Source organism: Tenrec ecaudatus, chromosome 1 (assembly GCF_050624435.1).
Source record: "Tenrec ecaudatus isolate mTenEca1 chromosome 1, mTenEca1.hap1, whole genome shotgun sequence".
NCBI lineage: Eukaryota > Metazoa > Chordata > Mammalia > Afrosoricida > Tenrecidae > Tenrec > Tenrec ecaudatus.
Genome location: NC_134530.1, coordinates 102,963,002 through 103,206,794, shown reverse-complemented (window position 1 = coordinate 103,206,794; position 243,793 = coordinate 102,963,002). Strand labels below are relative to the sequence as shown.

General features: G+C 37.7%; 2 protein-coding genes and 1 non-coding gene across 3 annotated transcripts; 1 reads left to right on the top strand and 2 right to left on the bottom strand.

Annotated features, from left to right (window-relative positions):
* Positions 1 to 14,452: 14,452 nt before the first annotated feature.
* On the bottom strand, positions 14,453 to 25,669 carry FPGT (fucose-1-phosphate guanylyltransferase). Its single transcript, XM_075557328.1, has 4 exons — positions 25,545 to 25,669; positions 23,500 to 23,667; positions 22,301 to 22,393; positions 14,453 to 19,777 (listed from the first exon to the last, which is right to left on the bottom strand). Exons 1-4 carry the CDS (start codon positions 25,624 to 25,626, stop codon positions 18,327 to 18,329), a joined length of 1,794 nt encoding a protein of 597 aa, XP_075413443.1. The 5' UTR covers positions 25,627 to 25,669; the 3' UTR covers positions 14,453 to 18,326.
* Positions 25,670 to 25,753: 84 nt separating this feature from the next.
* Positions 25,754 to 236,663, top strand: LRRIQ3 (leucine rich repeats and IQ motif containing 3). The gene is made up of 10 exons (XM_075540081.1): positions 25,754 to 25,816; positions 40,540 to 40,588; positions 51,363 to 51,460; positions 64,365 to 64,613; positions 65,203 to 65,526; positions 94,103 to 94,236; positions 122,962 to 123,118; positions 169,316 to 169,445; positions 218,559 to 219,282; positions 236,005 to 236,663. Exons 4-10 carry the CDS (start codon positions 64,365 to 64,367, stop codon positions 236,132 to 236,134), a joined length of 1,848 nt encoding a protein of 615 aa, XP_075396196.1. The 5' UTR covers positions 25,754 to 25,816; positions 40,540 to 40,588; positions 51,363 to 51,460; the 3' UTR covers positions 236,135 to 236,663.
* On the bottom strand, positions 231,785 to 231,918 carry LOC142437772 (small nucleolar RNA SNORA9). The gene has a single exon (XR_012782293.1). It is a non-coding gene; the product is annotated as a small nucleolar RNA SNORA9 (small nucleolar RNA).
* Positions 236,664 to 243,793: the final 7,130 nt, after the last annotated feature.

Here is a 243,793-nt window from a genome sequence, read left to right as displayed (position 1 = left end):
TCCTATGCGCGAGCACATTGTAGCAGTCATGGTGCCCATCCGCCTCCTCGAGGGCCTTCCTCTGCTTCACCAACCATGATGCTCTTCTCCAGGGACACACCATCAAAAGGCAGCATGACAATAACACAAGCGGCAGCGCTCTAAGCATTACTCTAAATGGACCCTGCAGGAATGCAACCCCTACCTCTACATCTATCACTGGAAACGAATGACCTCCGTTGTTTCTTTTGCTAGTCTGGTGGAAATGCGAGGGAAGGGACGCTCTTACTCATCTTTGTATTCTCAACAGCCAAGCCGAGTGCCTGTCAGAGACAGATAGAAATTCAATTGTTTGGGATTTAATGGGACTGAACTAAACTGAACCCAACGGAATTGGATGGAATGAATTGAATTGACTGGAATGAATCCCTTCCTTAAGGGAAATACTGCTGGGGTCCAGAAAAGAGTGGAAGTGATTACCAGTGAAACCACTACCAATTCAGGAAAATTATGTACGCAACATTTTGAAAGCCTCTGCAAAGATAATCCACACGACGCTTCATCTCTTGGTTTCCTCATCTTCCCTCTGACCACGTTCTGATGTCTTCAGAGGGTCATTTTTGGTTGCTGTTGCAGTATTTGGATTTGCTTGCGTTAGTACGGTGTATAATGTATTTATGTAAAATCAATAACCCACAAATCAGACATTCCTGGATTATTTTTAAATCAGGAGCAACCAAATATTAACCCCAAACACATCACCCCTGAGTTGATTCAGTCAAAAGGACCCTGTAAGACAGAGTAGAATTGCTCCAGCAGGTTTCCAAGGCTGCAGTAATGATGGATGCAGGCAGACAGATACATCCTTCTCTGGTCTAGTGACTGGTGCGCTGACGTCAACTGACAGCATTTCAGATAGGACGTTAACCCTAGTGAGCTTATAGCGACGAATTAGGGAAAACACGACAAACTATAAAGGTAAGTTGGAAACAACTTATCCCCCAAATAAATGCCAGGCAAGATCCTCAACTGGGGAGGTGGAAAGGCTGTGAATCAGAAAGTAAAACTTCACAAAGTAGCTTTTGATGAGGATGAAAGTATTGGTGTGAAAAGAGGTATATAAGATATAAAGAAGAAATGATTACATTGAGCTGGCTATAAAAGAATATTTAGACATGTTTTACTTGAAACGGGCCTTGCAGCTTGTGAAATTTTAAAACTCTTTAAGGGAATGAAAATAATTATTTAATCTTTAGCATATGATAATTGAAAAGCTTAGACATAATTTAGATAATCATATCACTTTAAATAATTCATGGAAGTTACGAAGATGATATTCATTAAAAATGTCTATTATTGCTCTACAGAGTAAAATAAATTAAACAAAACTTATGGAACCAAAGTAATTTAAACTTCATCTTAGAATTTTTATTTTTCAGACTAACAACTGTTAGGCAAAGTAATATATATCAGAATGACAGAGAAATTAAAATGGTAGAAATAGTGGAAAATATGAACAGGAAAGATACAAGTTTCAGCAGGAAAAAGTCATTCCGGGATTGCTCAGGGAAACTACATAATCATAATTATTGAAGAAGTGAGTATTGTTTTCATCTGTGGCCAGTTTGCTATAATTTGTACAATGTGAGAAACATGCACATTGTACATGAATTCACAGTACATTGTACAAGAAAAACATTGAGTAATTTGTTAAACAGATGTGTTTTATAAAGAGGAACATAAAAGTTTTACTAGTTTTAAGTCTATTGAGATTACCATTGAACTACAGTGTTCAATTCTGAATACCCATCTAGTTATCATGAAAGCAAGAAATATCAAAGATGTGTTGTATTTCTGTCTTGGAACTAGAAAAATAGACAATGAAGTCTGTCCTATCTAACTAGAGTGATTGTGCATAATTTCTAACTGCTTCTTTAATAATTCCATTCCGTTTTCCTTGATACCATCATTGAGTAGGGAGCATCTTTTCATCCATTTATACATTATTTTTTATTCCTCAGTTTTCCAAAAGCTTTCTAGTAACTTTTATCAGCTCGCTTCAGTTTCTCATTGTCACTGGCCCGTGGTGTTTATCTATCTTGACATTTGGCTTCATGAGATCAAATCAGTTAATTGTGGACTTGGGAACAGAGCTAAAATGCTCTCGTTTGTTTATATTTTTCCCTTTGTTGAAATTTTTGCTTTGTTAGAAAATTCTATTTGTTTTTATTCACTGAACACTTTGAGGATTCTTTTATTGCTTTAGCTAATGTCTGATTATGGGCTATAAAATATACATTTATGTAAGTATTTTCGTTGTTGCTCATGTTATTTCTCCACTAAGAACCATGAAAGAGTTTATGCAGTGTAGCTAACAACATAGACACATTATTTTTCCTCTTTAAATTGGATTGATATAGTAATATCATATGTGGTACTATTTATATACCAGTAAAAAAGCTACCACACAGTGAATTTTTTTGTTCAGTACAGATGATGATAAAACATACCTATTAATGTGTAAACAAAAACATTCTTTTCAGAAATATGCATTTTAAAGAAAATGTAGACTCTATGATGAAGTACTAAACTTTGAAATCATTTCTAAGTTTTTCAAGTTCAAAGTAAATAAACTTCTCTGCAAAATTGTAGTATATTAATTCACTTATGAACTTTCTCTTTTCTAGTTCTCTTTTGCTTTAATTTTACACAATTCAATTTTCACTGCTTAAAGTTAGCTAAAGGTATCACACAAATCATCACTTTGTCATAAAACCCAGTGGTTCACCAGAAAACGATCTATGGGGAAACACGTGGTTTATTTTTCACTCCTTATTGTTCATCAGAGTTTAGAGTTGGTTTTGCTTTCCTGTCGCCAAATGCCGTTACCACTGCTAACACACACACACACACACACACACACACACTCACCTCTCCTTCTGTCTGGAAAAAAAACAGTTACTGATTTTAGTTTGGTTAGAATTTTATATTTCTAAGGAGTAAACTGAAAAATTTTGTAAAATTCTGTTAAAAAGAAGCAAAACACTAGCTCAAAGTTTAGACATTGTCCCCTCACTCCTATCATCATATACTTTACTGTGAGTTTCTCTTAAATCTTTTATTCAGGTGGCAGTCTACTTTCTATCTTCACAAATATTCTATCTCTTATCAACACACTTTCCAAACTCTCACTGTTTCCTCCAACTCTACAGCAAAGCAGTGATAGATCCATTAGGATTTGTGCTTCAGGTTTCAATTTAAATGTCACTTTCCTGGGACGTTTTCCAGATCACGTAGGTTTTATATGTGCTTTCTACGGACTGCTCCTAGGACACCCTTTCCCTTCTTGTGCTTCCAGTCACAAATCGCTGCAGTGAATTTTTCTTCTTGTCATCTAATAGAGTGGAAGATTCCTGAGACCAAAGACAAATATCCCAGTTGCTGGCAGAATACTTGACAGGGAATTAACTTTGAATGCTCCATTGAGATAGATTGAAGTCTGGGAAAGTGGATTGACATGGTGTCTGCAACGGTGAGCTTGAGCACTGTAAGGATGGAACGGGACAAGGGAATTTTTTGTACCTTTGTATATTGGATCACTAGAAGTTCTAACAATCTGCTACCTGTATAGGACACACCTTGTTTGCGGAAAGTGAGGATTTGAAGACTGTATTGATGGAGATCAGTGAGGTTTACAGCTCAGTGTCAAGAGGACCAGTATCTTCACACCTGAGCCAACAGCTTCCTTCCATCATGATATGTAGAGAAAGGGTTGAAGTTGTGCAGGATTATGTCTTGCTTGGAGCCACAGTCAGTGCTCATGGAACCAGCAGTCAAGAGATCAAATGGCATGGCAGTGGATGAATCTGCTGCACAAGACCACTTTAGAGTTCTGAAACGTGACAAGCACATTGGACATTGAATAAGGAAGACACTGAAAATACCAGGGCCTGTTCAAAGGGGAAAGCGATCTCTCTCGGGAGAAGTACTTCCAGAGTGCTCCTTAGCGGCAAGGATGGCAAAATTTACATATTTGGACATTCTCTTAGAGGAGTCCAGTCTCTGGAGAAGGACTTCACGCTTGGTGAAGCGGAGGGCAGTGAGGAAGAGGACGGCCCTCAAGAAGATAGAGTGTCATTGTGGCTGTAACATTGGACCCAAGCACCGGAACCAGTGTGAGGATGGGGCGAGTCTGGGCAGTTTTGTTCTGCTGTACAGAGGGTTGCTATGGGTTGGAACTGACTGGATGACACCTAACAACACGACAGCAGAAATTAGAACCACTGAGTGGCACTTAACAACAGCAATAACAAAAACAATGACATTTCCACGAGTATTTCCTTTATTAAAATATCTCAACTCCAATCCCTCTATTATTAAAATATGTATAAGTAGGGAAAATATTAAAAATTTAAAACATAATAAACAATGATGACTAATGCTTCATGAAAAGAAACTGGGCTGCTTTTAAAATGCTTTTTTAAAATTGTAATTGATAAGACAATGAAGAACTAGATATAAAAACATTCAAGTTATTTTTTTAGGAAAACATGAATCCAGAGAAATAGATACAATATGAGATAGATTTTTGTCTTTAGATGCTTGCTTTCCAAAGCACACATTCAGGCTCAAATTGCAAGAATGGTAGGCTAGCTCAGGGTTTCAAAGTGAGAAGTCCTTGGATCGGTTCTCTTTATAGCGTTGACCTAGAACAACCATCCTCCCTTCAAATATACCTTTACATACACAGCAACCACTCTGTCAACCTTTATCTGAAACCAGAGGAATGGTAGAGAAGACTACTTTGGTGTTGAGAAAGTTGGGAAGAAATATAAAAGTGAAATATAGTCTTTGATATATTTTGGGAGTAGACATGCTTACAATGGATCTGTTCCGTGGATATGCAGAGTGTTGCGCCCAGAGCTTCAAGTCTTGAATTAAATCTAGCTTTTGGCAGAAGTGAATGCAAAGCCTCTGGAGGTGAGCCCATTTTTCCTAGGTCAAGGGTAACTTATACAGATAACGTTTCAAAGACAATGCAGGTAAAGATTAATGGCCACATATGCACAATAATCTAAGATGAATAGGAAGGATCAGCGGTAAACCCACACCAAATTTAACTAAGAGAAGTTATGAGACATAGTTTTCAAAGCACTTTATTTACTTACCACATTTAAAGGGGTCCAAGAAACAATAGTGACAAATACATATGCAAAGAACAGGAACTCTTTAGAATTAAAGATTTTTAGAATTAAACAAAGGATAATCTGTGTATTAAGAATATTTTTAAAATCATCAATTATTTCCTATCACCCAAATTATGTTTAAGAAAAAATTTCAACAATTACATTGCGTGTTCATTTTAAGTCACACCTGCAATTTCAACCTGAGAAGGAAAACACACACAAAGAAATATATTGATAAACTTAATAATTATGTTTAGAATAATAATAAAGGTCAGTTATGTTTTATGTATTTATTCTGTTAATTCAGTTCAGTATTTTAATTAAGAATTTTCAGATATCAAAGGGTGTTATTTACAAATAAATTTCGTAATGCTTAACTCTTCTTTCCTAAACGACAGCTAGCTATTAATTGCTGAGCTCTTTTGGAAAATTCCTAAAATTTCAGAGGAAGTCACTGCGTGGTGCAAATGGTAACAATTTTGGTTGCTAAACAAAAAAATTAGAAGCTAGCGTCCCTGCAGAGGTGCCATAAACAGAAGTTCTGGTGGTTCCCTTCTGAAAAACCGATCATTGAAGTCAAGTGGGGCATGGTCCTCTTCTGGCCACATGGGGTCTCCATGACTGAAAATGGACTCAGTAGCAATGGGTAATGTTTGAGAGATGACTGTGGAGTAACTATATTTATGTTTTTGTTAGTAATTCTCAAATGCACATGGAATCCATACTTAACCCAAAATATGGTATTATTAGACACCTGTTATTCCTTGATTCCTTTCTAAAAAACTTATTAGGAGTTCCTGCTATGATGACAGTATATTTTGTACATTTCTTGGAATAAATAATGTAGAGAAATCATTCAAATGCATATTTAGTGAGAAGCCATCTGGCTTCATGTGAATTTATGAATATTTTAGCTTGCTCAGCTAGTCAAAAGTAAAATCTGGCACTAGGGATTATCATGCAAATTTGTGACAGTAAAAAATGCTTCTATAAAACAGTGATTGACACACATATTAAGACAGTGTCTTTCTTTCGTTATGGATTGAGCCCACTTAAATATGTGCAGCATTGCACGCTTAGATTGGAAGCCCTCACTGTAACTAAACACGAAATATTCTATTAAAATTGTTTGAGATAAGATGATCTTAGAATTGAGATTTGAATTTATAGGTTATTTTGGTTGAGACTAATATGGCAATCAGACCCTTCATCAATGAGCTTATTACTCTAGTTTCTGAGCATGCGGTTGGTAGACAACTTTTGGCTATTAGCCTCATTCAAGTTTTGCCTCCGCTGCAGATGGCTATTTTACCTCAGGTCCGTTTAGTGGTGATTGATATGAGGGTATGCATCTTAGCTACTCAGTTCCAATTCAGGACAACGTTGAAGCACCATCCCAGCACCAGAGCTCTTCCTGACATCTGCCAACCAATTCTGTGGAGGAGTCTGCATCAGGGTCACTCTCCTCTCTTCTTAATCCCATTTATGACCCTTTCTTCCGGAAGTGCTGCTCTCCAGCCTATTCTTCAAGCAGTTTCCTGTACTCTGCTCTTCAATTCCCTCTCAGATTTGGCTTTTGAGGAAATTCAAACTACAGCCTTTATCTATTTCTTACTTTAACAAAGAGTTCCTTCAGAAATACTCCCTATATTTTCTACCATTTTGTCTAAACTTTTATTGTATTGATATTAACCACTGCCCTAAAGATGCATTGGTTAATCACCAAAAGGTTAGCAGTTTAAAACTACCAGATGCTCCTTGAGAAAAGGATGTGTAAAAATTGCAGCCTTGGAAAACCTGTAGGGCAGTTTTACTCTTTTGTACCGGGTTATTGTGGACACAATCAATTTGACAACTGTGGGTGAGTGGTAAGCATTGTTGTTGGCTATTGTCAAGTCAACACATGGTGGTATTATGCATAAAACATGATACAGCCCTTTTCCATATTCCTTTCGTATATTTGATTACATTGGTGAGGCTACTTCAACAAACTACCTCCCGGAGGGTTATCTTCTGCGGTGCCATGAACAGCTTGCTTTTGGCTCATCGAGCTGGGGCCTTGTAACTTCCATAAAGTGACTTGGTGGGTTTGTGTCAGTAAGTGTCTATGGCCCACCAAGGGGATTGGATAGGTTGACAATTCAAATGAAGTGCATAGAAACCAAAGGGATGAGACTACACAAATAAGAGGTATAACTCTTGTAGGGTATCGGCAAGTTTTGCCATCCTACTAAATTTAAAGGGAACTGATATCGGAAATTAGAGGGGCACCACACACATTGTCATTGAGAAGTACCAGGAGTGTAACACATACTCTGGACCTACGGTTCCTGTACTGGGAAGTCCTTAGACTCAGGAGTCAAGGAGAGTTATGAAACTGATGTACTATAACATTGTGTTCAGGAGTGACCAGGGATCGTGGAAATAAGACCAGCCCAAGATGGGTTGATGGACTTTCTGTAAACAGAACAAAGTGCTCCAATGGGAGTCCTGGCACATGAAGTGAGAGAAAAAGAGCCATATGTAGGATGAGAAGATGACCTAAGACCAGTAATCAGAAGACAGGCCTAAGCACAAGCCCAGGGAAGTTGTTGTGTTGTTGATGTTGTTAGGTAACATTGAGTCAGTTCTGACCCATAGCTGCCCAATGCACAACAGAAAGAAAAACTGCTGGTCCTTTGCCATCCTTATGATTATTCCTGTACCTGACACACTGTGTCCGTCCATCTGGCTGAGGTTCTGCCTTTTCACCCCTCCTGCATTTTACCAACCATGATGGCCTTCTCTCCTGACAATATGTCTCAAGTATGTAAAATGAAGTCCTGCCGTCCTAGCCTCCGAGGAGTCTCTGTCCATGCTTCTTCAAAGAGAACAGTGTGTCTTTCCAGCAGTCCCTGGCACTTTCATTCTTCACCAGCATCACCATGCAAACACACGATTCTTCTTCAGTGTTCCTTATCTGATGTCCGACTTGACATGCAGACGAGGCCAATGAAAACGCCATGGCTTGGGGCAGGCACACTTTATTTCTCAAAGAAACACCCTTGCTTTTCACCCTCTCAAGAGGTCTTGTGCAGCAGGTTTACCTCATGCAACACATCTTTTGATCTCTTGACTACTGCTTTCGGGAGTTTGATTGTGGATCCAAGCAAGTCAAAATTCTTGACAATTTCAACCTTTCTCCACTTATTGGTCTAATTGTGAAGATTTCACTTCTTGATATTGAGTGCTGATTTATACTATTCTTGATCCTGATACAATCCTTGATCTTCATCAGCAAGTGCTTCAAATCCTCCTCATTTTCAGCAACAAGGTTGCATTATATGCATATACAAATTGATAATAAGCATTCCTTCAATCCCTTTGCTACATTTTTTTTCATATAAGTAAGATTTTCTGATGATTTGCTCAGCAGATAGCTTGAACAAGTATGGTAAAATGATACAACCCGGATGCACGTTTTTCCGTGATTCTGAAACCATGCTATATTTCGTTGTAATTTTTTCACGTGTCTCTTGGTCCCTGTACAAGTTCCTCGTGAGTTCAACAAAATGTTTGAAATTCCCTTTCTTCTCAAGGTTATCCAAAGTTGATCATGGTCCACACAGTGGAATGCCTTTGTAGAGTCAATAAAACACAAGTAAACATTTTTCTGGCACGCTCTGCTTTGAGCCAAGATCCAGTTTATATCAGCAGTAAGTCCCTTGTTCCACATCCTCCTCTGAATCCAGTGACTTTTTTTGTATAGTTTGAGAAGAGGCCTGCTTATTGGAACAGAGGAGGAGATGCCTTTCTTAAAGAACTATATCCTGAGTCATTTCTGTTACTTCTGAGTTGGTCCTGATCCTGAGTTAAAATGTTACTTTCCTAAAATATCCCACAATTGTGAGTGTGAGCTGTGAATTCCATTCAGTTATTACAATTAATTTTTGAATCCAGCAGATAGAGAGAGAGCTGTGGCATGGACAGCAGATATCAGAGTTGGCAAAGTTACTTGACAGTAGAGGTATGTCTGAGCACTAATCGCATTTGAGATGATCTTGACACCATTTCTCCTCTTTCTTCATGAAGTTAAATAAGGAAATCCTATACCATGCCTCATATGTGTGTGAAAGTTGGATATTGAAAAGGGAGGAGTATTGAAAGTATGATGTACTGCCAAAAGGAAAAACTGACCAGTCTTGGAAGAAGAATGACCAGATTGCTCATGCATGTGTTGCATGAGTCTGAAGAGGAATTTAATGGACTGGTATCAGACTGGTAATATTGGACTGGATCCACAAGACTTTGTGCCTACTGGCCTATGATCTTCCTGCATTCAGCATCATTGCATGTGTTTCGTGAGCCTGATGAGGATTTTATAGATTGGTATTGGATTTTCTTAATAGTCAATTGTTCTTGTACATAAAGTTCTTTCTTATACACATATGAGTGTCCATAAATTTGTTTCTCTAGTCTATCCGGACTAACACATTCAAGTGATTACCAAGTATGACAGTAGAATGTTAAAAAGTTGTATGGATTTTTATCCTAAAGGGAATATTCAAGGACAGGAAAGTTGGATGCAAGTGCTGATCAAATTTAGTAAAGCAAGTTTGAAATAGTTATATTTATTTTCCTCTTCAATCCCCATGCAGCTCAATGTCAATCTTCTACAATATCTTTCCTTTCATGTTTTTTCACAACTGTACCTCCAGACACAATTATAAAAGTTGTAGTTTGTTTTCATTGCATAAATGATAGGCTCACACCTTCGAAACAATAAAAGGTTTTCATTAATCTATGCAACAATAAATGGTAGCTCGAATTAGAATCAACTGACATAGATCTTTGGTTATGCTGTCAATATGACTTGGTGAAGAATTGGGTCACACATTATGAGAGAAAACATGAGAGGGGCGATGGGTGAGTTTTAAACTGTTACCTTGTGGATTTCAGGAGGTAGCTGTGTCATTAATTGAGATACAAAGCTAATCCAGATTGATAAAGGATGCTTAGTGTTATTTATTTTGCCTAATGCAAAACATTTTAAAATGGATTTTTTATAGTTTTACTGGAATGTACTTCGCTTCTCATGGAATTTCATTGTCCACGCATATTAAGATTTGTGTGCGGTCATGGTCACCATCGATGCCAGAACATCTCGGACTCATTGGGAGCTTCATTTCTCCCATGATCCTCTTCCGCCGTGTTCCTATCCAGTTACTATTGTTGTACATCTACATATCCTGGATTTCATTTATAGAAATCATACAAAATACAACCAGAGAGCAAACAAACACAAACAACGACTAGACAAAATATAGAAAAGCTTGAGTCAGAGAGAGGGCAGAAAACAGTAAAAGCTGCAAGAATTGTAAATGCGTCAAAGGGGAGCTTAAATGATAAGGTATTCCTTTTACGTTATCCATCTGCTTTCTGTATTATATACATACATCTTGATATCAACCAAATTTCTTGACTAATTTTGGTTTTAGCTAAACAGTGTCACAGAAAATCATATTACAAAGTTTGGATACATATTGTCATTACTTGAAAGTTTTCTGCTTGAATAGAAAATATCAGTACAGCTTTTAGTATTAATAAGAAAAATAACTTATTAAAATTGCAAAAAAATAGCATTTTCTCTTTTTTATTAGTTGGGATTTAATACATATATCATACCGCTCCATATTTCAATGACATCGAGTAGAATTTTTAAATTGCTACCAAAATCAATTTCCAAACACATTCTTTTTTCACCTAAATACACCTACCATAGGTCAGTGGATTAAATGGATCCTGAAAATGGATGTCGAGTTTCAATTGTTATCCACAGCTTTCTGTAAACTGAGTGCTCACAATTTAAGATCTGATACAATTGCCACATTCTGAATTGTTTTATTACTTAGAAGGCTTGGATTAAAGGTACAGATGTGCTTCTTTTATGTGGATTTAGATGGCCGCTTGTTTGAAGACAAGCCTTTAAGACCCCAGATGGTATTTTTCTTATAACCTGGCCCCATATGGTTTCTTCACCACACATTGCTATAGCATCGATCTCTTTAGTAATTTCTTCATGAGAGTGAGCATGGAGCCAGGCCATGTCATAAGAACCAATTGTTCTTATATTGGGACTAGAATTAAGCATCAGTTCCAAATCCATTCATATATCTATTGTTTATATATGAGGGGTAACAAAAAATGGGAAATTTTTCAAAGCTATGAGTTAATTTTTTTTTTTTTTGCAGAACATCCTCATCACCTTCAAAATCCATTCCATTTAATACATTTGTCAAATCTGAAATTCCACTCTTAGAAACATTTTTCAAACTTATTTCTTTGGCTGGCTGGCAGCACCTCCCTCGTTTCTTTCTTCACCTCTCTACAGCATAGCAATCACTATGTTTTCATGTCCCTCTGCATTCACGGAAACAAAACGAAGTGCACGGAGCAAGGTCAGGGGTGCTAGGCAATAGAGGCTAGCTGTTGTTTGACAAAAACTGGTGCACTGAGATGGCTCGTGAGCAAGCAGATGAATTGAGGTGCAAAACCAGTCCTCTGGCTGCCACAAATCAGGCCTTTTTTTATTGCATAATGTTACGTGATCTTTTCAGAACCTCTAAATAGAAAGTTTGAATAACAATCTGACTTGGTGGAACTAACCCCAAATGCACTAGGAGTCAACATTTTCTTACATTCAGGAAGTTGATGAACATCCAGAAGGAGGTTTTCCATAAATCGACATTTCACCTTTTTTGAAATGCGAAAACCATTCATACACTTGAGTTTTTCCCACAGTGTTGTCCTTGTAAGCTCTGTTCAACATTACAACAATTTTTGCATCATTTTTCTCAAGAAGGAAACAAAATTCATAGCTGCACACTGTTCTCCTAACTCAGCCATCACAGAAAACGAGGTTTGAGCCAAACTGCTTTGATGAAAAGATTCACTGTGACCAGAGAGAACCTTCCCAGGCAACACCACTGGATGTACTAATGCACCAACACAGAGGGAGTTGCTTGATGCTCACCTGGTGGGAATAAATGCGCCCTACCAATGCTCTGCTCTACCCAGCACAATGCTAGCCTTTGGGGAGGACCCCTCATGTGTCGCTGGTTCACATTGGAGGGATCATTGTCATTTTATGATGGAAGGATGAGTGCTCTTTAAATGGAGATATCTATTGAACTTTTCCAGTTAGGGAGCGGTATGGAGCAGCAGCTGCATATACAAACATAGAATGGATTCAGAGTTGACTATATTGTGATATAAAATATAGATAACTTCAAAAATATGTAAATGAAGCACATAAAAATGTCTGTATCCTGATGAAATAGTTTGGGGGAAAGGTATTTTTGTTCTTGTTCTTTACTTTTGTTTTATGGGAAATTGCAGATATTTGTAACCTGAAATTTGGGAATAAAAAAGATTCAAACACAAGAAGCATGGATATTTTCTCAAATTGCCCCCTTTCTCATCCAATCCAGGGCAAATATTTATTTTGGATTTAAAAATTCAGCAATTGTAACAAGCAAAAATAGTATTTCTTTAAAATTAGCATTTCCCCAACAATAACTCTCCTTCCTTCCTCTGCATCTGCTAACTTCTTTATATAGCTCTGAGTAGATAATAGGAACTATTAACTTTATGCAATTATAATTCAGAGATAATCTTTAGTATTATATTTCATTAAAGATTGATCAAAGTGATATAAGTAAAATGATATACACAGTGGATTGTATAATTTATTATTTTGTCATTGTGGGTGCACATTAAAATCTATACATGTGGATCACTTGCCATTATCAGTTTTTCCTTTGTGTAGAAAAGGTTTTCTATTTTTATGTTTTACTGAAAAATGGCTGAAACTTCTCTGAAGGACAGCACAGTGGTGGACATAATGTATTTTCTCAAACCTCAAGGCTAAAAACAATAGGCAAGAAACCAATCATGTAAAACTTCATTGAGCAGTGCAACAGTTTCAACCTGCAAATGAAACAAACACTGACTTGATTTCAAGAGTGGCATCTTAAATGATTTTTGCCTAAAGATGTAAATACTTTTAAAAATGCTTTTCTGAGCAATGCAACACTGCTTGAAGCAAAAGGTAAACAAACTCTCACTTGAACTAACTAAATGTTCTGCAAAGTAAAAGTGTACTTGTGAAAAAAATTGTTTTTTGAAAAAAGTCATTCACATGTATAGCTTACTTATTCAAAATGTGTTTTCAGGACATGGTTTTAGAGAACCTCGAAGGAGGCTGGAGATTCAACAAGCAGCTTGGTAACACATCATAAAACTGTGCCCAAAGAATGTAGAGATTAGAGTTTAGATTATTTCGGCCATTCATTGAAGCAGAATTGAGGAAATTTAATTCTGGTACAGATAGCAAGGAAATGACAGTGGCAGATGGATTGTGCCAGTTTTTAGCAATCAGAGATGAATTGCTCAGTTTGAATAGTTGGATTTTATACTTCAGGAGGCTGAGAGAGTCCCTATTGCCCGAGGCTTTTAACAGATAAACTATTTGTCCAACCAGCCCAGGAGGAAACATTAGCTATTAGTTTCAATCACTTACATGAATTAGCAATAGTATTCTAGGTATGAACATCTTTAGATACAATGTCAACAATGAACCAAAAGGAGTCTGATAACAGGGACTATTAGTGAGCATGTGCCTGAACCCCCAGTTCTCTAATATATTAGTCAATAAACCAAAAGCCAAATCACGACCACTGAGTTGATGACAACTCATAGTGACCTTATAGGGCAGAAAGTTTGTTTCAGAGACTCTAACTCATGACAGGACTGGGAAGCCCCTTCATTGTCCGTGGCAGCAGCTGGTGGTTGTGGATTACTGACCTTGATGATCACAGTCCAATAATCCCTGTAACCAGGATATAATTATTTTGTGCTTTTAGAATTAAATTAAAACCACCTATAAAATCTTAAGGAGCCCTTGTGGCACAGTGGGTGACATGTTGGTCTGAATCAGTCAGCAGTCCACTTACCAACAGCTCCATAGGCGAAAGGAATCTTTCTAAGAATCTCACAAATATTTATATCCCTGAAAACCAAAGGGTCATTGAGTTGGCCTCAAAGGGATAGAAGTGGGATTATAATTTCTTTGTATTGGAAGGCTAAATAAATTTGCTGAGGAAAAGGTAACCACTTAACAAAAATATTGTTTTCCCCTATCACTATGTAAATGATATTCTAAGTTAGAATTTCAGAGTGATTTATTTTTATCATTTTTAAAATGTTTAATATGATACATCTAGGTATTGAATCCACCTTTTATCCCTTCCATATTTTAATATCACTGAAGAAAAAGACAACTGATAATATTTGACAATTATCAAATAATTACAGAAGATGAATTATATGAATGCAGTGCTAAGATTGGAGGAGAGCTTATTAAAAACCTGTATTATGCAGATGATGCAATCTTGCTTGCTGAAATTGAGGATTTGAAGCACCTGCTAATGAAGATTTAGGACTGCAGCTTTCAGTGTGGTTTGCAACCCAAAGTAAATCAACCAGTGTTTTCACAACTGGCCAACAATCAGCAGTTCCAGAAAGACAAAAAACTGAAGTTCTCAAAGATTTCTTCTTGGTTGTATCCACAATCAATGTCCATGGAAGCAGCAGTCAATAAACAGACAACACATTACATTGGGTAAAACTGACACACAAAACCTCTTTCAAGTGCTGAAAAGCCAGGATGTTACTCTTAGAACTAAGGCACCTAACCCACCCACACCATGGCATTTTCCATTGCCTCGTAAGTACATGAAAGTTAGTAATTGAATGAGGAAGATCAAAGAATCAATGAATTTTAATTTTGGTGGTGTGATAGGTAGGTTTATTATGCCAACCTGGCGAATAGGAACATGTGGGATCTATGGGTCCGTTTGAATGTAGGGCAATGAGATAAATGGCTCAGCCCACCCCTCTCTTTTGCTCTCTGATGATCTGAGAAGCTTGCAGCTGCTTTAGCTGGTTCTCTGCCTTGTGAGCTACATAATCTGTGGGACAGCCAAATTGTGGATCCTGTGGCTAGAGCTTGAGATTCCTTCAAGACCTGCTTCATCATGCTGCTGCTGGTGTGTACATCGCTTGAGCTTGAGGCTGGTGGATCCTGTTGTCTTGCATTGCTTGCGTTCTATATCCCATCTGGGCCTGCTTCGCTAAGCTCCTACGCTGCTGGTAGTGACTCATACTGCTGTTTGCTCCCTGTGGCGACTACCTGCATTAACCGAGGGAAGACTCAGCTGTCTGCTTCCTTGATCTTGGACCCAGCAGCCCTCCTGAGTTGAAGGACTCCTAATATATAACTACTCCACGAAGTGAGTTGAAATGAGCTCTCTGTACTGTTGTGTGGACCTTTTAGCTGTTATACTCCTTCATGCTGCATCTATCTATCTATCTATCTATCTATCTATCTATCTATCTATCTATCTATCTATCTATCTATCATCATAAGTGTTCTGGTTTTGTTTCTCTAGTGAACCCTGTCTCACACACGCAGGCTGGTGAAGAATATTGAAAAGTACCATGGACTGTCAAAATAATAATGCCTTGGGAACAAAAATGGCAATACATCCTCTCACATATTTTTGACACATTATCAAGAAACACCAGTTCCTGGAAAAAGAAATCATGCTTGCTAAAACAGAGGGGAAGAAAAACAAGGAAGCCCTTGGCCAAGCGGTGCTGACATGGTGGCTGTAACAACGCTCGAACATGAGAACTGCTACGAGGATGGGTCAGCACGGAGTGGCCTGGCACTCTGCCTAGTCATGCACTTGAACGTAGGGCTGCTGAGTTGGAGTAGACCCAGTGGCACCTAACATTTCCTAGGAGCCAACAGGCAATTTGTTGTTACTGTCTGCTCCTACATGGACGTCATCATGGCTATGCATGTGACGGTCACGCACACTGTTATTGACGTGTGTGGTAGCACTAAACAACAAGCAATGAAGAGGCACTAACATATCCTTACTGGCATTTTTAAATCAACTAGAATTAATGCAGCCCATGCAGGCTTATGATTAAATTATTGAATATTAATTTTTCAGAAACTTCTGACTTTTAACAGAAGCCTCTGGGGTCTTTTGATGAAATGGAAAAAGAGAGAAAGACAGAAAGAGAGAGAGAGAGAGAGAGAGAGAGAGAGAGAGAGAGAGAGAGAGAGAGAGAGAGAGAACGAACTGGGTTTTTGTTTAACAGTGAAGTATCAGAACCCAAACTTTCAGAACAGGTGTCTGCACCTTGGAGGAACATCCAGATAGTAGCCTGGTGGATCATTCTTAAAAAACATAGCCTTACAAATACTTTTGGAGAATAGAAGGTGTTATTGGGCAGAAACACATGCATATCAACAACTTTTGAGTATTCAAGAGTTTTGCTCTGAATATGAATTTTTAGAAATGTCTTAACTACATTTTAGGATTTAATTTTGCATAGTTTATATATCTATACATATACATATATCAGAATGACAAGAATTTGCATCAAGACACATATAAAAGCTTTACATTAAATATAAAAATCCCAAATAAGGAAAGCATCAAATCCCATTTTATTGTCAGTAATTTTCTTAATGGTTAATCACGTAAGTAGTGTTTTAGATGAGGTGAAGGGCAGTACTGAGTATGTACTGAAGGACAAATACATGACATCCCTCTAAAAGCTGTGTAAATCAGTGATCAATAAATATCAAACAATAACTCCTGTCTATTTTTATGTTCTCTTCAGTGAAAAACAAACAAAAGAAAAATTCCATATAAATACCATAATTAAGGCCCACAGGCATGTAACTTCTGTCTTACCAAACAGTATTTTCATGATTATTTACACAAAATAAAGATTTACATATGCATTAAGAATTTGTTTTCATTTCCATTTATCCATATTAATTTAAAACACTAAACATTGACAAATCGTGTCTCTTTGAAGTGTTGGAGTTTGATAGGAAGGCATTTCACATATGCGCTTACACAGAATAGAAACACGTAACTCGGGGTTCCAGTCAACTTGTATTTCTTGTAGCAGTTAATCACCTGTGGATTATCTTTCTCTTCTAAAGGCTCTTTTTTGCTAAGTGTTCATCGCATGTTATTCCTCCTCATCATCAATAGAATGGGTATAAACCACAGAAACAAAAACTAAAATCAGTCCATCTGACAATTTAGCAGTAATATTAACAGGACCACTTAGAGAGAATGAGTGTAATGGCCAAAATGAAGTTACTGTATATACTTGTGCAAAAGTTGAGTTTCTTCAGCACATTTTTCATGGAGTTGTTGTGGTAAAATTAGGTGCCTCGGCTGATATTCGGGTCAGCTTATACTTGAACATATACGGTAAGTGATTATCAGTAACTCTCAATTATCCTTGGAATTATGCCTACCTTCCACACAGAAACAACTATGCATATGAATGTGTATTCCCATGAATAGAAGTTTAAAGAAAATTACTAAGAAAAGTAAGAGGGCTTCAAGAAATTCATGGAAAAGGTAATCTTTTAATTCTATTTGATCACAAACTTTTTGAAACCTCTTGTATAAGATCGTGTTCAACTTTATAAGCGAAAAATAACACATATACTCTCATTTCACATGATTGATAAGACAAATAGATATGACAAACAAAAAATTTAACATTGATTTCAAGACTCCTTGTATCTATCTATTAAAATATTCAGATTAAGCATTGACTTAAGTGAATTTTTTTCTCGTGTGGATTTGTTCCTAACATGTATTCCTATAGTATTCTGAAGGCCCTATATGTGCTATTTTTATTAGTTCCTCTAAATCGGGCTACATTTCAGATGAAAATTACAGATAGACACTAAGAACATTATTAGAGAGGCCAAAAGAAGATGGTTAAACTAAAAGAATTTCTAGAAATTTTTATTTAACACTACTATGAACACATTATCTTGAAATATTCCTAAAAAATGGCTTATCTATATATTTTTGTAACTAGTGTTATTTATTAATATTGTAATAGTTTTAAAATAAGTTTCATTAGTTCAATTCAGTGGACTATTTTTTAACTGGCAACTCTGTTCAATTAAACGTAGGCACATTACACACGGGCCCCTCATGAAGTTTGTGGAAACAATGCATTGTCTTTTACTTCCACTTTCTCACAAACTCTCTGAAGCTCTCTTTAAGATGTCTCTAAATCTGACTTTTCCTTTAAATTAATGTCTATAAAAATTTGTTCTCTATAAGCTACCATGTCTTCTACATCTTTACAGCCAAGCATGTCTTCAATAGACAACAGTTCATAACTCCTCAGGTTGAAGGCAGACTTGTTTTTTACAGCACTTAACATCTTTAAGGATGTTGTAACTGAATCACTCAAAGAACAACAGACTGGGAAAATGCGAGCAGTCCATAAGCTTAAACATGTCCCGTTTCCAGAGAACAGTTCCTTGGTAGCTCTAAGATTCCAAAGATCTAAGCAGGACAGGAAAGAGACTCCAAAGAAGTGAAGGAACTGTATATCTGACAGTGTTTTGACAGTCTTCTTCAAGTTGTCTCGCACTCCAAATACCATACTTGAATAACTCAAGTGTTTATTTATCTTTAAACTTAAAGAGCACACAAAAGAATATGCAGGCACGGCAGTATTTGTTGTGATGTAAGAACCACTAATAATGCAGTTCTCTCCAACTGAAACATCAGGTTCCAATCTAGAATACTCCACGACTGAGCCAGGTGCCACCGAACATCCCGAATCTAATATACTTTGAATAATACAGGGTGTTTTTTCAAAGTACTCTGATACTGCTGGAAAGATGCTAGAGGCTATGAACTGCAAGCCAAGCTCTGCCTTTAAATTGCTGTCTGATGTCAAATGAAACAAGTACTCTTCAGTTGTTCCAATGTGATAAAACTTGGAGTTATTAAGAACAACAACATTCAGTGATGTTCCCTTAAGAAGATGAAATATTCTCTGTCTCATCTCTATCAACTCTGACTCTTCTTTAGTGACGTTTGATGTGTTTCTAGTGTACTCCATGGTTGCTCCAGGTCCCAAAGCCTGAAGAAAGTCTCCATATGCATCTATCTCACAGTTTAATGTGCCTAAATTTTCATAAAATAGAAGTAACTTTTTCATAGATTTATGATCCATATAAAATACGCTGTCTGTGTAGACATATTCAGTGTCTAATTTTAAAGGAGTGTTATCTTCAGCAAAGTCCTGCTTGGGAAATGGTCTGGCTCTACACACAGCATTACACTGGTGCATCTTTTCTATACTGGGCTTATGAAGGAAACGATAGCAACACCTGTACTCAAGGTCTCTGTATTCTGAATGATCACAAGGTTCTAAGACAAATACGCCATGGGTTGTACCTACCGTCAAACTAGACGGATGAGCTAAGGCAGTAAATCCAGGCTTGTCAAAGCTAATACACTCAGATTCTCCAAGACTATAAAGTTCAATATCATCTGCACAGGTAACCAGAATTCCAGGGTTCATATGTGAGGGAAAATCAATGTACATGGCTAGTTTTAAGTCTAACATATGATAAATGGGGTTACCAAGAGGCAGAGCGGTGAAAATTTTTCCCAGAGCACTTGCATTAGGAAGGCGCTGACTGTAGCCACCTATAAAATTAAACAAACAAATAATTGTTTAAAAATTTATTATTGTTCATAAAAATTTAAAACCTCAGAGGCATCAGCTATAATTCAAAATAATCAGTTATAATTCAAGTTATCTTTAAAGATAATGAGTACAATATAATTCAGGAGAGAATAATGAATTCCAGATTATAAATTTAAAATGCAATTCTTCTAAATGATTTGGTTCTTCTAGATTAGGAAACAATTGCAATGTACTGTATAGTTTGTAATTGTTTAAAATCAAATATATAACTTATAAAAAAGACCATGGGTTAGTGTTAGATTATCTAGTGTTTAAATTTCAAACATCTTCATGCTGTTTAAGCTCCTGAATTAGGATCTACCTTCAGAGTGGGAAAATTGTTAAAAGAACGAGTAATTCATCAAAAAATGTACCACATATACTTGTGTATAAGCCGAGTTTCTGTGGTAAAATTAGGTGCCTCTGCTGATATTCAGGTCGGCTTAGACTTGAGTATATACGGTGATAACCATTTTCCACATACAGTGTTAAAACCTTTTAAATTTATGCTTGTTTCAAATGTAAATGTTCCCTCCTGTACATTGATCCTAACTTATCAATTTTTGAAATGTTTTCTCCTTAATATATTATATACTTTATACATTTTAAGGCAATTATAGTGAGAAGCAGCATGACATACTAAAAAGGGTCACACAAAAATGAATTAAAATTCAATTTCACCACATTTCAGTTGCTTACCTTTGGATAAACAATTTTCCACTAAATTTCAATTTTCAAATCATTAAACGTGGGAAAACAACTAACTTACCATGTTTCAGATCGATAGAACGAGAGTAATTCAAGAAAGTATCACTACTAGGGTTCTCGTTCATACATGGTCAGACTTATTCCAAACAAGCCATGCTTCAACATGTCTCTTTGATCAGTGGATGGCTAGACAAGTTTTCAATAATTCACTTGTCCTAGAATGCCTTCAAAACGTGATCCAATACAAATAAAGGCTTCTGACTGGATCTGAGGAACCAGTTAAACTCAGGCAGGGAGATCAGCTCAGAACGTTATGGAGACCATTGTTCAGAATTCAAAGGGTCCTATCTTGACTCCCCCGCCCACTACCACCCCAAAGGGCCTAGTATAACCATTGAGACTTACTCTGAAGAAATTTTAAATCTGCACTGATTAAAAAAAAAAAAAGCCAAGGAAGCTGCACCGTGGAATTTTTCCATGAAAACAATGTGCCCATTCATCCCTTGAGGTTATGAGGGCTGTCTTATCAGAATCTCATTTGGAAACTTACTCCATCCATGCTATGGGGCGGATTTTTCCCCTTCACACATCGTTTGTTCTTCAAACTTAAACGAACATTTAAAAGAAACATAATTTGAGGATGTCAAAAATGTCTTGGTATAAACTCGAAAAGTGCAGAATTATTTGAGGAAGGTTTCCAGAGATGGAAACATTGCTGTTAGAAATGCATATACCTGGATAGAGGGTCTGAGGAGAAACAATAGCTTTACCTTTAATCTGTTTGTTTACTACAGTCTTCTATGATTTTAAGGCAATTTTTTACTTAATCTCTTATATAAAAAACCTTGATATATATTATTCAACAGAGAAAAACTATGAATAACATTCTTTGTTGAAGAACTAGTCGATAGTGGTATCCAATTTTAGCTGCTTCACATTTCTGGTGGGTCTGAGTACAGAACTGCAACACTTTAGTTTGACACTGGCCTTATCAAGAATGAGTGCTCTGTAAAAAGGTAATGGTAAGAATTAGAAAGTGACTTGGAAGCCAAGTCAATGAGTGGTTCTCAAAATCTATGTCAGTCAAGGAAAAAATTTCATGAGACTTCCCAGTATGTTGCAAAAAAACAGAAAGTTTCATATAACCAAATATTTATACAACTACATTTATTTAACTAAAGAGACTATTATTGGGTTAGGGTTAGGGAAAATAAACAAATAGACTATTCTTAATTCTGAGAGCAAGCTTTTCCAAATTTTTTGGTTATAAAATGCTCTCTGTATGTATGTTTTCCCCCATCCATACTTGTTAAATTTATTTTTTGTCGCCACATTTTCATTTTTTAAAACTTTATGTTATGGGTTAGACCTTTGGGGCACCAATAATAAGACAAAAAAATACAAGGCAGGAAGTTTTATTAAAGTCTGACCATCAGAGGTAAGCCAACCTCTTAAACAATGCTCTCTGAAACTTGCCTAAGAAATGGTTGTACTTTAATAGGCTCTGTTCCAGGAAAATAACTTCTATATATATATATACACCAGAAGAGACTCCATTAAAAATTTCAAAGTGTATTTGATCTGCAACTTTAAGGACATTTAAATTTTTCAAATAACATGCTGCGTAAAACCTAACCATATGAAGAAAAGCGTGACATATTTGTTTTCAAAGCAGAACAACATAAAAGGCTAAAGAAGGGGAAAAGAAACACTCCAGGGTATCAGTGATGAAACACTGAAGAAAAAAAAAGTAAATTAGTAAAGAATAATTTTACCAGAGTGAATTAATAAGATGGTAAAGGAATCCCATTTATCGCCATATAGCTTTTCCAAACACTGAAGGGCACAAAGTGTCGAGCCTCCATTTCCTTAAAAATAAAGTTAGAAAATATACTTTATTTCATAGATACCTACTACAACTTCATAATTATGGTAAATTAAAAATTAGAACTTCAAGGACATGACTTCTGACTACCATTCACTAGGTGAAAAGACTGTAAAGCTATTGGCAAAGGAAGAACAGTAAGTGTACATTTCGCTGAAAATAAGCAATTAACAATGAAACCCAGAAATAAGTCCTCAGTAATAAATGAACTACAATTATCATGAGAATATTAACTGAAACAATGGTAACTTAACCAATCTGCAACACTAGAGACTGCAAACAAAAGTCATATGGCATTGCAAATCACAAAAGTTATTTAAACAATTTTACCATAATCATATATTCAAGTTAGAATTATTTCCAAAAAGAAGTTTTCTAAAATCTAGTTATTTGGTTAAGTTATTCAACTTCATGTTCTGTATTCCCCTCCCTACACCACCTCCACCCCATATGATGAGAATAATAAAAGTATGGAGTCCGTAATTATGAGGATTACAATAATGTTGCATAATTACAACCCCAATGTACAATAATTCAGTATGTCCTTTATCAAGGAGTCCAGTTTATGCAGTATATAAAAAATTCCCTCTAGGAATATGTCAAATATCTTATTTGAAGTGGAAGGGCAAGGGACACCTTAACTGGTGGCTTTATGTGAATATTGTCTAATACATAAGCCACCAGACTGAGCTATTCTGCACTGCACGTTGTAGGCCCAAGAGTGCATGTATATATGTTTTTGCCTTGCTGGCTTCATGAACATTTCTTAAGACACTACGATGAAGAGAAACTCTGAGAATCCTAATGATAGAGTCCAAAGGAATCTTCCCCATCTGCGTGTCACTAAAAGTAATAAAATTGTCTTTTAAATAATACCATAGAAGGTTTTGCCTCCACTCAGTGTGAAACAGGGTTGTTACATCCTTTCATCTCTCTAAAGAGTTGATTGAATTTAAACGGAAAGGTATTAGTGCAGGGTATGTACGGAAAGATAACATCGTTTGGTATTTTCTTTAAAGCACAGAAAAGTTGTTCTTCAATGATTCTTATTCCCAGCATTTGTTAAAGAGCAGACCATAAAATGTATACCAATTTTGGCTCCAGTGGGATCAACAAAAACATGATATTGAACTCCAAGGGGTAATTCTCCCCTTTTCAGTTTTTCTGTTAGCTGCTGCTTGTAAGCACATTTCTGTTTTTCATCAGCGGCTGTTATTGCAACAATGTCCCAGAATTCTCCAGGTGCCACAGGTTTGCCTATTCAAAAAAAGAAAAAAAATTATGAACATATTTAGAATTCTCAGCTTTAAACTTTTTCCCAATTTAGAAGGGAAAAACAGAACATTTACTGTCATCACAGATCTGTTAGGTTTAGAGCCAGGGTGACCGCTGGTTGAGGAAAACATGAAACAGAATATAAATTGAATGGTAAAACTACCTCCCCCAAAATCTAGGCAGATAATATTTGGAAATTGACTAGAAAAGCCTCAAAAGAGCTGGACGAATAATATCTAGGAAATGACCAGCAAAACAACTCCAAAGAATTGAACTCATAGGGTGTGGAAACAGGGAGCGGTGACTATAAAAAGCAGATACACCAACCAGACCTTTCTCCTGAGCTACTGGCTTGCAGGTGCTCAAGTGTACTAAACTTTCCTGTGCTTTACTGAACCTCAGTGCTTTGACTTTAAATAAAACTTATGATTTGCTGCACTGCTGTGTGTCTTGGTCAAATTCTTTCTCCCAAAAGACTAAGGAATAAAACCCAGTTGGGGCTCAACATAACAGATCTACCTTCTGTTTGGGAGAGAAGGTACTAATTGGTGGTCAGTCATTATAATCAAGCAGTCACTGGGTGATGCAAATGGTTCAACACTCAGTTATTAGCCCAAGAGTTGGACTCCCCCGAAAGTCTGCTAGTGAGATGGGCCTGGCGGTCAGTCTCTGAAGGGCACATCCTTGAAACTCCCAAGGGCTTCCAGCAGTCAGAGTTGACCTGGTGGCAACAAGGCTGATCAGAGGGGGTTGTGAAAATGGCTGGAGCTTGTTGCTAAGAAAGGTAAGAAAGGTTGGTAGGGGGACCAACAACAATCTACTTCCATAAGTGATCCCAAGCCTATGGAAGAGAGGACTCTTACACACACAGGCTAGAGCCAGCTCAAAGGCAAGAGTTCTGTGTCACCTAAATAGTTCTAATGCAGGCTGTCCACACATTTTCCTCTCCTCCTTTAGATGACTAGATCCTCTTCATGTTCTAAACACTTTTAGAAATTCTGAAAGAGGCAATGTCTGGATTAAGGAAGGTACTTTGATTTACCAAAGACTGCTGCTGAAATTCTTATGAGAGGGCAGTGGGAAAAAATCATGAAATTTATTTGAAAACCAATTTGCACACATCAGGGCTATTTAATGCTTGTTGGTTAAGAAAGATCCCACCCAAGGATTCTTTCCTTAAATGTTGCCTTTGTAAATCTAAGCACTCTTGCTCTTACCCTATCTTGAACCATGCAAATTCAAAGGCTATTAGATTATGATAGCATTCTCAATTAACAGAAAAATTCCGATGAACTCATTAAAAGGCAGACTGTTGTTCCCTGTTTATTGATAAACCAGATGAATAAATGTACTTTGGATTTTTTTCCCCCTCATTTTCTTGATGCCAAACTTCCTTTTATTTTTCAGCCATTTCTTGAGTCTGTGAAGCCCGATCTTACAGACGTTTAAGATGTGGGATCAGGTAAGGTAAGGATTACATTTATTTGTAAGAGTTAAAACAATATGCCTCGGCGCTTTGAAATTGACTCAAAGTATTTTTCTTTTGCAAATGAGCTAAACACAGGCAAGACTCCTGTGGACATTTTTCCTACTCGGTCACTGTGCGGCTGTGGTTAGTGTTCCTTCCCTCCTTCCTACTACTTTGTTCCATTTTGACATCTGTAGCGCTATGGGAAGAAGCCACAACTAGGATCAGGAAAGGTAACGCTAGGGCAAATAGGGGAGGCACTGGAAGAATAGACAAGGCCCGGCGGCCGCGGCCGCAGTTGGGGAAGCGGGAAGGGACGGTCCAGCGACTCTCCTGCAGCACAAGCAGCCTCCCTCTGCTGCCCGAGAGCGCTCCGGGCCGCCCGCGGTACCTCTCAGCGCCGAGAACCTCTCTAACTTCCGCAGAGTGGCTTCGCGCACAGCTGCGGCTGGCGGGACCCTGGCGGCCGCCATAGTTCAGTACGCCAGCAGGCCTTGGCGGCCCAATGGCCCCGCCCCTTGCCAGGAGCGCATGCGCCGTGCGGTGCCACCCATTTCCGGGTTACGTACTGGCTGCGCCCCGCCCCCTCAGTGCGTCACCCCGACAACCACGCCCCTGGCGCGTCTGGGTGGCCTCTCGGAAAGCCATGGGGTTAACACCGAGGTAGGTTTTGTTTCTATAGCAACGGCTTCAAAAGCTGATGGCCACCTAGTGACTTAGAGGATTGTGCCTGGTCCTGGACTCTTGCTCCCAACTCTAGTTTTGCAGCCCAGTGGACCCGGTGAGTGGTTCAAGTTGGGCGGCAAAATTGCTAGGTCCGATCCTCGGGAGACTACAGCCAAGCTTCCAAGTTTGTCTCAAAAAGCCATCTGTCTTCTCTAAGTGATGGTTTGCTTCCGCCAGGAACAATTCGTTTCCTATGAGACCTCTTGCCAGTGGTTTCTCCTTAGGATCCTTTGGAACTAACTGCCCCCAGCCTCTGAGGGAGATATAGAAGTTGCATATTTAAAATATGCATTGTCTCCAGAACCTTGACTTTGGAGTGTTTGTTTTGTGCCTTTCCTTGCATCACTGAAGACACTAAGACTAGAGAGCAGTGCTCATTTTATTACCAAGATGTAAAACCTTATACATCTTGATATCATTAAGGTTGTAGCCTGCAAGCAGGCACCCAACAGTTGCGGTATTTTGGTTGCTTCTCTGCCATGCTTTTGCATATTGCAGAGTCTGCTAGAACTTTTAGTAATATCCTTCGGGAAAAGTCAGCCTTATGAAGTCTGTTTTGGGAAGGTGGTGGTCAGGGCATTTCTCGTGTTGAGAAGGAACACTGGTGGCACAGTGACTGAAGTCTTGACTGCCAACCAAAGGAATGGGGGTTGAACCTTCCAGCCAACTGTTCAGCAAGAGAAAATGAGGCAATCGCATCCATAAAGATTTATAACCTCTAAAAACTTGGATCAGTAAGGCCAGACTATTGATAGCAATGTGTTTTTCTTTGTAGGACTCCCTAGCTTATAAAGAGGTTTACAGAACAATGCCTTCATTCTTACTAGGCTCCATTATATCCGTATCCTATGCTTGGTGACTCTGTTTACAATGGAATGAAACACTGGGCGGTCCTGCCCCTTCCTCACAATTGTTACATTTGAGCCCATTGTTAACAACCACTGTGTCAATCCAATTTTGCAGAGCCCCTTCCTCTTTCCCCTTTCTTCTACTTCACCAGCCCTTTGTCTAGGGACTGTTCTCTCCTGGCAACCTGACCAAAGTAGAGGAGGGGAAGTCTTGCCATCTTCTGTTCTAAGCCATAGATCACAGTGAGTGATCTAGAAGTCACAGTGCCCTGGCTGCTGTAGTGGTAAACCTCTGGACTGCTAGTCAAAGGTCAGTGGTCTAATACCACGAGCTGCTCTCTGGGAGAGAGGTGTGTGAGTCGGTTTACATACAGCTAAAAGCTATAGAAACTCAATGATCAGTAGACTCTGTCCGAATGGTCCCTCTGAGTCAGAAGCAAATGTATGGCACACAAAAGAGAACATTTAAACAAGATGTTTTAATATGAAACTTAGAATTTGATCTATCATACCATGTAGTTTGGTTTATTTTTAAAAAGTCTTTATTGAAGATTTCATTGGGATGTAGGCATTGAATACACTGCAGGCTCTAGTTATAAACCACTTGTTTTATTCTTCTCAAGAGTTAATACTGTTATTTATTCAGAGAACACATTTGGGAAAGTGGCAGTTTTACACATATGTATATACATGTTTAAGTATATATAAAGCATACATATTTTATATACTCATTTTCATGTTATCATTTAAATTTTGTTGAGTGTGAAATAAAGACAATTCATTGTTGCTGAAGAACATTGGGCATGCAGAAAGCAAGTGAAGTGGAGGAATTAGTGTGATGTAATCTCAGAAGAACCTGTCAGATACAAGCCCCAGTGTCAGACAGTGTCAAACATTCTTGAAAAAGAGTGTCGGTGGCTAGGTTGAAGTAAGCTGTTTATTGTTTTTAGGTGCCATTGAGTCAGTTCCAAGTCATGCCTACCCTGTTTACAGCAGAACAAAACACTGCCTGTGCCTGCACTATGTTCACAAATATTTCTATGCTTGAGCCCACTGTTGCAACCACTGTCAATCCATCTTGCTGAGGGCCTTCCATGTTTTCATTGACCCTCTCTCTACTTGACCTGGGATGACGTCCTCTCCAAAGACTGGTGTCTCCTGAAAGCACACTGAAAATACTTGACACAAAGTCGCCCCATGTTTACCTCTAAGGAAAATTCTGGATATACTTCTTTCAAGACAGATGAATTGATACCTTTGGCAGTCCGTGGTCCTTTTCAATATTCTTTGACGACACCACCACAATTCATATGCATCTATTCTGCTTCAGTCTTCCTTTTTCAATATCCAACTTCTACATGCATATGAGGGCATGCATGGAAAAGCCAATAATCATGGCTTGGATTCAGGGCCCCTTAGCCTTACAAGGAACATCCTTGCTTTTCAACATTCTTAAACCTCGCATAGCAGATATACCCAATACATTGTATCATTTGATCTCCTGACTGCTGCTTCCATGTGCTTTCATTGTGGATCAAAACAAGATGAAATCCTTGACAACTTCAATCGTTTCTCCATTTATCATGAGGTTATTTATTGGCCCAGCTGTGAAGATTTTTGTCTTCTTAACATTGGGTTATCATCCTTATTGGAGACTTCTTAAGGCTGCAATCCTTGATCTTCAAAATCAAATGCTTTGGGATCTTTTCACTTTTAGCAAGGAAGATTGTATCATCTGATCTTGCAGATTGTTAATAAGAATTTCTCCAATCTTGAGGCAGCATTCTTTGTAGCATGTAGCTTCTCTCATATTTTTCTCAGCACAGAGAGTGGATAAGTATGATGAAATTAAACAACCCTGAATCACACCATTCCTGATTTTGAACCACAAAGTATTCTCTGATTCTAATCACACAGTTGCCTCTTGATCCATGTAAAAGTTTCCCATGAACACAATGAAATGTTCTGGTATTCCCATTCTTCCCAGGACTCTCCATAGCTTGTTATGATCCTCGCTGTCCGATGTGTTGGCATAGTCATTAAGGCACAAACATCTTGTTGGTACTCTCTGCTTTTAGCTCAGATCCATGTGACATCAGCAATGATATCCCTTGTTACAAGTCCTCTGCTGAATTTGGCGTGTACGCCTGGTAGCTCCCAGTCAATGTACTGCTGCAACCATGATTGGATGATTTCAGCAAAATTTTATTTGCATATGATCTAATGAGACTTTTCTATTATTTGGACATTGTTAGCTCACCTTTCTTTGAAAAGGACACAAATACGGATCTCTTCCACTCAGTTAGCTAAGTAGCTATTTTCCAAATTTCTTGGTATCAGTGAGTAAGTACGTCCAGTGCTTCATCAGCTAGTTAGACATTTCCGTTGGTATTCTTCCAGTGCAGCTTGGACCTTTCCCTCTGCACCATTTGTCCTTTCCTATGCTACCTCTGGAAATGGTGGAATGTCATCTAGTCTTTTTTGGTACAATGACTCTGAATCCTTTCCATCTACTTTTGATACTTTCTTAACCATTCAATATTTTCCCCATTGTGTTAGTATGGGTTGACTAGAAACAAATTCATAGATACTCATGTGTATAAGAAAGAGTTTTATATAAAAGAGCAATTGAATATCGAGAAAACATTCCAGCCGAGTCCAAATCAAGTCCGTAAGTCCAATATTAGCCCAAATGTCCGATACCAATGTATAAATTCCTCTTCAGACTCACGAAACACATGTAATGATGCTGAATGCAGAGTGGTCACAGGCCAGTGGGTAGAAAGTACTGTGGATCCAGTGGTAGTGTAAGCATCTCAGCACTGGTGTGGGTCTCCACCTGGTTCCTCCAGCTCCAGGGCTCTGGCTGCATCAGTGTGGGTCCAACAGGCTCGTTGTCGTCAGTAATGTCTCACAGGGAGTGAGTGAGTATCCTGCTTCCAATGAGCTATTTATCTCCTTAGCGACCCCAAATGAGGTCATCAAAGTGTGCCTGATTGACAGGCAAACTCCACACTTTCACTCTTCAGTCTCAAGTTGACAACGGATTATGTAACTACCACACCCACATAATCTTTCATTATTGCAACTCAAGGCTTGAGTTTTTTCTTGAGTTCTTTCAGTATAATATTGGGCATGGTCTTCCTTTTTTGTTTTCTAACTGTAGGACTGTGTATATTTAATTAAAGTATTTGATTTTTGTCTTCTCTAGCTGCTCTTTGAAATATTCTTTTTTAAATGTATTTTATTGTGTTTTGGAGAGAGTTTACATAGCAAATTAGGTTCCAATTAAACAATTTCTATATATATTGTTCAATGACATGGGCTGCATGTTTCATATTATATTAACATTCTTTTTTAAAAGTGGTTTTCTTGATATAGTATTCACAAATCATATACCTCCATGGTTAAATTGCTTTTAAACACAATCAAGGTCCAGGCTCCCTTCTCTCTTCCCAGATTCCTTGTTTGCTCTCCAAATCCCCTCCACCTCCCTATCTCTGAAATCTTCTGGTTTTATCCTTTACTATTTCTTCCATTACTAGAAGATTAAGAGGAAGTTTTAGAGTACCTCTTGATATTCAGTTTGAGCTTTTCTTTCCTATCTTTTTAGTGATATTTTGCTTCCTCATGAAAGATGTTTTTCATGTTATCCTATAGCTCATCTTATCATTTGTTCAATGTATAAAATCAGTTTTTTAAATGTTCTGGAAATTCACGTGGGATAGACTGAAGATCATATTCTGGCTCAACTTGTTTAGTTTTCTTCTACTTCAACCAGAATTCACATATGAGCAATTTCATGGTCTTTTTCATAGTCATTCTCTGTGCTGGTATTGAGCCTCTTCATTAAGTCTTCTAGCAAATGTAATCAATTGGATTTCTTAGGATTCCTTCTGTAGAAGTGGATGTGTATAGTCACCATTTGTGTTTTTGAAATAAAGTATTTGCTATGAACAAGTCATTGGTCTTGCAAAATTCTATCATGCAATCTCTTTGGTTCTTTCATACGGTATTTTCCAATTACTAATAATTATCAATTCATCTTGATTGAAGGCTTGATGCATTTGAAATTGAAGATATTGGTAAAATTCTTCAATTTCATCATGACTATCTTTAGTTTGGAATTCTTTGTATGCAGCCAGATATTATCTTAACACAGACCGCACCGGCCTTTATGATTGATCTTGAATAGTTCTTTTTGACTATTACAAAGCCATTCCTCTGGATTGATTGAGTCCCAACATGGAAAGTCATAATATTTACCATTTTAAAATGGCCAATAACAGTTCATGTAAGCTCACTAATGCCTAGAATGTTGATGTTTATGCATACACTTAATTTTTGATGACATCACAATGATCTTAGATTTATACTTCATGCTTTCCGACTTCTGATTATTAGTATATGGGTTCCGCTTTTTCTTTTAATTTTTAATCGTGTCCCATCAGCAATGAAGGTCCCAAGAGGCTTTACTACACCCATGTCAATATGACCAACTCTATTTTGAGAAAGTAGCTCTTCCTCAGTCATATTTTGAGTGCTTTCCAGTCTGAGGGTCTCATCTTCTGCCGCTAGATCTGACAATGCTCCAGAGCCATCCACGGGGTTGTCAGTATCTGGCAAAGTTTCAATGCGATACATAAAGTTTTCAGAGGTTGGTTTTCTGACGTGGACAGCCTATTCCTTCTCAGAGCCTGCGTTTAGTGTTTTCAGCTGTGCTGAAACCTGGTCACCTGGGCGACCCTGCTCGTATGTGTTAAGATACCAGTTATACAACTTGCAGCATCACGGCAATGCAAGCAAGGATATGTCATCTCTATGTCACCGTAGTGAATACGCCTTCCTTCAACCATGATATTGAGCTCTTCATGTAGTCTAGCTTCTCCAATTATTTTCTCAGCATATACATTGAGAAAGTATAATATACGGATATAACCCTGACAAATATATCCCCCCTGCTTTTTTTCTCAAACATGCAACATTCCCTTTTTTCTGTTCAAAAACTTCAACAGGAAGACAGTGAAGTGTTTGAATGCTCGTTCTTCATGCTATCACTAGTTTCTCGTGATCCACACAGTCCAAGGACTTGCACACAAGTAAACCAAAGCCAAATCCCAATGAAACATCTCTCTGGAATTCTCTGCTTTCTGCCAAGTTCCATCTCAGTTGAACAATGATATCCTCTGTTCCATATTTTCTGAATCCAACATGAATTTCTCCAGTTCCCTGATGGACATAGAACTTTGTTCAATGATATTCAGCAGACACGGAGGTGCTATTAATGGTATTGTTTGATCTATGTGACATCAGCAATGATATATATATATCTCCTGTTTCAAGGGATTCTTCTGAATTGTGAATATGGCCTGTCAATGTACTGCTGCAATCCCTCTTGGATTATCTTCAGTAAAAATTATTGCATGTAATTTCAAAGATTGTTTATAATTTGAGCATTCAGTTGGGTCACCTTTCTTTGGGATGGGTACAAATATGGATCTTGTCCAGTCAGTTAGCTATGAACTGTCTTCCGAATTTCCTGGCACAGACAAGTAAGTACTTCCAGCCTGTCATCAGCTTGTTGAAACACTTCAACTGTTATACCTTGAATTCTTAAAGACTTATTTTTCTAATGCTTTCAGTGCAACTTGAACCTTTGTCCTTCTGTACCATTGTTTCTTGGTGCTATGCTACTTCCTGAAATGGTTGTATGTTAACTGGTTCTTTTGGGTACAGTGACTCTGCGGATTCTTTCCTGCATCACTCAGTATTTTGCTCACAGAATTTTGCAATGTTTCAACTTGAGGCTTGAATTCTTTCTTGATTTCTTTCCGTTTAAGTTATGCTGAGCATGTTCTTCCTGTTTAATGTTCTAACACTAGGACTGTACATTGAATTATAATAGTTGAGATTGTCTTCTATAGCTACCCATAGCATTTTCTGTTTAACTCTAATAATTTCTTCCATTTGCCTTAGCAACTCTATTATAAACAGGTTTCTGACTTTCATTTTCATCTTTTCTTTTTTCCCTGTCTTTTTAAAAAATCATTTTATAGGGAGCTCTTACAACTTTTATTATAATCCATACATACATCCCTGTGTCAAGCACATTTGTACATTTATTGCCCTCATCATTCTCAAAACATTTGCTTTCTGCTTGAGCCCTTGGTATCAGCTCTTCATTTCCCCCTCCCTCCCCGCTCCCCTTTCCCTCATGAGCCCTTGATAATTTATAAATTATTATTATTTTGTCATATCTTACACTGTCTGATTTCTCCCCTCACCCATTTTTCTTTGTCCATCCCCCAGGGAGGAGGTTATATTTAGGTCCTTGTAATCGGTTCCCCCTTTCCATCCCACCCTCCCTCCACCCTCCCAGTATCACTATTCTCAGCACTGGTCCTGAAGGGACTATATGCCCTGGATTCCCTGTCTTATAGTTTCTATCTGTACCAGTGTACATCCTCTGGTCTAGCCAGATTGGTAAGGTAGAATTTGGATCGTGATAGAGGGTGGGGAGGAAGCATTTAGGAACTAGAGGAGAGTTGTATGTTTCATCATTGCTGCACCGCACCCTGACTATCTCGTCTCCTCCCTGTGACCCTTCTGTAAGGGGATATCCATCTGTAGGCAACTGGACATCCCCTTTCTGGTCTTTTTAATTATCTTTTGCTTTCTTCCTGAAGGATTTTCTTAATGTCGTCCCACTGCTCCTCAACAGTTCTGCCACCGGTGTTCAGTGTGTCTAATCAGTTTTGGGATATTTGTGAAAGCATTCAAAGTCTTATTTTGCTTCTCATGGACTTGGTTTAATTTTAGTTAGCTTCACCTGAACTTACATCTAAGCAGTTGATTATCTGCTCCACAGTCAGCCTCTGGCCTGGTTTTAGCTGCTACTATTGAGCTGCTCCATCATTGCTTCCCACAGATGTGGTCAATTTGATTTCTGTGTATTCCGTCCAGAGAGAACCATGTTTATAATTGCTATTTTGTTGTTGAAAAAAAATGGTATTTGCTATGAATAGGTCATTGGTCTTGCCAAATTTTATTATGCAATTTCCAGATTTGTTCTATCACCAAGACCATAGCCTCTAACTACTGTGACATCTTCTTTGTTTTGAACTTTATTTTGCCTATCGAAACTTTCAGTATTGTAACCCAAGATTTAAATTATGTCTTCAACTCTTTCAGATTAAGATATGCTATGTCCTTCCGTTTTGGCTTTCCTTTATTCGGGTTTTTGTACATTTCATTTAATACTTTTATTCATCTTATCTAGCTTCCCTTTAAAAGTGTTTGGTTCAGCTATATTACTTCATCATTTATGCCACCTGTTTTAGGTACTCCAAGTTAATTGGCAAGTTTCAAAGACTCCTCTGACATCCCCTTTGATGCTTCTTTCTGTCCTGCCTTACTAATGAACATTTGCTTTGCTCAAGTATGATATTAGTGATGTCATCTCACAGCTCATCAGGTATCTGTCATTATTTTTCAAAGAGCAAATCCATTTTTGAAATATTCTCAAAATTCAGGTGTGATATAGTCAATATTATATTTTAGCTTTTGTGGACTTGTTTTAATTTTCCTTCAACTTCAACTTGAAAAATACGAACAATTGATATTCTCTTCCATAGTTTCCCCCTGGCCTGGTTTTAGCTGCTGCTGATGTATTTTTTCCATACTCTCTTCACACTTAGATTTCTGTGTATTCTTTTTGGAGAAGCCCACATGCGTTGTTGAAAAAAGTTATTTGTTATGAACAAGTCATTGGTCTCGCAAAATTATGTCATATGATCTCCAGTTTTGATTCTTCCACGAAGGGCCATATTTTCCAACTACTATCTTTTCTTCTTTGTTTCTAATATTTTCATTATAATCACCAATAATAATCAATATGTCTTTACTGCATGCTTGATCAATTTCAGACTGAAGCAGTTGGAAGGATTCTTCAATTTCTTTCTCACTAGATTTAGTGGCTTAAAACTCAGAAAGGTGTGTATCAGGGCTGCAAGTTCGCACCATAGTTGTTCTGTATTGTCGAATCTGCAATATATGTAGGGTTTGGGAATTAGGATTGGAGGAAGGCTTATTAACAGAAGACAAAATCTTGCTTGCATAAAATGAAGATTTGAAATACTTGTTGATGAAGATCAAGAATTGTAGCCTTCAGTAAGGAGTATAACTAAGTGTAAAGAAAACCAAAATACTCACAACTAGACCAATAAGTAGCATCATTATAAATGGAGTAAAAACGGAAATTGTCAAGGATTTTGTTTTGCTTGAATCCACAATCAATACTCATGGAAGAACTGAGTAGATCAAATGATGCATTATATTGGGTAAATCAGCTGTAAAATACTCTTTAATGTCTTGAAAGCAAAGATATTACTTTGAGTACTAAGGTGCGTCTTACCCAAGTCAAAGAATTTTCTCTTTTAAAAAAAAACTGTTTTGTTGTCATATACCATACAATTCAATAGGTTGATCATATGAATAAGACTCGTACAATCATAATCAGAATGCATTTTAGAATATGTTTCTTTCTTGTACTCATTGTCCTTAGCTCCCCTGCCATACCTCCAAGGAACTATTAATTCAATGACTGTCTCTGCAGGTTTATGTATCCTGCATTTCCTATGTAGAGCATCATATGTAAAAACAATAAATAAATAAAACTAGCAATAGTAACAAAATTAAATGGGAACATGTCAGTCAAAAATAAAGTGGAAAATTTTAAAAATGAGAACAACTTTAAAATGAGTCATGGGATATCAAATGATCAAGTTTTTAATTTTAATGTAACTACTGTTACAATAATCCCCTTTCTAGTGCATTCTACATGCTGGTCTGTGATCAGAGGGGATTCACTGGAAGCTTACTCTATGTGTATTCCCCTTTACTTTTCTTTAATGAAACAACTTTTAGACTGGATCAAAAGTAGGTCAAGTAACATGCTACATTTTAAATCTTTTATGGAGCCCTACTGGCCTAGTGATTATGAGTTGAGCACTAATCTATAAGGTCAGCAGTTGGAAACCACCAGCTGCTCCTCAGGTGAAAGACCAGGCTTTCTACTCTCTGAAACAGTTACAGTCTAGCAGTTCACAAGGCAGTCCTACCCTGTCCTCTGGGGATGCTGTGAGTTGGCCTCCACTCTATGGCTGTAAGCATATCGACCATAATCTACTTTACAATGATCTGTAATAGCAAAGACCATGGTAATTTCATTAGCCTCATATGCAAGTGAAAGGTGGACATTGAATAAGGAAGACCTAGGAAAAATTGATACATTCGAATTGCAGTGCTAGTGAGGCATATTGAAAGTACCATCGATTGTTGAAAGAACAAAGAAATCTATCACCTTGGAAGAAAAGAGACCTGATTCTCCTTAGAAGCAAGGATGGTAGAAGCTTTATCTCATGTACTGTGGACATGTTAGCAGGGAAGAACAGTCCTAGGTAAAGGACCCATCATGATTGCTACAGTACAGTGACAGTGAAAAAGAGAAAGGCCTTTGACTAGATAGCTTGACTCAATGGCTTCAACAATGGGCTCAAATATGAGGGCACTTTTGAAGCTGGTGCAGGACCAGGCAGTGGTTGTTTTCTTCCCTGTTGTACACGGGGTCACCATGAATTGCAGCCGACTTGAAGGTGTCTGACAACAGCCACAGTTTCAGTGCTTGGCCTAATTTGAGTAATATCTGTGTTAACAAAGTTTCTTGTAATCATATAGACACTATTATATCACAGACAGCCTCATATTTAAGTTAGAGCTTTTGTACATTAATGTAGTATCTTTCCTTTTGCGTTTCCCAGAATAGTAAACCATATGATGCTCTGATTCAAATTGGTCAATACCAGTCGATTTTAGCTCACTAATGTCTATAAGATCGAGCTTTATGCATTTTATCTATTTTTGATGACTTTCCATTTTTGTATAATTTTACTTCATACATTACAAATTCTGATTATTCATAAATATTTTCCACTGTTTGTTCTCATGATGAGTTTTCCCCATTAACAAAATAGGCACCAAAGGCCTTACTCTGTCCACATATCTGTGGTTGACTCTACATTGAGAAGGCAGCCTTCTTACCTAAGTGACTTATCACCCAGTACTATATCTGACAATTTTCTACTGCTATTTATGAGCTATTCACTATATGACAATGTTATGCTGCTATTTGTATGATTTTCAGTAGCTAATTCCTGAGAAAGAGACAGCCTATTCTTTATTCATAGTCTGTTCTAAGTCCAGACTTTTGCTTAAACCTGTTCACCTTGAGTGTCTGCTGGTATTTAAAGTCCAATGACATTGAATGCAGCACCAGAGTAACACCTCCGCCACCATGGTATGACAAGTTTACAGACGAGTGGTGGAGTAGATTCACTTATAGAAGTAATAATCGAGCACTTGTATTGAGAAAGGTGGCCAGAGAAAAATTCTTTGTGAAGGTACTCTTTAAGCCAAAATTCAAACAATGATAAGAAGCCAATCTAAGTAAAATATGAGGGAGACAATCCAGCAGAGTAAATAACAAACCTTGAGCAGACTAAATGGATTTTAGAAGCAGACAAAAACAAACATAAAATAATATGCGACTTGAAAACAAAAGAACAAAATGAGTGAAAATATGTGAAATTGTGTCAATCAGGGCATTGTAGCCTGAGTTAAATCAGTGGTGAAATTCTGACTGGCTTTAATATCTGATATTATCTCATAAAGGAATTATACATGGAATCTGATTACGCTGCAGCGCATTTGTTAGTCATGGTATGTTTAGCTGGCGCATTACCGAGAGGGTGCAAGCTGTGCCGTTTTAACTCCAGCAGGGTTACCCTTGGCTGAACAGGCTCAGTGGGTCTTCCAGAGCCAGGAGAAGGACGTGGCTCTATGGCACCTAACAGCAGTACCAACAGAAACAGGTGCCCCCTGAGAACCTTCCTCATGGCAGTGGAACACTGCATGATATAATACCAGAAGATGGACCTTTCATGCCAGAGTATGACTTTCAAACAGTCTCCTTCTCAAAGTAAAGTCTACTTTAATGACGTGGCAGGAGCAAAGCTTTACAGGTCCTGAGTCAAAAGGAGAAGAAACATCCTCTAGCATTATATAAAAAAAAGTGTTACGTTGCTATTCATACGGTTTGGGAGTCTAGTCCCTGAGAAGTGGACCGTATATTCCTTTTCCTAGTCTGTTTCTAGTTTGGAGCGCCACTGACACCTGTTACCGTAGGCGACCCTGCTGGTATGTGAAATATTGGTGGCATAGCTTCTAGCATCAGTCACAGCAGCACCAAACCCAGAACAGGTTGACACAGCAATAGGTGAGTGGATCCTGAGGTGTATACCTTTTCTACCTATCTGGAAACGTTATCAAAAGTGGTGAAATTGATTTACCAAATTTTTCTACTAACAAACTGTCTAAGTGTTTCCAGGTCTTCACATTCTTGGTATCATACAATATTTGCTAATCAGAAGAATGTTGTTTGTTAGTTGTTATTGAGTTGGCTTCAACCCATAGTGACCTTATGCAAAACAGAATGAAACACACCGCACGGCCCAGTGCCATCCTAACAATCATTCCTGTGCCTGAGCCCCTTGGTGCGGCCAGTGTCAGTCCAGCTCGTTGAGGGCCTTCCTCTTTTTTGCTACCCTTCTGTCTTAGCAAACATGATATCCTCATCCTGCAACTAGTGTCTTCTAACAAGATATCCAAAGTATGTAAGACCCAGGCTTAATCATCCTGGATTCCCAACCCTACTTCTTCCAAGATGGGTCAGTTTGTCCTTTTAGCAGTCCATGGTACTTTCAATATTCTTCTCCAGCACCACAAGTCAAATACACCAATTCTTCTTCCTTCAGTCTTCCTTTTTTGAGTCAGGCACACCTTAGTCCTCAAAGTAACATCCTTGCTTTTCAAAACTCTAAAATGGTCTTGTGCAGCAAATATACCCAATGTTACATACCTTTTACTCTCTTGACTGCTGCTCACATGAGTATTGATTGTGAATTCAAGAAGACAGAATCTCGAAAACTTCAACGTTTTCTCCATTTATCATGATTGTGTTAGCTGTATGTCCAGTTGTGAGGATTTTGGTCTTCCTTACATGGAGTCGTAACATATACTAAAGGCTACAATCCTTGAGCTACATCAGCAAGTGCTTCCATTCTTCCTCACTTTCAGCTGAGGAGATTGTGTCATCTGCATGTAGCAGGTTGTTAATAAGCCTTCCTCCAATTCTGGTGCCACATTCTTTGTCATACATGCCAACTGTTCTGATGCTTTGCTCTGCAAACAACTGTGGTGAGATGATATAACCCACCTTTCCTGATCGTAACACATGTAGTATGCCATTGTTCTGTTTGCACAAGTGCCTCTTGATCCATGCACAAGTTCACAATGAGATGCCCTGGAATACCATTGTTCTCAAGGTTATCCACAGTTTATTATGGTCCACACAGTCAAGCGCCTTTTTAATAGTCAATGAAACACAAGTAAACATCTTTCTGGTATTTTCTGCTATGAGCCAAGATTCATCTGACATCAGAAATGATATCCCTTATCCTATGTCTTCTTTTTAATTAGTCCTGAACTCTGACAGTTCCTTGTCATCCTGTCAAGGTAGTAATACAACCGTTGTTGGATGATGTATAACATATATATGTATTATATATACACACATATACAGATATATACACACATATATATACATATATATGTTACTGCTTTTCACCCACTTGGGATTCTTCTTTTGAGGATTATTCTCCTATGTACTTTACCAAGTCAGTGAAGAAGTGGGAGATCTTCTGTGACATGGATTGACATAGTGGCTGCAACAAAATACTCAAACAGAACAAGTTTCAGTACGGTGCAGGACTGAGCAGTACTTCATTCTGTTGTGCATGGGGTTGCTATGAATTGGAAATAGATTGACAGCATCTAATGATGACCACAGCAACAGACATCCTCTCTTCATGTTATTATTTCTCTTGTTGATGATAGTGTTATTTTATACTATAATTGTATAGCCATTCTAAGGTTTCTGAATCCTTGGAGTCAACTAAACATGTTGAAAATAATTTGAAAAAAGGAGTAAGAATATATTGTAAATTTTATAAAGCCAAATTTATTCTGATGGGCTCTGCGCACTGTGCTGAGTCCATGCTTTGTAGTGACGCGGCGGCAGTAGCCTCCGCCATGTTATAGATCTTCAATCTCTCTCGCAGTCTAGGTGAGTACTGTTCCCATGGCATAGTTCATTCTCCACCTGGATTGTGTGCACGCTTGGTTTCTGTTGGAGAAAGAGAGAATCCTAAAAACCAATTTGGTGACCAAAGCAGTCCATCTCCAAGCTAGGGGAAAAAACACAGACCCAGCACCATGTAGTTGATTCCAACTCATCGGATAGCGTACAATTGGCCCTTCGCGTTTCTGAAGCTGTGATTCTTTACAGGAGCAAAATGCCTTACTCAAAGGCTCAAAGGGAGTGTAATGTACTAGTCAGGTAGCATTTTCATTGTGTTTAATATTTTAAATCATTATATATGTGAAGCTGTGTATGAGTTTATGCAAAATATTGCAATTTATTATATGAAGAACTCAAACATCTGTAGCTTTTGATATCTGTGAAATGTCATGGAACCAGTACCCTGTTGATATAAAAGGACAACCATATATGGAATTGTATATGCTATATTTAATAGACTTTGGGTGGTAAAAGAAAGCAATGTGGATGTTTCTAGATGAAATTATAACCATATCTGTCTACCCTTTTCTAACACGCCTAAATCTACTTTTTTCCAGGCAGAAATCATGTATTTCCAACTGTTGTATTGGGATGAAGAAGACTTTTGTATGTATTGATGTTTATATTTTTATGACTCAATAATATGTTTATCATATATTTAAAACTTTATTAATATATAACTTAAAGAGCACTTTATTTTACTATATGTACAATGTCATCATTTCTTTTGATAAATCTTTGTACCAAGGCCATTTGTACTGCCAGGTATACGAAGCTTTATAATTTTTAGTGTTCTAAGACTTTTCACAATGCTGTAGAGAATGTCTTTGAGCACATGTGAATATATGGGGGAGCTTCAAACAGTTCGTGGAAAAGTAGAATTAAAATTAATGGATGTTTTCCATGCACTTTCTTAAGCCCCTGTATACATCAATAAATATAATTGGTGGCTGAAACCCAAGCCTAATTTTAATTTTAATGTGTGCCTGTTGTTAAGTACTGTTCTGACTCATAGCTACTTATGTATGAACTAGGTCCTATACCATCCCTACAGTTGTATTGACTGTCAGTGCATCTCCTTAAGGATCTTCCTCTTCAAAGGAGCCTTCTGGCTGTGGTTGGTCCACCAAAAATGTGCTCATTCTTCTGGTGGTCTCTGGCATACTTGATATTCTTTACCAAAAACACATTCAAAGGTAGCGTTTCCTCTTTGGCCTTCCTTTATAATTGTCCAGCACAGTTAGAAATACCATGGTGTCAGTCAGGCTACTGTAGGCCTCAAGGTGACAGGCACCTTTGCCACATTTTAAAGGGATATTTTAAAGCAGCTTTCCCAATGCAACCCACCCATTGATTTTTCAAGGACTGTTTCTCTGGGCATTACCTGTGGATCCAAGTAAAATAAAATTCGTGAAAGCGTTAGTCTTTTTCTCAATTTAGTATGATGCTGTCTAGTGGTCCAGTTATGACAATTTTTATTTTTCTTATGTTAAACTGCAGTAATCCATTTTGAAGGATGCAATATTTTTAACTTTGATAGGTACTGACACATTAGCTTTTAAGGATTATTCCAATTTATATTCTCAATCAGCAATTTGAGTGAGCTCATCACTCTTTTGCCAATGCTGTGTATTAGTAATTTAATATTTTTGCAAATAAGATATCTGAAATATTGATTAAATTCACATTTTCCTTATTATATGCGAGTACAAATTGTTCTTAGGTGGTTTCTTATTTTGTGGATTCTTCCTGTATTTTTGTATATTGTTGTTTTGCTGGTTATGTGCATTATAAACATTTCCTCATCTGGTATGGCTTTTGTTTTCTCATAATATCTGGCACGTTCTATTGGGCAGATTTTAAAATATATAGATGCAGCCACTGACTGAGAAGTGGCTACTGTTCTGACAATTGCATAAGTTAATTCTGACATAAATAGAATGCCTTTTAAATTTTATTTAAAATGTTTATTATAACTGCAATAATCAGCTATATGGTGATGCTTTGAACAGCAAATCATAATGTTGAGTATTTGGAGATAAATGAAAATATGAGAATGATAGCATTAGCAAATTATGCTCCGTACTATTTAATATACACATATTACTAATGATAAGGTGGGAAAACATAAAGGTAAACAAACAAACAATGAAACACCCCAAAACAGATAGTCCTAAGTATAGTTAATTTTAACTTACATATATGATGAGTTAGAGATCACCTGTATACTAAATTTTTATTTCATTTTTTATTATTAATACCTTTTTGTCTTGGTCTAAGAAATTCCTTTTAATTGGAGGTAATACATATGTGCTTTTATGTTTTCTTATAAAATTTTCACTTTAAATATATTGTTTAATTAAGGTAGCTTTTGTTAACGTTTTCTTAACTTAACCCTCACCCTAAACCCTAAACCCTAAAACCTAACCTAGCCCTAACCCTACATTTGTTAACTTTTTATGTTGGAAATGGACTTTATTTTCATCTTGATAAAATTATCTAATTTATCTTAAGATAATACATCCTTCCCCCCATCAGTTTTTTAATGCCTTCTATACCTATGCCAATGAGTTTATGGGTTTACTTTTTTTACTTTCTATTCATTCTATTGATGCATGCTTTTATTTCTATAATCATATAAAATATTTTAACTATAATTTTATAAATATTAAATATGGTAGTTTTAGTCTTCTGTCCTGATTATTTAACATTATCTTTGCTATTGCTAAGTGTTTGATATTTAAAATTAGCTTTTTAAATCTCACTGAGATCTCATTTGAAAATTTTTTTGTTTTATATTAAAATTATATAATATTTAATCACCTTCATATAGGTGGATATTCATGTTGTTTTGAATCATTTGCTGTTAAAACTGTGCTGTACTTCGCAGCACATACATGCTATGTTCTGTACACAGGAGAGATTTTGTTTAGGCTTATTTTTGAAAGTGGAATTAGTTGATCAAATATTCCTTGCACTTAAAATTCAAAGGGCTAGAACCAATTTATATTTCTACCCACAATAATGTGAGTTTTTACACACTCTTGATAATATAGACTATTTCCAGCCTATTTAATCATTTCTATCATTATGGGTAAAATACCTTTAATTTGCTTTTCTCTTTATTTTATTTTTAAAAATTATTTTATTAGGGACTCATACAACTCCTATTAAAATCCATACATACATTGATTGTGTAAAGCACATTTGCACATTCATTGACCTCATCATTCTCAAAACATTTGCTTTTCACCCAAGCACCTGGCATCAGGTCCTCATTTTTTTCCCTCCTTCCCCACTCCCCACTCCCTCATGAACCCTTGATAAATTAAAAATTATTATTTTGTTATATCTTGCTCTGTCCCACGTTTTCCTTCCCTCACTTTTCTGTTGTCTGTCCCCCAAGGAGGAGATCACATGTAGATCCTTGAAATAGGTTCCCCCTTTCCAACCCTCCCTCACTATGCCCTCCCAGTATCGCCACTCAAACCACTGGTCCTGAGGGGATCATCCGCCCTGGCTTCCCTTCATTTCCAGTTCCCATCTGCACCAGTGTACATCCTCTGGTCTAGTCAGACCTGCAAGGCAGGATTCAGACCATGACAGTGGGAGAGGGGTGAGGAAGCATCCAGGAATTAGAGGGAAGTTGTATTTTTCATCATTGCTACATCGCACCCTGGCTGGCTCTTCTCCTCCCTAAGACCCTTCTGTAAGGGGATGTCCAGTGGCCTGAAAATGGGCTTTAGGTCTCCACTCCGCACTCCCCTGCTCATTCACTATGGTAAGATTTTTGGTTCTGATGATGTCTGATACCTGATCCCTTGACACCTTGTGATCACACAGGCTGGTGTGCTTCTTCCATGCGGGCTTTGTTGCTTCTGAGCTAGATGGCCGCTTGTTTACCTTCATACCTTTAAGACCCCAGGCGCTATCTCTTTTGATAGCCAGGCACCATCAGCTTTCTTCACCATATTTGCTTATGTGCCAATTTGTCTTCAGCGGTCATATCATGGAGATGAGGCAAAACATTATGGGGTGCAACAGAACAGCAAGGGAATGGAGCGACGAGGCCCTCAGGGAATGCTGAAGGTGTACTTTGGGGCCAGGGCATGGTGCCCCAACAGACTGAACTGGAAAACACTCCTAAAGGCCAACAAGCAACCCTTGAACAAACTAGAAGCTTTTCTTTCTTGTTGTGTTTTGTTTTTGTCATTGGTTTGTTGTTGTTTTGTTATCTGTTGTTGCTTGGTTGTGCTGTCTTGTTTTTGTTCATGTTATTATCTCCACAGGTCTGTCTAAATAAGATAGGCTGGATGAACAATTGGAGTAGAAAACAATGGGATGGATAGTTCCGTGGGACCATGGGAGACAGGGAGGTGGGGGGAAAGGTAGGGAACAACAAGCGATCCAAATGGGTGGTGAGGAGGGTGTGGGAAGCCTGGCTGGGCATGATCAAGGGTAATGTATCTAAGAGGAATTGCTGAAACCCTGGTGGGGATTGAGCATGATAGTGGGACAGGAGGGAAGTCAAAGGAAATAGAGGAAATAGATGGGAGGCAGAGGGCTTTTATAGAGGTCTAGCTAAAGACGTATATATGCAAATATATTTATACATGAGGATGGGGAAATGGATCTATGTACATATATTTAAAAGGTTAGAATTAAGGTAGCAGAGGGACATTGGACCTCCATTCAAGTACTCCCTCAATGCAAGAGCACTTTTTTCTCTTACATTGGTATTCTATGATGCTCACCTTCCCAACACAACTGCTGAAGACAAAGTGGGTGAACAACTAAATATGGTGAAGAAAGCTGATGGTGCGCGGCTATCAAAAGAGATAGCATCTGGGGTCTTCAAGGCTTGAAGGTAAACAAGCGGCCATCTGGCTCAGAAGCAACAAAGCCCACATGGAAGAAGCACACCAGCCTGTGTGACCACGAGGTGCTGAAGGGATCAATTATCAGGCACCAAAGAACAAAAAATCATTACATTGCATGCTTTTCTCTTTATTTTATGTGAAGTCGAACATAAGTCCATCTATTTAAATAATAAACACTTATATTAAAACATTTAATATGAAAACATAATGCTATTGTAGTTATGTTCTAGTACACATTTTCATTAGTTTGTTTATCTGCCTCTAAATTTATATATATGTAAAGAAACTAATATTTGGTCAATAGGAATATGCTTTATTCTATTCTTATAGAGAACTGTTTTCTCTGTAGATTAAAATTTACATGCTGTTTTGTTTCATGAGTCTTCATAGAAATTTAAATAGAAAATTAAGAGAATATTGGACAGATAATAAAATAAAATTGTTTCTGGCCAATCCAGAAATCTTATCATTAATAACCTGTAAATATTCTTATTTTTCTCACATTATATGGACATAATGAATTTTCTTCTACCCACAAATGTCCTTCTATCCACCATACCTTCTGAGTGGAGCTCTCTGCCTTAAGTGTTTCATGTTTATGGTCTCATATAACATCAGAACTTATTGTTCCCTGTATGTGATCTCGCCCAGCTCTGAAAACAATAGGCGTGCACGTTCTCCCTTTTATATCGATCTACACACCCACATTATACACTCATGTCCAAGACTTTGTAATATTTTTCCTTTGTCGTGTGCCTTAGTTAGTCAATTCATATTACATTAAAATACTGAGTTTTACAAATACATTTTATGATTCTCCAGAGAAAGAAGTAGAATTACTTAAAAATTTTTCTCTATATTATTTTTCCTTATTTAGATAGATACAGCGTAAATTTTAAAGTATTGGTACAAAATTACAGAAACCTTTACTGAACACAAATTTGAAAATGTGAGGTTACAGTTTCTCATGTTCAGGCTTAGTGATGTCATGGTTAGATGGGTTGCCAGCTGCTCCACGGGAGATCGATGGGGTTTCTACTCTGGTGGAGCCTCAGAGTCTCACAGAGGCAGCTCTGGCCTGTCATGTCCGGTCCCTATGAGTCAGCATGGACTAAAGGCGGTGCCTTTGGTTTGGGTGGTTTCCTTCTCGGTCTGTACCCCTCAGAAGGGGCTGTTTCATCACTAGCATCCTTCTGTAAGGAATTCTGTGCTCCTCAATTGGCAGCACGTCGAAGTGGTAATTTGGGCTTCCTCAAGGGACTCAGTTCATGTGCCTAAATGCTCTGAGTTTGGGAGACAACCATAATCAAATGTCTCGGGGATACATTAGGGCTGTGGGGCGGATGGGTAAGGTTTCCCAGGGAAATTCGCAAGGGCAGCCCTGCTGCCCTCCAAGAATGAGCATGCCTTGATGGAAAAAAGTTCCTTGGTGAAACTATTCAATCCGATGCAGTTTTCTTAAAACTTCTTCAGAATCAATCCTGGTTATTTTTCTGGGTCTTTAGAGAAATAAGTCCTTTGGAATTAAAACTAAAAGTCACTATAACCTTCTGAGTAGAACTCGCTGCCTGAAATTTAACTGCCAAACAGATATCCTCTGAAATCAAAAAAGTTTTTGTAATAGAGTCTTTCTGAGGGCACCTGAATGGGACTCAGACAAATGTATTAGAGAGAGTGAATTTGTTTGAAGCCATCTGCTAATGTAGATATATGTGTAAGCATGTTTGGCATAAATCTGTGTGTGTATGAATTGGAACCCTAGTAGCAATGTTTTTTGACTTAACCTCAGATCTACACAGAGGTCTCTATTTTTGGTAAATTTGTCTCTCTCTCTCTCTATGTAATACATAACTATATACAAGCATACCACAGCAATACTGAGTTCAATTTAACACCATTGCAATAAAATGATTCTCACAGCACAGTTAGTCATGTAAATTTGTGAGTTTATAAGGGCATATAAAAGTTAAGTTATGTTTACACAACATTGTGGCCTATTAGGTGTGCGATAGCATTATAAAAATTCAAAATAATGTGATAATTACCAAAATGAAAATTTCATTGAGATATGAACTGAGTACATGTTAGACATTGGTGCTGATAGGCTTGCTCTATGCAGCATTGTCACAAACCTTCAATTTTAAAAAATGCAATATGTTTGAAGTTCAATAAAGAAAAACAGAATAAAATGAAACATGCCTGTATAATGTATACGTAGTCACACACAGAGAGAGGGAGATCAAATTTAAGGAATTGGTTCATGAGATTAAATTTAAGGAACCAGCTCATGAGATTGTGGGAGCTGGCAAATTCAAATCTGTTGATTATGCAGTGATCTGGAAAATTTGTGAGTTTTATGTCTGAATAGATCACTTGACAGACTGGAAACTCCACCATCTTCTGTCTGAAATTGTTAAACTAAGTAACAGACTAGAAATCCTAGCAGGATGTATTTTACCTATTTTTAAAGAATCCTCCTCTTGTGGGAAACCTCAGTTTCTCAATAAAGACCTTCAACTGATTAAATAAGGCTCCCCTCATAGAAAAGAACTTCAGGTAGTAAGTTCATGGAAATATTGGCATTAAAAGATTATGGGATTTTTCCACACACATTTTGAAGTCGCCTTATATTATGGAGGAGACTATGCTTTTCATGAAGGCAATTGATTATAAATGTTAGTCATATGTACAAAATACATTCACAGGAATATCTAGATTCTTGTTGTGCCAAACAACTGGCTTTGGTACCTGAGTCAAGGTGTCACATATAATTTACTGTCACACACTAAAATGGCCAACGAACATGAAAACATGCTCATGATCTAGGAGATGCAAATCAAAAGTACTATTAGATAGCTCCTCAAATCCACAATGACAACCCAGTTCAAATACCCCCAGCCCCCCCAAAACAACCCCAAATAACATACTGGATAGTATGTGGACAGATTGGAACTCGTATACATGGCTGGTGGGGTTGTAAGTATGGACGCCTACTGTAGAAAGCAATATGGTGCAACATAAACAACTGGGAATAGAAAATCCCATATGATCCAGTAATACAACTACCCCAAAGATGTAAGTGACAGAACCTGAGCAAATGCATACTCGTCCAAGTTCATTACAGTACGATTAACAGAGCCAGAAACTTGGAACAACCCAGACTTATCAGTAAAAGAATGGATAAAGAAACACGTGGTATGTACACACAATGGAAAACAATACAGTGACGAAACCATGACACACCTCGCAGTGTGCATGGACCTAGAATGCATTATGCCACCTGAAGTTAGCCAATCGTGAAAGGATAAGTATTGTGAGACCACTACGATAAAATAAAGACCAAGGAGACCTATGCTAATAAGTCATTTAATCTTCAATTCCAGTTTCTCAGGTGATGAGTGCCTGCCATAAAGCACCCCTCACTTGCATACATCTTCAAAATTCCTTTGACAGGGGAGGCCTCACCTTAACCAGGTCAATTTCCCATGATGAGAAGAGAGGGAAACGACCAATCAGAGCCTGCCATATCACATTATTCTCCGCTTACCGCAATTTAGCAGGCGCTCCTCTAACTGTGATTAGTGGGCCTTACTCAAAGCCCAAGCCCAGAGGCTAGGGAGTGGAGGACATGTCAGTCCCGAAGAAGGCGACTATATTTCAGTCACTCTGCATTAAGTGTACTAATCACCAATGGGAAAATAAGTTCCGTAAGCTCAGTATCATGCCCTTAATTAAGCACTTTTGACTTCATTTGTATACCGCCCTTGGTGACTCAGGCCATGTACTATAAACAACAGGACTTTAGAGTCTGTCTTTTGAAGCACACAACATCCTTTACAGATCACAAAAGAAGGATCCAATTTGGAACTCCAACTTAGTGAAGTGGACTTTGACTTAAATACACTAGTAGATTAAAGGAACAGCTGGGCAGTGTTCCATTCTTTTGTGTACAGGTCGCTCTGGGTTGGATGTGGCTCGGCACCTAACAACAGTAACAAGCACATATACACAAAAACTGGATTAATAGACTCAAAGAGACATGAGGGGTGGTGGGGGTGGGGAACCTGGCAGGAAATAGGGACATAACACAAAGGAGTACATAGCAAAAGATACGTCCTGGAATTGGGTGTTGATGAATGCATAACTCGTGAATATGATTGAAGTCCTGGAATGTATGATGTGTGAATTGTATGTCAATGAAACAAAAAGAAATAAAAAATAACTATCACATTATAAAATCAAAACTTACTGCACTTCCCCCATGGATTGCAGAGAGGGTAACTCGATGGAAGTAGAAAGCTGACCTGTGGTTAGCAGCCCAGCGTGTAAACACTAGCCACCGGGCTCCTCTGTCCATGTAAACTCGCTCTGCGTCTCCTGGTGCGCTCACACAGGCTCCACAGAGCCGATTGGGTGCAACTGCCCAGTAGCCATCTTGGAAATAGTTACACCCGTATCTGAAAGTGTTACAGACCATCGCCCTGCACCGGGAGAATAAATGAAACCTTATCAGTGCACATGGCCAAACTGCTTAGATCACACGACTTCTTTCACATGGTACTGGGTATGTGGCATTTCTCAAGAAGGTCCTAAAGTTTAAATATCTAGATGTTGAAAATCACATATAAAGATACATGTATGTATTATATATACGTGCCATATATGTAAATACACATATATAAATATGTCACAACATAATTTAAAAATCCTTTATATTTCAAATCTTTAAGACCTTACATATGTTAATATATATGTAAATTTGTAGATACCAGACTAAAAATCAAACTCACTGCTGTCAAGTCAATCCCTTGTAGGACAGAATGGAACTGCTCCTGTGGATTTCTGAGACTGTAACTCTTCTCAGGAGTAGAAAGTCTCATCTTTCTCCCAAGGAGCAGCTGGTGGTTTCAAGCTGCTGGCCTTGAATTTAGCAGCCCAACATGTAACTACTGTGCACCAGTGTTCTTTGATTCATGCGCAGGTATATTCTCTCTATTATATACACTGTGTATAATACATATCTATACAATATACTTAAAATAATTTTGAGATTTGGTGCTGAGTGTAACTTGTTGAATGTGGTGCTATTGAGGCATGGATGAGCTAGTTAAGAGACAATTTTGAGTTCTCTTGATTTGTTAAGTGTGAAACATTTGCTGAATCTCAATGTTGTTAGCTCTTGAAGTTGATTAACTGCTGTGGGGTAAGAGTGTTAGTAAGAAGTTGGGGTAAATTAGAATCATTATGTTAATACAGCTCAAGTCATTAAGAGTGAAATGCAGGCAGTCCACAGATTAAAGTATATTGCATTTCTAAATATTTAAGTTGAATTGTACATAAATTGGAGAAGTGAGGTATGTTTGTATCTAATGCCAGTCAGCCAATGCTTGTCTTAGTACATAGTATATAATGTAACGTTCTAACAAGGAGCTCTGCGGACTCTGTGGATTAAGTGTTGGGTTGCTTTCCAAAAGGCAGGGGATTTTAATCTAACAAGTGCACCAAGGAGAAAGATGAAGTAGTCTACATCTGTAAAGATTTACAGTCTCAGACACTCTATGGTGCAGTTCTGTTCAGTATTACAGTCATTCTGAGCTGGAATCAACTTGATGGCAATGAGTTTGTTGATAACTTTCTATGCACAAACAAACATACAAATGCTTTTAAACTATATACCTTCAAAGGGTAACTTTATAATTACCAAAGAACAAGGCAATTCAACTACAAGATATTTATTGAAAAACAAGGAGGTCCATAGTAGGTATTTTTTCTAGATAAATAAGACTATATTACAACATTGAATTTAAAATTTTCACTTTAGGAGAGGTAAAAGAAATGGGAAATATGTTGGATAATATCATTGATCAATAAATACAGGCTCACATCAAGAAAAAAAAAGTTTTTTCTGGACCTCATTGTAAATATATGTATTATAAATATATAGTAGATGACATTTTCTACTATAGTTTTGCAAAATCACACATTCTTTATATGAAGCAATTGACAAGGTTTGCAATTAGAAACTACCAGCTGCTTGGCAGGAGGAAGGCTGAAGTTCCCTGAAGAGTTTCAGTCTTGCAAACTCAGGAGTAGTCCCACCCTGCCTTATAATCTTCCTAGGTGGTGGAATCCCTTGATGGCAGGTAGCTCGGAGTTTGGGGAGGGAAAGTAGAGTGGGAGGATTGATCCAGGAACTGAGGAGATCAAACATACTTGGATTAAGAGAAATGAAGTACTTAAGGACATTTTTATTTTCTAAGACTGGTTTCAATAAATACTAAATTAGAATTTTTAATGGCCCTATATGTTAACTCTTAAATTGTGTAGTTCTTTGAATATCAAAATGAAACTTTCTTATAAGAAAACCTTATTCCATATTAAATGGTTTACTTTACTGGTTTAATGAGTCTGTATATTAGACTCAATACAATTTTGAGTAGTATCTGGGTATGTGTAAAGAAAACATCATTTTCATTCATTACTCAAAATATATTCTTTAGGACTAGATAGAGAAGAAATGAACTAACAGCTTGAAAAACATAAAAAAACAGTGACAACAACAAAGACGCCAAAACAACTCAGTTTCTAAATCAGAGAGGTAAGTGAGATTTTCTATTAGCATATATATAGTTATTGATCACTATTTTTTATGATTAAAACATGTGACTAGACACTTGATTTGATTTGGTACTGGTAGTTATTTATTTGGTAATAGCAATAATAAGCCATTTCCAAAGAACAACTTTTCTGTAGATGAGGCTTGTAAAGTACACTTTAATTTCTGAAATTTAGCCCCTTTTTAAAACTAATGGATTTGGGGGGCATATGTTTTATAACATCAAAGAAAACGATTCTGATAGAATGATGATTAGAGAAAAAACTAGAGAGGACACTAAGTTAATGACATGATAAGAAAAAAACGAATTACTAACATAAAATATACAAGAATTAGTTACACTGTGCATCTTTAGTGCTCTTTTAGTCTTACCTTTTTATCCTTGTACACGTTTTTATTAGTATTGAAGTAAAGATGAAAATGTGTGCTCTGAGTTTTATTAATTTCTGTGGCTGTTGTACACAACCAAACCCAGGGTCTTCTTGATTTATTACAGTCAACATAACCAAATACGGTGAGACAAGTGTTTCAGTAGTCTCACGGTCCAGCAAGGAGAGACCCTGGTGCTGCAGTTATTACATGTCCAACTGTTAACCAAAAGAGTGGTGGTTCTAGCCCACCTCCCGCTCCTCAAGAGGAAAGACACGGCAAGCTGCTTCCATAAGATTATGGCCTGAGAATCCAGATGAATCAGGTGTACTTGTGAGCTTCAATTCACTCCATGGCACACCTTAGCCACTCACAGAACAAACTGTGCTAGAAGGATGAGGCTTCTATTCCCATGAATGTTTGCACACCTGGAAACCCACAGCACAGTTTCCCTTTGTCCTACAGGATTGCTATGAGTCAGATTGTTCTCAATGGCAGCGGGTTTCTTTCTTCTTTAAATTGTAGTCTAAATATGTAGTAAGTCTATTTATTCTGTTCAAGTCAAACCACTCTGGAAATGGTATATTTAATAAAATACCTTTAAAGGAACATTGGTCACACTTCCTTATTTTTATACATACTACAGCTGGTTTACTATAATCCAACATATGAGCAACTTGTATTTTCCCTTTAATGTTATATAAATGTGCCCTCACTTTGAAATTATTGAGCCGTCCCCTATTCACCCCAATTCTTTACCACAATTACCTTTATTTGCTGCATGTGGAGCTTTTAATCACTGAAAGGACTTTGCGCCTCCCCCACCCCCCCAAAAATTAAGACAAACTAAGAATCATATGTACTGGTTCCAAGTTCCATAGAAAATTCCTTAAGACGCTAAGTCTTAAAGAGAGACCCCTTATGAAGAGATCTCATTGTACCCCAGAGATGCTTGTATATAGCCATAGAAGCAAAACAACCAGGTCTAATAGATTAGTGACTCATATTACAGTGGAATATAATTGATGTTCTAGGGATAAACTCACATATCCATGGTCAATTATTTTTTTTACAAAGATATTAAGTTCATTCAATCATGAAATAAAAGTGTCTTTAATAAATGATGCTGGGAAAATTGAATTTCCAAATGTAGAAAAATGAACAGGATTGTTTCTTCATATTATATACAAAACCAAATGCAAAGTAGATTAAGAACTTAATATGCAAACTAAAACCATAAACAGAAGAACAAGCAGGAGCAATATTATCAGGAAAAACTTTCAAAAATAGATGATTTTGTAAATTATAATGCTGCTCCTGTATATGTTTTTGTTGTCATTTGTTTGAAATATGTTTTTCCTTTCTTTAATATGTAGCTTGTTTTTATTTTGTGTCTAAGGTGTGTCTTTTTTAGGCAGCATAGTGGTGGATCATGTTTTCTTTCCCATTCAACTACTTTCTCTCTATATTTTACAGGTACATTTACACTTGGTGTTATTATTAATACATATGAGTTCATTGCTTTTATTGTGTTGTATGCATATTATGTTTGTCAGTGGTTTCTTTGTTCACTATTTTCTGTGTTATGTTAATTATGAATTTTCTTATGCAAGGCTTTCCTTTTCTTTTTCCCTCTGATTCTTATAACAACAGATTAGTATTAAGAGATTTGCTTTCAAATTTGCTAATTCTGTCCTCCATTAATTTAATTCTTCTTCCAGTGTTTATGTTTCTGAAATTTTCTAAATTTCTATTGGCTATTTTCGTACAGTTTCTAGTCAGCCCCCTCCCCTTTTTAGTGAATGTATTTGTGTGTGAATTATTCTAGGAATTTGTGTTATGATTGTTATTGTCACAAAAGAAGCAACTGAAATGAAAAAAGAATAACAGAATATGAATAGCTATCCATTAACATATTTAAAAACCTATAAGAAATGAATGAAATTTTAGAAACACTTTATCTAATAAGACTAACACTATCTGTGAGAGAACATTTGAAAAGGTCTTTCCAAAAAATACACAATTCAGTGCCATAGAGTCCATGCCGACTCCTGGTGGTGACCCTACAGAACAGGATAGATCTTTTTCCCTGAAACTTTCAGGGAGAACTTTTACCACATCTTTCTTTCTTAGAGTGGCTGGTGGTTTTGAACTGATCACCTTGTGGTTAGCATAATATATAAGATGAGACTTTATACTTCTGTAAAGACTTACAGTCTCATAAACCTACAAGAGCAGTTCCATCCTATCCTGTAAGATTACTATGAGTCAGCAGTGATGTGATGGTTGAGTTGGTTTATACAAAAGAAGAAACTAAACAGATAATAATAATAATAAATCATCTCCCAACAACAGTAAGAAAATGTGGTCCACATGGCTTCATTGGCAATTTCTACCAAACAGAGAATGTTCAATATCAATTTTATTCAAAATATTCCAGAATATGAAAAAGAATGGGGGGTTACTCCAGAACTCATACTATGAAACAAGCATAGCTCTGGCACTAAAATCAGGCATAGATATCAGTAGGAAGAAAATGATACATCAATATATTTTATGAATACCAATTCAAAATGTTTAGCAAAGACTTAGACAATAGAAACCAGCAACATATTAGGAGGAGAATAATGATGAATTGCAAGGATGGTTCACTATTGGAAAAGCAGTAAATGTAATGCATCACATAAATAAAAGGAAGAGAATCCAATGATCATATAAATTGATTGAGAAAAGACATTTAGCAAAAATAAAACACTCAATGCATATAACAATGCTCAGGAAAATGGAAACGGAGGATGATTGCTCAGCATAATTAAGACTATAGACACAAAACCAATGGTCAACACTAGAATGGTCAATTCATGGAAGAGAGCGACTGAAATCATTCCCTTGAAAATTGCAGCTACGCAAAGTTGCTCTTCAACACCACCTCTATTAACGATCTTGGAAATCTTAACCAGAACAATCAGGCAAGAAAGGGAAAGAAGAGGCATTCAAATAAGCAAAAATGGATGAAAATTATTTCTACTTGAATAAGCTATGAATCTAGATGTAAGAAATCCAAAAGACCCGTCAAGAAAATTACTGGAATGAATAGGTGTCTTAACCTGTATTTTCTAGAGAAGAAAAACCAATGACACTTATGTGTATGTATCTATGTTTATACACACACACACACACACACACACACAAAGTGGGTTATAGTAGGAAATAGCTCATGAAGTTGTAGAGGTAGGCAAATTACAAATTCCCATGCCAATAGTCTGACGAGAGGCTTCTCCTGACTCATGTCGCTGCAAGGACTAAGAACACCAAGATGAACAAAGCACTCAGAAGGTTTTTCACTGCAAAGGTGAATGAAGCATCCAACGTCAGGAGGTAAGACAGCTAGTAGCTGATGATTCCCCAGATCAGAAGGCAATGCAGCAGATCTATGGCTCAAGTCCAATGAACCAGAGGCTAGATGAGGGCCAGATGCAGGATCCAAACCAAGTGAAAAGCAAGCAATGTTTTTTTTTTTTTTTACAATATACACTTATATTAGGAGCAAATCACACCCATGAGGAAGTCTCATAATTAGGCGATGACTACCTCTTAATTGTCAAACCATTGGAGAAACATGGCCCAACAATGTTAACACAAAACTTTAACCATTAGAGTCCACCCCTTGTTAAATTGGCACCTGTACACCTTTTAATATATCTGTCATCACTAAGCAAAGACAATTAAAAGTCATTCTTGTACTAAACATGATGCAACTAACTTGTACAGTAGAAAGTACAGTAGCCTTATTATCAAATAAAAATATTACATACATAAAAGGAGGAGATACTCATAACAACTACAGTCCTCATTTCTTCCACTATGTCGTTGTGGCTGTTATTTGGAATCCACTTCTTCCACCACCCATCTATATTTTCTTTGTCCTCAGCAAGCACTTCAGCTGGTCAAGATTCTTTGCCTGGTGGTGTGACTCAGTCCTTCATTCCTTAATTATTTGGGCCATCAGCATTCCTGTCAAAATTAGATTGCTGTGGTGTATCGTTGATTTTAACCACAAGGCATTGTAATGCTAAAAGACACCCTAAGGAATTCCAGACATGGTTTCCACTCATTAAGTAATATCAATCTGATTCCTCCTTGGTAATCAGGATCAATCCGACCTCCGATATAGTATTTTCTTTCTTTTTCTGTTATTCCATAGGTATCAGGACCCTAATGTGACAGGAGGGGTGGGTGAGTGAGGCATTTTTAATTTCCAGTTCAATGGAATCAATGTGGTGTCTTGGGTAAGAGTGTTCCTTCTGTTGGTATTAATATATGGAGACCCAAAGAACATAATATCACAGGGAGAGGAAGCAAATATTCTGTAACCCAGTGCAACTCTCCTTTCTACCCCTTGACTCCTGGCCATTGAAGATACAATATAATCCATATAATGGATTCTAGTTTAGAGCAAAGAAAGCCTCTTGAAGAATACTTCCCTAACTCTGCAGGCATTGCCACCTAGCTGCCATCATAATTGTGTCTTTGGAAAGACTCACTCCACTATTCTATCAAGCCAGCTGCTTCAGTATGATAGGGGGAGGGGGACGTGATATGGCCAGTGGTTTTCCTGAGCGTAGGCCCATTGCTGTACTTTAGTTGCTGAGAATTGCCTTATTTCATCTAAGACAATATTTATGGAATATCATAATGGTGCATAAAGTATTCTGTAAATTCATGGATGGTATTGGCAAAAGCAGTGCATGCAGGGAAGGAAAATTTTTATCCAGAATAAATGTCTATACCCGTAAGAACAAAAGATTACCCTTTTTTATAATGGAAGTAGTCTATTTGAATCAACCTGCCACAAGATTTCTGTTTGATCAACCCAAGGAAAGGTCTTATGAAGACTCAGTGCTGCTCTCCACTGCTAGCAGATCAGGGATACAACCGTGGCAATAGCCAGCTCGTCTTTGCTGAGTGGAAGTCCATATTGCTGAGTCCATATCCTTATGCCCCTTGTCTTTGCCACTAGGACTCGTAATGAGAGGAGTGACTGGGGAAGGAGTATTTCTGTTGTCCACAGAATGTGTCATCCCTTTGAATTGGATGTTAAAATCCTTCTCTGTAGAGGCAACTCTGGTTACCTCATTATTTACATGAGATATAAACATCTTCACTTTTTTGATCACTCAGAGAAGTCTGTAATCTAGGTCTTCTTCACATCTCTTGTCATTAAATTTTCATTCATACTCCTTCCAAACCATGGGTCACAGTCCATTAGTCAGTGTAGAGTCCCACATCTGGCCATTTCTTCTTCCAAGCAAAATGCACAGTCACGTGAACGATTCCAAATTCCGACCATTGGGGGATTTCCCTTCCACACGCTCCTTTCGAGAAATCCCAGGGTCCATGCTTGATTGGTGCATCTATTATCACCAAATCTATGTCTAAATCAAGCACGAGTTTTCTCCTCAGCTGATTGTAAGGAACACCTGAAGATGCAGCAGGTGCAGACAAGGAGAGGGAAGGTAAAGTGACAAGATCAGAAATCATGGGCATTTCGGTGACTTCCTCATGCAACGTCCTTGTACCTTCCAGTTCTGTTCAAGCCAAGCTCACAGATAGTCCTTCCATTGAATGCTGGAGTGCTCTTGTGCATACCGTGTGTCAAACAACATCTAGTTCATGGCGGGCAGCTCAGACACATGGTAATTGGTGGGCCATGGTTAGGCTTCCATCAAGTAACAAACCAAAAGCTGTTTCTCCAAAGCAGAGTAGTTATCTGTAGAGAGTGGCATGGTTTTTCCCCCAAATCCTAAATAACTTCAATGTGCTTAATTAATAAAAACCTGCCCAAATCTCCAAACTGCATCTCTATCTGCCATGGCCACTTCAAGCACCAATGGATCAGCTGGATCCTATGGACCAATGGAAGAGTGACTTGCATGGTAGCTTGGAAACTATACTTTTATTCTGGCCCCTGTTCAAAACTGGCAGCTTTTCAGGTGACTTGGTAAATCGGCTGGAGTAGCCCACCCAAAGAGGGTGTGTTAGGCTAGGTTAACTAGAAAATCAAATACAGTGAAACTCATATATATGCAAGAAAGAACTTTATATCAAAAAGTAATCGTATATTGAGAGAACATTTCAGCCGGGTCCAACTCAAGTCCATAAGGCCCAGACTAGTCCATAAGGCCCTCCTCAGACATACAAAACCACATGCAATAATGCAGAATTCAGGAAAATCACTGGCCGGTGGGTGCAAAGTCTCATGGTGCACTGACAGTGGACACATCTCCAGGGCTCTGGCTGCCCTCAGGGTCAGCCAGCAGGAAGGTGAAGGCAGAGAGAGAGTGGGGCGAGTAGGTTCTAGGACCCTCCTTATGTGATGGCCATGCCCACAAGGATTCGCCATCAGACTGTGACCTGATTGACAGGTTGAATACCAGCTCTATACTATTATATATTTTCTAGTTGACATTAAGTTCTGTAACTACCACAGAGGGGAGCTTTGTGTTCACAATCCAAAAAGGTCCATCAGACTTTGCTCCACCTTTTTAGTTGTGCGAGGGGAATATGCAATACCTTACCTTTCACTTCTGTAGGAATATGGCAACACAACTCAAAGTAGTAGACTTGTAGACACTGTACTGAGGAGGAAAGTGCTTGAATTTTTGTCTGGTTAATGTTCCACCCTCTAACATGCAGATGTTTTTGTTGTTGTTGTTTTTTACAAATGAGTCTAGAGACATTGATGCCTTTTCATTACGGGTCCAAGTAGCAGAATGTCCTCAGTGCACTAGACCAGTATGGCATTTTGGGGAGGAGAAAGGTGATAAAGGTCCCGAGGACCACACTGTGGCATAGTCCTGGAGGACTGATGGACCCTGAGTTTGGGTGGTGAAACTGAACTGTTTGCTATGCCTCCTCAGGGCAAACTGCTTCTGGTGATCCTCTGACTCTAGAATTGAAAAAACGGAATTGACTAGCTCAATAGCTGCATACCAGGTAGCAAGAGAATTATTAATTTGTTTAAGCAAGGAAGCTATATTTAGAGAAGCAGCTATAATTGAAGTTTACCACAGTACATCTAATTCTCTAAGATCCACATGCCTTTTTTTCATAAGCCAAATATGCAAGTTAAATGAAAATGTACTGGGAATCACTACTTCTGCCTCTTTCACATCCTTGCACTTGTCTTTTAAATATCTCCAAGAATATGATCTTGCCTTTGGTTTACAATTTTTCTAAGTAGTGGCAGTTCTAATTGTTTCTCAATAGCTTTTCCTGTCATAATATCTCTCATCCCACATGTCAGAGACCCAGCATGGGGTCTGTCAATTACTGAGTCCATATATTCTAAATTTGCATTATGGAACTGGAGAGATCACTGTAGGATGGGTCTGGACCTACTGTGAGACATAGTGATTTGACCTTCCTGTGGCGCTGCTCTTACTGATGGACCTTCAAAATGGTTTACAGCCACTATAAGTGGTGTCAATTCAGAAAAGTCTGCTTGTTTCCCTTTCTCCAATGACTATCTGAAAGACGATCAGTCCTTTTGCAAACGCTTTCAGAAAGACTAACAGTAAAATCTCTTGACTGTGTAATGGGACCCTTCCTGCAAGGAGTCTCGCCTTCTCTTCGTTTAAAGGAGTGAGGCACTGTAAAACTAGCTCAAGACTGCAATTGACTGAGGCACTATCTCTGTGTTTTCAGTGATTCAAGTTAGACTGCTCTCCATTTTACATAAAAAATGAATTCTTCTGTTTGTACACATCAAATAAGTATTCAGTGCAGTTCCATTCCTAGGGACATCCCTCCTGAGTAGTCAACAACATAAATGTATATGACTCAGACTATTGTGATTACTACTTAGAGTCTGCTGTTCATGATGGTAACCACACCCGCTTTGCCTCTGTCCATAAACTGCTGACACTTTACCCCTACCACAGCAAGTTCCCATCGGACCCTTCATAGCCATGTGTCCTAATTGAATTAGAGTCGTTCCGGATGTCAAATCTGACTCGCATCGAATAACAATCACAGCACTCTTCACAAATTTCTTCTTCACCACTGTGTTAAAGGTATGTCTTCTAGGTACTTTATGTCCACTTAACCAAACCAGACTCGCTGCCGTCGAGGTCTTCCTGACTCATGGCAACGCTGTAGGTTAGGTAGAGCTGGCCCTATGGATTTCTGAGACGACAACTCTATGGGAGGAGAAAGCCTCATCTTTCTCTCATGGTGTGGCTGGTGGTTTTAAACTGCCAAACTTGCAGTGCAGCAGCTCATTATGTAACCACTATACCACCCACTCTAACACGTCAGTTTACCTAAACCTTGGGAACACATTCGGTAACATAAAAAGGCAGGTATGACATGCCAACTTGATTTACTGTTGGGCATTATGTAAGTCGTACTTCATTGAGCCAACCACATAAGCTAATAGATCTTTCCTCACCTCTCAAGCTGAAGCACTGAATGAAAAAATCTGTGTGTAGTGAACTCATGTCAATAAACTCAGACTGATTTACCTTAATGCTCCTTGCACCATTACATTATTCCACACTCTTAAGACAAACCAACACATATACTCCAGATTTCCCTTTGTGCATATTAGAACGAGCAAGCAATTCATTTGGAATATAGCACACATCTTCATTAGTTACAAATTGCACTTCATCTTTTGGGGCTTACTGGGACTTAAGTCTGTTTAGAGGTCTAAGAGCGATAATGGGTAGTTAGAGTGTTTTCTGGAAACATTTAGCAATGTCTTGAGTGGCATCTGCCTTAGGCAATTCTCCAGATGACGTTCTAGGTACCATGCAAGCAGGGACAGTTGCATTAATCTTATCAAATATGGGCTGTATTGATCATGGGTTAACAGATAACGATTAAGTAGTAGCTTCAGATTGGGGGTGGGGTTGTTGCTGTTGGCAAGTGATTCAGTGGACTTTAAGGACTTTCTGTCCTCATCCAAAGTTTGGGAATCTATTTCTTCCCCATTAATATCTTCAATGTAACTCTAGATGCCATCTGAGTTTGGAGATTCAGTTGATGTTATAATGCAGATGTTCGTAGGATGATATTCTGGGTTTGTTTTCAATAATATATACTTTGGTACTAGAAATAGGGTTTTATTTCCGGGCACGAGTGAATACTTTGAAGTCTTTTATGACGCACTTGTACTGTGACTCTGAAGCTCTCAGGTCAGTTGTCTCTTTCATTTGTCAATTTGTCTCTTATAAGTGGGACTAACCAAACTGCATTTTATACACCCCTTTCAGAAATGCAGAAAGGTATGAAACACACAATCCCCTAGAGTCTTGCTTCTCTCCAATAGTTTATGTACTGGTGGTGATATTTTATATATTAATATTGCCACTTTACTCATTGACAGTGTCTTGTTTATTAAAGAAGGAAGAGTTGTCAGTGCCTTAAAAATAATAGGACACTAGAATTTATTTTAACAATTCATCCTTATAATTGTTTCCCTCTAAAACAGTGGTTCTTAACCTCCCTACTGCTGCAACCCTGTAATACACCTCCTCATGTTGTGGTGACCCCAAACCATAGAATTATTTTCGTTGCTACTTCATAACTGTAATTTTGCTACTGTTATGAATTGGGTGACCCCTGTGAAAGTGTCATTTGATCACCAAAGGGGTCACGACACACAAGTTGAGAATCACTGCTCTAAAGCCACTCTTGGTACCAAATGTCTTGTTAGATTTCCCAGAAATGCCCAAACCAGTGAAACCCAAACCAACACAAAAGCCCTACTGCCATGGAGTCAGTTTTGACTCACAGTGATCCTATGTAGGGTACCTGAGGTTGTAAACTTTTATAGGAGCAGATCACCTACTAGAAAGAATTAAAACAGAAATAATTTAATTTAAAAATTCTATTACTGATGGATGCCTGCTGCTCTTCATAACTATATTATTAGCTAAGTACTTAAAGTAATAATAAATATTAGATTCAAAATGAGAAATTCTGAACATAATCTCTAGAGAAAAATCTATGAGGGGGTATCCAAAACACTAAAACAAAAACCTGGATTATTTTTTTCAAAGCTATTTATTTAAATGATTTTAGAAAACAACCTTATCACTTTCAAAGTACTCTCTATTACCCTTAATGCATTTGTCAGTTGTGCGATTCCATTCTTGGAAAATTTTCAAACTCATCTGTTTGGATGAATGACAGCACCACTCTTGTTTTTAAATTCACCTCTTCTATGTTGTCAAGTTGCTGTCCTTTCATGTCCCTCTTCATTTGTGGAAACAAAACCAAACCAAAAAGAGTCACCTAGAGCGAGGTCAGGGGATCCAGGTGTGAGGCAGGAGAGGCGTGTTGGTTTTGGGCAAAGACTGGCACACTGACATGGCTGCGTGAGCTGGTGCCTTGTGGTGCAAAAACCAGTCCCCTGTCTGCCACAAATCAGACCTTTTCAGAACCTCCAAATAGAAAGCTTGATTAACAGTCTGACTGGTGGGACAAGCCCCAAATGCACTATGAGTTGACATTTTCATCTGTTCAGGAAGTTGACGGAGGCTACCTTTTCTGAAATAAGGAAAACACTCGTACACTTGGGGTTTTCCCACAGTGTGCTCCTTGTAAGCTGTATTCAGTATCAACACTTTCTACGACATTTTTCCTGAGCAGAAAACAAAATTTCATAGCTGTATGCTGTCCTCTTAAATCAGCCATCACGAGAAACAAGGTTTGAGCGAAACTGCTTTTACAAACAAATTCACTCTTACCAAAGAGATCCTTCCCAGACAACTTTCTTGTGTGTACTAATTCAGAGTGAGTTGCTTGGTGCTTGCCCAGTGGAGCTTTGTTGCGTGTTTTAGGGTACCCTCTTGTATAAAGAATTCTCAGGTCAAAATATTATACATGAAATAATCAATTTGAGAAATAAATACATTGAAACAAAATAGATTCATATGGTAAATTTGTGTACTGGTGTGGTAACGGAAGCTATACTGTCCCATTGCCTGCGTTAATTGGCCAAAGGTTTTGTTGTAGCCTTCATTGGTTGATGACATAAAAACAAAGGGGAAAAATAAACATTGTTTGGTATCTTACTCTTATTTTTCAGATTTCTTGTAGAATAATTACTGACTTCAAAAAACTAATTCTAATAAATAAACGTCCTGGTTTATGCATCTAAATGTGTTCTTTCATAAACTCTTGCTATAGACTATTCTGAGATTAGCATGTCTTTAAACTGAATTACAATATTGCTTTTCCTATTTTGGAAATACAAATAATGGAATACACTGTGGACATTGCCATACATTATGAATAATCCTTCCATGCATGCCTTTATTTAACAGTATTTTCTATCAAAATTAGCATTCTATCTAGGCCAAGTATAGTTTTGTTTTGTTCAGTTTTAGTTGTCTTACTTAGCGGTGACATTTTTTGCCACACCAGTTTCAAGTTTTCTTAAGTACTATGATACCTTGGTTATCAAACAGCTCTAAGATCCAATTTTCCACTACCCAAATAGCAAAGTTTTTTTTTTTTTTACAAAAATTCTACTCAGTGTTCATAGCTTTTCGTGATAGTCCATCTGAAAATCTGGCTTGAAAAATCCTGTACTGGCTGTGAGTCACTCAGTGTCTTGTGGTTACACAAAGCGTGGATGCCTCCGTGTGAGTGCTACTCGTGCTCAGACAACATATCATGCTTGTGTTACTACATTGAAACAGTCATCATTTGTGGTGCCCCCCCCCACTTATTTGCATAAAATGTTGTAGCAGAGGCTCCAAGGAAAGTTAATGATGCCGTCAGTGAAGCTAAGAGGAAAGCGTGAAAACCGTGATGGCGTTATAGATGGCATCGGGAAACCGGAATCAGGCTGCTGCTTGTCTGGTTTGGCAGCTTAACACAACAGGGGCTAAGTCGACGTTATCTACACGTTGGAAAAAATAATGTGATGAAAGTGACTAAGGTAGCAAAAGGTATAAAATCATTAACCATGAAACAAAGAACCCCAAACATTGAAGAGGTTAAAAAATTACTGTTAATTTGGGAAAATCAGAAACAAGTCAATGGTAATAGCATATCTGAGATAGTGATAAGCAATAAGGCCAAAAGTCTCCATCCTGAGTTGATAAATGTAATTTTTTAACCTCAAAACCAATGATCTTGTTTTCCCTTATTTCTTATTAAAAAATATGTTCAGTTCTTGAATTTACTGTTGTTCAAAAAAAAAGAGATTTGGAGTGAATTGAACACAATAATTGAGGTACCACTGCACACTATATGAAGAAAGTTTTGCTCCCTCTGATTAGTTTCATTGGTGATGGAAGTAAGACCTCTTTAATTAGTGGTTATACAAGTGTTAGGCTTTGAAGATGCTGTGGGATAGAAGATGCTATGCAAATAAGATAAAAAATGTAAACTTTCCAATCTCTTTATTTTTAGTATTTTATGGAAATTTTCTTTGTGTTTAAGAAAGGCTAGTTTTATTTTTTTTTTAATTTTGTAAGCCATTTTCCATCTTTCATAGATGTTTCATGGAACAATTACAAAAGAGCTAACCATCCACGAAGAATGGAATCATTACATTGAAAGTTTGATAGAAGATCAAAAAGACTTTGTTTTTATGAAGTTCAATGGCCTTCATCTAAAATCTATGGAAAATTTACAATTCTGTATCTCTCTTAGAGTATGCATCTTCTCAAACAATTTTATTACAGATATACATCCACTTGCAAATTGTTCAAAATTAATCAAACTTGATCTCCATGGAAATCAGGTAAGTAGCAATTATTTCAGATATTTTCAAATGTTTATCTAATTCTCTGATATATGACATACATAAGAGATAAATTACCTTATCTCTCTATAGGTCTTCTTTGAGAAAAATCTTTTATCTAAAATATAAACAGAAATCAACAAACCACAAAATGAAAAAATTTGAACAAAATTAATATATATAAACAAATGTAATTATTGGCAATATTTTACTCATACAAATGCATAAACTCACTGCCCTTGAGTCAATTATGACTCATAGTCTGGTTAAGCTTGCTTTTGACCTTTCAATTATGTAAGAAAATTATTTTAGAAATATGTTAAAATGTTAAAGAATAACCACTTTATAAAAGACTTTTTTGACTTTGTACATGTTTATATGTTTCAGTATTTTAGTGATAAATATTTATTCTAAATGCTCACTGTGTCATAATTTTTCCCAGTTCTTATTTGAATGATGGAAAAGTCCTTATCTTTGCTTTCGAATTAGATTTGTGTTACTTGATAAAATATACATTTTGATGCTTATTAGATACCTGTTTACAAGAGTTTCATAGAAAGTTTAAAGTGTTATATTAATACTGTTTCAGATAAAAGCCTTACCAGAAACCAAATTTTGGATTGGATTGAAGTACCTAAAACTCCTTTATCTCCATGACAATGGGTTTGCGAAGTTAAAGAATATATGTGTATTGTCAGCTTGCCCTCGTCTCACTGCCCTCACTATGTTTGATTGTCCAGTGAGTCTGAAAAAAGGATACAGACATGTGCTTGTTAATAGTATATGGTCTCTTAAAGCATTAGATTATCACGTGATTTCTGATGAAGAAATAATTCAGAATTGGCATCTTCCTGAAAGATTCAGAACATGTAGCCAACAGCTTTTCTTTAATTTCTGCCCTGCTCTGAGAAAGGTAATTGATTATTTAAGCATTTTATTTTTTAAATTTATGCATGTAATATTGTATCATTTAAATTTCATATTTAAATTAAGTTCATTATTATTTTATTAGTTATATAAGCATCTATCATACTAGTGATCACATTAGAAATAGCCTTAGATCAGACTATTTTTAGGAAGCATGTATGTCCATTGCTTTAAAAATGTTTGGTCTGTGAGTAGCAATTAACAAAGAAATGGGGATATATGTGTGTATGTACTTTAATTAACAATGGTATCTCTCATTTATACCTGTGGTTGGAATTTCTATTATTCCTTCAGGAAATATTTGATTTTTACAATGTCTTCATGGATTATTACAGGAAAAGAATAAAAGTATTCAATTTTTGACAATTTGATGATATATTGAATTATATGTTGACTTTTAAAATATTGGAAAATGTAATTGGAACATTTAATATCCAGTGGATGGAAAATTACCAAAAGAATGCATCATGACAAATGAATGTTTGTCAAAATATAATATGAGTTAAAATGCAAAACTTTGCCTATTAAGTAAAAACTGCTATGTACAACAATATTTATATTGAAATGTTTATAAGCTTTAAAACATCATGGAAATTTTAAATTATTTTTAATTTCCCTTTTGCATAAGTTTATTAAAGGTCCTCATGTATATTTGTGTGTATGTACATGTGTATCAGTATGTATGTTTATGTGTGTATATATACATGTGTACATTTGAGGACAGATAGAAATTATTCTCAGTGGTGTTCACATATAAAAGGGTAAACAGTAAATGATTACACATTAGAAAACTGGAATTAGGAAGTTAGGAAATATCTATGTTATAAACGTGTACAATTTTATTAATTATTTTGTAATAATAGTAAAAACTAGCAAGAAATAGTTGGAGAGAGAAAGGGGATTTAGTATTTAAGTCTGAGTATTTTTTCCTGAATGATCCCTGGTTGCACAGTGATTACCCATTGGGCTGTGATTCACAAGGTCAGCAGTTTGTAACCACCAGCAGCTCTGGCGGACAGGAGGACAGGGATTTCTACTCACATGAACAGTTACAGTCCTGTAAACTCACTGGGCTGGGGCTGGTGTTCTACCCCACACTGTACCATTGCTAGGAGTCAGCATGTCAGAGCCCCACCCCCCATTTTATCCTGGGCTTTAGTAAGAATTTCATGTACTATATGGTTGAAAATCAGAGAAGATAAGCCTTAAAAGTGTATCCTTTAAGCATACTTATTAAGTCTTCTTTTAAAAGTACAAGTAGAACACTCATTGGAGATTAGGCTGGTGAGACTTCATCGCAGGTCCTTTGAACACATTATCAGGAGTGCCTGATGATGGACATCATATCTGATAAACCAGAAGGTCAGCAAAAAAAACACATACAAGGAAGCACCTCAGCTGCAGGGCTGGCACAAAGGCTGCAACAATGGGCTCACGCAGAATTGCTACAGTGAGCACAGCGCAGGAGCCAGCAGGGCTCCGCTCTTTTGTGCACAAGGTCTCTGTGAATGTGCACTCACACACAGAGTGTCTATTTATATTTATAAACATATAGAGTGTATATATATGTATATAGATATATTAGGGTATAATCAAAGGTGGGAATATAAATTGCCTATTTAAATATAATGCAAATAGCTGATGTTCAAATAAGGAAATAATGGGCTGTTAAAGGAGTGGGTATTTATAAGGCACTTGGATTCCTAAGGATCCCAACTTCTTTCTTAGTGTAATGAACAGCTTTTGAAATTACTTGAGTAGAAAAATTATTTTCTCATAGTAGGAGCACTACAAATAAATGGTATTGAGAAAGTTTTTTAAGGGGATTAATCTAGTTTTTACCAGTCAATTAATGGAGGGAAATAGTTCAGACCAATAAATATAGGAAGATCTGTTTCTGTGAGTGAGAGATGACCCGAGCAGGGTTCTTATAGGCAGAGAGCAGTGGTAGTGAAGAATATGTCAGGTAAAGTTGATGATGGACATTAAAAGTTTTGTGGTAAACATTTTATAGATTATATTCATAGTTTAGTCATCAAATAAATATGTGAAGACTACATTGATATTTGAGAATTAAGCACATTGATATTTGAGAATTAAGCTATTAGCCATTACCTGTAAAACTCCTGTCCTTATGAAATCCAGTAGGACGAGGCAAAGAACAATATTAAATTAGAAAGAATGTTGTTGATCTAATGGATGTCAACAATGATACCCTGCATGCCATGTCCTTTTCTGAAACCAGACGTGAATTTCTTGTAGCTCCCTGAAGATGTAGTACTTCAACTAAATCTTGTTGTATATGCCAATGATGATATTGTTGATAACGTTCACATCCTGTTGCATTGTCTTTCTTTGAAATGGGCACAAATAGCTTACAGTTGCTGGGCAGGGTGGCCGACTTTCCAATTTCTTAGCATCAGTGCTTCATCAGCGTGTTGAAACATCTCCATAGGCATCTCATCAATTCCAGGAGGCTCGTTTTAGGCTAATGCTTTCAGCGCAGCTTTGACTTCTTCCTTCTCTAGCTTCAGTTCTTAATTATATGCTACTCCTTGAAACGGTTGAATGTTGACCAGTTATCTCAGGTACAGAGACTGTGCATTCTTTCCAACTTTTGATGCTTCCTGCTGTCTTCATTGTTTTGCCTAGAGAATCTTTCTACTTGAGACTTGAAATTTTTCTTCAGTTCTTTCAGCGTGAGAAATGCTGAGCATATTCTTCATTCTGAATTTCTAACTCCAATTATTTTCACACTTCAGTATTATAATCTGCTTTGTCTTCTTGGCCTGCCTTTTGAAATTTTCTGATTAAAGTTTTATTTTAAATGGTTATTAAGTTCACTCCACATAGTCAACTTTCAAGAGTTAGTTTCAGAGTCTCTTCTGAGGTCCACCTTAGTCTTTTCTTTCTTCCCTGTCTTTTTAATGCCCTTTTCGTTTCTTCATATTCTTGATGTCATCTCATAAATCATCTGTTCTTCAGACACTGTGGCTCATTGTGTCAAATGTTTTTGAAATAGTTTCTAAATACAGGTGCAGTATACTTAAAGCCATATTTTGGCTTTCCTGGACTTGCCTTGGCTATCTTCAGCTTCAACCTGAACTTGTATATGGGCAATTGGTCATCTGGTTCACAGTCAACTCTTGGCCTAATTTTGGCTGATATTGAGCTTCTACATCCTTTTGCACGGATGTACTTAATTTGATTTCTGTGTATTCCATTTGGTGAGGTCCATGTGTACAATTAGTTGCTGCTTATGCTGAAAATTTGCAATAAAGAAAGAATTAGACTTCAAAATGTTACCATGTGATCTGTAACTTTGTTTCTATAATCATGGCCATATTTTCCAATTATTGGTTCTACCTCTTTGTTTCCAATATTCATTCACAGTTTGATCACCAGTGATTATCACTGCACCTTGATAGCATGGTTAACCAGTTACAAACTGAAAGGGTTGGTTGAATTCTTCAATTTCTGTAATGCTAGCTTTAGTGGTTGGTGCAACATTTGAATTATAATTGTATTGATAGGATTTCCTTGAAGGAAGATAAACATCCTATATTAGACAGCTTTGAACTTCAATATGCATCTTGAAGTATTCTTTTTGTCAGGGAATGTGACAGATTACTCTTGATTGTGTAATTCCCAGTACAGTAAACTTTATGATTTTCTGATTTAAAATGGCAAATACCAGTCATTTCAGCTCACTATAGTATTTACATTTAACCATTCCATTTTTTACTTCAAATTTTCCTAGATTCATACTTCATCCATTCCAAGTTGTAATTATCCATTTATAGAGATGCTGCTTCTTTTCAGCCTGAGTTGTGCCACATCAGCAAATGAAGATCCTGGAGGCTTTACTCCAATTGCATCTTTATGGTGCACTTGGCTTTGAGAAGACAGCTCCTCCGCAGTCATATTTTAAATGCTCTCTGACCTGAAGTATTCACCTTCTGGCATTATCTCTGACAGTATTCTACTTCTGTTCATTAGGTTTTCAGTAAAAAATGTTTTGATGTTATCCATAGGGTTTCCAGTGGCTAATTTCTCTGGAAACCTATTCCTTCTTTGTAGTCTGTTCTTAATCTGGAAGCTCTGCTGAAATCTGCTCACTTTGAGTGACCCTGCTGGAATTTGAATTAACAATGAAACAGTGTTCAGTATCACAGCAACACAAAATCCACCACAGTATTACAAATTGTCAAATAGAGTACCAATGTAGTGCGCTATTTTCACAATTTCTTATGTCTTTGAGACTATTGTATTTACTGTGTCAACCTGTCTCACTGAGAATCTTCTTTTTTCTTTGAGCTACTACTTTGTTAAATGCTATGTTCTTTTCCAGGGACTGGTTCCTCCTGATAACATGTCCAAAGTATTTAATTTCTAGTGATCCTCCTTTTCAAGGAATATTCTGACCTAACCTATTCTAAGACAGACTAACTTCATTTTTCTGGAAGTCCACAATTAATTCAATATTGTTTGTAAAACCATAACATAAGTGAATCAATTTTATAAGTGTCTTATTATGCATTGTCTTGATTTTGCATGCATATGAAGCAATTAACAAATACCATGTCTTGGATTCAGCTCACCTTAATTCTCAAAGTTACATTTTTGTTCTTTAACAATTAAAATAGGTCTTGTGCAACAGATTTTCTGAATATAATATGTAGCTTGCTGCTTGGTTTCTTAACTTCTGATACCATGGGCATTTTACCAAGTAAAATGAAATCCTTAAAATTTCAATATTTTCCCCATGTATCATGATCCATTGATAGGTCCAGTGGTGAAGATGTTTGTTTTATTTACATTGAATGCAGTAGTCTTAGATCACCGCTAGCAGCTGCTTCAAGTGCTCTTCAGACAAAATGTCATCTGCAGTCTTGGTACCATGCTTGTCTTCATACTTCTCAGCTTTTCAGATGATTTGCTCAACACATAGATTGAATCAGTATGGTGAAAGGATCCAAGCTGGAAGATATCATTCCTGATTTTAAGCCACTCACTATTCCCTTGTTCTGCCTCTTGATCTATGTACTGTTTCTGCATACGCACAATGGAATGCTCTGGAATTCCCATTCTTCAAAATGCTATCCGTACTTTATTTTGATCCTCCCAATTGAGTGCCATTGAATAGTCAGCCAACCATAAACAAACCCCTTTCTGATAGTCTCTGTTTTATCCCAGACCCATCTGATGTGAGCAATGCCATCCCTCATTCAACAGCTTCCTGTGACTCCAGCTTGACCTTCTCGCAACTCCCAGTTGATGCACTACTGAACCCTTCTTGACTTACCTCCAGCCAAATGCTCTTTATGTGTTTTAGCACTGATACTGTTCCTTAACCTAGTGTTGGGTCCAACTTTTTCCAGATGGTGGCAAATATGGATTTCCTCCGTGGGTTGGAAAATATGAATGTGTGCCTCCAACACTCATCCTTCTGCTGGAACATTTCAGTTGGTGTTTTATCAATACCTGAAATAATAATTTGGGGGCAGTGAAACTTCTTCCTTCAATCGCTTTGTTTCTTGGACATATGCTGGCTCTTAAAATATGTGAATTTTAATATTTGGTACAGTGATTCTGTGTATCTTCTTTTGATATTTCTTATATCATTTCACTGGTTTTCCCCTTGGAATCCTTAATTATTATAACACAGGACTTGATTTACAAAATGTAAAGCCTAGAGAACTCATCAAGGACTTGACACAAGGATGCACTGTCATAATCAGTGTAGGTAAATACAAATGGATCTTAAAAAATGTTCAACTTAGCCACAAAAAAGCAAGAATAAGAAAATAAAGAAACTAAATTCATAGAGAACAAAGGACACCAATAAATAAATAGATAGATAGATAAAATGGAGGTTTAAGATCTAATTTAATAATTACATTAACTGCTTGGGGTCAGGGCATATTAATTTAAAGATAGCTTTTGGCAAAGTATAATTAAAATACAACCCCAAAATATGTTACTCGTTTGAAACTATCTTCATGTAATATTTGAAGACTGAAATCCAAAGTGTGGGAAAATATACATCATAGACAAATTAGTCAATGGAAGGCAAGAAAGGCTATATTTATATTAAATACAGTAGACATTATAGCAAAAATTTTACAATCACAGGGGGGACATTTTATAGAGAGAAGGTGACCTAGTGGCAAAGTTTCTAAGACTTGGCTGGTAATTGGAAGGCTGGTGCTTCAAACCCACCAGCCACTTCATGGTATAAAATATATTGCAGTTTGATATGATAAATATTAAAGCCTTGCAACTGTTATGAAGTGATTCCGCTCTGCCTTATTGGGTAGCTATGAGTTGTAATAAACTGAATAGAAATGGGTTATGTATATCAAGACTGTGTACATTGGCTGAACACTGAATATGCAGCTTAATAGAACAAAACAGAAAACTTTAAAATAGATTCATACAAATAAATCCAACTTAATTGAACAAAAGTAGAAAAGCAATTCAATGGAAAAATATAGGCTTTTCAATAAATGGTGCAGGAATAATTAAAAAACCATAGACATGGGGTGTGGGGAAGACTTAAGTCTCACACCATGTATAGATACCATGTGCAAAATTAACCCACAATGAATAATGAAGTGAGGTATAAAATGTAAAGCAATAAAAGAGTAAGGGAAAAAAGAATTCTTTGGAATGCAGGATTAATAAAAGAGTTCTTGGATCTAATAAATGCCTAAAACATAAGGCATTAAACTGACGTGAAGGAACACAGGCAAGGTGGAGACCCAAAGCCCTCTGTAAGACAATTGGACAGTCCCTGACAGAAGGGCCCAGGGAAGGGATGATATATCCAGGTTAGTGTAGCCCTGATGAAACACAGCTATCCTCTAGCTTTTTAAAATTCCCTCTTCCTATGCTATGGCCCTGGTTTTACCTCACTAATCTTGCTAGTCCTGTGTACGCACACAGGGACAACCAATATCTTTCAATGCATGAAATGCTAGAGGATGCTCTCAGAAACAATATGGGGAGGATTGACTTCCTGGGAAAACAGGAAGGGCTGGGGGCAACATTCATGACTGTATAACGCCACTCAAAGGGAATGAACATCAGACTTCAAGGAGAATGGATTCATGGGATGGTGCTGGTTAAGGACAAAATTAATTAATTAAAATATATACAATACTATTAATATATAATACACTGAAGGTTCAGGGTGTGATAGGGTGGGGGATGGAGGGGATAAAGGAGAACTTATATCAAGGAGTTCAAGAGGAAAATAAAACAATGAGAGGAGTAATTGTACAATTATTCTTGATATAATTGAATTATGGATTATAATAATATATTAATCTCTGTAAGAGCTCCTAATAAAATGTTTAAAAAAGAAATATTGATAGACTTCATCAAATTTTAAAAAAATTGCTCCACAAAAGTCTTTCTATGAAGGTGAAAACATATGTACAGAGTGGGAGAAAATATTTGCTAATCACAGATTGATCAAAGGATTAGTATCTGTAATATGTGGAAAATTTTCAAAACAAAATAATAAAATAATCTACGTCATACATAAAATCATAGAATTTTCCTTATAAGAATTATGCCTTCTCTCTATATATTTCCTCTGGGAAAAAGTCCAAGTATGTTTTAGCTTCTCTTTCCGAATCTTTTGAAGATCTTCTTTTTTTTGTTAAATCATTTTATTAGGGGCTCATACAACTATTATCACAATCCATACATACATCAGTTGTGTAAATCACATCTGTACATTCATTGCCCTCATCATTCTCAAAACATTTGCTCTCCACTTAAGCCCTTGGCATCAGGTCCTCATTTTTCCCCCGTCTTTCTCCACTCCCCCTCCCTCATGATCTCTTGATAATTTATAAATTATTATTTTGTCATATCTTGCGCTGTCCGACATCTCCCTTCGCCCACTTTTCTGTTGTCCATCTCCCAGGGAGGAGGTCACATGTAGATCCTTGTAATCGGTTCTCTCTTTCCAACCCACTCTGCCTCTACCCTCTCAGTATCTCCACTCACACCCCTGGACTTGAAGGTATCATCCGCCCTGTATTCCCTGTGTTTCCAGTTCCTGTCTGCCAGACTTGCAAGATAAAATTCGGATCATGATAGTAGGGGGTGGGGGTGAGAAGCATTTAGGAATTAGAGGAACGTTGTATTTTTCATCAGTGCTACATCGCACCTTGACTGACTCATCTCCTCCCCTAGACCCCTCTGCAAGGGGATCTCCAGTGGCCGACAAATGGGCTTTGGGTCTCTACTCTGCACTCCCCCCTTCATTCACTATGGTAAATTTTATTTGTTCTGATGATGCCTTATACCTGATTCCTTCGACACCTCGGGATCACAAGATCTTCTCATGGCTTGGCTTCTATCTTCTCTGTTCTGTGCTTCTTTCCTTGGGGGTCAATAAGTCATTTTATGTCTCAGAATGATTGGTTTAAAACACATTTTACAGTGGTATGATTTTATTAACATAACAAAACACCTATACCCAACTAGGATTGTATCCCAGGTCTATTGTTGTTAGGTGTCGTCAAGTCAGTTTCTGCCTTTGTGTAGTCAATAAAACAGAACCAAGCATATGTCTGCCATTCTCGGCTGTGAACAAAGACCCACCTGACATCAGCAGTAATACCTCCAGTCGCACATTTCTCTTCTGAATCCAGCCTGAATTTCTGACAGGTCCATGTCATGGTGCTGCAGTATCCATTGTTAGATGACCTTCAAAAATATAATTGCATGTGATATTAAAGATATTGTTGTATAATTAGCATATTCTATTGGATCACCTTTCTATGGATCACTTCCAGTCATTGGCTTTAAATTTCCTGGTATAGACAATTGAGTGCTCCCAACGCTTCATCAACTTTTTGTGAAATTTCCATTGGTATTCCATCAATTCTTTCAGCCTTGTTTTTGGCTAATGTTTTCAGTGCAGCTTGTACTTCTGGTCTCAGCACAGTTGGTTCGTGCTCATATGCTCCCTCCTGAAATGACTGGATATTTGCTAGTTCTTTTTAGTACAGCAACTCTGTCTTCTTTCCAGTTTCCTTTCATGCCTACTGCATTGTTCAATATTTTGTCCTCTAGAGAACTCTTCAATATTGCAATTTAAGGTTTGAATTTTTTCTTTAGTTCTTTCAATTTAACAGATGCTGAACATGTTCTTCCTGTTTGGTTTTCTAACTTTAGATCTTGGCATATTTCATTGTAGCCTTTTATTTTATCTTCTTCAACCACCCTTTGAAATTTTCTGTTCAGTTCTTTGATTTAATCATTTCTTCTATACATCTTATCTACTCTATAATTAAGAACAAGTTTCAGAGTCATTTCTGGCAACCACTTTTATCTTTTATTTCTTTCCTATCTTTGAAATTATCTTTTTCTTTCTTCATATACACAGGGATGCCCTCCCCCAAACCCCCCCCCCCAGAAGAATGCTCCTCTAGGTGGAACTTTCATAGTATACAGTTTTCCTGCTAGTGGAGGATCCAGCAACTTGCTCTGTTAGTGCATTAGTGCACCCAGTGGCGTTGCCTGGGAAAGTTCTCTCTGGTCACAGTAAAATTTTTTTTAAAAGCAGTTTTGTTCGAACCTTGTTTTTTGTTAGCCCATTTAAGACAACAGTGTGAGGCTATGAGATTTTGTTTTCTTCTTGGGAAAAATGTTGCAGAAACTGTTGTGATGTTGAACACAGCTTACAAGGACAGCACTATGAGAAAAACTCAAGTGTACAAGTAGTTTTCTCATTTCAAAAAGGTGAAATGTCGATTGAGGACAAACCTTGTTCTGGATGTTCAACAACGCCCCAAATGGATGAAAAAGTTGACAAATGTCAGGCATTTGTGCTCAAAGACTGATGACAGTCCACTGAAGTGATGGGGAAGTTATCTTGACTGTTTTGGAGCTCAGTTTAGTGAAATTTTTTTGTTTGTTTGTTTTAACCCTCACCCTAATCCTAACTCTAAGTTTAGTGAATTTTTATGGGAGATTTGGGAAAGAGAAGGGTCACTGAGAAATTTGTGCCTTGTGTTCTGACTAACCAGCAAAAAACAGCAGTTTCTGGAAACTGCCATGCTTTGAAAGAACAGCCCCAAAGCGATCTAGATTCCCCACCCCCCCAGGTCATTACTGGTGACAAAATATGGTGCTATTCTTACAACCTGGAAATCAAGCATTAATCAAGTCAGTGGAAGAAGCCACATCACCTCACCCCCCAAAAGGAACTCGTTTAAGTGAAATCAAAGCTCAAGACAATGCTCATTTGTTTTTTTGTTTGTTTGATGTGCTGGGGATAGTGCATTTGGAGTTTGTTCTACCACGTCAGACTGCCAATCACGCTGTATATTTAGGGGTTCTGAAAATACTGCTTAACAGTGTGTGACAAAAAAGGCCTCATTTGTGGCAGACAGGTGACTGGTTTTGCTACCATGACAATGCAACTGCTCATACAGTCATCTCAATGCACCAGCATTTTGGCAAAAACACAGTATGCGTCTCTTGCCCCTTACCCACCTGACCTCATTCCATGCCAATTCTTTTTGCTTCCACAAATGAAGAGAGACATGAAAGGACAGCAATTTGATGACACAGAGGAGATGAAGACAAAGAGGAGGGAGGTTCTGTCAGCCATCAAAACAGTAGAATTTGAAAAAATGTTTCAAGAATGGAATCACAGATTTGACAAATGTATTAGGTATAATGGAAAGTACTTTGAAGGTGATAATGTTTTATTAAAAAGTTTATATAACTTTGAAAAAATTCCGGTTCTTTTGGGGTATGATAATATTCTGGATGTCCTCCCACAGCTCATCTGGTATTCTGTCATTAATGTTCAAGATGTCAAGTCTGGTCTTGAGCTATTCTCAAAATCCAGCCATCAGAGGGAGGTTGGTGGGACTCAAGGTCACATTGTGGCTCTCGTGGACTTGTTTTCATATTCTTCATTTTCAGCCCCAATGTACATATGAGCAAATGATATTCTGTTCCACAGATGGCCCCTGTCCTCACTTTAGCTACTGATATTGAGCTTCTCCATTATCTATTCCCACAGATATAATCAACTTGATATCTTTGTATGGAGTTATAGAGGTTCAGATTTCAAACACCTAATTTTAGTGAGCATTAATACAGAACATAATTGCTAGCTATAGGCTCTATTTTATTCCTTTGACTGCTAAGATTTATATTATTTTTTATTGTATACCTTATCTTATTCATTGTTTATAATTTTCTGTTTAGGATTATTTAGTTCTTTTCTAGATTTATGACTGTTTTTATTAGATTGAAAATATTGACATTAATTTTTTTAATAATTAAGTATTGATTTCAAAATTTTCTGTTTAAATGGACTGACTAGTATATTCTTATATGTTACATTTAGATGCATTTTATTCAGATCTTTTTCTAAAATATGCAGAAGTTCTTTTAAAACCCTAGAATATCCTATCATTTAAATAATACTGTAAAACTGTTGACAGTGCTTTACAGATATTATCTCACAACCCAGTGACATGATACCATATTATCACCCTTTTCCAAATGACGAGGATAAAAGACACATCTTTTTTAGTCTAGATCACACAGCTCGGAAGTGTTAAAATTGGGAAATAAAACCAGACATCTTGTCTCAGGATTCCTTATTCCTGTATTGGAAGAGATGTATTATTTTCTTTATAAAGATGATATTTCTATTTGCTTTGAGATATTAAATGGTTCATGGCATTTGGAGATATTTTTAAATTTATTAGAAGACTCAAATATTATTTCAAAATTGTTTCTTTTATGCCAGGGCCCATCAACTGAGAAGCATTCTGTTTATCCCTTTGGGGAAAAGGAATTAGCCATACCTCAATTAAAAGAGCTGAGGCCAAGCCTCTAAATGATCTTTTATATTCTTATCTGTGCACCCTTACATGTGTACACACATGTGCATACACAGAAACACACATGCACACAAATGCACATACCGTGAGCCCAAATGCAATGGTAATAGAAACACAAAGATTAGAGGAAATAGTATGAATATTAATGAAGAAATGCCAAGGGAGACATATGTGACCTTTTTCAGCTACCCACGGTGGAAGGATAACTCATCTCCACCTCTATCCAAGGATGGTTTCTATGAGGCAGGGTCGGATCCTTCAGCCTTATTCTTTCTTTTTCATAGTTCGATGCCAATAGTCCCTCCTATGGCACTGTAAACTCCTCTACTGAGTATTATTATACATTTCAGTAGTCACATAGAATGCACAACAGACAATATTCATAATGAAGGGGTTTGGTATGAAAGTTTACAGGTTATTACAAGTGAGAATTAGAAACGTTAAGGATATCGTCCTGTTGTCCACAGTGGTGCACCTTCTCAGCCATTCCAGCAGTGATGCTTCTTTTTAGTGCTCTGTCTCGTTCTGATCCTTAGCCGTTTGGACACATTGCCCTTTGTTCTATGTCCAAGCAAGTGTCACAAAGTTCCTTTAATGCTAATTAATTTCCAAAGGACACCTCACTCTGCCTGCTTCAATTGTCTCTGATTAAAAGATAATTCACCATATAACAGAAACCATGGGGGAAGGGAGACAGCTGTCAGTGTAAGCTATGAAAATAATAATAATTTATAATTCTTCAAGGCATAATGAGGGAGGAGGGATAAAGGAGCAGGTGATACTAAGGGCACCATAGAAAGTAAATGTTCAGAAAATTTTGATTCCAACATACGTACAAATATGTTTGAAACAATTGATGTCTGGATTGTTCTAAGAGCTACAAGAGCCACCAATAAAACCATCTTTTAATTAAAATATAAATAAGGTAAAATGTATTTTGTAATATAATCCAGAATCTCCTGTTACTTTGGGGGCATGCACATTGAATAGATGTCAGTGAAATACGAAGCCGAGGAGAAAAAACCTGCTGCACATCTTCCCTGATTTTACACAGGTTTCCCTTGTTCTTTTCCAATGATTGTCTCTTGATCCTTGAGCACACTTCCGCCTAAGCACAATGAAGTGTTCTGTAAAGCTCATTTTTATGAATACTTTCCATGGTTTGTTATGACCCATACAATTGAATGTCTTTGCATAGTCAAAAAAAAACACAAGGAAATATCTTTCTGGTATTCTCTGCTTTCAGCCAAGATCCATCTGACATTAGCAATGGCATCCCTTGTTCCACCTACTTTTCTGAATCCAGTCTGCCTATCTGACAGCTCCCTCTTGATATACACCTCAAAACATTTTGGAATTATGTTTAACAAAATTTTTATGCATGTGCTATTAATGATATTTTCAGTAATTGCTGCATTCTACTAGGTCATCTTCCCTTGAAATGAGAAAAGATGTGGCTCTCTTTCGGTATGATAGCCCAGCAGCAGTGTTTCAGACTTCTTGCAATAGACAGTGAGTGTTCGCAACACTAAACTATACAGTATGAAAAACTGAAAGGCAAGGGGTGGAAGAATGGAGTTATGCATGCCCAAAATGAAATTCTGTTACATTTGACACAGTTGTAAGACGACAGAGAAAATGAACAAATACAATAAAACGATGAGGGAAAATGTAAGATATGGAAGAAATAACCAGAATATCTAATGGGCATGCATAGGGATTACAAAATCAGGACCAGTTGCTCTGCAGTAGACTATAATTTGTAGTGTCCCTATATTTGTCAGAGGACCACCATGGTCCATATTGTGCTCAGTGGCTGGGTTTTCAGAAATTGAGCACCAGACCTTACTTCTAAAGCACCTCTGGGTGGGGTTGACTTCACACCTTATGGGTAGCTGAGTGTGTCAGTCATTAGTACTACCCTGGCACTGCGAATAGGAATTATAGTATAGGAAATTATAGCAAATATGTGAGAAGCAACAATCAAAGAAATAAAAGGAAGATATCATGGAATTTAATACTTTCTTTAAGACTCCAGTTCATGTAGAAAAATTACAAAGCAGTAGAGCTATTCATACTTCAGATGTGTTTTTGAAAGTAAAAAATCCTTAGACAAATTGAGGTATTGGCAAGAGTGTATAGGGCATGTGTGGCAGAGTAGAAAACATTTGCAAAGGCACAGATGTATTGATGTAGCTTGGCACATTCAATTGACAACAAGTAGTTTAGTGTGCTTAAAGTTTAGAGGACATGTTTGGGCATGTCAAATGACGATGAGACAAAAGCAGGACTAAAATAGCAGAGGCTGCTTTGTGTAGTTGGGCCCCGTGCAGCACACATGATCTGCTCTGGACTGCTAACTTAAAATTTGGTCATCTGAACCCAGCCAGAAGAGCCATGGAAATATAGCCTGGTAATCTTCCTGAATAAAATGCCAGCCAAGAAAATCTCGTGGAGGGGTTTTGTAACTCGTGGGGTCACTAGGAGTGAGAGTCAATGAAGTGTCAATGGATTTAAAGTTTATTATGACTGTTTTTAAGTGTACAATATCTTGAAGGTTTTAGAGAAATATTTCATATACCAGATTTCATTCAAGACACATGATGCTTCAGCTTGTACCTTTGGAGTGAAGAGAATTGGAAATATGAAGTGTGGGTTGCGAAGACTTCATTTCAGGGAGGTAATGATTTCAGCATTTGGCATGGAAATAGAGATATGGAATTAAAAGTTCATTTTATAGGTCTCTAATTTAAGGGACCTCTGTTGGTATAGTAGTTAACTTGAATGCTAAGCAAAAGGGTAGTTGGAGGCCACAGCTAATTATGTAGGAGTAGATTTGGCAATCCTCTCCTGCAGAACTTTCAACCTAGGAAACTCATGTGGGAAGTTCTACTGGGAACTATAAGTCACTATAAGCCAAAAGTGGTTCAAAATAATAATAATATGCCTAATTGGATAATATGAGGGGTATCACCCCCAAACAAAGAAACAAACAAAAACAGAAAAAAACCTCCACTGGGCGGAACTTTCATGGTATGCTTTTTCCCCACTAGGTAAGCAACTTGTTCTGAGTTAGTGCAACCAGTGACATCGCTTTGGAAGGTTCTTTTGGGTCACAGTGTATTGTTTCTTAAAAGCAGTTTCTTCGAACCTTGTTTTTTGTGATGGCCCATTTAAGAGAACAGTGTGTGGCTGTGAGATTTGCTTTCCCACTCAGGAAAGACGCTGCAGAGACCATTGTGATGTTGAACACAGCTTATAAGGACAGCGCCATGGGAAAAACTCAAGTGTAGAGTGGTTTTCTTGTTTCAAAAGAGGTGAAATGTCGATTGAGGAAAAACTTCATTCTGGATGTCTGTCAACTTCCTGAACAGAGGAAACTATCAACCAATTCTGCTCATTGGTATTCGGAGACTGACGATGGGCCATTGAAGAGATGGGGACGTTATCTGGACTATCTTGGAGCTCTGTTCAGCAAATTTTAATAGAAGATTTGGGAATGAAAAGGGTCGCTGTGGAATTTGTGTTCTGACTGACCGGCAAAGTGAGCATTGACTGGAAACGCGGCATGCCTTGAAAGAAGAGCTCTGAAGTGACAAGGCCTGGTGCTAAGAGGCAAGCCAGTGCAAGATGCCATGGTCACCTTGCCCCCAAAGCTCACCAAATGAAATCCAAGATCAGAAGGAGGTTTTTTGATGTGAGGGGGATACTGCACTTGGAGATCATTCCACCAGGTCAGACTATTAGTCAAGCTTTCTATTTAGAGGTTCTGAAAATATTATGTAACAGTATTGTGACAATAAAGGCCTCATTTGTAGCATAAGGGGGACTGGTTTTGCTATCATGACAATGCACCTGCTCACACAGCCATCTCAGTGGCCAGTTTTTGGCAAAAAATCCCAGCATGCCTCTCTTGCCCCACGTACTTTACTTACCTGACCTCACTCCCTATGACTTCGTTTTGTTTCCACGAATGGATAGCAATTTGGTGATATAGAAGAAGTGAATCAAAAAGGAGAGAGGTGCTGTCAGCCATCCAAACAGATGACTTTGAAAACTGTTTCCAAGAATGGAACTGCAGATTTACTAAGTGTGTTAAGTGCAATGGAGAGTCCTTTGAAGGTGTTAAGGTTGTTTTGTTAAGAAAAAAAATACATAGCTTTGAAAAAATTTGTTGTTGTTTCTTTGTTATGCCTTTGTATTTGAGGTACTAAACCACAGCAAGGAATATGCTTATTTTATAAGAGCAAAGAGAGGGGAAATACGAATACCTAAATTATCTCAACATTTAAATGATTTAGCCCATTAAAAAGTCAGAGAAATAAAAATTAGAGCCAATAACTTTCCTGTTTGCTGATCCTAACTTGTGGTGAGCTACTAATTTCCCTAATAAATGCCCTTACATATAAATATAAAATGAAAAATAAAATGAAGGATTTAGAAAAGTTAGGAATGCGATGGCAATGCAGCCACATAAGAGAATCGCAGAAATAGATGAAATGACTGTTAACTAAAGCATAGAGGATAAGCATTGTAATGTGTGAAAGTCTAGCACTCAGTGATTTTATAGTTTACTGGTAACATTGGATTCTATAGACCAAGTAGTTTACTTAGTACTGGAGATGCAGTGTGAAGAACACTTTTGAATTTGGAAACGTGTGCAACAAGGAAAGGAGCCCAGTTGACCCTGTGGGCTAGGCGTTCGGTTGGTTGGTTGCGAACTGTAAGGTTAGTGGCTCAAACCCCATCTGCTCTGAGGGACAAAGATGAACCCATCTGTTCCTAGAAATATTGACAGTTTCAGAAACACTAGAAGGCCAGTATGAGTTGAAATCAATTCAGGGACAGTGGGCTTGGTTTTGTTTTTGTTTTATATTGTGTGGAAAACACAAAGTGAAGCAGTAATTTGATTGCAGTATATGTGATAAACAATGCATTGCATGAAATAATGTTGAATAAGGATATTAAATTCAGGTTAAATGTTAAGAAAGGCTTCTTGGAGGAAGGAACTGAGATTCCAAAATACATATTGAAAAAATATCTCTAAAAAGCACTCAGATTAGATTTTTTTCAGGAGTAGAAGTGATTAGACATTTCCTGAGTGGACCATATTATATTAAAGTAAAGGGATTTAAGGTGAGTTACAACACCAAGGAGAATTGTGTACCAAATCAAGAAATTTTTAAATGATCTTTCAATGATACACCAGTAATATACAGTAAAGTATGCAAAAGTTTGAACCTGTGTATGGCAGAAACCTTCCAGAGAAGGACATTTCTCGTATGTTCCACTAATGTAGCAGTATAGAAATGATAAGACTGCACTCTTTCAAAGGTGGGAATTTTCCAAACCCAAGAAAAAGATTACTGTTTTAGATGTTTACTTTAGGAACAGTACATATTAAAGTATAGATAAATCAGGGATATGGCAAGGAATGTATGTATCAGGGTATTTTTAGTAGCCCAAAGAATATGTAATAAAGATATGTAGCAATGCAAAGATAGCGAATAGAGTGTGGAAGTGAGATAGGGATTTGGGATGGTGCCATTTATTTGGACATGAGAAAACATGAGGATAAAGAGAATCTAAGGTGGTCTCAGGGCATCTGACTTAGGTAACTGTGGGTAGTAGTACCACCATCCTCAATGGCAGAGAATATAAGAGAAAGCTTGCTGGGCAGGATCATATTAAATTCACAGTAAGACAAGTTGCGTTTAACCGGATACCTATTTGAACATGTTGTTTGTCGCTGCAGAAGTGGGTTAGTTAAATATAGGTTTAGAAATGTGGGAGTCTTCACCATATAGGTGAATGTGAAAACTATGGATTTGAGTGCATTCCTTTCATGTGCTTAGTTAACATAAAATTATATCAATATGTTGGAGAATATGTACAGTTGAAAAGAGATTGAGAGAATTCTTTCTGCATGAATAGTAAAGCATGAATAGAAGAAGAGTCTTAAACTTCAGAAGAAACAGAGCAAGAATAGAAGTAGTAATGCACACAACATAGGCGAAGTCTCTCAAGGAGGAAAGGTCCAAGAGCACCCTCATGAGGAAATCATTAGCCATGACTGTAGGGGTAGAAAATTCATGGGTTGAAACATAGGCAAGAAAAGGTGAGAGAAATAAGTGTGAAATTATGTTTTAAGAATTTAGACATTTAAAATGAGATGTGTGCACTTATTAATATGTATTTGTTTTAAAGACAAGGAAAACAATAGAGTATTTAGAAATAAAGTAGCCATGGCCATTAGAAAGGAGAATTATTGAAAACAGAGAAATGGAGCTTATAATTACAATGCAAGATACAGAACTGAGGGCAGGAATAGAGATACTCTTGTTATTAATTGATGGCCCTGTTTTTTCAAGAGAAAGAGATATGTAGGAAGCTCTAGGGACTATTGAAATAATTTTAAATATTCAAAACTATTGAATAATAATGGAAGCTGGACATTGAATAAGGAAGACCAACAAAGAATTGATGCATCTGAATCATGATGCAGGTGAAGGATATTGAAAGTACGAAGGATGGTGAGACTTCATGTACTTTAGAGATGTTTTCAGGAGACAATAGGCTCTGAAAGAAGATGTCATGCTTGGTGAAATAGAGGGGCAGTGGGAAGGACAACGACCCTCAACAAGACAAACTGAGACAGTGGCTGCATCGATTGGCTCAAACAAGAATGATGGTGAGGATGGCAAAGGACCAGGCAATGTTTCGTTCAGTTGTCTATAGGATCTCTATGAACCAGAAAGGACTCTATGGCACATAACAACAACAACAACAACCCTCCACAATGTTATATAATGCAATGGAATCATCTCCATAATGAGATCTACTCTGAGCAGCCAGTAAATTGAAAGGATATTGAGAGGAACTGTAATCCTGTAATTTAGGTCAGTGTTCTCTAATGCAATTGAAAGTAAGTTCCCTTTGGGGTGCGGCTTAATTCCGATAATAAATAGAATTTTTGGAGAGTTTGCTTGCTGCATACTGATCAGGACCCTGCATCTGGCTCATTGACCTCTGGTTCTTTGCACTTGGGCCAATGGCCCATCATTTTGTCTGCTGACCTTGGGAGCCTTCCATCTAACCTGCTGACCCTGGCTCCACCGGCCTCTGAATACACCAGTCTCTGGCCTTCCTGCTTCATCTTCTTGCTTCCTGATTGATCATGCCCCACAGAAATTTAAGCCAAAAAAGCTCCAACTTAACATTGGATCCACAGACATAAAAAGACTAGACATTTCTCTCCTTGTGTGGACCATTTTAAAAAATTCAATATTTCTTATTTCAGGCACAGGAAAAATATATTTACTTAAACATAAAATATGATTCACAGTGTACATATGTAATGCATTCTGATGCTTTCTACTTTATGCCACTGTATTTCATTTTTAACAGTTTTATTGACATATAATTCGTATGCCTTACAGTTCAATTGCTTGGATAGATGAAAAATAGTTGTATAATCATCATCACAGTCAAATTTAGAACATTTAAACTTTTTTATACTTGTTATTATCTCCCCTTTCACTCCCACAATCCTAAGAAACTTTTAATCTAGTTACTGTTTCTATGGATTTACCTACACTGGATTTCATATAAAGAAAATTCTAGTCTGTCAATTAGGTCGCAGCTTGATGACCTAATTTGGGGGCACCACAGAGATAAATAGCTCACTGGCGGCCAAATACATTCACTCTTTCTGCGTTATCTTCATGCTGACAAGACACATGAAGCTACCTTACAACCCTGAAGCTGGAGGAGCCACCTGGAGATGCTGCCAGCGCTGAGATGCTTCCACCGTCACTGGATGCACAGGACTTTCCACCCACTGGCCTGTCATCTTCCTGCATTTGGTGTCATTGCATGTTTGCGTGAGTCTGAAAAGGAATTTATAGATTGATATCGGCATATGGGATAATATTGGACTTCTGGACTTGAACTGGACTGGGCTGGGATGTTTCTCAATATATATTTGCTCTTCTAAGCAAAGCTCTTTCTTGTACACATATGAGTGCCTATAAATTTGTTTCTATAGTGAACTCAGACTGACACAAAATTACAAAAGTCCCCCACTAACAAGAACCAAATAAAACACACAAAAATCTCAAAATAGGGAAGAAATTAAAAGACTGAAATAAATTTAAAATAGACAAAAAGGGAAAATAAACAATAAGATGTTAAAATTTAACCTAATTATAAACATGCATCGATTCACTTTCTTATGCACTGTTTGAGGTCAGGATTTGGGTGAATTTAAGGGAGGCTTAAGCCCTATGGTGATGCTGCAAAGGAGTTTGGTCTTTCACTGTCATCCACAGCCTTTTACAGGTCCACTGTTCAGAATTTAAACTGTAAAGCAGTTTTCTCCTCTGATCTTGGATTTGATTATTTACAGTAATTGGAACCCCCAGACTGGTGTTCTTCTTCCTCTGTGTCAGCTTAGATGACTCCTCACTTATATGACTGTTTGTCTTAAGATAAGCTTAAAAAATCTTTTTATAGGGAGCTCTTCATAACATATCATAACATTCCATAGTTCAATCACATCAAGTAGTATTGTACAATTGCTTCCAAAATAAGTTTCAAAACATTTTCTTATTGAATTCCTTGATATCAGCTCCTCTTATCCCCTTTTTCCCCACCCCACTCCCCAAGAACCTCTACTTTTAATTTTTTTTGCCTAATCTTATACTACCCAATATTTCCATTTATGTACAATTCTGTTGTTTGCTCTCCTTATGTGGGGTTATACAGACATCAGTGCTATCAGCTGCTCCCCTTCCCCCTGCCCATTCCTGCTTCCCATTCCCTCACGAAACGAGGGAATCCTAAGGCTATGCTTCCTAATAGCCAGACACCATCTGACTTCCTCACTGTACTGTGCTATAGCACCCATAGCCTCCATAATCCCTCCATGAGTGTAAGTATCCATAAGGGCTGCATCATAAGGACTTACTGTTCTGGAGTTAGGGCTTATGGTTAAGTTCAAAGTGAGCCATTTTTAAAGCAGTTTTATTGGCATATAAGTCACATATCATACAATTAAAAAGTTCAATTATATCAAGAAGAGTTGTATAATCATCACCTTGGTCAGTTTTATAACATATCCTTCATGCTTACACTCATAATCTTCCCTTCCATACTCCCAAGGAGGTATTCATCCAGTTACTGTCCATAGATTTACCTATCCTGGATTTCATACACAGAAAATCAATTTAAAAATAAATAACAACAATAACAAAGTAAAGCAGATAAAACTTAAATATCAAATAAAGCAGAAAATATTTAAAACTAACAAATGTACAATGCATCAAAATGGAGATCAAATGATAAAATGTTGAATTTTAACCTAAGTGAATCTGCAGTAAACCAGTTTTCAATAAATTCTGCAGGATAACTAGGCTAATCACATCCCTGGTCTAGGCCAGAGGCAATTCACTGGAAGCTTAATATATGTGAATTTTCCTATTTTTTTCCTTTTTAATACTGAAACAGTTTTAAAATTAATCAGATTGGAAATCAAATAGTAAGATATTACATTTTAAATGATGTCTTCCATAATCAACTGTACAATTCTCTTTTTCTGATAACAAGGATATTCACATCCTTCAACTATGATCAGAGGGGATTCTCCAGAGGCTTAGTCCATGTGTGGACCCTACAAATGGATTTGGGGCTCCACTCATAGCCTTTTATAAACTAGGTGTTCTCAATTTAAAACCTGATACCATTCCCTCCTATAGATTTGGATTTTATTATTTACAATCCTTGGATTTCACTGACTGGTCTCCTTCTTTGTGAACTAAATTGACACCTTACTTGGATGGTTGTGTTTGAAGACAAGCCATTAAGTGTGGTATGAGTTGGGGGTACCAGCCCCCCCACCACTAATCACGGGTTCAGTAAGCACAATTGTATGGTTGAGATATGTAAGTATATTATATTAAAGTCATTGAGAGCATGAGAGATAAAAGAGATATAGAAGTAATGGAGTCACACATATCATGGGAGCATGCTCACCTCAGCCCAGCTTGATGTGGAGAGAGGGGGAAGGGAAGGAGGGCAAGTGGAAAGAGGAGTGAGGATGGGAGAGGAGAGGAGGAGCCCAGAGAGAGTGAGGGGTGGGAGAGACCAGCTAGAGAGACCTCTATTGCTAACCCAGGCTTACATACCTTTGGGGGGCGTGCAAGCCCACTAATGACAAGTAAAGATATACGTCACAGGAAGGGGTTGCACTATAGGTTATACAGCAATGAGATGGGGTGGTCTAGGGACATACATGCAATAGGAAGAGGAGGGATTGGGGATATAAATGTGACAAGATGGGCGGGTCCTAGGTTTAGGATGGCAATTTAACTTTGGATGTCACCAAGCTGATTTGATCTGTTCCTGGGATCTCCATAGGAACCATTATCAGTAGGGTGTGAACTCCACCTACAGGAACCAAATAGATGTCTGGAGGCGTCCATTGTCCTTAACAGCAGGGAGTGGGGCCCACTGCAGTCTGGCAACTGATCGCCCTCAGGGAGGATACCTGTGAGCATCTGACCTATGCCCACAACTAAGAACCCAGAAGTTATTCCTTCTGATAGCTGAGCACCATTTATTTCCTTCACCATACTTTTCTATAATATTCATCTCTTCAGTGATCTTTGGGGGACTTTGGTATGAATCTCTTGCCTTACGCACGCACATTGAATGACGGCACATTGAATGTTCTCCTTGTTTCATTGTGACATGTATTAACATGGTAGGCATAGTTCTGATTTGTGATTGAGTGCAACTGAAGGTTTTGCCCTATCATCAACCCCCTCATTGTTTGTGTAAAGGATGTCCAATTACTTAAGAGTTTAATTTGTACAAGTCAGCAATTCATGGATTTTGGTGCATAGCCAGCCTATATTTGTATGACATCTCAATAGTGTTTTAAACTTGTACCATTGACTAAACTAATAGCACTATCAATGAGTAATGGTTACTCATTGGGCTCCTAAGGTCAGCCATTTGAATCTATTTACCAGCTCTGTGGGAGAAAGATGAGGCAGAAAACTCTTGTACAGATTTACAGTCTCAAAATCTCACAGGGACAGTTTTACCTTGTCCTCTAGGGACCTTGTGAGTCAGCATTGACTCCATAGCAGTGGAAGTGAGGCATCAGCGGGGTAGTTGATAATATTCTTTAATAGAAAATTACAATGATGCCTCTGAAGTGAACCAGAGAGATATATAAACCATAAATATGTAAATGAACTATGGGCTTGCACTTAATCCTAGCCCCAGTTTAAGAAGAATTAGTTCTATGACAAGGCCCTGCTTGATGCTTATTATTTTTAATGTAATTTTTTATATTTATATACAAGCATCACCGGTTTTGTTTCCCTAGAGATCCTGGCCTTACATAGAAACTAAAGGCCAAGAAATGTCAAGCATTTCAAGAGACTGAGTTATTCAAGAAATTTTAGGGCAGAGAAAACAGGGAGAGGACATTTATGCTGAGACACGGAATTGAGGTTCCTCCCCGCCAGTATTATGAGCCAATACATATTTGTTGTTTAAAGTCATCCATTAATAGTACTTTGCTATGGAAGCTCTAAGAAACTGAGACAAGTGTACTTTTCAAGGCACTATAATTTACCCTAGCTGTACATAACTGATTTAGTAAACTGAGAAAAGGTATGTTTCCATGTTATAGGGTGTTAATATTCTAGGTAAATGTCTGTCGTAATAATTTAATATTGTTCAACCCAAATACCACAAGTGGATGTCTTCAATAAACAAATTTATTCTCTCACAGTTTAGGAGGATAGAATTTAAAATACAGAGTGCCAGGTGAGTTTGGGAGGATGTTCTTTGTCTTCTTTCAATATCTGTGGTACAGGTATATATTAACTTCTCCATGTAGCTCAGCATCATCCTTGCCTTATTTCTAGGAAGCAAGATTGAGCACCATGTTTCCAAAGGAAATGCTCCTCTTCTTTCTTGATGGTAATAGACCCGTCTTCTCTGTTCATTTCTGTCTCCTATCTCTTGCAAAATAAAATGTTTTAAGTCACACCCCAGAGAAACTCCTTACACAAACGATCAGGGGTGTCATATTAAGACAGAATACAGAAATTACTGAACAATATCATCCAAGTAAAATTCTTTTCGAAGGTAATTTAAAAATGATTGTAGCAGTATATCAATGGGGAATGGCCAGAAATCCAAGCCAAATTCAGAAGAGAATGCAGGAAGAGACATATTATTGCAGATGGCAGAGGGATCTTGACTGAAAGCAGAGAATACAGAAAGATCTTTACTTGTATTATATTGATTATGAAAAGGGACTAGACTGTGTGAGCCACAGCCAAGTTTGGATAGCTTCACGAAGAACAGGACCTCCAGCAGAGTTAATAATGCCCATGGGGAATCAATACATACACCAAGAGATAACTGTTCAAATAGGGATGGTGAGTGGTTTAGCATCAGGACGTGTGTGTGTAAGGGTGATATCCATTCACAGACTTATTCAATAGCTGTATACTGAGCAAATAACCTGAGAACCTGCACTGTATGAAGCCTGACGTGGCGCCAGAATTGGAGGAAGGCTTATTAGCAACTTGAAAAATGCAGATAACATAATCTTCCTTGCTGAAAGTAAAGAGAACATGAAGTACTTTCCGATGAAGATCAAAGACTACAGCTTTCCATATGAATTACACCCCAATGTGGACAAAACAAAAATGCTCACAACTGGAACAGTAAATAACCATGATAAGTGGAGAACATATAGAAACTTCCAAGGATTTTATTTTATTTGGACCTACAATCGATGACCTTCAAAGATGCTTCTGTTGTTGCTAGGTGCCATCAATCCATTTCAAGTGAGAGCAACCCAAAGCACACTGAACAGAGCACTGCCCGGCCCTGTGCTTGCACACAGTTGTTCCGAGGCCCGAGCTTGTCATGATGGCCACTGTTTTAATCCTTCTCGTTGAGGGCCTTCCTAGTTTCACTGCCTCTAAACTTACAAAATGTGATGGCCTTCTCCCGGGACTGTTGTCTCCTGAAAACAGGTCCAAAATATGTAACAAGAAAGCTTCCTTTAAAGAGCACTCTAGCTGTACTCTCTCCAAGACATCAGTTTGTCCTTTTAGCAAGTCATGATAATTTCTATATTCCTCACCAGCCCCACATTTAAAATACATAGGTTTCTCTTCAGTCTTCCTTATTTAAAGTCCAGCTTTCACACCCATTTAAGGAAATTGAAAGCATCATGACTTGTGTCAGGCACACTAAAGTCCTCACAATAACATCTTTGCTTTTCAATATTGTAAAGAAATCTTATGCAGCAGATTTAACCAACACACTCCATCATTTGACCCCCGCTGCTACTGTTACTGCCATGAGCATGATTGCGGATCCAAGCAAGGCAAAAATCCTTGACAACCTCAGCCTTTTCTTCATTTATCATGGTGCCACCTACGGGGCTAGTTTTGAGGATTTGGGTCTTCTTTACATTGAGTAATGACAGCTGCAGTCTTTGAGCTTTGAAGCAAGCACTTCAATCCCCTTCACTTTCATCCGAGTATACCTGGCTGTTAATAAGATTTCCTCCAAGCCTCATTCTGCCTTCCTCATATAATCTAGCTACTCGATGACTTGCTCAGCACACAGGATAAATACGGTAAAAGTAGAAAACACAGAATCACACCTTTCCTAATTTTAAACTTTACTGTATTCCCTGTTCAAATAACTGCCTCTTGATCCATATGAGCACAATTTCCTTATGAGCACAATACATTTTTCTGGACTAACTCTTCTCAAGGTTATCCATAGTTTGTTATGATCGTCACTGAAATGCCTTGGCACAGTCAAAAAACACAAGTAAACATCTTTCTGGCATTCTCTACTTTGAGCCAAGATCCATCAGATATAAGTAATAATATCCCTTGTTCCAAATCCCTTTCTGAATCTGGCCTAAACTTCTGGAAAGTTCCCTGTAAATGTACTGCTGCTACCATTTTTGGAAGATCTTCAGCAAAATCTTACTTGTATGTGATATGAGTGACATTGTTCTGCAGTCTGAGCATTCTGTTGGGACACCTTTCTTTGGAATGGGCACAATAAGATTCCAGTTGGACGGCCAAATTGTTGGCTTCCAAATTTCTTGGCATAGATGAGTAAGTGCTTCCAAGCTTCATCAATTTATTTGAACATGTTAGTTGGCATTCCATCAATTCTTGGAGCCTTGTTTTTGGCTATTGCTTTCGGTGCAGATTGAATGTCTTCCTTCAAGAGCCAGTGGCTCTTGCTCACTTGTTTCATTCTGAAATGATGGAATTTTACTTATTGACTGCATCATTCCCTAGTTTGCGTGTAGAATCTTCCCATTTTGCAACCCAAGGTTTAAATTTCTTCTAGACTTCTTTTCAGTTTAAGACATGCTGAACGCGTTATTCCTTTTTGGTTTTCTAACTCTAAGTCTGCATGCTTCATTGCAATATTTCACTTTGTATTCTCAAGCTGCCCTGTCGTATTTTCTCTTCATCTCTTTGACGTCATCCTTTCTTCCCTTTGCTTTATCTACTTTTCCCTTTGATGAAGAGCAGGTTTCAGAGTCTCTTCTGACATCCGTTTTGATCTTTTCTTTCCCGTCTTCTTAATGACCTTTTGCTTTCTTCATGTGTATTGTTCTTGATGTCTTCGCATAGCTTATCCGATCTAAAGTCATTAGTGTTCAATACATCAAATATGTTCTTAAGATGCTCTTGAAATCTGGTGGGATAGACTCAAAGTTGTATGTTGACTCTTTAACTTCTTTTAATTACCATCAGCCTGATGTTACATGTGAGCAACTGATGGTCTATTCCACAGACATCCTCTGGCTTGGTTTTAGCGGCTGATATTGAACTTTTCCAGTGTCTCTTCTCACAGATGTAATCGATTTGATTTCTGTGTATTCAATTTGGAGAAGTTCATGTGCACTGTTCCCTTTTGCTTTTGAACAAAGGTAATTTTTATGAACAAGTCATTTCTCCAGCTTTTGTCTATCACCAACACCATATTTTTCCAAAGACTTTTCATTCTTCTTTGTTTCTAACTGTTGCATTTCAATCTTGAATGGTAATCCATGCTTGATTTCGTGTTTGATCAATTTCAGACTGAAATCCGTGGTAGATGTCTTCAGTTTCTTTTTTGCCAGCTTTTGTGGATGGTGTATTAATAATGTATTGATGGGATTTCCTTGAAGGTGGATAGATATAATCCTGTCACAGACTATATTGTACTTCACGAATGATGGTGCGGTTTCCTTTTTGATGATGAGTGCTACACAGTTCTTGTTGATTGTGTTATTCCTGGCAAAGTAAATAATAAAAACCATTGAGGTAGCAGTTAACAACTCAGTCGACCTACTGCATTGAGTTTCTCTGCTGGAAAAAAAATCTCTTTGATGTGTTAACAATTAATGTCATTTTGAAAACTAAGATGCACCTGCCTCAAGTGATGGTATTTTGAATCCTCGTATGCATATGAGAAAGTTGGACAATGAATAGGAATGAGTGAAGAATTTATGCTTTTACGTTATGGTATTGTGAAGACTATTGACTATATCATAAACTTCCATAAGAATTATCAAATAGCTCTTGGAAGAAGTATAGCCAGAATGCTCATCTCATGTACAGTGGATATAGTATTTAAGAGAAACCAGTCCCTGGAGAATGACATTATGCTTGGTTAAGCTACAGGGTCAGTGAAATCAGACATACTGACATAGATGTGCACCTGTGGGGTCAAGCATAACAACAATTGTGAGGATGTCACAAGAGAAGGCTGTGATTTTTTTGTTTTGTTTTTTTCTGCATTTTCTGCGTTTTTCTGCTTTTCTGTCTATAGGGTCACTGTCAGTCCAACCTGACTTCTGACACTTAAGAACTACAATACACATTCCATCCGTAATCTTGGTATTGGTTATAATGACACTACATCATGGGGTAGCATCACTTGTGACACCTTACATCTTCATGTACCCGTGGAAGAGACTTATGGCACAACTAAGTTGTCACATTTTGAGGGAACACAATTCAATCATGAACTACCTTTTAAACAAAATTAGTATCACCTTTTTGATGCCTGCTTCCTATATTCAGAATATGTGTCTAACGAATAAAATGATAAATGGAAAAAGAGAACCTTTTCCCCAAGGGATTTACCCAAGAAATATTTAGGAAAGACTATTGTACAGATAATTTCCTTAAAAGGATGTTATTTTCCCAGAGGAGTGTCCTATGTTCCGATAAAGTGTCCAATGTTTCACTTACCTGCATCAAAAAATTAAAATGACTGTAAATTATTGTATGAGTTTATCACATGCCAGAGGTCAGGAGGACTATGGTAAAACATTCATATCTATCCCCCAGGGTGAAAGGAGAAACCAGAATGGAGCAAGTTATTAGCATAGGTCTTGCATTTTCAATAAACCATGAAATTATTTAATGCTACTAATTTTATATTTCTTACAAAATTGATCTAAAACTGTATTTATTTATTTAACTATTATGCCTTTAAGAAATCTATGTAAGTTTTATTAGTATATTCATACCTTTAAGTTATAACATTGCAAGTATCTTTGGAAATACTTTTATGAAAGATTAAAATACAATATATTTTCTTATATAGGGATCAACCTATGAGAGTGAAATTAATGATATTAAACATGTTATATCAAAAATTAATGTAATACTGGCTCATAACTCACCAGTTTTGATTATTCAAAAATGGATACGTGGTTTCTTCGTTAGGAAAAAATTGAGGTATGTTTTATTTTCTTCAATCTTTTGAATATTCATATAAAGTAAGAAAAGGAGAGAGAAATCCAAGAAAGGAGTGTAACAGACTAGAAGTGGGAGGAAAGCCACAGAGTTCCTGTGGAATCTTAATTGTAGACTTCTGACTCAGGGGGCAGCACTTGGCACTTCATCTAAACTGGTTGGGGGATATTCACAAGAGGGCCACACTGAAAGTCAAAAGGTGCATCGGGGTGGGAGGTGGGGCACTAGATCACTCCATCCTTGAGTGCAGGAAGAGCAATGCGTGTAGAAGGCCCGCCCCTCACAAATGTGGAGGCCCAGAAGGCTGTAAGTGCTGTTAGGCAAGCTGGTCCTGAGTTATGGATCCCTGAAACAAAAGGGGATTGGACTGATCAGTTCTACCAGGGCCTGCTCGTTATTTAACGGAGGGATGCTCAGCTACTCTGGGTCAGGACAACAGTTAGACTTGGGGCTATTTGCATGGTCTCTGTCTCTCTCTCTGTTTTCTCTCTCGGTGTCTATCTATATAAGATAGGTAAGGACAAGAAATGTCAAGGAGAAAGCTATGGTACCGATGATTCTGACCAGGGGTCATGGGAGATGAGAAGGAGGGGGGAGGGCAATGAGGAAACAACCACAGAGACAGGGAATAGCAAGGGATCGAAAATTGACGGTAAGAAGGGGATAGCATTCCTGGTCACGTTCCATCGGAAAGGAATTACTGAGAGATAAACGATGGGTAAACATGATAGTGGAGCAGAAGGAAAAAAAATGAAACAGACGAAAGAAAAAGAAAGTAAAATTTATATATAGGTTTAAATATAGATATGTAAATATATCAATATATAAAGATAGGTGTGTTTGTATATATATGCATATGTGTGTATATATTTCTAAATGTAGATCAATAGAAATAGATATATACCAAAGCAGGTGGACTTTGGGCCTCTACTTAAACCTTACCTCAGTACAAAAATGCTTTGTTCGAATAATGTGGCATTGTATGATATTCACCTTCCCTACACAATCACTGAAGACAAATGGATGCAAAAGCAAATGTGGTAAAGAAAGCTAATGGTTCCCGGCTATTAAAAGATATAGCAACTGGAGTCGTAAAGGACTAAAGTTAAGCAAGTGACCATCTAGCAGGTGAGCAACAAAGCCCACATGGAAGAAGCACAGCAGCCTGTGTGATCATGAGGTATCAATGGGAATAGGTGTCAGAAATTCAAAAACAAGTAATCAAATTTTTGTGCAGCAGCATAGACAAAGTGGAGACCCCACACCCATCTGTGTGGTAATAGGAAAGTCCCTCACAGAAGAGCCACATGGAAAAGATGATATATCCACTGATGAAATGCATAATATTCTCTGTTCTTTAATATTTTCTCTCCTTCATCTCATTACTCTTGTGGGATGTGTGTACATTCATTTGCATAAGTAAGGTTGTTCAATGCATGCAATCTGAGATAGATAAACCCTTCAGAAATTGTAATGGGAGTCATGATTTCCTGAGAGTATGGGAAGGAGGGGGGAGGAGAACGGAAGGAGGAACCAATAGCAATAATGACTATAGAACTCTCTTGAGGAAAACAAACAACAATTGTAGGTGAATATATACATTGGCTGGTATCATACAGCACTTAATAATAATAGTCATATAATAATAAGTGTCCCTGAGGGCTAAGGTGGGGGAAGGAGGGGCATAAAAGGGAGTGGATATAAGAGTTCAAAAAGTTAAAGTGTTTTGAAATTAATGGTAGCAACAATTGTATAATTATGCTTGATCAAATTGAATTATGGATTGTTATAATACCTGTAAGAACGCCCAATAAAATTATTTAAAAATATAATACAGTAAGAAAAGATTAAAACACAATTCTCTAAATTTTATTTTTTGTCAAAAGGATATTTAAAGATCATTTGACTTAGTTTGAATAAAAATGCCACAATGAGGATAATAATGTTTATTATAATATTTAGTAAATTATAATTGGACACTGTAATTTTAAATTACCATCTGAATAATTAATAAAATTTTAATTCATCACTACTTAGATAATTCTAACAATTATTCATGATTTTAAAAGTTATCAGTCAATAGCATACATTGAACATCTCCCATGTAAAGAGGGTTATAAAAGAAATTAGCAAAGAGCTACATGGTAGCTTACAACAGAAATATAAACCATGAAACATACATGAATATTAGGCGTTGACACATCGGCCTACCCACTGAGCTATGTTATTGTTTGGTGGATAGTTTTTCTCCTCTTATTGGTCCTAGAATGCTTTTCTTGGACAGGACTTTTGTAATTAGAGGAAAATTGTACTTGGGTAGGTGAGGTAGGATATTTTGTCTTCACTTTCTACGTTTTAGTCATACCAAACATTAAAAATGAAATAATAAATATTTGATATGTTGACTTTCCATTGCTGAATGGTGACGTTCGGAAGATGTAAGTTCAATATAAGTTCTGAGTACGGGTAGGCTGAAGGGAGTCTCGGTGGCAGAGTGTCTTCGCTGTGATCCAAACGATTGAAAGCTGGAGAACGATCGTTGGTAGTTGGAGTCCACTCGATGGCAGTGAGTTCGGAGTTTTGGATTTGGTGGCATACTGATTCCACATTGAGCTACTAACTGCAAGGTCAGCAGTTGGGAGGCACAAGGGTCTCCATGGGAGAAAGAGGGCGTTTTCTACTTCCATGAAGAGTTACATTCTCAGCACCCCATTCTGAGGCCACTTACGTTCTCCGGTGGTTCTACTCTGGACTATAGCATTGCTGTGAGTCAAAAATCAACTCAATGAGAGTGATGTTTTTGTTTCATTTTCTTTTGTTTTGAGAGACAGAGATAGATGGATAGAGAGAGAGAGAGAGAGAGAGAGAGAGAGAGAGAGAGAGAGAAGTGCAATGAACATTCCAACATTCCATGAGAAAGCAAGAATAGGATTCATCACTTAAATAAAGCATAAAAGTGATCATTCAGCATGAACCTGAGCATGTGAGATCATGGTTGCAAGAGCCCTGATGAAGAGAGCCCTATGAGGGCAAGTAGCAGTACTGACCATAATAGAGTGCTTCAACTCCTGAGGAGATCATTTCATATGCTTTCACACCAGTCAATGTGAAAGAAAGGAGTTCTCACGGGGGACATTTCAGATTATCTGGAATTAAAGCTGTGTGAAATGATAAGGTAGTTGCTGAGGGTGAACTTTTATTTAAAAAGATATTTCTGAAATAAATACTTCTGGGGGGAGGGTCAGGTGTCCACTTAGTTGGAATTGGGGCCAGCCCCTCAGACATCTCCACTGATTCTCTACTCCACACCGGCATGTTGCATGCACATCTTGGAGCACCGGGTTGAAGTCTAGTCCCTCTTTCCCTGTGGAGATAGAAGCACTACCCTCCCCTTGGGTGAGTTAGTGCCCTGTGCCCCCGCTATCCATTTCTTTTTCTTTTTTTTCCTTTCCCCACCTCCTTTTTAGTTTGCCACAGTATGTATCCCTGGATTTGGTCTGGCCCCTGCCATGCTACCTGGTCCTCACCCCAGCAATGTTTGTATACAGTAGCTTTTTCCCTATGTCCCTTTTGCATTTTTTTAAAGCTTACCTCAGCAGACTCATGTTGTCCTTGTCCTTTTGTGCTTGGATTACTTTGCTTAGCATGATTTCCTCCAGTTCTTCCCATGCAGCGATGTGCTTCATACATTCATCACTGCTTTTTAATGATTTGTAGTACTCCATTGTATGTATGTACCATAGTTTTTTAATCCATTCATCTGTTGATGGAATTTTGGGTTATTTCCAACTCCTTGCAATTGTGAACTGTGCTGCAATGAGTATTGGAGCACAGATGTCTGGCCATGGTTTGTTTCTTGCCTCTTCTTAGTATATACCCAGTAGTGAGATTGCTGGGTCATATGGTAGCTCGATTTCCATCTATTTTAGATATTGCCAGATCGATTTCCATAGTGGCTGTACATACCTACAGGTCCACCAGAAGTGAATGAGAGTTCCTGTCTCCCCACAGCCCCTCCAACACTTGTTGCTTTCTGATACTTTGAATTGTGCTATCTTTGAGGGTGTTATGTGGCATCTCATAGTTGTTTTAATTTGCATTTATCTTATGGCTAATGATCAGGAACATTTTCTCATATGTTTATTGGTCATTCAGATTTCTGCCCCTGTGAAACTTCTGTTCAGATCCTTTGCCCACCTCCTCAGTGGGCAATTAGATTTTTTTTCTTTTCGGAAGCTTGCAGAGTATTGTAGATTTTAGTAATAAGGCCTTTGTCTGATGTGTCATTGCTAAAGAGGTTTTCCCAGTCTGTGGACTCCCTTATTACTCTCTTGGTGAATTCTTTCGTTGAGGACAGCACTGAAACTGCAGCTCAGGGAGAGGGACATGTCTGATCAGAGCACATGGAAGGAAATGAAGGGGAAGAGAGAGTGGAGCACATCTTGGCCCACCAAGCCTTGAGGATGATATTCCCACTCAGAGAAGCCAATCCACAGAGAAGACCATATGGCTGGCCCCACTATAAGACATGACATCCCTCACTGATCCATAGCCCTACAGGGGACAGCACTGGAGACACAGTGTAGGAATTGCACTGGATCTGATCCCACCACACCGAGGCAAAACACTGACAGGGTACAACAGAACAGCCAGGGGAACAGAGTAATGACGTCCCCAGGGATTTACAAAAATAGACATTGGGCACCCCATCATACTCGACCAGAAAACACTCCTAAAGGCCAACAAACAGCCCTTGAACTCACTACAGGCTTTTTTGTTGTTGTTGTTATTGTTTTATCATTGACTTTCTGTCATTGTTTTGTTTTGCCCTTTGTTGTTTTTGTGCATGTTCTTATCTCTGCAGGTCTGTCTAAATAAGATAGGCTGGATGAATAATCTGGAGAAGAAAACATTGGGACTGACAGTTCCTGGGGGATAGGGGAGAGCAGGAGGTAGGGGGGAAAGGAAGTAGTGTTAACAAACTCAGGGACAAGGGAACAACAACTGATCCAAATCAGTGGTGATGGTGTAGGAGGCCTGGTAAGGTGTGATCAAGGGTAATGTAACCGAGAGGAATTACGGAAACACTAATGAAGGCTGAGCAGGATAGTGGGACAAGCAGAAAGTAAAAAAGAACTAGGAGGCAAAGGGCATTTGTAGAGGTCTAAATACAGGAATGTATATATATAAATATATTTATATATGAGGATGGGGAAATAGATCTATGTGCATATATGTATAGATTTAGTATTAAGGTAGCAGATAGACATTGAGCCTCCACCCAAGTACTCCCTCAATGCAAGAATACTTTGTTCTATTAAAGTGGCATTCCATGATGCTCACCTCCCCGACTTGATCACTGAAGACAAATGGGTGCATAAGCAAATGTGAAGAAAGTTGATGGTGCCCAGCTATAAAAAAATATAGATTCTGGGGTCTTAAAGGCTTGAAGGTAAACAAGCGGCCATCTAGCTCAGATGCAACAAAGCCCACATGGAAGAAGCACACCGGCTTGTGTGATCAGGAGATGTTGAAGGGATCAGGTGTCAGACATCAAAGAACAAAACATCATATCATTTTGAATAAGGGGGAATGCAGATTGGGGACCCAAGAGCCATATGTAGGCAACTAGACATCTCCTTACAAAAGGGTCACAGGGAGTAGATGAACCAGTCAGGGTGAAGTGTAGCAATGATGAAACATACAACTTTCCTCTGGTTCCTAAATGCTTCCTCCCCTCCCACTCCCCTATCATGATCCCAGTACTACCTTACAAGTCTGACTAGACCAGAGGATGTACACTGGTGCAGATAGGAACTGGAAACACAGGAATCCAGGACAGATGATCCCTGAGGACCAATGCTGAGAGTGGCGATAATGGGAGGGTGAAGGGAAGGTGGGGTAGAAAGGTGGACCTGATCTCAAGGATCTACATATAACCCCCTCTCTAGGGGATGGACAATATAAAAGTGGGTGAAGGGAGATGTTGGGCAGTGTGTAAGACATTACAAAATAATAATAATTTATAAATTATCAAGGGTTCATGAGGGAGGGCAAAGCAAGGAGGGAGGGGAAAATGAAGAGCTGATATCAAGGACTCAAGTAAAAGGCAAATGTTTTGAGAATGAAGATGGCAGCAAATGTACAAATGTGCTTTACACAATGGATGTATGGATTGTGCTAAGAGTTGTATGAGCCCCCCAAAAATGATTTTAAAATAAGATATTTCTGTCTTGTATATTTCATTTCCGTTTAATGTGTTCTTTCCATGAAATAAGCATCTAATTAAAGAGCTCCTGAAATTAAGTTTTTCTCCTGAAATTAAGTTCTCCTCAGAAATTCATCTTGTATGAGCTAAAATCCATGCTCATTGAAGCAATCTGTGAAGCTTCAATATGCATGGACAGAGTCTGTATGCACCTTTTAGAGAGCGATGTCAATAATAATAATATTTCATATAGGTTTAAGACAACCTGTTTTAAATTCTCTCCTTATTTCTTTGCTCCATTAAGCATGCTTCTTATACTGAGCCTGAATCCTCATCTGTCCAATGGGGGAGAGCAGGATTATTATATCCAATGTCATCTAGTTGACATTATGGTTACCAGCACTACTTTTTTGGTCAGAGATGAAAGCATGACTATAAAGTACATAGTACCTGGTGGATGTGTTTTTACACTTATTAGCTAATATATACTTGTGAATTATATCGCAATTTTAATTTTTATTATTTTAAAATTATTTTATTAGGGCCTCTTGCAGCTCTTAAAGCAATCCATACATCCATTGTGTCAAGCATATGTGTGCATATGTTGCCATCATCCTTTTAAAAACATTTTCCTTCTACTTGAGCACTTGGTATCAGTTCCTCATTTTCCCCTCCCTTCTCCACCCTCTTACCCTCATGAACCCTTGATAAATTATAAATTCTTATTTTCATATCTTACACCCCCTGTTGTCTTTCTTGACCCATGTTTCTGTTGTTCATCACCCTGGGAAATGGTCAGGGAGTTAATATACTGATCATTGTGATTGGTTCTCCCTTTCACCCCACCTTCTCACTACACTCATGGTATCACTGCTCCCATTATTGTACCTGGAGGGGTTATCTTCTCTGCATAAACTGTACAGGCATGTGTATATGTAAATATATGTATATATAATGATAGAGACATAGATCTATGTACAAATGTGTTAAGTATTAAGGTAGCAGACTAAGAGGAGCCCTGGTGGGTTAAACATTGCGCTAGGTTTGATCATATTGTTACAGCTACGGTGCGGAACCATGTCTTTGCGAATCCTCTTCTTTTTCAAATTTCTTCAACTTTATCAAGCATGTTGTCTTTCCTCAGGGACTAGAGTCTCCTGACAAAATGGCCAGAGTATGAGATGAAAAATCTTTTCATTTTTGCATCTAAGGAGCACTCTGGCTGCATTTCCTCCAAGACATATTTGCTTGTTCTACTGGCCACCCATGGTACTTTCTTTCTTTTTCATCATTTTATTGGGAGCTTTGGTAGAGAAATTAGGGTATGTAACCAATGTGAGACAACTCTTACATGGGTGAAAATCATGGACAATTAGAGTCAAATGTAAAGATATGAACTTGTCCCTGCAAATGTCAGTGTTCTATGATTTAATACTTCCCAAATTCTGTGCTCTATCCCCCCTTTTGCCTTACAACCTTGGAATCAGCTATTTTCCAAAGAGCTCTAGTACTTTTAATGGAATTTGGTATTTAGGGAATGTGATCTAGGTCATTAAAGTAGACAGAATAGAAAGTGGATGAGTTTTTCCCAGTCATGAGTTCATAGTGATATATTTAATTCTAATATCTATAACTAGCATTTATGACAAATAATATGATATTTTTTACAAATAGAACTTTTTTGAAAGAAAATTTTCCAAAACTGGCACAAATAGATATTGAAACTCTCAATGGTACTATATATGACAAAGACATTTAATTCTTTGTTTAAATACCTTTCAAAAAGGAAACTCCAAATGTAGGTGGCTTCACTGATGAAATTATTATGCAAATTTAAGGACAATATAACACTATCTTGTACAAATATCTAGAGATTAAGAGGACAGTTTCTAAATTAAAGGACAGAATAATCTTGACGTAATGGTCATCTCAATACCAAAGTCTGGCAAGGGCACCACAGGAAACACCACAGGCTGTCTTCTCATGCGTGAGCACAGACACACAAACCTTCAATCAACACAGGTATCCATAATGTAATGTCAGTGATATGTTTGTGAAATATGGCATTACGTTACCTGGACATCATACAAACACTTGTTTTAAGTCTAAGAGAGCCTATTTCAGTTTGTTCTTGTTGCTGCTGCAGTTGTTGCTCCTGGAGCTCTGGTGATGGGTACTGCCAGCAGGCACCAGGGACTGAGAGAGTGGAAGGGGGATTACAGTGTGAGGAAGTAAGAGAAGAAAGCATGGAATCAATCAAGCCCCACCTGCTGTTATCCCTACCAGAGCCCTTAAAGCCCCTTGATCCCACTCCCCAGTCAATGCCTGCCCATCTGCTGGTAAAGCGGGAAGCGCATATGCCCAAAGGACACTCTGTCTCCTATGCCTTTCTCTAATCCGTAGCTCTGTGTGGATTCAGGGCTTTAGAAACCATCAGGCCATTGCAACGTGTCCACTGCAAGCAATAGCCACACTGCATAGCATTCCTGAGGTAGTAAATATTTATAGGAGTGGATAGCTCCATCTTTCTTCCACAGAGCCAGAGTACCAGGGTTTGAACTACCCACCTGAAGTTAGTAGTACAACGCTAAGTGATAGCACTCTTTTGAATCTATGTGGGGAAAATAATAAGCAAAATGCTAAAAAAAATTTTGATCCTTAGAAAACAAGTTAGCAAAAAACAAAAAACAAGTTAGCTAGAAACAAACAACAATTTAAAAAATGACTACAGACTTCTATGCAATTTTATATCATCTGAATGGACATTGATCTCTGCATTTGAAAATAATGTACAGTGATATATAAAAAAGAATACTACCTCATACCCAGCATAGGTCTGTCCCAGGAACACAAGACCTGACATCGGGGAGGGGCTGAGGGAGGGGGAATCATCTTAATAAAGTAAAAGGATTAAAAAAGACGACACTAGTTCCTTGAACACTGACGATTGATCAGGGTGTAAGGCACTCAATGTAACTGAGGAAAGACCGCTTCCTGAAAGCACAGTTGGTTTTACTCTTGTGTGAAGGAGCGTAAGACAAATGAGAAGGACCGGTTGCAGATGTCCATTAATGGCCTGAAGGTGTTTTGCACAAAGAGGAAACCGTGAAGACTGGAAGCAATCAAATTGAAATGGAACCCACAGACATTAGGGAGCTAACTGGGTAGATATTGGCCATTTTGAATGGGCCAATCAGATACAAGTTATCATAAAAATAAAGCTTTTAAGAGCTATCTATAAATACAGTGCTGTACATGATAGGAAAGCATTTTTATGCCGACAAAGACCAGTTAATACAACTATTATTCAGAATTATGCACTAAAGTCATAATGAAGAAATGGAAAAGTCCTGTCAATTTCTTCCATCTAAATTAATCCAATTTGTAGTCGGGATGCATAGGAAATTATTGGTGATTGGAATAAAAAAGTTGGAAGGAAAGGGAGGTGAAGTAGCTGGAAAATATGCCCTTGGTGATAGAAACAAAGCTTAAATTTCATGGTCAAAATTGCAATGCCAACATTTCCTTCATTGCAAACACCTTTGTCAACTATGCATGCAGACTTTTCTGGATGAAATTCACAGTGATCAAATTGACTCTCTCTTTGAAAACTGAAGGAGCCCTGCTGGTTATTCATTTGGCTGTGATCCACTGGCCAGCAGTTGAAACCCGCCAGCCACTTCTTTGTGGCCTTTGTACTCCCTAAAGAGGTACAGTATCAGAAACACACAGGGGCAGTTTTACCCTGCCTTATCAAGTCACTATGAGTTGGCATCAACTCCATGACAGTGAGTGGGAAGAGAGGGTGGAGAAGCTCAATGGCATCAATGAAAACATGGCCAAGAGTTGACTGTGGAACAGTTTATCAACTGCTCATATCCAACTTCAGGTAAAAACTGAAGAAAACTAAAACAAGTTTATAAGAGTCAAAATAGGACCTTGCATATATCCCATCTGAATTTAGAGACCATCTCAAAAACAAATTTGATGCATTGAATACTATTGACCTAGGACCACTGAGTGGCCTCATATGCATTTGACTTCTAGACAGTGGGATAAGCAAGGCTCACTCAGAAGAATGGCTATATTTGAATGCTAGAACTAGTGAAGAATATACTAGACGCTCTCAGAATAGCGAACACATTTGTCTTGGATACCAGGAGCCAGGACCAATTCAATGACACCTCACAATAACAACATAGGAAAACTATTTAATGAAGCAGGAAACCTCAAACGAAGATGGAAGGAGCACACAGAATCACAATACCAAAAATATATTGCCAACACTCACCCATTTCAAGAAGTTTCTTATGATCCAGCATCCATGGTATTGATGAAAGAAGGATTAACTGTACTGAAGGAAATTAACAAAACCAAAGCCAAGGGATTGCTCAAATAGCAATTAGAATTATCCAACAAACTGATACAGCACTGGAAGTACACCCACTCTAAGGAAAGAAATAAATATATCTTAAATTCATTTTGTAGATGTAGAAATTATATTTTAAAGTAAGCATGGCTAATATAAAACCTATATTTTTCCTTTAGGTAAAAATATTTTAAACCTCATTTAAAATTATTTTTATATTTGTGTATTTTTATTCAGATAAGCACATGAACATTTGTTTTAAATTCTTCCCTAAATGTTATTAAGGCAAAATCTCACTCACTGACATTGAGTCAACGCTTACTCATAGTGATCCTGGTGGGTTTGCAGGCTGTAACTGTTTAAGGGAGTGAAAAACTCACTCTTTGTCCTGCAGAGCTCATGGTGGATTTGAACTGCCTACTTTGGGGATCACAGCCCAATGGATAACAACTATGCTACCAGGGCTCCTCCTAGACAGAATGAGGAGAAAAACCCATATATATTTAAGATGGACCTCTTGGAATTAGCAACTAACTAACTATATATATTTACACACATATATTAATCTATACATACAGAATATATATCGGTTATGTGCTGGACTGCTGACCGAAAGGCCAGCTGTTCAACACCACTCCAGCAGAGAAAGATGAGGTTTTCTGCAGCCTCAAGATCCCAAAGGGGCAAGCTATATTTTGTCCTAAAAAGTTGCGATGAGTTGGAATTGACTCGACCATGACAGTGATATTTTTGTTTGTTTGTTTTATTTTTGACTACCTTATATAGATTATGTGTTAATAAACTATAGTCTATGAGTGAAATACAGTGTTAATGAACCATGAACAGTTTTTATATTTTTTAAAGTTTGGAGATACAAAGAATGAACACTTTTTAAGTAGTGGAAAACCAGTAATTCCCTTATCTTGAACTATAAATTTTATAGAAAATATGGGTTACTTCACATTAAACAGTCTACTGAAATTTATTCTCCATAAGATTCTGATCTCGTAACTAAGAAACTTTCATGGTTGATTATTCAGGAAGTATTTTACATAGGGAAATCTGAGAAGCAAATAATACATCTTGTCAAAGAGAATACACATATTTAAAATGTAGGGAATTCTCCTAAAGGTCAGGCCTGGGAAGGCAGCCAATTGGACTATCAAACTTAAGGGCACCTTGTTAGAAGAAGCCAAGACCAAATAAGATTTATTAACAAAAAACACCCAAACTAGGAAAAAATACATGGGGCATATTTGATTTTGAGGCCCCAAACCTCTAGAAACTAACCTAACCTTCACTAACCTATTTATGTACATCACAAATTTTTCACTATTTTTAAGTTAATAAGATTTATCAAAGGATAGTCAACATAGTAATATCTCAACCTAAGGAAATCAGATTTCCAATCTCATTTAAAATTATTCACATAAAAGTTATGCATTAGATAATAGGAATTTACAATAAATGAAATATGACTCCAACATGGACTACAACTCTATGTAATGAAAACCAACCAGAGTCGACTCATATCAGCTGTAACATCATGATCAATGGAGATATCACAGAAGGTGTCGAGAATTTTATCTCGTCTGCATTCACAACCAAAGTTCATGGCTCCAGCAGTCAAGGAATGATGCGCACTACTGAGTCAATCTGATATGCCGGTGCTGGAGACTGAAGACACAGCTGTCTGGGATTAACCTTCCCCTTGCTGGCATCGTTCCATGTGCCTGCTTCTGAAGGAGAATCGGTGCATTTCTATCAGGATGCTAGTGAAGAGCATTAAAGTATCATGGAATGCCAAAAGAATAAGCAAATCTGTCACAGAAGAAGTACAACTCGCATGCTCCTAGAAGCAAGGATGGCGAGACTTTGTCTCTTGTACTTTGTACATATTATTCGAAGCAATCCCTACTTGGAAAAGGACATTATGTTTGGTGAAATAGAAGGGCAGCGAAAAGACCGTCCGTGAGTGGACAGGAGAGATTGACCCAGTGGCTGCAACAGTGGACTCAACCATCACAGCGATTGGAAAGATGGCTCAGCATTTCGTTCTGTTGTACACAGAACTGACTCGATGGTACCTAATGACAACGGCACACATGACAGGATAATGCAGAAGCACAGGAGGTGATTTTCAGCAATACAGCTGTTCTGAAATGGTAATTACATCTGCTGCCGCAGCATGTAATTTAAGACCTTATTTTGGATTTATGAGGTGAAAAATTGTAAGAATATATATTTTAGGATAAATCATCTAAGTATGAATGCTCTTGCTCAGCAATGTTTATGCGATATATAACAATAATTAATTTAACTTAATTACTATACTAGATATTGAAGATAGCAAATAATTAGTTTCTTAAAGTAAATTATACTTTTTGTTAATATTTCTATAAAATTAGTGAGCTGAATTCCTCAGATATGGACACCGATTTTTAAAAAGATCCTGTTTGCTGGATATTAGCAACCTTATCTGTAAAGACAAGTACAGATTCAAACCAATTTTAGCTAAACTTTATAGCTTTAAAATTGACTTTGCTTAGTTTACTGATACTTTGGAACATATATGTATTTTCCAATAAAATAATTTTATTATTTAATCATAGAATTTTAATTAAAATAAATTACATGATAATATAAAATAATTTAATATTATCAGTAAAATAAATTATGACTTGATCTTATATGTTCATCTCACTGAGTTGACTAATAGCTTTACTTAAGTTGTCAGAATTAAACTGAATTATTCCTGGGTTTTACGTGACATTGGCTCAGAATAAGTTTAATTGTAGTAATATTTTACAAAATGTTTTAGAGTTTTGATTGTATTGAAATTGAGAAAACTAGGCTTCCATATTGATCTTTTTAGAGAGCTGGTTTTCCATTTTCAGAAATTGTGCTAGAAACAGAATAGTTTGTATGTTTGTTTTCTTTCCAAATGAATTAGCTTCTCCATCGACACACAAGTAAATCATTTTTATTCCCCCCTTCTCATTCTCATTCGATCCAGTGGCAGAAAGATGGGGTTGGGAGGTAGGTGGAGCCCTTCCCCCAGTCTGCGGGCCTTCCTTTATTTACAGCGGGAGCAGCGTCTCTATCAGAAAGCGCTTGCAGGTGCAGGCGCTGATGATTAAAGCCATTGAGGCAGGCTTACTTTTCCCGCCTCGTGTTACGGATTCCAGATGGGAAGTTTCTGGACATCCCATAAACACAAATCTTAAAAAAAAATTCATTGTTAGGTCCATTTTTGACTCATAGTGACCCATGTAATTGAGTGGAACTGCGTCATGCAGTGTAATTTTATGGGAGCAGACTGCCAGCTCCTTCCCCCACACAGTCTCGAGGTTGGTTCAGACCTTCCAACCGTCTGTTAGAAGCCATGTGTTTAACTCTTATGAGTCTAGGAGAAATTATACACCAAACATGGTTAAGTCTCCGGATGTGGCAAATGGTTTGTGCTTGACTCAATGTTGGTGGTTTGACTACAGGCTGGTTGTCTGAACTCGCAAAGAACTCCTCAGAAACGTCTGGCAAGCTACTCCCACAAATGTGATTGCCAAGGAAACCCAGCAGAAGATGTTTCCTCTGTAACACACGACGTTGCCAAAAGGCAGAACTGAATAGAAGGCAGTGGGCTTGGTTTTTTCAAAAACTCATCTTATTGGGGGCTCGTACAATTCTTATCACAATCCATACATACATCCATTGTGTCAAGCACATATGTACATTTTTTGCCATCATCATTTTCAAGACATTTGCCTTGTACTTGAGCCTTTAGTAATCAGCTCCTTAATTTCTTGCCTCCCTCCTTGGTTTTTTGCAATGCTAAGTTGACACCTGCAGGTTTTAACTGCCTACGTTAGAGGGCAGTCTGTGGAGCCAAGTCAGAAAGTCTGAGCGCAGTGTAGCAGCCCGTGCAGTGGTTTGCCTCTCTGCCTGATTAACTCTGCTTGTGGTGATATCAGGAGCACATTTAGAAGGAATATGTGAATCTCATCTCTGAGAACTTGAGAAGCAGTATTTTTCAGTAGAGAAAAATGAGAATTATTTAGGAGGAAGATGTAGTAATTCTCAATTTCCTCCGTATGGTAAAACTGTTATGCTTCTTGTGTATAATAAACAGTAGTGGAAAATAATATTTTAATGAAGTTTTAAAACATGCCTATCAAAACAATATAGTATTATTTGAAATGCTTATTTCTTTTTCCCCAAACACCATGTTATTGGGAGCTAATACAGTTATCATGTCATTCTCTAGTTTCATCGCCTCAAGCAGTATTGTGTCCTTGCTACCGCAGTCAGTGGCAGAACATTCCCCTCCTTCCTGAACTCCTTGACACAGCTTCCCCTTTCCCCCAATGTGCCCCCAGGACCCCGTATTCTACTTGTTGTCCCCATAGGTTTATTGATCCTGCGTTTCATATCCTGAAAAGCAGGAAAACATAGAACAAAAATTCAAGACGGTCACCCCCAATGACAAAACACATCTGAGGTAAACTCAATATGAAAAACAAAACACAGAAAATGTTGAAAACTAGATCAGGCCTGACATGTATAGGAGGGGAAATCACCTGACAAGGTTCTATGCATTCAATTCGAGTTTATCATTTTGATCTCCTTTAGTCATCTCTCCAATGCATTCTGTTTGGTAATCAGTTTCTTCCCATCCCTCTGTTATGGACAGAGGAGAAGTACTGGAGACCTGTGTCTGACGTAGATCTCACAAATGCATCTTGGGCTCCCATGGTCATCCATAGCCTTCTGCAAACCAGATTCCCACAATTTAAGCTCTGATACTATTCCCTCCTCCGACGTCAGATTATATGACAGAATCCTGTACTCACAGATGGTGGGGTGCTTCCCCCATGTGGATTTAGGTGACATCTCTCTGTGATGGCTGCTTGTTTGGAAATAAGCCTTTAAGATCCCAGGCATTATTCTATCTGATAGCCGGGCACCATCTAATTTCTTCCCTACACTGTCCTATAGCAGTCATAGCTTCGGTGCTGCCTTCCTGAGGGCGAGTATGAAGCGGGGCCATGATGTAAGAACTACTTGTTTACAAATTGGAGCTAGGATTTAGTGCAAACCCCAAACCCATTCCTGGATCTATGCTTTTTGTTTGTTTGTTTGCTTGTTTGTTTGTTTTATGGTTTTTATTATGCACTTGCCTCCCTTTAGAGACCTTTGAGGAGCTTATTCTTAGTTTTCTGTACTTCACAATTTGTGGTAAAAATGACATGATTTTTGTTCTTGAAAACTAGAAATTTAATTGATCAAACTGCTTGATAATTGCAGTTGCTGTTAGCTGCCATTTGACCAACAGTAGAAGGAAACACTGTCCAGCCCTCTGCCTGTGCCCGTTGTTGTCACGTCTGTCAACCCATCTCCTCCAGAGCTTGCTGCTTTTTGCTAACTCAGCAGCCTGCGCTTCTGGCGGGACTGTCTGTCCCAGTCACAAGCTGAAAGTACGTGCAAGCCTCAGCACCTTTGTCTCTAAAGATCATCTGGCCGTATGTCTCCAAAAGAGATTTGTTTGTTCATCTGGAAATCCACGCTACATTCAGGATTCTCCAAAAAGGTTTACAGCTTTAGAATCCCCATGGGTCAGTGTACTTCATCCTAGGGCCACTATCAGTCAGAAGGATTACATTGCACCAGGCCTCAACCCGCAGGGTCTTATCTTCACGCCCTACATCAAAAGTGGTCAGTGGTGAACCACAGGGTTTTCCGTGGCTCACTTTTGGAGGTAGATCAGCAGTTTTTTTCCCTGGAGTCTGGTGGCCACCACAGGTGATCCCATAAAGCTCTTTCAAGGCTGCCTAAAGGATAGAGTTGGACCACTTCAAGGGGTTTCCAGTGCTCCTGACATGGCTCCAAGGCTCCTTTCGGGTTTGTTTGCTTGATTGGTTAGATGACAGAGCTCCAGAATCACAATAGCATTCAAACTACCACAATATGATATACTGACAGGTGGTAATATTTCCTTTCAGTTGAGTAAAAAAATGTTTTATATATTTTGAAGCTTGTAATAGTTGTATAAACTACTTCATTGTATTCAAAAAGTGCATGGAAATTTTTATTTTCTTTTATTTCATTTTTCCACAAGCTTTTGAAGCCCTGTGATATTATTAATATGAAGGAAACTCCTCTTATCTAGTTTATCATTATTTTTATGATCTAAAATTAATTTTGTCATGTTAAATCTATGAAAATTTTATTTTTGGTTAGTTATTTATTTGTCTACTATTAAAAATAAATAATCACATATATCTTTATATGTTGAAAACAATCTATCTCTCTATCTTTTTTACTGCAAGGCATTCTTTATATAAATTAGCACATTGTTTACATTGAATACTGTAATTTGCAGAGGATTAAAGACCTTATGTTATCTTGTGCTATCTGTTTGTTCCTCCTGCTCTGAGAATAGTTTCCATATATCTTTTTTTTCTTTTAGTATCAGTTTTTAAAACATATACTATTTTCCTGTTATGCCATTTTGGAATATAGATCCTGTATTCCATTCTTTGAGTGGCTACCCTGGCAAAATATACTCAATTAACAATACCTGTATTGATCATTTTCTTGAGACATACAAAGACTTCAAAAAAGTGTGATTCACTGTCCCCCAAATTATAGGTTACAACTAGCCTGTAGCTTAATTTGATCTATCTTTGAGCTCCACCAGGCATTATTGTTGTTGCTTTTTACATAGTGTTAAAAAGAAACAAAGGTATAGGAATGGTATGTGACCACCTCATACTTCACAAAGGGAAAGGAATTTTCATCTGCCCCAGGATGAGTCCTTTGAGGCAGAAATCAGACATGTCTCCACTCTCCACTCTTTCGTACTCTGTCCTGACACCAATTGTCCTTTCTATAGCACTCTACTTCTCCTCCGATAGAGTTGATAATCCATTTCAATGGCCACAAAGAATCAAAGGTATTACTCATGAGTTTAGGGTTATTAGAAAAGCTAACAGGTTACAATTTAGGCAAGAAATAATCCGAATATCATCCAGGTATCTTTCTTGCGGTACACTCAGCATCTTAGACTGGCCTCTGCCTTGTTCAATTACAAAGCTATTTTCAGACTACCATTAAAAGCCTAAAGGGTAAGCTACTTCATCATAAGCCTCAGTACACTGATGATGAGCTCTAGCTCCTTGGATCAGGCAAGCCTTGCACACCTAAAGAAGTACCTGGAGGAGTCCTCCTCAATAAGAAATTCTTCTGCGCACATGCACTCAGCTTTACTTGTCCTGTGGGCCGGGAATTCCTCCTCTCTGCCTATGCTCTGACCCTTGGTTTAGCTGCTGCTCCTCTAGTATCACAACTGTCTCCATGAGATTCAGTGCAACGTTATCTCAAGATTCAAAAGATGTGTTCCACTCGTGGCTCTTTTCTTTTGATTAGAGTGAGCTCTCCCTCCTGTTTTATTTTACACAAAGCAGCATTGCAAAATTGATCAACACCTAGGTTAGAGTTCCAAGTTTCTGAAATCACCATGAACTCTGTCAACAATCATTCACAACTAAAGCATATAATCCTATACGTATCTCCCCCAACCTTTTCTCACCCAGCCCACAGGGAAAAGAGTTTTTTGGATGGAGTTGCAAATACTATGGCTAGAGGCACAACATCAAGTACATTTCTGAACCACACAGACAACCTTGACAACAGAAAATGTTACCTTTTATTATAAGCATTATACGTAATGGCAAACCATTACAAGTACGTCAGCCTATCATGAGATATAATTTTACTTACCATGTGGTACACAGATTGTAGTTAGACTGATTGGTAGTTGACTGAGATAATACAGATAAAGCATATGGGCCTACATTGGAATGGAGCATAAGAAGTGAAGGAAAGATATTTACTAGGTGCCATCTAGATATTTGTGAGCAATTGAGTAACAGGGGCTGTCACTGGCAAAAGGGACACAGAATATCACTAAAGATTTTTGTTTGTGGAATTGGAGAATGACCAGGCCTTATTCTTTTTAAAATAATTTTTGTTTTATTATTTATTTATAACCATTTTATCAGGGGCTCGTACAACTCTTATCACCATCCATCCATCCATCCATCCATTGTGTCAAGCACATTTGTACATATGTTGCAGTCGTCATCTCTACTTGAACCCTTGGTATCAGCTCCTGATTTTTCCTCCTCTCTCCCCACTCCCCCTTCCCCCATGAATCTTTGATAATTTATAAATTATTATTATTTTGTCATATCTTACACTGTCTGACATCTCCCTTCACTCACTTCTCCTCCATCTGTCCCCGAGGGAGGAGGTTATATGTAGATCCTTATAATCTGTTCCGCCCTTCTCCCTTATCTTCCCTCCACCCTCCTGGTATGGCCACTCCTACCACTGGTCCTGAAGGGATCATCTGTTCTGGATTCCCTGTGTTTCCAGTTCCTATCTGTGCCAGTGTACATCATCTGGTCCAGCCGGATTTGTAAGGTAGAACTGGCTGGGATCATGATAGTGGGGGAAGGAAGCATTCAAGAACTAGAGGAAAATAGTATATTTCATCATTGCTACACTACACTCTGACTGGCTTGTCTCCTCCCCGCAGCCCTTCTGCAAGGGGATGTCCAATTTCCCACAGATGGGTCCTGGATCCCCACTCCGCACTCCCCCTCATTCACAATGCTATGATTTTTTTTTTTTGTCTTTGATGCCTGATACCTGATCCCTTCAATGCCTTGTGATCTCACAAGCTGGTGTGCTTCCTCCATGTGGGCTTTGTTGTTTCTCAGTTAGATGGCCCCTTGTTTATCTTCCAGCCTATAGGACCCCAGATTCTATATCTTTTGACAGCAGGGCACCATCAACTTTCTTCACCACATTTGCTTATGCATCTGCTTTTTCTTCAGTGATCGTGTCGGGGTAGGCTAGTGCGCTTCTTCCATGTGGACTTTGTTGTTTCTTAGCTAGATGGCTGTCTGTTTATCTTCAAGCCTTTAAGACTCCAGATGCTATATTTTTTGATAGTCAGGCACCATCAGTTTTCTTCACCACATTTGCTTTTTGCACCCATTTTCTTCAGCGATTATGCCAGGAAGGTGAGCATCTCAGATTGCCGAATTGTTAGAACAAAGTGTTCTTGTGTTGAGGGAGTATTTGAGCAGGGGCCCACTGTCCATCTGTTTCCTTAATAATAAACCTATAAATATATGTACATAGATCTATTTCCCCCTCATTATATATAAATATATTTACATCTATATATGCCTATATTTAAAACTTTATGATACACTTTGCCTCCTCTATTTCTTTGTACTTTCCTCTTGTACCACTATCATGTTCAGCCTTCATCTGGGTTTTAGGAATTCCTCTCGGTTACATTGCCCTTGATCCAGCCCTGTCAAACCTCTCATGCCCTCCTTGACACTGATTTTGGATCACTTGTTGTTGCTTTGTCCCTGGGCTTGTTAACACCCTCTTCCTTTCCCCCACCTCCCCTTCTCCCATGTCTCCCTGGAACTGTCATCCCATTGTTCTCTCTTCTGGCTTGTTTATCCCGCCTATCCCTTCCAGGTAGACATGCTATGTACCATCACAAGACTGAGTACAATGAAGCAACAATAGAAAGTAAAACAATAGCTACAACAACAACACACAAAAAAGTATAACTCATTCAGGGTCTGTTTGTTGTCCTTCAAGGGTGTTTTCCAGTCGAGTCTGATGGGGTGCCATACCATGGCCCCACCAGATCTATCCCTGGGAACTTCATTGCTCTGCTCAAACCCTACCCCCACCCCCTCATCCCCACCCCCACCCCCACTGTTCTACTGCATGACCCCAGAGGCTGGCTTCAGCGTAGGGAGCTCAGGGCGAGCACAATTCCCACTTTGTGTCTCTAGTGTTGTCCCCAATAGTGCTATGGGTCAGTGAGGAACGCTGTGTCCCATGGTGAGGCCGACCCTGTGGTCATCTCTGTGCATTGCTGTTCTGACCAGGAACATTGTCCTCAGGGCTTGGTGAGCCAGAATGTGCTTCACTCTTTTTTTTGTTGTTTTTCCCTCCCCCCTCATTGGCTCCTGTGTGCTCTGATCAAATATGTCCCTCTCCTTGTTCTGTAGCTTCAGTGCTGTCCTCTGAAGTGAATTCTTCTGGGAGGGAGGGTGGTGCTGTCCACTTAGTTGATAATGGGGCTGGCCCTCTCAAGCCTCTCTACCGGTTCCCTGCTTCATGTCAATATGTTGCATTCTTGTCTTGGAGCTCCAGGTTGAAGTCTGGTCCCTCTTTCCCTGTGGAGACACAATCAACACCGTTCCCTTGTGTGGGTTAGTGCCCTATTCCCCCAACCACCCATACCTTTCCCCCTCTCCTTTTTAATGGGCTACCATATATATCCCATATGTATCCCTGAGTTTAATCTGGCCCCTGCCATATTACTACCAGGACTTATTCTCACCCATCTCTTTCTTTTCTCCCCAACCCCTACTCTTTTTTTTCATTCCTTTATTTTGCTCTTTTCCTAGATTGAATGAAGTGAAACTCTACTATGTTTTTCAAAGAAATTCTGTAGTTAGAGAATTAATATTTTGCATGTAAATTTTTATAGTTTATACAAAGTTGCAGGTTATATGAAATCTGATGTAGCAATTTAACAATCAAGCTACTGTGTCCTGTGAGGATAATTATTTAACTAAAAGAAAGTCTTGCATATTCTATAGGGGTGAATTAAATTCTCTTTAAAAGAAGATGGTTTTGAAATTGTGATCATTTCCTGCTGTAATTATGCTAGATATATCTTCTCCCAAATATATGTGAATTTTATCTAGACAAAGAAGCTCTCTCTTGCCCCTTGGCAGCTAACAGTTGAAAACAAAAGTAACCGTCAATGAAAGAAACACATAGTAAGCATTTTAAAAATACATAAGATATTTTTCAAAAATGACCTAGAAAGAATAGTTGGGTATTTTTAGTTGTTTTGTTTTTTGATTACAGAACATATGTATAATTAAGAAACCAGGGTAAATAAAGATTATACCATTTACCTTTAGAATTGAATTACAGTAAAAAAAAGAGCTAAAATTATGTACCCCATTCAGCCTTAACAACATCTACTGATTATTATTGAAGAAATGTGGGAAAGGAAGAAGGGGATTTAAAAACTTTTTACAATTAGAAAAAAATAACTCTTAAGAGTAGGTTTCTAAAACTGCCTCTAAAAAAATGACGGAAAAGACCAAGAGTGAAGTAAAAACTTGGAGTGATGAGTTAGGAAATAGTAACTTTAATACTTATATTACAGAATATTACCAACCACATAACCAAAAGCACCAATAAATTTCTGTTGTTTTTCATATAGGTTGCATGAATTCTAGTTGTTTTGCCTAGATACCTTTAGGGTACTTACACTTGAACTTACTAATTAACTGCTTACTGGTGAGCCTCGGGGAGGCTTAGTGCCTTAGCATTGGGCAGGTATCCAAAAGGTCAGCGAACTAAGCACCCTATCCAAGGGAGAAAAGGGCTCTTTGTGCTGAAACTCACACTTGCAGTTCTACCCTCTCCCATAGGGTGGCATTTAATTGGCATCCACTCAATGGCAGTGAGTTTTCAGTTTGAGTTTATCAGTGAGCTTCTCTGCAAAGCTGCTTGCTCTCTGGTGAGCCCTTGAGCGGGCTTACACGGGGCCAGCTGGCATGCTCACAAACCTCCCTGATCTTTTGAAATGTAATAGAAAGTGCTCACTTTTCTATTCTACAGCGACTTTATGAACATTTGGTATTATTTCTTCCTTGAAATTTGATAACAGTGACTTGTTAAGCTATATGGACGTGGGCTTTTCTTTAGAAGAAAATATTTACAGACTAATTATTTTCTTTATTTTTTATAAATATATCTAGATTTGTGTTTGTTTTTTAAGTAACTTTCAGTATTTTGTTTTTCTAGACATTTGTCCATTTTGTTGCTAGAAAGTATTTTGAATGTCTCTTAAAATAATTTTAATTTTTATAATATTGGTAGTTATGTAGGAAGCCTCTCTCTTATATTTTGGTAATCTATGCTATCTTTCATGGCTAGACTAGAAACATATTTGTGAATTTTGTTAATATTCTGAAAAGATCAATTATTTATTTCATTGACATTCTCTGTTGTTTATTCTTTCATCTATTTGTTTCTGTTCAGTTTATTTTATTTCATTCTGCTTGTGTTGGTTTAGTTCCTCTTTTCTTTAATACGTCTTAAATAAAAGCTTTGGTTATTAATTTGAGGTTTTCATTGTCATGTGCTACATAGGTGTCGTCAGCCATACATGCTCTCCTGAGCACTACTTTGTCTGTTTTGCTATATTTTTTAATTTATTTCTGATACTTTCTAACTTTGAAATTTCTTCTTTGACCAGTGAGGTATTTAGAATGTGTTGTTTCACTTATCAGTATATTTGAATAACCTAAATATCCTTTTGTTGTTGATTTATTATATAATTCCTCCATTATTTGATTCCAATCATTTTACTTTTAAGGTGTCATTTTTTATTTTTTGTGTTTTTAAATTTTCCTACTGAATACTGTCTGTATTACAAAAGTTGGAAAATATGCACACACGTAAGGCGAAGTCAGGAAGGAGCCTCGCCACAGTACGCATGTGCCCAGGGCACATTCCTTGTGCCCATTGTACATTCTTGCCTTCCATGTACCCAGGGTATATTCTCACCACCCAGGAAGCATCCCTCAGCCTTTATCTTCCAAGGTCTTTTATGGCCTCCCCATATGGCCGTGCTAGGTGACATCGTGCCCTTTTTCTCTGATCAGCCCTAACTTCAAGTGTGATCCCGGGATCCAAACTAACAGGACACATTTGGTACTATGAAGGGCTTCCATTCCTAGCCTTATGTTGGAAAGTTTGAATTGATTGATCTTCCAGCTTATTGACTCTTCTATCAGCCCAAATATATTGAGCCTCTCTGATGGATTTTTTTTATTCAGTTAGCTTCATTTTCAACTCTAGAATTTTAATTTGGTTATTTATTTTTATAATTTCTATATCATTATATATATTTTTTGATTAATCACTGTTCCCATACTGTTTACTTTTGTTCTTTGGATATATTTATCAGAATTAATTGGAAGTATTTGCCTATTAAATCTCACAACACCTATGTTGACTCTTTATTTACTGTGTTTCTTTGAATGCTAGTAAAAGGTATTTTTATAAAATTAGACATTTAGATATAGCAACTCTAGATTCTGGTTTCCAGTGTTACAAGAGTGAATGAGCACCTTCACACAGCACACAGCTTGCCAGGTAACCAGGAATATGTAATGCCTCACTCAATTCTCTTGGTCCAACCTTCGGATCTCTTTGCTTACAATTGGATTCGTCTGCCATTCTATTAGTAATCCTAACGGATATTCACACTTTCTCCTAACTGCATTTTTTACTTCCCAGATTGTTTGCCTCTGAAATTACTGTTATTTCCTCAGTAGTTCAATGATCCAAAGAGTGTCAGCCCCTCCCTGCTAGGAGGCGTCCAGTCAACCAACCTGCTCTGTCTGGTGGAATATCTGTACCACATTGATGGGATAGAGGTACTGGTGGCCAGACTAAAATGCTACGGACTTCCATTATAATTGTGGAGAGGTTTTCAGTATATTTTTATTAACTATCTGTTATATGCGATTGATCCAATTATAGTTTTAAAATGTTGAGTATGCTTTTGTTTTAGCTCTCTCTCTCTCTCTCTTTTAGGGAGAGGAGAGATTTTTTGGTTTTGGGGGAATGAAAGCTGCCAAATTACTGAGCTACTCCAGATGTCTCACAATTTTTTAGAATGTTTTCTTTACAGTTCAGATACTAATACTTCCATAGAATTTGAAATAAATCCTAAAAAGAGCACATGTTTACTCAGACATTAATAAATATTCTCATTAATCATTATTGGATCAGATACAAAATTTAATATTAAATATGTTGTATGAAGGATATAATTCATACAAGAAAATGAGATGCAGCAGAAATTATAGTTGTAGAAAATATTAGAGTTTTTATTAAATTTTTAATTAAAAAAGACAAGAGTAATATCAAAAAACAGAGAATTAATAATATTTATAACTGAATAAAAATATGTGTAGGGAAAATAATTTCATAAAACTATGTGCTGATTCTATAGGAAAGCCAAATAAATATATAGACCTAGCCAAGAAAACAAAGTACAGGGGGAAAGGAGATACACTGGGTCCTCGTTATTGATGAATTCTACTTGTATTTGTAAATGCACCCACTGAATTGCATGTATTTGTAATACCGAAATCAATATCCAGCGGTTTTTGTAGTCCTTTGTTATTATGCACATGAACTAAGTGGTGGAGGATTTGAGTTGCCTGACACACATATTCATAGCTAAGGCAGAACAAGGTAACATTTGGGCTTTCTAAGACAAGAGTCATTTTTGTAGTCTTCTTAGTGCTGTAGTTCTCACTTCTTTATTGGTATTTCTGTTTCAAGTGGCCTGCAAATATAGTGCTGAAGTGTTGTTATTTAATGTCCTAAACACAAGAAAACTTGGAAATACCTTAGAAAGAAATACATGTTCTTGATTGCTAAGTATTACTTTGATACAATATAACAGCCAATTCTTATAAAAATAGATGGGGCTATTTTAATTCTATCAAAATTTAATTGTAAAATTTGAAATTCTAATACCATAAAACAATGCCACAAAATTCTTAACATTGTTCTGGCCTTTGAAATGAATGCCTTTAAGTAATGAGATAAGTCAGAGTGTAATTTAGGAAACAAGAATGTTTGCTTGTGTATGATACGCAGTTAGTGTGCATTAAGATTCTAATCAGATTAATGAGTTCATTTGCCTGGTGGATTCATGTAGGCGTTCATCTATAGAAAGGGATGCTTTTTCTCTATACTAACAAAATCCCAATACAAAGTAATGGGAAAAATGGATAAAAGAACTAATAATTTTCTTTGAGGGATAAAGCTATTGACTGCATAAAGGACAATTACCCTCATTTAAATGAATGAATATGTTAAATATGAGCTCTTATAAGTTTTACATTTTATGCTTAAGCATTTTATCAATTAAAAATGGCACATTGCATATTACCATAAAACCTAAGTAAGTAGAATGATTTTAAAACTTATGTTAATTTTAAATCCTTTGCATACAATCTTTAGTCAATACCTTGAAATCCTTCAAAGTGTATTTTATCTTCTTATTTATAGAATGATCTCTTTGGTCAACTTCTTAATATATGTTCTCTTACACTGAACTCAGGAAACTAGTAGAAAACTTTGAGAAACCTGAGTTCCATCACACTCAATAGGGATGTGGGAATACAGGGATGGAATGAATTAGCGCTTAAAATGCCACATAAATGTCCTGTCTCACTGAGATGTAGTAGATATTCTTGAGTAAGTATTTCTTCATTTGTTGTATGCCCTTAGGACAATTTCCAGTGAATTTTAAATTGATGTGTATGTATGTGCGTATGTATGTATGTGTGTGTATGTGTGTATGAATGTATGCATGTGTACATATGTACGTGTATGTGTGTATGCATGTGTATGTGTTTAATCATTTCACTGTGGAGAGGATCATTTCACTGTGGACAGGATCTACAGAACTTGCAAATCCACTCCTGCAATGTTCTCCTTAAGAAAACCTTCTTTAAAACCATTATTCTGCTAACAAAATATGAAATGCCTCTCCATCCCCTTCTCTATTGTTCCTCAATCCTGTCAAGTGTGTTCCTGTCTCACGTAACATGCGTTTTCCAGACCTTTGTACGCTCATTGCTTACTTCAGCATAAGTTCCCGAGGTGCCCACGACATCTGGTCTCTTCTCAGAAACACTGTCCCAGACCATCCTATCTAAAGAACAGTTTACTGCTATAATTTATATTTTTCTTTAGTAATAGGACACTAATGATAACTACCTTTCAGATGACATAATATTGTTATATGACTATAGTATATATCTCAGCCTACTATAGTATATACATTTTTCAGAACCTCTGAATATTTCCTTATTTGGAGATAGGGACCTTTCAGTGCAATTAGTCGAGATTGCATTAGGTATAGAGAGTGCTAAGCAATCGACTTATTTTTAAAATTGATATATCAAGTAAAATAATCCAATATTTTTAAAAGACTGTATTAGACCATTAGGGTGGGACCTTTCTGAGTTAAATTCTTATGAAAAGCAAAGAGATTCTGAAGGGGAAAGCAATGGAAAGGCAGAGATAAAGATTGGTGTTAGGCTACCTCAGAGAGCTATTCGCAGCTAAAAAGACAAGAAAGAATCTTCTCCCAGAGCCTTCTAGTGGGGCATGGTTCTCCACCACCCAAAATTTAGACATGTAGGTTCCAGAACAATGAAATGATGTTTCTGGTTTAAGCAACCCATTTTGTGCTAATTTGTTATGGCAACCACAGGGAACTAGATTGCCCATAAAAATTGTTGACTGCACCTCATTCTCAATGATATGATTGTTTTCTTTGGTACCTGATACTATCATATCATTGAGAATGAGGGGCAGTGTGGAGTGAGGACCCCAAGCCCATCTGTAGGCAACTGGACATCCCCTTACAGAAGGGTCATGGGGAGAAGATGAGCCATTCAAGGTTCAGGGTAGCAACAATGAAACATACAACTTTCCTCTAGTTCCTAAATGCCCTCCCCCCCGACTATTATGATCCCAATTATATCATCTTACAAATCCAGCTAGACCAGAGGATGTACGCTGGTACAGACAGGAACTGGAAACACGGAGAATCCAGAAGAGATGAACCCTTTGGAACCAGTGGCGATACCTGAAGGTGGAAGGAAGGTGGGGTTGAAAGGGGGAACCAGTTACAAGGATCTATATAACCCTTTCACGGGGGATGGACAACAGAAAAATGGGTGAAAGGAGACATCAGACAGTGTAAGACATGACAAGATAATAATATTTTATAAATTATCAAGGGCTCATGACAGAGTGGGTGGCAGGGAGGGAGGGCAAAAGTGAGAAGCTGATACCAAGGGCTCAAGTAGAAAGGAAATGTTTTGAGAAAGATGGGGCAACAAATGTACAAATGTGCGTGACACAATAGATATATGTATGGATTTTGATAAGAGTTGGAGAAGCCCCAATAAAATGATATATATATATATAAAATGACTGAAGGGAGTAATAATTGGAAGCCACTTGAAACTGTGAAGTAGGAAAACTGCTTTCCTTATAATCGTTTTGTTTTCGTTCTATTACAGATAATAATAGAAATAATAAATGTTCTAACTTGTTAACTATTTTAATTGAAATAATTTTATTTAATCACATAGAATTTTTACTGATTTTAAAAATATTTTACTGATTTTTGGTAACTCATCCATTTAATATTTAAGTGGTTTCCTTTGACACTCTCTTACAAATATTTTCAAGTGAAAATTAACTGCTGCATCTATTTATATAATGGTTTTTCTTGTCAATTTGTTGATAAAATAAATTTCCAATACTAGATCATAGAGAAGTTTTTATTCTTTGGGCTACTGGAATTTTTTCACTAATATTTAGAATTTTTATATTGTATTTGTCCATGCTTTTCTTTTTATTACCTCCTCATGGCAAGTATATCCAGCACAGTACTGAGTAGGTTTAGTGAGATAAGACATGTTTATCTTGTTTTTTTATCCTATAAGTCAGAAACTTAATATTTAAGCTATTAGATATTCCATTTATCAGACAATATTTTGGATGTATTTTGTTGAATAAAACATAGTATTAAAGTTACCTCACTTATTTATTTTTACTTTGTTGTGGCTGGTAAAATTGTTTTCTGACATACTATATTTCTTTTACACAGTAGTGTTCTAGTGTATCTTTTTAAGGTGGAAATAAAATATCGCTTCCCTACTAAGAAGAAAAAAGGACACATCCTTCTCTCTACAGATAATTCACTCATATTTTCTGGTCATTATATTTAAACATACACAATCAGGTTTAATTATAATAAATACCTAAAAATTCACAACACCATAGATCCTGAGCGTTCATTTATCCACGATGTTTTTAAAAGTGAGAGCAATTTTCTCATTTTCTCTTTTCCCCATAAATGCTAAACAAAGTATTTTTTTTCCAATTTACATAGACACTTGATTTTGTGTAAACAACATCAGGGTAAATTTAAGAGGAGTTGTGAAACCAAATGGATTTACATATACCAAGAATACAAAGATAGACTCCTTAAAGATCTCTTTTTTAACCCTGAAGCTGATCTCATGGAAACATTTACACATTGGAAATACGTAAGTATAATCAATTTAATATGTTTTAAAAGTGTTTCATTTAATATGCTATCATTACTTATGTAGCATTAGTATGAATTTCTTCAATCACTTTCGAATATCTTTCATTTTATTATTAGTGTTCAGTTTTAAATTTACCTGATGTAAGGAAATGATATAATAATGTATTTCAAATATAATTTTGATGATTCATTGATTACTCTTACCAGAGCCACTTATATTTTATGCTTTGTTTTTATGGTTTCTTTCACTTTCATTTGTTTACATACTGCAACTAGCTATTAATCATGATGTAGAATTTCTTTCCAAGGGTGGCAAACATAAAGAAATATTTAGCTTTAATATGCCTTTTATAAGGTAGATGATTTTATATATAGCTTAGTATTCATTCACCTTTTATATGCCAAATCTTTTATTGCTTTGAGAATACAATGGGATGGAAAGAAAATTTTTTTTCTTTTTTTTGGATGGAAAGAAATTTATGGACATTTGTTGAATGCCTACTATGTGCCCACTACTGTGCTAGATATTTTACATGTGGCATGCAATTTATTTTCATAGCACAGTAAGATAGGTGTTTTACCTAATTTTTACAAATCAGAAAACTAACATTCAATGAGGTTAGTTTAATTTAATAAAAGTCACATGGCTAATTGACTTAACTAGGCTTCTACTAATAGTCTTACTATAGGGTTTGTGTGTGCGTGTGTGTGTGTGTGTGTGTGTGTGTGTGTGTGTGTGTGTGTGTTCTGTTTTAAGTGAGGGCCACAGTTAGGAGATGAACCAGTCAGGGTGCAGTGGAGCACAATGTCATGTTCTGGGATTCCCATTCTTCGTAAGGCTATCCGGAATTTGTTTTGGCTCACACAGTCTGATACCTTGGCATAGTCAGCAAAGCACAAGAAACCATCTTTCTGGAATTCTATGCAGTGACCTACGATCCATCTGACATCAGCAAAGACATCCCTTATTCCACCTCCTTTTCTGAATCTAGCCTGACTTCGGGCAACTCCCTGCCAATGTATTGCAGTGTAGCAATGATGAAACATACAATACATTGGGTACTGATATAGATATGAATCTCTTCCATTTTGTTTACCAAATTAACTGTCTTCCAAATTTTCTGTCATAAATGAGTAAGTTCATCCAGTGCTCTATCAGTTTGTTGACACAGTTTAATTGGTATTCCATCAATTCTCAGAAGCTTATGTTTGGATAAAGTTTTCCAGTGCAACTTGCACTTTTTATTTATTGGGTTGTGTTCATATGCTACCTCCTAAAATGTTGGAAAGCCAAGTAATTTGGTTTGGTACAGAGACTGTATTCTTTCCATCTTCTTTTGATACTTTCTGCAGCATTCAATATTTTCCCCTAGAACCTTTCAATATTATAACATGAAATTTGAATGTTTTCTTGAGTTCTTACAGATAGAAATATACTGTCTTCATCCTTTTTGGGTTTTCCAACTCTAAGTTTTTGCAAGTTTCATTAGAATATTTTACTTTGTCTTCTTGGCCTGCCCTTTGAAATTTTCTGTGCTGCTCTTTGACTTCATCATTTATTCCATAAATCTTAGCTACTCCATGATTAAGAGAAATGTTCCAAGTCTCTTCTGACATCAACTTTTATTTGTTTCCTGTCATTTGAATGATCTTTTGCTTCTTCGTGTATGCTAGCCTAGCTATGCCCCCACGGCTCCTCAAGTCGTCTGTCATTATATTGGCTCTACTGGACTTCTTTCAGCTTTGTCCTGACCAGTTGATGGTCTTTCTGTTCCACAGTTATATACTGGCCTGGTTTTAGTTGCTGATATTGAGTTTCTCCATAATTTCTCCTGATAGATGTAGTTAATTTGATTTCTGTGTATGCCATCTGGAGAAATCCATGTGGATAGTCACTGTTTGTGTTGTTTACTAAGTTACATTGAAGAAGTTATTAGTCTTGCAAAATTCTGTCATCCAATTTCTATCAGTTCCATTTCTGTCACAAAGTCCAACATATTTTCCAACTACGATTCCTTGCTCTTTGTTTCCAATCAATAATTATCCATGCATCTTGATCACACGTTTGCTCAATTTTAGACTGAAAATATTGTTATATATTGGTAGAATTCCTAAGTTTCGTCACCACTAGCTTTCTTGTTTGGTGCATAAATTTGAATAGCAATTGTATTGGTTGAATGTCCTTGAAGGCGGGTAGATAAAATCCTATCATAGACAACATTGTACTCTAAAATCGATCTTGAAATGCACTTTTTGATGGTGCATGGAAAGTTATTCCTCTTGGTTGTCGCATCCCTAACGTGGTCACCAGTTTGGCTTTCTGACAGAGCCATCAGGACTCATTCTTCTCAGCCATCTAAAGCCTATAATATCTTTTTTGTGTGAGTTTCATTCTAGGTTGACAACTTCCGAGAACCTGGATTCATACTTCATACATTCAAGTTCTGTCTATTAATTGATGTCTGCAGAGTTTCTTATCTTTTGGCTCATGCTTTATCAGACAATGAAGGGCTGAATGCTTTACTTTCGTTCCATTCATGTCATTATGGCCAATTCATATTAGAGGTGGCATCTCTTCCTCAATTATATGTTGAGTGTCTTCTGACCTGTGGAAATTATCGTCTGACTCTATATCTGATAATGATTTGCTACTTTTTAGGAGGTTTTCAGTATAGGGCATTGTTTCAATTCTGCCCATAACTTTTTCTGATGCTGATACCATAGAAGCGGAGAACCTATTCCTTCTCTTCCATCTGCTCTGAGTCTAGAAGCTCTGGTGAAACCTGTTCACTTTGGGTGACCCTGCTGGCATTTATGTGACCAGTTACACAGCCTCCGGCATCACAGCAACACATAAGCCAACATAGTATGACAGATAGACAGACAAAAGGCAGGGTTTTAAAAGTATATGGAGCCTATCTAACACTTTTTACTGATCAGTCTTCAATGTGAACTGTGTAATTTGTTCAAGAAGGTAGAATGTTCTATTATGGTATAAATTTCATGTGAGATGTGTTTTGAGATTATATGTTTAATATACTTTAATTGACTTCAGGTCCTGTTACTAGCTTTTTGTTTTGCAATATACACTGGAGACAGCCATTGAATGTTGTATGCTAATAATCAATTTGAATATACTATAGATAATACATTCACATGTAAATATACCTCTTCTTATGAAAATTGTATATTTATATCTATATTTGACATATATGAGTTATAATATGGCAATGTCTATTATACATGTATTCAATAAGAATAACATATATTACTACAATGGTTATTTTACTTGATATCTTGGAAGTTATGTAGAATAGCATTTTTAGGGCTTTGGAAATATTTTACATGCTATAAATTTATGGTCAGACATATTCATTAAAAGTACTTATCTAAAACTCCTTCATATTTTAAAGAATTGTGCTAAGCACATCAATATTAATATTAGTTTTTCATGAGTTATATTTTTTATATTTTAGAAATATGTACACTGACCTCTGTTTTTTTCATTATTTAAATCTACAATTTGTAGAGCCTCATAGTAGCTATACTCAGCTCTATTTAAAAGTAAGTGAAAAATATTTCTATTATGAGATTAATTTTTTCATCAAAGTTCTTTTATACAAAGCTACCTTCTACTGGATCCAATTGTACTTTTTACTTTGGCTCACTTAACTCACATACTATTATAATTTTACTACTCACCTACCACGTCTTTTGTGTCTTGAGCTTGGGTTATTATAAACTACAGTGAGAGGCACTGATGAAAGAATGTGTCTAAGAGTACATAGGATGGATTAAATAATATAAGCATTAGGGAATAGTGGAGGAGTTTGGGTGAGGGCTGAGAAAATATCTGTATTTGATGCTTGAGTTAATGAGGAAAAACAATGCTGTGTGCAAAATAATGAAAAGGATTAGCCAAATATTGGTTGTGTATGGCATTCCCTTTTAGGATTTAGATGATGTGTGCAATATCTGCATCTACTCCTGTACTGAGATAAAATGTGCTCTAGGGGATTCAACATTTCCCATGACCAGGATAAAAGACCAGAGGAGTTAGTTGAAATGACATTTGTTTGGGAAATGCCAAACTGCAAAGTTAGAAATTTAAGTGAACATCAAAACTGGTTTTTTTTAAAGATGCAAGATGAAAGTCAGAACCTACGAGAAACAAATCTTCTAAAACATCAGGCAGGGTAGAAGAAGTTGGTTATCAGTAACAATTGCTAGGATTATTATTTATCCTCAACTACGCAGAGAATGGTTGTTCTATCATGTTACGTAGACATATGGTGCTATGATAGATGAAAGTATAGGGAAATCAGGTTGCTATTATGGTAGATTAAGGAACTGGGGATACTACTTTGATGAATATTTCTAGGACACGCCTAGTGTATGTGCTCTGGCAAAGCCACCCTTTGCCTCAGAGATTCCTAAGGAAAATAGATGCATGGGGGGTGAGAGCAGAACAAAACCGCTAACATGTAGGTATTGGCCTCAAATTGAATTACAAATTTCTGAAACCTATGCTGGGCGATGAGATAATTTCTCCATTTCCTATTGTTTGTTAGCTTGGATGTCTTCCATTTATTATATTTCAAAAATAAGTCTTAGGATGGAAATTTTATGAGAAAAAAAATGTCATGCCCACTGGAACCCAAAGCAAGGCATTCAGAAGGGAGAAAGGGGATAAGTCAGAGGAAGTCTAACTCTCCCTTCACTTCCTCTCACTTACCTTTGTATCTGAGGCTTGTAAGGCTGGTTTATGCATATGTTGCAGAAAGAAGAAATCATCTAAAAAGTATGAAAAATAATAACTGGGACCTTGACTGTGTCAAGCTCATGAAAATAAAAAAATAAAGATGAACACCTTTATGTCTTGTAGAGCTTTATTGTCTTTGAAAGCTCCATCCCTTAAAATCTTAGATGCGATAAAGCCCTTCCCTTCTTGAAGCATGCAAACTGGAATTTATGTCAGTTCTTGAACATTCAGTTGGAGATGGAGTTTGTAGGCCTAGGTGACAAGAAAATGAGGAATGCAAAGAGTACAATATACCTGAAAGGGAATAACCCATTTGAAATCACTTCTAGCACATTCCAAGTTCATAGTTTGTGCTCTTTGACCATGCTTTATAGGCCATAGGAAAGCCTGACACAATCTAATGTGGCATTCACCTACACTTAGATGAATTTTTTCTTTCAAAACTGGATCAAATTTATTGATTTTGCCTACTATAAAGGACTAATTTTTCCTTAAGTAACACTCATTAAAATATGCTTATACCTTGTTGACGCTACTTTTATAAAACAAAATAAGATAATTTTTAAAAAACCATCCTTACTGAGAATCCTTTCCCATTAATGAGTACTAGGATGTATTTTCCTAAAAGTTTATATATTTGGTTTTTAAAATATAGAAATTGTTTATGTTTTGCTTTAATTTTTAAAAGGCTAACATTAAAGATCATCTTGTTAATTTTACTGTGTACACATGAAAACATATATGAAATCATAAGTAAGAAGATGGTAATGGTCAAGGTAGAATTTTCAGTGATTATTCCTTCTTTTCTTAGTTCTATAGGGTTGGGTTTTTGTTTTTTGCCAAGTAGACATGTTTTATGACATTCTCAAAAATAAATATTGATTTTTATTGTGGATAAAAATTCTATCTATATTTTAATAACTTGCATATGTACATGTTTGTGTGATGTGTGTGGAAGGTTCAGGTACCTGCACAGGATCAGTCTCTGGCTTACTGTCAGAAAGGGGCGGTAGGTTGTTGAAAAGCCTATGTGAATGAGAGGAGTAAGAAAGGGTCTCCTGCAAGAGGATCTCTGGATTCCCTGACCCCAGATTGCATGCACGTGGTGGCACACTGAATCGAAGTCAGCGGGACTGGGCCTGAGCTGCCTGGCCCTGTGAAATTGTTCGTCTGTTCCCTATTCTCTATCAAATCCTGTTTAATTGTTCTGGATATGTTATATCCATTGCAAATTTAAACAAATATAGAGGAAAGGAGAAAAACTAATTACCTGCATTGTAAGCTGATAAATATAAAATCCACTTCTATTCTTTGTGTAGTTTCACAGTGAGGAATACAAAGAAACTTATAAGATGGTTGGCTCTATAGGATTCACAAGGTTATGGAATATGTCACTTCATTTTATTATGTGGGGTGTTAAACTCTTAAGAAGAAATTTTTCATTTTTTGATAAATTTATTTCATTTAAAAATATGAGTGTATTTCCTTGTACTTATTATAAAGTAACCTTCAATACTGGTGGATTTATGGGGTGTTTGTCTATCTAGCTCATACAAGGGTAAGTAAAAAAGTATTGCTGAAAAAAACGTAGACTCAATTATTAAACAAAAATCAAAATGTGAAGTTATTGTTTCTAAAAATATTCTTCATCTATGTTTACATATGGGGCAGTGTTTCCATCTCTCTGGTTATCCTCTGAAGAATTTTGTATTGTTCTATTTACACCTTGTCAAAATGGCAACTTGGGCATCCTCAATTGAGTCAACCTGTGCTTCTTTAAAGTGTTTGTTGAATTTGACAGTGGGTGGGAGGGGGGAGAATGAAGTCTGGAGGGGCAGGGTGAGGTTGAGGGGTACATGCGTAAGGATTTCTAAGGACATTATCATAGGAAAGTCTTGCTACCTTCCAAGAATGAGCAGATGCCCAGAGGGAAGGATGCCTGGAGGCATGGTCTCAACAGCCTAGTATAATTTTAAGTCTTAAGGCAGCAGACATAGAGGCTAATTTTAAACTCTGAAGTCAGCAAATCCATGAACCTGTTTGCTGAGCCATTGGCTCCTTACTTCCTTGTCCATGCCTACATAAGACCCCAGCATGGACAGAGCATGAGCAGGTTCATGACTGGACCAGAGGGATGTGACCAAACCTGGGCATGGTCCATTCATAAGCTGGAGACACAAACAGGCTAAGTACCCTACATTCATGTAAAAAAATCTTTATCTAAAGCCCCTTGAATGGCAACTCATTTGAGTTCCCAACCACTGTGTCAGGCAAGTTTTCATCCTTTCTAAATCAACTTTTCCTTCTGCTTGGAACTTGTGGCCTGTGAGGGTGAGTTTATTGTTTGGTCTGCTGAACATATCAAAGCATGTGCAGCATTTTGGTGTCCTTGTGATGATGGAAAAAATGTCCGTGTTTTCAGTCTCTTTTAAGGTTTTTCATAGTAAGTCCTTCAAGAAAAATATCTGAAGATTCTCCCTTGGCAGTTTCAAAAAATTAGTTACCATGATCCTCTGCACTGGTCTCCCAGCCCTGAATTTAACTTTTCAAGAATGTCTCCTTAGAAGTCACTCTTTTGACTGGTCCTTTTGTTCGTTTATATGAAGGCATTATATGCCACTAAAATAAACATGTTACTGAGAGAACTTGTCTGCAGCTATCTACTTATTGCTGACATATGCTTAAACATATTTATTTATTTCATTTGGAAGAAAACCAGGCACTGTGTGAACTGAAACTTTAGTAGCAATACCTCTGCTACTTCCTTCTCTAGCATAAGCTGAGAAAGAAGCTTTGTCATGTTATTCTTACATCCTGTGTAAAAAATGGCCTTTGTTATCATTTAACACAGAAGCTGTGGTCCCACCAGCAGTACAACTCATTTTGATTGCGCACTTATTGTTTGGGAGAAGAAAAAAAGGAGCTCTAGTGGTGTAGTGTGTTTGCTTTGTCTTGTTTTTGTCCATGGTGTTATCTCTGCATGTCTATCTAGATAAGATAGACTGGATAAACAATCTGGAAAAACAATGAGACCGATGGTTTCTGGGGGACATGGGAGAGGGGAGGTGGGGGAAAGGAAGTGGAGTTAACAAATCCAGGGACAAGGGAAGAACAAATGATCCAAAATCAGTGGGTAGTGTAAGAGGAGGGTGTAAGAGGCCTGGTAGGGATTGATCAAGGGCAATGTAACTGATAGGAATTACTGAACCCCAAATGAAGGCTGTGCATGATAGTGGGACAAGATGATGTATAAGGAAATAGAGGAAAGAACTAGGAGGCAAAGAGCATTTATAGAGGTCTAAATGCAAGCATGTATATATGTAAATATATTTATATATTAAGATGGGTAAATAGATTTATGTACATATATTTATAGATTTAGTATTAAGGTAGCAGATAGACATTGAGTCTCCACTCAAGTACACCCTCAATGCAAGAATTCCTTGTTCTATTAAACTGGCATTCCATGATGCTCACCTTCCCAACACAATCACTGAAGACAAATATGTGAACAAGCAAATGTGGTGAAGAAAGCTGATGGTGCCCAGCTATCAAAAGATATCGCTTCTGGGGCCTTAAAGACTTGAAGGTAAACAAGCAGCCATCTAGCTGAGAAGCCACAAAGCCCACATGGAAGAAGCACACCAGCCTTTGTTACCATGAGGTGTCAAAGGGATCAGGTATAATGCATCAAAGAACAAAGTCATATCATTGTGAATGAGGGGGAGTGCAGATTGGGGACCCAAAGTCCATCTGTAGGCAAATGGATATCCCCTTATAGAAGGGTCGCGGGAGGAGACAGGCCGGTCTGGGTGCAGTATAGCTATGATGAAATACAACTCTCCTCTAGTTCTTGATTGCTCCTCCCCCACCACCCCCATTATCATGATCCCAATTCTACCTTAAAAATTTGGCTAGACCAGAGGATGCTTACTGGTACAGATAGGAACTAGAAACAGGGAATCCAGGACAGATGATCCCTTCAGGACCAGTGGTGAGAGTGGTGATCCTGGGAGGGTGGAGGGAAGGTGGGGTAGAAAGGGGGAACCAATTACGGGGATCTATGTATAACCTCTCTGGGGGACAGACAACAGAAAAGTGTGTGAAGGAAGACGTCGGACAGTGTAAGACATGGCAAAATAATAATTTATAAATTATCAAGGGTTCCTAGATGAGGAGGTGGCAGGGAGGGAGAACAAATGAGGAGCTGATACCAAGGGCTCAAGTAGAAAGAAATTGTATTGAGAATTATGATGGCAACAAATATACAAATGTGCTTGACACGATGGATGTGTATATGGATTGTGATTAGAGTTGTATGAGCTCCCAAGAAAATGATTTAGGAAAAAAAAAAGAGGTTACGAACCACAAGGTCAGCAGTTCACACATATCATTGGCTCTGTGGGAGAAAAATGAAGCTTTCTACTCCCATAAATATTTATAGAATTGAAAACTCAAAGTTATATCATTCTATGGAGTCACTATGGGTCAGTATGTCATAGTTGCCATGAGTAAGTATTGTATATTTACAATGCTGTTAATGCTCTCACAGTCATACAACCTTAAATATCAGGAACTAGAAAATTCTAAACTAGAACTTGGATGGAGAAAAATCAGGAAAAACACTTAGAAAGAGCCATAACTATATAAAGTTTGGAATTAAGAAGAAGGGCAACAAATGTAAGTTATTTTTGCCAGTCATCTACATGTAGATTTAGAGTTGAATCTCATCTAAGAAGTTAGGCTTACCCGATGTATTAAGATTTCTGAGAAGTAGTGGTTTTCACCTAAAGATAGAAATATGACTCATTTATGAAAATTGTCTATAAACATGGATACGGGGGCTACCAGAAGTCCAAGGTCAGTTAGGTCAAGTGTAAACTCATCTTGAGGGCATCAAGAAGTGGTGATGCTATTTTGAAAAGAAGGTTGTAAAGTAATCCCCTTAGCATATAATCAGCTAAAGTCAGCAACTTAAGGAAATTTGACAATTATTTAGTGCTAAGATTAAGACTTTGTGATAGCTACTGGCAGTGAAAGCAAAATAGGGCATGGTCCTTTTACTTGAGGATTTTATTTAGACTAGAGGAAAATAATTTGAGGAGTAGCTGAATAAACCTAGGACAGAGGCAAACAGGCACGTTTTTTGACTACTCTGATGTGCAGATTGGGGTTATTTTACATTTCCAACTGTTTCTTCAAGGTTTACTTTAGCTTTCAAGCTAAATTCACACTCTTTTCCAGCAGCTTCTGGCCAGTGAGTGTAGAAGAACCTGGCCATTTCTGCCTGGCATGGGACTTCGAGATGGACAATTGTTTGTCTGCTCCCAATAGAGCAGAGACTGGCAAATGTACATCACAGTGGGATGGCTTCCCTGCTTTATCTAGATTCTTCCCTTTTAGAAAACAGATGTTTACTTTTTTTTTTTCTCTGAAAATTTTTAAAACATTTTATTAGGGGCTCATACAACTCTTATCACTATCCATACATATACATACATCAATTGTATAAAGCACATCTGCACATTCCCTGCCCCAATCATTCTCAAAGCATTTGCTCTCCACTTAAGCCCTTTGCATCAGGTCCTCTTTTTTTTTTCTCCTCCCTCCCCGCTCCCCCCTCCCTCATATGCCCTTGGTAATTTATACATTGTTATTTTGTCATATCTTGCCCTATCCGGAGTCTCCCTTCCCCCCCTTCTCTGCCGTCCCTCTCCCAGGGAGGAGGTCACATGTGGATCCTTATAATCAGTTCCCCCTTTCCAACCCACTCATCCTCCAGTCTCCCAGCATCACCCCTCACACCCTTGGTCCTGAAGGTGTCATCCACCCTGGATTCCCTGTACTTCCAGCCCCCATATGTACCAGTGTACAACCTCTGCCCTATCCAGCCCTGTAAAGTAGAATTCAGATCAGGGTAGTTGGGGGGAGGAAGCATCCAGGATCTGGGGGAAAGCTGTGTTCTTCGGTACTACCTTGCACCCTGACTGACCCATCTCCTCTCCTAAATCGCTCTATGAGGGGATCTCCTGTGGACAATACTTGGGCCTTGGGTCTCCACTCTGCACTTCCCCCTTCATTCAATATGGTATATATATGTATACATATATATATATTTTTTTTTTTCTTTGCATGATGCCTTATACCTGGTCCATTTGGTAGCTCGTGATCGCACTGGCTGGTGTGCTTCTCCCATGTGGGTTTTTTTGCTTCTGAGCTAGATGGCCTCTACTCAAACACTCCCTCAATGCATGAATACTTTGTTTTATTAAATTGGAACTCTATGATGCTCACTCTCCGGACACAACTGCTGAAGCCAAAGTGGGTGAACAAGTAAATGTGGTGAAGAAAGCTGATGGTGCCCAGCTATCAAAAGAGATAGTGACTGGGGTCTTAAAGGCTTGAAGATAAACAAGCGTCCATCTAGCTCAGAAGCAACAAAGTCCACATGGAAGAACACACCAGCCTGTGTGATCGAGTGGTCCCGAAGGGATCAGTTATCAGGCATCAAAGAACAAAAACTCATATCATTGGCTGCACACCTCCATGATAGGATCGCTGAAGACAAATGGATGCATAAGCAAATGTGGTGAAGAAAGCTGATGGTGCCCGGTTATCAAAAGAGATAGTGTCTGGAGTCTTAAAGGCTTGAAGGTGAACAGATGTTTACTTTTTAATGGGCCTTTCTTCCTCACTCAACCTCCAGCCTTTTGCTTAGCAGCCCAATGCCTTCACAATGCATACCACCCAGGGACTACAATGAAGGCTAGACTTAGAGCTCAACCCAGATCACCTCTCTGGTACCTACTTTTAGCTTCTCATTTATGTCACTCCTACTGGCCCCATCTCCATACTTAAAAGATTTAATATTAAATATACCCAAAATATAGTCTCCACCCTAAGCATTCCTATGACAAATGTGATATAAATTAAAAAAGGGCATTTCACGCCTCTAATTGTTAACATTCTTTAATGAATTGTCCATAGTTTCTGTTATCAGAAAAGCTTTTCATTGTGAGGAATCCAGGTATTGACAAGGAAAATTCACATAGCTTCATGTTTTCTCATCTTCTTCTAGGACCAGATAGGGACCAACTGATAATATATCCATAGCCTTCTTTTTAATGTACAATTTGGGAGTAATATTTTACGCTCTTTATAAAGGCACTCTGTCTTTATATCCATGGCATGAGGAGTATTTGCACCTGTTTATTTTATTTATTTTATTTTATTGAGTGGCTAAAAAACCTACCTAGTACCCTTTACCTTTAATCTCTTCAGTTTTCAAGGATTGTCTGTCTTTTAGGACAACTGACTCAGAGAGGAAGTTTTATACCAAGCAGAAAACTAGAAGATGCTCTGTCCTTCTGTTACTCTGGTTTGTCTCCTTTTCTAGACTCTAGACCCTTAATCCATTCTTCCCCATCTTAAAGCATCTTCCCCATCTTAATGGTAGCAGGTTTCCTACCATTACCATGGCTTTTATTCTGCACTTGTGAAAACATATGCCTATTTCACAAATGTGTGTGTCTCTCCTTTTTACCTTAAAATAAACCATATTTGTACTGAGCCTCTTCTGTATCACTAGTGCTCCTTTAAATATCAGCTCATAAGTCAGTTAATTTTCTCTGGTTAAATATTAAAAAACAAAATGAAATGATAATGAGGAATCTCTACCTCTTTGGAAATATGTCAATTAATCTTACAATGCTCTTTAAAAGCATGCACATTGAATTTACATTATACTTACTAAAATAAACTAAAAAGTGAAAAATAAGTCCGTTAGTTACTTTTATTTCCTTTGTAAAATTTTTACTTGCCTTTGTTCAAATATTTTGTACTTGCATAGCCCTTTCTCTCATTGTTCTGGGTTTTATTCAATTTATTTTGAAAAGAATAACTTCAGTTAAATTTGCTTTATTGTTGTTTATTTCCTTATTTATCATTTTTGTATTAATGTTATATATAGTTGTTCAGCAAATTTTAATTCTAACATGGGTAAATCAGTGAATATTTGTTATCTTCTTTATATGGTGCTAAGAACAAAATATTTTACAATGCTAATATGTTAAAATATTAGGAAACACTCATCATTTTTATAATGATGTTTTCCAGAAGCTATATGACATACAGCATCAGAACAGATTGAATGCAGAGACATATGTGAAAATCTTATATTCAGTTATATATTAAATATATTTGCAAAACTATAAAACAATGCCACTCATCTCACCATTTGGATGTGATAATTCTATAAGAATGTGTGACTTGTGTAAACATGTAATGGCTTTTTTGTTATTTTGAGTGTATTAATAAATATTTAATGATTGAATTAATTAAAACACCTAATTTAATTTCTAGCATGATAGATATTACAAGTATAAAGTACATAAGACACTTTATTAATGTTTTTAAGTAATTTTATTGACATTTACTGCAAATACCGTATAATTTAATCATTAAATCATATTAGGAAAATTTGCTCAATCATCTCCACAATGAATTTCAGAACATTTTTTCATATTCAAAGGAGACACATTCTTTGGAAGCCTCATTATATCGTATTTAAGAGTATGAAGTAATCTTGTGACTAAAAAGTTAGCAATCCTAATTGAATAATCCATCAAACATGCTTTTATCATTTATTGTCCTACAGCTATAAAAAGATAAAGTAGCATTTAAATTAGTAATGCTTTGTATAAACCTGACAGCTAGTAGGGATGTTAGTAGTAATGTACAGTTCTGCTTTGGGCTGCTAGCCCAAAGGTTAGACATTTGAAACTGAGGCTCAGCAGGCTTACTACTCCCATAAAGAGTTACAATCTCAGAAACCCACAGAGGTAGTTCTACCGTGCCTTACAGAGTTGCCAGGAGTCAGCATTGACGCAATGGCAGTGAGTTGGGAAATGTTGTTTCATGTGCTTACAGTGTAGCTATGTGTGATTTTCTTTTAGAGTACAGTGGTACCTAATATTGCATATGCTACCTACAAAAATAATTCTAACTCATTAGGTAGAACTCCTGAGCTTAATATAAGTTGCTCAAGAGACCTATCTAGGCATCATGTATTTAGAAAGGTTCCTTCTGAACTTCTCAGTTATAATAGTTCACAATACCTGTACTTTTAAATGTTTCCTAATGCTATATATTAGAACAGGATTCACTCATACATATCATGAATACATATTTGGAGAAACCAGTACAAACTAAATTGAAAATTTACATGAGAGAATGAAAGAGATGGAAATTAGGCATTTGCCTACATCCGGTTGCAAAAAGATTAAGAGAGCTAGTGAACAGTGGCAGTCTTTATTTAGAGTAGCCACGAGCACAGCTAAACTTGGGGTTTGTGTGCTATAGAAAATGGGTGCAATATATATTGAAAGACATAGAAACAGATACAGACATTGAAAGACTAGATATTGAAATAGACTCTACAATAAATATTGAAACACTATCATAGATATTGAAGAGTACAATAGATATTGAAACAGACTATAGAAATAGATATTGGAAGACTATAGAAAATAGGTGGGATGCAATTAAAGAGCTCTTAAGCAGCAGATTAACTCAATGCAATGCATTGTAGGATCTCTTGACTGCTGTTTCCGTGAACGCTGATTATGTACCCAAGCAAGATGAAATCCTTGACAACTTCTATTGTCTCTCTATCTATCATGCTGTTACCTATTGGTCCAGGTGTGAGAATTTGAGTTTTCTTTGTAAAGAGTTGGAACACACACAGAAGGCTTTAATTCTTGATCTTCATCCCCAAGTGCTTCAAGACCTCCTCACATTTAGGAAACAAAGTTTTGTCATCTGCATATCATAGCTTGTTCATAAACCTCCCGATCCTTATGCCATATTCTTCGTACAAATTGACTTCTCTGATGATTTTCTCAGCATACAGATTGAATAAGTTTGGTGAGAAGATTCAACACTGACTCACACCTTTCCTGATTTTAAACCGCGGCATTCCTTTGTTCTGTTCGCCCACCTGCCTCTTGATCAATGTACATGAACACAATGATGTGTTCCGGCATTCCCATTCTTCTCAATTTTATCCATAGGTTGTTATAATCCACACAGTCTAATGCCTTAGTATAATCAATGAAGCACAAGTAAACAACTTCGTGGTACTCTCTGCTTTGATCAAGATCCATCTGACACCCTGAATGATAATGCTTGTTCCATATGCTCTTGGAATCCCTCCTGAACTTCTGGCAACGCAGTCAATGTACCTCAGTAATTGTTGGATGATCTTCAACATATATTTGCTTGTGTGTGGTTCCAATGATATCGGTTCTATAATCTGTGCATTCTTTGCAGTCACACTTCTTTGGAGTGGGTACAAATCAGGATCTCTTCTGTCAGTTGGCTAAGTACCTGTCTTCCAAACTTCATGCCTTAGATGAGTGAGTTCATCCAGTTGAAACATTTCAGTTGGTATACTGTCAATTGTTGGAGCCTTGTTTCTGGCTAATGCTTTCAGTACAGCTTTGACTACGTCCTTCAGTATCACTGATTCTTGATCTTGTTGCTCTGTATACCATAGCATGAAACTCCATCTCAGACTATTAGAATTAAATTAGAATGAATGTTATACTGAGACTTGGTGAATTCGAATGTCAGAGGGAAGCTGGACTACAGAGAACTCTGGAACAACTAAATAGTCACGGGAGCCAAATTTCATTCTCATTGATAAAGTAGTGGATAATGATCTTTATTCCCCCTACACATTCAGTATAGTAGAATTATATAGAGTAAAGTTGAATCACTAACCTACTGCCGTCGAGTCAGCTATTAATCCCAGTGACCCACATGACAGAGTAGAACTGATACCATAGGTTTCTGAGGCTGTAATTCTTTATGAGAGGGGATAGCTGTGGAGCAGCTGGTGGAGATTGTGCAGTTAGCAGCTCAGCCAGTAACCCATTATACCATAATATAAATTCCCATTTCGAAAGCATTTCCCCCTAGGCTCTTCCCTTTTTCTGGTAGTGAGATCCCTACTTCCTGCTTCTAAGATGACTCAATTTCTACCTAGCAAGATGATAATCACAGTTTATTTTCAGACAATCACTGACAGTCACATCGCATCCTAACCCAGTGATGACCCTCCTCCACCTTCTGACCCATAGGCATAAATAAAATGAAGGTCATTTTGATGTGAATACAAAGGCAGTTCCTGGAAGAGCCATCAGTAGATAATTGACTGCATTTCACAGTTTACATTACATTCAGCTATAAGACACAGATACTAACTTAAACAAAGTAGAGTTTGTTTGTCTTTTATAAAATTCAGTGGTATGTAGCCTAGATTCATCTGGCAGTAATACTCCATGTACTAAATTTTAGTAACTTATAGCCCTCTTGTCTTCTGATTCTCAGCCTCCACTCAAATTGCTGTTCTCCTTCAAGCGTCACATTGACATTCTAGTGGCAGGAAGGGCAGGATAGAGATGAAGAAGGTGACAGTACTTGTAGCTGTGTTTTATGTAAGGTTCCCAAATGGTGCTAAGTAACATTCCTTTGACCAGAATTTTGTCTTATTTAGCTTCAAGGAAAGCCAAAGGATGTACTTCTTATTTAAGGCAGAGATATAGTTAGACAAAACCAAGGTTGCACTGTCCAGCTTTCATATGCGTATGAAGCAATTGGAAATACCAGGAGCTGAACTGAGTACATCTTTGTTGTGTGGTGTTGGTGGTGGTCTTAAACACTTTAAGGAAGTTTGTGCAGCAGGTTGCCTAATTCAATATGCTGCTTCATTTCCTGATTGCTAAGGTTGATTACAAAGATTGATTGTGGATCCAAGTATAATGAAATCCTTAATAACTTCAATCTTTTCTCTATTTCTCATGATGTTGTATATTAATTTAGTTGTCAGAGTTTTGTTTTCTTTATTTTAAGGTGTAATCCTTCCTGAAGACTATAGATGATTGTCTTCATCTATAAATGTTTCAACAGAAAGTTTGTACCACTTCCCATCCCCCAATCTCCCCCTTTCTGATGTCCCCCCCAACCATTGGTCCCCTTGTTTTCTTCTCCACATTGTTTATCCAGCCTATCTTATGGAGACAGACCTGCAGAGATAATATGCACATAAAAACATGCCAGCCCCAAACAAAGTAACACAGAAAAACAAAGCGAAAACAGCAACAACAACAAAAAAAGCCAAAGATATACAAAATGAAGAAGAAGAAAAAAAAGAAAGAAAAGCCTGTAAATAGTTCAAGGCCGGTTTGTTGACCTTTAGGAGTGTTTTCTGGTCGAGTCTGATAGGGTGCCACATCCCAGCCTTAAAGTATATTTTTGGTACTCCCTTGGGACGTCCTTGCCCTGCTCCCCTTGCTGTTCTATTGCATGCCATTAGTCTTTTGCTTCCGTGTGGTGGGGTCCGCGTGGTCACACATCCCATACTGTGTCTCCAGTGTTGTCCCATGTAGGGCTATGGGTCAGTGTAGGATGTTGCATCTCATAGTGGTGCTGGCCAAATGGTCCTCTCTGCATTGGCTGCTCTGAGGGGGCTATTGTCCTCAGGGCTTGGTGGGCCTGGGTGTGCTCCACTCCCTTCTTCCCCCTTCATTTACTCTCACTTCCTTCTGGGTATGGTAGGTTGGTTCCTTTCCCTCACCAGAGGGTCTATTGTCATTCTCTGTGCCACACCCTTCCATGGTGGGGGTCAGGCTGGTTCTGGTTGAGGCCAACCTTGTAGTCTAGTCTTTTTATGGTGGGGTCGGTATGCACATTCTAATTCTGTGGGGACACAACCAATACTCTCCCACTGGGTGGGTTAGTGCCCTGTTTCATCCATGTCATCATCTCAGTTTCTCCCCATCCCCATTCTGTCTCCTCCTTCCCCCTTTCCCCTTCTTTATGTTGGACTCACATGTAAGGGAACAACAACTGATTCAAAATCAGTGGCAAGGAGAGGGTGGGAGGCCTGGTAGGAAGTGATCAAGGGTAATGTAACCGAGAAGAATTACTGAAACCCAAGTGAAAGCTGAGCATGATAGTGGGACAAGAGGATAGTAAATGGAAATAGAGGAAAGAAGTAGCAGGCAAAGGGCATACATAGAGGCCTAAATACAGGCATGTATATATGTAAATATTTTTATATATGAGGAAGGGGAAATAGATCTATGTGCATATATTCATAGGTTTAGTATTAAGTTAGCAGATAGACATTGAGCCTCTACTCAATTACTCCCTCATTACAAGAATACTTTGCTCGACTAAACGGACACTCCATGATACCAACCTTCCCAACACTATTGCTGAAGACAAATGTGTGCATAAGAAATGTGGTGAAGAAAGCTGATGGCACCTGGCTATCAAAAGATATAGTGTCTGAGGTCTTAAAGGTTTAAAGGTAAATAATCAGCCATCTATCCCAGAAGAAACAAAACCCACATGGAAGAAGCACACCAGCCTGTGTGATCATGAGGTGTTGAAGGGATCAGGTATCAAGCACCAAAGAACAAAAAGTCATATCATCGTGAATGACGGGCAGTGCGGGGTGGGGACCCAAGGCCCATTTGTACTCACCTGGACATCCTTTTCAGAGGGTTAGGGTGGAGGAGATGAGTCACTTAGGGTGCAGTGTAGCATCTATGAAACACACAACTTTCCTCTAGTTCTTAAAAGCTACCCCTCTCCCCCATGCACGATCATGATCCCAATTCTACCTTACAAACCTGGCTATACCCGAGGATGTACACTGGCACAGATAGGAACTATAAACACAGGGAATCCAGGATTGATGAATCCCTCATGACCAGTGGCGAGAGTGGTGATAGGATGAGTGTGGGGGGAAGATGAGGTAGAAAGGGGGAACCAATTATAAGGATCTACATATACCCTCCTCTCTGGGGGATGAACAACAGTAAAGTGGGTGAAAGGAGAAGTCGGGCAGTGTAAGATATGATAAAATAATAATAAGTTGTAAGTTATCAAGGGTTCATGAGGGAGAGGAGAGCGGGGAGGGAAGAAGGGGGAAAATTGGAGCTGATTCCAAGGGTCCAAGTGAAAAGAAAATGTTTTGAGAATGATGGAGACAACAAATGCACAAATGTGCTTGACGCAATGGATGTATGTATGGATTGCAATAAGAGTTGTACGAGACCTCAATAAATGATTTAAATTAAAAAAATAGTTTGCATGACTCAATCATAATGAGGGCACTAAAATATATTATAGAATTTAAAAAATCCCAAGTAACAAATTATTAATTGGTTTTGTAAGGTATTTTATATCAAATTAGTTATACTTGGTATCCCATATTTTTGTAGTTATATTATAACTCTGGAAAGCACTAATGAAGTAATATTATCAATCCCACAATTTAAAAAATATTATCTCTACTTAGTTATAATTTGCACACTATAAAATTCACCCTATGTGCGTATAAAATGTGGTCATTAGCATATTTAATACTATGTGCACCTTTACCATTATTACCATTATTCATATTACTGAATATTTTCATTACCTAGATAAGGAATGCCATGCCCATTCGCGTATTCATTCCCCTTTCCCCACAGCCACTGGTCAGCACTAGTCTTGGAACATGTTATCGAGAAGGCCATCATAATTTGTAAAGTAGAGGTTCAACACAACTGAAGATAGTCAACAAGGTACATTGATATAGTGCTGCAACCATGCACTCAAACTTGGCAGTGGTTGTGAGGCTGGTGCAGGATCAGTCAGTGTTCTGCTGTGTTACACCTAGGTCGCTACAAGTGAGGACTGATTGGATGGCACCTAGCAATGGACTCTTAAGCTGTCTTCACTTAGTGATCATGAATAATGGTGCGACGGACATCTGTGCACTAAGTTTGGTGTGGCCATATGTGTTCAGTACTTGAGGCTATATAAATCAGAGTAGAATTAATGGGCTGTGTTTCGTTCTGTTGTATGTAGGGTTGCTATTTGTCAGAAACAAATTAACTTCAACTAACAACAGGAATGTGGTAACTTTATATTTAATAACTTGAGGAAATGTGTTTTCGAAAGTGTTGGCACCATTTTTAATTCTCAACAGCTATATGTTAGGGTTTCAGAATTTTCCACAAGTTTGCCCACACTTGTTATCGTCCATCTTCTTCATCATAGCTTAGTGTTTTTGAGGTGATATTTTACTACAGTTTTCATTTTCTTAATGATTTATTTCATGGGTCATATTTTTATACATTTCTTGGCCATTTGTATATCTTTAAATGAAGAAACATCTGTTCATTTCATTTTACAATTTAAAATTGTCATTTTATTTCAAGTTGGAATATGTCTTTATACATTTGATGCAACTCATTTTTCATATATAATTTCCAAATGTATTCTCATATTTTGTGGGCTTTTTTTTCACTTTCTTAGTTGTGTCATTTGAAGTACAATCTTCTTTAAGTTAAATGAATTTTAATTTATAGATTTTTTTCCTTATGGGTTGTCACTGGTAGTTTGATTTTACTGTCATATCTAATGACTCATTACCTCATCAAAGAGCTTGAATATTTCTCCCCATATTTTGTTATAACAGATTTATAGTTTTAATTAAATTCTGATCTGTGATTTTGTGCAAATTATTGTATAATATGAGGTAAGAATTCAATTGCACTCTTTTGTATGTAGATATCTAGTTGTCCCATCAATATTTTTAAAATGATTATTCCTCTTCTTAATAAAGTGTCTTCTTACCCTTGTCAAAACTTCACCAAGTTCTGTGATGTTGTAGTTTTAGGCACCATCAAGTCAGCCCCGACCCTTTGCATAACAAAATGAAACCCTAACTGGCCCTGTACCATCTTCACTGTTATTCTCATTGTTAAGCCCATTGTTCCCGGACCAGTGCCTATCCAGCTCCTGGAGGCATGCTCCTCCCCCACTGCCACTCTACTTTTCCAAAAGCAATGTCCTTCACCGGTGATTGGTTTCTCTGGCAACATGTTCAAATTATGCAAGATACAGTCTTGCCGTCTTTGCCTCTAAGGACCCATGTGACTGTCCTTCTGCCGAGACAGATTGGTTTGTCCTTTGAGCTGTCCATGTTACATTCAATATTATTCTGCTGCAGCATGATCCAAGTGCATGGATTATTCTCGTCTTCTTTATCAATTTTCACATATATATGAAGCAAATGAAAATACCATGATTGAAGGCCATCTAGCTGAGAAGGAACAAAGCCCACATGGAAGAAACACACCACCATGTGTGATCATGAGGTGTCGATGGAATCAGGTATCAGGCATCAAAGAGGCAGAGTAAAAATATCAAAATGTGAATGGCAGGGTGGAGGTGGGGGAGTACAGAGTGGAAGCCTAAAGCCAAGCTGTAGGCAATTGGATATCCCCTTACAGAAGGGTCTTGGGGAGGAGACGGGTAAGTCAGGGTGTAGTATAGCACCGATGAAGCATACAACTTTCCTCTGGTTCTTTAACATTTCCTCCCTCCACTATCATGATCCTAATTCTACTTTACAAATCTGACTAGACCAGAGCATGTACATGAGTGCAGATAAGAGCTGGAAACACAGGGAATACAGGACAGATAAAGTCCTCAGGACCAATATTGAGAGTAGTCATACCAGGAGGGTAAGGGGAAGGTGGAGGGAGAGAGGGGGAACTGATCACAATGGCCTACCTATAACCTCCTCACAGGGGGATGGACAACAGACAAGGGGGTGAAAGGAAACATTGGACAGTGCAAAACATGAAAAAATAATAATAATTTATAATTATCAAGGGTTCCTGAGGGAGGGAGGGAGGGAGGGAGGGAGGGAGGGAGGGAAGGAGGGAAAGAGGAAAGGGAAAAATGAGCTGATTGCAAGGGTTCAAGTAGAAACTGCTTTGAAAATGATGATGGCAACATATGTACAAATATGCTTGCCAAAATGGATGGATGGATGGGTTGTGGTAAGAGCTGTATGAGCCCCCAATAAAATGATTTATTAAAAAGGAAATAAAACAAAATACCATGATTGGTCTGACACAATTAAGTCTTCAAAGCAATATCCTTGCTTTTCAATATTTTAAGGAGCATATTTTCCTAACGCAATTCATCTTTTGAACTTTTGACTGCTGCTTCTAAGAGCATCAGTGGTAGATCTGAGCTTGTTGAAACATTTTATTTGGTTTTGCATCAATTTCTGGAGACTTGAATTTGGCTAATGCTTTCACTGCAGATTGAACTTCTTCCTTCAGCACCATTGGTTCTTTTTTTTTTTTTTTAACAATTTATTGGGGCTGATACAATTCTTTTCACAGTTCATACATATATATATACATCAATTGTATAAAGCACATCTGTACAGTCTTTGCCCTAATCATTTTTTTCTCTTTTCTTTTACATTTTATTAGGGACTCAAACAACTCTTACCACAATCCATACATATACATACATCAATTGTATAAAGCACATCCATACATTCCCTGCCCCAATCATTCTCAAGGCATTTGCTCTCCACTTAAGCCCCTTGCATCAGGTCCTCTTTCCCCCCCCCCCTCTCTTGTTCATATTTTATCTCCTGAAATGGTACAGTGTCAATCAGTTCTTGCTGGCGCAGTGGCTCTGAGTATTTCCCCCCGCTTCTTTTGAAGCTACCTGAAGCATTTAATATTTTGCCTATAGAATCTTTCAATATTGCAACTCGAGGTGTGAATTTTTTCTTGAGGCCTTTCATTTTCAGATATGCTCAGTCTGTTCTTCCCTTTCAGTTTTCTAATTTAAGATCTTTGATCATTTCATTATACTATTTGGCATTGAATTCGAAAGATCATCTTTAAGATTTTATGTTGAGATCTTTGACTTCTTTGTTTCTCCCATATTCTGTAGCTACTCTACAATGAAGAGCAACCTTCAGAGTCTCTTCTGACATCCACTTTGATCTTTTCTTTCTTTCCTGTCATATAATGACCTTTTGCTTTCTTTATGAATTTTCTTCTTGATATCCTCCCACAGCTCATCATGTGTTCTGTCATTAGTGTTGAACGTCTCAGGTCTGTTTTTGAGATGTTCTTGAAATTCAGGTGGGACTGACTTAAGGTTGTATTTTGCCTTTCATGGCCTTGTTTTAATTTCTATCATCTATATTTTTAACTTACATATCAACAGTTGATGCTCTGCTCCACAGCCAGTCCCTCACCTGGTTTTAGCTGCTGATAATTGAGCTTCGCCAGTTCATCTTCTTACAGATGAAATCAATTTTATTTCTGTGTATTCCACCTGGAGAAGTCCAGGGATATAGTCACCTTTCACGTAAAAAAAAGAAGAAGAAGAAGAAGTATTTGCTATGAACAAGTCATTGGTTTGGAAATTTCTATCATGTAATCTCCATTTTTGTTTCTATCACCAAGTTCATATTTCCCAACTACTTTTACTTCCTCATTGTTTCCAAATTTTGTATTCCAATTACCAATTATTATCAGTGCATCTAGATTGCATGTTGGATCGTTTTTTGACTGAGGATGTTGGTAGAAATTTCTTTAGCACTGGCATTGTGGTCGGTGCATAAATTTGAATAATACTTTTATTGATTGGATATCTATGAGAGATAATAGATATCATTCTATCACAGACAGCAGTGTACTTCATTATTGATTTTGCAACATCCTTTTCAACAGTGAATACCATGCCTTTTCTCTGGATTTTATAATCCCCAGCATAGTAAACTATATAATTTTCTGATATAAAATGGCTAATACCAGTCCCTTTCAGGTCACAAAAGCCTAGATATGTCACTCTATATGCTCCATTTCATTTTTAATGATCTCCAATTGTCCTAGCTCCATATTTCATATATTCCACATTCTGATCATCACCCAATTTTTGCAGCTGGTTTCTCATTTCTTTGAGTTTTTCCAATCCGGAACTGAAGGTCCCTAGGTCTCCACTCTCACGGGATTTACCTAACTCATGTTAGCATGGCTGATGCCACTCCCAGAAACCAGGTCTTCTTCAGTCAAATTTGAGTGCCATCAATGCGAGGGACCCATCCTCTGGCATTACCTCTGAAAATGACCTCCTTCCACTCATTAGGCCTCAGTGTCTGGCAGTGTTTTGAAGTTATGCATAAGATTTTCATTAGATCCTACTTCCAAAGTCGGGAGTCAAGTCTTTATTTATTGTCTGCTCTTAATCTGCAAGCTCCACTAAAACTGTCCTGTTTGGTAATTCTAATGGTATTTGAAATACCAGTGACATAATTTCCAGCATTGTAGCAACACAGCAACAACAATTTGACAAACTGGCAGACAAGTGGTGGAATTCTGTTTTATATATACTATTATATATAATTCTGTTATAGATACATATGTATCTTACACAATAATCAAGGCATAGAATTTTTACTATTAAAATATATTAGAATATTTAATAACATAATTTGATTAATATATTATAATGTTTAACATTGATTTTTGTAAAAATATGTGTTTTATATCATTATATTCAAATTTGTATTATGCTTCATGCAAAAAGTCTTCCCACATGTATAAGTAGTATGCTATTAATTCAAAATTATTCATGAGAAGTTTATACATTTCAGAATTAGGAAATCATACAAAGTCTGTTATGGAGAGGAAGTTTCTGGCAGTTAACAAATGAAAAGTATATTCACAGCCTTTAGAGACCAATGATAATGTTTTCTTACAAAGAAATACTGATGTATTCCACTGATAGGCACCATGTTGTCGTTAGTTGTCATTTTTGCAAATCCAGTCAGTGAAACATTGCATAATCCTCACAGGCCATCCCGTGTTTGTGGTCATTCTTGCAGTGGCTGGAAGGGCATAGTGTTGAAGGTCTCCCTACTTTCCTCTAACCCTCTATTTAAACACGCACGTTGTCCTCTATTTTATCAAGCACGTTGTCCTCCTTGAGGCCCTGGTCTCTCTTGACAACCTGTGCAAACCATGTGAGAAAAAGTACCAACATTATTGCTTCTAAGGAGAATTCTTCTGTGGCATTCTGTGATATATGTAATATTCATTAACACACCATAAAACATACCAGTTTTTCTTTGGTTTCCCTTAGTCATTGTCCAAATGTCACATATATGTGCAGAAAGTGAAAATACCATGGCTTGAGTTATGTGCACCTGAGTCTTCAAAGTAACATCTTTGCTTTAGAAATTCCGGTAATATAGTCATTGGAAAAAATGTAAAACCAAAAGTTGATGCTCCTGCCAATGACCATTTCGGTCTTTACTTAAGAAATTATTACTAGTATGAAAAGGTTTCTTGATATTTTTAACATTTGAGTACAATTAAATGAATTATATGTATTAAAATACTTAGAATTAGCTAGTTACATTTGTTATTCAAAATCTTATATAGGATACTGACCAAATAAGTGATAATCATGTTATGAAGAAGCACTATAAGTGAAACCTTTAGCCTATACATTAGCCTACATCTTTATCAGTAGGTAATTGGCATAGACAGATGATAAGATAATGGAAGAACATTTTCTGCGACTAGAAGAATGAGAGAATAAAGAAAGATTTAAGGGGGTTGTAAGTCTTCTATAGTTTTAATGTACAGACTTTTTTCAGGGTTTTTATTCTCTTTATTTTCTTTAATATTTTCTGTTCACGTTCATTTTTGCCAACTCACCTTATCTTTCTCTATTTGTAAATTGAGCACTGCTCTCAGCATCTGCATATTCTTGTTCTAGTGTGGGAAGTTTTTCAGAGATCCACCTTCTTGCAGTTCTACAGCTTCTTATATATCACTCAAATAAGAAACAAGACATATATGTCTTATGATTTGTAGGGGATAATTAGGCTAAGAAGACTTTTGAGTTTGGCATTATGGACCATAAAGGAGATCTAATAGTTATTTCTTTAGAAACCAGCAGAGAAACGTTATTATTGTAGGCAGCGTGATTTCCAATAAAAGATGAGAATGTCTAGTGCACTATAAGCATATTCACTCTCCAGGTGATTGGCAAGAGCAAAACAAGTTGAAAATCTGGTATGAAAATTTTAACTATGTTGAAAATAATCAAGTTGCTAGGTGCCATTAGGTCGGTTCCTATCCACAGTGACCCTACGCCCAATAGAATGAAAAGCTGCTTCGTCCTACATCATCCTCACAATCGTTCCTGTGCTTGAGACCATTGTTGCAGTGACTATATCAATCCATCCTTTGTTTGCTGTTCCTCAACTTTATGAAGCGTGATATCCTTCTGCAGGGATTTATTTCTCCTGATAACATGTTCAAACTATGTAAGACCAAGTCTCCCCAGCCTTACCTGTAAAGAACAGTTTGGCTGTACTTCTTCCAAGACAGATTTGTTTGTTCTTTTAGCAGTCCATAGTTCTTTCAATATTCTTCTCCAGCACCACAATTCAATTAAATGAATTCTTTGCTTTTCTTTCACACGTATGTGAGACAAGTGGAAATACCATAGAATGGATAAGGCACAACTTAGTCCCCAAGTAACAGCCTGCTTTTCCAATACTCTTAGAGTATTAGCGAACCTGTATGGCGGATTTGCGCAATGCAGCAGCGTGCCATTCCATCTCTTGACTGCTGCTTCCCTGAGCACTGATCGTGGATCCAAGCCAGAGAAAACCCTCGACAGGTTCACACTTTTCATCATTTATCATGACGCGGCTACCTACTGGTCTAGTTGCGAGGGCTTTGGTCTTCTTTTCCTTTTGTTGAAATCCTTACTGAAGGCCGCCATCTTGATCTTCATCCCCAAGTGCTTCAAGTCCTTGTCACTTTCAGTAAGCAAGTTTGTTTTACCTGCACACCACAGGTGGTCAAAAGGCCGGTCTCCAATCCTGATGCCACACTTTCTTCATATAAGTCAGCTTCTCTGATGAATTCCCTAGCATGCAGATTGAACAGTATGGTGAGAGGATACATCCCTGTCACGCATCTTTCCTGATTTTAAACCATGCAGCGTTCCTCTGGGCTATTTGTAAAATGCATCTTGGTCCGTGTACAATTCTGAGAGAACACAGTCAGATGTTCTGGAATTCCCATTCTTCTCAAGGCTATCCATAGTTTTTCTTTTTTTTTTATCCATAGTTTTTCTTGGTCCCCATAGTCCAAAGCCTTTGCATAGTCCATGAAACACAAGTCAACAACTTCCTGGCATTCTCTGCTTGCAGCCAGGATGCATCTGACATCAGCAACATGATATTACTTGTTCCAAATCCTCTCCTTAATGCAGCCTGAACCTCTTTCAGTTCCTTCCAATGTACTGCTGCAACTGTTGTTCAATGATCTTCAACAAAATTTTACTTGCATGTGATATCAATTATATTGTTCTATAATTTGGACATTTTATTGGATCATTTTTTGAATGGGTACAAATATAGATGTCTTCAGGCAGCTGATCAAGCAACTGTCTTCCAAACTTCCTGGCATAGATGAGTCAGTGCTTCTATTACTTCACCAGCTGTTGAAACACGCCATCAATTCTTGGAGACTTGTTTTTGTCTAATGCTTTCAGGGCACCTTGAACCTTCCTTGGCTTCCTTGTTTCTTCCTCTTTTGCTACCTCCTGAAATGGTGGAAATTCCACTAGTTGTTTTTGGTACAGTGAAAATTTTGTCATATAATCTTTCCATATTCTAGCTCAAAGCTAGAATTTTGGCTTGAAGTCTTTCCGTTTAAGACACGGTGTGTTCTTCCCTTTTGGTGTTCTAACACTAGATTCTTTGCACCTGTCCTTGTAATATTTTACTTTGTCTTCTCTAGCTTCCCTTGGAAACATCCTATTCAGCTCGTTACCTTCATAATTTATTCTATTTACCTTAGTTACTCTATAATAAAGAACAAGTTTCAAAGTCTCTTCTGGAATTCATTTTGTACTCCTCTTTAATTTTTCTTTGTGACCGATTGCTTTTTCCATGAATAATGCTCTCGGTGCCCTCCTGTGTATCATCCAGTCTTCTTTCACAATTGTTCAGTGCAACGAATCTGTTCTTGATCTATTTTCAAAATACAAGTGGGATGCACTCAAGGTTGTATTTTGGCTCTCTGGGACTTGTTTTAATTTTCTTCAGCTTCAACCTGAACTTGGGTATGAGCAATCAATGGTTTGCTCTACAGTGAGTCCTGTTCCTGGTTTTAGTTATTGGGATTGAGCTTCTCCATCATCTCTTCCCACTCAAAATCACTCACTGCCTTTGCCTAGATTCTGACTCACAGGGCCCTTGTAGGACAGGGTAGAAGTGCTCGAGCGAGTTTCTGACATGTGTTCCCTTTACAGGAGAACCAAGGTCTGTCTGAGTCTGCATGAGAACCTGGTGGTTCTGAACTGCTAATATTGCAGTTAGCAGCCCAATGTGCAACCACGATGTCTATAGCATTTCCCTACAGACGTAGTCAGTGTGATATCTGCATGTCCATCTGGAGATGCCTATGTGTACTGTTACCTTTTGCGTTGTTGAAAAAAATGTATTTGCTCTGAACATGTCATTGGTGTTGAAAATTTCTATCATGGGATTTCTGGTTTCATTTATACCACCCAGACTATATTTTCCAACTTCATTTCCTTCCTTTATGTTTCCGACTTTTACATTCCAATCACTAATAATTAGCAATGCATTGTAGTTGCATGTTTGATCAATCTCTGGAGAACTGAATCATTGGTAGAATTCTTCAATTTCTTCATTATGAGCTTTAATGGTTGATTCATAAATTTGAGTAATATTTTTATTGATTTTTTTCTTGATTTCAAATAAATGTAATTCTATTTCACCCAGCTCTGTACTTCAAAATAGATATTGAAATGTCCTCTGAGAATGAATGCAATGCCATTTCTCTTGATTGTGTTATTCCTGACATAGTAAACCATATGAGTGATTCAAAATGGCCAATATCCATTCATTTCAGCTCACAGATGCCCAGGGTATTGATTTTTATGTGTTCCATTTCCTTAATGACAACTTCCAATTTTCCTAGATGCATACCTCATATAGTCCAAGTTCTGATTATGAGTAGATTTTACAGATGTTTCTTCTCACCTTGGGTTGTCGTTCATTAGCAAATTCAGATCCCCTAAAGCTCCTCTCTCACTGGCTATCCAGTCACGCTAGCTTGATGGACTTGACTTTGAGAAAGCAGTGCAGTCTCAGTCCTACTTAGAGTGTCTCCGCCCTGAGTCACCCCATCCTATGGCACTATATCTTACAAGGTTCTGCTCGCATTTATTTGATCTTCAGTATTTGACAAGGTATTATTTCTATGCATATTTTATACTATAATAATAAAATATGCTACTCTATGACAAGTTGGACTTTAAATGATTTTGCCATTCTTTACCTGGTACAGTGATATGCACATAGGAGGCACTCAAAAATATATCTCTATTTAAAATACTATTTATTGCATTTAAAAGAAATGTAATCTAAACCTTACTTATGTTGTTTTGTGTTATAATGTATGGAATCATTTAAGTATATTGTCTGAAAATATTAATCTACTCCACTAATATAAAATAATATCTCATTATTGAGATCTTGTGTGTGCATGAGAAAAGGCACCATAAAGAAGATAAATTCAAAATTTAAATTTAAATTTTAAGTTAAAAAAATAGAGTACATGATAATTCTATGAAGTTAATGAACTTTTTAAACAAAATTTTACTTGCCAGTTCTATTACCCCAAAATTAGAAAAGCCTTCAAAACTAGAGACGATAATTGGGGTTACTACGTGATCTGAGCTTCATATTAAAACTCCTTAGTTGTGGAAAAGCTATAGACTAGTGATATAAAGAGGCTAAAAGCAAATTACATAGGGAAATTAATAAATTTATGATTTATTATGTGTATTAAAGGAAACAATGTTTTGGTGGATGACTTCAATTTTTCAGTGTGCTCTGTTACGCTTGTTTAAAAGTAGTCTACTTGCTAGAGAGGCAATTGACTGAATCAGTGTGCCAATTTTCTTTTTTCCCTAATTCTTAGGAATACTAGTAAAATTTTAAAAAATACTGGTTCAGAGACACTCTTAAACTTTTTATTCACGACACATACTTAAAAATGCATGTGTATTTTATGTGTGCAAAATATATACTCTTAACTACTAAATATTAATTAGAGGAAATGCATATTCCTATTTCACAGGGAAAATGTTAGCGATTGGCAAAGGTAGGAGAAAATATTTTGAAAAGCATGCTCTCTGAATTTTAACTTGTGAGCTCATTGAAATGGGGGAAAAAAATTATTACTCACATTTTCTTTCATTCTTCTTTTTTTTTGTGATAATGTAGAGTGCCATGATTGTTAGAATTCATGAGCACCTGGAAACAAATCCGGGCCTCACTCTCCTCAAGGTGAAATGTAATGTTTGCTGACTATCATTAACTAATGGTGCACCTTGAAAGTTGACTGTATTGTTTTTGCATGTTTAAATTTTGTAACTGTATTTTTCTTCAGGGTAAAAAAAAATTATGGGTCAATTTTCACTGAAGTGGGCTGGATTTATGTATTCACTTCTCATCACTGTCAAAAGGAATTGTGCACATCATACCCCTGGACAACAAGATGAAAACTTGTCTCTGATTGGACACTAGGGATATCACCTGTACACACAAGATAAGTGTAATGTTAAAAAGATAAATTCACTTAGAAATTCATTAAAGTCAGCATCCTTTAACAATTTGAAACTTGCATAAACTGTTCATGAAATTATTTACTTCTTTATAGAATAAAGCTAATATTAACATTTTAATATCAAGTGCAAGGTGCCATCTTAAAAGAATGCTTTACAAAACCTGCTAACATAAAACTTTTTAAGCTGTCCATCATTTCCTAACAAAGTAAAGGTAAATTAAATAAATGACCAATCTTTACCACTTATTTAGAATAAAATTGTATTTATCCAAGGTAAGAACATAATGATTTCAATGCATTTCAAAATATTCTAAGCCTTGACTCACAAAGAGCATGCTTTATGAATCACCTACAGATCAACAGCTCTGAATTTTCTCAAAACAAATTTAGATTCTGTGATTTGGAGGCAAAATATTAACTATTGGATCATATTTGGCTCCCTGGATACTGCTTTGCTGAGCCTTGGGATGATGAGTTACATGTGAGTGTGCTTGCCATGGACATGGGTGTTGTATAATGCATCCTTTCATCCAAGAGTCATTGGAGCTCCTGGGTTATGATATATGAGACACTGGGGAATGGGAAATGTAGTATAGGTGAAACTGTGATGCTTAGGCCTTAGTGTTGTCCAAAAAATATTTGCCAATATTCTGAATTCCCAAGATGAGTGTATTACTTCTATTTACAAGAGGTTAGAAGACCAATTTTAGAATATATTGTCTAATGCATTTTTGTAACATTATCTTTAACATCTTAACAATGCTCATTTAGAAAGTACATGCTACTACATTATAATGGACTTTACTTTAGAAACATCTTTGAACGATCTACATGGCTAGCATGTTAGTTTATGGAAAGACTTTTCTTACCTCCACTATACAAATCTGTCCCTTTCTCAGACTCTAACCCTCAATTCCAAACATGTAAAGTCTCTGAAATGCTTAATTCGAAAGCAACCAAACATCAGTAAAATTTGGATGGTATCTGCCATTGCTCCTATTCATAACAGAGATGTTGTTCAAGTATATCTACCAATGTAGACCATTGGCCCATAGTTTTTACTGTTGAGGAAATAATTCTACCCCTTAAAAATCTGTTACACTGCTCTTCATTAAATTTTATACCGCCATACTAACTCCACTCATTTGCAAGTTACTTAAGTGGTATTAATTTTGAATTAATATTTCTTATTGATATATCTCAGTAATGATTGGATATGTTATTTGAAAAATCTTTTAAGCAATTAAACTAAAGAATAGGAGTTATAACAAAATTGAAATTTAATTAGGAAACTTTTAAGCATTTAGCCTATGAATTCTGCTAGGCTTATCTCAATAAGCATCTCATGTTTTCAACATCTACACAGATGATTATTTTAAATTTATAAAACATTTTGGAAATGATACAATTTAAATACACATAGAAATGTATTTGATCTATGTGTAGTACAATGCTATGGATATAGTTGGCACTCAATGTGTATTTGGTGAAAAATTAATCAAATTTCCAATCATTTTTTGTAAGTCATAATTTGATACTGCTGAAGTGGTTGTGGAACCCAATCAAAGTAGTGTAGGGATATCAAAACAAGTAAACCACAGCGCCAGTTCTCAGAAAGAACGCTTTGTTTGCAGGGTGAGACTGTAGATAACTATGAGAGAATGCAGTAAATACTTTGAAAGTTATAAACAAAGTGATATCGAATGCACAGAGGAGGAAAAGCTCTACTTGCTTGTGATCCTTATGTAAACCAGATACAAAATTAGTTGCAATTATTGCTATACAGTATGCTTTTGTTATTGGACAATGCAATCTATTTTTTAGGAAAAATATAAAATTGAATTGTATTGCCTTAAATAAAATACACTTCTAAGAAAAATTTTCAAAACAAACAGAAGCCTATGGTAGTGTGGCAGGGTATGGAGTGGACTATTAATCGCTAGGTCAGCAGTTCAACACCATCACTGGCTCCATGAGAGAAAGATCAGACTTTTACTCCCATCAAAATGTACAGTGTTGGAAACCCACATGGGAAGTTCTGCCCTTTTCTGTTGGGTCAATATGAGTCAGAATCAACTCCTTGGCAGTAAGTGTTTTCTTTTGCTATTTTTAAATGTATTCTGAAATCTCCCTGTCCCTTTTATTTTCTTACTCTACCTACTACCAATTATTATTATTGAAAAACTAGCAATGTTCTCCTCAACCTGAAATTATAACCTACTCTCCAATTTCATGGAAGTTTGCAGCGTTTCTTTTTACTGGTCCCTACACTTGTCACTACAGCTCAATCACTGTAGTGTAGCTGACAAAGAATCGGGTTTGGCAACTTATGAAATCCTGCTTCGAATCTTGGCAATGGTAGATATTAGGTCTTCATCTTTTTTGGGGGGGTGGGGGTGGGGAACTGATGGAACCTAAGCTTTCTATGATACTTTTAAAAATGTTTCTTCTTGAACAGAATATCTGTAGACCAATATCATTCAGTCACCCTGTTTCTCTTGAGTACATTTTATCCTTAATATAACATTTTCTTTAGAACAAAATATGATTATTTCTATTTATATGTACTCTGAGTCCATTGAGCTTGTTTATCTAGAATATTTTTGGAAAAATAATGGTATAGTCATTTCTAGTCCTCCGTGTTAAGATAAAGTCTAGTTTTCATTTTCTTTAAAAGGAAGATTTCTTATAAAAATGCACTTTAAATAAAATAATTTTAAAATGCATTTAAATAATATATAAACAAAACAGATAAATGCTTTTGTTTAAATGTGCATATTACTTTGATTTATTTCTAATGGTAGTAAAATTTACTGAAATTATTTTTCCATTCCATTATATTTATGAAGGACTGACTATGTTCAGTTCATGATCTCTGTTGGTGCAGTGTGTAAGACTCAGTCGCTAACTAAGCAGTCAGTGATATGAGCCCATGACCCCTCTTTGAAACATGTGACATTTTGGTTCCTGAAAGAGGGCAGCTTTAACAATTCTAAGGGGACTTTTATGCTGTCCTATAGTATCATTATGAGACAGTATTGACTTGTAAAGAAAGGATTTTTATACATACTACCCTTTCAGTGCACCCTTCCAAAGATAGGTGACTCAACAGAATGTTCAATCTATAGAACAATATCACTGATACCGTATTTAAGGAACATTTTGCTTAAACTCGTCCAACGATGGTTGCAGCAGTACATTGACAGGGGACTGTGAGAGGTTCGGGCTGAATCAGAACAATATGGGGAAGAAGGGACATCAATGCTGATGTCTGAGGAATCTTGGCTGAAAGTAAGGAATACCAGAAATTTGTTTATACTTGTTTAATTTGCTACATAAACAAATAATAACAAGCTATATAGGTAACCTGGGGAAGAGTGGGGATTCCAGAACACTTCATTGTACTCATGTGGGATTTATACAGGGGCTAGGAAGCAGTTGTGCAAAGAGAAAAGGGGACTACTGCATGGTTTAAAATCAGGACAAATGTGTGACAGGGCTGTACCCTCACTACCTGATTCTGTCGGCATGCCGAGCAAGTCTTCAGAGCAGCTGGCTGATGTGAAGAAGAATATGGCATCACGATTGGAGGACGGTTTATTAACAACCTGCAGTATGCAAATGACACATCCTTACTTGGGGACACTGAAGAGGACTTGAATCACTTGATGAAGAGCAAAGGTTGATCCACAGTGTGGATTGCAACTCAATGTAAAGAAGACCCAAATCCTTACAACTGGATCAATAGATGACATCATGGCAAATGGAGCAAAAGTTGAAGTTATCAAGGAATTTGTCTTGCTTGGATCCACAATCAATGCTCATGAATGCAGCAGTGAAGATCTCACAAGACAATTTGCATTAGGTAAATCTGCATAAGAGCTCTTATGAGCATTTAGAGCAAGGCTGTTTCTTTGAAGACTCAGGTGTGCCTGACCCAAGCCATGGTGTTTTCCATTGCTCCATATGTATGGAGAAGTTGGAAATTGATAAGGAAGACCAAAGAAGAAAGATTCAAGATTTATTCATTTGAATTGTGCTGGAGTAGAATTTTGAAAGAACCACTGACTGCTTCAAAGACCAGCATCTGTCTTTGAAGAAGTATACCTAAAGTGCCCCTTTGAGTCAAGAATGGTGAGGATTTGTCTGACATACGCTGTACGTGTTGTCAGGAGAAACCAGTACCTGGAGAAGGCTCATGCTTGGCAAAAGTAAGAGGCAGAGAAGGGAAAAAAAGGAAGGCCCTCGAGGAGATGGATGGACACAGTGGCTGCAGCAATGGAATCAAGGGGCTTAGACTTAACAGGATGATGCAGGACTGTGAAGCATGTGGTTCTGTAGTGCATGATGTCACTATGGCTTGCAACCAACTCAATGGCACATAACAACAATAACAACAACACCCTTTCAACACTGGTTTTCTAACTTTCAACCAAGGAAAGTGAATACATTCAATCCTGTGGTTTATATTCTACTGCAAGCTAGGGCACATTTATCCTGAGACCATATAAGGTCTGTGAAGTCATCAATACCACCTAACAATATAGGCCACACCAAAGAGAAGCAATCCCAGCCATCACAGTAGCGGTGAGTTATTTAAATGTTTGGCAGAAAGAATGAATGAATGTTATAGGCTCTAAACGACCTTTTACAGAAAAAAATGCCTTATTCCCATTGCAGTGAATCGGAAAGAGCCAACAGACTAAATTAGAAAGCAAAATATATAGTAATTTAGATGATGAAACCTGGTATAAAAAGTAAAGTAGAAAAGGAGCGGTGGTATGGGTTCAGCATGCCATGTTAAATAGCTGGTCCATCGAAATCTCAGGGAGACCCTATTCAATCGCAGAAGAAGGTGAGGAAGCAAGTCATTGCCCCTTAAAACTGATAGCTGAATCAATGTGCCTAAGTGTCTTAGAGAAGAGTATACCTTGTATGTCAAAGAATAACAAGGACATCAGTGCAAATGAACAGAATGCTTAAGGGGAGAGTGGTTAATATGTGAGGTCCAAGTGGTTAGGGCAGCATGAATGTCAGGGTGATCGTGAAGAGTCTTATTGTCCGTCGAAGAACTTTGAGTTTTCAGCAGCGAAAACTACAGCAAACTTTCTCAGGCGTCATTAACACAGTAGTTGAGAGTGTAGATGATAAGTGTAAAACAATTAACTGTCCGTTAGTCAACACCTTTCAAAGAGAACTCTCTGACTATTGCTATCTCTTCCTTCCAAGAGAATCCTGTACAATTGCTTCATTTTCATGGACATATGTCAGAACTTTGCATTCCTATATCCTTCCCATCACCTCAAGGACAGGATATGTACACACACACACACACAGATAGTGAATTGAATATATATACTATTCCCCAAGAATATGGGGTTCCAAGTATATCAGACTCTCAATACCAATAGGAATTAAGAAGAGCTTAGGATCCATGAAGAAGTCATTATGGGACTGTCAGTTAGGCATTGGGCTGCTAACTGAAAGGCTGACGGTTCAAACTCACAAGTTGTTCTGCAGGAGAAAGATCAGGCTGTCTGCTCCTGGAAAGATCTACATTATTAATAACCATATCCAGGGTCATTATGAGTCATCATCAACTCCAGAGATAGGGGTTTAGATCTAAGGTTAATGAGTTGATTGAGATGTACATAAGTACTAGAACTGTACATTAAATGGAAGATAGAATATACATCAGTAGAATGTTGTTTTTCTTTAAAGTTTGCAGTTCTAGGCCAATTAGAAGACTACCATTTATCAGAAAAGAAACCTTCGTAAGTGTTTAGGCACATTCTAATTATGAAGGCCTTTCTCTCCATTACTTGGTGACCCAGGCATTGTTTACTTTTCTCTCCCGACAAGACAACACACAGAGTGAAGTCATTAAGAAAGTTGTTCGGCATTGGGTTATGAACTATGACAAACGCGATCATTTCCTGTGCAAGTGCTATGCAAAATCATCAAGGACAAATATGTTATGAAACATTTTTGTTTTTCTGTTAAGGGGATTTTTCTGTAATTTGGAACCTATTCATTTAAAAAACAAAACAAAACTATTTATTGTATGTTAGCTGAAGGTTTGTAGAGGAAGTGATCAGATTTACACTGTTCTCACATGCACTTTGTTACAGCTGTTGATGGCAATCCCCACAATGCAGCGTTTCTTCTTTGGCTTTGCCCCTGTGTCTCCTCTTTCCACTTGCTTACTAGTCGGTGGGAGGTTTTCTTGGGGAGATGCTGCATCTCTGATCATATAAGGTTGATTATTCTGTCACAGGAAGGGGCTAACTTCCCAAATTGAAGGGCGAAAGAGGATCATCATCTTGGAAGACGCGCTTGTCCCTCTCTCGCCTTAGTAAGTTTTCTAATTTTGAGTTTGATCCCCATTTTTCTCACGCGCTCATCGCCTCAAGGATAGGGTATGTGTTTTCTCGAGCTTTTGGTGGGTTAGGCAGGCACTTTGTAGTTCTTCTGGCCTCAGAGTTATGGAGCCTGGTGGTTGCATGGCCTAACTATTTTCACTTGTCTTGTGATTTTTACCACTGTTCCTTCCTCCAAACAGAGGCAGACCAATAGATTCACCACAGAGGACTGCTCACAAGGTTTTAAGGCCCAGTCACTACTCATCCTAGTAGGATATACAATGTTGTCTCCTTAATCTATGTTTATGATACTTAGTAGCAAAAACAAAGTTCATGAAAACTTGCCTACTTTGAAGATAATTCTGTTTATTTATTATTCATGAGTAATCTATTGTTCATTAGTCTCCTCCAGATAGTAACCTATGGTTACTAATTTAATGAGAATTTGTGCAGTTAAACAGTGGCACTAACAGCTTTCCTTCAGACAAGAAAGACTTCATAGCTTGACTTTTGACATAAACCTAAAGTTAGCTTTTTAAGTATAACTGGGAAACCTAACACTGCTGGACTAGAATTCTTAAAGTTAGATTGATAGGCTGGGAAAAGAAAAGGTAAGAAAACAGCTAGGATGCATTGACTGGTAAGTTGGCTCTGATTAACCAGAGCCCGTTTACCATGAGGAGTACCTGGATGATGCAGCAGCTAACGTGCTTGGCTGGTAACCGAATGTACGGAGAATTGAGTCCAGTCAGAGATAATTCAGATGAAAATCCTGAAGATCTACTTTCCAAAAAATTAAGTCTACTCTGAATATAGATGCAAAGGTCCCGGGTATGTGCTGCCTCTGTTCTCGTAGGCAGGAATCTCACATGTGCTCCGCTGGTGGTACTCCTTTCCCACGGGCCTCAGAATTCTCTGTATTCTGGCTTCTAGGATGGCTCACTTATCCCGTGGAACGCAAAATTGACCAGTCTCTCCTATCAGTGTTTCACATTCCCTATTTCCGGTGTCCCTTCCAATCATTTACTAGAAATTATAAAGATATGGATAGAAGAGGGCCGTGTTAAAAAATGTCTCTTCACCACAGTCGTGTAGAAATTAAACAAATTAGGAAACAATTTCCTTTAAAAATATTTCCCACTGTTGTCCTCACTCTCCAAAGGATGTGTCTTCACATTACATTTTATAGAAACAAAGTTCCAGAATCCCAGCCCATTACTTTGATTAGTTTTCTTTTCACTACATAATTATTCATATTCAACATCAACAAACTGTGAAGTATGCTCTGAGTGCCAGTCAAGTTATTGTCCTTGTGAACTCAAGCTCAGCAGATGCCCCTCATCCCCACTATTCAATGTCATGCTAGAAATCTTAGCTAGGACCCTTAGAAAACAGAGAAAACAAGGGACTACAATATGGTAAAGACAAGGTTAAACTTGTCCTATAATATGGTTTTATAGAGAGATAACCACAAGGACTCCATAAAAAGATTGTTGGAAATAATTGAGGGATATGGTTAAATAAAATACTAGGATAGGGGACTAACAAGCAAAAGCCAATTGCATTTCTGTGTACCAGTGAAGAGAGTTCTAAAAGGACATCAAAAAAATATAACACCATTTACAATGACCACACAAAATACAAAGTACTTAAGACTCAGATTATTATAAAAACTATCAAATGATATCTACATGAATAGAAGTATATTCTTGATCATGGATAGGAAGACAATATTTTGAAAATGTTAATACTATCTAAAGCAATCTATAAATACAATGCAATTCATATACAAACCCCAACTTCATTCTTTAAAGAAATACATAATCTAATGACTAACTTTATATGGAGAAGGAAAAGACTCAGGATAAGTAAAGAACTCATTTAAAAGAAGGAAACAATTGGAGGCTTCGCAAGACCATATCTGAAGTCCTGTTGCATAGCCACAGTCATCGATAGCTTGTTACTAATATAATGCTAGGTACATAGACCAATGGAACAGAATAGACAACCCAGAAACAAATGGTTCCATCAACAGGGAAATAATTTTTTATAAAAACCAAAATAATATTAACCAGGAAAGGGACACACTCTAACAAATGGTGCTGGAAAAATTGGATAGACATCTGCAGAAGAATGAAAGAGGACCCATGCTTCCACCCATGCACTAAAATGAGCTCAAGAAGGATTCTCCCTCGCTGTCACGTTTTATAAACACATAGTGATCTTATAGGACAGGGTAGAATTGCCCTGTGGTTTCCCACACTGTAATTCTTCATGGGAGTTGAAAATATCATCTTTCCCCCAGAGAGGTTGCTGGTTTTGAACTGCTGACCTTCAGGTTAGTAGTCCAACGTGTACTGCTATTCCCAAAGGACTTAGAAACCTAAAAATAAGCCTGAGAACTATAAGGCTCAACAATGAGAAAATTGGGATAAACTTAAGGGCCCTATTACAGGGTTTATACAGACTACAAAATATACAAAAAGATCTATTAAAAATAGGTGTGCACCTATGTACATCAAAAAACTTCATCCAAAGAGTAGAGCAGGATCCCACAGACTGGGACAAAATGTTTAACAATGACACAGTGGACAAGGGACTAATTGCTAAAATGTACAGAATACTTCAAAATCTAAATAAAAATAATCCAGTTAAAAATTAGGCAAAAACATGAACACGGAGTCACCAAAATGACACTCAAATGCTAACAAGTGCATTTAAAATTTTTCCTGATCACTATCCCTTGAGGACATGTAAATTCAAACAATAATGAAATTATCACCTTACACCCACAATGCAGAAAGGGGCTGTGCTTGCCGGGGCATGCCTTTCTCACAGAAGGCTATGACACTTCCGTTGCTGGGTTAATGGAGTGGGGCAACCTGTCACTGGGAAAAACACGTTACACAACTTACATAAGAAAGAGCACATCTGCTACTATGTTCCTGATTAGACATGTTGTTGACCTGGCTTCTATCCAGAACTTGAAGACCCAGGCTGCAGGCTGCAAATAACGGGGAGTTTCAACTGCCACAACATCCTTCCCAGGCCACATCTGAAGGATCCAATGTGGAACCTCTCCAAGAGAACTGGACTTCACAAGAAAGAAGATCTTATAAGACTGATTGTGATGATGATTTTATAATTCTTCTTAATATGATTGAACTATTGAATTGTTTGATATATGAATTACATGCCAATAGAAAATAAAATTAAGAAAAAATGTAAAAAATTAAATAATTCACTTATTAAGAAAAAAAGCTCATTCTCACTGACAAATTGATTCCACCTATAAAAAGGGATTGAACTGTCAGTTTTCATTTCTTTTTTTAATCATTTTTTGGGGGGGCTCATCCAACTCATCACGATCCATACATACTTCAATTGTGTAAAGCACACTTGTACATTTTTTGCCCTCGTCATTCTCAGAACATTTGCTTTCGGCATGGGCTCTTGGAATCAGCTCCTTATTTTTACTTTTTTCCCCTCCCTCCCTGTTCCCTCCTCTCTCATGAACCCTTGATAATTTATAAGCTATTATTATTTATCATATCTCACTCTTCCCAACATCTCCATTCACTCACTTTTCTGTTGTCCACCCCCCCAGGGAGGAAGTTATATGTAAATCCTTGTAATTGGTTCCCCTTTCAACCCCACCCTTGGGGTTCATCTGTCCTGGATTTCCTGTTTCCAGTTCCTATCTGTACCAGTGTACATCCTCCGGTCCAGCCGAATTTGTAAGGTAGAATTGGGATCCTGTAAGAACTAGAGGAAAGTTGTGTGTTTCATCGATGCTACACTGCACCCTAAGTGACTCGTCTCCTCCCCACGGCCCCTCTGCAAGGGATGTCCAGTTGTCTCCATTTTGCATTTCTGAGACTTGACATCCTTATGAGAAAGGACATCCTTCTCCCTCTCCCGTGGACTGGTTGGTAATGTTGAACTGCTGACTCCCTCGTTAGCAGCTTACTGCATCGCTCACCACACTACCCAGCCTGCCCATTGTGAAACAAAATTCTAGAAAAAAAAGAACTTAAATTCAAAATAAACTTGTAATAGGTGTTATAAATAAAATAAACAGGCGGTTGACATAAATAACAGAAAGAACCTTGCTTTAAGAAGGTTGGCAGAAAAGACTTTTCTGAGGAAATATTTAAAGTTTAGATTGGAAGATAAGTAGGAGTTAACCCTGTAAAGCACAGGATTGAAAGTTTTCAGGAAGAGAAGACTTCGATTCTGATGCATGTGGTAGCTTGTTTTGCTTCAGCTGTGTTTAAGGAACTGACTGGAATTCAGTGTCAGAAGTATAATGGAGAAAGTAGCATGGTATGAATTTGACTATGTAACTATGGTCTATATTTTGATATTTTTGTTGCCCATATTTGATCACAATGGACATAATTCAAGATTAAACACACATGATTAGATATACTTTTCATAAATGTAAAGTGAAGACAAAAGCCAACCAGGGTGCTATTTGTAGTTATCTGGAAAGAAAATTAGAGTCTCTATGAGAATTATGACAGTGATAACGGACACAATTGGAGAGATTTTAAATATATTTTGGAAGTCATTTTTCCAAAATTAACTGATGTTCGGTGGCATAAAAGGTTAAGGTCTTAACTACGAACGAACTGGTTGGTGTCCAAACCCAACCACTGATGGTTGCTTCTCCCCAGGGAGCCAATTGGATTTACTCAACAGCTGTAGCTCGTTTAGTTTTGGTTTCAGAGTAAGAATAAAAGAAAGAACAAATAAATCATTAACTTTTCTACTTTGATCAAGAGTATGGTCTCATTTTCTGAGATGAGGGATAAAGTTGGATATAAGGATCTCAAATCTCTCTTTTTTAGCTCTTTCCTAAATCTAGAATTAGCATGGCCTGCTAATATAGCATTTACTTTCAAAATAATTCAGAAGTTAGGCTGCTTCATAGTCCCAGTTATCTACACTTATTTGAAAGTATGATATTCTGGACTTGCAGCTGTACTTCACTTGTGATTCTGCTAAGTAAAGGATATAGGAAGACCTCATTCTAAATGAGGTGCTTAGTCCAATGTACAATAGATCATACAATACCATCCTAATTAATTTGCTTCTGACTAAATTATTAAAATCTAGTATCACTTGTGGTTTTCACTCTTATTTATTTCTATGATTAGATGAATTTTTCCTAACTATAACATTTATGCTTATTCAATGTCATCTGTTTAATTGCATCCATTGCTCCATAGATTGACATGTTTTCAATTTCTATCTGTTGTTTGTTCTTTCTTCCATTTTGTCCGAAAATTTAATAAAAATTTTCATATTTTGATTCAAATCATTAATATAAATATTGATCAGGATATGACTGTGAATTGATCCATGCATTATGATATTAGATTTTATTAACCTTCCCCTCAGGTGGTTAGTTATTCTGCATAATGATTCTCATATTATCATATCATCTTTTGACAAAAATTTTAAATGTTATCAAATATATTTCTGAAGTTCAGGTTTATCAGGTGGAGTAAATTTTAACATGAATTAATTTCTCTATTAAAAGTGAGATAATATTTTATAGTAGTTTATTGCCAATTTATGTTACAAATCTATGATTTTTTTTCTAAGTGCTACCAAACAAGCATAAAATATTTTCTAAAAGTGTTGAGGACAACTTTTAGGTCCAAGGAACTCTAATGATTAGAATTAACATTACATTATTGAAGAGAAATTAAGATATGTCTATTAGATTATCCACAGTCCTCTGATAATTCTCTCTTAGCCATGACTTCAGAAGTTAACCAATAAGTGAACATATCCCTTCTTTCTCTTACATGATTAAACATAATGTAAATTTTGATTTTTCTCACCTCAGTAGCTGTGTAAGCATTGATATATTTAAAGTTTAGGTTTTCTTATAATTTGCCTATATGTTTCTGCCACAGTCTGGTGTGCACTCTCGGTCATGGATCCTTCTTTTATGTTAGCTAAGGAAAGGAACATTATTTCAAACATGGACTTCAATACTTGGCTATGTGGGGGGGGCGGGGAAGTAGGGAAACGGAAGAAAATAAAACTGTAAACAGAACAACCCAGCTAGTTACATAATTTCTGGTTTTTGTATGTTATGATTCTATAAATTCACTTTAAAAATGAAGATTATATATATCAGAGTTGTTTCTGTGTTCTTTTAGAATCAAGTGAAGGAGTAGGTATTAGTGGAAAGAAATAATTGAGCACACTGTTATATAATGCCTTTATTAGTTTTTAAACTAAATGAGAAGGGTATGGGATATAGAATAATTAAAAGTTCTATTTCTGTGGTTGAAATGAAAAAAAACTTAGGTGATTGTTAATATTGTTAAATATCCTGATTTGTTAGGGAGAAGACAGAAGCAGATGTAACCAACACAGTGCAAAACTCATAGCAGTAGTAAGATGCAAGATTGACAGTGGAGCCTGAAGTGGGCTATTAGAGCAATTTGATTTGAAAAGCATTCGGAATTGATTGTTGAAAATTTGATTGCAAAACAATGGTCTATACCATTTTTATCCTGTGTTGCTTAATAGTAATAATTGGGCTCACTTGAAAATAGAAGCAAATTTACATAAAATCGTATCATATTTCGATAATGTTTTGATATTCTTTTGTTATAATATAATTACTCTTAGCAAGCTTAAGAAAGAGTCCTAATTATAAAGGGACTATATGAATTCAAAAGGAACCATTGATGTGTCTTCCTTCCAAATATTGGACTGTTTTTGTCATGTTGGGTTGGTAAAAATTGTCCTGTGTAAGTATTGCTGAGTAAAATATCATTTAGTGGAGAGAAAAAGAAAAACAAATAAAAATCTGAGATTTATTCTGAAAGCAGAGAACGCCTGATACCTGTAATAAGCACGAGGCCTGGTGGCCCGGTGAATTAAGGGTTGATCTGCTAGCTGCAAGTTTGGCAATTCAAGATCAACAACTGGTTTTCCAGAGGAAGCTGGCACTGTTGGCTCCCACAAAGATTTACATTTTCAGAAGTCTTATGATCTATGATAGGGTCTCTATGAGCACTGATACAGCTTTGCAGAATGAGTCTCTAAGTAAAGGCATCAGACTTTCATGGGGTAAACTAAGGAACAGCACAAGCAAAATTTATGAGATAGAAGCTTACTATATTTAATTAAATAGAAGCATAGCGTGATATAGGAATTTTAATAGAAAATTATAGATATAGGCAAGAGCATGTTTTCAAGTGTCTAGATATTTGTTATGAATACATTTGAAAGAAACACATGGCTTCAATTCTCTTGATTATGAGGTGTCTGTGAGATTTTTAGAATGGAGACACAGAGTTCATAATTGTTATGAATATTCAATAATTTAAGATCTGAAAAGAGCTTATGAACAATGGTACTTTATAAGCATTATACAACTATTTCACAAACAAATAAGCAAAATCACTTCACAAAGGAGATATATTTGAAGACATGTAATTATATGCCTTCAAAATTTAGATCAGCGCTTCTCCTGGAAAAATATTTTTCAAACTACAGATAGATGTCCTTCCCAAGGATATAGCTTTCCCTGTGACAAAGATTATTGTTTTTGTATCTGTTATTTCTTCAGAGCAATATCTGTTGTGCATTTATTTTCTTCCCCTCTGCAACCAAGAGTGATCAATTAATTTAAAACCATGTTATTTGAAGTTTTCCAGCTGAAGCGCCTTCAGGCCCAGGGCACATGCCCATTTGTCATTCCCCTCCTTTCTCTATCCTTCTGCCTGGAATGCAAGCTTGGGTTGGAGCGCTCCCTTGCAGCTATCTTGGTAAGAAAACTGCAACATGTATTAGGATCGATAAGATAAATAAAAGTCAAAGGAGCGTGGGACCCCAGATGTATCTTCTCTGAGTGGAATACTTTCATTTTTTATATAGAATGCTAGAACATATTATATCTTTGACAGGTTTAAGATGCTTACTTCTGTTTTCATTTGTATACAAAATATATGTATAAGTTAATCACATTTTATTTTGAGCACCATTGATTTGCTGTAGTGAAAGCTATGGTGAGAGTGTTGTGGATAATCTAGACCACTGGACTATACCACCTTCAAAAGATATGCAAAGGAAGATGCAAATCAAATAGAAAGGAACAGAGAGAGATGATTGAAAAGGAACGGAGGGAGAGTGGTATCAAGGAAAGAGAAACTTCACATAAAGAGGAACAATGGATAAAATGTTCCAGAAAGATCAAAATAAGATGTGTAGCCCAACATTTTGAATTGGATCCTTGGCATATCATTATTGGTAGAGAAAGTTCAAAGAAATTTGTTGGTGTAGTGGGTTGAAAAGTGAATAAACAAACTAAAGTCACTATCACCAGTCAATTCTGTTGTCCAGGGACCCTACAGGGAGGGTAGACCTGATCCTGTGTGTTTCCAAGACTGAATCGTTATGAGAGTAGAAAGCTCAGTCTTTCTCCGGTGGAGGGGCCAGTAGTTTCGAACTACTGACTGGTGACTAGAAGCCCAAGCTGACACTACGTCAAAAGCGATCCACTGAAAAGTGAATAACAAATGAAAATAATAGGAATTTCTCTCATAGAGGCTGAATTATAGATAGAACAATATATGTGAAAAGTTTCAAATACTTCAAAAAGTTTGTGGGACAATGAAATCAAAACATAATGGAATTTTTCCATGAACTTTTAAAGTTCTCTTATGTGCATGTGTGCATATGAATCTATATATCTGTATGTCTCTATCTGAACACATATGTAGAGTTCTACAGCCTATAACATTTTACACTTCTTTGCAGTTGATATAGACACAGAAAGGGCTGTTTTGTAACTACAAAACCCAAATCCTTATTTACTGTGCATTAGGGAATTTACTGTGAAGAGAAAGCGAGAGGACATGGCATTTCAATACCATTGCCAAACAAGTTCACAAACATTACGTTTTACTTCCTACAGCACCTCCAGTCATGAAGGAGCTTCCCCTCGCTGTTCCACTTGTTCGTTTGTTTTTTTCTCCCATATAGAGCTGACCCACTGGTGTTTTTTAGAGGTTGTGATCATGTTACTCCCAGGTCTCTCTCACTTTCCTCCTTGGTTGCTGTCATTTTGCATGAACTTATGTTGTTGCTCATTTCTTATATCTTTTGTATAGCCTTCATTTTAGACTTTCTGAGCAATGCTGTTATCATTCTGTTTGTTATTGTTCCCCTTTCCTCATAGTTATTTTTGTCATGACAAGCATCTTGCAAGTCATGCCTTCCCCTCCACCTGCCTCAGAACACTGTTAAAACCAGGAGTTAAATGTTAATGCATGATGATTTATCAAAATCAAATAGAATAGAGATATTTTAAAAATTTATTAATTTTTCTACTTCATAGGGGCTATTGATATTTTTACAAGAAAGTCAGTCATGATAGTGAATAAAGCTTATGAAAGCCCTTTGAGAACTCTAGAATTTATGATATAGCAACACAGTCATTGATTTTTTATTTGTGTTCACAGAATATATATTCTCCAATTGCGTTTAGATGTTATAAAGAGCACAGAAAATATATTTCCTCTATTTTACCTGAATCAAAAACAAGAGGCATCGGCATAAAATCAACAAAGACAAGATACCTGATTCCAAAAGGTTTGTGATATGACTTTTTAACTTATATGTAATTAAAATCTTTGATTAAGGGTAAAGATAATAGAAACTAGATAAGTGAATTTGGAGTATAGATATCAGCATATGAAATCTATTCTGAGAATTCTAGATACAAGAGCAATGGCTCATCCAATGTTTTAAATATACAAATTTATAGGGTTGATTCATGGGTCTCATGAATCTAATATTTGGTAGAACTTGAGATTAAGGGGAAATAAATGTTAGTAAAAAATATACTGAGCTGATAACTCTTTTACAAAACAGCCAAGTCTGCACAGTCAGGATATCATTCAACTAACATAAAATGTCCATATTATGGAATTATAACATTTTTCTTCTAGTCTGTGAGAAATAGTTATTTTAATCATCTAAAATGCATTTTACTATTCATAAATATTTGGTTGTCAGCTATACACTTTTTCTTTTATTTTTGTAAATTGTATTCTGATAAAATTTGTTTTGATCAAATGATATTTTTTCTTAATTTCAAGTTCAATACATCAATTTATGTAAAATCATCTGAAAGCATCAATTTTCTGAAGGATTTCCCTTAATTTTTATGTATATAAATATTCAAAATTTCTCCCTTTTAAAACCCAGAGTGTTCTTGCTATCCTGCTTGATTTTCCCTTGTTTGCCCATAAACTGACCTAACTATGTCATATTCTCCTTTAATTGGATTTACAATATTGTTAGCAACATATCACTTTCACATACTTCATAAACTCTGAGTCTTTTAATATAATCTTATACATAGCCAAATAATGACACTCAGCTTCTATGAGATAAATGAAATTTAAATATATGTATAGTAATTCTATGCTCCGTATTTCCCTGCTACAAAAGGTAAAAGGGTAAGATTCCTGCTACGAAGGATAATTTAATTCAATGATCTTAACTGCCATTTCTGTTATTCACTCATATCTCTAAATGACTTGCTTTTTCTGTCTCAGGAGCTTTAAAATTTTTATATATTTTCTACCAATTTCACCTATGAAAGACAAAGATTTAGTTATCTTATAAACTCTCCAAATACACATCCCCTCCTTTATTCTTCCATTAGAATTATTTCACTATCTGGTATTTAACTAATATTTGATATTTTAATAAATGTCATTATTGTTAGATGCTTTTACGCCAGTTCTGAGTCATGACAATATTGTTTACAATATTGGAGAAACCGCCTGGTCCTGTGCTGTCCTCACAGTCATTGTCGTTCACACCCATTGTTGGAGCTACTGAGTCAACCCATCTTGTCGAGGGTCTTTCTCTTTTTCTGTGGCTCTTCTCCTTCACCAAGCATGATATTTTAACCAAGGGACTTGTCTCTTCTGATAACATGGCCAAAATCCAAAAGATGAAATCTAGCCATCTTCACTTCTAAGGAGCATTTTGATTGTTCAAAAGACCATTCTGGCTGTTCTATTTCCAAGACAGATTTGTTAGTTCTACTAGCAGTCCATGGTACATTCAATATTCTTTGTCAACACCATAATTCAAATGCATCAATTTTTCTTCAGTATTCCTATTTCAATGTCCAACTTTCCTAAGCATGTGAGGCATTTAAAAAGGCCATGGCTTGTGGCAGGCACCTCTTAGTTCCAAATGACACCCTTGCTCCACAATAAAGAGTCTTGGCCAGTAGACTACCCAATGCATCATTTGATTTCTTAGCCGCTGTCTCCTTGAGCATTGATTGCAGATCAAGCAAGAGGAATTCTTGATACTTTCAGTATTTTCTCCATCTATTATGATGTCACCTAGTGGCCCAGTGGTACTTTTGCTTTCTTTACATTGAGTTATAATCTGTATGGAAAGCTGCAGTTCTTGATCTTCATCAACAAGCGCATCAATCATCTTCACTTTCAGCAAACATCACTGTGTCATCTGCATGTCACAGGTGATTGAAGGGAAGCCTTCCTCCAATCCTGATGTCCTGTTCTTCACCAAGTCCAGTATCTCCATACAGTTGGAATAAGTTTGAGAAGATACAAACCTGACAAGCAATTTTCCTGATTTCACCCACAAAATATTACCTTATTCTGTCTCAAATACTACCTCTTGATACATACAGGTTCTGCAGGGGCGCCATGAAGTGTTTTAGAAGATTCTTCTTCTTCTTCTTCTTCTTCTTCTTCTTCTTCTTCTTCTTCTTCTTCTTCTTCTTCTTCTTCTTCTTCTTCTTCTTCTTCTTCTTCTTCTTCTCCTCCTCCTCCTCCTCCTCCTCCTCCTCCTCCTCCTCCTCCTCCTCCTCCTCCTCCTTCTTCTTATACTTATTTATTTTTAAAATAATTTTATTAGGGGCTCATACAATTCTTATCACAATCCATACATGCATCCATTGTGTCAAGAACATGTCATTTGTTGCCATCACCATTCTCAAATCATTTGCCTTCTACTTGAGCCCTTAATATCTGCTGCTCATTTCTCCCCTCCCTCCCCATGCTCCCTCCCTCATGAACCCTTCATAATTCATAAATTATTACTATTTTGTCATATATTACACTGTCCAGCGTCTCCCCCTGCTGCCCATCCCCCAGAGAGGAGGCTATACGTAGATTCTTGTAATCAATTCCCCCTTTCTACCCCACATTCTCTCCACCCTCCAGGCATCGCCACTCTCACCACTGGTCCTGAAGGAGTCATCTGTCCTGGATTCCCTGTGTTTCCAGTTGCTCTTTGTGCCTATCTACATCCTCTTGTCTAGCCAGATTTTTATATTAGAATTGGGATCATGATAGTGGGGGGTGGGGGGGGGAGGAAGGAAGCATTTTAGAACTACAGGAAAATTATATGTTTCATCGTTGCTACCTTGCACCCTGACTAGCTCATCTCCTCCCCACAATCCTTCAGTAAGGGGTGTCCTGTTGGCTACCAGTGGGCTTTGAGTCTCCACTCTGCACTCACCCACATTTTCAATGATATGCTTTTTAGTTCCTTGATGCTTGATACCTGATCCCGTCGACAGCTCGTGGTCACACAGGCTGGTGTGTTTCTTCCATGTGGGCTTTGTTGCTTCTGAGCTACATGGCCACTTGTTTATCTTTGAGCCTCTAAAACCCCAGATGCTATACCTTTTGATAGCTGGGCATCATCAGCTTTCTTCACCACATTTGCTTATGTGTACATTTTTCTTCAGCCATCGTGTCGGGAAGGTGTGCATCCTAGAATGCCAATTTAATAGAATAAAGTGTTCTTGCACTGAGTAAGTGCTTGAGTGGAGGCCCAGTTTCTATCTACTGCCTTAGTACTAAACCTATAAATATGTGCACATACATCTGTTTCCATACACTCATGTAAATATATTTACATGTGTACATTCCAGTCTTTAGACCTCTATAAATACCCGTTGTCACCTAGTTCTTTCCTCTGTTTCCTTTTACTTTCCTCTTATCCCATTATCATGCTCAGCCTTCATTTGGGTTTCAGTAATTTCTCTCGGTTACCTTTCCCTTGTTAAATCCCTACCAGGCCTCTAACACCCTCCTAACTACTGATTTTGGATCACTTATTTCTCCTCTGTCCCTGGGTTGGTCAGCACCACCTCCTTGCCTGCTCCTCCTCCTCTCACATGTCCCCCCAGAACCATTGGTTCCATTGTTTTCTCCTCCAGACTATCCATCCAGTCTATATTATCTACATAGATCTGTAGAGATAATAATATGTACCAAAAATCAAGTCATAGCAAGATAAACAATGAGTGAGAACACAGCTATGACAACAAAAAAGGAAACCAATTACCCATAGAATAATAAATTAAGTAAAAGAAAAAATGTAAAAAGAAAGGAAAACCTGGAAATAGATCAAGGTCTGATTTTTGATCTCTAGGCGTGTCCTTCAGTCAGGTCCAGTGGGGTATCATGCTTTGGCCCAGAGTCTGTCCTTTGTACTCCCTCAGGGGCTCCCTGCTTTGCTCCCAAGGTTGCTCTGCCGCACGCTTTTAGTGGTTTGCCTCAGTGTCAGAGGGTCAGTCTGGGCCAATCCCGGTCCTGAGTCTCCAGTGTTGTCCCCCTTAAGGCCCTGGGCCATCAAGGGACAGTGTGTCTCATAGTGGGATCAGCCATATTGTCCACTCTGTCCATTAGCTGTTCAGAGCAGGGATATTGTCCTTCAGGCCTGATGGGCCAGGATGTGCTCCACTCTCTCTTCCTCTCCCTTCTTTGCTCCCATTTGCTCTGATCAAACATGCCCCTCTCCTATAGCTGCAGCTTCAGTGCCGTCCTCTCAAGTAAATTCTTCTGGGGTGAGGGGCAGTTGTCCATGTAGCTGGTATGGGGGTCAAGCCCTCAGGCCCCTCCAATGGCTCCCCACTCCTTGCCGGCACACTGCATTCATCTGGAACTGGCTTTATATCTGGTCCCTCCTTCCCTGGGTGGATAAGTGCCCTATTCCCCCATCACACATCTTTTTTTTTCCTTTCCCCCCTTCCTCCCTCCACCCTGTTTTCATTGGCTACCCTATGTACCCCTGGATTTCTTCTGGCCCATGCCATACTACCTGGACTTCATCCCTGGAGGTTTTGTATACAGTAGCTTTTTCCCTGTGCCCCTTTTGCATTTATCTTTCTGTTCTCATATATAGATATATATATATATATATATAAACTTACTTCAGCAGACTCGTGCTATACTTGTTCTTTTGTGCTTGGCTTATTTCACTTAGCGTAATTTCCTCCAGTTCTTCCCATGCATTGATATGCTTCATGCATTCATCATTGCTTTTTAGCGATGCATAGTACTCCATTGTATGTATGTACTACATGTTTTTAATCCACTCGTCTATTGATGGAAATTTGGGTTGTTTCCAACTCCTTGCGATTGTGAACTGTGTCGCAATGAATATTGCAGCACAGATGTCTGACCATGGTTTGGTTCTTGCCTCTTCTGGGTATATGCCCAGTAGGGGAATTGCTGGGTCGTATGGTAACTCAATTTCTATCTGATTGAGAAATCACCAAATCGATTTTCATAGTGGCTGTACAGACCTACAAGTCTACCAGGAGTGGATGAGAGTTCCTATCTCACCAAAGCTCCTCCAACACTTGTTGCTTTCTAGTTTTTTGAATTGGGCTATCTTTGAGGGTGTTAGGTGGTATCTCATAGTTGTTTGATTTGCATTTCTCTTATGACTAATGATCGGGAACATTTTCTCATATGTTTATTGGCCATTTGGATTTCAGACTCTGTGAAACTTCTGTTCAGGTCCTTTGCCCACCTCCTCAGTGGGCAATTAGTTTTTCTCTTATTGTAAGCTGGCATAGTATTGTAGATTTTAGTAATAAGGCCTTTGTCTGATGTGTCATTGCTAAAGATGTTTTCCCAGATGGTAGACTCTCTTATTACTCTCTTGGTGAATTCTTTCGATGTACCAGGTGTCTTATCTTCAACATATCCCACTTGTCTATTTGTGACTCCTCTGTATTTGTATCCTTCCTTATTTCTGATAGCCTATGTATTCCCTGTGCCAAGGTTCTCAGGTTGGTCCCAATTCCTTAATTGATAACCCTAATTATTTGGAGTTTTATCTCAAGGTGTATGATCAACCTTGAGTTTATTCGTGTGCATGGAGTGACGTAAGGGTCTTATTTCATTTTTCTCCAGGTAGAGATCCATTTTTTTTCCCAGCACCATTTATTGAAGATTGCATTTGCTTCCCATTTAACATATTTTGGGCCCTTATCAAAGATCCGTTGCCTGTATGCTGATGTTTTAATTTCTGGGTCGTCAGCTCTTTTCCATTGGTCTGAATATCTGTCATTATGCCAGTGCCATACTGTTTTGACTACTGTGGCTTTATAATATGTGACAAAATCAGGTAGAGCAAGCCCTCCCACTTTGTCCTTCTTCTTGAGGAGTTCTCTGCTAATTCTGGGCTTCTTCCCTCTCCATATGAAATTGGTAATGTGTTTTTCCGATTCTTTGAAGAAGGATGGTGGTATTCGGGATAGCATTGAACTTATATAGTGTCTTGGGCAGAACTGACATCTTTACTATATTCAGTCTGCCAATCCATGAGCATGGGATATTCTTCCATTTGTTGAGGTCACTCTCGATTTTTTGAAGTAGTGTTTTATAATTTTCCTCATACAAATCTTTCAGTGTTTTAATCAAGTATGCCCCTAGGTATTTCAATTTGTGCTTGGCAATTGAAAAGGGTGCTACCTTTTAAATAATCTCTTATGTGGTCTTGTCTGATGTGTAGAGCAGTCCGATAGACTTCTGTTTGTCGACTTTGTATCCTGCCACTCTGCCATAGTCCTCTATTGCTTCCAACACTCCAATTGTGGAGTTTAAGGGATCTTCAAGATATAGAATCATATCATCTGTGAATAATGTTAATTCCACCTCTTCCTTCCCCAGCTGAATACTTTTAATATCTTTCCTTTTTCATATGTTGTTATCTAGGACCTCCAATACGATGTTAAATAGGAGTGGGGACAAGGGGCATCCTTGTCTGGTCCCCTTTTGCAGTGGAATTATTTTTGTCTTTTCTCCGTTAACTACCACTTTAGCTGTTGGTTTTCATATATGGCTTGCATAATGTTGAGTAATTTTCCTTCTATTCTTATTTTCTTAAGTGTCTTAAACAGAAATGCGTGTTGGATGTTGTCGAATGCTATTTCCCCATCTATTAATATTATGAGGTTCTTATTATTTTTCCTGCCAATGTGGTGAATAATGCTGATGGCCTTTCGTATGTTGAGCCATCCCTTCATCACTGGTATGAATCCCAATTGGCCATGGCGAATTATTTTTTTAATATGCGTTTGTATTCTATTGGCCAGTATTTTGTTAAGGATATTTGCATCGATGTTCATTGGGAATATTGGTCTATAGTTCTCAATTCTTGTGGCATCTTTGGCGCTTTAGGTATCAAAGTTATACTAGTTTCATAGAAAGAGTTTGGGAGTTTTCCATCTTTTTCTGTGTTCTGGAAGAGTTTGTATAGGATTGGTGTGAGTTCTTCCCTGAATGCTTGGTAGAATTCTCCTGTGAAGTCATGTACCCTGGGGAATTTTTTGTTGGTAATCCCTTGATTACCTTATCTATTTCTTCCTTTGCTATGTGTCTGTTGAGATTGTTAACATCCATCTGGGATAGTCTAGGGATGGATTGTATTTTCAAATATTTGTCCATCTCTTCCACATTTGAATTAGTTAGAATATAGACCTTCATAACACTGTGTAATTTTCCTTTTGATTTCATTAGGGTCTGTTGTAATGTCCCCTGTTTCATCCCTCATCCTTGAAAATGTCACTTGTTCCTTCCTTTCTTTGGTTAGACTAGCCAGAGATCTATCAATTGTGTTAATTCTTTCAAAGACTCAACTTTTAGCGGCATTAGTTTTTTCCATAGTTTTCTTTTTTTCTCTCTCCTGTATCTCTGCTTTGATTTTTATTATATCTATCCTCATGCTATTAGTAGGGTTGTTCTGTTGACTCTGGTCTAATTGGTGTAAATTTTGTGTCAGCATATCATCCATGAGTCTCTCTTCTTTTTTAATGTGTGTGTTTATTGCTATCAGCCTTCCTCTGATTTACACCTTTGCTGTATCCCACAGGTTTTGGTATGTTGTATTTTCGTTCTCATTGGTTTCTAGGAATTTGCTGATTACATTCTGATCTGGGTCAATACCCACTCCTTTTGCAATAGGAAATTGCTCATCCTCCAATTGTTTGCCCTTGGTTTCTTCACTGTCCTGTTATTTTCCAGCTTTATGGTGCAATGATCAGAGAGAGATGTCTGTATAATCTCTATGTGCTTGAATTTACTCAAGTTTGACTTGTGTCCCAGTTTATGGTCTATTTTTGAATATGTGCCAATGTGAGCTTGAAAAGAAGGTGAAATTTTTGCATGTGGGTGGAAAGCTCTAAAATTTTTTATCAAGTCAAGTCGCCCAATTGTGCTATTTAGATCTGTAGCCTCCTTGTTGAGTTTCTTTCCCAATGATCTGTCTTTATCAGAGAGTGGTGTATTAACGTCACCGACTGTAATTGTTGAGCCTGTCAAGTCTTTTTTCATCTTTTGGAGTGTTTGATTTATGAATTTTGCAGGTCTCTCGTTGGGTTCTTGGTCTATTGTTTCCTTGAGCATTATATAATGCCCCTCCTTGTCTCTTGTTATGGACTGTATCTTGAGGTCAATTTGGTCAGATATTAAGATTGCTACGCCTGATATTTTTGCATTGCCATTTGCTTGGTATATTTTTCTCCAGCCTTTAATTCTCAGTCTGTTTTTCTCTGTGAGCTTGAGATGAATCTCTTGGAGGCAATAGATCGATGGGTTATGTTTCCTGAGCCAGTCTGTTAGCCTGTCTTTTAATCCCTGATTTCAGACCATTGATATTCAGTGGTATTATATCTATCTGTGGAGTCTGTGATGTCACATTGTACCTTTTGTGATGGGTGTTTTCCTATCTACCTATCCTATCCACTTGATTTGTGTGAGTGGTTTATGTGTGCCTTCTTTCCACTATTGAGCTGATGCTATCCTGGGAGCTATTTCCTCTTTGTCGCCCTATGGGTGGAGTTGTTCTAGGTGATGGTCTTTTATTTGCCCTTGGTGAGTGTTGATCTTCTGCCCATACTGGATCGGCAAGGATCTTTTGTAGGGCTGGGTTTCTTTTTATGTATTTTTGAGGTTGTCCCTGTCTGAGAAGACTCTTACTTCTCCATCAATCTTAATAGATAATTTGGCTGGGTAAAGTATTCTTGGATTTGCGTTGTTTTCCTTCAATTTTTGGAATATGTTACTCCATTTACTCTTATACTTCATCGTTTACACTGATAGAGTTGAATGTACTCTTATTTGGGTACCTTTACACATGACTATTTGCTTTTCCCTAGCTGATTTTATGATCTTCTCCTTTTCCTCATAGTTGGATAGTTTGACAATTATGTGTCTTGGTGATTTCTTATTGGGATTCCGTCTGGCTGGTGTTCTTTCAGCCTCTTTTATGGTTGCTTTATTTTCATTTATTAGGGTGGGATAGTTTTCCTCTAAGAATTCCCTGGCTATTTTCGCTGTTGACTTCTTTGTTGTGTCTTGTTCCGGTAGTCCAATTATTCTAATATTGTTTCTTTTCATAGCGTCTGACATGGCTCTCAAGTTTTCTTCAGTTTCTTTGATTGTCTTATTTGACTGTTTTTCCCACTTGCTTAGGTCTGCTTGGTTGTCATCTAGGTCACTGGTGCGATTCTCTGCCTCCTCAAGCCTATTCACAAGATCTGTCAATTTTTCACTGGATTCTGTTATTTCATCCCTTAACTCTTGTATTTCATTTGGTGCGTTGCCTTTATCTCCTGTATCATTTCATCTTTTTTTCTGCATTGCTTCCCTCATATCCTTCATGACATTAAGCAGCATTTTGAACATTTCTTTTTGTGGCAGGTCAATATCTGCTTTTTCTATGTACATCATTAGGTTCATGACTTCTTCCATCATTGTTTTCTGCTTTTCATGCTTTTTTTGTTGAAGCTGTTAGAACTGGCTGCTGTTTGTGTGTTGTTTTAGAGCCATCTTCCTGAGTTGAAGATCCCTGGGCTCTCTCTTTGGGGATTTGTATGAGTATTACTTCTATGAACTACCTGCAGGTAGCTGTTCTTAGGGGTCAGGCTATCACTATATCTTCCTGTAGTTTCACTCTTATCCTAGCCATCTAGAATTCTGTTACTTATCTAGCCATCCAGAATTCTGTTAATGTGTGTTGGATATTCCTCTCATGTGACACTGATTGGGTTGTTGTGGTCCCACGATAGCATCACTTCCCTGGCCTATCTCTAAGTTGGTTTCACAGTTCTTGGAGCACCTTGGCTGGCTTGTGGTGTTTTTCTCTGCATCTGTAGTGCTGAGGAGGGCGTGTGGGTATACTCTCCTTGGTGTAGAGCTCTGTAGCTGGCAGGGGAATTACCGTAGACAGAGAGATCGCCTTGGAGGTTGGGTGGATGTTCCTTCAGTGGCATGGAATCCCACAAGTGGTAGTCAGGCATTCCCCCCAGTCACTTGGAGGGTCTCAGGATTTAGGCAAGGGATGCCCCCACTGCTGGTTGGTGTGTGGGAGAGGACCAGCTGCTTACCAAGCCAATAAATGCGGGTGGCAGCTCCCCCAGTGGGGTCTTCAGAGTTACCCGGGGCAGAGGGGAGTGGTCTAGAGGCTGCTAGTGTCTTGTGACAGGAAAGAGAGTGAAAGGAGAGGGAAATGAGAGGAGGAGGAAGTCACAGACTAGACCAATAATGCCAAGCAAACTAACACCCACTCACCCATGCACAACTAAAATGCAAAGAGTAATCAAAGGTGAAACAGTAAAAAAAGAAAAAAGAAAAGAAAACAACTGAAAAGGGGAACTAATTCTGTTGAGGCTGTGGTAGGAAATAGAGAAGAGCTTGAAGGAGAGGAGAAAAGAAGAAAATGTGTAAAAAGAGCACAATGAAAGAAAAAGAGAAGAGAAAAGGAAGGAGGAGGAGAGAGACTTTTAAGAATAGTTAAAGAAATCGCTGACCCTGTGCTGTGTGTAGCACTGACTCATCCTGTGTGCAGCACTGTCTTAGGGGTCAGGCTGCCCACTGGGAGGGCACGGTTGCCCTAGGCCGAGTGTAGGGGTCTGGAAACCAGCAGTGGCATGTGAAAGGAATGAGGTGGAGCAGAGAGAATCATACAAGGAGAGAGAGAGGTGAAGAAAGAAAATACAGAAAGAGGAGAGAAAGAAAAAGAGAATAAAGAGAAAGAAAGAAACAAACCCAACTGAGTTCACTAAGATTGGCTGTGATGGTAAAGAGGAAGGAGAGAGAGAAGGAGGAAATAAAGAATAAAGTGATAGCTGATCCCTGATTGCTTGAATGTGGGGCTAGAGGGGTTTAGACGCTGCCCCACAATGGCAGATTGGTGTGCCCTTTACTGCTGGGGCCCAGTGGTGCTGGGCAGAATTGCCCTAGTTGATGAGATCATCTTAGACGTCTGGCGGAGGTTTCCTCAGCAGCGCAGCGCGGTATAGGTGTTTGTCCCAGCTGCCTTGTGTGGTGTACAGCACTCCCACGGAGGGCAGGCTGGAGTTCCTTCTGCTATTTGGGTTGATTTGCCCTAAGCAGAGGGTTAGTGACCTGGAAGCCATTAGTGGCAGATGATAGAAGAGAGTGGGAGAGAAGAAGAGAAAGAGGGGAAAAGAAAAAACAGGGATAAAGAAGAAAGAGAGAAAATAAAACCCCAACACAAACCTGAGCTCATTTAGACTGAGTACTGTGGTGGGAAAGTTAGAAGGGCTAGTGAATATAGAGAGAAGAAATAGGTAGTAGGTAAGGAAATGACTGAGACTTGATCATCTGTTCGTGAGGCTGGAGGAGTTCCAACTCTTCCTCAAAGTAGTGGGTGGTATACCCGTTTGATGTAGAGTTCCACAGATTCTGTGTGGGATTACTTCAAAAGCAAGATCACGCCCATGGCCAGGGGTCACTTGGGTGCTGGAGTTCGCTCTAGAATTTCTATTCTTCTCATTAGTTTATGACCGTCACAGTCAAAAGCCTTTGCATGGTCAATAAAACTCAAGTAAACATCTTTCTGGGACTATGTGTTTTAAACTAAGATCCATCTGACATCACCACTGATATCCCATGTTCCACATCCTTTTCTGAATTGGGCTAGAATTTCTGGCAGCTTCCTATTGATGTCCCCCTGCAATGATTGTTGGATAACCTTTAGCAAAATTTTACTTGCATATGCTATTGGGGATATGGTCCAATAATTTCTACATTTTTATGGGGTACCTTTCTTTGGATTGGGTAAAATGATGGATCTCTTCCAGTCAGTTGGCTATATACCTGACTTCCAAATCTCTTGCTGTGGATGAGTGAGTGCTACCAGTCCTTCATCTGCTTGTTGAAACATTTCAAATGGCATTTATCTGTAGATGCTACTGCTGTCACCGTGGCTTGGACTTCTTCTTTAAGTACAATTGGGCCATTCTCATATGCCACATCTTGAAATGTAGCAGATCAGTTTTTATAAAAATCACATAATTTTATTTAATATTTTATGTTACCCTAAAATATGTATATGCTCATTAATAAATTAAAAAAACAAAATATGCCTAATAATAGTTGATAGTCACTATGAAACAGTTAATGTGCTTGGTTGCCAACCAATAGGCCAGAGGTTCAAGTGCACCCAGGGTTTCCTTGGAAGAAAGGATTGAAAATCTACTTTTAAAAAATTAGCCATTCAAAACTCTACAGAGCAAACTTTAATCTGAAACACATAAAGTAATGTTGGCTTGATAAACTAATGACAACTGAAGTTTCATTATTTTATTCAATGTCTTCTTTTCTAAGAATTCATCTGACCCAAGTTCCTGATCATTCTTTTGTCAGAAAAAGGTTTTGGCAGCACATTTGAAATGCAGTGTTTTGTTTTTTTTTATCTCTGAGCATCATGGAGGTGTTTGTTAATAATAGAAATGCTGAAGATGATCAAGAAGGATTGCAACCAGGAAGGCGCGATGAGCATTTTTGTACCATATGTGAAACTTCTGTAAGAATTACTGCACTTTCTTTTCCTTCATCTTCTTACATTCTTTGCGTCCAGGTTCTATTAGTAGATAAATTGCTGTTTGCCAGGATGATAAAATTTTCTACTGTTTTGTCAATATCCATATTCCCGAATTCATGTGAAATAACAATTACCTCAAGGGGAAAGCACTTCATTGCTGTTATTTTGCAATCAGGATGAGCATCGCTTTTGGTAACTAATATGGCATCAATACGTACAGGCAACAGAACCAGCATTATCTTCTCTGAAATATAGATGCTCCTCTCCCCTGGTCTTGGCTTGATTTTCCACCCCCGTGTGGGGCCCATTGAGTTGTCCCAGCCTTGTCTCAGTGTTGAGTAGCCTCAGCCGATGGTTTTTTTTTTCCATGCCCCCTCTCTTGAAAGAGTGACCCTTGGCAATGTGAAGTCTGCTCTTTCAAGGTGGCTCTTGTGAGGTGCATAAAAGGGAGGTGTTGCAAGGTTCATGGCCTCTTTTGTCCACGAATTGGTCCCTAAGATTTGTTTAATTGGTGTTTCTCCTTATGGTAGTGCTCTCATACAATACGTGTCCTTTTGTGATTGGCTTATTTCAGTCAGTATCATGGTTTCCCGATCCTTCCATGCCATGCGGTGTTTCATGCTTTCATCACTGTTTTTTTAGGGATGCATAGTATTCCACAGTGTCTATGTCTCTTTATACATTCTTCCACTATTGGGCATTTGGGCTGCTTCTAGTTTCTTGCTGTTGTAAACGATGCTGCTGTCAACATCAGAGAGCATACATCCATTCAGGCTGTGCCTCTTATTTCTTTAGGGTAAATGCCTAATAGTGGCATCCATAGATCATAAAGGAATTCAATTTCCAGTTGTTTTAAGTATTGACATATCATTTTTTATAGTGGCTGTATCTGTTTATAAATCCACCAACAGTGTATATGGGTTCCAATCTTTCTACATCCCTTCCACAATTTTTTGTTTTCTGTTTTGGTGTTTCAATTTTGATTTGGGTTAGCATAGTTATCTTCCATATTGCTCTCTTTCTGTATAACATGACCCCTGCTTGCTGAAAGTGTGTAGGACCTGCAAGCACTTGCTAATGAATATATAGCATTGGCAGTCTTCAGAATGGGTTACAACTCAGTGTAAAGAAGACCAAGTCCTCACAACCACACTCACAGATAGCATCACGAGAAAGTTTTATGCCTCAGGGATGCTGTCTTGCATGGAGCCCCAGTCAATGTTTAGGGAAGTATCAGACAAGAGATCAAAAGACAATTTTATTAGGTAAAAATGGTGCACAAGAGCTTTTTGATGTACTGAAAAGCAAGGATGTTACCTTGAAGATTCAGGGATGCCTGGCTCAAATCTAGGTATTTTCAATTGCCTCCTATCTCTGTGAAAGTTGGACATTGAATAAGGAAGACCAGGAAAGAATTGATGCATTTGAATTGTGGTGCTGGAGAAGAATACTGAAAGCCCCATGGACTGACCAAAGGGCCAAAAGGAAGACATACAGTTTGATTGCTCCCTAGATGGTGACAATTTCTCTTACATACTTTGAACCTGTTGTCAGGAGAAACCTGTCACTGGAGGACATCATGTTTGGTAAAGTAGAAGGGCGATGAAAAGGAGAAGGGCATTCCACAAGATGGATGGACACAGTGGCTGCAACAATGGGCCCAAGCCTAGGAACAATTGTGAGGATGGTGCAGGATGGGTAGTGTTTTGTATTTTTGTCCAGAGGGTAGATACGCATCAGAAATGATTCAATGACGCCTAAAAATAATAAGCACAAAGCACTAACAAGGCATGAAGCATCATAAGGTGGAAGGAATACATACAGCCACTACAAATAACTAGTCTACATTCAACAATTTGAGGAGAATAACTTATGATCGAGAATCGATAGCACTGATGGAAGAAATCCAAAACAAACTGAAGGCATTAGCTAAAATTCAAGGTTCCAGTAACTTTTGAAGTCTCTCCCCACTTCAATCATTAATTCAGAATAACATTTTCCTGTTCGTGTTAGAGTTACAAATGCTTTCTGGCATTCTTACTGATTTCTTCACAATTCAAGACGGGCATTTCTGAGATGACTGAGTGGGTAGTGTGTTCTTTCTGATTGCTATAGTGTCAAGAAAGATTCATAAAAATGGCCTCGCACCTTACATAATTAATGTATTTAGTTTATCCATGGGTTTATTTAACAAATGTTTATTACCTACATGCACTGAAATTATACTGATGAACAAGACAGAAAGCCATTCTGCAAACCTATAGAGTTCTGCTTTTGCTCAAGTTTTATCAGATAAAGAAAAAATTTAAAAGTTTATATCACATTGAGGTAAGTTGGACGATACTGCCAGGTCATCTATATAAGGCTTTGCTATAAATTAGAATTTTTTATATTTAAATAATTATAGTAAAAATTGTATTGAAGAGATACATACATGTATGAAGCTTTAAAATAAAAATTTATACTATGTCAATAATATATTTTAGTCTCTTTCTGGAAATATCATTCTATCATATTTTATAATTAGTATAACTACATAATACTTCTGATCAAGACTTCTTAATATATTTTCCTTTTTATGTTATCACAATTAGTGTAAAATGTCTTAACATGTATTATTTTCAAAGATGAAAAGATATTTATCTTTTATTTTTTTAAATCATTTTATTAGGGGCTCAGACAACTCTTATCACAATCCATCCATACATCCATTGTGTCAGCCACATTTGTACATATGTTGGCATCATCATTCTCAAAACATTTGCTTTCTACTTGAGCCCTTGGTATCAGCTTCTTATTTTTTCCCCTCTCTGATATTTATCTTTTCTTCTGCATTTGATGACAATATTTTTACTTGCTCTTAACATTACTAAATGCATTTCCTTAAAGTTCAAATCTAGTATGAAATAATGCCTTAAACAAATTTTAAATTAAAAAATTGAAATTTTATAATGTTGAAATCTCTTGTGATACTACAAAGGATTTTCAAATACTAGTATAATTATATCATGTCTTTTGAAATAATGATACATTTTATACATATTTGGATGTCACTGTACTACTGGTCTTTGAATATTTAAGGTTCTCTATGGGGTGAACACCGTAGTTTGTCGTACTTTGGTGACTCACATGTTGCTATGGTACTGGAAGTGATGTCACCAGCATATCAAATACCAACTAGGTCACCCAAGGTGAACAGCTTTAGCAGAGGTTCCAGACAAAGAGCAGACTATTAAGAAGGAATAGACTTTCCCCTTACACAGAATTAGCCATTGCAAACCTCATGAAAAGAAGCAGAATATGGGTCCAGTGCTGGCATGAAACCATCCGGTCAGAAACCACTCAAAACACAGCTGAGGAAGAGCTGCCTTATTAAAGGAGAGTCAACCACCATGGCCTGGTGAGATTATAGCTTTTAGGCCTTTGTGTTTGTTGATGGACAAAACTCAAAATGAGAAGAAGCAACTGTAGAGATTTATTCAGAATCAGAATGTGCACTATATTAAATATGAATCTAGGAAAACTTTAAATTATAAGAGATTTCATGGAAGGCATAAAGATTGATATCCAAGGTATCAATGAGCTGAAATGGATTAGTATTGGCCATTTTAAAGCAGACAATCATATGATTCACTTTGCTTGGCATGACAAATTCAAGCGTTATGGCATTTCATTCATTGACATGAAGGAATCGAGCTTGAAGTAGATGCTGTCTGTGATAGGCCAATGTCTACACTCTCACAAGAAATCCAGCTCATGAAACTGTTCTTTCAATTTACCCATAAAACAAACTAGTGATGAATAAATTGAAGAATTCTACCAACTTCTCAAGTCTGCTAAGATTAAAAAAATAAACTCAAGATAAATTGGTAATCATTGGTGATTGCAATGTGATAGTTGGGACATAGAGGATAGAACAGTAGTTGAAAAATCTTGGTGATAGAAATGGATATGGATATAGTGTATGGAATTTTGAAAGATTAACACATTCTTCATTGCAAATACTTTTTTGAACCACATCAATGATGAGTATACATCTAGACTTTGTCAGATGAAATCCTTAGGAAACAAATTGACAACGTCTATTGGAAAAGATGAATTGAGCCTCAATATTACCAGCCAAAATGAGGCCAGGGACTGATTGTAAAACAGATCAATTATTTGTATGTAAGTTCGAGTTGTAGTTAAAGAGGATTAAAGCAAATCAACGAGAGCCAAATCTAACCTTGGGTATATCTTTCCTGAATTTTGAGAACACAGTTGCTCATTGAACACTAAAAATAGGAGACCTGAGAAGTTGTGGGATGACATCAGGAAAATCATACATGATGAAAGCATGAAAATGAGAGGATAGAATGAACAGATCAAAGTGGATGTAGAAGACACCCTGAAACTTGCTCTTGATGGTAGAGTAGCTAAAGCAAATGGAATAAATGATGAACTAAAAACATCGAGCAAAATAATTTCAATGGGCGCAGAGAAGTTGAAGTATTATAATGGAACGTAGAAACCCTAGAGATAGAAAATCAAGAAGTAGAACATGCTCAGCATGTATCAAGCCTGTAGAACGGAAGGCACAATTAAGCTCTGAACTGGAATATTGAGAGATTCTGTGGACAAAGCATTGACTGATGCAGAAATCATTAAAAATATACAAAGACACTTTAGCATAAAAAACTACTCCAACATGCAATGATTTAAGAGCTAGTCTATGACCAAGAACCAACAGTATTAAAGAGAAAAGGTCAAGGTGCACTGAAAGCATTAATGGAAAACAAGGCTGCAGGAATTCACAGAATATCAACAGAAATATTTCAACAAACTGACGAAGCACTGGAAGCAATTGTCCCTGACGAGAGATTTATAAAACAGAGAGTAGGCCAACCAAATGGAAAAGATCCACCCTACCGAATGAAAACTCACCCTACCGAATGTGGAAATTATCAAACAATCGCATTAATATCACATGCAAATAAAACATTACAGAATACAGCCATGACACACAAACAGGGAGCCACTAGAAATTCAAACCAGACTCAGAGAAGGATGTGGAACAAAAGATATTACTGCTAAGTCATATGGATCTTGGCTTAAAACATCCAAATACACTTGACTATGTGGACAAAAACCAACTATTGAGATATGAATGGATATCCCAGGGGAAAAAAAGAAAAATAAATTTGCAATAATAAAAATGAGTGAGAGGAGAAAAGAAGTGAAAAGAAAATGAATATTTTAAAAAGGAAAAAAAGAAAAGAGGGGTGGGTAATAGAAGAAAATATAAATATAAGAAAAACGAAGCATAAAATGAAAGGTTTCAAAACAAGGGAAGGTAAAGAAATAGAGGAAAGGGAAAATTGGAGCAGGGGCAGGACCCAAACAGGAAAAAATGTGCGGAGCTGGCATACCTTGATGGCTGTCTTCGGAGCACTTAGTGGGGTAGCAGGAAAGGGTGAGAATGGATTTAGCTAGACTTCCATCTGAGCCTCACTGTTCTCTGTGCTTGGGAATATGATCTGGAAGCAGTTTGTGCAGTTCCAATGGTGGCTGAGGTCAGGAAGCTGTTTTCCAGAAAGGGACTCTTTCATGAGCAGCTTGCAACTGGTGGCAAAGTGAGTAATTATGGCCTTCCCTATCCATGACCTTACATTATGGCCCACCCTTCTGTTTTATAATTTCATCATTTTTCTATTTAGCACAACTTTATGTAGGCAACGTATCTTCCATTCAAAGTTAAAGGAACTGTATCCCTTTCTCATGGTAATGTCGTTTTCCTTCAAGAGAGTGTTTCCTCTGGGAAGGAAAAGTATAGTTTCCTTTTGGACCACACAGCAGTCATAGCAGAACATCTATGAAGAGGATGTGGCTTGGGGGACGTCATTGCTGATGTCAGCTGGATCTTTGCTGAAAGTGCAAAGTGTCAGAACAATCTTTACTTATGTCTTATTAACTGTGCAAAGGCAATTGACTGTGTGGATCACAACAAACAGTAGGCAATATTGGAAAGAATGGGAATGCCAGGACACTGTATGGTGGACCTGAAGTACTTAGCAACGAACACCAAGAACACCGGCCTTCGGTATGGACTGCAGCTCAATGTAAAGAGATTAAAAACTTTCCCAACTGGATGAATAGACAACATTATAATAAAAGGAGAGATCGATGTTATCAAGGATTTCATATTGCTTCCATCCACAATCAAGGTGGATGGAAGCATCAGCCAAGATATGAAAAAGATGCATTATATTGGGCACGTGGGCAGTTTGAGACATCATTAAACTGTTGAACAGGGAAACTGTCACTTTGGAGACAAGGTAAAACTGACCCTAGGCATGGTGTGTGTATCCCCTCATCATACCACGTGAAAGTTGGACCCTGAAGAAGGAAGACTGAAGACGAATCACTGCATTTGACGCACAGTGCTGGGGAAGGTTAGTGAGAGTGCCGTGGACTGCCAGGACGACAAAGAAGTACAGCTGGAATCCTCCTTAGAAGCAAGGATGGCCAGCCTTCGCCTCATGTACCTTGAACACGTTAACAGGGCAAACTATTTCCTGGGATAAAGACAGCAGGTTTGGTTAAGCAGGAAGGCAATGAAAAAGAGGAACTCCTTCAATGAGACAGACTAGTAAATTGGCTGCAACATTGAACTCAAAAATAAAAATTTTGAGAATGATGGAGGTTTGAGAAGTGTTTCATTTTGTTGTGCTCAGGGTCACTCTGGGTCAGAATCAACACAAGGCACCTAACAATAACAACATATAGTGAATCATGTTTATATCATTGATAAAAAATACTTTTTTGGTTTTGAATTCATGGGCTATGTCAGTGCTTATTTATACACTTTCATGTATTATTTGGATTTATATAATTTGATTCAAATGCTCAAAATATAAAATTAGGGTAGATTTGGAAATCATGATCTGTCATTCAATTAATCTACAAAATTATATCTGTTAAATAAATGTTAAAGACTATTCTTCTTTAAACTCAAAGAAACTTCCAACTCTAATAGAATGCTTCCATTGAGCAGTCAAAATACTCCATTTTTATATTTTTTATATAAACATGAAAATATATTTAACAGACTAAATTTTTTCCAAGTATACCTTGGTAGACGATGAGGATGAGAATGATGATGATGAAGAGGCAGAAGGAGGAGGAGGTTCATTATGGTGAGAAGAAGAATTATGATGGATGATAAAAGCATGAAGAAAATAATTAATTTTTCTGTGACATAAAGCACTTTCCAAAGGTGGCTTTAACTTCTTCCATCATATGTGCTTTTCTAAAATGTTATCTTGCCAATTTCTCATCAAGGCGTACAACCTAATCCCCCTCACTGATGATTCATTTATAACCAAAGGAATGCAGGAGAAATGAGATGGTGCGCCTTCTGAAGCTAGGTCAGACCAATCCTGGAAGCTTCTGCCGGGGTCCTTTGGGAGGCTTGTCTTCTGAAGGCTTTCTTGGAATGCACTGCTTAGTAATCAAGCTGCTTTGCTGTGAAAAATCAAAGATATATGGGGAGGTTACACATCAGGCAAGTAGGTGAACAGTCTGAGATGTGCCCAATATTTAATTTGATTAAATAAACTATTATTAAACAATGACACAACAAACTGGGTTGATCCAACTAAAAAGTTAATGGGAGATTTTATGTTTAATAGCCACAACAGAACATTCTTTGATCATCGGTGAGATATACAAAATGTCACACATGAAAATCTTGAAGTCAACACATGTGGAGGAAACTATATAAACATCGTGAAATCATTATGAGTAAATAATTATTAGTATTATAACTAGTTATCAATATCTCAGACACACCAGTAACCCACTAGTAGAATATTTGCATGAAGCCCAAATATAAAATAGACTGAACAGAAGGTCTGAGGATTGTAGGAGCATTGTTTCCCTCAAATGTAAAAGTGATAGATTGTCTCGTGTGTTTTAGCATATTCAAAGGAGCGTTTTATTTCTGCAAGAGAGTTCTGTGATGAATGAATGAAAAATGAGCAGATGGAAAACCAAGGCTTTTTTAACTTGAGGGAAAACAAAATCTTACAAAAATGAAGCATTTCTTACTACTCTGTGTGTCTCCAGTGTTAATAATATTTACATTGTCTTAACAATGAAAGCAACACTGATTAAATCCAAAATTATAATGAAGCTCTATGAGTTTATGGAGCAGCTATATTGAGAATAGAGGAATAGTAAATAATAACATAAAAGAATGTAATATTGAAAAATTATATGGATATTGTGTATTGCAGTTCTATAAGCAATAATACTCTTTGGAAATTATTTCAATTTGCTTTGATCTGTCATCAATGTATATGAAAACAGCAGTCAAGAAGTAAAACTACTTATTGCCTGGGACAAACCAGCTGCACAAGACTTCTTTAAAATGCTGATGAGCATTGTATTGAAGAGTGTTGGAGGGTGTCACCTTGAAAACTAAGGTACATCTGATCCAGGCCATGGTATTTCTACTTGGCTCACATGCATGTGAAATAAGTCAATGAAAGAGAAAGAGCAAAGAGGAATGGATTTTTTGGATTATGGTGCTGGCTAATAATTGATGTGGACTAACAGAAGAACAAACAAATCTGTCTCAGAAGTACAGCCAGAATGCTCCTTAGAAGCGAGAACTGGGAGACTTCATCTCACCTGCTTTAAACATATAACGTTTGGAGAAAGACATCACGGTTGGCAGATGAACAGTAAAAGAGATTAAGACCACCAGTGAGATGCATTGATACAAAGGCTACAAAGATGGGCTCAAACATAATAATTCTTAGGATAGCACCGGACTGGATAGCGTTCCATTCTATTGTATACAGATTTGCTACAAGTTGAAATTGACATGGCAGCACCTACCAACAGTAAATATTGAAAAAAACTAAGAAAATATACTGTATGCATGCTATAAAATATTGTCTGATAAATGAAAGATATTTAAAACTTTTCAAATTAATTGACTCAATGGAAAGGTAACAAGTCAGAAGTAGAGGAGCAAGGAGTCCTATTTTCATTTCATGCTTTATAGTGCAGCTGGTCATTTTAAAATTATGTATGTATACTACATTTGATTAAAATTAAAATTTAATTTTAAAAGCATGCGCTGTTCAACTGTATTGAATACTGGTAGAAAGGTGTTGGAATATGAAATAATAACAGTATATTGAATTTGCAACATAGAAGCCAGAGGTGAACTTGACTAGAGTGAGTTTAGATCAGACCCATGGCAGAGTTGAAGCGTGAATGAAAGTAAAGAGATCATAACAGTTTCCATAATACTTTCTTCTGAGCACTTTCATAGTCATTATCTTTGTAGTCATGGTAACCACAAAATAAAGACTCCAACCTTGTGAATAGAGTCATTCTAAGTCATGATTCAAAAATGTTTTTAGTGTGATGACTATTTTTTATTTATTTTATCAAAATGAGTTATATGTATATTAATTCCATAAGTATATAATAAAATATGCATGTTTGATATTGGGTATGAAAGTTTATAATATATAGGTTGATTAATAGGAGATGGAGGATCTGGTAAAAGCAGTATCCCTGATAATTAATCGTACTTTATTACGAGATAAAGAGAATATGAGGGCGTGACTCATGGTTATTATTTTTCAGAGTACTATAAACTGTTAAGAGAAATCTAGTTCCTATAAGACCCTAAACCTCTTTAGAACATAGATCTGAGCATCCAGTGCCTCATAATATGGGTTATCTCTGAGGACATATCCTTTAGATCACTGTTTCCAAAAGGGGGAACTATTACCCCATGAGATGCCGGATTGATCCAGAGGGACTGCAAAAGCAGACACCTATCCTTAATCCTGGGTTATGGACTATAGCTCCAAAGTCTTTACTCAGGGGACACTGAGTAATTTTTTTCTGAAAAGAGATAATATAAGCCAAATAACATTGTGGACCTTTTCTCTAGGTATTATTCTATGAAGTAGTGGTCCTATGTTAGCGGTTATGTCAGTAAACCAGGTTTGATGAAATTTAAGAACCCGGTAAAAAATATATGGACAGCTCTCATTTCTAAAAATGCACATATGAACACATACGCATATTATTTATAATTTGAAGCAGTTGTGTGTCTTCTGAAGCCATATCCATGTATCTTAAATGAGATGGAAACATAATAGCTATCATTTAGACCGGGTTCCAACTGTTATGCTATCTCTAAAATTTCTAAGTTCACCCCAGTAGGTAATGGCTCCAATATAATTATGTGCACAGCTGATATACTTTTATACCTTCAAATAAATTCTTAAACATTAAGATGATTGCATACTTTTTTAATATGATTGAGCTGTTGAATTGTATGATGTTAGTTATAGTTCAATACAGTTTTTAAAAATTGTATAGGATTACCTTAAAACTTATGAAAAGCACAATGATTCTCACAGACGAAAAGTTAATCGGATTGCTACTTGTAGAATTTGCTTATCATAGTTAAATTTGGTATTTTATTCTGATAAGCAAAGATTCCAATGATTAATCTGCCATTTTAATATTTACTTCAAAATAATATATAAGCCTGTTATATATTTTCTAATACTTATATTTTCATAAAAGTTCAGATATAATAATTCAGATATTGCTTAATATTGTAATTTCTACTTTATATCATCTTTTCCCAGTCACTGGAAAAGTTTTTAGAAATTTATTTGGCAAATAAAAAATTCAATCAAGAATGAAGGACCCATGGTTGTCTGCACAATAACCATATACCCTCGTTTTTCCCTGGAAAGTCACAGTTAAAGCATAGTATATGCAACAGCTGACTATTTCCTTCTCAAAATTTCCTAATATTCGTTTCATTATATAGAGACATATAATGCATACACCATTATCACTCTTTTATTCGTAGCTCAGTTTATCATGACTGGGTTCTTGCAGAGACAGTTGATGTGTATTGCTGTCTGCGTAGAGTTATAGAGCGTGGCACCATTGTCCTGGGAGTACAGGAGCCCTGTGATTTCTCTCTCAGAAGCTATTAGGGATGATTCTAAGGCAGGCATCCTCAACGTACAGACTCTAGCGAGTCTGAGGGCAGTGAGCTGGCCCCCTGTTTAAAAAGTTTGAGGACCCCTGTTCTAAGGACTACCTGGTAAGCTGTGGTGCGAGTTTGAGCTGTGTCTTCATCTCGCTGGGGTTGACTGTGACCCTAGACAGCTGGAACGATCTATGTGGAGGATGATGGAGGTGGCTCTCCAGCAGTGAGGTGCTGGGCCTTAGTGGGGCAGGGAGCTACTCAAGGGGACCTGGGCACAGATCACTCACAGTCTCCAGTTGCTAGCAGGAGCTCCAGGTCTGTCTTGAGCAGTGTAAGTGCCACTGGGTAGGCCAATCACAAGCAGGTGGACCAGTGTGCACGGGACCTGGGTAGAGAGGGTTATGGGCGATAGGTACTAGGTGTTGAGGTGGTTGGGGTGTGTGACAGGTATGTAAAATCTATCAGGTTCCCTTATTGACCCTGTACATTTTGAAAGTGAGACTGAAGACCTTTAATTATTTGTTTTTAAAACATATGGCCCTTTTACAGTAGGTTGCTGCCCATCTTCAAGGTGTCCTCTCCTTACCTGCAATCCCAAGGTAGATATAGGCTGTTATTGTTGGTGTCCCTGAGAGGTGCGACTTCAGTTCAGAAGATGGTCTGAGTAAGGGGACCCTTTGCAGGCCACCTTGCCAGGGGCAGGGAAGGTCACCAGATAACCCTGATGTGATTAGTCCCAATTCCTGTGGTGGGGAAAGGAGTCGTGGGCTTTATTTCCCGGAAGCTAATCTGATCAGGTCAAAGGACTATTGGGAGCTAGCTATGCTGCTAGTCTGGCTGCATAGTCTCTGTCTCCCGAGAGCCCGGCTCTCTCCCTATAAAGATGCAATTGCACTTGACAAGTTAAAGGTAGTTGTGTGGTGCCAATATGAAGGGAATCAGTTTCACAGGTGATCATGGTTGGGGTAAAGGGAGAGTACATGGGATCCAGCGGAGTCCCTGTGGCCCCTGAGTATTATGTAGGGCCAGTGTTTGGAGGTGATGTTTACTGCCTTGTGGACCTATAGCGTGCCCGAGAGGGGGTAAGATGCAGTTGAGGGGGATCCTTTGGTGTCTGGGATGGCTGTGAGAGCTGTGTTCATATGATTGAGTGAGTTATCTGCATAGACGATCCCTCGGTTGAATCAGGTCAGATGGAATGGAGATGGAGGAAAAGGCCAAGTGGGGTGGGGATGGGATCTATTCCTGTCGCCTATGCTCGTGGCCTTGGTGGGAAAGTATAGCAATAATGTACACAGTGGAAGGCTTGCTGTGCGGACTTGCTTTCGCGTGGTCTTTTAACAGTCTTCAAAGACTCTGTCAAGCCCCAAACTAATAAAACCAGTTTTGGGCCCAGGCTGCAGCTTTCAGCTCTTGTTGGTTTTCTCTGTTTTGTTGCATTAATGCTATGTTAATGAATCAGCTTTATGCTGGATTACATTAAAAATTATGAAAAGGGACACAGTCTTGTAATGAAAAGGTTTTTTATGATTTTTTAATGACTTTTAGGGTGCCCTGGTATTAGGGTTGTGTCCCTTTGTCCCCTAGAGAAGAGGTACCAGATTGGCTGGGTGGTGTTGGGATAAATATCCTAAGGCAGCAGTTCTCAACCTGTGGGTTGCAACCCCTTTGGGAGTCAAACGACCCTTTCACAGGAGTTTCCTGATTCATAACAGTTGCAAAATAATAGTTATAAAGTAGCAACGGAAATAATTTTGTGGTTGGGGGTCACCACAACATAAGGAACTGTATGAAAGGTAGCAGCATTAGGAATGCTGAGAACCACTGTAGAGCTCTCCAGTTGCTGTAAATTCATATTTAATTATCTATTATTATCCACAGTGACAGGCTGTGCACCCAGTTGGCGAGAGGGGAAAGCTGATGGCTGATGTAGTTGCTCTGTTGCTGGCCTGGGAGGGGAGATGCAAAGCCAGTGAATGCAGGAGTAGAGAGGGTAGCAGAGAGGGGAACTCTGGTATAAGCTCTTGTGGCTAGTTGTAGGAGGCTCTCTGGGAGCCTGGTATATGACCACCTTTAGCCAGCAGTCTGAGGAAATTACTACACGCTGCGGGTTTCCGAACCCTGGCACAGGAAGGCGTGACAGATGCCACCCCACAGGACTGGCGAGGGATTAGCAGAACCTGCAGGCAGATGTGATGAATTTAAGAATGTTTCAGCTAGCCCTCAGGTCATTGTTCCATGGGCAAATATCACAGAGGGAGATCTGAACCACAGACCCTCGCCTAATCTACTTGAACTCTATTTCTAGAACTCAGCCTCCCAAAATTGGCCTCCATATCTCTTAAGTTTCCCACCTAACAACAGGAATGCGAGGTGGGTGATTCTACCTGGACATCATTTCTGTTTGTTTCAAGACATGACATTTTAACTTAACTAAGTTTCCCATAATCAACTTTACAATGCTCTTTGGTAACAAGGATATTCATGTCCTTCAACTCTGAACAGAGAGGATTCTCTGTGTGGACCCTCTAAATGGATTCTAGACTTCTGCTGTCATTACAGCTTTCTGAAGATCAGGTGTTCACAATTTTAGCTCTGATACCATTCCCTCCTTGGATTTGGATTGCAGTGATTACAATCCTTGGATCACCCAGGCTGATGTGCTTCCTCTGTATGGATTTAGTTGAAGCGTCACTTAGATGGCTACTTGTTTGCAGTTAAGCCTTTTTAAGACCCCAGACACTACTATTTCGGATAATTGGGCACCATCTATTTTCTTTACCTTGCGTTGCTCTAACACTCACGTCTCCAGTGACTTATCGGAGCAAGCATTCAGCAGGACCATGCCATAAGATGGGTGAGAGTTTAGTGTAAGCCCAAATTCCATTCATATATTTATGGTTTATATATGTCTCTGATTCATCTTGGAGGCATCATTGTCATTTTATGCTAAAGAACACTATCAATCATTTCCCTGAGTCATAAAGTAATTCTGTTGATAGTGTCATTAATTTAGCCAATAGTATAGGATTTAAAACACTGTTTAGAAACGGCCATCATTAAAGTTTAGATTGGCTACGGACTTCAATACATGATTTGTGGGCTTGCATAGGTTAAACTCTTAAGTGACTGGACACAATTTATGCAAACAATGGTGTAGATGGTTTGGTGATGGGGCAAAACTTTCAATACCACTCCCTGACAGTGGCTGAACTGTGCCTACCAGATTAATGCATGTCGTAAGAAAGCAAGGAAAGCATGAAAATATATGTCCACTCATTGGGCACCCCTAAGGTAAGGGATCCACACCAAAGTCCAATGGCCACAAATTGTATACTCTGGGTAGAGCAGTCATCATCTGCCTTTTTTTCAAACTAGGGAGTTTCAGCCTTAAGCCCAAGGGCTACTGCTGAGTTTGAGGTAAAGCCAAGTTCACGTAGTGAGGTTCCACACGTGTCCTTCTGATGTGGACTCTGAAGCATGTTGTGCACCTCAAAGGAACAGAGTGAAGTCCCCGCTGTCTATAGCACATGGCCTGGTTACCAAAGACTGCATGGAAACTAGGTCAAACGTGTCCAAGAGGAAGCCTGCACCAGGCACATGCTCCCCTTGGGTTCTATATCAGTATTGTGAAGAGGTTTTGCCTCATAGGATATTTCTCTTCCCCATTTTCCTACCAAGGTAATTGCCTTCTCCAAGACATCCATGCCCCTACACCTTCATCTCTACTTGAACTTCTAGTAAGGTTTGCATATTACTCGGGTATGAGGGTCTCTTGGTTTGTTATGACCTTAGCACGATTTTGCGTGGCAACAACTGAATGCTCGTCTTTCTCTTGCCTGGTATTGAAAAACTGTCCCCAGCTGAGGGTGAGGTCTTCTCTGTTTAAGTGGTTTTTAAAGATGTATCTATTGTGGTAGTGGGGGCGGGGAAGGGTTAATGGATGATTAGTAGACACTATACCTCATTGCTTGATAGAGATTATTCCTTTATATTTCAGTGTCTTTTTACTGTATTTTAGGATACTATTTTCTTGCTCTTTCTCTGCCTTTTGCTATATGTACTGTCAGTTGTAGGAATTAAAAACTCAACGGTAAACCCTCGAGGAACTGACATATTAGTCGTGGTATAACATGCTGGGTCGTTAAGCTACTGTATGAAGAAGTGGAGCTCGCGTCAGAAGATGAGCATAAAAAGGCACATGCAGCTGTTGTTGAATTGAGATTAACCACAAGTATTATATTTCATTTGTCAAATAAACGTGATACCTAAATTATTCTTTTATATGTACTACCCAAACTTCCTATTTTACTAATTAGTAAACTTATCGTAAATAGATGACTCTTTTTTCCTTAAGGTTATTCATGTTTCCATTATATATTGCCTGCCTATTCAAATATTTTTATTTTTGTTATAAAAATGATATATCATCTTCAGGGAAGATGTTTCCAAAAAAGAACTGTATGTTTTCCTGAATACCTAATATGTGCTATGCTTTAATAAGTTTTTTCACTGTAAGTAATTAAATATCTGCATTCCTTGATGAGTTTGTTGTTGTTGTTGAAGAATGTGACATACCAGATTGAGTTCATAATCATAATGCTCTAAGAGGGATTTATGTTATTGTTTTTGTTGGGTTTTTTAATATTTTATAGGAAGCACAGCTGGAAGATAAGTCAATCTTCCACACTTAGTTTAGAATAACATATTTATTGCATACATATTAACAAAGAAGTAAATTAAAATTTTAATTCAAAATCGCAGCTTTTACAAAATTTTTTGTGAGAATATAGCTCCTTCCTGTGCACAGTATTAGATCTAAGGGTTAATGCAAGTGAAGGATCATTTCTCACAGTGCCCATGATCATATTTATACAATATAGCTATGTTACCCCTATTACATATCTTGTCTTGCTCTAAATCTACTTAAGACTCTAAAATAGATGGTAAAGGAGATTTTTATGGTTCCGATTGAAAGACATTACATTTTCTGCCTCCAACATTTTTCTTCCAAATTCATCCAGTTTGTTATATCTTGCTGATTTCAATTCACTTGTGCTTTAGGCAATTTTGACAGTGTTTTCTCCTTTTCTTTTTATATTCTTCTAAGTTGCTTACTTAATGACTGCATTTTTATCCAGGACATAAAATAGTATCAACTAAATTACTCCAAGCGAGCAATTAGAACACATACATACATATAAGCCTATAAATTGTTGTGGTCTGATTCAAAATAAAATAAGCAAGCAAAAAATAGATGTTGTTGTTATATATGTAAGTTAATTGCTTTAAAATAATTTTCATAGATTTACTACCAGAACAAAGAAGTGAAAAGTTATAGTCAAACAAAAGTCTCTAAAACCAAACCCACTGCTATCACGTCAAGTCCAACTCAAAGGGACCCTAGATAGTTGAGGTTATAAATCTTCAGTAGGGGAGACAGCCTCATCTTTCTCCTTAAGACTGGCGGGTGGGATTGAACTGCTGACCTTTCAGTTAATAGCCTAACAGACAGTGCTATGTACGAGTTGGTGGAAATGAAACAAGCTATAGAGTCATTAGTATTTGTATTAATTGTTCGAAAACACTAATGCCGACCATACCCAGTCCCCCCTCCATTTCCCAGCTCCTTATGTGGCTAGGCAGGAGTGTGGCTGCAAGCCACAGGAAAACATGATACTTTCAAGGGAACATAATTAGAATCAGAGTTATTTTCCATTTCCACGGATGACTTGGAGGCTGCTTCCTTCACTAGCACAGCTACAAAAGATGAAAGTCATTCTGACATGCATGGGTTCATAGAGCAAAATAGATTACATCTTTATCATATTAATTTACTGACTTTTTGCTGTTTATCTGTTATGGAAATGTTGAACAAATAATCAGAGAAGTTGGATTATATGAAGAAGAATGTGGCAATAGGATTGAAGGAAGTTTTAACAACTTTTGGGATATGTGGATGAAGCCACTTGCTTGCTGAAAGGGAGGAGGATTTGCTGATGAATATCCAGCCTTCTCTATGGGTAACAACTCACTTTAAAGATAGCCAAAATGCTCACCACTAGATTCATCGTAACATTATGATAAATGGAAAAAATATGGAAGTTTGCAGAGTTTCACCCTGCTTGGACCCACAGGTAACTCCCATCGAAGCAGAAGCCAAGAGATCGTAGGACAGGGGGCCTTGGCTAAATCTGCTGCATGATGCCTCTGACGTATTGATGAAGAATGAGTTCACTTTGAGGACTAACGTATACCTGACCAGAGGCATGATATTTTCCATGACCTCATATGCATGTGAAAGCTGGATATTGAGTAAAGAAGAGTGAAGAAGAATTGATGCATGTAAATCATGGTGCTGACAAAGAATATTGAAAATATCATGGAACTCCAAAAGAAGAAACCCATCTGTCTTGGAATAGGTGCAGTCAGAATCCTCCTTAGGCGCCCGGATGGCGAGACTGTCTCATGTACCTCAGACATCAGATCAGGAGAGACTAGTCCCTGTAAGAGGATATTGTGCTTGGTAAGCAAAGGGGCAGTGACAAAGAAGATGATTCCTGACCAGATGATTGACACAGTGGCTTCAACAATGAGCTCAAACCTAAGAGCAATTGTAAGCATGCAGCAGGAGTGGGCGGGTTTACCTAGGCTCTGTCCCTGTGAGTCAGCACAGCCCAGGAAACTGAAGAATAACAACATGCTGGTCAATACAGACATTAGTACAGAATAACAAATGAGCTAAAATATGGTCTCTGTTACTCAGAACACAGAGAATTTATATTGTATATCGGTTGTACTTGACAATTGCGGCACGAAAAAGAGCTTGGGACAATAACAGATTTGCAGGACAAAATAGTATGAGATGAAAATTTTGGAAATATAAAACCTTTCAGAGTTGGAAACACTGCTTTTGAATTTCAAATAATAGCACATGAAATTTAATGATGCAATATATTTTACCACATTAAATATAAATAAATTACAGGTAGGTAGATGATAGACAAACAATTTCAATTAGTGGAGGAAAAGGTTACTGCTTATAGAACGTTTCTAGTAAGGGTGATTTTAAAATTTTGGAATGAATAGTGGTGATATTTGTGTATGATGAACATAATGTCAGTGATTTGTATATGTAAAACTTGCTTACCTGGCAAGAGTATGTTGTACATATACTTCCTAAAATTTTAAAAACTCTTATGTGGACTGCTGGATATTAACAATGTGATTTTGTTTTTTAATTTGAGATGTTGGTATTATTAAGGGAAATCACATCATTGCCTGTAAAAACAGACATTTGTAAACAACCGTATTAATTGATCAAGAAGCAATAGTTTATTTTTCACGTTAATGTATTTAACTTTGTCTTTGGAAATGATTTTCTCTATGTAGAATATAGGTAAATAGGCTCCAGGATACTATTTCCATATGAAATACCCAATTTTAAGAAGTGGATTAATAGTTTAAAGAGGTGATGCACTCATTTTCCAACTCTGGAGCTGTCTTATTTCAGGTGCTCCCCAATATAATTCTATTTCATGTAAGCTGTTCAAACTTTAACTTTTGCAAACTTTAATCTTTATTGTGACATTATTGGAGAATATCTTAGATAAGTATTTTATGCTGCACTGTGTGTGAAGGGGGGTGGATGAGAGGAGACTTTTTACAGCTCCTTCTTTATCTTTAGTAAGAAAATAAGTCTCAAAGGGAAAGAAAAAGGCAATTGTGCTATAAAATTTTAATGTCCTGTATGCCATTAAAAAATAAGGGAAAACTAGATACATAACAGAGCTTAATGCTATTGATTTTTCTCTTATATTTTATTTTTCCTATTTCTCCGCTCATCGAATCACCTGAACCCAACACTCTCTTATCTTCTGAGTACCACAGAAGACCATCTGCTTTCGCCAAGATGTCAGGAGGGCTTGTTGAAAATAGCTCCCCCCCAAAAAAAAAATCAAAAAAAAAAAAAAGAAAACAGCTCCCACGTCACCCCATTTGTGAACAGTCAGTGCACAGCGGCACTTATTTTAAATAGGCGTAGACCATTTGTTTCTTCACAGATGGTTCACGAATCTGTCATGCATTTAAGACCAAACAAGCTCTGCTGACCACAAATGGTACTGCCTTCTGAGCATTCCTGTGAGTTCTCAAAGATCCATGTGACAGTGAAAGCTATCTTTGCAGGCAACCCAAAATAAAATGAATATGTTGTGGGACAGTTGTTTCGCTCCTCTCTAGGAGAGTGCGTAGGAAGCGCAAACACAGTGATTTTATCATGAATTCCATGGTGCCCTGTCCCAAAATATGTGTCAAGTTAATTGGACAATGATTGTCAGTAGCTTGGCAATGATGTAATATGGCAATTTAGAGGGTAAATAAAAATGTAGTGTTATTAGGACCTTGAATAATGTAAGAGCATGAAGACCATCAACCCCCAAAGTGAAGTAACTGTAGCAACGTCCAGAAACTGACAAACACAGAATTACCATTTATGTGATACTAGGATTCCTGTCCACACATACATTTTCCCCCCAAAACAAAGTCTGTTTAAGTATGTGCTTGCAATCCTTGGGTGAGTGCAGAAAAGTTTGCTCAGTAGTATATTTGTCTTAAGATCAAATGAAACTTTTTGTGTCATGTTAAAAATGATTTTGAGGTCAGGTCTAATATCAAATATTGAAAATCTTCCTACACCATTGAAGCTTTGTATCAATTTTGTGCTGGCCGACATAAAATAATGGTCTTCAATGGTCCTTGAAGGGCAGTGTGAAAGACCTCAGGGGAATCCAAAGAATGAAGATCATCAACCCCCATTAACAAAGTAACTGTAGGAAAATCCAGATATTGATGGGGGGGAAAACCCATAAAATTTTGCCCCTTCCAACTTTTTGCTCCCTACACTCAAAGAGCATTTAAAATTAACACAGCTTGGGCCCTTCGGGGATATTAAAACTGCTGTTTTGATGTAGTGTAAATCAGAAAGCATTGAATTATTTGGGAAAGGATTTGAGAGATGGAAACATTGCTTTCCAAAATGTATTGTCCTACATGGGGTAGACAACAAGAAACAATAACTTCACATTTTGATAGTTTTAAAGAAAATGCTCTTTCATTTTATGGCCCTATTTTTGGGCTTGCTTTTATATGTAATGATGAGTCACCTCATAAAGGAATGGCAGTGGGATGAAATCCATTACTCATGTCACAGTCCTGACCTGGTCAATCAGGGGTTTCCCTTACAAATGAAAAGAAAGGTGAGAGATGCAATGGAGGGATTTCATCACAACAAATAGAGAAGAGCAGAGAGTGGAGTGTCGTGAACCCTTTGGATACATGATCCCTGCACTAAGAACCACCTAGACCCAAAGAACACTTACAGCGAGAAACATGGGTATGTGTCTACCAGGGAAGCTGCTAGTCCTCCAGATGTTGGCAGGAAATGGAGATTTTCCCCAAAGCTGACAGAAAGGACACGTTTACCTCTGGACCTGGTGTCTGAAGTATGAACTTCTAGGCCTCTAAATTGTGAAAGATAAAAATTTCTATTTGGTAAAGCCTCCCCTTTCTGATATTTCTGTTACAGTAGCACTACATGAGAAAGACAATATATATGTAAAGATTCAGTTTGTGAATTTTATGGCTTGTAAATTATAACCTGTCACCTCAATAATTATCTGTTATTATTAATATTGAGTGTCTTATCCTTAGTCTTTTAGTATTATTAGTAATCATATAAATATAAACAAATAATATTCATTAAAAATAATTTTGTAAATGTAGGGATAAAATATTATTGTATGAAGAGACTTCAAAAAGTTCATGGAAATGGAATTTTTTTAAATAGAATTTTTTCATGAACTTTAAAAGTCCCCTTAATTATTGACAACTTATAATGACATTTATAGATAAATAATTTAATTACTGAATATTAATATTAGCCATGTGTTTACATATGAAAACTATATCTATAAAAATAGTAATATATGATAGAATAAACCAAGGTTGTTTGTTCCCTAGTCTTTTATCTCAACAAATAACATCATTATTTCCTTGGAAAGCACAAGTCAAAATGCTAGTATCCATATTAATCTTTATTTTTGTCACCTCTGTGATTTAATTTATCAGCAAGACGTGGCCATACTAGTAATCATATACACAATATTTATGCTTTTCTGTAACTTTATTATTTCACCTTGGACTTATCTGTTATCAAATCTTGCCTGGGCCACTTCAGTTGCCTATATCTGCTCCCTGCCTTTATGGTAATATGTCACACTATCTATCTCACTGGGTTTCAGCAAAAATGGTTTTCCATGTATGGTGCTCACAGCCTCCTTTCTCTCTAGTACTTTTTCACTGGAAGGTTCTTTTCTCTATATTTGTCCATATCTCGCTAGTCTCTTCTTTCAGATTAAGTAGAATTTCCTTTAAAACTCCTTTTCATCTACCCAATCTAATTGCAAAACTATCTTGCTATCACATTTTCATAACCCTCACAGCATTTCGTACTATTTTATATTTTCTTATTTATTTATTGGTATTTGTGTCTTCCACAGTGGAATATAAGTAGCATGTGCTCTGGGATGCTGCCTTTCTCGACAGTGCCATATGTCTCTGGCCTAGGAAAAATGGCTCACACATAGCAAATGACTAATGTCATACATGATGTCTTTCCATGTATCATATTTATGACCAATTCATATATTTGGCACAGAAAACATTTTGTATAAAAAGGTATTGATAATTTTCATAGAAACCAAATAATTCTCAAACAAAAAGGAAAGGAAAATTTGAGATAAAAATTAAGAATTGGAGGAAATTTGGTTAAGATGGTTCCTGTTTGTGATTCTTGGATTTCTGTTGAATTTTCGAGTAGATAAATGCCATGGAGGTCACACTTGGTGCTCTCTGGCTCCATGAAGGAGACAGAGAATCCAGTTTCCCAGAAGTCAGAAGGCAGAGGCCAGACATGCCCACCCTCAATCTTTTCCACTCTATTCTGATACCAATCATTCCTCCCAAGGCACTCTACTTCTCTGCTGGGTTTCATGATCTGTTGCAATGATTATACAGAACTCACAGATAATATTAAAAATTAACGGGAGTTACTAGGGAAGATAACAGTGTACTACAAGCCAGGATTAGTAAGCAGTAGGATACCGTCATTGGTCAACAGCAACAACTCACAGCATCTAAAACTCTTTAGTCCTCAGCCTCTGGGTCCCTTGGCCTCTGTAACTCCACAGGCCAGACCACCTCTGCTCTGCCTCATAGTCTCAAAGTTTCAAAGCTGCTCTTCTGCCCTGTCTCATGGTCTTGTAACCTCAGCCTCTGGTCTTGAGGTGACTTGGCTTCTGCTGATGCCAACACTTCAAACAGGAATTTCACACTTACTTCAATGGCGGCCCTTCTTTCAGGACAGTCCTGGGAATTCTCTCCTTGCTTCCCTGATGGCACTTTAACACAAAGGTATGGTTTGGCTAGTAGTGTGCTTTTTGTCTTTCAGTTGATCATATCCCAAAAGCAAACAATGGGTGGTGACTTGGTTCACACCATCTAGTAAGATGAACGGAGCTCTGGTAGCATATTGGGTTATGCATTGAACTGCTAACCACTAGGCCAGTGGTTGGAACCCATCAGCCACACATGAGGCTGTTTAATCCAGCAGAGTTAAAGTCTTCAAAACCAAAAGGGCCATTCCATACTGCCCAATAGGGTAGTTAACACTGTCAGATCCAGAAAACCTCATGAACAGTCACACATCATTGTCAGTTAGTCACAGAAGGTAGGAAGGTAAGAAGGTAAGGTGAGATGGAGAACACCTGTGTAAAAAAAAATTACACTCAGAAAAAGATTCTGAGGCTGTTCAATATTTCTATAGAGCAGTGGTTCTCAACCTGTGTGCCCTGACCCCATTGGGGGTCGAACAACCCTTTTACAGGAGAAGGGTGTTCTTGCCAACAGCAGTCAGAGACCAGTGCTGTCAGACCATCTGGAGCTCTGGTGGTGTAGTGGTTATGCTTTGGGATGCAGCTGAAAGAAGAGGCCTTTACTCTGGAAAAAGTTGCCGTTGCAGAAACCCACAGGTGCGGTTGTACCTTGTTCTATAGCAGCGGGTTCCCTACCTGTGGGTCGCGACCCCTTTGGGGGTTGAACGACCTTTTCTCAGGGGTCACCTAAGACCATCGGAAAACACATCTTTCCAATGGTTTTAGGAACCGAAACACCACTCCTTTATCCGTCTCCAGGTGGGTCTGCCCACAGGCAGATATGCCCACATATACGTACCAGGAGTGAAGACTGGTACCCGTGCTGCAACATCGTCCAAGACACAATTTCACTTATTTGTAATTAGAAAAACTATTGCACAATATATAATTACATACTGTTTTGTGATTAATCACTCTGCTTTAAATATGTTCAATTTGTAACACTGAAAATACTGCCTGCATATCGCATATTTACTTTATGATTCATAACAGTAGCAAAATTACAGTTATGAAGTAACAATGGAAATAATTTTATGGTCTGGGGAGGGTCACCACAACATGAGGAACTGTATGAAAAGGTTTCGGCATTAGGAAGGTTGAGAACCACTGCTTATAGGGTCTCTAGATTGACCCGATGGTTTTGGGTTTTGGTATCCATCCTTCATTCATCCATGAACATTTCTTAGTAGCTTGCTGAGATGTAGTCAATTAATAATGTGCTTCTAGTCATAATAACTAATGTGATATATTATTAATTTTACCTTCCCCACTGTGGTAGTTACATAATCTGGCGTCAATTTGTGGATTAAGAGTGTAGGGGTGTAGTCTGGCCTGTCAATCAGGATACAGACAATGAGGACTATGTTTGGGCATAGTCTTCTCCAGAGAATTCTGGAACACCTGTATTTCCTCCTTGGAAGTAGGAGACACTGTTTCTTTCTATGCTTACTACCTGAGAGACATTCTACTGATCGACACATGGAACTATGCTATAGCCATGCAGCCAGAGAAGCCACATGGAAGCCCCTGTCAGGACAGAGATGCTTCCACCACCACTGGATCCACAAGATTTCCCACCCACTGGCCTGTGATCTTCCTGCATTTGGCGTCATTGCATGTGTTTCCTGAGTCTGAAGAGGACTTTATAGATTGGTATATTGACTAATTTTGGATTTATGGACTTGATCTGGACTGGGCTGAGATGTTTCTTAATGTTCAATGGTGTATGTATATAAAACTCTTATACAGATATGCGTGTCTATGAATTTGTTTCTCTAGTCAACCCAGACCAACACATTGTGGTACCTTGGGAGTGGGCTACTAGAGAAAAGATTCATAAGATGGAGAGTGGGTGTTTGTCTGACCTCTGCCTCATGGTAGTGTTTCTTCTTTGGCTAGCCAGAGGTCAGATATGTCCATGCAGTTTACTGGGTTGTTTTCTGGAAAGATTATGGGAAACTAAAGTTTAGATTATTTTGTGTTATTGTAGTCTTTTGGTTATTCCTGTGTGGAATGACAAACATGAATGTGATTAATGTATATTTTGAGTTCAGGTGTAGAAATCACCATTTGCATTTCTCAGAATCCATGGTGCTTAGAGAAAATGGCTGACAGAAGGTAAAAATGGCTGACAGAAAGCCTGGATCTTGTTTGATGTTTTCAAAGGTCTAATCCCATAGCTTTTTATCAATGGAATTGTTCAGATAAGGATTAAGATAAGTAAAATAAGGATTGAACTTGATTATTGAGTTTAGGATCTGATTCTACTTTGTTTATATTGAGTTCTTCTGTGTATTATTATTGGTATAATGATTTAGAGGTGTGATTATTGAGAAGTATGAAAATAGAGAGCTTAAAAGGCCACTTGCTTTGAGCCATTAAAATTTGATTTTTAAATGGATTTGAGATGCACCTGCAACGAAGGCTCTGAAAAGATAATCCCTGCCCAGTGCTTTGTCATACTCAGGATGTTTTTATTCAAGAATTCTCCCCTAAAGGGTCCTTGTTGACAGATTGAAGTAAAAGGAACTCTTTGGCATCTGGACTTTGGAACTCTAGTGGTTTTTGTCAAGCTAGAAAAAAATGAAGAACACTTTCTCTAGCACATTAAAGGAAACCTGTGGGCAGGCTGAAAGGCTTGTGGGTGACCCCCTGGATCCACTTGTTGAGTGGAAGTGGGAGAAATTCAGCAATAAAGAGACAGGTTGAGTCTGGCCACTGACACCGTGGACCTGGTTTACAGGTACTAGAATAAAAGATGAAAGTGGGTTGACTGGTCTGAAGTTCTTGACCTAGTTAGAGGTCTAGAGTTGTTGAGAAATTGTGATGGGGCCATGGTCTAAGGCAGTGGTTCTCAACCATCCTAATGCCCTTTAATATAGTTCCTCGTGTTGTGGTGACCCCAGCCATAACATTATTTTTGTTGCTACTTTATAACTGTTATTTTGCTACTATTATGAATTGGGAAATCCCTGTGAAAGGGTCATTCGATCCCCAAAGGGGTCTTGACTCACAGGCTGAGAACTCTTAGTCTAAGGCAAGGCTACCAATGGAAACTGGTAAGGCTGAGTGAGAGAGCCCACATTGAATTGGCCAGAACCCGACCACATCAAGAGAAGGTTGTTGAGCCTGTAAACTGGTGCATATTGCTGCAGACTTTATGGACAACCATTCCTGATTTTACTTTGCTTATTGATTAGGATTTCACAAGATTCCAATGGGAATGAAGATTCTTCACATCAAAGAATATGATTGTCTCCTCAGAGCACTGGGTTGATGTAAGTGGGTAGCACAGAAATTGGATACCCCAAATTGGGGGATAAAGGCATAAAGTAGCTGGCTTACAAACTTTCATAGGTTGGGGAATATATTCATAAGATTAAGGTGTAGGTATTACTTAACTGCAATTGTCAAGCATTGAATATTTTTGTTTTGTTCACATTTTTGTTTTGTACAGTTCTGAATTTATTATTTGTTTGAAAATTGTTTATGGCTAAAGAGTTATGTGAAAGTGTCGAATTGACAAGGGGTGGTCTGTGGTAGTTACATATTTGGTGTCAATTTGAGGATTAGGTGTTTAGGGGTAAGAGTCTAGCCTGTCAATTAGGATACAGCCTATATGTGGACCTGGTCTTCTCCTGAGGATTTTGGGAACTCCTGTATTTCCTCCTTGGAGGTGGGAGATACTCTATTTCTCTGCACTTACTCCCTGAGAGACACTCTACTGACAAGACACATGGAACTATGCTAGAGCCTCATAGCTGGAGAAGTCAAGTGGAGACCCCTGCCAGCACTGAGATGCTTACACGCCACTGAATCCACAAGACTTACCACCCACTGGCCCGTGATCTTCCTGCATTCAGAGTCATATCATGTTATAGGTTGGTAACAGACATATAGGCTAATATTGGATTTATGGACTTGAGATGGACTGGGCTAAGTTGATTTCTCAATGTTCAATTGCTCTTGTATATAAAGCTCTTATATACATAGGAGTGTCTATGAATTTGACTCTCTAGTCTACCCAGACTAACACACAGATGTTTCATTATAATCTCATTTTGTAAGGAGATCTCTTTTATGCTAATGGACACGTTTAGGGTGGGATGCATTCTGAGTCTTCTTAATTCGATTCCAAGGTCATAACTATCATATTGCTGGACTTGTGAGGAGCCTTCATGTTGATTTCTATTCATTGTTCCAGAACACTTAATTATGTTCATTTGGAATCCGTACAAGGATAAAGAGGTAATTATATGAACAGAATTAACATCTGTGGTTTAAAATCAAGAAAGATATGTATCAGCTTGCATTTTCTCACTATATGTATTCAAGACAAATGCTGAGAAAATAATCCGAGAGCTGAGTTATATGAAGAGGAAGGTTGCATTAGGGTTAGAGGAGGCTTACTAGCAAACTGCTGTATGCAGAAGACAAAATCTTGCTTGTTAAAAGTGAGTTGGACTTGAAGCAGTATTGGATGAAGATCAAGAATTGCAGAGTTCAATGTTACAACTTAATGGAAAGAAAACCCAAACCCTCACAACTGGATCTCTAGGTAGCATCATGAAAAATGGATAAAAGATTGAAGTTGTGGAAGATTTCATCTTGCTTGTATTCATAATCAGTACTCATGGAAGAAGTAATCACAGACCAAACGATGAGTTGCGTTAGGTAAACCTGCTGAATAATAACTCTTTAAAATGTTTACAGGAAAGGATCTAGCTTTGGAGGCTCAGGTGCCCCTGTCCCATGCCATGGTACTTTCAGTTGCTTCATATGCATGTGAAAGTTGGATACTGAATAAGGAGGCTCTATAGGGTATTGAACTGCCTCATAGGGTTGTTTTTTATTTTTATGGTTGTGAATCTTTTCATATCTTTCTCCTGCCTAACAGTTTGTGGGTTTGAGCCACTGACCTTTCGGGTAAACAAGTGCTTTAACCACTGAACCTCCAGGAGATCCAAAAGAATAGATAAGCTGACAAATTAGATGAATGAATCAAATGATTTGAGGAAGCTAGAAACCATATAGGTCTTCATTGAGATTATATGTAATGTTAAACGGCTGCCATCAGCAGAAATTTGTGTCTGTTACATTAATAAAATAGTGAAATTAACATTTGAGACCTGATACTGCATGAATGCTGAGGTTCAGGCATACTATGTGGGTCATCCAAAAAGAAATTAAAATCAAAGGATCATTAACCCATCAGGATGAATTAAAACTGAAATGAAATAAGAAATTAGTAATTTAGGGGAAAAATTAACTTTAATATGACCACACTTGCAATAAAAGATCCTTAAATATCCGTCTTATAGTTGGCTCTACATGATCCCTAGAAGTGCAAGGCACCTCTGTAATTTTTGCTATTTGTTAATGTCTACTTTGAAACCAGTGCGATTTATCACGGACTCTTTAGCTCTTGTTATTCTAAATATTACTTCAAGGGCCTTAGCTTTTATTATGGATCGTGACTCAATGTAGAGAATACCAAAACCCTCATAACGGGACCAGTAGGTAACATCAGGATAAATGGAGCAAAGGTTGACGTTGTCATGCATTTTACCTTGCTTGGATCACAATCAATGCTCAATCAAGAGATCAAAAGACAAATTGCATTAAGTAAATCTTCACAAGACCTTTTTGGAGTATTGAAAAGCAAGTTACTTTAAGGACCAAGGTACACCTGACCCAATCCATGATATTTTTCCATTGTGGCATATATATGTGAAAACTGGACATTGAGTACGGAAGACTGAAGAAGAATCAATGAATTTGAATTGGGGTGCTGGAGAAGATTATTCAAATACTGCTTTCATGGACTGCTAAAAAGACAAACAAATTGTCTTGAAAGAAGTAAGGCCAGAATGCTCCTTAGAGGCAATCTATGATGGTAAGACTCCATCCTACACTGCTTGCACATATTGTCAGGAGAGCTCAGTCCCTGCAGAAGGGCATTATGTTTTCTAAAGTGAAGGGCAGCAAAAATGAGGAAAGCCCTCAATGAGATGTATTGACACAGTGGCTGCAACCATGGGCTTGGGCTTGGGCACAACTTTGAGGATGGCATGGGACCATGAGGCAGTTCATTCTTTTGTGCATGGGGTCACTGACTCTCTGGCACCTAAAAACAATGATTTATAATGTACTAGTCCTGGCAAATCAGTGGTTAAAGCTTCCAGCTGCAAACTGAAAGGTCATTAGTGAACACACAGTGGGGGCTTTGAGGGAGAAAGGTGTAGAAGTTTGTTTCCAGTGAGATTTCCATCTTTGAATACTTATTTAGATTGACTTAATAGTAATATGTTTTGTCATATTTTTTGGTTCCTATAGTAACACTTACCGTCTAAAATTCTGGCTATTATAATTTTTACACAATTTGATCTTTATCTTTATTTACACAATAATTTTCACAATTTGATCTTTATTTTAGTCTAAAATATGATGAACAATTGTATGCAAATGTAGCATTTCTACAAATACAATTCATTGACAGTTTGCATTCTTCAAATTGTGCCACATTTGTTGTTATCCTCTTGCTAATTATTGCATGATCATTACCATAAACTCTCTGGTCCCTAGCCTTTTCATCTAGCTTTGCGAGTTACTATAGTCAATCTGGTCACAGATAAAATTTCAAAAGAACACAGTATATAAGGAAAACATTTTCCAGGAGGACTTTATGGCTTTGTTTAAGATTTAGGATTTAAACATTATTTGAAAATATCAAGGTGATTTAGGGGACGCATCTGAGCTCAATGATACAAGAAAGCCTAGATTCTATAGGAATTACAGAGTATGGTTCACATCTATTCACGCTTCAATCAGGATTCTTCTATAGGATCTTTGATCAAAATGTTCAGTAACGATACCATAACTTCTAGTTACATAGCAAAGGTTTTTCATGGAAGCTCTTTGACATTTATTCCAGCTTCTCCTCTGCACAATAAATTTTAAAATTCCATAATTGAACCAAAAAAATACACAGAACAAAATGGAAGGAAAAATGAAGGATGACGTCCATTAAATGGTTATTTTAACTCCCCTTTATTATTGTCAGAATGGCATTAAGTCATGTTTCATCTCTTTTAATTTCCTTCATAGTTTTCCCTCCTCTGCTTAAGAAACAGAAAAGACAAGAAGCAGGAAATTCCCGGGTCCTATTTGGACCCTCCATGATCTTGGTGGAGGGGACACATTCACTGCCATTGAGTTAAGTCTGACTCAGCATCAATATAGGACAGAGTAGAACTGTCCTGTGGGTCTCTGAGGCTGTAATTCTTTGCAGGAATGAAAAGACTCATCTTTCCCCGATGCAGTAAGTAGGTGATGGGCTTGAACTATTATTGACTTTGCTACCTTGTACATACTGGTTCAGCTTATAACCCTAGGAATTCTCAGGAGAAAAGGTATGGTAAATACAAAAGCTCTCTTTGTAATAGAGGTTCTGTTTCCAAAGCCCTGAGATCTTTAGGCCCTTTTCTAACTTCTTTTTATTCAGAAATAATGAATCTACATGCCATAGAATTATGGTTCCTTTATTTTATGTAAGAACAGTTTCTATGTGGGGGTAGCAACATTTAAAAAAGTAAGCAGTACTGAATTTTGCATTGTGTGGGTTTCAGATTTCCATGTTATTTGTTTAATATGTATAATTTCATAATTATCTCCTTTATTGCCAAAAGGCAGGAAGAAACATTTTTGCAGTGATAGTTTGGGGAGTTCAGGTGTATTAAAAATTCCACTGAAAGTCTGTGAGAGTCTTGTGCATGTTCCCAATTCTCCATTGTGCTTCTAATTTTCAGCCTAGATGCACAGGTAGAAGCTACTTAAACCCAGATTTACATACATTGTCATGGTTACTCTTTAAATCAGTGGCCAATTAATTAAAAGCCTATACTTTAATCAATTTTACTTTTATGGAAAATTAACATAAATGGGCTCTACAAAAGAGAAAAATAAATAAGATATAATTCATTCGCTCATGTGATTCAGAAATTTTGGTGAGAATTAATTCAATCCCAGTTTCACACAATGCCTGGAAAATATATGTCATTCTATCTCTAGGCGTTTTTCAGCTGTAGGCTTGGGTCAAAGATTCAGTACCAAAACTTCTTCATGCCATTTTTGTTGTAATTTTCTAAGCTGTTACTGGACAGTTTGTTTGCATCATTTTATGTCAATGCCCTTCATTCCCAAAGGTGATACCAACTGCAGTATTGATTGATGTCTGTATCTAGGTGACCTTCAGACCTTTTCACATGGCATATATTTATTATTGTCTAATTTAATAATATAACCACAATTTGATGACCAAAAAATATATACTGTGTATTGTGCTATTTCAGACCATCCAAACATGCTTTTAAATCAGATCAGCTATCTCTGTTACAGATTTTTAACTTTTGTGTGTATATCTGCTAGCATTCATTTGACACTTGGGATTCATATTATTGGCATACTAGATATAATATATATATTAAGTAAACTTGGAAATGTAACTAATACGAAACTGTTACACATATAGAGTTTATACTTCTTTATATAGACACCTCAATTCTTAAATTCATGGCTTAATATACTGTCACTGGTTTCAGCTACTAATGTTCTCAGTAATCTCAGAATCCTTTGCTCATAGACTCGTGCAACCTGAGGCTGGAAGCCTTTCTTTTGTACTTGCCGTTTAATATTTGCTGGGCATCTTCTTCCCGTTGGTTTTCTAATTCTAGGTATTGGCACATTTCATTATAATGCCCTTTCAAGTTTTTTATTCAACTCTTCGACTTCATCATTTCTTCCATTTGCTTCAGCTACTTATGATTGAGATTAAGTTTCATAATATCTTCTGAAATCTAATTTAATCTTTTCTTTATTTCCTGTCTTTTTAATTATCTTTTGCTTTCCTCATGAATGATGTCCTACCACAACTTGTCAGGACTTCTTTCATTTGTATTCAATGCATCAAATTTATGCTTTAGATGTTCCTGAAATTCAGGTGGGATAGACCCAAGGTCGGATTTTGACTCTGGTCAACTTGATTTAATATTATTCAGCTTTATTTTGAACTATGAGTCAGTATCAACTTAATGGGAGTGAGCTCGCCTTTTTGAAAATAGAATTTGTGCAGCAGATTGAACTGATGCAACTCATTTTCTGATCTTTTGACTGCTGCTTCCATGAGCATTGCTTGTGGCTCCAAGCAAGACAAAAATCTTTGACAACTTCAACTTTTTCTTAATTTATCATGATGTTACCTATTGTTCCTGTTATGAGAATCTTTGGTGTTCTTAACATTGCGTTGTAATCATACTGAAGGCTGCAACCCTTAATCTTCATCAGCAAATGTTTCAGTCATCCTCAATTTCAGCAATCAAGATTGTCTTTCATATTATTTCCCCCATTTTGTTCCAAATCATGAGGCTATTCAAACAGTATTCAATTGAGTCATTTTTCCATATCAAATTAAATGAAATGTTTTGGTTATCCAGTGTTGTTGAAATTGAAATACCACAAGGGGATGGTTTTAAAAACGTAATGTATTCTCTCACAGTTTAGGGAGCTAGATAAATTCAGGGTCCTACTTATAATGGAGGGGTTTTTCTTCCTTTTAGAGCCCCAGGAAGTCTTTGCTTCCTGAGAACATTGGTGGGCATGTGGTCCCTTGGAAATCTTCCCATATCTTCACATCAATTTCCTCTGAGTCTAGGAGGCTCTAAATTCAGGGACAGCAGCTCCAAAGCTCTGGCTCTTCTTTCTTGTTAAAACTGAAGTATTCCGCTTGAAGGTAAACAAGCGGCCATCTAACTCAGAAGCAACAAAGCCCACATGCAAGAAGCATAGCAGCCTGAGCGATCATGAGGTGTCAAAGGGATCAGGTATAAGGCATCATCAGAAAAAAAAAGAAATCTTACCATAGTGAATGAAGGGGGAAGTGCAGAGTGGAGACCCAAAGCCCATTTGTCGGCCACTGGAGATCCCCCTTGTAGAGGGGTCTAGGGGAGGAGATGAGTCCGTCAGGGTGTGAAGTAGCACCAATGAAGAATGCAGCTTTCCTGCAGTTCCTAAATGCTCTCCCCCCCTCACAAACTATCATGATGCGAATTCTACCTTGCAAGTCTGAATAGAGCAGAGGGTGTACACTGGTGCAGATAGGAGCTGGAGGCACAGGGAATCCAGGGCGGATGATACCTTCAGGACCAGGGCTGTGAGGGGCGATACTGGGAGGGTAGAGGGTGAGTGGGTTGGAAAGAGGGAACTGATTACAAGGATCTACATGTGACCTTCTCCCTGGGGGACAGACAACAGAAAAGGGGTGAAGGGAGATTGGGACAGGGCAAGATATGACAAAATAATAATTTATAAATTATCAAGGGCTCATGAGGGAGGGGGTGGCGGGGAGGGAGGGGAAAAAAAGAGGACCTGATGCCAAGGGCTTCAGTGGAGAGCAAATGCTTTGAAAATGATGAGGGCAAAGAATGTACAGATGTGCTTTACACAATTGATGTATGTATGGATTGTCATAAGGGTTGTATGAGCCCTCTGATTGAGTGGAAGTGGGAGAAAAGGAGCAAGAGAGAGACTGGTTGAATCTGGCCACGGACACCCATGTACCTGGTTCACAGGAACTAGAAGAGAAGCCAAGAGCAGGTTGACGGGTCTGAAGTTCATGACCTAGCACGAGGGGGCTAGAGTTGTTGCGAATTTGTGAGGAGCCCATGGTCTGAAGGAAAGGCTACCAGTGGGCACCCTGGTGAGGCTAATTGAGGCAACCCACACTGAGTTGACCAGAACCCGACCAGATGAAGAGATATTTGAGCCTGTGAACTCATGAATATTGCTGCAGAATTTATGGATGACCTGTCATGATTTGACTTTGCTTATGGATGCAGACTTCACAAGATTCCATCTTGAATGAAGATTCTTCACATCAAAGAATATGATTGTCTCCTCAGAGCACTGGGCTGATGTAAGTGGGAAGTATAGAGACTGGGTAACCAAAATGGGGCAGATAAAGGTATGAAGTGGCTGACTTACAACCTTTCATAGGAGGGGGAATATATCCATAGGGTTATAGGATTAAGGTGCAGCTGTTAAGTAACAATAATTGTTAGGCATAGGATATTTTTATTTTGATCACTTAAAGAGTGTAAATGAGTGTGGCACATACTGAATTGTAGGCATTTTAGTTTTGTCCGGTTAAATACAGTTATGACTTGATTATTGTTTGTCTGAAAATTGTATATGGCTAAAGAGGTGTATGACAGTGTCAAATTGACAAGGGGTGGTCTATGGTAGTTAAATAATCTGGTGTCAATTTTGGACTTGAGAGGATAAAGAGTGAAGGGGTGGAGTCTAGTCTTTCAGTTGGATCATAGCCAATGAAGCCTCTGTGTGGACATGGCCTTCTCCTGAGAATTCCGTGAACTACTGTATTTTCCTCCATGGAGGTGGGAGACACTGTTCTCTTCTGGCTCACTCCCTGGGAGTCTCTCTACTGACAAGACTCACTCCCTTGGAGATGCTCTACTGACAAGACACGTGGCACTACATTGATAGATCCCGTGCTCTGGGAACTGGTGAAACCATGTGGAGACCCATACCAACACTGAGATAAATACAACGTCACTGAATCCAAAGCCTTTCTTCCCACTGACCTGTGATCATCCTGCATTTGGCATCATTGTATGCGTTTTATGAGTCTGAAGAGGACTGAATAGCTTGTTATCAGACTTATGGGCTAATATCAGATTTATGGATTGATCTGACTAGGCTGGGATGTTTTCCCTATATTCAGTTGTGCTTGTACATAACCTCTTTTGTATATACATATGCATGTTTATGAATTTGTTTCCCCTGTCTACCTGGGCTGACTCAATAACATAAAATTTTTAATTGTTTTTTGTCTTAATTAAAAGAGCATCGGTGGTGCTATGAGTTAGGCATTTGGTCTATTAACAGCAAGATCATCAGCTCAACCCCACCAGCCACTCCATGTGAGAAAGATGAGGCTTCCTGCCATGGTGAACACATGCCTTCTCAGAAACTGAGTCACTGAGTTACATTCAACTCAGCAGCAGTGCTGCTGACATCTTTTGTGACCACTATTTGGCATTTTGATATATGTGTATGTGAAGGGATTCTTGTACTAAGGAAGATATAATCCGTATCCTTGAGAGTAGTATTTGTTGTCAGCTGCTTTTGAACCACCCCCAAACACATGGCAGAGCCATGTGCTACAGAATAGAGCTACTCTATGGAGTTTTCCTGACTGCAATCTTTAAAATGGCTTCATTGGTATATAGTTCACATACCATACAATTTAATTGTTTAATCACATTTTAAGAATAATATTAAGAATTAATTAATATTAAGAATATTTGTGCAACGATCACCATCAATTTTAGAATATGTCATTCTTATACTCATTGTTGTAAGCCCCATTCCCCAACACCTCCCTTGCCAAACTCCTTGGCAATTATAAATCCAGGTACTGGCTCTAGAAAACTACCTATTTTGGATATCATATGCAGAAAATGATATAACGCACAAACAGACTGCAAACAAATAAGACAAGAATGACAAGACAAAACATATATAAACTTCAATTGAAAAGAAAGCAGAAAATATTAAAAGCTGAAAATAATTTAGAATGACTCAAAAGGGAGATTGAATGATAATGTATTGTGTTTTAACCTAATTACATCTGCCACGATTGATTTTATAGCGGGGACTCTGCAAATGGATTTTGGCCTTCCGTTGTTATCCACAGCCTTCTGCAAACTGGTTGTTCACAATTTAAGTTCTGATAACCTTCCCTCCTATGGATTGAATTTTTTTATTTACATTCCTTGGATCGCACAGGCTGGTGTTCTTTTTCCATGTGTGCTTAGTTGATGCTCATGTGGATGGCCCTGAAGCCCTCAGACACGATTCTTTCTGGTACATGGGCTCTTCTCCACATTCTGTGTAGTACTCGTATCTTCAGTCATCTCTGATTGAAGGTGGACATTGAGCTGGGCCACGTCATAAGAATTAATTGTTCTTAAATTGGGACTAGAATGAAGTGTGATGCCAAAATCCATTCTCATATCTATGGCTTATATATGTCTCTGGTTTGCTTCAGAGAAATCCTTATATTTTTTATAATAGAGAACATTATAAATCATCCCCTGGGGCATAAGGTAATTCTATTTATAGTGCCATTAATTTAGCCAATGATATAGATTTTGACACTGCTGAGAAGAGGGAATTATACAATTATGGGCTGGCTTCAGACTGCAATACATGAATTGTTGACTTGTACAGATTAAATTATTTATAAAAAATCATTTCATTGGGACCTCGGGCAACTCATATCATAATACATACATACATCCACTGTGTCAAGCACATTTGTACATTTGTTGCCATCATCATTTTCAAAACATTTTCTTTCTACTTGAGCCCTTGGTATCAGCTCCCCCATTTTTACTCCTCCTTCCCCTCCCTCCCTCATTAACACTTGATAATTTATAAATTTTTGTTTTCATGTCTTACACTGACTGCTGTCTCCCTTCACCCACTTTTATCTTGTCCATCCCCAAGAGAAGGGGTTATATTGTGATCATTTCCCCCTTTATCCCCCCAGATTAAATGCTTAAGTGAAAGGACACTATTTATACAACAATGTGTTTAGTGATGGGGCAACACTTTTGATAACACTCATTCACTGAGGCAGAACCATGCCTACCAGACTAATATATGCCATAGAAAAGCATGGAGGACATTAAAATAGTAAACACATGGCAGGCCCAGGCCACCGTTCTCCCTCAAAGCAAGAGATCTGAGCCAACATTCAATGACCATCAATTTCAGAAATTTGTGATAGTAGCCACTGGCTTCTTTCACAGTAGGGCATTTCAGCCTTTGGAAAAAATTCTTAAGAGAGTATATAGCATCCTTTTGTCTACTATAGCTATGTAACTTTCACAAAAAATTGACAGAAAATAAATGATGCTAAGTTTTGTAGAACATAAAATATTTGTCTTCTGTGTGATGCAGGTCAGAAGGAAACCAAAGATGGAATTGAAGATGAAGATTTTGATGACACTTTTAGGGTAACAGTGTCCAAACTACCTATATATATTTCAGATTTATCAAAGGATGCTTTAATATTTAAACAGCAACAAGATCCATTTCCTTCAGATATCCAGACACATCCAGTCATTCATGAAAAACCAAAAATTAGACACGAGAGTATATCAGACAGGATTATGAAAAGAGAGTTTTTTATAACCCAAAGAAATGGCATGAAACTCAAAACAGTTTGTGATGTTGATCAATATTACATGGAAGAAAAGAAGCAAAAAAGCCATAAGGAAAAACTAACAGCTGTCGCCGTGGCAAACGTTGCCAGAGAAAAAGCCCAACAAACCGTGAAAGAAAGTGTATGTAAGAGAAACTATCTTGCACAACAAGTAGAGGAAAAAGATGCAGAGGCAGTTCAGAAGGGTTTACAACAACACTGGCAGGACAGAGCCAACTACATTAAAAAAGTTAGAGAGAGGAGAGGCCGATTTCTAGAAGAAAAGAAACAAAAAACTGCAGATCGTTTATTAATTCAAGATTTAAATAATAGTCGCAATATTTTCTCCGAAGGCATAATTAAAGCTAACAGATGGAGAAAGAATACACTTCTTTTAAAAGAGAAAAGTTACATTGTTCAGCAAAAACGAAACATGGAAAAATATCAAGCAGAATTTCGTAAACAAATGAAGAAAATTAGGTATGTATAGTTTTGATACTGTGGAAGATTTTTTAAATTATTATTATTATTTGAATTTTACATTATTAAAGGTTTAGATCTAAAGTTTTTGGGATATGCTGTGATATAATCTAGTTTGGAAAACGGAGACAAAGGACAAGCTATGTAGCAAAGCTACATCACCAAAGATCAGACCGCATACAGCTGTTCCTTCCCTCAACCCCAGCTTCCTCCAAGATCACCTGCTTCTTACAAATATTTCTTATTGTATAAATGACATCATTTATTATTACTTATTGTTAAGATAATGATTAAGATAATTATTTATTATTATTACCTTGATCAGTGATAGTATCTCAGTCTTTTAAAGCTCAGTCTTCCTCATTGCCAACAAGCTAAATTGCTTTAGTATTCTATTTATTTAATTTCTGTCCTTCATTTTAAAACCAAATTCTCCTATTTTAATTTATACTATCATTATTGCCTGCCAGTGCAGGATATTAAGCACTGCTACTAACCACAAGGTTGGTGGTTCAAGCCCCACCAGCCACTCTGCAAGAGAATGAAGAGGCTCACTTCTAAAGAGTTATAATCTCAGATATCTTAAAGTGCAGTTTTACTCTGTCCTGTATGGTTGATAGGAAATAGAATTAAGTTGATGGCAGTGGGTTTGGTTTGGTAATTGCTCACAGGATCCTCCCATTGAGATATCCATTTACATCGTCACCATTTATTGTATCCATATTCTTTTAAAATAAAGGGCTGGTCATGTTATTTCCACTTAAATATGTGGATAACATGCAGTTTTTCATGGAATAAATCAGCTCTCTGAATGACATCTCAGACAGCGTGGTCTGTTGCTGTCTACCTGTTCCCACTAATACCATACCATCCAAAATGTTTCTGCTATAACTTTCTCCCTCTTTCCTAAATAGCACTGTCTCTTTGTTCCTGACCAACAAAATCATTCACCACTCCCTAACCAAGTATTATCAAAATTCCCATACACATACTAAAGGTGGACAATGATCAAAGACTGAATAATTGATGCATTTGAATTATGTGGCTAGACAAGGGCGTTGACTATACCATGGGCAGCATCTGTCTTGAAGAGGTGAAACCAGAATTCTCTTTAGAACTGAGCTTTTAAAATATTCTCTGGAGGGAGACGTCTCTGGAGAAGGACATCATGCTGGGCAAAATAGAGGGTCAGCCAAAAAAAGAGGGAGATCCTCAATAAGATGGATGGAGACAGTGCCTCTAACAATGGGCTCAAACATAGCAACCATTGTGGGAGTGGTGGAGACATAAACAGCGATTTGCTATATTGGACACAGAATAGTTTTTAATCAGAACCAACTTTATGGGACCTAGCAGCACAATAAAGAAACTCAAATCTTCCCTTTTGTATCCCTCTGACTAAACCCACATTAGTGTCTTTTCCTATAAACATGCACACCACAAGAGCACTAAGGAGCCCTGCTCCATAGTGGTTATGTTCTGGACTATGATCAGCAAGGTCACGAGATAGAAACCACCAGCTGCTCCCAGGAGAAACGCTAGGCTTCCTACTCACCTAATGAGTAACCATTTCAGAAAATCACAGGGGTGCTTCTACCCTGGCCTCCAGGGTTGCACTGACCCGGAACTCACTGAAGGGCAGGGAATTTGGAGTTCGGTGTGGTCACTACAAGTCTATAATGTGTATTGTTACTGTTATTTTTCTTCTAGAATTAATAATGTAACAGACCTCTGTAAGACTGTGTAAATTAGAATGTCCTTTACATTGGTGAGAGCGTGGTGCCTTTATGTGAAGAAAGGATACTCTTTCCTAAAAGGGAGACATGCTGCTAGACCTGTGTGCATGTGTGTGTATAGTGGAGACTCCCCTCATTTTGTTTGCACCGTGTACAAACTGCATCCACTACTGGTGAAGGCATGCTACCCTTTAGTAGCCATTCAAATGCCATCCTACTTTCATGTCTCTCCACCTGTCCTTCTAGTCTATTCACTTGGCATTTTATTTAAAGATCAATTGGTGCCGTTGTCACAAGAGGACCGTATTACAGTTAGTCTGTGACGTCTGTTCTAATACAATTTGTTCTATGTTTCAGTTCTTATTTTGGTATTTAGTAAATAATATTCAATCAGCAAATCTATTGATAAGTATGAGTAGAAATCTCAGTTTTAAAAATCTGTAATTATTGTTTAAAAGCCTCTTTAATTATATTCTAGCCTTAGAAATGATCATTATTCCTACATGTCTGTATTAAATATGGAAGACATTACAGAGAAAAAGAATAACTTTTTTTCTAAGCAGTGATAGGCTGCGTATCAACTTGGTGGGTCAGGAATCTCCCATGATATGAACCAACACAGTGTGGTCCACTCCGTGACAGGATCTTCTGTGAAGGGACAAACTAGTTGTGCAGAGAATAGACCTCTTTAACCCGAGTGTTGTCTTGATTCATTCAGCCCGTGGCCCATTGTAAGTTTACATCGAAAGTATGTGGAAGCTAGTGGACTTTTGATGCATTTGGATTCTGTGTCTGGTTTGTCGACCACCTGTTATATCGCCTGGTAATCCCAGGAGCCATCAGTGGACTTCCAACACTAGATGAATTCACTCAGCCCTCTGTCTATTCGTCTAAGCATCCACGAGCCTCTGGTCTTCCTACTTCATCTTTCTCCTTCATCTTCATCAATTCCTGCAGTCACAGGAGTAAGGAGAAGCCTTCTGCTTCTATCTGACACACAGATTTGAACCAAGCTGGATTTCTGCAGTGCTGTGAGCCCGTTCTCGATGTAAACCTTTTTTCTATATCACGACAAGTATCACTGGTTTTGCTTGTCTAGAGAATCCAGTCTAACACATATTCCAATTGTGTGAAATTTTGCTTTTGTATGTTGGGACAAAATCCCTAGTGAACTGCATAATCTTTCAGTTAATGCTTCAAATCCTTTTGAATTTCAGCTAGCAATGTTGTTCTTGACTCTTCCCCCATTCCTGGAGTCAACTGCTCTCTTCATAGAGTCCAGATCCCCGGATTATTTGTTCTGTGTGCAGATTGATTAAATACGGTAAAATGATGCAACCATGGAGCACACTGCTCCTGATTTTAAATCATGCAGTATCCTATTGTTATCTTTGAATGGCTGTCTTTGTGCAGGGTTTGCACGAGCAGAAATTCCCATTCTTCATGATATTATCCATACAGTACTGCCATCAAACAGAATGTCTTTGAAAAATAAAGTAAAACATAGGTAAACCTATTTCAAGTATACTTTGTTTTAGGCAAGAGTCATATGACATCAGCAATAATCAGCGTTCAGTCTATAGTTTTTTCTGAATAACTATTAACATCTGCAGTTTCTTGTCAATCTATTGCTGCAAATATTTTTGAATTATCACCAAGAGACCTTTGTGTGTGATATATAATATACTATTTTATAACTTTCCCAGCCTATCAAACCACTGTAATTTGGAATCAGCTCAAATATGGATCTATTCAAGTCCATTGACCATGTAGCCATCTTCCAGATTTCTTAGCATTTTTGAGAAAGTGGTTCCACATTGCATCCATTTGTTGAAATATTTCCATCAGTGTCCCCTCATTTTCTGGAGGGATGCTCGTTTTTGGTTAATGCTTTCTTTAAACTTGAATATCTTCCTTTCGTACCATCAGTTCCTGGTCACATACTACCTACTGAAATGGACTTACATTGGCCAGTTCTTTTTGGCACAGTGCTTCTGTGTTTTCCTTCTTCTTTTGATGCCTTCTGCGTTAGTCTGGGTTGACTAGAGAAACAAATTCATAGACACTCATATATGTATAAGTAAGAGCTTTGTATCAAAGAGTAATTTTATATTAAAAAACATCCCAGCACATTAAAGATCAAGTGCATAGATCTGATATTAGCCCATATTTCCAATATCAGTCTATAAACTCTTCAGACTCACACAACACATGCAATGATGCCGGGTGCAGGAAGACACAGGCTAATAGGTGGAAAATCTTGTGGAGCCAGTGGCAGTAGATGCATCTCAGCAGTGGTGTGGGTCTCCGTGTGCTTCCTCCAGCTCCTCATTGTGATTGACAGAAGTTGACAGGAGATTATGTAACTGCCACAACTCCTGTATCATTAAATATGTTTCCTTTAGAATTCTTCCATATTATAATAATATTGAAAGGTTGTACAATTCTTTAAGTATGAGAAATATGTAATGCATTCTTCCTTCCCCAGGTCTTTGTACAGTTCATTAGAATATTTTGCCTTTTCCAATGAACTCTCTTGACATAGTGTGTTACTTGTTGGGCTGCTCACCACAAGGCTGGCGGTTCAAACACTAGCCATTCTTCACAGGAGAAAGACGAGCCTTTCAGCTCCCAAGCCTCCTGAAGGGCTGCTGTGGCTTAGATCTGTGTCAATGGCTGTGAGTTTGCTTTTGTCTTCTCCAGCTACTCCTTGACTTTTCCCTTCATCTCTTTTATTCATCATCCTTCCTACCTATTTTCGACATTCTCGCTGCATTCGAGGGAATGGTTTAGAGTCTTCTAATTTTTGCCTTTTAATTTTTCCTATGCTTTAAATGGCCTTTTGCTTTCTTCAGGAATGATGTTGTTGATGACAGCTCACTTGTGGGATTCCCCCGTGCTGTTTCTATCACCAAGGCTATATTTTCCAATCACCAATGCTTCCTCTCTGTTTAGAACTTTCAGATTTCTGTCACCAGTAATTATATATGTACCTTAGTTGCATATTTGATCAGTTTCAGGTTGAGATAAATTGGTAGAATTGTTTATTTTCTTCATTAGCTTTAGTGATTGGTGCATAAATCTAAATAGCTGCCATATTAACTCTTCTTTATTAAAAGAAAACAAAACAAGCTCACTGCCATTGAGACCATGTTAACTCACAGTGGCCTCATAGGACAGGGTATAACTGACCCTGTGAGTTTCTGGGAATGTAACTATTTATGGGAGTAGAAAGTCCATCTACTCCCAAGGAGCAGCTGGTGGTTTTGAACTAGTGATCTTGCAATTAGCAGCACAATATGTAACTAATATGCCACCAGGGATCCTATATTCTTCTTTATAGGTGTATGGACATTATCCAGAGTTGTGCTTTAGGATAGATCTTGAAATACTCTTTTTGAAGGTGAATGTGAAACCATTTCTTTCATTTGTCATTCTCAACATTAAAGATCATATGCTTGTCCCATATAAAAGGATGACTATCTAGTCCATCTATGTTTATTAATGACTAGGATATGGATCTTCATGAATTTAATATTTTACTTCTAATTTTCCTAGATTCAAATTTTGTACATTCGGTTTTCAGATTATTATGGTTACAGCTGTTTCTTATCATTTTAACTCATGAGAATAAATGACCCCGAGCTTTACTCAACCCAGGTCATTAAGGGTAACTCAGTTTTCAGGAGGCAGTTCTTCCCTACCTGTATTTTGAGGCCTATTAACCTAAGTGGCATATCTTCCAGCACTTTTCAGACAATGCTCCACTGATGTTCGAAAGGTTCTATGTGGCCAATTGCTTGAAGAATAAAATGCCACTGTCTTCTTCCTACTCTGTGTTGGTCTATAAACTCTGCTGAAATATCTCCACCGTGGATGCTGCTGCTTATATTTGAGACACTGCTGGCATGGATTTTGCACATATTGACATAATACAGCAACTTGACAGATGTGGTACTATGGAATTCAAATTCAAGTCAAATAATCCAGTGGAAATTCATGACTAGCTACTGAAGATTACAACAGCAGTGATCTGAGGCTATAAAGACCATTTGGCTTCAAGAAATTAAAAGTCATTTGAGAGATAAAGCATTGAAGCCATGAGATTAATAGATTTAAATAACACATGCAATAATTAAGAACTATCGAGAGACAGAATTGAAAAGTCCAATAAAATTGTAGATAATGGGTATGTGAGAGTAAAGTAGGAAACCCTCAAAGAGAAAGCTTAGCTAAACATTCCAGTGTTAATTCCTTTCACTTCTCCTTTGCCCCCATTTAATTATAAATAAGACCGTCTGGATTTGCTGAGCACCAGTCTAGTGGGAAAGAAAAAACAAACATTTGAATCATGAGAAAACATAGAAGTGAGGAAAAAATTGAGTCGTGTGGAAGCAGTGAGCTATGGGGAGAGTATCAGATCAAGGAGAAGAGAATGGGCGAAATCAGAAAGCTTACAATGAGCAATGGGATGTGGGTGGAGGAGGAGACAGCATATGGCATTAGCTATGATAGATTTATGGGGGAGAGTCATTGAAAATGCCATTACTTAATAAACATAAAACTGGATTAGAAAGGCCCTTTAAGTTTCAGTACATTCTCATGGTAAAGACCATGAGAATCCTGTGAGAAAAAAACATGACTTTTAAACATTCATTTAAATATTGAACCTTAGTTTTAGGAAAGATCACAGAAAATTAATATTCCTCAGAATGACTCCGCTTGTTAATTACTTCAAGATATATTGTTTCCTTTTTTTATTCAAACACGTATTGATGACATAAAAAACCTCTGAAAAGTCACATTGACTCTTAAAATATTCTAGTCTACATATGCTCACCATCATCCAGTTAATTTGGCCTCCTCAGGAACCGGAAGGAAAGGAGAATATAATAGTAAATATTTAAAGAAGTAAACGGCCTTGCAGCAGGTGGTGGGTTAGAGCCACCACCTTGTGGTTAGGAGCATAACACTTAGCCCACCTTACCACTGGACTCTTCAGTCCACAAATAGTGAAGTTAAGTTTCACTAGTTGTAAAATAATATTGTTTCATGAAGGTACAGCAATGATATGTAGATATATAAGAGGAACATATGTCAAGCGTTGTATGAAACTTATTAGTTAATAAGGGAACCAGTAACATGTTATAATCAGTTCAGCTGAGAATCCAAAAAGCATTTTTATATAGGTAGTCCCCAATGAGGTTCTGTTTCAACAACGTTGTCATTAGTCAGTTGATTCAATGTAAGTTGAATACCTCTTTTTCTCTTTTATTTTAGTTTTTATTATTACCGCCGTTTATTGCCATTGTTATAAATTGAAATTTTGTCTTGATGATTATAATCATGCATATAAACTTAGATATGGCTTTATATTTTCATTCAAAAATACAGTAATCATTTAAAAATGTTTCAATGATGAAGCAAGGTTGGTAGACATTGGCATTTGTCATTTGTGGTCCTAACTTCACTTGTGGGAGGATATAGATAATATACATTATTCCTGAGACTGGATGATATTTCTAGACAGAAAATAAATGAGAATTGTTTTTATGGTTCTTTTCTTTGTTTTCTTTCATATATATTTTGTTGTAGCATCTCACTGCACCTTGATCTATCAATTTGATTCAAGCAATTCTATTTTGGGTCTGTGTTTTCAAACAAACAAAAGTCCCACCGCAAAAGTTCATCTAATCCTTTAATTGTTGAGAAACACAGGGCGACAGTGTCTCTCTTTCCTCATTCTTGTCATTTATTTCTTCTTCAGAATTTAACTCCTCTTCATAATCCATACATCTCTTATCTATCAATTCCCTCTATTTGATCTGCATGAACGATACCAAGGTCTAATCACAATATGTTTTTCTATTTGGATAAATTTTCAAACAATCTCTTCTATCGTTTAATCGTGATCAACTGTTTGCAGTGTGTTCATATAACTCAGCTCTCTCTCTGTCTGTCTGTATTAGCTACGGGCATTTCCCAGCAATTTCCTTCCTGGGTGATAAAATGTACCAGCTACATTAGGGAACCTTGTAATTCTTACAGACATCATGCCATGCTGCCATCCTACCACCTGCTGCATCTATTCCCGGTGTAAACATAGTCTGCGATTGATACATTGAAGGAGATGCTTAAAGCTTGAGCCACTGGCTGAATCACACCTATCTTCTTGGGAGGTAGACACACCATTTTCACATCTTGATCTAAATGATCTACTTAAGGAGGATGTCCTGGAACAATATCAAGTAGCAACAGAATCTAGAAAGAAAGTCTCCTTTCCAGGCAGAACATCCATACTTCTGAGATGAAACACTTTAAAAATCATCTTGAGCAACATACAGTACACCAGCAGCTTGGGCTTTTTAATGTTTATGAATGTGCAAGGTTTTTCAAAATGATAAACAAGAATCCTATTTAAATCTAGCAGTATTTACCTCAAAGAAGCAGTGTGATCCTCTTTTTAAAAGCATTAAAACCAGATATTTATTTCGCCTCTTTGTGAAAGTAAGCCCATATTACCATTACTATCCGATCCAAAACAAAACTGTTGCATGCACACTGAAAATCTGCTCCAGAAATAGATGTTATTTTGTCTTACCTTCCCCAGACCTTACTTGAATTTTTCATCAAGTTCACCATGAGCACTTCCTGGTTTTCCAGTTATACAAAGTTGTTATTGTTCAGCGCCCTCCAGTCAATTCCCACTCACCGCAACTCTATGTTTGATAGAGCAGCATCCTGACCAGTCCTGTGCTACCCCCACAATTGTACTTACACTTGAGCCCATCAATGCAGCCACTAGGTCAACCCATTTGGCAAAGGTCCAACTACTTTACCCACCACGTGGTCCTTCTCCCGGGACGGGCTCTCCTGATCCCGTGCCAAAGTACACAAGATGATGTCTGCCACCCTTGCATATGAGGAGCACTCCAGACATACTTTTTCCAAGACAGATTTGTTTGTTTCTTTGGCAGTCCGATGTACTTCAAATATTCTTCTTTTCCAGCACCATCATTCGAATGCACGGATTCTTCTTCAGTTTTCCTTATTTGATTGCTGCTACTGTTTCGTCAGCGCTTTAAAAAGTGTGTGTGCTGACATTTGAATTATCAAGAAAGCCATAGGAAATCCTCTTCCAGATTGATCTTCAATTGAAATTACCAACTCATAATTTGACCCTTTCTTCTGTTAGCATTGCTCATTTATGCTGATAATTATTTTAATTATCTCCAAATTCCTATTCTATCCAAAGAGTCAAATAAGGTAGTCCCACACTTGCTATTTTGCTGAATTTCTTTCCCTCCATAACCATAAGATCTTCATCTTTATATCCACGTTTAAAGCACTCCTTATTTATTTATTTACTTTTGCATTAGAACTTGTATTGCATTAGAATAGTCTAACTTGTTTTGCTAAACATTATTATTTGGAATAAAAATACCACAGATGTGTGACAGTGCGAGAAAACCGAACAATTCTGCTTCACATGAACGAATATGCTTCTGTTAGTACAAAATGCTGAATAAAATCAAACTGCATAGGCCTGGTCTACAGTGAAGTTGACGTCAGTGCCGTAGCTATGCAATCGGAAACACAATTGCTGTTGGACGTAAGCACTGTTCAATACATTGTGAGTTGAACACTGCCCAATTCACTGTCCATTAAAATTCCAGAACCCGTCAATGACCTTATTGTAAATGGGTATTCTATATAGCAGCATTTAGTAAAGCAAATCATAATATTGAGCATCTGGGAGTGAATATCTGAGAATGGAAGCATAAGTAATTTATGTACCACAGCATTGTACGTATTGCAGGTTATTAACGATAAGATATGTAAAATGTAAATAAAAGCAGACAGAAAGTTGTGGTTTGTTGTAACTCAAATATGTTGTAACTACCTATGTACAGTAATTAGAAATGCTGAAATGAGTTAAATAATAGGTGAAAGTCCCCATAGATGGGGCATTAAAGAACTGTCACTCCACTGGGCAAAATATATTTCCATTGCAATTACTTCCCTCATTTTCCATGCTTTTAAAAGAGCTCTAAGAGGTTGCAAGGCACCAACAATTATGAAAGGAGCACTGGAAATGACCTGCACTAACCTTTGCTTCACACCATGTTTTCTGATATTAGATTGTATGGTGGAGTGACGCATTTTAATATGGCTTTTCTACCCATGTATCTGTAACTCCCAACAAATGTTTGGGGGCACTATGCACACAGGGTGCGTGTGCCTTTGATAGAGGAGATTGGTTGGTCTTAGTTACCACTATCAATTTTGGTGCTGTTTGACGCAGCAGCCGAGAGGAAAATACCAGAGAGACTGCAGAGAGACATGCCTGGTGGCTGAGGACAGGGGCTGCTGTGGACAAATGACTGTATCCTTATGCTTTAGTGGTCCTGACCTGTGCTAACCTATTAAGTTCCCCAATAAACTCCCGTAAGTGTGAATGTTTCCTGTGAGTTATGTGTGGACACTCAGTGAAGTCTCAAAGCTAGCAGAGCAGTAGAGCTCCGCGGAAGAAAGGTTGGGGTCAGAATGCAGAAGGATGGATCATAGAGGCCTGCTGACCTCTGCCTCGGACGGGAGCGACAACACAGGAGGTCAGATAGGAACTCCCGCCCCCACTCCATGCTAATCTTGCAGACGACACAATGTTTTCTGATAGCACATTAAAGTTCATCAGCCATAGTTTTATCCTGGAGATATTTTTAAGTGTTAAAACTATTTAAATGCATACATTCAATGCTCCTTTAGAAATACTTCATCCACTCATTTTCATCCACTCATCTGTCAGTTTGTCACACTGTAGATGTGAGGTAGTTAGTTTATTGTGCCAACCTGGCTCATAAACACCTGTGGGGTTAATTGAAGGGTGGAGGGATAAATGGCTCCATGAGCCACACCTTTCGAGTTCTCAGATGGTCAGAGCAGGGTGCAGCTCCCTTAGCCAGTTCCCTGCCTCAGCTGGCAAGGCTCACTTCCTACAAGATATCCCTGAAGAGAAGCCAAATGGACCTACCCCGATGCATACCTGGGTACTGGAGCAGCCGTGTGGAAACCGCTGCCAGTGCTGAGATGCTTACACATTCACTGATTTGGCTTTCCTCCTGCAGTCAGCATCATTGTGTCTGTTTTGTGAGATGGAGAAGGACTTTGTGGATTGGTGTCGGACATATGGGTTAATGCTGGACTTGGCTTGGGCAGCACTGGGTTGGCATGTTTTTTTGATGCGCACTTAACCTTTATAAAAAGCTCTCTCTTATACATAAGTTTCTGTGGATTAGTTTCTCTAAAATACCCAGACTAAAACAGGGACTATGCAAATAGAGAATATACAACACTAATGAAGGAGATTGTTCAATTTTCATTACCACCCACCTGGCTATAAGGACGAGCTATCTTTGAGGTAGTGACAGAGAGAGACACCCTGAGGACCTTGGAAGAGCACATTAATTTATGATAATAGAATAAAGCCCCAAACTTTTCAGTTATAATTTTTAATTATTTACTGAAAGGAAAAAATGGTATTTTTAGTATGAAATCTATTTAAAATTTTCTCTTTATGTTTAAAAATAATTTTCTCTAGTATATTTCACACACATATAGATACACACAAGTATATATATATACATATATATATATAGAGAGAGAGAGAGAGAGAGAGAGAGTGAGTGAGAAAGAGAGCTAAGATCCATTTGAATCCTAACTTTACTCTCTACTTTCTACAAATTATATTTAATATGTACAAATTAATATATAATCTTTGTATTTAGTGGGAGATTTAACAAATACTTTATATATGTTATCTAGTACTAAATATGTTTAGAACCAGGAATAAAAGATATAGCTACATGTCTGTGGGCAGGAATAGTACAAACGGTCAAGTGCGCGCACTCAGCTGCCAACCTAAACTGAAATTTGACCCCACTCAGAAGTTCCTCCAAGGAAAAATCTAGCAATTTATTTCCAAAATATCAACTATTTAAAACCTTATGAAATATCATTGTATGTTGTCACACATGGGATGATCATGACCTGGAAGGTCTGCAACAGTAAATGCTGTGCTTGTGTGTGTGTCTGTGTACACTCATATATCATCATTACATGCCATAGTGCAATTCTATTGCAAATAAATAGTAGGTAAAGTAAATTAGCTTAGATTTGTCACAGAAAATCAAATGTCCACCCTCACTAATACTCAGATGATATGGAGTTAAGTGAGCACCAAATGGTCTTAATTAAATTATCACTTCTATTAAGTTGCACAAAGATATTATTCTTGAAATCACACAAAGATAAAACAATATTTGTGTTACGTGAGTAGATATCCCAAAAGGCATTTCTTATTGCGTTTCCTATAAATTTTTCAAAGGCGGTGAGTAATAACATGCAGAAAGAGACTGCAACTCAATAAAGTAGTCTACCCTGAGACTTCAGAATTCGTTTTCAATCTTTTTAGTTGCTCTGTTATTGATCCTTAATTAATTTTAATATTATTATCACTTGACCTAAAATCATCCCACATATTTAGTGATGTCATTACAGAGAATGTTGCTCCTTGATTCTGTTCTGTGGGATAATGGAGGATAAAAGAAAGGGAATCATAAATCTCTAATTCAAGTATTTGATCAAACAACCACAGGGAATATTGCCAAGTGTCTCTCTAGTTAGAAAGAGATGTTGAAGTGAAATAGCCTAAATACTAGACAAAAGGTGGTCCTGGGCTATCCCAAATATTTCTTTTTTTCCCCCTCATTTGTCTGAAATTTCTGTAACCTTGCTGTGGAGATGGTGCAGAACAAGACCTCAAACCGTTTCCACATTGTTCTTGCAAGCACTGTAGGAATGCACGGGGTCACTCCAGACCCAGACAGCAGGAGGCTTGCAGCCAAGTATTTCTTTTCCAATTCATCACATCATTTATTCCACCTAAATTTTGGGGGCATGATGCTTTAGCCCTTGGCTTCTAACCAAAAGCGTAGTGGTCTAAATCTATCATCCATTCCACTGGGGAAAGATATGACAATCTTCTTTCATAAAGATTTACAGTGTTGGCAAACTTGTGGGACCATACTACTTTGTATTATAGGGTTACTATCAGTCAAATCAACTTGATGGTATTGCATTTGCTATAATAAACTTGTTTTCATAGACATTTAAAGGACCTATCTTCAATTGGAATGGTATTACATCTTGAACTCCAAACTATTCTATATTTATTTATAGCCCAAACCTTTTTAGCTTTTAAAAAATAATTTTATTGGGGAATCATACAACGCTCATCACAATCCAGACATACATCCATTGTTTCAATCACATTTGCACGTTTGTTGCCATCATCATTCTCAAAACATCTGCTTTCCACTTGAGCCTCTAGCATCAGCTCCTCATTTTTCCCCTCCCTCCCTGTTCCCCCCTCTCTCAGAAACCCTTGATAATTTACAAGTCATTATTATTTTGTCATATCTTATACTGTCCAATGTCTCCCTTCACCCACTTTTCTGTTGACCAACCTCCAGAGAGGAGGTTATATGTAGATCCTTGAATTTGGTTTCCCTTTCTACTCCAGCTTCCCTCCACTCTCTGAGTATCGCCACTCTCATCACTGGTCCTGAAGGTTTCATCTGTCCTGTGTTCCCTATGTTTCCAGTTCCCATCTGTACCAGTGTACATCCTCCTGTCCAGCTGAATTTGTAAGGTAGAATTGGGATCATGATAGTTGGGGGAGGAAGCATTTAAGAACTAGAGGAAAGTTGTGTGTTTCATCATTGCTACACTGTCCCCTGACCAGCTCGTCTCCTCTCTGAGACCCTTCTGTAAGTGGATATCCAGTTGCGCACAAATGGCCTTTGGGTCCCCACTTTGAACTTCCCCTCATTCAAGATGATGTGATTTTTGTTCCTTGATGCTTGATACCTAATCCCTTCAAACCTCGTGATCACACAGGCTGGTGTGCTTCTTCCATGTGGGCTTGGTTGCTTCCCAACTAGATGGCTACTTGTTTACCTTCAAACCTTTAAGACCCAGACGCTATATCTTTTGATAGTCGGGCACCAACAGCTTTCTTCGCCACACTTTCTTATGCCCACATTTGTCCTCAGCAATCATATCGGGAAGGAGAGCACACAATGATATGATTTTTCTTTCTTTGATGCCTGAAACCTGATCCCTTCAACACCTTGTGATTACACAGGCTGGTGCGCTTCTTCTACGTGGGCTTGGTTGCTTCTCAACAAGATGGCTGCTTGTTTTTCTTCAAGACTTTAAGACCCCAGATGCTATATCTTTTGATAGCTGGGCCCCATCAGCTTTCTTCACCACATTTGCTTATGCACCCATTTGTCTTCAGTGATTGTGTCGGGAAGGTGAGCATCATGGAACGCCAGTTTAATAGAACAAAGTGTTCTTGCATTGAAGGGTCTCTACTTGAGTGGAGGCCCAATGTCCATCTGGTACCTTAGTACTAATCCTATAAATATATGCACATAGATTTGTTTCCTCATCCTCATAAATAAATATATTTACATATGCACATGCCTGTATTTAGACCTCTCTAAATGCCCTTTATGCCCTAGTTCTTTCTTCGGTTTCCTTTTACTTTCCTCTTGTCCCACTATCACGCTCAGCCTTCTTTTGGGTTTCAGCATATCCTCTAGGTTACATTACCCTTGATCAAGTCCTACCAGGCCTCCTACACCCTGCTGTCTGCTGATTTTGGCCCACTTGTTGTTCCCTTGTCCCTGAGTTTGTTAACACCACTACCTGCCCCCTCTCCCTTGTCCTTCCTGAACAGTCAGCCTGGTTGTTTTCTCCTCCAGATTGTTTATCCAGGTATGTTCCCTTCTTGATTCGCTTCATTTTGGGGAGTTCCGGCCACACTGCTTTCCCATCATGTGACCCCAGAAATGTCCTCTTCCACAGTCTACTCCAGTAAGGGGACAGCGTGATACGTACTGTTGTCATTTTCCCAGTCCCCTCTGTGTCCCATTAGCTCTCAGCAGGGACATCATCCTCTGAGCATCATTTAGTTTCCCCACACTAACTCTTCAATGTATTGTGATACCCATCTTCACATAACCTTTGTTTGTTTGTGGGTTTTTTTTCAATTCCAATGTAGACTTCAGGATTCTTTAATTCAACTCTTCTTTTTGTCTGTTCAATCCAGTGCCTCCAAAGTCATTGCATCCACCATTCTAACCCTCTGAATACCTGATAAATAAGCATCAGAAGTAACGTGTGTTGCATGATTATTAAGCACAAGCTCTCCTCTAGAGATTTAAAATATATTGACTCCTTTAACTTTACTGAATTTTCTGACTTATTTTGACCTATAGTCATGAACACGATAGTCATAAATTGGGTATTGACAGCTTAAATTACCAGAGCGAAATCAAAGTGGATACGTTACGGAGGCGGATTCCAAACCCAAGCAATATCGCTTTACTGCCTGTAATCTTCACCACAAGCTGCGATTTCTCTGTTCTCAACATGATAGCTGTTATTGCTTGGTTGGCTAGGGTTTTAGACTCAACATGACCGAAATATAACTTTAATCTTCTACCTCATATTGCTGCTCTTCCCACATTTCCTAGCCTGGTGAAGGCCACTATTATCCATCCAGCGACCAGCCATTAGAAATCCTTCTAGATTTATCTCTTCCATTCTCTTAGTCCAGATTTCTGAGTATATACCCACGCGCGCACACACACACACAGCTCTGTAATAGGGCGTTTGTCTGTTTCTCCAGTTTCTCTGCGGTGTGCTATCCTTTCTAGAACTATGTGATCCAGATTAGAATGCGGTTACTTTTGAGAGCATCCAAAATGAGGGCAGTTTTTAAAATTCTGTTACTTTTCTTTTTGGTCTCATACCACCACTATATGTTTTATTCACCAATTTTCTCCTGTGGTTCACTCTTTCTTGTTACACAATACTTTTATTATAGAATTATTTATTTACATATCCATATGTCTTTTTTGTCTTTATTTTCTATTAGTTTGTCACAATTGTAGATCATGTGAGCTTCTTCCGTATATTTCTAGCCTTGAATGATAGTTTCCAACATACATAGCTATTGTAATTGCTGATAAATGGATAGAGGTGAATAAATGATTTCTCCTAAGGGATGGCATTTCTAGGAAGTGGTTACATTTTGAGCACATAAATGCAAGGTCAGCAGTTCAAAAACACCAGTGTGTCCTAAGAAGAAGGATGAGGCTTTCAACTCCCCTAAAGAGTTATAGTCTGGGAAGCAGTTCAACTTTATGGAAGAAACCTTAGAGGCTTATCCTGAGCTTAGTGAACCTTTGTTTGACAAATCATAACAGACTGAGTGAGATGCCTATTTTGAGTTCTAAAACAGGGAGCGTCAGCATTCTAAGTTCTAGCAAATCAAAGCCTTAGAACTATTCATCTAATGTGAATATTATTGAATGTCGTAAAACAAATCTTTGTGGAATAAATTAAACTATTTTTCCTATCTGCATATATCTACTATGATGCCCTAATAAGAGTTCTATTATGAACTGAAAGGCTGGCTGGTGGTTTGAACCCATCCGGAAGCACCTTAAGGTGCCCTGGTGGTGTAGTGCATTATATACTGAACTGTTATCAGCAAGGTTAGCAGTTTCAAACCACCAGATGCTCCAAAGGAGAAAGACAAGGCTTTCTACTCCTATAATGATTTATAGTCCCAGAAACTCATATGGCCATTTCTACTCTGTCCTATAGAGCCATCGTGAGTCAGAAGTGACTCAGTGTCAGTCCGAGGAGCACCTTGGAAGACTGACCTAGCAATCTCCTCCAGTAGGGCACAGTCTTGAATATCCTCTGGGGGCAGTTCTACTGCACACCTGGCTCCCCATAAGTGTAAATTGACTGTAACCACAAAGAACAACATGCATACAAATAGTATTAGTTATTTAATTAGTTGCTGTGTTTGGACATTTCAATGCATTTGTTTCCTTTTTCCTAGGGCTGAAGAAATAAATAAAAGACACTGTGAAGAAAAATTTGTTTTTGACATGATCGCCTTTCAACGTGCCTCAGAAAGATTTCAAGAGGCCAAATCAAGAGTTGCAATTATAAAATCAAGCCGTCTTTAAATTTCCCAGAGAAATGACAAAACGAACCAATGCCAGATCACAAACTGTGGTCTTCATAAATTATAGTCATATATTTTAATACGAGGACATGGAAATAATACATTAAGAGAAGAAATGCTCTGTCATAATATGTATTTACATATAAAGCTCATAAAACAAAGGATAGTAAAAATGTATCTCTTACTGATCCTACTTTGATTTAAGCTAAGTTGACTAGCCTAGCACCCACAAGATTTCCTTATATATGCAGACTTCCAAAGAACAACTAAAACTTATTTTATATAAGTTTCTTATTGCAGACAATATAGCAAAGGCATTGCTTGTATGTTGTGTTCAGATATTCAAAAGTGTAGCAACTGGTAAGCCATGTTCAATTTCTCTGGCAAACTCAGAACAGTAATTTATATCCCAGTCGCTGACTTTTATTAAGACACTATGTAGTTCAGTTAGTTTCATTACCTGCTTTCATATACTTCCTGTTTATTTTGTTCAAAATGCTCTGAGCCTTTTTTCGTCCCTCAAAATAAAGTTCTTCACCATTTCATCAGTGACTCATGCTTATTATGAGTTTAGAAAGTATAAATTATAAGAAGGGTTTCACCGTAACTGGAGTTGTTTTTGGTTTACTTTGTGTGGGCATCGTCTCTGTGTTCATTTCCTTTGATGCACTCACTTTTAATGTCTTTCACTTTTTCACATGTGTGTACACGTGTATCTGAGAGAGAAAAACAGAGAATTCACAAACAATTATGCAACTGTGATGAAAATATAAGCAGAAATTGCACATAATTTTATTGTATTCATAAATATTCATTATATAGAAAAATTGAAAAGTACAGAATATTAGGCACATGCAGATTTCTTTATCGATTTTAAATTAGTTTTCAGTAGAGTTTGCAATCTGTCTAGAAAGATACATTGTACAGTATTTATAATGCTGTTGATTTTGTCAGGTGCCATTGAGAAGGCTCTGACTCAGAGTGACCCTTTACATAACAGAAGGAAACACTGCCTGCTCCTGGGTCATCCTCAATACCGTTCCTATAGTTGTGGCTTTTGTTGCAGTCACTGTGGTCGTCCATATTTCAAGGACCTTCCTTATTTATGCTGCCTTTCTACTTTCCCAAGCATGATGTCCTTCTTCAGGGACTCTGTCTTTCTTGACAACGTGTCCATAGTTTGTTCTATTGCCCACTTAATCCACTGGTGTGGATATTCAACATTCCTCTACAATGCACACCAGTGTGTATACAGTTTTTTTTTAATGGGCTGTTTTTTTGAAGTCTCTAGTCTGTCTTTTAGGTAAATTTCCAAAAATTATATATTTTACAACAGTGATTATTCTGTTGTGCTTCTATGCCACACTGCTAATAAGCACCAGCAATTTCCTACTTTTCTTGAAAATAATAGCTGTCTCTCTAAATCCATTGTAGTATTTCTTGATTTCCTGTTAATTAATAGAACATTATTAAGCAAATTATATCAGTGGTTTTAATTATTTGGCCAAAAGTAAAAGATGAGATCCTGTGTGGTGGTACAAAGAATAGCGGATCTCAGTTTCTATGTAATAAATCACCTAACTAAGCTGTTGCTCCAGTTTTCTTTTCTCTATTTAGAAATGACATAGCTCTCTGGGGGTGGGGCGGTGATGCAAATGAAAACCCTTGTCATATGATATTGTTGTGAGATTCAGTGACCTATAAAAGAAACGCATTATCTAACGCAAGGTAAGAACTTAATAAAGGTGAATATGTAACAGTGAAGGCAGAAGCCTTTTCTCTGCACCTGTCAACTCTCATTATTAGAATATTGAAGGAGTATCATTAAGGAAAAATCAACTTGATAATGTAGGAGTCCTGGGGGCACCGTGGTTAATACATTGACTTTAACTAAAGTTCGCCTATTTGAACCCACCAGCCAGCCCACAGAAGAAAATGTGCTGTCTGTGTCCACAAAAAGGAAACCCTGTAGGGTAAATTCTATGCCACCCTATAAATTTGCTCTACATCAGAAACAATTAAACAGCAAAGAGTTGGAGCCTTATTTGTATGATATATTGGGGTATAATCTGTTCATTCATTTAGTCTATACATTCATAAATGTTTGTTGTGCTGTCTTTAAGCTCCCATTACATGCTTTTATGAGGTTTCTAGAAGCCAGTTTGGACTCAGAGTGAATCCAGACATATGGCCTTCGTTGTTACATCATTTTCTGGCCTTGCTGCCCAGATTTTTTCCTGATGATTCTATGAATTCACCACTACCCTTTCCGTCAATACCTTTCAGTTTTCACTAGTAGCTGATTTCAGCTACATTCAAGAGCAATTCTATTGTAAACGATGCTCCTGAAACTCACACCATACGCTTTGTCTTAACAGCATGTCAAGTGAATATAATAGCCTGTGTGGAATCTAATTGGTCAGAAGAGTTTAAGAGAATGAATGTACATATCTACAACAATGTGCAGACCTTAGTAAGTGCTCAATAAGTACTCGTGCTTCTCATAGCTGTGAATTGTTAATATTTCAAAATCCGAAGGAAATGTATCAAGGCTACTAATCAGAAACCACATTGACATTGAAATTCAGTCATAGTACTTTGTTTTGAGTACTACCTTCCTAATGGCTTTTCTCTCCCCTTATCATGTACCGTATTCCGCTGAATAGACATCGGATGGATCTTAGCTGAAAGACGAGGATCCCAGAAAAATGTCTGCTCTCCTCAGTTAGGTTGCAAAATCCTTGAGATCACACAATATGTGTTGTCTTTCTGATTGTATTGGTCTCTATCAGTGCCCTATATACCACCGGTGAGCCCCAAGGATTCTTTAGTCACTGGTATCTTTCTAGACTGTGATTTGGGGATAACTTTTGTGAGCAACTAAGCTGAAAAACCTCTCTCAGTGCCTACATCCCTCTCATATTTTTGTTATTTTTTACTATAAATGTGGATATGAAACTTATTAAATACACATATCTTCTTTTATGGGATTTTTGATTTGTCCCTTTTGCCCCTTTTTGGCAATTTCAAATTTATTTAAGTATTCAGACTCTGCCATAAACTTTACATGTGATTTTTTTCCAATCCAATTTCCATTTGATCTTATGCTGTTTGCTCTTCCATTTTTCATCATGGCCCTCTAATAAAAACACCATGAAAAACAATGAGTAACCTCCTATTTACTATCTTTCCATCAACATCTTTTAGTCCTTATTTTCTGAAGCTTTGGCTAGTATTGTGTTCTTTCTCGTTGACATGGTTTCCTATAATACTACATGTGATTGCTCCTTGTCTTTATTGCCTTCTTTTTTTGGACTCTATTTTTCTTTCCTTAAATCTTAGTGGTAATTACACTACACCTACACTCTTCTATATGTTTCTATACAGTCAATAGCAATGTTTCTGATGTTATTTTTGAAAAGTTACAAACTTTTCTATCACCTATGTTATGGTGAAAAACTGATGCAAGTCTGGAATCACTTACCAAGAAATCTAGAGCACAGCTTGGCCAAGAAACAGACAAAATAAATCCATATGTGTGCCCATTCCCAGAAATTATTAGACAATACCATTAATGTAATATGCAAGTAACATTTTGTTGACTATAATTCAGAAATGGCTGAGGCAGTACCTCAACAAAGAGCTTCCAGAAACTATGGCAGATTTAGAAGATGTGGCATTATGGTTGTTGTCAGATGGATCTCATCTGAGAGATGAGGAACCAGAAAGATATTTGTGCTTTATTGACTAGGCACAGAGACTGGGCTGTGTAGATCTTCACAACGTGCAGACTGTGAAGAATGTGCACTTCAGAGCACTTCACTGAGCTCCTGTGAAACCTGTGCACAGAGCGAGAGGAAGCTCGGCCACAGAACAAGGGCAAGCTGTATGGTTGATATCAGGACAGCTGTGCATCACATCTTTTCACCATCTTTATTTAACCTGGACGCTGGACAAACAACCTGAAAAACTGGTCTATGTTGAGAAGTACACAACATCAGCATTTGAGGAAGCCTCACTAATGACATGTGCTAGATGGATGATATCGCCTTTCTTGCTAAGAACCAAAACAATTTGAAGCACTTAGTGCTGAAGATCACAGCCTGCAGCCTTCAATGTAGATTCCAACTCAATTGGTATCATAAATTCAAAAACAAACAATCATCACCTGTGATAATAAAGCTCAACACACACTGTGCATTGCACGTTGGTCTGCTAAAGGAAAGGTCAGTAACTCAAATCCACCAGTGGCTCTTCAGGAGAAAGTTGAAGAGTGTCTGTCTGCTTCAGTAAAGGTCATGGTCTGCATTGCTGTGAGTCAGAATCAAGTTGATGACAATGGGTTAGGTATTTGCAGCTTCCTTCCAGAACTCATCCTGTGGGTTGTTCCTCACATTTGGCTTGACTTCACAAATTATGTAACAAAATCTTGCTCTCTCAAATCCCTCTCTTTCACTTGGCAATGACAACGTGTAATAATTAATGTCTTGTTATTTCTCCCTTCAAATGGATGTCCTGCATATCTTTGCATATGCATATTTGCATATCTTTCTAAAATGCAAATAAATGTTTTGGTTATATCCTCACTGTTATAGGAAAAGTCAAAATGCATTTTAGTTATCAGGGGAAAATCCAAAATGATCTTATTACTGTCTAGATTTGCAACTCTTTTTCAGCCTTGAGACTGGCATGATGAATGTTTCAGCTACCATTTACAAGGTCAGGTTCCTAGGCACACAGTGTCCTTACCTGCCTTGTCTACTTGGAGACACTTTTACTGTCCTTTTAGAGACAAAGCACATGCTCTGCAAGTATCGGCAGACTACGTTCCTTTTACTGTCTCCATTATAGAGGCTATCCCCTGCCATAACCACAAATTGACACACACTACTCCATCCCTCTCAGTGTGGGTTTCTGATTGCTTAGCTACTTTTAAATTCCTAGCACTAGTCAACACTCCACCATTTCAAGAGGTAGTTTGTGGATAAGAACCAGTGGTGCTGAAGGAAGATTTTAAGCTGCACTGAAAGCATTAGCTCAAACCAAGGATCCAGGAAATGGTGGAATATCAATGAAAATATTTCATCGCTTCTCGGCCTTTTGGCTAAAATCAAGTGTAGTGAAAATATTTCAACGAACTGATGAAGCACTGGAATTTATTTATTTGTTTGTTTGTTTATTCATCCATTTATATATCTATTTATTTATTTATGGCCAGGAAATTTTGGAAACAGCTACATGGCCAACTGGTGGGAAGAGATAAAAAATTGAACACATTCCAAGAGACAAGGTGATTCAACAGAATATTCCAATTATAGAACAATAACATTGATATCACATGCAAGTAAAATTTTGCTGAAATTCATTCTATAAAGGTTGTGGCAATACATAGACAGGGAACTGCCACATATTCAGGCCAGGTTCAGAAGAAGTCTTGGAAGAAGTCAAGCACATCTTGGCTAAAAACAGAAAATTCCAAAAATATGTTTACTTGTGATTTATTGACTATGCCAAAGCAATTGACTCTATGTATTTTAAAAAACTGTGTATAACCTTGAGAAGAATTGAAATTCCAGAACACTTGATTATGCTTATTTGGAACTTGTACATGGAGAAAGAGGCAGTTTGGTGAGCAGGTCAAGGGAACACTGCATGGTTTAAAATCACGAGAGGTGTGTGTTAGGGTTCATCCTCTCACTACACTTATTCAATCTGTATAATGCGCAAATCATCAGAGAAGATGGATTATTATGTAAAGAGGGATTCGAATCAGGTTAGAGAAAGGCATTAACAACCTGTGATATGCAGCTCACATAATAGTGCATGCTGAGAGATGGGTGGACTTGAAGCACTTGCTGATTAAGATCAAGAATTGCAGTCTTCAGTATGTATTATGATGCAACATAAAGAAGAGCCAAAGCCTCACAACTAGACCAAAAGGTAAAATCATGAGAAATGGAGAAAAGGTTGAAGCTGTCTTACATGGGCCCATAATCAATGCTCAAGGAAGCAGCAGTCAAGAGATCAAAAGACGTATGCATTAGGTAAACCTGATGAAAAATGCCTTTTCAGGATATTGGAAAGAAAGACTGCTACTCAGAACTAAAGTGTGCCTGATCCAAGCTATGGTATTTTCCGCAGATGCATGTGAAAGTTGGACAATGAATAACGAAGATTAAAGAAGAAGAATTGATATATTTTAATTGTGATGCTTGAGAAGAATATCAAAAGTGTCAGGGAATGCTAAAGGACAAACTCATCTGTCTTGGAAGAAGCAAGGCCAGCGTGCCCCTTAGAGGGAAGGAGGGTGAGAAACTTTGTCTTACGTTCTTTGGACCTATTGTCAGAAGAGACCCGTCCTTGGAGAAGAACATCGTGTTTGGTAAAGTAGAGGGGAAGCAAAGAAGAGGAAGTACTTCAAGGAGATAGACTGACACAGTGGCTGCCACGACAGACTCCAACATAGGAAGAGTTGAGCAGGTGGCAAGGGACCGGGCGATGTTTCGTTCTCCTGTGCAGAGGGTCATTATGGGTAGAAATCAACTTGATGGCAGCAACAGCAGCAACAACAGTGCTGAATAAGTCAAGAAAAAATATTTTCTTTGTACAAACCATAAGAAGGTAGGTTTAAAAAGTGTTGCTACTAGGTTTCCTATTCATTCATATGTTAGTTTATTCCAGTCACAATGACGTATTCATATCTGTGTGATTGGCGGGCAACTGCATCTCAGTAGAAAACATGTCTTTGTCTCACTAAGGAGCCCTGCTCACACTCTCAGGGACGCAATGGACAGTTTACTGCAAAGGTAGCAGTTTAATAAAGATTTACAGCTTGGGAAACTTTGCATGTGGTCCTTCTGCATCAAAGCTGACTCCACTGCAGTGGGTTGGTTGGTTTAACCCCAGTAGGATGGTTTCCTCCCCACAAGGACCAATCAAATGGGTGACTTCCAAAGGGATCTGCTGCGCCAGTTAATTCAAACAGAGAAGTCAGGTCAAAGTTTATGACAATTGTGCATTGAGATTTCAAGGGTTCATCTTGATAGATTTTTCTCAAAAAATAGATAATGACTTTGGCTTATTGGGAAGAAGTTTTAAGGATATGGGAGATCGCATTAATATGACAAAGGACAGGAAAGTTGGATGGAGGAATAATGCCCATTACAAAATGCACCTCTTCATTATTTGATGTAGCAAAGGCTGTTCTATGAGAATTTCCTTGGGAAACCTCATTCCATCCATACCCTATGCCTCTGATATAGTTCGGTTTCCCAGTATCAGTTAACCTTGCAAAGGCGCATAATTTGAGTCACTTGCAAATGCTAAAACTACTATTTGACATGGCCTTTAGAAAATGGCTACAAAGATGGAAATATCACCCCCATCAGACTTAGAAGGAGGATATGTCATAGAAAAATAGCTTTAGATTTTGATATTTTTTGTTTATTACCATATATACTCGAGTATAAGCCGACCCAAATATAAGCTGAGCCACCTAATTTTACCAAAAAAAATATGGGAAGCTTATTGACTTGAGTATAAGCCTAGGGTGGGAAATGCAGCAGCTACTGGTAAATTTCAAAATAAAAATAGATACCAATAAAATTGCATTAATTGAGGCATCAGTAGGTTAGATGATTATGAACATGTATTTCAAAGA

Excerpts from the sequence above, each read along its gene's own strand:
- FPGT (XM_075557328.1), bottom strand. The coding sequence starts at position 25,626 with ATGGCGGCCGCCAGGGTCCCGCCAGCCGCAGCTGTGCGCGAAGCCACT. Across the intron at positions 23,668-25,544 it reads GAGGTTCTCGGCGCTGAGAG|GCAAACCTGTGGCACCTGGA; the intron begins GTACCGCGGGCG and ends TTTTTTGAATAG. Across the intron at positions 19,778-22,300 it reads CATCTTATTAATTCACTCTG|GTGGCTACAGTCAGCGCCTT; the intron begins GTAAAATTATTC and ends TTAATTTTATAG.
- LRRIQ3 (XM_075540081.1), top strand. The coding sequence starts at position 64,365 with ATGTTTCATGGAACAATTACAAAAGAGCTAACCATCCACGAAGAATGG. Across the intron at positions 64,614-65,202 it reads TTGATCTCCATGGAAATCAG|ATAAAAGCCTTACCAGAAAC; the intron begins GTAAGTAGCAAT and ends ATACTGTTTCAG. Across the intron at positions 219,283-236,004 it reads AAACAAATGAAGAAAATTAG|GGCTGAAGAAATAAATAAAA; the intron begins GTATGTATAGTT and ends CCTTTTTCCTAG.